The sequence below is a fragment of the Natrix helvetica genome (genome assembly GCF_964273705.1).
Source record: "Natrix helvetica genome assembly, chromosome: 4".
NCBI lineage: Eukaryota > Metazoa > Chordata > Lepidosauria > Squamata > Natricidae > Natrix > Natrix helvetica.
Genome location: NC_138550.1, coordinates 82,424,969 through 82,647,387, shown reverse-complemented (window position 1 = coordinate 82,647,387; position 222,419 = coordinate 82,424,969). Strand labels below are relative to the sequence as shown.

At 39.9% G+C, this 222,419-nt stretch overlaps 2 protein-coding genes and 1 long non-coding RNA gene across 3 annotated transcripts; 2 read left to right on the top strand and 1 right to left on the bottom strand.

The window, feature by feature from the left end:
- Positions 1-12,698: 12,698 nt before the first annotated feature.
- LOC309391973 lies at positions 12,699-35,774 on the top strand. The gene is made up of 4 exons (XR_014175368.1): positions 12,699-12,730; positions 12,825-12,880; positions 35,568-35,617; positions 35,763-35,774. It is a non-coding gene; the product is annotated as an uncharacterized lncRNA (long non-coding RNA).
- A 21,434-nt stretch (positions 35,775-57,208) lies between these two features.
- OTULIN (OTU deubiquitinase with linear linkage specificity) lies at positions 57,209-73,739 on the top strand. The gene is made up of 9 exons (XM_081950771.1): positions 57,209-57,595; positions 58,085-58,306; positions 59,545-59,856; positions 63,323-63,399; positions 64,493-64,596; positions 67,049-67,192; positions 67,429-67,554; positions 69,633-69,902; positions 73,492-73,739. Exons 2-9 carry the CDS (start codon positions 58,107-58,109, stop codon positions 73,684-73,686), a joined length of 1,428 nt encoding a protein of 475 aa, XP_081806897.1. The 5' UTR covers positions 57,209-57,595; positions 58,085-58,106; the 3' UTR covers positions 73,687-73,739.
- A 5,753-nt stretch (positions 73,740-79,492) lies between these two features.
- ANKH (ANKH inorganic pyrophosphate transport regulator) lies at positions 79,493-205,024 on the bottom strand. Its single transcript, XM_081950258.1, has 12 exons — positions 204,143-205,024; positions 114,745-114,961; positions 111,592-111,710; positions 110,585-110,668; positions 107,593-107,763; positions 106,466-106,600; positions 99,922-100,014; positions 97,670-97,765; positions 87,120-87,249; positions 85,364-85,487; positions 83,511-83,610; positions 79,493-81,588 (listed from the first exon to the last, which is right to left on the bottom strand). Exons 1-12 carry the CDS (start codon positions 204,236-204,238, stop codon positions 81,472-81,474), a joined length of 1,482 nt encoding a protein of 493 aa, XP_081806384.1. The 5' UTR covers positions 204,239-205,024; the 3' UTR covers positions 79,493-81,471.
- Between the last annotated feature and the right edge of the window lie 17,395 nt (positions 205,025-222,419).

The window sequence follows — 222,419 nt, the reverse complement described above, 5'->3', positions numbered from 1 at the left end:
TACCTGCTAAATCTCTTATTTTTGCTTGAAGTTACCACCGTTGTTCTATCTCCTTAAGCACTAGATAGTTAATGCCTGTCTCTGCCCTGGTGTGTTCGTTTCTAATTTGGACCTGCCAGCTGTGCTGGCTAATTTTTAAAGATCCAAATTCTATCTTGATATCCCAGCACGCGCTGGCATTTTAAAATATCAAGATGTATAGAAACAATGTACAGAGATGTTTGTCCACACATTGTTTGCATTCAGCCAGGGTTCTAGGTTGGCACTCCCAGCAGACGCTGGCATATTTTTAAAGATCCAAACCCCATCTTGATCTCCCAGCAATTTCTGGCATAGTTTTAAAGACCAAGATGTATGGAGACTTTCATTAACACATCGTTTGCATCTGGGTGAGGCCCTTGATTCATCTGATGGTGGCCAGAAAATCAGCAAATTTGTTGACAAAATCAAAATCAAAACTGCCTTCTGGAGGCCAGGTTTTTACTTTAGGACTAATAGAGTAGGTTGGTCAGAAAAATGTGCAGAGGGTTTTTACTCAGGTTGAAGGCAAACCTTTAGTAGGAATTTCCTTCATTTCATACATGCACACACAAGGCAACACTCTCCTCCTCCCCCCAAAAGGAAAAAAAATCTATACTCACCTGAAGAGTACAATCTTCTAGGGCTGAAAGACATGAGAACAAGGTTCCCTCCCCCACAGAAAAGGCATTGTTGGAGGATTAGAGGTAAGGGAGGGGCGGGGGGGGGTAGATAGCTTGCAGGCAGAGTTTGAAAAATAAAACCATCAGTTACTCAGCAGATGAACAGATAAATATTATGGGGATATCACAGATGAGAAATGGGGTCTGGATTCACATGCTCCAGGAAAGAAATGAACAGGTAAAATCATTTAGTCACACAATAAATGCAAGGATGAAACTTTTCTTGCAAACATTTCCTGGGTTGTTACTTTAAGGTATAGGCAAGGAAGGAAGGAAAAAAATATATTTTTACTCTGTTTCTGCTGGCCAGAACAGACACAAAGTAAAGACCCCTCCCAGTTTCAGTTAGTTTTCTAGGCCCAACAAACTGAGCAAAGGCAATTTCTGCCAATTTACTCCTTTCTTTCTTTGAACACTTTAAAATTCTTGTCTTTTGGATTGGAGACATCTTAGTTACAATTACCTTGAGGGTGCACAAAGACTTAGACATACACACACAGAGACAAAGAGGGAAAAACAAAATCATTCCCACCATGAATTTCAGTTAAATTGGGGAAGGCACAAATCTTAAGAAACAAAAACCACGTGGTTGCATAGAAGACAGAGTAAGAGACAGACAAGAGAAAAAAAGAAACATTTCAACATTTCCCTTTTCTTTTAAGTACCTTTATGTAGCCAAATTAGTTTTCCTGTGTCATCTTTAAGCAAAGCCCATTTCTCACACAATTTCCTTGCTCTCAGCCAAAATCTTGGCATCTAAGGAAATCTCCGAGGGCACTTCTGGCCACCCACGAGCTAACGCTTCCCATGACCCTTTACATGCAGGGCTCACTTTGGCCTAGCCGGGTGCCACCCACCGTAAGTTTTCAGAAAAAAAAAGATTCTGGGAAGGACTTCGATTCCCCACGAAGTATTCGGCCCCTTCTCTCAGGGAATCACCTGGGTTTTGAGGATCAAAAAAAGTGATCCTTGAGGACCTCTGCCCCTCTCTCTGCAGTTAGTACCAGGCACCTCTACTCTTTTACACCATGGGCCTTTGCTTTTTTTCTTTTTTTTTGCTTTCACAGGACAAAAGCAACAACAACAAAAAATATTCATTCACTTTTCCCTCCATTTCCACACACACTCTCCTTTCCCTAACAGAAGGTCCGTGCTCTGGCCTGACCCTAATACTTTCCAGGCTCTCTTGGTAAAACACACAGAGGAACCAGGATCCAGCTGTGATTGGGAGAAAGATTTCATCATTCACACACATGCAGGCATACACACATTTCCATGCTTTGCCATGCTTTAAATTAAATTTTAGAGAATTAAAATTTAGAGGTACTCACCTTCTTTCCAGGCAGCCTTTGAGCTCAAACTCAAAACCCCTTTAAAACCTAGATCCAAATGGCTAAGGCCAAGATAAAGTCCACCCACAGACTCAATGGGGTCTGTGCCGGCATGGGAGGCTTACCTGGGCCATATCCATTTGTTAGGCTAGCTTGGAGTCCCATCTGTGGGTCGCCAATTGTTGGAAGAAATGTCCTTCTGGGTTCGGCTCCAAGTGGGGAAAAAGACACTGGAGACATGGAGGCTGCTTGGAAAGATGGTTTAATGGTGGACAGGACCACATGGCTTGAGCCCTGAACAGAAAAGGTGATCACATGCTTCAATGTTGGTGGAGAAGAAGAGAAGGGAAGAGAAGGACTGAAGAAGGGCTTGCAGGGATTTTTATAATCTGTTCGGCCCCACCTATCTGTTTCCTGTTCCTGTGTAAGAAATGTATTCTGATTGGCTGTCAGACTCACATGGGCCCATGCAAGGGCAACCCTCTAGGCTGCTGAGTTTTGAATCCAGGTTTGATTGAGTTCAGATGCCATGTGGTCAGTTGAGTAAAGGCTTATATTATCATGCCTTCATTGTCACTGCCAGAACTCTACACCCATCCCCCTGGAGCGGAACTCTTTATTATCTAAAGTGGACTAGCTTGGCCTTCTTAATGGCCCATTGACAAAGTGGGGATGGGCTGGAAGCCGCAGGAATTTACTTTGTGTTTAAAATGTGTTTCTCCCTTTTTTCACATCCAGGAAAATATAATATTCTGCCTTATCAATATTTCCTAGGATATTTCATTTTTCTGGGAGAGGGCTAGGTGATAACTTCCTACAACATGAGGGTAAGATGCTACAGTTGTTGTAAGTGTGAGCCAAGACCGAAATTTAATCACATGATTGTGGGTCTAGTACAGGGGTCTTCAAACGCATACAGCCTGCCAAAGCCATCAAGCTGGACCACAAGGCTGTCCCGCCCACATCGCTCCACCTACTTGCCGGCCCCCACCTGCCTTCTGAAGGCAGAGAAAGCCAAAAATTGGAATGCGCAGAGCAGGCCTCAGGAGGCCAAAAACGGGCTCATTTTTTGGGTGGCAGAGTGGCTCTGGAGGCCAGGGAGGCCAAAATGTGATGTACGGAGGCCTCAGGAGGCCAAAACGACCTCATTTTTGGACAGCAAGTGGTTCTGGAGGCTGAGGAGGCCAAAATGGGCCCTCCCCAGCTGGGGGGGTGGGGGGGTGGGAGAGAGAGAGAGAGGGGAGGGAGAGAGAGAGAGAGAGATGGAGATATAGATATATATAGAGAGAGAGACGGAGAGAGAGGTCCCTCACACATACCCCAAGGCAGCCACATCCCTTCACTAACCTGCTTTCCACCCCCAGGAGCATAACAAATTAAAGTTAAATTTGCGTGTATTGTTTAACGGACTGCTAAATTGGCCACACCCACACAGTCACATGTCCACCTAGCCATGCCCACCCAGCTGGTCCAGGCCCCCAGCAGTCTGTGGGACCGTGAATTGGCTCCCTGTTTTAAAAGTTTGAGGACCCTTGGTCTAGTACAACATTTGTAACTTCAAGGATGGGCTGTGAGTCACTCTTTCCAAGGCTGTCATAACTTCAAACCATCATTAAATGAATGGATGTAAGTTGAGAACTTCCTGTATTAGAATTTCATCTTTATCATAATTTCCAGGATTTTTTTCTTGTATTCTCCTAGTGAGATGTACTGCAGTTAGGCTCAGCAAGCTGCCTTTAGCACTCCCCACCTTTCGTTCCCTCTTGGCCCATTTATTAAACACATATGGTCAATTAATGCTATCACATTATTTTCCATCAACCAAGTTTCTTGGAGAGAAATCATGCTGTAATCTTGTACAAATTGAAAAAAAGACTCCATCTAGGCATTTATCTGCCCAAACAGCAATGTTGCATATTTCATTGTAAAGTATTCCTTGTTGAGTTTTTTTGCCAACTCTGTTGATTAACCTCATTTTGGATTTGGATGTCATGTCTATTTTGTCTGTTACCCTACAAATATGTTGTTGTGTTGGAGTACATCTTTTGGCCTCTGATACTTTTTTCCTTCAAATTATTTGAGTCATCCTCTGACCATTTCACTTGCTTTATTACATTTAAAATTCCTTGAGAATCTTCACAAACAGAATTATTTTTGTAACCCCAGGGATATTTGTAGTAAACCTGTATGTTGCAGCCTGGGCTGACTTGAAGCATCTGGAATTCAATTCTAATTCTAGCTGCTTTGTTCTGTGCACTTCTACAGTAGTCTTATAACTTCTGCACTATCCATCTTCTTTGTCTTATCTTTCTCAGCTGGCAGTAGATTTGGTGATACTCTATGAATCACCTGCTGTTCTTCCAGATTATGTCCATTTGTATAACTCCTTTCATGGTCATTAAGAGTGTTTACATTGCTTTGTCAGAACTCTTTTGATAACACACTGATTATTGGGAGATTTACTTCTGCACGAGTTAGGCTTTCCCCAGGTTTGTTTTTTCAATCCATCCACTTACTTAGCCAGGGTGTTATGTTCAATATCCCCCTCTTGTAATAATATAAAAGCTATTTATGTTTTTGGTATTTATTGATTCATATTTTTATAAACTTCATGGAGAATGTAGTTTTGGAAATATCTTGTTACCCCAGTGGAAAATTTGTTTAACACACTCTTTTTCTTCACCACCAAACTAAGTGTTGCTATATAGTCGTGATGGTGAACCTATGGCACACATGCCCCAGGTGGCACATGGAGCAATATTTGCTGGCATGGCAGCCTTCAGCTCCGGTGCACTGGCCAGCTGATTTTCAGCCTTCCGGAGGGTCGGGGAAGGTCGTTTTCAACCTCCCAGCCTTCAGAAAAGCCTCCGGAGCCTGGGGAGAGTGAAAAAAAGGCCCAGCGGGCCAACCAGAAGTTCGTTCCTGGAAACAAACTTCTGGTTGGCCCATTGGGCTGTTTGTTCCCGAACTTCCAGTTGGGCCCTTGGGCCATTTTTTGCCCTCCCCAGGCTCCGGAGGCTTTCCTGAAGCCTGGGGAGGGTGAAAATGCCCCCGCCCAGGCTTCAGGGGGGTCACACGTGCATGTGGAGAGGTCGCATATGCATGCGCAGTTGGGGGGGTGATGTGCACATGTGCAGGTGGGGGGCATATGTGCATGCATGATGATACGTGCGCACACAATTTTGGCACAGCTTTAGAGAAAGGTTAGCCATCACTGCTATATAGATTCAAATTTCATGTATGCTTTGGCAGTTACATAGTTATAAAATACATACTCAATTTCACATATCTTTTGAGGAGAAGTGAATTACATTTGAATCAGTGGTGAGATTCAAAAAATGTTACTACTGGTTCTGGAGCTGTGGGCGTGGCTTGGTGGCAGTGGTGGGTTGTAGGCGGTACACCCCGGTACAGGTGTACCGGTGCCTGCCCGGAGCACCGGGTACCGTTCTCGTATGGTGCTCCAGAGGGCCCACCCGCCCGCCCAAGCTCCTTACCTGTATTTGAGCTCTTCAGCGCTTCTGCGCACATGCACAGAACACACAGTGCCTGCGCGACACTCCACCAATCAACTAGAGTGTCGCGGAGGCATCGCAAGAGGTAAGGATGCATGTGTGGGCTGCAGGCTTTCATGTAGTGGACACCTGGCCCCGTTGCAACAGTACCAGTTGCAATGGGATCCGAAACCCACCACTGCTTGGTGAGCATGGCATGGCTTGGTGGGTGCGATACTGTAAAATCTCCATTCCTTTCCCACTCTAGGGGAAGGTTACTGCAAAATCCCCATTTCCTCCTGATCAGTTAGGACTCAGGTGGCAGAGAGTAGATGGGGAACTATTTTAAATGCAAAGTATTTTGTTCAATCCTAATATTTATTGCATAGTTCTTAAAAGAGTAGACTTCAGTGGAATAAACTTGTGTGTTAAATTTGTTAAAGTTGAATGGGGTTTTCTTGATTGCCACTACCACTCTTCGTATTCAATTGTTTTGTGAGCTGCTTCTCATTATTGAAATCAGCTGTATTGAACGGGAGTGCTCAGACTAGCAAGCAACTTTGTCTAAAGGGCAAAGATATATTTTGCATCCCAGCTGCTGTAGGAGTGGGAGAGGTCTTAGAGCTGCTGGGAGTTGGACAGCTTATAATTGTAACAAATATTCTAATAAATAAAATGGTTTTTTGTAATGAAAAATCATAGCATCAGATAATGGCTGTAGGACACAAACAGCATCCAAAATATAGTTGTGCTCTACTCTGCTCCCCTGCTCATGTTCATGGGAAATTGTGACAGAAACTATTTCTGTAGGGACAGCCTCCCTTCCCCCGGGCCATCCTCTCCCTAATCAACACTCTGGCAGGCTGTTTGCCAGGCAGTATCTGTCGGTGATCATTCCATTTATTATGCATTTGCTGCAACCCCCCAATCCACATATTCTTCAGCTGTACAGTACTTGGCGGGCATCTGTTTTTCTTTTCTTTAATACTGCAGATTGGCTTGTACAGGAGCCAGTGGCCTGCGGCCCCTTCAGTGGAAGCATGGATGGACAGACGGTTCTTCCCAATAACTTAATTGCCTCCTGCTTCATCAGCTGTTGGCTGCTTGGTGCAAATTGCAATGCCTCCAGTAGTGAGGCCTACTTTTGTCAGTTCGGTTAGCAATCTTATACAGTACTGAAAACCCATTTCTGCGCCAGGTCATGCATTTTTTTTCTTTCTTAACAATGCTTAACACTGAACTAAAACACTCATTTTGTCTAATGCAGATATGGTGAAGTATTCTTACAGACAAACAGGAAAGTGTGGTGTATATGAAGCAATTAGCGCAGCGGTTGGCCACTGTGGAACATTGCAAACAGCAAATATGGTTTTCCATCCATTCCAAAATATACATTGAATGTAGTAAAGGGCAGCCCCAGTGCGCTTGAAAGGGCTATTTTTCAACAGTGGTAAAATGGCTTGATTCAATTCTTGGGCTTAAAAGTAATCTCATAGTCATGACTCCTAAAACTACTTAAGCTGGTGAATTTATAAATTGGTTTTTAGATTCTTGTCCTTCATATTGCTCTCTATAACTACCGTGTTTTTCAGAGTATAGGATGCACCTTTTTCCCTCAAAAAAGAGGGTAAAAATTTGGGTGCCCCCTTTGCAAAAATGGACGTGCAGAGGGTTTGGGAGGCTTGCAAAGCCTGGGGGCTGGGGAGGGCAAAAATGAGCAAAAAATGGGCCTTTTTTGCCACCCCCCCCCCTCCAGCCCCCAGGAGCACTCTACAAGCCTCCCAAAGCCACTGCATGCCCTTTTTTTTTGCAAAAAGGTCCATTTTGTGCTTGTTTTTGCCCCCCCCAGCCCCCAGGAGCACTCTACAAGCCTCCCAAAGCTCTGCATGCCCCCCCCCCTTTTATGCCAAAAACGAGGCATGCAGAGGGCTTGGGAGGCATGCAGAGTGCAAATTACCTCTTCAAAATCATGGTGCATCTTATAAAAAGACAATAAATCAAGTACAGCTGTGTTTCTTTCCAAGTGCGTACTTTGTATTTCAACACATGCTCTATGCATATACTAGTAGCCATAGGGATACTGCAATAGTCATGCAATGGTAAAAAATATCCATCTGGTTCAGTTCCAAGTTGGGGGAAAGAACTGGAAACATGGAGGCTGATTGGAAAGAGGGTTTAATGATGAACAGAACCACCAAGCACACGGTTCTGGTTCAGCTGACAAAATGGAGTTGAGAGTGGCTGGATTTTATACCTTTCTTTGGGCTTTGTATTTGAGCTTCCTGTTCCTGTGCAAAAACATGTATTCTATTGGCTGTTGTAGGGGTTATGTAGGATCATAGCCGGTCCTACAGGTTGTCTGAGCTCCCAGCTCCCCTCTGCAAACTCCATTTGCAGTTTGCTGGGGGGGGGGGTGCAACTAAAAGGGTGTGGGGCAATTCCTATTGTGGCTGAGGGCTAATCCTACCTTTGTCCCTTGCTGCAGGGAATTTCAAAATATCCTATGTTGAATGGATTTCTGCCTGCAGTATTTGTTATGCCTATGAATAGACCTACCTAAATACTTGGCTTCTTTCAATAAGCTCTTTATCTCTTAAGGGCTGACATCATCTGAGGGCTATTAAGAAATATGGGGGCTGCTTTCTGTCTTCAAGAGCATGTTTCTCCATTTCCCCATCTAGGGAAATATGATAGTCTGCCATTTTAAATATTTCCTAAAATATTTCATTCTTCTAGGAGTGGGGTGGGTGCTAACTTTCTACAGTCATAAATGTGAAAAACGGTTGTAAGTTACTTTTTTCAGTGCCATTGTGACTTCTAACGGTCACTAAGTCAAGGACTGCTTATGTATTACAGCACAAATAGTGATTGTAGGAAAAGTAAGACATAAGTCATGTGGCTTTTTTAAATGCAGAAGGAAGGTTAGCAACAAGTTAAAGATATTTTTTCTTAAAAGAATGTGCACGAAAAGTCCTCAATGACAATATTTTCAGTTATAGGATTGCAGTTATTTGTTTGCTTGCTTGTTTGAAAATTATTCTCCACCCAGCTTTAATGGACTACATAACGCAGGTGGAGTAAATTTAAGGGTACCAAAAATGTGTAAAACCCAATGTCCTTGCTTTATTTAAAAAACCTTTTTAAAAGATTAATAATCTTTTAAAATATGTTCATATTAGATTATCTGGAAGTTTTCTACAATTAAAACTTACTGTTTTGTGATTCACATGAAAACAGGCATTCTATCTCTGGCTCCTTAAAATATTTCCTTTAACCTTTCTGGAGAAAATGCACTGTTGCCTAATTTTTAGCAATAATCATTACAGAACTGAAAGTGCAAACTAAAGAATTATATTTTGATATCAATATCAAATGCTCAGAGTTAATATGAAATTTAAATGGTATTCACTTACCTTCCCTACCGGTTCGCAAATGTGAACGCGCACATCTGTGCATGCACTCAGCCTTCTGTGCATGTGCTTTGGCTTTAAAAAGTGCCTAAATGGGATGATGTAATGCCGGGGCATGTGTGTGATTATTTACACACACACACACACACACACACACACACACACACATCAGTGATGGATTGCACTGTTCCAGTATGGTGCTCCGGAGGAAGAGCTCCTTACCTGTATTTGAGCTCTTCGGCGCTTCCGCACATGTGCCTGGAGTGCACGGCACCTGTGCAACGCTCCGCCGAGCGGCTGGAGCCTTGCAGAGCCTCGCAGCGGCATCACGAATAAGGACACGCGCTCTGTGCACGTTCATGTGGTGGACGCCGGGTCCCGTTGCACTGTACCAGTTGCACTGGGATCCGGAACCCACTACTGATATATAGATATGGATATGGATATGGATATGGATATGGATATGGATATGGATATGGATATGGATATAGATATAATAGATAATATTCAACTATTTGTACAAGTAGTTCACAACTGAGCCCAAAATTTCAGTTGCTAACTGAGACAGTTATTAAGTAAGTATGCCCTATTTTTCAATCCTTCTTGCCACCATTGTTAAGTTAATATTATTTATTTATTTATTTAATTTATATTGCCACCTATTTGCACATGGTGACTCAAGGCAGCTAACAGAATATAAAACCTCAATTAAAACAATAAAACTAATTTTAAAAAGAATCAAATAAATTAATATAATAAAATAAAATCACCCCGCCATTTCATGTCCCGGTGACAGCACATCACATGAGCTATTTAATGGACTCCATCCCGGTCTGGGTTTCCCAAGCCCACTTTCAGAACTAGGTCATCAGTGTCTTCCAGCAGAATGCTAGAATGGGGGCCATTCTAATCTCTGGGGAAATGATGATGATATTCCAGAGAGTGGGAGCCACCATGGAGGAGGCCCTTCTTCTGGGTCCCACTATCTCCCGTTTAAAAACATGGTGCCAACAGCCAACATTCCTCTTTTGAAAAGAGTCTTTCTCTTTTGGAGACTTCACTTTTCAAAAGAGTCTTTCATTCCCGAGCAGATCTCGCATCACGCTTGCTGACCGGGTCCTCCATTTCAAAACTCCCTTCTCCTTCCAGGAGCTTGCTGCTTCCCTCAGCTAAGCAACTAAGCATGAGGGGGGGCTGTGGGACTCGGGAGGCTAGCTTATGCCAGCTTACAAAAGCCACGGGCTGGCATACGCCATGCGGCTGAAGGTGGGTGGGCAGCAGCGACAGCGGCCTAGCTTTTGCGAGGGAAGGCCTTCAGACCTTTCCTAGCGAAAGCCATGGGCTGGCGTATGCCATGCGGTCAAAGGTGGGTGGGCGGCAACAGCGGCAGCGGCAGCCTAGCTTTCTCGAGGGAAGACCTTCAGGCCTTCCCTAGCGAAAGCAGCGGGCTGGCGTACACCACGCAGCCAAAGGCGACCTAGCCTTAACGAGGGAAGGCCTTCAGGCCTTCCCTGGCGAAAGCTGCACATACCCATAAGCCACGCGGCCGAAAGCCCCCCGCCCCCCCTCCAGCCTGCCAGGGGACCTGCTTAGTGACAACCCTGGCCTTGTCCCTCCAGTCCAGTGTCTTACCTGTCCTGCTGCCTCTCTGCCTGCCTGCTTCCTATTCCATCCATCCATTGCATCGGAGTTGGATCCATCGCATCGGAGAGCTGCTGATTCTGCCTGCTGGTAAGTGACCCGGGTTTTTTTTCTTTTATTTTTTAAATGTATTTTAAAATAATATTTTATTTATTGTGCATAGAATTTTTTAAAATAATTTTACTTAAAAGTATTGAGTATAGAATATTTTAAAATGGTTTACTTCCATTTATTGTGTGTGGATTCTTTTTTTAAATTGTCTTAGACTATTTAAAAAAAGATTCTATCCAAAATAAATTAAAATAAACCATTTTTAAAAATTCTATACTCAATACTTTAAAATGTATTGTGCATAGAATTTTTTAAAATAGTTTTACTTAAAAGTATTGAGTATAGAATATTTTAAAATGGTTTACTTCAATTGATTGTGTGTGGATTCTTTTATAAAATTGTCTTAGACTATTTAAAAAAAGATTCTATCCAAAATAAATTAAAATAAACTATTTTAAAAAATTCTATACTCAATATTTTAAAATGTATTGTGCATGGAATTGTTTTAAATCATTTTATTGTAATTTATTGTGCATGGAATATTTTTAATGGTTTCATTTTAAATTATTGTGTGTGGAATAGTTTGAAATGGTTACAGCATTATTGCTGGTGGAATAATGGCTACAGTATACTATGGCTGGTACAATACCTTAAAATAGTTCTAGTATAAATTATTGCTGGTGGAATAATAGTTACAGTATACTATGGCTGGTATAATACCTTAAAATAGTTACAGTATAAATTATTGCTGGTGGAATATCTTTTTTTAAAATTATTTTTGGGGAATTGTTATTTTTTAATTGTTTATAAAATATATTTACTACAAAAAATGTTATTCCTTTTTGCAAATGTTTTCTTTGTGATGCAATATGTTGCTTTTAAGTGTTCAGACCAGGTTTATGTGTCTCAAAGTGGCTACTTTTCTATGGGCAGGCCAGGTTGGTGCCAGGCAGCTTTGCCAGATTTAGTGTGTTTCACTCTGGTTGTTTAGGTAATTCTGAGGTGGTTGGTGGTTCTGTGAGCTTCCTGGCACTCTCCTTTATAATTTCCCACAATGCCTTGATGGTTTTTATTCCAGTGGCTTTGTCTTTCCTGTCCTTAGGGTTAAGAAAAAAAAACTGGTTTCATTTGCAGCCTTTTTGGGGGGGGATTCTTATTTTTTGGTGTTTTCCTGGCACTGTCATAGTTTGTGTGGGTGTGGGTGTGTAATGTCCCACAATTATCTACACATTAATAATGATCTAGTAATATTTCCGTATACATTTTAGGAACCTTTCCTTACATAATTGGTGTTTTCTTTCATACTTTTGGATTTCTAAGTTCTCTTTCCGTTAGTTAGCAATTGCTAAAACAAATCCCATGTGAAAAAGTATTCAAAGCCTTCTTGATTTTAATTGTCAATTTATTTATTCCTGCAGATTGTAATATTTATTCATTTTCATATCTCTTTTTTTCCACTGTTGTGCAAACACAATTCCAGCAGCTGCTAACATGGGTAAAATTAAATATATTTTGTACTCCCTTTCAAATAGCCAAAAAAATATTTCTGGTTTTAATTCCATATCTTACTTTACCATTGCTTCTAATCGCTAACTTCTGAATAGCTACTTGGACCAACCTAACAACCAGGAAAGCAATAACACAAGTAAGTACTTGAGTGTACCTCTTTCATTGTGTTATTCTTATGTAAGGTGTAAGTGCAAGCAATTAAAGTCTTGTGCAGGTTGTTGAAGCAAAGTGATAAAGTGGTGTGCAGAAGATCAGCAAGCCAGTGGTCCTTCCTCTGTAAGAAGCTGTCTTTATTGCTGGGTGTGCTTTGTGCTGGGTTCATCCTTGAGATAGTGAAGTACAAGAGATTAAAGTCTTGCTTTCTGTGTCTCTCCTTTGTGCAGGTTATTGGAGCAAAGTGGTGAGGTGGTGATACAGAAGATGCAAAAAAAGGACAGCAATTTTCCTTTTCTATTATTTTGTGTGCTTGTTTCATCCTAATGCAGTGCATGCAGTTAAAGTCTTGCTTTCTGTGCCTCTCCTTTGTGCAGGTTATTGGAGCAAGGTGGTGAGGTGGTGGTGCAGAAGACCAGCAAGGCAGTAATCTTCCCTCTGTAAGTAGCTGTCTTTATTGTTTTGTGTGCTGGTTTCATCCCAATGCAGTGCATGCAATGAAAGAGTTCATTTCTGTGTCTCTTCTTTGTGCAGCCCATTCATTGGAGTCAGTGATACTGAAGACTGGCAAAAACAGTCATCTTCCTTCTGTAAGTAGCTCTTTTATTGTTTTTGTACTTATTTTAATCTTATTGTGGGGCAAAGAATTCAATGACATCGTCTTGGCCACTCCCACCCAGTCACATGGCCGGCAAACCACTCCCACCTGGTCACATGGCTGGCAAGCCACTCCCACAAAGCAGGCCACACCCACAGAGTAGGTTCCAAAAATGTTTGAAACCCATCACTGTTCTGACCTTAGATGATATTACAGTTTTTGGTCTTTGAGATATAACAACCAAAGAATGCCATTTCTAGCAAAATTGTCTTAGGCAAAAAGAGCCAATGGACAAATATACTTTCCTCTGTCACCCATTAACTTTTGTTTCCCCACTCTCTGATGCATGCATTTTATCTCTCCCACACAATTTTTTCCATTTATTCCTCTTCCACACATGTGTGTGCGGAGAGAGGGGGGAGGGAGGGAGGGAGGGAGAGAGGGGGGAGAGAGAGAGGAGAGAGGGAGAGAGGGAGAGAGGGAGAGAGACTGGGATTTTGGGCTGCTTTACTAGGACCACAGTATCAAATGTCAGCTGGAAAGAAACTAGAGGAAATTTCTATACCTCTTTGTTGCCATCTTGTGGTTGATATTAATGAGATTTTGCAAGATTTTTCTTGCTGTGGTCCTTAGTGGCCATACAGTTCAGTAGGCAAGAAGAGGATAACACAGATCTTCCCATTCTTGAGCAGTGGCTACTATCAGGGCTGAATGGTTTTCTTTGTTGAGGCTCATTGATATGTGCCTCTAACTATCATTCCTTAAAGACAATTATATGTTAGACTTATATACTGCCTTTCATTCAAGAGCTTCATGTGGTCATCTGTTTTGTCCTCATTACACATATTCATGATGTAGCATTCATTTGATCCCAAGCTCACAATTGAGGCCACTTAGCTTCACATTTATCTGATCCAATTTTAAAGAACTGTTCCCCATCTTTCCCCAACACTGCTCTGCTATATACACATTTTTTCTTACCTGGGTGGTAATGACATAGCAGGAGCTTGGATCTGCCTAGCACCTATTGGCTATTGACAGATGCTGTGGGCCCACCCCTTACCCTGATGGCAACTCGTCTCTATTGGCTTGGACAGCAAAAAGGATCAGGCATGGAGCATTGATGCACAACACTGGCCAGGCATTATATGGCTTTTTAGCTATAGTACAACAGAGCAGCACTAATTGAGACAGGTTACCAGCACCCCAGCAATTGATTTATACAGTGAGTGGACAAGCAAAAGATCAAAAGAGCAATTATCCCAAGTGAGAGAGATACTGAAAAAGGTGACAGGGGGGTAAGGGAGGCCAGCAAGCAAGGCAAATAAGCAAGACAGTCTAAGACCAACACAAATGAGACTGATGGAGCAAGAGTGATAGAGAGGGTGATGAAGGGGCAAACAAAGGAATGATACAATGAGAGTGGCTGGTCAAAGCACAGAGATGGAATAAGAGATGCGAAAGCGAGCAGTGGAGGGAGTAAAAGAAAGTGGCAGAGCAGCAGAGGGGATGAACAATAGACAAACGAGCAAGAGCTGCTGAGCAAGTAAGAGAAACAAACAAGTGAAAGGGACAAGCATGCAAGACAAAGATGAGAGAGCAAAAAGGCTGCGTGAACACAACAGGCAAGAAAGAGAGATGAGTGGGGGCCTCCCAGAGAAGCAGAAAGCCTCCACCTCCCTATCTCCATGGATCAAGCACTAACAGATCCTAAACCTATTGGTCAAATCCCACTTCTTCCCCCACTTTCATCCTCACATTCCCATCCCTCCTAACATTATGGAGGGCAATATGCCAGACCGCCCGCCCCCACTCCTGTCAGGAAATCCACCAATCAATTTCCTTGTTCATATTAAACTGTCAAGATAGCACTGTTTGTCCTTTTTTACTGAGGCCAAACAAAAACCAGGTTGTTTTAGGAGGAAGCAAATCATGCCAGCATACTAAGAACTGCCTTGTAGACTGGAAGAAAGTGCATGAAAGCGCATGAACAATTTCGGCAGAGCACGGCACAGGAGACTAGTAAAATAGCAACAGCAAGAAATTGTGATGGCAGCAGGCAGAGCATGAGAAAGATTGAGGCACCAATATGGGAAGTGGCAGAGAGTCACATTTTTCTGAAATCTAGTGCTGCAGCATATGATGTGACTCTAAGAAACTACCTCTGAATAAGGAGAACTGAAAGAAGATGCTATAGATAAGTGGCCCCCAACCTTTTGGGTACTATGGACCGTTTTTTTTCACAGACTGGAGGGGGTGTGGCCATCACACAAACACTGTGAATTACATGTTGTGTCAGATGTCAGAATATACATAATCAAGTTTAGATGACAATCACCACATTTTATCATTTGGGCATCACTTTGGACTACTGCCAATGCCCCTGGTCTTTAATTTTCAGAAATTAAAAATGAGATTCAGATTTTAACAAAATGGAGTGCCCAATCACACTTGGCCAATAAAGAATTCTATTCTATTCTATTTTATTAAGATAAGATAATGCTTGGTCTCCTTGTGGAGGCAATCATTTAATTGTATATACTGAATTTCAGAAGATTAACAAATAAAGCAAATGGTAACCCAATCAAAACATCAAGCTCATTTGTTACATTTTATTCTGAGGAGTGATTCATCACTGAAGCCTAAAGGATTAACCAGCATTAGCTGACAAAGTAATGATCTCTGTGACCTCTCTGCGACTACAGGAAATAAGGCCATCAATTCAGATTTAGCCTCACTTAGAAAGTGGCAGGATTACTGCCTTCATTGAATCTTGTAAAGAAATTAAGTTTTAACTGAGATGAACTAGAGTCTAGAGTGATTGAGCAATGACCTCTTGACCCTTTAATCCACAATTTTCTCCAGTGCTGAATCAATGCTGGTACTTATTATACAGAAACAAAAAATGCCAAGTTCATATGTGTGTGTCCATTTCCATGTCCAGGTCCAGATCAAACAGGAATTGTGATGATGCTTTTCTGAACTTTAAGCAGCATTACTTTACAACACATTCCCTGATATTATTACATCGTACAATTAGTACATTAATAGCTTGTGAATTTCACCAACAACTGAATCTAAGTTAATTCAACTTACAGCTCCACAATTACTGTCTGTTATGTATGTTGAATACAGCCTCTGAAAGGATTTTAAAGACTTAAAATAAAAATCACATAGCTATGAAAAACAACATAAAATATGGTATTTCCTATTTGTTTCTCTTTTCAGAGGAGCTTTATATTTCCTAAAAAGATGGCACCCAAAGTGTATATTTAGGAAAAAAACATTTACTAAACACAAAAATAATTGAAAATGTAAACACACACAACATGAATAAGTAGAATAAAATAATAACATGTTCCCAGGTTCATCATTTCAAATTCACTTGCTGATATATTGTATTTCTCCAAGAACTTAAATCATATATCTAACTAAAATAAATACATTAAAAAACTTTTCCCTCTGTTTAAAAAAAGCATATGGCATCCAGCTTGGGCTTCAAGTTCCAGACAGCTGAAATCAATAAACCACCCAGAATAATATTAAGATGGCCAAAATACCCAGCTATTATTAAATGTCAATGTTGTTAGAGTCTTTTTATGCAAAATACTTGAATACTTTTGCATTCTGTTCACTGAGAAACAGTTAACATTGTAAATTCTCCTTGAGGTTTGCCTTGCTCAGCTACACATAATATAATTGTCTCACTTGCTAATTTGCAATACAAGATCTTAAAATAAAATATGGAGAATTATACCAAATGTCACTTAATATATAGCATATCTTTCCTAAACTGAATCAAGTTCATTGGCAACCAAACCAATGTATTACTTGAAATAAAGGAGGAAGGGAACAGAATATCTAGTTTGAGATTGAAAGTCTGAGATTAATATTAAATGGAATGGAATGGAAATATATAAACAAAACAAATTATGTAGTGGAATTGATGGAGCCTGTAAAAAGGAGTCAATAAAGAGATGTGATTTCACTTTTCCAGAACTTCAGAAGGATCTGACATTGTTATGCAACCATGAAGAAACAAAAGATGGTAAATAGGAAGTATATCAGCTACCTTCAATATGATTTGTCAAATGAAGGAACTAATAGAGTGCCCAATCCACTCCCACAAGAAAAGTGGAGTCATTGAACTGTGCAATGAACTGCACCTCTAAAGAGGCATTTGTAAACAAAAAATATTTATCTCAAGAAAAGACCTGTTGATAATTTTTAATAACTTAAACCAGCAATAAATCTCAAAGGAAAGAAATAATGAGTTTGCTTTAGCAAACTGTAACCTTATACTATACTCCATGTATCTTTTTAAATTTATTTGCAGATTGTAGAGTATAAAAAACTGGATACAATAAGATAAAGACAACAATATCAGATGCTCAGAGTACTTCGAGATTAAGTAATAAATACAGTAACTAAAATTCTCTATTTAACGATGTGACAAATTAGAGCATGTTTTGTGAGGGTGAAGCTCAGTTTATTATCCTGTTGACAAATTTTAAGATTTGTGCTTTCAACTGATGAATCAACATACATTTCAAACAATGTAATTCTGCCAGGATTTTTCACAAGGGAGAGGGTGGCAGGAGAGTGGTTGTGATCACACAATCAAAGCCATGCTTTTTTTCACACTTACCCTGCATGATACAAATAAAAAGTGTGGGAATTAATATCAAAGTCATGGGCACTTGATTTTTTAAAAATTCAGCTCCAAATACCCATGAGCAGAAAGTGCTCCAAAATGTATCATGATTCACAGATTGTCTGCACTTATGCTTATAGTCTATGGACATTGCCTAGTTACAGTATTGTTGATAACTTATTGATAAGTTACAGTAGATACCATGTGATCTATTATGAAATCCTTGCATATGAATAGATGACTCCTGAACTGTTTGATGTGGAATCTAATTGAAAAAAATAACTGTTAATCTTTCTAAAGCCAAATCTTCTAAACTTTCTAAACTGCCAAATCTTTGAAGGATATGACTGTCGTATCATAAAGTACTATTCAGGAATAAAAAATTGAATACTTTAATTTTAAAAATTGAATACTTTAATTTTAAAAATTAAATACTTTAATAACCACTGAATAATGTGCACTAATATTGAAATTAGCATGTGTAAACTAAATACATTTTGGCTTCTGGATGAAATTAATTTGTAACTCATCTACCAAATAAAATAGAAACTTTCAAAACTAAATTAGTCTTTTGGAAGAAAAGCTTTGATGGAGGAATACTTCCTAAGTGATATTGTTTGCAAATCTACCAGGGAATATAAAGTGTGGTAGTTTGTTATTTCAAATTATCTTTACACATTTCTGATTTAATGAATATTTTCCATCTGCAGCCAATATCAAATTAATGTTTGTAGGTTATTAATCCATTATTTCAAAATGATAAAGCAAATAAACTCTTTGTTACCTTCTTGGGACATTTTATTTGATGACCAAGTGATTGAATATTAGAATTATTTAAAATTTAAAATTTATATATTTTGTGATGTGAAGCTAAATATGAAGTACTTACTGGAAAAGCTATTAAAAACTTCTACTCTTTTTGTCAAATTACTTGTATGAGAATGTTTTCACTAACATGACAACCCCAAAAATAAACATAGCATTTTCAAACAAGCCACACTATGTGTTGCTACTTCAAACAACAATTCCAGAATGAACATGTTAGCCAGTGAAATGCAACCACAGCTTTCATATCAATCAATTAAAATTAGTATCACAGCCTTTCTCATAATGGCACATTTTTTCTTGATGTTATGTTCTGGGATATAGAATGATATTTTCTCCTCAGTGGTTTCATTATAATTTTCAACACTAATGGATTTTTATTTTTTTAAATTCAGTACAATTAACTTTACTGAATTTTTATTTTCTTAAAGCTTACTTTAAATAATTAATATAGTAACAGAATTCATTTAAATGTACAAAGAAAATTGGGCTTTTAGTTTGTGTCACAATGGAATCCAAGTTCTTTGATTTAGGGATTGGGGGATAGAAGATAGAATCACTAGGGTAACAGACATTCTCAGGGGTGTGTCCCTAGGAAGTTCTCTTCTTCTTCATCTCTGACCTCATTAATAATCAAAGAGTCTGCTTTTTGAAAATGGTAACGAAGAATGGAAAATCCAATGATCTATATTCCATGATTTAAAATTCATCTGAGCTTGTTCCACAAAGTAGAAAAAAATAGGGTGTTTTTTAAGTATTTTCAAAATGGCTTTAGCACTTTTACATTTTATATTTACCCTTAGATCAACGCTAGTGTACAAAGTTAGCACCCACCCTTCTCCTAGATTCTAGGACCTAGAAGAATGAAATATTCTAGGAAATATTAAAAAGCCAGAAAATTATATTTCCCTGGATGATAAATGTAGAAACATGTTTTTTAGGCAGGAAGCAGGCTCAATCTTAATAGCCCTCACCCTCCTCAATAGCCCACAGCAGACTTCAGCATTTAAGAGATAAAGAGGTGGCTGGGTCTATTCATAAGCAAATACGCTCACCCAAGATCCAACAAAGGTAGGATTAGCCCTCAGCCATAACAGGAATTGTCCAAACCCCTCTTCATTACATCATCACCCAGCAAGATTCAAACAAGCCTGGTGTTAAGTAAGTAAGCTCCCCGTTAGGAGAGCGAGTGTGCAGAGAAGCGTAATAAGAGTGGTATGCAAGAACACACACAAACCAGCATACAGGGACACTGAATAGTATAAAATATAGTAGTTTACTATGTTGAAATAAAGAGTTATTCAGAGTTCAGTTTACAGTCCAAGTCATACACGGTACAGTCAGTCAGTTATCAAATAATCAGTTTAGCACACAAAGCAGCTAACAACACCGTACCTCACAACACCGATCGGCATCTAACAAACAGAGAGCTAACAGTCATTCTGGCTCCCTCTTATGGCTGCTTGAGGTAACAGCAACCAATTACATCTCTCTAGCATTTAAAGTAACAGATACATTTGTTACAATCATGGCTTATATACATTGCCAAGCCAAGACTAGGGTTACATCCCTAACACCTGGGACTCAAGACAACCTACAAAGTTACCTCTGCATGGCCCCATGGGAGTCTGACAACCAATCAGGATATCTGCCCTTACACAGGAACAGGAAGCTGTAAGGTGGGGCCCAAGAGAGAGGGTGTGTGTGTTCTCCATTTACTCAATTGCCCAGGACCTCGAACCATGTGGTCCTGTCCACCATTAAACCATATGTCCAAACAGCTTCCATGTTTCCAGTGTCTTTCTTCCCACTTGGAACTGAACCCAGATGGACATTTCTTCTAACATCAGGAAAACCATAAATCTGTTTAATTTCCTTTTAATACCTGAGGCTCTTCATTGGTACAAAAGCAGTATTGGGTTAATGGGTGGATTATTATTGTAAATCTACATATCATATAAATTCATCTGAACAAACAAAACAGAAAGACATGTAGTTCCAGGCTGGCTATTTAATGTTATATGGAATTACGTTTTTAAATTTATGCAAGTCTCCACTATCAGAGATACATCATTCCAAATGTAGGCATTATGTAAATAATAACAAGTCTTTTGTGACCCTGCATATTGAAATAAAAAGTGTTTTTAATGTATTCCAGTACAATGTGTTGTACTGGAAATGTCTCATTTCTTTACCAAAATTAATTTTCTTAGCAAAAATTAGAAAAATCTAAGTTCCCTTTATTCATGGAATTCCTTCCCTTTAGTTCATTGTGCAATGTTGCATAGGAACATGTTTCTCCCAAGTTAAGAAGACAAATCCTGATTCTCACTGAAATGGTAAATTAAATTAATGATTCAATTTTAAAATCCCGTAATGGCCTTCTGAATATAGAAGCAGATGCTATATTTACAGCACTTTATAGGTGCAATAAACATTGATCTATTAAAAAAGAGAGGAGTTAGGGGATTTGAGTTAGGGGATTTGTTTTTAAAAGGAAAAAAAACTTTACATGAGGTATGATTTAATGACTCCCTCCCAGATTTCTGAGGAAAGTCACGAAAAATACTTGTCCACTTTTATTGCTGCTTTCTAATAGTGCCTTTATATATGGGTTTGATATGTGATTTCAGTGTTTGTAATCATTCATTGAAGCATAGCATATATTTATTGCTAATCTAGCAATTTCTACTTTTTTTGCAAAATATTCTTATTAAACTTAATAAAATATAACACGCAACTGAAAATAAAGATATTGGGAAAGGGGAAAACCAAAGAGTAGAGTAAAGTGAAAAAAAAGAAGGGGGAAGCATTAATTTCCAAATCTTTTCAATGCAGTAGAATAAACTTAATAACATTACAGTCTCGGTTCTTTTCTTTTAATAAGGTGACCAACCGTCCTCCTTTAGGGAGGACAGTCCTTCTTTTGTAAGTTCTGTCCTCCCTTGAAAAGTGTCCTCCTACATGTCCTCCTTTTCGATATTTGAAGGCTAATCTGTTGCGCGTTATGTGACATATTTTATTAAACAGTTTTTAATAGTGTTTTTTTTACTTCATCGCAAGTATATTGAACAGATATTGAATCTTGTGTTGAATTTTTATCTAAAGAAATGCTAGACGACAATTGTCTCTTTGAAGAAATTAGAAGACTGAATGTATATTTAAATTCTGAAAAATTAATACAATGGGAAAATCAACATGTTGAAATTGATAAAAGATGGGTGGATATTTTCAGCCATTTCAAAAATGAACATATTCCATGTGAACATTTATTTATACTTGTTCAATTTACGTTGTGCTGCCCTGGAACTAATGCAGCAGTTGAAAGAGTTTTTTTCAATTGCCAATGATTTTTCGACAAGTGAGAAATCGAGATTGAATGTTGATACTCTAGCTGCAGCACTTGCCGTAAAATTCAATATGAAGGATATTTCTTGTTCAGATATTTCCAATATATTGTTAGAAGATGATACATTGACAAAAAATATTAATTCAATGGAAAAGTACTCATTTAAATAATAATTAACAGGCATGTAAGCATAATTACAATATAAAACGTTGCAAATGTTTTCATTATGCATATATCATATTTTAGTGTATTATTGTTGCAATGAATAAAATATTTCTTTTATTTACGATATATTTTTCCCAATTTATCTGTCCTCCTTTTCATTGTAAAAAAGTTGGTCACCTTAGCATTTTGGACAATAGAACGTGTTTTGTCCTCCTTTTCATTGTAAAAAAGTTGGTCACCTTACTTTTAAATGCCACACAATATGATTTCAAAGTCAAACCCATAATATTTTTATTTCATTTTTTACACTGTCAAATCCATAACTTTTTAAAAAATCTTATCTGAATTTTCCACTCAATTCTAAGTATGTAAAGAAGTGTCAGACATGTCCTTTTGACTCCAATTCTACTTTGGACTTGAGATTAGGTCATCTTGATTTTAAAATATTATTTGGTATAAGTCCACCAGTGTGCCCCTCACCATTGTTTCTTTTCTTTAAAAAGAAGCCCCTTAAAGTGATATCCTAAGAGGTATCTTTGTAGAGAACCTTATTTTATATTAATTCCAAGCCTTTAAGATGGAAGACCTTAACAAGAAAGATTCTTAAATCAGTGTTTATTTTAACCTTGTAATACCATAAGTAGGTGTGGCATTCAAATCTTAGTTCATAGTCCTCTAGTTCAAGTAATCTCTTGTTTTGGAAAGGAATGCAATCTTTTATCCATTGCAAACAGAAAAACACTTTCAGATCTAGTAAACTCAAACTTCCTCTTTCTTTAGCTAATTCTTCCTTTTATATGCCCCTACAAGTTACAACTCACCACAATCTAGTTGACCCCAGTGGTTGAATTCACACAACACTCTAGGTCAAAGCTAAATAAAGTCCTAGCTTATCTCAATGTGTGAACCTAATCACTATCTTCCCTTTCACTTAGAATCTGAGTCTTAGATCATGGGTGTAAAATTCAATCATGTCATGGACTGGATCATGAAGTATCGTGACATTTTTTTGCCTTTGCGGAGCTGGGATCAGTGTGGCCTGCAAGTGATGTATCCGGCCTACGGGCCACCAGTTTGACAGGCCTGACTTAGATAGTCAAAGAATCTTTTGAGACCCCACCTTCAGGTTGAGAGGAAGAAGATAATGTTAAGAAATGACAGTTACAATGAAAAAAAAGATATGGAAACAGCACATTTTTTATTCTTCCTTCAATTCTCCCATTCATAGTAAATTCAACATTTTAATAATGGGAGAACAAATTCTGGTATTAATTTTTAAAGATTTCTTTATCACCTTTCATTAGAATTGGATGGAGTCCTTCAATCTCTGTTAGAATCTCTCTCTTTCTCAGATAGCATAACTATAAAAAAATTAAGTATAATTACATCTTTTTAAAAGATGCCCACAGTGTTTCTTTTTCTGGCTTTTTTCTTTTTTCTTGTCTAACATAAGGCCTGACTCTGGAAGCTTTACTAAATCCTAAATTTCCAGAACTTGTTTGCAACTGTCTAGAATTACAAAAATGTAATAGGACACACCTTGTCTGAAAATAGAGATGAAGGCCAGTTCCTCTCTTCATAATCTTTTTTCTAAATCATAGGATGTTGATAAACCGGAACAGCCTTTCAGAATTTATGATCCAGCAAGTCCTACTTTTAAAAACAGCCTGAAATTTCTTTGCAGTATATTTTTCTGTCACCATAGAAACCAGAATCCTAATATTGTGACTTAAAAAACAGATTCTCCAATAGGACACATGTTGCTAGGCAGAAAAATATAGCCTTTTCTGAAGGGTAAGACATCTTAGCAAAAGATAGATATGATTTTTATAGAGGCTCAAGAAGTTTCCTTGGGATTCCTCAATAGTAAAAGTTAGGAAATATATGTGAGTCTAAATAACATTCAAAAATTTTCAAATATGGTATAATAACACCCAAGAGTTTTATTCATTTGTTCTGACCTTCATATTTTAATGTAATCTCTAAGTATATTAAAATCCTACTATTTTCTCCAGTAAAAAATATTTCTCAAATGAAATTGCATGATTAGTACACATTTTTATAAATTTCTGATAATTTTGTCAGCATTTTAAGCACAGATTAAATAAGCAAACCTTTTAAGCAAAGGAATTTGTATGTTTTATTTGCATATTGTACCTAATATTCAAGTCTACTTAATTTCTTATAATTGTGTTGTCCAATGAGCTGAATCAGTGCATTTATTAAACCAAAGCTGGAGCTGCTTCTGAGGATTAATTACATCTCAAATATAGAAACTGGTAAATGTTTAAGGCAAAAACGTATGACTACAAACAATTACAATTAGTTTATTCATATTTACATAAAATCAAAATTTATATAGATTTAGCCGACATCTTTTTCAGTCTAGTTATTCAAGGTTAATTGAATATTGTTATCCTACTTAGCTGCCTATGATTTTGTCACAGCAGATAACTGTATCTGACTAACCTTAGCTGATACCAAAAAAGTTAAGCATCATTGGTACCTGGGGGTACTTGGATGGGAGACTGTTAAGTCGGCACAAAAGGCGATCAGAGTCGTGAGGAGAATAAAACAGGTCTTTATTGAATACAACAGTCTTTACTATATACAGGAGAGAATCAATGCCAGGTTCGTCTGACAGCTATTTATACGAAGCTGTCAGACGAACCAGCCAATCCCCAAGCCAGAGTTTCCCCGCTCTCAGCCAGGTCGCGTCTTAGCCAATCAGACGCGACCTGGCTGTTGCTAGTGCAGATGCCGGCTGTCAGGGGAAATTCCCTGACGTCATCTGCCCGGACACAACACTCCTTTCCCCCCAGTGACTGCGCATGTGCATGCGACGCACAAACGTAGTCACGCAAATAGTCTGGGCGGCGCCGGACCCGCCCAGAACGCCTCAGTTCGACAGGAGGCGCCGGAGAGGAAGGTGGTGTCCGTCGAAGCTCCTGCCGCAAGGGAGTGGAGCTCCGGCCGCCATCTTGGAGGCCCACCCCTGACGGAGAACGACCAGGCCCAGGTAGGCAGGGCCGAGGGGGCGCGGCCGAAGGCGGGCTTGAGCAGGGCACTTCTTGGTAGGCCTGGCCTGACTCGGGGAAGGCCATTTGGAAACTGGGGGGCTGACGCCTAACGGGCGGCACACCCTCAACAATGGACGGCCGGGAGGCGGCGTCCGAGGACGGGAAGGCCCTGGGCAGCTGGACCGGGCGATCAATGTCTGGTGGAAGGGCACCAGGAAACGAAACGTTGGAGGGCTCAGGCGCAGCGACGTCGATGGTCGACCTGGCGGGGGTGTTGTCGCTGTTGCAGGGCAGGCGGCGCCTCAATTGATCCAGGTGCCGCCGCCATTCGGTCCCATCAGGTAGCTGGACCCTGTAAGAACAGGGGCCGGTTATGGCGGAGATGGTGGCAGGCACCCACCTAACCGCCCCTGAGAATGCCTGAGCCCAAACAGAATCGCCCAGAAGGAAAGAACGGGAAGGGGGCCCCAGGTTGCCAGGCTGTTCACTTGAATAGAGTGGGTGCAACCTATCCAAGGTGGTCCGCAGGCGCCGGCCCATCAGCAGCTCAGCTGGAGACTTCCCGGTCAGGGGGCAAGGAGTGGCATGCTGTACCAATAGGTAAGCAGCCACCCTTGATGGCCAGTCTGCCCCATCCATCCTGCCTAACGCCTCCTTGGCCGAGCGGACCGCCCGTTCCGCCCGGCCATTACTAGCCGGATGGTATGGGGCAACTGGGGCATGGCGGATGCCCTGAGAGGCCAGGAACAGCTGGAACGCGGTGGATGCAAATTGAGGCCCGTTATCAGAGACAATGACGTCCGGCACGCCATGGGTGGCGAAAAGCCTAGTCAGTTCCCTGATCGTGGCCTCGGCTGTGGTGGACCTCATGAGGATGAGCTCCACCCAGCGTGAATATGCATCCACCACCACCAAGAAGACCTGGTTTCTGAAGGGACCCGCGAAATCTATGTGGAGGCGGGACCAAGGCCCACGGGGCAATTCCCATTCCCTAGGAGCGGCTGCCGGTGGCGCTGGTCGGGAATGCTGGCAGGGGGAGCAGCCGGCTACCCAGGCGGCTATCTCGTCATCAATGCGAGGCCACCAGACATAGCTGCGCGCCAGGCATTTCATGCGCACTATGCCCGGGTGGCCCTCATGAAGGCGAGACAGCACCTGATGGCGCAGGCTGGGTGGAATAACCACCCTGTCACCCCACAGGAGGCACCCACTGTGAAGTGCCAGCTCCAGCTGCCTGGCCTTGAAGGGACAAAGGTGCTCTGGCACCGGACCCTCAGGCCAGCCCCTTTGGACCCAAAGCATGACCTGGGACAGGTCAGGGTCAGCCCTAGATTTTGAGGCCACCTCTCCGGAAGAGAGTGGCAGAGCCAAATCTGCTATGGCCAAGACCGACAGGCAAGGCACTGTCGGGGGGTCAGCAACGGGCAGGGGGCAGCGGCTGAGGGCATCAGCGTGCCCTATGTGCTTGCCCGGGCGGTAGAGCAGAGTGTAGCTGTATGCAGCTAGGAACTCTGTCCACCTGGTCATGCGCGGTGAAAGGATGGGAGGGGTCGGCTTGTTACCTGCCAAAAGCCCAAGGAGTGTCCGGGAATAAAAGGCTATGGGGGCCTCCGAGCCATTGGGCAGCACATGGCTCAGGACCGCCCCCAAACCCACGGGGGAGGCGTCACAAGCAAGAGTCAAAGGCAGCTTGTCCGAATACTGAACGAGGACTGCCTCTGACGTCAGCAAGTCTTTGACAGCCGCGAACGCATGCGCTTCGCGGCTGCCCCAGCGCCAGGCCGCCGATCGGTCGAGCAACCGATGCAGCGGCTCGGCTAGTGACGCCTTATGCGGCAGAAAAGGCGCGTAGAAGTTAAGCAAGCCAAGGAACGCCTGCAGCTCCGTCTTGGAGGCAGGCGTGGGGGCGTTCCTGATGGCTGCTACTTTTGAAGGAGTGGGGTGAATTCCTTGGGCGTCAATTGTGAAGCCCAGGAAATCAACCCGTGGCACAGCAAATGAACATTTGCTGCGCTTTAATTTTAAACCCGAGCCCCTGAAACGCTCGAGGACCTTCTCTAGTACTTCGATGAGGCCCGATCGGCTGCTGGCGGCGATCAGGACGTCATCGAAATACGGAACCACGCCAGGGAGCCCATGGAGCAGCCGCTCCATAAGGCTCTGAAAGATCCCCGGGGCTACGGAAACGCCGAATTGCAAGCGGCGGCAACGGAAAGCTCCACGGTGGGTGACGATGGTCTGCGCAGCCGCCGCCTCGTCATCCACCGGGAGCTGCTGGTAGGCCTGCGCCATATCCAGCTTCGCAAAGATGCAGCCCTGCCCCAAAGAGTGGAGCAAGTGCTGCACCACCGGAACTGGATAGGGGTTCGCCTGGAGGGCAAGGTTGATGGTGGATTTAAAGTCGGCGCAGAGGCGAATGGACCCATCCGCCTTAACTGGGATGACCAAAGGGGTCTCCCACTTGGAGTAATCCACCGGCTCCAAGACTCCCTGCGCGACGAGCTTGTCCAGCTCCGCATCAACCTTTGCCCTCAAGGCGAAAGGCACCCTACGGGCCTTCAGCCTAATGGGGGCAACCTGGGGGTCTAGGTTCAAGGAGATGGGCGTTCCCTTATACGCCCCCAGCCGCCCATCGAACACATCGGAGAACCTGGCAAGTATGTCGGCCACGTCAGGAGGCGTGGCCACTACTTGCCTCACCCCGTGCACTGATAGGCCAAGTGCCGGGAACCAGTCAAGGCCCAGGAGGGCCGGCAAAGGCTTTTCCACTACAAGGAGGGGAAGGCACCCCGAAAAGTCCCCGTACTCCACCCGCACCAGGTGACAACCCAGGGTAGGAATTTGAGTCCCCTGGTAGTCCCGTAGGGTTGCGTCTGGAGAGGAGAGTTGGGTCTTTGAGATGCCTGGACAGAGGCGGGAGAACTCTGCCCATGACAAAAGGGATCGGGATGACCCCGAGTCCACCTCCATGGTGCAGGGGGAGCCCTCAATGAGGAGCGACGCCTTGATGCGCTCCGCACCTGCACCCGTGTGGAAGGCCAGCTCTGCAGGGTTGGCGTGGAAGTCAGCGTCCACGGCGTAGCAGCCTCCGCGCGAAGGCTGCTGCTGCTGCTGCTGCTGCTGCTGTCGTCCAGCACGGTTTCCTGGTCGCTGTTTGGCGGCGGCTGTGGTCGGGACGTCATCTGGTCACTGTGGCAAAGGGAACTGCGCTCGGCAGACCTGGGCCAAATGTCCTTTCTTAAGGCAGCGGCGGCAAACCGCGGCCTTAAAGGGGCAACCCGAACGGTCGTGGTTGCCTCCACAGCCAAGGCAAACCGTCACAGCTTCCCGGGCTCGCTGCGGGCCGCGTCTTCTGGAGGCCTGGCCAATGCGTGCCACCGCTCCCTCCTCAGGGTAGTCAATAGGCAGGGGAACTAGTTCGTCTACCAGGCAAGTGCGGCCCGGCGGAGGTGGCAGGTTGAACATCTCCGCCATTGACTCGTCGGAGAGTTCAGCCGCCCTTGCCTGCTCAATGGCCCCAGTCAGTGTAATGTCCGCTTGTGACAGGAGCCGCCGGCGAAGGCGCAGATCTTTCACGCCGCTGACGAACTGCTCCGTGAGGTTGCGGTCGAGGTCGGCAAACTCGCACCTCATCGCCGCTGTGCGAAGCGACTGGAGGAACTGGCTCACCGACTCCTCCGGCTTCTGGACACAGCGCCTGAAAGCGTAGTGCCTCGCCACCCAGGATGGTGTAGGGGCGTAGTGGCGCTGAAGCCGCTCCGTTAGTGTAGCCCAGTCCAGAGAGTGGACTGGCTGAGGGGCGGCTAGTGAGCGAGCGGCACTAAACATTGGCGTGCCGCAACAGCTCAAGAAGAAGCTGCACTTCTCATCATCGGGAACATCGCGATGGCCGTTGGCTATCAGATAGCACTCGAAGCGCTCCAGGAACGCTTCCCATGTCTCGCCGTCACAGCCAAAAGGAACGAAGGTTGGCATCGCCGACGTGGTCTCCTCAGGGTTCGAGCTAGGCTGGGAAGAACGAGTCGCCGATTGTGCCAAGATGGAACGTTCGGTGGGTTAGCGGCTGGATCCCACCTTTGTCGCCAGTGTTAAGTCGGCACAAAAGGCGATCAGAGTCGTGAGGAGAATAAAACAGGTCTTTATTGAATACAACAGTCTTTACTATATACAGGAGAGAATCAATGCCAGGTTCGTCTGACAGCTATTTATACGAAGCTGTCAGACGAACCAGCCAATCCCCAAGCCAGAGTTTCCCCGCTCTCAGCCAGGTCGCGTCTTAGCCAATCAGACGCGACCTGGCTGTTGCTAGTGCAGATGCCAGCTGTCAGGGGAAATTCCCTGACGTCATCTGCCCGGACACAACAGAGACCACATGGAAACTCCATGTCAGCCTCTGCTTCACTAACTTGCTATCGGCTGCCATAGAAATGGGGAGGGTGGGGGCTTGGTATTTGGGATGGGAATAAATGGTACAGGAATGATATAGAAAAGGGAGGTTTCATCTCACCATCTTCTGTGCATGCTGGTGGCCAGTGTTTGGTCCTGGTCAAGGCCAACCATCCTGCATTCTAACATGATGATGCCTTTTGGAGATGCATCCCACATCTAAGGGAGCGGCGGCAAACCTAAGGGAGTTGCACATTAGACACTGGGGTGGGATCATTGGAGGGAGGGGGCTGGGTTATCATTTGATATGTACTTATTCGCACCTTTCTGGCTAAGATCTTGCTTTACTTTTGCTGCTATCTTTTCATAACCAGTAAAAGTATCTTGATTCCATGAATAATGGAGTTGGGGGTTTTCTTTCTTGGTTATTGATGGAGGCACGCCTGACACTCCAAGACTATAGGCCAGACTGAAACACTGAGAACATAACCCAGAAGGCAGCAATGGGTTTACAGAACAGTGAATAAATCACTTGTACACTGTGGGAAAAATGCATGTAATCACTAAGGAAAAAAAGAAAATGGGAGTGAGAATGATATGTAGCCTAGGATTTTAATTCTATCATATAAGGCAGTGTTTCTCGACCTTGGCTGCTTTAGGCTGGGTGGACTTCAATACCCAGAATTTCCTGGCCAGCATGCAGGTGAGAGAATTCACCCATCTTAGAGCAGTCAAGGCTGAGAAATATTGATTTAAGCATTATGATTATTCAAAGCTCTTTGATTGGGGCTTTCCAATGTGCATGTTAGATTGTGTTAACTCATTATAATTACAATTATAGTGTTTTTATAATTAGAAAAAAAACATCTGCTGATTAGTTCAGATTGACCTGGAGAGAATAAATCAAAATTATAGTAGAGAATACTATCATACAGAGTGGAATGACAGTATTCTCTACCTGAACTTGCTTAATAACCTTATTGGCTTTTTGTTTTGTCAGTTGTTGAAATCATCAGCAAATCCATCCATTAAATCAGTTTGATCCATTTTGCCAAAATAATTCCTTTCTCTGGGCTTTTCAAATGCAAGAACAAGAGAAAGAGAGAGAAAACATCCTTTAAGGACAATAGCTAAACTGAAGTGGCTATGAGACTGAAACACCAGTGGGATCCTACTGGTTTAACAACCGGTTCAGTGATTGCATGCTTTGCTGCGCATGTGTGCACAGTTTTGAGAGAAAGTACCTTCCGCATTACTGCTGGGAAGGAAAACAGCTGTGGCACATCAATCTGCTCTGCCATGTGATTCAGCTGAGAAGATATATGTAAGTTAAGCGCAGGGGTGGGCGGGCGGGCCCACTTCATCGTTGGAGTGAACCGGTTCACTCCCAGCTGATGGTCAGAGCTACCAGTTTGCCTGAACTGGTCCAAACCGGTAGAATCCCACCCCTGGACTGAACTAAAAGGATTTCCATAACTGGGGAAATCACATTTACTAACACAGCAGTGAGAAGAAGAACAAGAGGAAAACATTCAAACGCAGCCAAAAAGAACTAAGTGCCAAGTAGACAAAAGCATGTCAACCAAATTTATTTTACAGCAAGATGGCGGGTGACCAAAGAGCGGGGATGCGTTTGGCTATTAAAGTCATAATAGAGTTCTCTTGAGGATATGTGCAAAATTGATGACATAAAATGATGTGTGAACAAGATAGAGACTAAAAAGGAAACCTTCTTAAGAAACGGAGGGTCAGAGCCAGAATTTCTTGGCAATGAAAATATGGGGGTGCAAGGAATGAGCGGACAGTATAAACTGGGCAAATCTAAAAATGGCATTCAGAAGAGCAGAAACAGGATAGGGAAAGTTTGCTGAAAAGATTATTTGACAAATCAGAAGGCTTGTAAGCCAGGGGTTGGCAACTTTCCTCTGGGTAGGGGCTGAAGACTATGCTGAGAGTTTTGTTGCTCTACCCACACCAAGGCAGCGGGAAAAACCATTGCAAAAATAGCCAATTGAGAACGCTTCGAGCACGCTCTGCCTTTCTCTCATAGGCCAGGTAAACAAATTTCTTTTTGGAACCACAGACCAGATGATTTTGGGTGGCAGGTCACATCTGGACCATGGGCTATAGGTTGTTAACCCTACACTAACTGAATATTTGTGTAAAGAAAACTGAAGAACAAAGTCTTCCCAAATTCTAATGCATCTCAAATCATTTGCATTTAAATATATGAACAGAAAGGAAACTGCTGACTCAGTCCAGAAACCCAGTCTAATCCCACTGTGACACATACACACATACACCTTCACAATATATTTAAGAAACTCAGAATTAGTCAAGAGAGAAATAGCTTTCTTCCTGTGTTCTATAGTAGTTGTTATTTAAGATAAATCATTTCTAATTCCCAAGATAGAAAACTACCAAGATGCAGCATGAGTAACCCAACCGTCCATGAAATTGTCCAATCCTCTTTTAAAGCCATCTCCTTACCAGAATTCCACCAATTTCTTCTTATCAAGTTAGATCTCCTCCACATATGTCTTTACTGAATTACTCTTGGGTCCTAAAATTGGTAGAAGGAGAAAAAAAAACCTTTTTTATCCTTATTTTTTTAACCAGGTGTGATTTTATTTACTTTGATTTTTATTTATTTATCAAATTTTAAGTACTGCTCATTTCACTCACTGAATGATTCTGGGTGCTGTATAAATGGTGCTCATTATGTCATCCATTAACTGCTTCGCAGAAAGCTAAAAAGTTCTAAATACAATGCTGTTACCTAACCTAATAAGGGAGTTTCTGTAGTAGTCCAATGATTCTTTCACAGGTTAACCAAAGGTGAAGCTGGGAAACATAAATGGATAGAACATCAAAAATCTCGGCAATGAATCAAGCTTTTCTCTTCCTATGAAAGAAGTTCTACTTGCTTCAGTGACTTTCTGCCATGTACTGGTCTCAAAGACTTCCCAGTCTTGAGACCAGTACTGACTGTCGAGAACATTATGAAGAAATAAGAATAAAACTCTTGTACCATGCAGAAATCCACTGATCTTGGTGTATGAGAGAAAGAGATAAACCACCTGGAAATTTCAAAAAAAAGGCCTTACTCCTGGACTGATTTATCTTGCAAGGATTTTCTACTACTTCTACTACTTACTCAAGGTAAATCGCTTTAAGGCTATTCATTAACCATCATGGATTCATCTCAGTGTTTCTGGCCAAACTGCTTCTCGCAAAGCGAAGAATGCAGAAACTTACCACTGATTTCCAACAATACTAAAAAAAATAGATTGTGCAGCAAGTGCTGAGGATGAGAAAATCTTGACTGTTTCTCTGGAGAAAAATATTGATAAACACCTTAGATCCGTGAAGGTGAACCTATGGCATGTGTGGCACACAGAACCCTCTCTGTAGGCATGTGCACAGTCACCCCAGCCCAGCTCCAGTCGTCCTTCTCCATTGCATTTCTCCATCGCTTTTCATTCAATCAATTCCAATTTCTCACAAAAGAAAAAGATCTCATAAAGTTGGAATTGATTGAGAAAAAGATCTCATGAAGTTGGAATTGATTGAGTGAGCTTTTTGACTCACACACTTCACAATGGGAAGATGGGGTCCCCTCCTCCTGAAGTCCATTACGACGCAGAGCGACAATATGACCCATGTGGCTCTTTCACCCCTCTGCTGGAGCGCCCTGTGGCACTGTTGTGCCACAGGGATGAAAGAGCTGTCACCCAATCATGGCAGTGGTGGTGAGCAGGGCCTTAATGTGGGAGCGAAGTGCCCCTGTACTTGCCTTTGCGCGGCAACATGATTCTGCCTTTGTCATGGAATTTGCTGTTGCCACCAGCAAAGAGAGCTGGAAGAGAATGACGAGGGCCGATCTTGCAGGATGGGGGCCATCCCCCAAGCCTGGCCTTCCTGCTCCCTTGGCAGGGCCAAGAGAAAGAAGTGGGTGGTGTGGGGAAGCGCTCCCCTCCCCCGGCTGAGCGCCGAGCACAAAAGCCCAGGGAACCCTGCAGAAGTGCCCCAATTGGCTAGTCGTACAGTGGAGAGGCCTGGCCTGGCCCTCACAGTGGGACACTCTTCGGCACCTCCAGACACAAGCTGTCACCTTTGAAATGCACCGTCCCTTTGAGGAAGCCAGGCAGCGATGACTGTAGCCACGGGGGGGGGGGAGAAGCGGAGGTGTCAAGGATGCTCCCATCTCCTCCTCAGCAAGCTGGGCCTGGAAGACTGTGGAGGGTTGCAGGCCAAGTGCCGGAGGGTCAGAAGGTGCGCTCCGACGTCACTCCAACATGCATTTCCAGCGCACACTCCACTCCCGAAGTGGGATTGAGTTGGGGGTAGAGGGAAGGGGAGGGGAGCTTCTAGAAGAAGAAGCCTGGCTGGCTTTCCTTTTGGCATGGGGCGGAGAGACACTCCTCAAAATGTATGCTTAAACCTCGTGCCGGTGCAAAATCCTGATTATTAAAGACAGAGATAGGGAAAAGATGCTGTTCCTTTCCCAAGGACCCAGGGAAAGTGGAATAAAAATAGGGGTGGGGGTGGGGGGTAAATAACAGCCTAGGATAGTCACAAACAACAGCTGCTGTTATTTTTGCTGAGAGCTTCTAAGCTACACAACATTATTTAATAAATACTAACAATAACGAATCATAATATATAGGATTAAAGGAAGGAAGGGTGAAATCAGAGGAGAAGGGAAAGGAAGGAAGGAAGGAAAGAAGGAAAAATAAAGAAGGAAAAATAAAGAAGGAAGGAAGGAATAAGGATGTGATAGCCCTCCAGAGGCTACTGCACAACACTCCCATCATTATTCAGGTTAAATTGCCGTGTTGGCACTTTGCAATAATGTGAGTTTGGGCACTCGGTCCCTAAAAGGTTCACCATCACTGCCTTAGATTGTATTTTAGATTGTATCTATGACAATCGGTTCCATTCTGGTTACTTAAAACTGAAACACAGTTGGAATGGATTTCTTCTTGAACTAATGCCCCTTGATGATTCTAACTTTGCTAAGGATGACTTGACTGATTTGTGAGTGAAGGAAATATTAAAGCTGAGTTATAAAAACGGGTAATTTCTGGTGCTCCCTAGCTGATGCTTATAGTTCTCTTGGGAAGCAAATCTTGGAACATCCCATTTGCCACTATTTGTGACATCTGGATTTTTGGTGCTAGTTTGATCAAAAATAAATATTAGATCCAACTTAGTATTTGGGATTGTAGCATATGTACTTAGTATATGTACATTGTTGTGGAGAAAAACAGGAAAGTAAGGCACTTTGAGCTTGTGAAAGAAAAATAGTTTATAAATCCAACAATATTGATTTTGCAAAAGTTGCCCTGACTTTAACCATTCTGACTGAAGAAAAACAATATCAATATTTCCACTAAACCCTTGAGGGTGGTAAAGAGACGAGTATTGTAATATATCCATTCTTTGCTTTGTTTGTTTTTAAAAAGAAAACTGGGACCTTGTCGCTGTTTTACTTTCATAATTAACAAAAGCAAAAAATCTTTCAGGCTATGGAGATTTAGGTATTTCATGAAATTTTATTAACATTAAAGTGCAAACAGCTTTTGATTTTAGTATCTGGTGATAAAGGAAGAATGAAAGAAAATTGGTTTAAGTGCTGGTGAAAATCAAAGCTGCCAAATCTACACCTTTTAGGGCAGAGGTACAAGGAATTGGCTGGCTTCCCTAAAGATGGAAGAACCATGGAAGTTTGGGAACCTGTGAATTAGAATAGAATAGAATAGAATAACAGAGTTGGAAGGGACCTTAGAGGTCTTCTAGTCCAACCCCCTGCTTAGGCAGGAAACCCTACACCACTTCAGACAAATGGTTATTCAACATCTTCCTAAAGTGTATTAAGGCAACTTACTTTCTGAAACATTTTAATAGAATAAAAATTTTAATAGAATGAAACAGTGTTTCTCAATCTTGGCAAGTTTAAGATGTAGGGACTTCAACTCCTAGAATTCTTCAGCCAGCCATGGGTTGGGAAAAATTGGTAACAAATGCTAATGCTGAAATCAAAGACAATACTATCAGTACATAACAAATTCATATTTTAAATATATATTGGCTCAGCATACACTTCATGAACAAATCCCCCATTAAGTTAGCCTTCACTCTTAGTAAACAAAATGACAGATTTGTGATGAAACATGTTGTATATTATATTGGACCAATGAATTTCATTAAACACTTTTGTCTCCCTGATATTTATGACATGATATGCTTTTCTCTTTTTCACACTTTACTTTTCTAGGTATAACTACAATATGTGAAGCCCTCAAAACTAAACAGGCTGTCCATTAGGTATGAATAGCAACTACCATTCCATTAAGCAAAAGTTTTGGAGAATGTTCCATTTCTCCTCTAGTTGTGCTAATCTGGGTTTTCTGGGGATGGTCCACAGATTTTCTGGAAGTTTTTTTTTTATGGAAACTTTTTTTTGTTCCAGACATGTTGAATCCCCTAAGCATCTCTATTTTGTTCAGAATGTCACATTTAGAACATCATAGAACTTCCCAAAAAATAACAAGACCACCCAAGAAATTGTGCAGCCAGGAGAAGAAAACCAGACATTCTGAGACTTTTACAGAAAGTTGCTACCCATATTTTCAAGCAACATTTTAAATATACAGTAAGTATAAATTGATGTTAACAAGGTTTTCTGAAACTCCCAAAAAGTTTCAAGTTGAGAGTTCTCCTTTCCCAAAACTGAATTTGGGTAAATGAGGATTTAAGCAGTAGCAAGACCACCCTTGCATAACAGTGTAAAGGAGTGTGACAATGTTTGCCTCAATTTTCTCTCTTGCCTTCTCAACAGAACCTATGGGTATGAGTCCAGACTATTTTATCCTATGTGCTTTAGACTAAGCTTCAATAGCTTACACAATTACCAAGAAAAGACTTTAGTTTGGACTTCACCCAAAAGAAACAGCACAGCCTCCTAAAATATTATTGCCAGTACTCCCTCCTGGAATTCACTTGGCCTGTGCAAATGTTTGGCAAAATGAATTGTAGTAAAGTTTGTACTTTAAGTATTACAGCTTTTAAAAATATAATGGGTACAGTTAATAAGTTTTTAATGCAGTTAGTTGAAGCCCATGCAGCTAGGAGAAACCTTACAAAATCTAGCATGAAGAAAAATGTTCATTGGAGACAGAAGATGCTCTATGTTATTTTGGAGAAGCAGATCATTTTGGAATAGCATGGTATGTCCAATAAGCAATTGCCATGCCAATCCAGGAAATAAGAGCAATCTAGTTTAAGTATCATCCAAGAGAAGGAATACCTAAGTATGTTCATTAGTCAGAAGTTATGTGTGATGAACTGTGCAGCTGAAGAAGGAGGGGGAGGGGACGTTGAAGTTGCACTAGAGTTTCCCAGGGAGAAGGCTAATTTTTTATTAGTGCAGTACAGTTATCTATGACTATTCTGCTTCTTTGTTCATAACATCTGGATTTTCAGCAGCTGGCTTTAGTTCTGGATAACAGACAGAAATATTCGGTTATTTATGTTGGTGTGATTTGTGAACAGAAATCATTTTTCCAAATGAAGTTCTACTTGATTTTGGACAGATGAGACGCAAGCAGGACATCTGTGCACCATTCTATTATTTCTATAAACTGCTTTTATAGGAGGTAAAGATTCTCAGAACAGTTTGCTACCAAGCAATTCAAATAATTAAAAGCTGGACAGAATAATCTTATATTCATATATGGTTATGAGCTAAACTCAGTTCTCCTAGAGCAGTGGTCAGCAAGCCGCGGCTCGCGAGCCACATGCGGCTCTTTACACATTTTAATGCGGCTCTTCTAGAACGCCCCCCTAGCCACGGCCGTCACATGGTCATCCAGCGACAGCCGGGTATCTAGGAGGATGCCCAAATTGCGCTCCCTATCCACGGGGGGGGGGGGGGCATCCTTTAAATTTTTAAATTCTGGGGTATTTTAATTGGTTTTAATCATTAGTTAGTTTATGACTATTGTACAGACTTTGTGCTTAATTTGTTTGTCTGGGGTTTTGTATTTTTGTTGTTTATTGTATATTTTATTTCTGTCTGTACACCGCCCCGAGTCCCCTCGGGGAGAGGGGGCGGTTTATAAATTTAATAAACTGAAACTGAAACTGAAACTTCTGTGTGCCGGGCGCCCGCTCCCCTCCCTCCTCTCGGGCACTTCAAAACAAGCGCCCCTTTCCCTTTTTTCTTTTCGACCCACAATGATTAGGGAGGATCCTGAAGTCGGGCGGGGACGAGAAGCGAGGAGGCAGAAAAAGAAACGGAGGCTAAGGAGCTTCCCCCCCCGCCCCCTCCCAGCAAAAATCTAATCAGTTAATTTGCTACTGCCCACGCGGCGTGATCGGCTAATTTGCTACTGCCCGCCCGGCTCCCCAGTTAGATTTTTGCTGGGAGGGGGCGGGGGGGAAGCTCCTTGGCCTCCGTCTCTTTTTCTCCCTCCTCGCTTCTTGGGGCTCCACCAATGGGGGAGCAAGGCCCGCCCAGCGCCAGGCTTTGGGCTAACACAGAGGTCTGCAAAGTTGGCTGTTTTAAGACTGGTGGACTTCAATTCTCAGAATTCTGGGAGTTGAAGTCCACCAGTCTTAAGAGCCAATCTTGCAGATCCCTGGGCTAATATGATTGATGCCCTTGGTGGACTTCAATTCTCAGAATTCTGGGAGTTGAAGTCCACAAGTCTTCAAGCTGTCAGGTTTGAAGACCCTGGGGTTTTTTTCTAAAGGGTTGGGGGTGCAAGGGTCTTGCAACTTGACAGCTTTAAGACTTGCATGCTTCAATGCCAGAGTTCCTGAGCCAACATGACTGGAGGAGGAATTCTGGGAGTTGAAGTCCACAAGTCTTAAAGTTGTCAGGTTTGAAGACCCCTGGAGTTTTTTTTTCTAAAGGGTTAGGGGTGCAAGGGTCTTGCAACTTGACAGTTTTAAGACTTGCATGCTTCAATGCCAGAGTTTCTGAGCCAACATGACTGGAGGAGGAATTCTGGGAGTTGAAGACCACAAGTCTTAAAGCTGTCAGGTTTGAAGACCCCTTGGGGTTTTTTTCCTAAAGGGTTAGGGATGCAAGGATCTTGTAACTTGACAGCTTTAAGACTTGCGTGCTTCAAATGCCAGAGTTTATTGAAACTAAAAACAGTGTACCATCCTATGTATTTTCGGTTTTAAAAATGTGGCTCTCAAAATAAATTTCAATCGTGGTTTTGGCGAGATTTGGCTCAGTTGAAAAAAAAGGTTGCCCACCACTGTCCTAGAGTAATCCAGAAATTTCCCGCTCACTTTTCCATCCAATTTAAAAAGTTTATAAGATCTCAGTATTTAATATATTTCCCAAATATTTCCAGGTATAAAGGTTGCATAGCTTTTGATTTGGACAGTGTTTGTATTTCCTGAATTTTACTCGTATATTAATATCTGTTTATTCCTTTCTGCCAAATTCCTTCAGTGAAATTTTACCTTTAGATGGAATAAACAAATCTGTTGTGTAATCTCTAACTGCTTTGAGATCCACAACAACATCCAGAATATGATGTCTGGCATTTGGACATGAAGATGATTTTTCAGTCTTACTCTTAAATGACAATTTCTAACCTTTCTCTCAATGAATCTATCCTCTTTTTCCTCCTTATTGCTGGTTTATTCATATTCTTAATTCATTCTTAATGATCCTATAAATCCTTTTGTGTTCAGCTTAAGCTTTCCTATTTCTCATAATGCCGTAAGAGATAGAAAGATAGCTATTACAGTAATTGTGACCTACTATTTGGTAGAAATACATGTTTCTCTTCTTATAAATTGAGCACGATTTTGATTTTAATATAATGGGGAGAATGCTGTTCTTTGGCAGTGTGGTGGTCAAATTGAACTAATTAATTGCATTTTAGCATTGAAAATCTTCATGACTTACAAAACAGCTACAATCTAAAAGCTAAGAAATCAAAAAAGCTGTTTGGAGCTTCCAACTATTCCAACTATTAGACTATTCTGGAACTGCTCTGAGATTCTTTTTAAATTGGAGGCAATATAACGTGATGGTAAAATGTACCTCCCATTCACATATGAGCTGCATTTGCTACTAAACCTATGAGATGCTCACATACCTCCACACAATATATGTGAATTGTTTAAAGTGTCCTTGTAAGAAAATATTCACAGCAAGTGGGATTTAATTATTTAGCGATTGGGGGGGGGGGAGAGATTCAGTTAGGAACCTGTTGCTCAGTAAATCTTATCTCAAAGAGCCCCAATAGTTTTGTGCTGTGAATCAGAACAGAAGGATGTGGTTATTGATATCATGTCATCTAGCTAAGACCGGGAGATTGCCAGTGATACAAAGCTTCACTTCAATGCTTTCTTCACATTCAACATTTATTTTATATTTTGATTCAGTGGGATTATGTTTTAGAAGCTCAAGTCCACTATCATACTCAGACACAAAGTGCCTGAAGGCAAAAGAAAATTGGTGAGCATCAATAATTTACTATCTCAACTGGTCCATTCAGGTCTCATTTAAGAGAGTTGCAGTTTATGCAGCTGCACTGAATCCCAGAACAGGTGTGTGTGTGTGTGTGTGTGTGTGTGTGTGTGTGTGTGTGTCCTTCCATCCATCCCAGAATAGGGACATGCTAAAGAGAATATGTATAGTGACAACCTTCAAACCTCATATTGTACTGGGTCTGCAAATTCTTTAAAATATTCTTGATTTTTATTTCTCAACATTCATACATACAAGTGCCCACTAATCCTTGAAAAAGAAATATTTAAACATAAAGTCCCCCTCAAGTCTTGCTGTAATACCTCACTGTGTCAGTTGGGAGTTCCTGGAAGGGATGAGCAATGAATCCTGGGATCATATTCAAAGAACAGAGTATATATTTCCAGCAAATTCACCCAAGGTGTGAATGTTATCCCAGCTGCCTAGTTAAAGCAAGCATGTACATACATTGGGCAACAATGATACAAGAAGATGTAGAGGTGGATGATCACAAAGACATTGTGCTGCATTTGAGAAGATAATTGTAAACCATTTCTCCCCCCCCCCCCAGGAAAACCAAATGGATAGACAAGATAAAGTGGCTGATAATAAATCACCAAGCAGGTTGCCTGGCACTCAGCATCCTACTGAGGAACTGAGGATCTTTCAGATGTGGCTGGATCTCTAACTGTTGATGTCAACATGCAAGAAAATAAAAACCCAAGTTAAAAAGACAGAAAAATGAGTGCATCAACTAAGTATTAAAAACTGAAATTATCAAAATTCCATCTATGTGCATGAATGTCAAATTTAAAATAATCAAATTTATTACATTATTGGTATAAGGAAGAGCTCAGCTATAAAATTGAAGAAGGATCAGAGTTGACTGTGAAACAGATCGTGAACTCCTGTGCAAGTTCAAAGTTAAGCTGGATAACAAGAAGAAGAAAACTATCCAATATGATCTTGAACAAACTGGATATAAAACTAATGGGGGTGGGTCAAAGTCAAGAAAGACACAGTCACCATGAAGGAACCTAACAAAGAATTCCCAAGAAGCGTTAGATGAGACAAGAAGCAGTACTGTATGGTAAGAACATCTACAAAAATACTGAAAGTGGACATAAATAGGAAAGCCTTCCAAACAGATAGACAGTAACTGAATCAAAGCAAGACAAACAAAAATGGAAGTAATGTACTAAAATTCAATTCAATAGAGATGTTAATCATCAAAATGTCTTATAGAAAGGAACAAAATGAGAAATTATAAATGTCATAACCAAACAATAGTTAATCCAGAAAATTACCCAGAGGCTGGAAAGCCACTCTATATATCTGTAGTAAAGAAATAAAACTGAACAGAATGTGCTAACTATGCAATATTATGCAATAATCTTCCTTTCACATGCTAGCAAAATAATGCTTCGGATCATGCAACACAGATTAGAGCAGTATAAGGAAAGAGAAATGTCAAATGTTTAAGCTGATAAGGGCCAAGGCACAGAACACATTATTGTCGATGTATGCTGGATAATTGAAAGAACTAAAGAATACTCAAAATAAGACAATATGTGCTTCATTAATTATATAAAATTTTTGGATTATGTTGATTTTGTCAAGCTGTGGGATGTGTTTAGGAAAATGAGAATCCAGAACATATCATTGTCATCATGCAAAACCTATACATAGGTCAGAAAACCACAGTTGGGGTGGAACATAGCAAAATAGATTAACACCAGGTTAACAAAGCAATGAGACAAACCTATATTCTCTCTTCTTATTTATTCAACATAGTGCATTCAGAAAGTATTCAGACTCCACTTGTGTCAATTTTGTTATGTTGCAGCCTGATTCTACAGTTGTTGAAATTCATTTCTTTCTCATTAATCTACATTCTGTACTCCATAATAACAAAGTGAAAACAGAATTTTAGAAATGTCTATAAATTTATTAAAAAGAAAAACTGAAATATCACTGGCATTCAGACTCTTTGCAACAACATATGAAATGTAGCTCTGGTGCCTCCCATTTCTCTTGATCATTGCTGATATGTTTCTACACCTTGGAGTTGACCTTTGGTAAATTAAATTGATTGCACATGATTTGGAAAGGCACACACCTCTTTACAGAAGTCATCACAGCTGACAATGCATACTGTAGCAAATCAAAAGCCATGAGGTTAAAGGAACCGCCTACAGAGCTCAGAGACAGGATTGTTGCAAGGCACAGATCTGGGAAGGCTACAATAAAATTTCTGCAGCACTGAACGTTCCGAAGAGCACAGTGGCCGCCATAATTCTCAAATGGAAGAAGTTTGGTGCAACTAGGACTCTTCCAGGAGCTAGTCACCCAGTCAAACTAAGCAATTGGAAGAGAAGGGCCTTAGTAAGAGAAGTGACCAAGAACGCGTGGAGATGGAGCGGAGTTCCAGAAGGGCAATCATAACTGCAGCCCTCCACCCATTTGGGCTTTATGGCAGAGTGGCTAGATGGAAGCCTCTCCTCAATGCAAAACACATGAAATTTTCACCTGCTTGGAGTTTGCAAAACAAAAAACAAAAAAACACCCCACCTAAAGGACTCTCAAACTGCAAGGAACAAACTCTAAGTGGGGTTTTTATAAGGAAAATATTTGAAGATGTAGGTAATTTCTACTTTTTAGGATTTAACCCCTCAACTTTAACGGAACTACCAATCAAAAAATACACCTCAAACTTTCACTTGGTAGATTAGAAATGAAGGCCTTAGAAAAGATACTATATTGCCATGACATACAGTATCTATCCTTATAACATTAAACAGGGGGTTGTTTTCCCTGTAATATTCTTTGGAAGTGAAAGTTGGACTTAAAGAAGCAGGACAGCAGCATTGATGCCTTTGAATTCTGATGTTGGGTAAGATTTCTGATAATACCATGAATAGCCAAGTAAACAAACTAATGAATATAGAACAAATCAGCCCAAAATTCTCACTCAAGGCAGAAATGGCAGGATTAGATTATTGCATTTTTGGACATATTATATGATCTAGCTTTCTTGAGATGCCTGTAACTAGTAAAATAGATGGAAAAGAAAGAGGATGGCAGCAAATTGTGAGGATATAATTACAGCAGTTTTGGGTGTAATATGCAATACATGAAGAGGTAGGTTAGGGACAGATCATTCTGGAGAAGCTCTATTTATGTGGTAGCTAATAGTCTATTTCAACTTAGTGGCACATAATCAAATATCATGAAATAAGTATAAATATTTTCACCCAAGGTTTATTCTGTATATTGTTTTGGAATTAAACAATACAACTATGTCAAGATTTACATCATTTATTAGATTAAAAGTAATCTTGGCTAACTTATTTTCAAGATTTGCTCAAGGTTTCAAAAGGCATAATAAAACAGATTTGATAATGTACATACTTAAATAAATTTGCTTTATCTTTTTTGCTAACTAAACAGTATGCTTACCTTGTTTCATCTGTGTTCATCCACAGAAGAGTTATTGACATCTTGTGGCAGACTTTAGGAATACAACACTTTTTTTCTCATTTGGCTCTTTGGAAAGAAGCATTGGATTCATACTGAATAATGCAAGCATGCATATCTATTTGTTGAGAAACTGAATTCTTCAAAATTTACAAAAAATATAATCTTCCAGAAGACTAGTGATAAGGATTCCTATGCTGTGTATTTATATAGCAAATCCTGGAAATACCTCTAAAAACATAATATACTAATTCATTAAATAAAATGGTACAAAGAAAATGCTGTCGAAGTGTGTAAACATATTATGAAAGAAAATAAATTCCATTGAACTCAGAATTAGACTCAAAAGATCTCTTCATTAGTTTCCTACAATGTCATAGAATGTCAGCCCTTCCACGGTAAGATACATAGATCAAGAAAAGACAATACATGCATCCCAGGAATGCTCCTTTTATGTTGTAGGATATATTAACTGAACCTTGAAATTCTTTCCAAGTTCCTTTGGTTCCATTATAATCAAAATCAGGGTGGGATTGTTTTGAGTTTCTTTCTTATGCTTCTTTCTATCTTTGGACTCTGAATCTCTTGTTTGAATTCTTAATAGCATGTCACGTTATCCCCTAGGCCAGCTCAGAATTCCTTTACACTGGAATAACATAGCCACCAAACTTTACCTGTTTCCAATTTATGATTTACACATCCTTGCTCTGCTGCATTTTGTGCTGCAAAATACCAGTGAATTACAAAATACAATGGGTAGCAAAGTGACACAGGTAATTCTTCCTTATGGTAGCAACTCATTCTATTGTCACAATAAAATGTAGGTGTACTAAAGGTTGTTGTTGTGGAAAGCCAGTCAAACTGTACATTCATGGCAGCCCTGCCTAGTTTTTAATAACTAGGAGTAGAGATGAAGCAAAACAAAATTAGTATTATTATTTTGCTTCTTAAGGCAAAAGACAAAGTGTTGGCTCCTCCCCAAACACAGAGAGATATATGTACACAGATGTGAAAGTGTCTCAGAAGGACCTGCCCTAGTTTTCTGGAAAGATAAAGGGAGAACCACTTGAAAGAAGTTTTAGGGGACTAGAGGCTAACACATATGAGGAATGGTTGCAGGAACTGGGTATGTCTAGTTTAATGAAAAGAAGGATTTTGGATACATGATAGCAGTGTTCCAATACCTCGGGTGCTGCCACAAAGAAGAGGGAATCAAACTATTCTCCAAAGCACCTGAGGATAGAACAAGAAGCTATGGATGGAAACTAATCAAGGAGAGAAGCAACTTAGAATTGAGGAGAAATTTCCTGACAGTTAAAACAATTAATCAATGGAACAACTTGCCTCCAGAAGTTGTGAATGCTCCAACACTGGAAGTTTTTAAGATGTTAGATAACGATTTGTCTGAAGTGGTGTAGGGTTTCCTGTCTAGGCATGGGGTTGGACTAGAAGACCTCCAAGGTACCTTCCAACTTTGTTTTCTATTCACTGTCAATGTGTCTTTTCCTACCACTGAGGACAAGAGATTTAACTCTGCCCTACAACAACTTATAGCAGTTTTCAGTCCCCTTATCTACTGTGTCATGTCAGCCCTGTCAGATAGGTAAAGTAAAAAAACCAAAAGCAACAGGGGTTCCAGAAATACCCCCCTTTCTCCCTCCCCCCATTCTCTCACACACATTATTTTTCACCTAAAGCAAACTAAGACAGAGTTATTTTGAGATGACTCTGAACCAATAATAATATAACACTTATCTAAATTCAGTAATCAGGATTACTAAATAACACATGATTGTTATTTAGGGGGAAAAATAAAAAGAACCAACCAACTGACATTCCAGCAAGGACACCTAAAAATATTATTTTAAGAACATTCCATGCTACTCAAAAAATTTCAGTAGTTCTGACCTTTATACAGAAGTGGGCTGCCTTTAACAATTGATAGTGATCATTCTCAAAATGAAGACAGTATGGAAATGCTCACAAAGGATTTTATTTTTTAGGATTTCTACCATTTGAGATTTTAGAACAGAAGCTACCGGTATTCTATGTGACAATTTGCTTCCTAGCTTCAAGAACATGGCCAATCAGCCCTGGACATTATTCCACATTAATTACTTGGCCATGTTTGTTGGTTGATGCCTTTATACTGCTGTTTAGAAGTAATGAAGTTTTCTTTTGATTTGATTCCACAGTGTTATTAATCTATGGAAAACCATGGAATGATAATAGAGCAATATGAAAAGTAAAGACAATGATGTGCAAAGAATAATAGTGGAAATTTATTCTAGAGCTCCCCCCCCCCCCAACCCCAACCCCACCACCCATTCTTTGCAATGTGTGTTTCCTCAATCTGCTTGTCAATGAAACAGTTAGATGCTGCTTTGGAGCAAGCAGTATGTTTTACCCAATGCAGTATGTTTATAGGATTTTCTCAAGCTCAGTACGCTATTGGGACGTTGTGACTCACCATATGAATTCTCCAACTTGGCTTAATAGACAAGATAAGAAAGTTTCATTGATACTTTGCAGCCTACAAGTTTGGAAACATTAACTTCCAATAATACTATCTTTATTGGATCATCTAGTAATACAGTATGCTCAGCGACAGCAAACTCTTGAGCAGATAGTATTTCCAAGTCCAGATTTATGACTTCACTCATTATCTTTTCTACGATTACCCTAAAAAGGAAAAAAATTTGGAACATTTGTTCTACTATTCAAAAGATGCAGCCAACTTTTTAAAATCCTAGAGGAAATTAGAGTGATGAGATTCAAAAGAACAATGACAGATTACTTTAGGCTTTCCAAAGAACTGCGTTTTCTGACAAAATCTGAACCATAGTCCAACTTCATCCAAAATGAACAGTTTTCACATGAAGGCAACACACCCATTCAGAACCCAAGCAAAGATTCAAAATGAATTTAATGTTGCCGTTTCCTCAGCTGATAAAAGATGTCAATGGATGTAGTTGCTAGACTCATATTTGGCTTTTTCTAAAATATTCATAATTTATTAAAGAAAAAAGCAAACAAGATTTTTGGATAAAACTGGATATGGGATTAACTCTTGGGAATTCATAAACATTTGAGGCTAGAGTGAGTTATAGGCTTTTTCAAAATGACTTGGGAAACGTTTCCTTCCTTGAGAAGCAATAGTGTTTGTAAAAATAAACTCACAGCCAGTCAATGGATTCTTTTAATTCTGCTTGGTTCTGTAGCATGTGTAGAACATACCTGCTTAAAGTTAAAACTGATAAAAACAAATCAGTGCAACAATCATGCACACAAGGCTTTTTGGGCTCACCATAATAACAGTAGAGCATGAAATAACTGGAAAATTAGTTCTAAAGGAACTAACAACTAAACAAAACTTAAAGCAAGGAAAGTTATGTTTGAAAGTACAAATTATTTTTTTTATTCAGGTTATCTGGTAAATTCTAAGAGTCTTTACCCATCCAATTCGATCCAGCAGATTGGACATGATGCAAATCCTGTCAGTCAAGAGTATTTATTCTTGGGAAACTAGAAGGCGGGCTTCTTTGCTATAAACCCTGCTTTCTCCCCCTCGAAGATCAGATTATGATTTTACAAACATAACTGCACCTGAGGCTCAGAATGTGTTAAGGGCCCTGTTCCTTGGCTTTACTGTTAGTTGGTTAACTACCCTGGCTGCTGTATTATTATTATTTTTTGCATGCTTTTATGGTTCTACTGTTTTTATTGTTTGACTGTTTTATGATTTTAGAATTGTAAAGTACCCAGAATCAATTGTTTGAGATAGATAGCTATAGGAGTTGAATAAATAAATACAAATTAATGTTGTTTGAATAAGGTTCTTTGATCTTCCCATTGTCAAGGCTTTTCCGAGTTGACACCCATACTGAATATGTGGGTAACTAATAAAAAGTCCTTTATCTTAAGAAGATTATGATGAGCCGTATTCCACTGACAAATTACAATTTGCCAGATGGAGGATGTGTGTAATTGCTTCATTTCATTTCTGTGATAAGTGAGAAAAAGAGAAGATGGTTAGAATATTAGGAATAGGAGGAACATGCAGTAAACAAATTTCTAAATAGTAGAGATAATTTAAAGATTTAAAACTGGAAGAAATGTATCCACTAGTTAACTGTAGACTGGGATTATGTTGCAAAAACTACTAAGCCTTAACTACACTTTATTGAAGCAAGCTATTTCCAAAAGTGGTTTAACAATTAGAGTTATTTCAATAAAAGAGAAAACAACAAAAAAGAAAACAAAAGAGAAGAATGGCTAGAATTCAGATTATGGATATAATAATAAAAATGAATCAACACAAAAGCAAACCAAAAACCAATCTTCTTTGATGTTATTAAAGGAAGGAAAGGAGGGAGGAATCCAGAAGCATGGAAAACTGAAGCTTATGTAACATATATAATCCCAACTATAGCTTAATTCTAGATCCAAACCAGATCAATGTACAACATGGCCCACAGTTACAAGGCAAACTATAGAAAATCTTCTTTACTCTGTAATGTGTCTGTCTGTCCGTCCATCTGTCCACCCATCCATCCATCTATTCCCCCCTCCTTCTCCATCCATCCATCCATCCATGTCTGTCTATCACCGGAGAAGCACTTGCTATATTTATTCTTGTATAAGCATACAAATACAGAATTCTAGCTGTGCTGGAATGGTTCCTCTAGCCTTAAAAACCTCAGATGCAAACTGAGACTAGGATCATGTGAAGATTCTATGTATTTCAAACAGTTTGGATTACAAATTACAGTTCCAAACTCTCTCAAGGGAAAAGCTAATTTTTAAAACACATACAATAGCAATGTTTGCTCATTCTGCTTTCCCCATGACATTATAGGAAAGCAATTTAGAAAGAATAACATTGGTCGTCTAGACATACACTGGTGGATTCCCCAAAGCTGGAATTTAATTAAGTCCACGGAATTTCTTGGAAGAGGAAATCACTATTTTACTCTGGTTTGTTATTAAAGATACAGCTTTGTGTGAGGATCTCTGTTTTTGAAATCTGATATCTGGTCAAAAAGGAGGAGAGATTGTCTTGGGATTAGAACACATGTGTTGCAATTTCTAAGAATTATACTTTTATTGGAAACAGATGGTGGAACTGAATTATGTTTTGTGCTTGTTAATAGAAAGCAATGGAACCTTTGGGGTGGGGAAAGAACATTTCTGCTTTTCTTGTTCTTTTTGTAAATCTCTACAGTTTTCCACTTCTGTTGCATACTCAGCTGCACTTTACACTTAAAACACTAGTAGGCTAATTTGAAATCAACTTTTAAATAATAAAAGGGAAAGATACTTTCAGATTAAGGTCAGTTCTTATGACGAGCTGGAAAGCAATGAAAGCAGTAATAAGTGGGAAGTATATTAAGCAAAGGAACATAATGAAATAGAAAACTTAATGCTTCTCTGGTAAACTACATTTAGAAATTAAAGAATTGGTAGCAAAATATGATAAACACTCAAAACTGAAAAATAATTAGATATCCTGGAGATCAGTACAATTGTATTGCAGCTTCTATATTCCAAACACATATGCTGTGAGTATGATAACAAGAATTGTACATTATTAATTAATACACAAAAAGGTAAAGTAAAATTATTCATGAAAACAACCTAAAGGTCAAAGAATTATTAGCACTGATAATAATAATATTGAAATTGTAAGTTTATTTTAAAAATTATATATATCCAAAAATCCAGCACCAATGGAACATTAGAACTAATTAAATAAATTGGAATATTGGCTTTATCAACAAGACATTCATTGTTTAGACTAACCATTCACAGAATCTGACTTAACAACAGCTTTGTTACAGTAGGAAGTCACCTAGACCAGATTAATTTAGTAATACCTTCTATAAAGAAATATCTAGAGTTAGGATAGTCTAATTCTAGAATGTTTAGAAATATGCAATCTACTATAGCAAGGAAGAATCCCTCTCCTTCATAAAGAAAAGTTAAAATTACACTTAAAGCCAAGAAAATCTATAGGTTATTTATATAGATCTAGTTCATTATTATATTGTAAATTATAATCAAAATTAATAGTTATGCCAGTCTAATTGTAGCTATAATTATGCATTCAGATCAACTTAGCTTTATTCTTAAATGAATTATATCTAGTCCTATCATAAAGTTATTAAATATAAACCACTTCTTTAAATAAATTTCAAAAACAATTTTGATAAGAACATTTTCTGATAAGACATCAAAACAGGGAAGTCCCTTTTCTTTTACTGTTTATTTTAATAATTGAATTGTTGGCTATTGTACTTCATGCAAATTATCAAATTCAGGGAATTAACACAGACAGTGAACCTTACTTACTGATTATTATTTTTTTGCCAATGACATGTTCATAACCACCTCCAAATCAATAATAATTACTTTGAGGAAAAACAAGAAGAAAAGGTATGAAAAGATGGAACCCAATTATTCTAAGCATTTTAAATAGTATAGTAGCAGAAAAGGTGACAGCACTTCCAAAACTAATGTATTTTTTTCAACTTCTCCTGATAGATATTTCCAACAATTATTTTTCTAACTGTCAGAAACAAATTTTACTGAGAACCCAAAGATGCTTTTGCAAAAGGCAACTGGACTTTCTTGAGTGTTTTCTGTTTGAAAACATTTCACTTTTCATCCAATTGTTTCTTCTTTCTAACTGATGGTGGGGAATGGAAGAATTTATATTCTTACGGCCATCTAGTCATTTGCATTTGTTTTTTTACACATATCTGATGGTCAGTATAAGAAATAAAACTGCTAAATAAAAAACACATTAAGTCTTGGCTTATAGCAAAAGTAGTCATTGCCAAAAATGAAAACATATTTAAAAAGAAAAAAAAAGAGTTTCACTGATATTCTGTTACAAAATAGGTTATGTCACAATTTCTTGAACGAACACTAGAATCCAGTATTTAGCAATTTACAGAGTTTGTAAAGGGAAATGCAGATATGGGCCACTTCTCTTACACTTCATCTACACCTTAGTGCAGGGGTGTCCAAACTTGGGAACTTTAAGACTTGTGGACTTCAACTCCCAGAATTCCCCAGCCAGGCTGGCTGGGGAATTCTGGGAGTTGAAGTCCACAAGTCTTAAAGTTCCCAAGTTTGGACACCCCTGCCTTAGTAGGACAAGATGCCATCTCATTAAATTCCAGTTAATAGCATAAGGACCCAATTCTAAGAAGAGCTCAGATATATGGCCACTTCTACTACACATAGTTTACAATATATAACAATATAGACTTAATGACATCTGTATATCAACTGATGTTTTGGCATGCTCAGAATCAGCATGTTCTCTGCTTTGATGTAGATGACATGTAGTGACATGGTCCAAAATTATGGAAATTATGCAACTTGTGGGGTAGGGTTTTCTCTGCCCTCTAAAACAGAAAAGGCTCAAGATGAAAGCAGAAAAGATGTTTTTGTTGTAGAAAGCCCAACTTTTTACAAGTCAAATGCCCAGAGACTGATTGGGAAACAGCAGACCCAGTTGGAACTGCAGGCTTTTAGAAATGTTATCTTGTTCATTTATTTTGTTTGGATATTAAGAAAGAATAACTTGAGGAAATACATTGTCATTCTTATAAACATACACACACACACACACTAATGCCAGTTACAAAAGTTTTGCATACCGAAAGAATCAAGCTAGTCTCACCACAAAAAAGTGATAGGTTTGCTTAGTTCTGAACATTGAACTTTCTAAGGATAAGCATGGAAATAAGTTTGCACTCTATAGGGTCATTCTTAACCAATATCCAGATCAACCCTTAGCTACCAGCTATAACCAATCAATTTATCCATCAATGTATTCCCTCTAGTATTCCATTAATCTTTACTTGTCTTGTGGCTGAATCCTTCCTGTTCATATATCACCTGCTCATCCCTCTCAGTTGTTCAGTGAGAAGCAAAAGGAGAATGAGCTGACACAACTCTTACACTTTTGCTATTGTAAGGAACTGGAAAGATGTGGCTCAGAATATGGGTACTGGAAAGATGTCTCAGCCCCTTGAGGTAATGCAAACAAGACAAGACACCAATACCACGACAGTAACGCAATCCTGCAAATTTGAAATCACATTTCTCTTCCCTTGCTTTAATATCCAGATTAAATGTGTTGTCATCAAATGTGCTATATGGTAGACTTCAAAAAATCACCATCTTTCTAAGCTTTTGTCCCTGTATTGTTATTGATTCTGAAACAGTGGACCATATTTACGAATTTTATAAGAATCTTCAGGAAGAAGTTATCTGTCCTATTTTAAAATCCAAACCAGGAAGAGATCCTTCAGACTAATTAAAAAGGTTACTTATAAATGAAGCATCTAATATTATAGTGGCAACAGCCTGATTTTAACTATGGCTATAAAGCAAGATATTTAGTTTTTTAAAAAATCAGTCGGTTGGTGTTTTAGATGAATTATGTAATATTTGTTAAATATTTAATTTGTTTACACTGTTTTACCTAATGGCAAGATTAGATCATATTTGTAACTTGCTTTGGGGACTTTAAAATAGATTGATTGACATTTTATAACTGGCAGAAAAACAGTCCATCACTCTCTACCCTCCCCAGAAGCATTACGTGTATTCTTTGTAAATCTTAAATCAGGATTTGACTTGATCCCCGGCGAAGGTTGTAACAGAAGCTAGAGCTATTTTTCATCAATAGAACTATTGCTATTAATAAAAATGGTCACAATAAAATCAGCATGCAGGTTCGATGCAATTGTCTAAGGAGCATTTCTGCTTGAATTCCTATTCAGAAAAAGGTTGAGTGAGGCTGTAACTTCACTTTTTGCTGGTTTCCATATCAATTTAATGGTTTGATTCTATTCAGTTACAAAAATGAGCACCATTCTCCCAAGCTGTCGCTTAGAGCCATAACGATGCCCTTTAATACAACTACTTCTATATACAGACTCAGTTGGCCTGAATAATTATTTTGTGCTTTTCATCCCCCTGCATACAAGAAGGTCACATACTTTACAAAGAAATTTACAAAGGCTTAGATTCCAAATTAATGAGACATCATAAAATAAGTCTCATTCTTTCAACACATCTTTCCTCTGCTTCCAGTAAAGTGCAACAAAGGCATATTTTAGAGTGTGCCCAAAAAAGTGCATTGGTTATTCTTTTTTCTTTTCTGCCAGGCTGGAAATTGAATTCTCCAAGTCCTTTAAAGTGAAGCTCATAAAATCAACTATTATAGGAGGTCTAGGGCTGCATACAAAGACTTTGAACAACTGAAGATCATTTAATTCAAAATATTTAGAAGCATTATTAGAATTCTATGCTATATATCCAATGCCTTTCTATGGTTGGAAATCAAGTTGTCTTAATTAAGTATAACCCTAGTAATTTAATTATTAATTTAATGTTAGCCTCTGGGTCTTGACACTGTGAACCCTAATGACATGGTTTTGGGGCCTTCTACAATTGAAGATAAAGTACAGATTGCAGCTTTACTTCTAAATCCCTAGCTGAATAAACAAGATTAAATTCTGCAATGAGGAAAAGAGATCTAATATTGAGCTCCAAAAGTTTTGATAGCTGTGGATCTGTATGCTGGGGATGCTGGGAAGGGCCACTCCCTCTTGTTTAGCATTACTAAACAAAAGACCCTTACTGGAGCTTATTTCAATACCTTACCCTTGGCAGTTTTTAAGGGAAACCACTGTCTCTATATGAAAGAGGTGAAATTGAATTAGTGGGCTATATATTATGCTTCCAGCAATATAAGCAATATTATATTTATATACGGCCCTCATTAATATATGTAATTTGTTAAATAAATAAAATATGTTGACTAGGTAAGATGGTATTCTCCTTATTAATTGGAGGAAGATGTGATTTCTGACTGTTATATCAGGTTTTGCTAATTTACTAATTTTTGCTAATTGTTATTAATGAATTTATTTCTGTGTCTGAATTTCTTAATATTTTTCAACTATCCTGTATTGATGCTTAAAATGCTAATTTTGGTTAAGAATGGTAACAATGACATTCAATGACATTATTTAAAACTATAGGGGGAACTAAACAGCCCCTGCACCTCTGAGCCGTCATTTCAGAAATATTTCCTTATCTAAACAGAGAAAAAGAATGACCATAGGTGGACTTTTTGAATTTTTTACATTTTAAATTCCTTGATAACTAGGCATCACCTATAAACATGGCCATTTCCCTAAAGATGGATCCCTGAGCAGCATTATTCTCAATTTGCCTTCTAAATATGTATTTCCTACACTTCATAACCATACACAGCATCATATATCTGCATGAACAATACAGCTTTTGCTAAATATTAAACAGACCTCCATATTGAGACTTCAGAAAGATAAGACAACTATTTTTGTCACCCAGATACAGCAGCCCTAATAGTGATATATTTGTAGCATCAGCATCACACTCCTGATGACGATGATGTGACTTGAAGTCAGTGTCAACTCTTAGGAGCCACACAGATTTTCTCCAGGAAGATCTGGCCCCATCCTGGTCCAATAGGCCTTCCAGCTATGCATCCATCACCACTTTAGGTGATTCCATCCACCTTACTGCTGGTCACTCTCTTTTCTTCCAACTTTTCAAACACTGCAGATTTCTGAAGAAAACTAGGCTTTCCCATGATATATCCAAGGTATGATCATGGATGCTGGTCATTGGTGTCTTTAGTAAGAACTAAGGGTTGATTTGTTGAATGATCCATTTGTTTATTTCTTGGTTGTCCTTCATATTCTCAAAACTCTTCTCCAAGTCCAAAAGTGCCAATAATCTTCCTATCTATTTTTTCAATGTGAAATTTTCATTTCCGTAGATTGCCATAGGAAAACCATTGTCTGCATGACTGTGATTTTTGTCAGTATTGATATATTATTGGTATTATTATACTAGATAATGAAAATGCCTTTTTAGCTCTCAGAGTAGTGTCATCAACATAATATAGATAATTGATGTTTACTCCTCCAATTTTAAAACCATGCTCATCTTCTTCCAATCCAGCTTCCCTTGAAATATATTTGGCATATTGGGTGAATAAATAAGTATACAATCACTACTTTCCAAATCTGGAACCAGCCTCTTTCACCGTGTTCTATCCAAACTCTGGCTGCCTGGTGTATAGGCTTTGTATTCAGAATTTCAATGCAATTTCTGGTGTTCTCCTTTAAAATATAGTATATGCTCACGATGATATTGTAGAAACCGATCGACATTCTTCTTCTTTAGCTTAAATTGGAACTTGTACGTAAGCAATTTGTTCCACAGTTAACTCCTGTACATGTCTTTCATGCTTTAACTTATCTCCCCAACCTCCTTTTAGCAGTAATATAATCAGTCTGATTTCTTTGTACACCATCTAATGACCTCCATGTATCAAGGTGTTGTTTTGTTTGAACACAAGAGTTAATTGTGAAGAATCAATAAATTGTTCTCCTGCTTCACTTCAATTTCCTAGGTCAGTTAGCTCAACAATTTTCCTCATTATTATTTCCAATTTTGGTATTCCAATCTCCAACCACAAACAGTATTTTACTGGAATGTTCTGCCGATTTCTAATTAAACTTGCCCATAAAACACATTACCTTCCTTTTTTTTCCTGCATCAATGATAGGGCATAACCTTGAATTAAATTGCATTGTAACCCAATACTACTCTTGCTATACGCAGTGGCGCAGTGATTAGAATGCAGTACTGCAGGCTACTTCTGCTGACTGCTGTCTAAATGCAATTTGGCAGATCGAATCTCACCAGGCTCAAGATTGACTCAGCCTTCCATCCTTCCAAGGTGGGTAAAATGAGGACTCAGGTTGTTTGGGGAAATATGCTGACTCTGTAAAACACGTAGAAAGGGCTGTAAAAGCACTGTGAAATGATATATAAGTCTAAGTGCTATTGCTATACCATTCTTAATTATGAAAGCAATGACATTCCTTGCTTTTTATAACCTAAACAGTAAACAGTGCACTGTTTGCTGGAAGTATTCAGTCAACCTGCTGTTCCCTAAAACATCGATATGCAGTTGATTCATATATTTCACTATTTTGAGATTTCCCGTTCACGCTTCCTACATTCTATTTTCCCACTGTTGGTTTTTTTGCAGTTTTCTTCAGAACATCATCAGTTAACCAGATATCTTGATTGCTTTAATCCAGCCTTGACATAAACAATATTATGATCCTCACAAGAGCCTCAGCTCTTCCAGTGGCATGCAGAGCACCATCCAACCTGAGGGGGTTCAGCAGGAGGCAGAGTCCCATCCAAAAAGAAAATGTTATATTTTCTACCCATGCAGTTCTTTTGGTAAAATACAAGAGTAGTTTGCATGCTTTCTGCCACGCAGAATGAATCAATGCCTTTGCCTTTTCGCTAAAACGATTCTATTTGTATTTATTTGTATTTGTATTTATTAGTTTGTCAAACATGTACAAGATAGCAGGTATACATATAAACATGGATAAAATAAAAGAAATGAATTCAAATAGATGGGGACAGTAGGACAGAGACATTAGACACACTGGTGCGCTTATGCACACACCCTTTAGGGATCACTTAGAAATGGGGTAAAATTCACAGTAGACAGTTTAAGGTTGAAGCTGTGAGGGTTAGAGGATATAACAACTGAGTCAAGTACAGCATTCCAGGTGTTGACCACTGTTGCTGAAGTCATATTTTCTGCAATCGAGTTTGGAGCTGTTTACCTTGAGTTTGTATCGATTGTTTGCCTGTGTATTATTGAGGTTAAAGCTGAAGTTGACAGTTAAGACGTTGTAGCAGTCAATTTTGTGTACTGTGCTTAGATCATACCGCAGATTGTCCAAGCCCAAAATTTCAAGTCTGGTGCATAGGGAATTCTATTGTGAGTACTCTTCTCGTGAAATACCTTTGGCACTTCACTTCCAACATTTCCCCCCCTAAAACACTATTGCCATTTCCCTTTAGTTAAGTTCCCTTTTAGCTAAGCAAGATGGCCCTGGCATCTTGGGTAACTTTGCTGGGAGTTTTATACTCTTGTTTACATTCCTGGCCTTCTTTGCCCATCCCTTCCTAGTCCCCCATGAGACAGTACAGTATAGGAAGGGAGCCTCCTTCCTAGCTTTCCTTAAAAAAAAAGAACAACAACATTTCTACCTATTGCAATAGTGATACTGGCGTGGTAACTGCACTTAAGAGAGAGCATTGCATTTCCTAAATCTGGCGTGGGTTCCGCCCACGAGGTCAAGAGATGGCTTCCAGGAGGCGGGTAAAGAATTCTGCCAGGAAGAGGGCAACGCTTCCTAGCGCTCCACTCCGCCTCCAGGAGCCGCCTTTCCGAACTAACTTCCTATCCGACTCAGTCTCTACGAAGCTGCTGCGATCCAAGGCCAAAGAGAAGAGCGCCAGCTGGCCCCAAAATCCAAAGAAAATCAAATAAAATCCTTTATACCGGGGAAAATCCGACCCTAACAGGGCTCAGGAACAGCTGGCACAGCTACAACTCAGACGTCAGAGTAGGGGGTTACAAGAGGTAGCTGTGAATGCGGAAATCATAGAGATACGGAAAGAGGAAAGTTGCAAAAAGGTTGCTTTTGGGGTTGCTTTAGAACAGGGCTCTCCAAACTTGGGAACTTTAAGACTTGTGGACTTCAACTCCCAGAGTTCTCCAGCTGCTGGGGAATTCTGGGAGTTGAACCACAAGTCTTAAAGTTCCCAAGTTTGGAGACCCCCTGCTTTAGAAAGAACACTCATCCTGTTCTATAAAATCAAATAAAAAATAAATAAAAACTGACTTTTATTTCTCTTAGGGGGGAATAGAAGTTGCGCCAATTAAAAGGAAACCCTAAAATCCAGTAATTTAAAAACACTAAACCTGGAGTAAACGCTATTTACGATTACTATTTAATAGTGGGTTTCAATGCAATTCTCTTCTTGTCCCAGGAAAACATGAGGTTCGTGCATTGGACCGTTGTAATTTGCAGGAAAACTTTTTTTTTTTAAAAAACACGTTGTTGCAAAGATCAAGGATTCCAGTCTGATTTATATCTGGCGGTGTCGTGATGGAGACTGCAGACACACTTTCTGTTTCCTACTCTGGCTATTCTCGTGGCTGGTTTTGGGAGGGGGGGGGTTGTTTTTTTTAACTGCATAGTAAATTCTCTCTTGATAATTCAAAGCGAACTCGGAAGTGAACTCTGCTACGTATAGGTCTATACTCGGCAGTCTATAGAGAATACGGAAGCAAAAGCGATTCCGCAAAACGCCCGTGCGTTCCTTTCTGGTGTCGTTCGATAATACCAGACTTATTGCAATAAAAGGTAATATTACAGATACTCCGCATAAGCTGTGGTTTCCATTCCGGTAGCGCTTTAAAGGAATGTGAGTAATTCGGGTTCTCAGAACCCCCCCCCCTCGTTGATTTTTTACAAGTTTCCTGCCCCTTGCGTCTAATGGGACGTTTGCAAACGATAGCGAACAATTCAGATCTTGAGTTTTGAAGTCCTACTTCGTTCCTTTTACACGTAGTCCTTACAACGAGGTCCTCGGTTTCAATAAAACGCAGTTTACTTAATAGTAACTTTACTTGGTCCTCTTGGGGCTTACTTACAGTTTCCCATTGTAGTAACTTTACTCGGTCTTCTTGGGGCTCCCTTACGTTTCCCAAAGGCTTATATAGGATTGTTATTTTACGGAGCCCTGTTAATTCCCTGTATTCACCACTGTGTCTATTATATATGTGACTGGCTGGTTTTTTTCTTCTTGTAAGCTACTTAAAATCCTGTGTTTTGCCGATCTTCTCCTATTAGTCATTGGGCCAACCCTCTAGAGATGAGCACAGGTAAAGATGAATTGTTATGCAAGATAGTTGATGATGAAAAAGTTGCTGTGATAGAAGATGAGAATAAACTAACGAAGGAGAAATCTCATCCAGAGAGTCGAGTTTATGCTGGTCCCCACAGTACCATGGTGACAGATGATACTAAGAGATTTAAGTCAAGTAGCATCCAGGTACCATCCATCCAAGAAAGGTAAGCTCCATCATCAGCTAAATGAAGTAGTCCCTGTAAAGAACAAGCTCTGCTTGTATTCCCCCCCCCCCCAAAAAAAAATCAGCATATTTTGGTTTGGGAGGAAATGTACATTAAGTGATAGTGACCACTTTAAAAAAAAAACCCACCACCACCAAGATTTTTGGGAAGGGATACTTTTTGCTGTTTTTTCTATCAGATTCTCTTCTCATTTCAGGTCTGAATGGTTTAGCTACTGAATTCTTTGGATATTTGTAGAATTGCAGCTGAGTCTGTTGGGTGACTTTGGACTAGTTACTGCCTCTCAGCTCAACTCAGCCTTACTGGGTTGTTGTTATGGGTAAAATAGTAGATTGAAGGATTAGGTACGTTCATCACCTTGAATTGATGTTAGATAGGCAGGATAAAGCTTTAATAGTAATATTAAATATTGTTCAGTAATTGCCCTCCCATAAAGACATTTGCATTTTTTTGGCATCATGGATTTAGTAAAATGCCGTAGGATTCCCAATTCATCATAAAGTGTCTTTTATTATTCTGCATAAGTGAAGGAAAGGAAAGAGGGAAATACATGTGGAAAACAAACTTTTGTAATATTTTTTTCATGGCAGAGTTAGCTTATTGTTATTTTCTTATTCTTGTTCTTATTATTATTGCTTCCTTCAATCTAGTCCTGTCCAGATGTATTAGACTACAGTTTGCAGAATTTCTAACCAACATATCATGATTGAACCGGCTGAGCATTTGGGAGTAGTAGTTTAATATAACCTTTTAAAGTTAAAACTCATAAAAACAAGATTAATTTTCCAAATCTTGAATGGCATCTTAGATATCCATCAATAGACTGAATTTTTTCCTAGTTTGTTCCTTGTTCCTAAGCCAATAAAATTATATTCAATTGCAATTAACTTTTAGTTTCCCCATCTTTGTTACAATAATCATGTGAAGAGTAAACATCATGTACTTTCGAAATGATAAACTTTCCTGTGATGGAATATTTTCTAGCCATATCTCTGTCTCTACCTTTAGTCATTTTTGGCAATACAATGGATGTTGATTAAGCCTACGGCACGGAACTAGCCACACGTGACAAACTGAGAAGCATTTGGCCATCTTCATCCTGGGGGATTTGGTTGGTCAGTTCTGGCCAAGCACCTCCTCTCAGAGGCCTAACATTTGCCTTAAATTTAATTGTATAAGTAATGCAGCACATACATATATGCCTGTTTTTCTCATAGCCCTGGGATGACACAGCCAAAGGCAAGGAAGGCATCAGGGCCTCCAGTTATCACCGAAGAGAAACGGAGAAAAGGGTTTTTTAGTCTATCGTTTTCTAAAAGCAAAAAAGAAAAAGGCCCTCCTTGTGATAAAATGTCAAGCACAAGCATCAGCCACAAATTAATTGCCAATGAAGATAGTGCATATCATTTGCAGAGGGCTCAAGCCGATGTCTTGAAATCATCTGTTGTAGTCCATCAAGATAATTCTCTCAAAAGGAAAGAACTGCCTGCATCAATCGTCCCTTGCCCAATGGAGTTCTCTGTAGACTTGTGAGTCCCTGCCATCAAGTTTTGTTGTGAATGTATATTTCAAAGTTTGTGACTTAGTTAATGGTGGTTTTCTAGGTGTTTAATATATGCATGAAGTATTTTGGTGGTTTATATGATGGTAGGATCAAAATGTTGGCTGTCTGCAGGCTATTGTACAAAAAAAAAAAAGAAACATCAGCTGCTGTCTACACTTTCTTGCATAAATTCTTTCCACATCCCCATTATTATATTTAAGATTTCAGACCATTATTAAGTGTATTTATTTCTTAACTTGCAGTTCTAACTCCTTTGAAGCCTTGTTTTTAAATCTAAAATTGATTTAGATTTGTCTATTTTTGTTTCCTTTCATTGAATTTCTCTATGTTGGGATTAGACTTGGGGGGGAAAACCCTCTTTTCAGTAAGTCTGCCTATTTGTCATTCTAATTCTTTTTGATCTTTCAGTAATTACTAGTATTTTAATGGCTTGTAAAGCTATATAGGATGAGATGGTCACCTCATGGTAAAATTTGTGTGATAACACCCTGGGTTTTTTTTTCCCCTTAATCCAAAATGTTGAGCCATAATACAATTTTTTTCAAAGCCATTACTACAAATATAAAGAAATGTAAGACAATGTGAAGCCTCCACAAACAGTTGTGGCCAAAATTTCTCCAATAGTGATATGTCTAACTTATTATACAGTCTGTTTTCTCTAATGTTCAATTTACTAAAGATCATCAAGAATTAACTGTCGCCAAAAGAAAACTATATTTTGCTGTTCTTTACACTGTTCTTATACTTACTGTTGATCTAGCATTAGATTCGGGAGTTCCCTTCATCAAACTACCATATGTGTGTATGTGTGTGTGAACATATATGCAAGGATTGATCATAAAGTTACATTTTCAATGCAGCATAACTTCAAATGGTTGCTAAATGAGATGGTTGGTCATGCTCATTTGTATTTAGAGATATACACAGACATGTATCTCTAAATACACATGATCAGCCATCACATTTAGCAACCATTTAATGTTATACTGCATTGAAAATGAAACTTTATGATCAATCCTTGCTTTTATGACCTGGCACAGGGTCCCTGCAGGCATGTATTTGCTGTTTAGGCATTTGGCAACTAGAACCCATTTATGACCATCATAGCATCCTGTCATTTGTGTACTTCACAACTGGCTAATCAAAATTGTCAAAAGCTGTCCAGATACATTGGAATGCAACTTTTGAAATTTCCAGTGAAGATCAAAGTAAATGGGAGGATGCTAGACTGGTGAACATTGAAGTCAACAGCTGATAAAAGGAGCCCAGGTGCTTCTTAGGGACTTAGGCTTTTAGACAAAGAAATGGAGTATCAGCCTGTGAAACCTAAAAGCTACTTTTGTTTTTCAAGTTTTTAAAAATCACAGATTGCTGTCTTCTCCTGCCCAATGAGATGACTTAGCATGCATTTTGATGGGGATGGTGCATCTACTCTTGAGCATCCTTGCAGTTTGCTCATTAGACTCCTGTAAGTAATTCTATGTTTATTTTACTGTCTGATGCACATGGTAACACTTTGACACCAAGTTGGCTGTTGATATTGGTTTTTTTCCCTTTGAAAATAGCTACATTAATTTTTTTTTTGAGGAGGAGGAAGTGGATTGGATTCAGAGATACATTTCTCAGAATCTAGAGAGTATTATTAGCATTATTTGAGAACTATGGAAGATTATTTTTGTGATACAGGCATGTTGGACCTCCATATAACTTGGGATGCTGTGCAAGAGTTTGTGCAATAGCTTGATGCAACAAAATTAAAATTGATTTTCCTGCACAAGAGTTAGAGAGGCTAGAGGAAGGTTATAAAAATACCAGTGTCACTCCACTATTGTGGGTCATTACAACAATATTTGAATTATTACTCTCAGTATTCATTTATATTCTACCTGCCTAAATCCAAGTTATTTTTTAAGCTTCACATTAAGTTGATATACTAACTAAAAATTGTTGGAGTTATTCTATCTTCTAGCAGGCTGGGAAAGTTTCATTTGAAACAATGTTTATTCAACTGGGGTTTAGGATGCAATTTGTTATTGTTTATGAATCAAGGATCTAGTTTGGGACTGCTGAGATGCTTGTGTAAAACACAGTCTCCCTCCTTCCCTCCCTCCCTCCCTCTCTCTCTGCTAATTGCATAATTTGAGACTGAGAAAAGGAGTAATAGGGTGGTACAGTTTAAGAACTTTGATTTAAAATGACACAATGTTGCAAGAGTAACATCCCAAATACCATAAATTTACTTGTGGGAAAATTAATTTTCCTGTAACTTCCTTTGAACTAAATAATAATGTTTTTCTTCATCTGATGTATTTAAAAGGACTATCACCAAAAGTAAAAATGGGAAAATATTTTATGCAATATTACGTTAAAGCTTTTCAGATGCACCAATAGGATTCTGTGTTCAGAATATCATGTATTCTTATTTAAATTATTTAAATTGATTAAGAGTAAAGAACTCATTTGAAGTCCGTTGCTCTCGATTAACTGAACATCCACTATAGAGCACAATCAAATACCCTAAGAGTGGAACATCAGGGCTTCCTTTCCTTTTTCTTTCCAGGATGGTACTTTTTCTGTACTTTTCCAAATATACTATAGAGGTGCCAATGCTCTGGTATTGATTTTGAGGTTATATTAAAGTTAAGTGTGAAATCATTTTCCTCCCCATTCCTTGGATAGAAGGCGTTTTATTGTGCCAAGAGGTTACTAGGGCAACATTATTATATTTATATATGTATTTGGTGGAATATTAGCTGCTTTCTTAATAAAATCTAATTTTAATTCCCCTTTAAGGTTTTGCAATCACCAGCAAAATGCATTCTAATCTGGGAGGCAACAATCTGTTAGAGATTTTATAGTCCAAAGGAGTAAAGGTATGTCTTCAAATTATTTCCTTTTGAGGATATATAATTTGGAGTACTTGTAATGTGTTTAAGGAGTTCCCCCTCACTTTTTCAATATATATATAATGGTTATGCACCCTTTGCAAATAATTCAGAAGCAGTTGAAAAATGAGATTGCGACTTTAATTGAGAATAGAGTGGAGTAGAGTAGAGTAGAAATATGTGCTTTCCTAATACCCGTTACACATGGATTTAAATGAGGGGATTGGGAAAAATTCTTCAATACGCTGGAAGAACTCTAAATTATACATATGCCTGGGGAAAAAAAGATGGGTCTGCTTTAATTGTCACCCAAGTCGTCTCTTTTTCGGGGCAGAAGCTTGAAAAATGATTCAGTTGCTTTAATGAGCCAAAGAGGGGGTGTTGCATGAGTTCTGAAGCCTTTCTTCCAAATCAGTTTTGCAGCACCGACCACCTTAATTGACAACTATTGCCTGGGAAAAGCTGCCTAGCTCCTCTTGCTGAGAAAGATATCTCTATGAATTCAGTCTTTCCTGTTACGTGAAGTGTATATCAATGTTGTTGCAGTGAGGAGGACCTGTACCGTGATGCGGATGAAATAGAGAGAGAGAAAGTGTTACTTGAGATTGGGACAGATGCTTCAGGTACATTTCAAAACTATTTCTTCATGGCGTAAGGCCTACGCTGGATAATCCATAAATCAACACCTAGCACTTGTTGACTTGGCAGATTTTACTGCCCTTCAAAATCAATGGGGCAGCTTACAAAATAAAAATTTGGAATAAAGACTAGAATTGCATAATGAAGGCCAAACAAATTGAATTCCACAATGTAATAAATAATAAAGTAATAATTACATTCCTATGCAAATATACAAGGCATACTGAATTGGTCAGTAGTTTATCTAAATGATATCATCAAATTAGAATTTGTCAGTGTCAGAGAATAAGTAAGTTACAGAATAGAGCTGGAAGGGACCTTGGAGTCCAACCCCCTGTTCCACCAGGAGACCCTATTTCAGACAAGTGGCTGTCCAGTTTCTTAACAGCAGACTTAATAGCACTCAAAGTTACTGTACTTAATAATGTTCAAAAGTCATGTGTCAAACTTGTAAAAAAAAAGTTTAGAAGAAAACAATTGATTCCAATATTTTATTTAATTAATATTGTCTATGACTTTAATACACCATGTATATTTAATACTGTTTACAAATGACCACTTTGCAAGGCTGTTTCAAAGAGATATTTCATGCAAATCTTCAATACCGGGAAAGCACTTTTTCAAAGATCTGCACAACTGACATTCAAAGCACCCAGTTCTAATTAGTACTCTTGCTGCAAAATTATGTATGCATACACGTACATAAAACATTGCAATATTTAAATGAGTAATATTGAAATCGAAATTTTTAAAACCAGAATTTGGATTTTTATCATGGAATGCTTTTTGGTGCATGCACTATCATATTTGTTTTCATATTTGTTGCATCTGTATGCAAGAAACACCCTTATACTAGCAAATGAATGGGAACACTTAGAATGGGAACACATTTGACAGATGAAAAGTGTATGTATTTTATTTTAAGGAGGATCAAACATTCATGATACAGGGAATCTGCAAATGATGGAAACGCCTGGCTATCTCCATCTGCAGGTGGAAATTACATTTAAATAAATGTGGAGTAGAGTTTTCTGATGTTTAACTTAAACTTAATTTTCTTATCTTAATTAAATTCAGATTTTCTAGAAAATAAGCTAAGTATTGAACCTGAAGTAGATATCATGGATTATTGCCAAGAAGAGTGGCGAGGAAACACATCCCATGCTGAATGTATTCGGAAGGTCTGTTCTCCTGTTTCTCTCTGTAGGGAATTTCTCTTTTCAGGATCTAAACCCAGATTGTTCTTTTCTTGAAAACATAGACATATACTAATGAAACCTCAATGATTAGTATTTTTATAAAAAGACAGAGTATAAATTGTTTATCATGGGTAAGTTGTTCTTTGCATTTGGGGCAATTGCAAGATTGAAACATAAGTTTATTTTTGGAAGTTGTAAAAGATATGGCCTTTAATTTAGATTTAATCTAATTTATATGGTCATTTTGTACAAAGATGCCGTGTAGGAATTATTGTTACATCCAAATAGTTCAAGATGCACCCAGCTCTTCTCATTGTGATGTTTCAGTGTGGCTTGTGTTTGCAAAAGATACGGTCGTGATTGGATTCCTTTTGTTAAGACTTGAAGGAGAAATTTCTCTGAACAGATGAGTTATAAGACATTAATTATTTATTTTATCTAGCCACCTAATTTTAAAATTGCATCTCTGGCCACCTGGAGGATTTAAACACACAGAAAAAGATACAGCATGAACATGAAAACCATGAAAGCAGTACATAAAACGGCATAAATTGAGGCCAAAGCATTTTTCAAGAGAGGGAGTTTGATATAGTGGTTAAGATACCAGGTTATAAACTCAGAATCTATGAGTTCTAGTAATGCCTGAGGAACAAAGCCATCTGGGTGATCTTGGGCCAATCATTCTGTCTCAGCCCTAGGAAACAGATAACGGCAAACCACTTGTGAAATCTTACCCCCCCCCCAAAAAAAAATGCAGGGACTTATGTAGGCAGTTGCCAGAAGTCAAAAACTGACTTAAAGTTACAAAAAACAAAAACTTTTTTTCAGACGGGTTTATCCAAAATCCCGTCCCAATGCTTGGGGGAAGGAGGATTTAAAGCCTTGCAGAAGCCAACAGGCACACGTCCATCCAAATCTTAGGGCAGGGATGCTTTTCCAGGTGCAGTGACACAGATGCCATGGTTTTAAAGAGGTAATTTGAAGCACAGGTACTCTTCCAGATCTTGTGGGATAGGCAGACACAAAGTGGCCCTACAAATAATCCAGGCATGATCTTGGCCTGGGCATCTAAGAATTTTGCAGATTTGAAAAATAGAGGAAATGGCTAATGCATCATAAAAGAATTGTATCAGTTTTGATTCACATAGTAACTGAGAATCAAATCTTGCTTTTAATATGTAAAAATATAACTCTGGGATTTCCAGTTTTGGAAGTGGGTGGGGATTTTTTTTTAGCAATTGTAATTCTACTTGAAGTGAATAGGCAAAATATAGAGCAATGTTTATCAAATTTGGCAACATTAGGATATGCAGATGTCAGCTCCCAGAATTCAGAAAAACACTGATATAGACCAATTATGCAAATTAGCTATACAGCAATTGTTCAAGTAAAATAAGTACGAGAACCAATTTGGTCTAGTGGTGAAGGCACCAGGCTAGAAACCAAGAGATTGTGAATTCTAATCCCATTTAGGCAAGAGAACCCGCTGGGGTGACTTTGAGTCTCTCTCTTAGCCTAACTCACTTCAGAGGGGTTGTTGCAGACAAAAAGGAGGAGGAAAGAATATTGGGTATGTTTACTGCCTTGAATGTATATATAAAAAATAATAAAAATGGGATTTTAAAAAAGGTATATGAATAGAAAAAGAGTCTTTCTGAATCAGGCAAATATCTCTGATCAGAAGTGCTTATTTACAGCCTCATCTTCTTCCATAGCATAGTTCTCTCACCATCCCTTCCCAAAGGTGATTGGTGATTCCCAAATCTTGTTTTGTCATAACAAGATTTCTCCTCCAGATTCTTTAAGCTGTTACCAACTTGAACAGATATCAAATTGCTGCTTTATCTTGGCTTGTTTAAATATTAGATCTGAGCTTAGAGTGAAGCTCGGGTTCTTTAAATTAATGTGGTTAAATGAAAAGTGTCATTATCTTATCTTCACATACAAAAAGAAAAGTTGAAGTAGGAGGGGAAGTTGTGATTCTAAGGCCTCTCCGGCTTCATTTCCAAATTGGGTCTAAATTGGGAATTAGATTATGATTGTATAAATGGAGCTGTAACATTAGTAGCAGTCTTTTCAGGGTGTTGTGGCAGGATTTGAATTTGTATGATGATAATGATGCAAATGTCTACAATTCAGTCAGATTTTATAGATTGCCAAGTCTCACAAGATTTCAACCAGTTCTAAATAATTATTTTAATTATATTATTTCAGGAGGGTATCCAAACATGACATTTGGGGATACTATGGATGATAATAGTCATAGTGCATATATTAAGCAACAGGTTAGCATTTATAGTCTAATGGGTGATTATTAACTTCTGGCAAAATGTTGACGATTGGCTTAGAACTCTAGGTAACTTCTACAATTCCAATATTGTGTTGAGTTAGGATCATCTAATCTATCCGATTATGATTTTTATTTTTAATACAGGGCTATGAAGCTGTTTCACATAAATTTATTTCAATAAGAAGAGTGCGAGGAGATAATTATTGTGCTCTCCGGGCGACACTATTTCAAGCACTCAGCCAAGCTTGTCACCTTCCTCAGTGGCTCCAGAAAGAAGACCTGATATTGGTAAGCCTCGGATTCAACCACTTTATTTCATAGGCAGACTTAATATCATTTCTGCTTTGGAGTTTTGTTCATCAGCTCTAGATGTGTACTGGAATGTTTATGCATTACAAAAACCTTTAGATGGCATATTAAATATCTTTAGGCTTCTGGGAATAAGAAACTTAATTAAAATGTGATACTTAATCATTTTTTCAACTTTCTACCACATGTTAATATTTAATATCTGAATCTTTTAGTTACCAGAGAAGCTGATGGTCAGATATGAATGGATCACTCAGTGGCGACTGAGGCACACATGGCCAAGTAAAGTGGAAAGCCTGATGGATGAAATTAAAGATTGTTTGATGTTACTAAAAAGAAAGGTATGAGAAATGATGTATGAAAATAAAATAGTTGCACATTAACAGTCTTGTCTATGCAACTTGATTTCAAAAGAAATAAAAAGTAAGGCATGTTGGAATTAACTAGTTCCAGAGTTAATTAACCGGATTATAATTAATTATATTATGTATTGAACATAATTGGGTGGCCCTTTATTTGTTACATGGTTGTTTAGATCCTCTTCCAAATGTAAATTTAGTTAGTAATAAAATCAGAATTTTGTAGTATCTTAAAGAGAAACCAGTTTATTATTGCATTTCATCCTAGTAAACTTGGTCTTTTTCTGGATTAATAAATCTACAGTAAGTACATTATTAAGGGCATGATTGTCAGAGAGAAATGAAATGCAGAAAGTACTGGTGATTATTCCTTATTTATCATGGTTACTGTCCAAGTAGTTTTGGATGATCCTACAGCTACTCTTGTATTGCTGAGCAGAAATATGTGTGTCTCGAAAAAACACTTGAGCTCGTACCACAGATTGGACATATTGATGAATCCTAGGGTTTTTCATAATGAAATCTACTTTAAATTCCTTGTGTTCAAAAAAGGTTACCAAAAGTCACTGACAGTGTAATGAAAGGTTAAAATGATCTTCCATTTAATAAATATCACACTTTTGATTACAAATCCACATCCATGTATTGTTTTGTACAGAACCTAACAATGTTATCCTGGGTTAAATGCAGTTGGGCATTGCTGACAAATGATGGAATATATTGAAAGAGAAGAATATCCTTCAAAGTGAAATATAATTCAGAATGCTAATCTAAAACTCCTTATTTTGATATTTAAAACGAGAGAATTTATATGCAATACATGCATATAAAAAACCATGTTTCCACAAAAATAAGACAGGGTTTTATTTTCTTTTGACCCCCAAAATAAGCACTTGGCCTTATTTTTGGGGAGGTATTATTTTTGAGGTGTAGGAAATGGTGAGCTGGCTGTCACCTCAAGGCTGCTGTCACCTCATGGCTGCTGCTGTGTTGCAATATTTTCAGGAGGACTTATTTTCAGGGGAGAGCCTATTTTAGCGTATGCGCTCAAAAGCCCAATTGTGCTTAAGAGTCTTATTTTCGGGGAAACAGGGTACATGCAAATGTTTGTCAAAGCTAATCTTAAATTTAAATGTTAAATAATTTTTGCAGCACATATTTCTGCATTTCATCATGATAGGTCAAGCTGTCATTAACGATATGGAGTTTCTTATTAATATATTAGGCACATGTCTTTTTAATAATATATTTCATAAAGTAGTTTTATAGCTGATGTTGTGGCCCAGCAGTGGCCAGCTGAGCTGTTGGTGGACTCTGACAGCGATGACTATTATGGGACTGCTCTGGAGGATGAGGAAGACTCTGGAAGGTGTTTGGAGTCAGAGCAGGAACTAGAGAGGCCTGTTGGCCACCAGGTGGCATCTGAGTCAGGGAGCAGTGAGGAGGAACAGAGGGAGGTCATCCCTGATGTCCGTGTGCATAGAGCTGAGAGGAGAAGGAAGCAGCTGTGGAGAAAACGTCATAGGAGGAAATAGGGACAGCTGGCTACGGTTGTGGCCCCTCCCAAAGAGTTCATAGGTGGAGTGATAGGAGGGGAATCTTTGCAGGAAACAACAGTCCATTTTTACTAGCCATTGAGAAAGCATTCTGTAAGTCTAATCTTGGTTTCTTGAAGATAGCGTTCTAGGCTCTTAGCCAAGGGGTGGCTTTATCTCTGTAATTAGTCGTGGCAGACAGCCAAGCCTGTGTCTGCATATTCATTGGAATCACGGGACAGAACAGCTGATCATGACAATTCACAATAATTGGAGAATGATAAATTGCAATTGGAAGGTTTTTTCCCCTCCTTTTCTCCTTTGTTGGGACATTTTAAATAGCTTAATTAATGGGTCAGAAATGAATTCATTAGCATATTCAAATAATATTCAAGGGCATCAATTGATTAAAGACGTTAAGTAGTTGATGGGCTTCAAAACAAGGTCTGAATACCAGTTGTGCTGAAGGGTCTCAGTTGGTTTTATTAGGAGCATCTTTTCATCCCAGTTTATTTCCTGTTGTAGTGGAAAAATATGAGTGACATAAAGACCTTTGTAGAGAGACAAGCAGCCTGTGATGAGCTTTTCAGAAGTGAAGAAGAAGAATACAAGCTCTATGAAGCAGTGAAGTTTCTTATGCTGAGCACTGCCATTCAACTGTATGAAGACAGTGAGAAGGGCAAAGAGGTCCCTGTGTTCTCCTGGCTTTTGTTTGCTCGAGACACATCTAGCAGTCCTTCCCAATTAATGGAAAACCACTTGAATCAACTTGGTCACACGGGAGGTCTTGAACAGGTAAGCACAATTCTTGCATTTATGGAACAACTATTTAATTCCTACTATAATGTTAAAGATTAATCCAGTACAGTCAATAGCTGTAACAGAATCTGGGAAAGACCTTGGGAGAATGGGTAAAAAGCCATCCCAAGAGAACAGTCAGATAAAAGACAGCATAGTCTGCAGATGGATAGTAGGTAGGGCAAGGTTCAGAAGACACAACACACACACACACACACACACACAAACACACAATTGTGTTGTAAAAATGGCTGTAAGGGAGAATTGTCCTTTCAGGTTTACCAGATTATGTCGATGTAGCTTTATGATAAAGCAGAATTAGCACATCTGGTTATGATTCCTGTCTGGTTTATCTAATGTGGCCGATAATAACAGAAAGTAGGGGGGGCCTAATCCTCACCAGAAATCAAATTAATGAGCTGCCAGAAATTTGTACTCTTGGCATAGACACCTGCCTTTTTTCCATTCCGTCCAATAAGGGGGAAAATGTTATTTAAATACCAAATAATGCCACCTATCTGTAAAATATTCCCAGACTGTATTCAGTAGAGATAACTTCTAATCCAATTAAATAATTAGTTCAATTCAGAAAAAGCATACATCTAAGAGTGTGTCCAGGTCACTGAATAATTTCATATACATTTGATTTGATGATTCAGTTCAACTTGCCAGTTTAGCCAGATGGATCTGGAGTCTCTATTGGATGAGCCCATGATCTGATTTTTGGATCAGTGTTTAAAAGCACCATTAATATAACATAAATATAAGCTGAAAGAACATGATAGTGGCCATGAGTAATGTAATAAGATGCTGAATAGCAGTGTCTTCTGCATACATCTGAGATAGAACAAGGTTGGCTTATGGTGCAGTTCTGCTGGGATGCTGTTCCAGAGAATAAGCACCACAGGATAGCTTCCAGGTGTGAAAAGTATATCAAGTGGTCCTACTAGAAGCAGGACTAAATGGAAGCAGAAGTCTCCAATATTCTGTTTCCAAGTTAAAACCTTGTAATTACATTTTCAAAAGTTTACACGTTTTGGCAAATTGATCGCAGTGCAGTTCTATCCAATGCAGTATTCAAGGTGACCATGTGCACAGAACAACAGTCTTCAAGTTGAATGTAGTTTTTATTCCTGTTTTCACACCATACATGCAGGCAGCCCCTCACGGAGAACAAAATAGCAATCAAGATGTGACATTGTGATGTCGGAGTCATTGCAGCTAAGCGATTTCTTTCTGGAATGACAATAGGTAGCGTATACATTCAGTGTTGTAAAAGATGTTAGTGTCATCATAACCACCTGGATCCCTTGAAGCAAGGAGTTCTAAGAGTAGTCTGCAAATTTGATATCTTGTATTCCAGATCAAATTCAACATTAAGATTCAGGAACTGCACATTCTCCAAGTCTTTGTTTCAGTAGGCTCAGTTTCTAGTCCCCATTCAGTCCATTGTATCAGACATTTTGGAACCTGCACAGTGTGGTTCTAATTTAGATGGTACTAGTTGATAAGCCGGCGTTGCCCAGGTATTTATTTATAGGGGGAAAATGTCCAGACCAAACATAATTTCTAATGTTAGATTTTCCCCCTTACCAGAGGGAGCCTCCTTGTGGAGAACTGTGAAGTCATTACCATGGCAACTGCACTGCGCTGTACAGTAGAAGCCATTTTATGGCAGTACAGTAGAAGACATTTTAAGGCACATCAGGCTGTATCTTAACAGAACAGAACACGCACCCCGAGGGGTGTTAGGGGTGTCTTACCCCCGCAGTATTTTTTTTCCAGAGAGTAAGTCATCTGTGTACTAAGTTTGGTTGAAATTACTCGAGGCGTTCCAGAGTTATGCTGGAACACACACATACACACACTTACATAGTACAGAATCAGCATGCTGATAATGCTGCTCTAAATCTCTCGGTTACTTCAAAGGGGGGGGGGGAACGGTACATGTAACAAGATGATACCTTGTTGAAATCCCTCTCAGGATTAGAGATTAAAAAAATTGTCCAAAGGCTTATATAATGTTGAGTACCAGAGCAAAAAAAACTGCCTGGCACAGATTTCTGCACTTAAATGTGCCAATGAAGATCTTTCTGCATATATTGCAAACCCATTGACGTGGGTGGTATGCTGGTTACAAGTCAATAATGCAAATCATCACAAATCTTTACAGAGATTAAACTGTAGAAGAGAGTATATTAGCTTGGAAATATCTTAGTTATAGCCTTGTTGAAGAATTGTTCCTTAATGTGGGGAAGGAGCAAACATTTGAAGAGTGATAATCCTAAAGCATTCTCTCTTGCCACCAGTGGGGGGGGGACACTTTGCATGTTGTTGTGTGAGCTGTAACTGTCAAGATTTATACAGGAGCAAGGTTTCTGCTTCAGTAGTATACAGTTTATTATATTAAAAGTGAATGTAATTTTTTTTAAGAAAACAAAGGATTAGAATATGAATATGAAATTTGTTTTGCCAATAGATTGGCACGATTGATTGGAAGTAAAAACGAACACAAAAAGAACAAGCATGCCTAGTACATTTAACTTTTCTTTCCCTTTGGGTAGTCAATCTGCCTGACTTCGTATGAAAGTACCTCAGAGTCATTATTCAGTGTTTGAACAGCAGCTTGTGTGTTCATGCCTATTTGAATAAGAGATATCAGAGCATTGTTTATCAGTTCCTTTTTTTAAAGTGTAGGAATTGGTTGTCTTAAAGTGTTGTATGGTTTACTAACAATAGTTTTATGTACTATAAAGTTATTGGGTTCTGCATATCACAAAATGTTGCAACATTTACTTCTAAATGATGTATTGTATGAGAGCCAGCCGATGAGAATGGGAGCCAAATTGTTGCATTCTAGACAATTTACAGCTAGGTGGAATTTTAAAGGTCACCCCATGAGAACATTTTCTAATTATATTCCTTGGCAGTTACAAATAGACCAGTGAGCTTGCAGTCTCCCACTTGTTAAAAAATGATTGAGGGCTTTGGCCAGAGAAAATGAAAAGTTAAACAACACACAGAATTGAAAGCCTGACAAAGAAAAGCTTGAGGTTAACAAAAAGCGTCAGTGGAGTGCAAGATCAGGAGCTATAAAGAAGAAGCAGAGCTGCAGCTATAGAAGAACAAATATCTGGGTGAAAAGACCCTGTAGGAAGGTCTCCAATCAGATTGTTAACTGAAGGGGAGTTGGCTTTCAGAAGTTCATAGAGTCGTAATAGAATTTAAGGTAGGTAGCTTGATGGCCACCAGATGTGTTGGGGTAAAATTATCAGTCTTTTCTCCTTTAGCGTACTGCTTAGACTGATGGGAGTTGAAGTCAAAATAGCCGGAAGATACCAAGTTATTTATCCTTGCCTAAACCATACAGAGATGGTTTCTTCTTGCGACCAGTCAGAAACTTAACTATATCCACATATAGTCAAGGTGCAGCCTTGCATGCTTGACACTGTGTATAGCTTCCTACCTAGATCAGCAGTCCGAAAGCATGGGGAGAAAACCTATTACCTTCATTCAATTAAATCAAAACTACCTCAATGTTTGTCTTTTTATAACATCAGATTTTGTTCTCCCTCCCGTCTCTCAGGTTGAAATGTTTCTCCTCGCCTATGCTTTGCAGCACACCATCCAGGTTTACCGATTGTATAAGTACAAAACAGAAGAATTCATCACTCTTTATCCCACTGATCCGGAAGAAACCTGGCCCATGGTAACCCTTATAACAGAAGATGACCGACATTACAATATTCCTGCCCGAATGTGTGAAGAGACCAGTTTATAAGCAATATGATTCCCTTCCAGTTATATAAACTGAATAAATGATGTAAAAACAAACTTCTTAGTTGGTAATATTATTTGGATTGTGACAGTTAATTTAACAACAATTTAGAACATTGAATTCAGTTAGATTTACTCCCAGATTGGTCAATGCTTTAGAGGTAGAGGGCATCAATTGGTAATAGGGTATCTCATTGTTGATCACATTGCAATTGGAGTACAATCCGGGGTCAATTTTTACATGGCTTTTCTTGGAGGAATTGTACCCAAAAAAACGGGGGGGGGGGGTTGTCCTTTCCTCCAATATAGAACCACTGAACATTGTTATTTGGGTGACTTGCCAGTAGGTGTCATTACAGGAAAGAGAGAGACTTATATGAAAAGTTCCTCGTGGCCTTCATAAGAGTTTTATAAAATTTCCATTGGGGAGTTCATGTTTAAAATAAAGCTTATTTTCTTTTATGATTGTCTATTTCAGTCTATAAAGTATGACTAATGCATTGCACAGAATGGATTATCAACATAACAACAATGGCTGCTTGTTCAAATGTTTGCCAAACTGCCCCATCCAAACGTGCATAATCCTATTTTGTAAGGATGAAATCGTTGGCACCGAAATCTGTTGTGTAAATCCCGAGCATATGAGGAAAATTGGCAATAATGGAACTGGTTCATTAGAAGGGGCGAACTATTATTTTTAACTATTTCATGGAGATGGATCCAGAGTGCAAGAGACTGACTTTTGGATCTTTACAAATTCTCATTTAGATAAAACACAATTTTCTTCTATAAGTGAATTATTTTTATAAGCATTCAAACCATTCAATATCTGAATCAAGACTTACAATTGTATTTTTTCCCCTCTGTATAATTTAAGATGATCTTGCTTGTTTCCTTTACAAAAAAAAAAAAAGCTGGCTCTTTTTAAAAGCCATAAAGGGTCCTCATCCACTCCAATTTCACTGCATATTCATATAGTTGTCTGAACAATGTGCAATGATTTGTCACTGACCATTGGCTTCCATAAATTACATGTTACTTTTTTTAAAGGGAATGGGTGATTTCAGAATTTAGGATCGCAGAATTGGAAGAGTTCTTGGAGAGCCATCTTTTTTTTGCAGACCAATATAAGGATAATGATCCTACTTTCTTGCCAGGTAGCCCTCCAGCCTCTGCTTGTAGATCTCTAGCATGACTGGAGGTAGGTAGCCTGCTTTGTTACTATAGACCTCATTATTGCATTTTCCCCTTAGATTTTAGCTGAAACACATTTTCCTGCAATCTTATCCCCAAATGGTTCTAGTTATGCCTCACTGGTCAACAAAAGAAATCTGTCCCATCATCTCTCATCACATACAGTATACCTTAATTTTCTCCTTTTGTACACTTCACATCCCAGTTTTTAAAATCCGCTCTTCTAGGTTAATGCTTTCTCTCTCTCTCACCCCAATGGTTAGCTGTTCTGGATACATTCAGTTTCTCAATATATGTATATTAGGCCACCCAACTTAATTGCTAGTCTGGGTGGCATATAATACGTATTTACATATACATTACATATTACATATTTATGTTGTAAGCTGCCCTGGTTGTTGGACATGAGATCGGCAGCAAATAAATTTCTAAATAAATAAATAAATACAAGCCTCAATCTCTAAAAAGAGGCATATAAAATATAAGTGGCTTCGTATCTATTCTAGCCCAAGTCCTTGGGAAAGAGCCAGGTTTTAAGAGCTCTTTCGAGCAAGGTCAGGTGGTCATATCAATTCATGGCATCCTGCAACTTGAATGGGGAAAAATAGTGCAGCATTATTACTTCCTTTGAACCATACCTCATGCATATGGCTAGTCGATCTTCAATCATGGGTCAGTTGCAAAGCTTTGAAATCAAGCAGAACAGTTCCTCTGAAAAACTACAGGCTTCCTCATCTCTGAATTTAGATTTAGATTTCAGATTACATGGCACCTACTCTGACATCTCCCCAGGTTTTTTTAAAAAAATAAGCATTTAACATTCAGGAGCGGTAGTACTAGATCTATATTTGCCCCGTATACTAAGCCTCTGGATCAGTGATGAAATTCAATTTTTTTTACTACCAGTTCTGTGGGCGTGGCTTGGTGGGTGTGGTTTGGTTTGGTGGGCGAAGCAGGGGAAGAATACTGCAAAATCTCCATTCCTACCCCACTCTGGGGCCAGCCAGAAGTGGCATTTGTCGGTTCTCTGAACTACTCAAACTTTACATTACCGGTTCTCTGAACTACTCAAAATTTCCTCTACCGGTTCTCCAGAACCTGTCAGAACCCACTGGATTTCACCCCTGCTCCGGATTCTTCTGTTTTCTTTTAACCATCTTTGAAATCACACTTTGCGATCCTGAAATAGAAGCTTTGCAAGCCAAACTGGATGTTGCACCCAAGGCTTGTCCTAGCCTACACTCTGGTTTGTGCAAACCCCAGAGAATTGTTGTATTGGCCCCAAACAGTGCAGTAAACCTCAAAACTGTGGTTACAGCAGTGATTGATGGCAGCTGAGTTGGGAGCATGTGGACCACGTTTGGCAGATATAACCCAGGGGAACAGAAATTAAATTAAAATAAATGTCTGTATTTTAGCCTAAGCATAAGCACCATTTTATTAACCATGCTGAAACAGCTCTTCTGTCTAGAGATTTTGAAAGTGAAAAAGGATACCTCAACACACACACACACACCACTTTTAGTGCAGTGCTTAAAATATTTATTATAACAGTTCAACCAATAAATTAAAATGTCAGGTTGACGAGCACCTGGAGGTACGTTTGCCACACGTAGAGGCTGGTTTATTATTTAGAAGCTTTTCAACATGTCTAGCTTTAATAACTGAAGTTTGAAGACATTTATTCTACTTGGAGGTTAAAAAAAATATTGTAGAAGCTTCACATCCACTATTACAAAGAGGCTTTGTGATCTTTAGAATTCATACTCTTTTTGTAATACTTCTCCAAGAGATGTGCTGGATGTCAGCATCTCCATCCCCTAGCCGCTGAAACACGGTGGGAAACCGATATGAGACTGAGGGCAACCTCAACCAAATAAAGTAAATGCCTGCTCTTGAAGCATGTGGAGAAACTAAGGCCCATATTCATAATTGGCTTTAACATAGTCCATAGCAAAAGCATCTAGACTTATATAGGTCTTCGCTGTGCTTTACAGCCCTCTCTAAGCGGTTTACAGAGTCAGCATATTGCCCCCAATAATCTGGGTCCTCATTTTACTGACATCTTGAACAGGTGAGGATCAAACTCCCAGCAGTGAGCTGAATTAGCCTGCAACATTGCATTCTAACCACTGCGCCACCACAACTCCATAATGTTCTTCAGCCAGACCTAGAAGTTGTCATATTATTCAAAATGTAGCCAAATGTGTGTGTCTGCTTAACATCACAAATAATTTCTTAGAGATTCTCAGATTGTACAGATTGGTAGGCTGGACTATAGTTGGTGAATTTGTGGATCAAGGCTTTGTACAAATTCAGACTATTCAACCAGTATGGATAGTTGATAATTCTGTATACATTGCAAATATAGGAAGTTGGGTTAATTCAATAAGCCATGAAATAACCATGGCTCAGAATGTTCTGCAATCATGGCCATTCTACATTTATTAATCCTGCCTTTATTTTTATAAGTGACTCAAGGTGGGCAATATACCTTATATCAGGGGTGTCCAAACTTGGGAACTTTAAGACTTGTGGACTTCAACTCCCAGAATTCCCCAGCCAGCTGGCTGGGGAATTCTGGGAGTTGAAGTCCACAAGTCTTAAAGTTCCCAAGTTTGGACACCCCTGCCTTATATACTCCTTCTTCCTATTTCCCACATGAACAACCGTGAGATATGTTGGGCTGAGATAAATGACTGGTCCACGGTCACCCAGCTGGCCTTCATGCCTAAGGTCGGACTTAGAACTCACAATGTCCTGGTTTCTAGGCCCACGCTTTAACAGCTGCTCCAAACTACAGATAATCTTACAACAGTTCATTTAGTGACCATTTGAAGTTGCAACGGCCCTGAAAAAAGGGAGTTACGACCGTTTTTCACACATATGATCATTGCGGCATCCCCATGCTCAAGTGATCAAAATTCAGATGCTTGGCAACTGACTCATACTTATGACATATGTACTGTCCTGGGGTCATATGACCATCTTTTGCGACCTTGTGACAAGCAAAATCAACAGAGAAGCTTGATTCGCTTGCCGTGTTTCTAACTTAACCACAGTGATTCATTTAACTGTGGCAAGGTCATAAAATGGCACAAAACGTACTTAACAGAAATTCTGGGCTCAGTTGTGGTCGTAAGTTGAGAACTAACCGCATTTTAAGACTAATTTCTAACAAATATGTTGTGCTCTGGTGTAGCAGTGGAACATCTTCTAAAGATTACTGTGTTTCCTGCATCATTTACACTGCGCTGCGTGTAGAGGTAGCCTTGGCCCCTTTGGGAAGGCAGTGAAGAGTATTCATTCCCTTTCTTTTCTATGATCTGTTATGGAGGGGTAATATTTTTATTTGTTTTTTTAGCTATGTAGTACAAGTAGTCGCCAACTTACAACAGTTCATTTAGTGATGGTTACAACAGCACTGAAAAAAAGTCACTTATGACAATTTTTCGGGTTTACAGTCTTTGCAGCATCCCCATGATCATGGGATCAAAATTCTGATGCTTGACAACTGATTCATACTTATGACCATTGCGGTTTCCCAAGGTCATATCCTTGTGCAACGTTTTGACAAACAAAACCAATGGGGAAGCTAGATTCATTTAGCAACAGTGTTACTAACTTATCTACTGCAATGATTCACTTAACAACTGTGACAAGTAAAGTCATAAAATGGGGCTAAAACCCAATTAACAGAAATGATGGGCTTAAATGTGGTTGTAAAGCAAAGACTGCCTGTATTTTTATTAGCTCTATTAATAATTGCTTTTATTAGTGCAGTTTGGAGATTATTGTTAACCACTGTTGATTTGGTCCGATACAATTTATATATTAAATAAATAAAATCTCTAGTTAAATAGTAAATCATTTCTGCAGGGAACCCATCTTACAAATGTTTCCCTCATTTAAGTTCAATAGTCATAATGCAGAAAAATGGGAACATTTTGGGTGTGCATAAACAAATAAAAATAATACCGCACATATATTCACATTAACAAAATAAATTTTAAACAAAGAACCTATTGGGTGGAACAGATTTAGCTCTGAAGTTTCAGAAGCTGATCCTAAACTGAATGTATTCACCACTTATTCTTATTTCTGTATGCAGAACACAGTATTGATTTGCAAGATAGGGTGGTGGAAACTAGTACAAGAGTGGTCCGAAAGTTTTGTGGATGGTTCTGGCAGGGCAGAGAGTGGGCCGAATGCAGCTGGTCTGGTACAAGCAGTGGGGCGGCGCACAGGCAGCCCACACTGCTGCAAGTTTTGCAACTTGAGCTGCATGTGCATATGCGCCGGCCTGCTACTCATGCAAGTAAAACTGTGTGTGCGCACCAACCTGCCACTTATGCAAGTCAAGTTGTGTGTGTGCACATCAGCTTGCTACTCAGGCAGCCTGCTTCCCCTCTCCTCCTCAGCCAAACTTGCACGTTGAGCTGGGTGCGCCGGCCATTGTTTGCACAAGTTGTGTATGTGTGCGCACAGGACCGCCATTCACATGGCCCGGGAATTGGGGACCCCTGTAGTACAGACTTGCAGGAGGGAGGGAGTCTTTCCCAAAGACTAGAGGCAGCTCAGTGTGGAATCTTTGATCTATAGGAAGCGAGTCAGAGTTTTGCAGATTGACGCTTTAATCTAGCAAATTTCTGTGTATAGATGAGCTGTAATAATTTTAAAAAGCATCTGGAGTAACTCCCATCATTCTTGGTTCCTTGGGCTTGACAATTAGACAATTTACAAAAAATAATATATATCTTTAGTGTTAAATTTCACCACACAAACAAGCTCTGTTTTGCATTTTTTTTCTTTTTACTGAGCTTTGGGAAAAAAAGACATTGCAACCTAAAATAAATTACATATAATGTACAATATATATATATATATATATGTATATATATTTATACACATTCAGTATGTATATACACACATATATTGATATAGGATTGACGTATTATCTTTAAAGATGTCTTCTGATCAAAACTATCCACTTCCAAAATCTAGAAAACAGCTTTGTGCAAAATTAAATAAAATCATTTCACTGTTTGTAAAGCTTATAGAAAAATATAATTTCTCTAAAGAAACCTTGAAATGTTTCAGTATGTTTTGTTATGTGTTAAGAATGTCATGTGAAGTTACCAGATTAATCATGGGTACCGAGGGTCCCACTTAGCTCCCTTAATAGTGCACAGCTGCATGACAAAAACAGGAAGTTCCCGAGCAATTACGGGTATCACTTTCACTTTCCACATCAATAGCTGGAAGCTGGTGTTGTCCCATGTTAAAGCTGCGCTTGGACTGCACTAACCCATGTTAGCTATATAACTGGCAATCCATGAAAGCCGATGGCCTGGCCAAGGGGAAGCTCTGTAGCGCATCCAAGTCACCAAAGCATAAGGAGTCCGATCAGGTTAATGAGTGACAAATGAAAACACTGTTTCCACTGACGGAGACCCTCTTCCACAGCACTGCAAGATTTCTGTTTGGACCATTTTCCCAATGTAGATTTTGATTTACTTAACACCATTCCATTTTGGCAAGTTCCTCCTAAAGTAATATGGTCCTATCCAAAGTTTTCTAAAGGAAGAAGATATATTATTGTATTCGTTGTACAAGTTATCACATATAGCAGTTTGTACAAATAGCCTTATTTCCCCCCTGTCCCACAAGAGATTACTACTTTGGTTTAAATATTGATGTGCGTCTGTGTGTGTGGCCACATTTCTTTTCAGAGAGACCCCTATTAACAAATGCTTGTCCCTCATCTCAACTACAGTATCCTGCATAGCATCAAATATGAGAACAACACTATCAAATATAAAGTTTTAGATAGGACACCAATATTGTAATAAGGCTTCTGATTTAAAGGTCCACAATTGTTTTTAGAAAACAGTTACAAGGTTAGTGTAATACAGATGGTTCACAGTTGACTACCAAAGGGAAAACTCTCTTTTGTATCATAGTAGATAACAATTAACCTTAAACAGAAGCATTACCCTGTATTTAGTTTTATTCTGTATTTATCAAAGTCTCTTTAAGATATTTCATCTCTCACTCTTTTTTGTCTTAGGATCTTGTTTGGTAGTCTTAGCAGTATACAATATATTACACCGAATAATAATAAGAAAGCCAATCTCAGGGCTCCACCATGATACAGATCAAAGGAGTAAGGTCATGTTTCAGCAAGCAAAATAAAGCTAATGTTCCCCCTCCCCACAAGCCCCAGTTGTATTTTTATATTTCATTAACAATAATAAAAAGAAATGGGGCAGGTATAAGATGATGATGCAGGATGGCAACACAATCCATGAATCCACAGACTTTGGTTGACCAAAGAAAGATAACATCCCAAGAACATAAGTTTCCTCTACTGAATAGCCGCCATGTCTTTTGCTATTGCATGAAATGAGAAAACAGAATCAGTTGGAAGGGGAAGAAGAAAAATAGAGACTGTTCCTTTAAGTTCCTCATCCATGCCAGCATACTTGGTATGCTATGAATTCATTATCTGAAACCTTCAGAAGCAAGGCCTCATTATTAAAAGTAAAGTGTGAGAGAAGTAAACTTCCAGTTTTCCCTGCAGAGTTTTCATTTATTATTCATTGTCCTCTCTCATTTCTACGATGTCCGTCATTTCTTCTGTTGGAGGCATGTCAGTCATTGCTGAGTCTTCACCTTCTGTCGCAGTCTCATTATCATTCCTCTTCTTTTTCTAGGTGGGAAAAAAAACAAGACGTTTATAGAAGATGACCTGCAGGCAAGTTGCTTGCTTGCCTTCCTGCCTGCCTGTGTTCCAGCCATTCATAGATCTCTAGATGGCTTAGATAAACACGCACCTAACAAATAAAATTATAAAGTGCTAAAAATAAATGCCAAATCATTAAAGTTTGGGATTTTATTCTCTTTTTTAAATATTACTATTTAAGAGGATGTCAGCCTCATCTGCAAGGGCAATTTATTACACAGTGATTGCCCTGCCTTAGAAGAAGCAGAATTAGTTGCTAAAGTTGGACATATTCATGGTGAGTTCTACACAAACCATGCTTTTGAGGAGGGCAGGGCAGACTTTATAGGGGATCCTCCAGGTAACTTGGCCATGTACATCTTTATACTAAAGTGAGCAACCTCAATTGGGTTTGGAAAACAAATAGCAATCTGTGTAGATTTTCCAACACAGGGGTGAAATGGTATCACCTAGGACAGAGGTCCCCAATCCCCAAACTGCTACCAGTTCGTGGCCTGTTGGGAACTTGGCCGCACAAGCGATAGGCAAGCATGCAAAGCTTCATTTGTGTATGTGTGGTAACTAGGTTGCGTGTGTGGAACCATCCTCTCTGCCACCATAATAATAATGATGAAATCAATAAGAGGGGTAGTAGAGAGGATAAGAACACTAATAATATTACAGTTCATACAATATGGGTAAATATACTAAGACATAAGACAGTACTGTGGGAATTAGGTGTTTACAGAGTGATGGCATGAGTGGAAAAAACTGCACCCTGTGTCTGGTTGTTTTGGCCTGCAATGGCATCCCAAGGAAAGGAGTTGAAACAGTTTATGTCCAGGATGTGAGGGCAGAATGTGGCAGCTTGAGTAACAATGAGTATATCTTAAAACACCCATATTATATCTTTACTTTGTGAGTTTCACTGGCATCCAATATGCTTATGGGTACAATTCAAGGTGAAGGTTAGTCACATGCGGTCAGGAAATGTGAGGAATTGCCTTCCTCCAACTGTTTCTACCACCCATGTCATCAGGATTGTCAGGAGGAACATGTTCTGGGTTCTGGCGACTTCCTCTCAGCCCTGAGAAACTGGCCCAGCCCAGCCGTTTCTCTCCACCGCTGCTGTTGGCACCTCCATGGCCTGCTCACTGCTCTTGCAGCACAGTTAAATTTAGCATGCTTCACAATGGGGGAAACGGCATCTCCTCTGCCTCCTGGAGTGCATTATGATGTGGACATGGCTGCAGCCGGGTCAGGAGAGTGTCTCAGGACACAGAGCAGGCTGTGTGTCTCCCTGAGCAACCGAGATGCATCCAGCACCAACAAAGGCCAAAGAATCACCTGCGAGACCCGGAGAGTGCCAGAAAATCAGAATCAGAGAGAGAGAGAGAGAGAAAAAGAAAGATGAGAGATAGAGAGAGAGATGAGAGAAAGAGAGGAGAGAAAGAGAGAGAGAGAGATGAGATAGACAGGCAGACAAAGAGATGGGGGAAAGAGACAGACAGACAAAGAGAGGGGGAGAGAGAGAAAGAGATGAGAGAGAGAGAAAGAGATGAGCGAGAGAAAGAGAGAGGTGGGAGAGAAAGAGAGAGAAACAGGTGGCCAAGCTAAGTGCCTGAAGGATCCCATCCTGTCACTGGGAATCCAGGCACTTCAGCGAGCAGCGCCCTGGATTCGTATTAGTGGCCCGTGGGATTTAAAATTATGAATTTAGTGGTCCCTGAGGTCTGAAAGGTTGGTGACCCCTGCTCTACTGTACACAGCAAAAAATTCAGTAACATGCCTATAACAAACAGTCTTCAGTTCAAAAGACCATTTCTGGTCTTCAGAAGTCATCGCCATTACTGTAGGCTGAAGGTACAAGCAGATAAACAAGAAGTCTGTTTCTTGAGAGAATGTCTTACCTGTTTTTGATAGACATAACAAGCTGCTATTGCAACCATAGTTGATTCTCCTACAAAGCCAGCAAGAAGTGATCCTACACCTAGAGTAGCTCCATGGACCCTAAGAATATGAGAAAGAGATACATGCTATTCTCTCATTTCAACAATAAAGATTATTAGAATGATCAAAGTTTGGTTACATTCATTATCTAATGTTCTTTATGTATAATGTTAAAAACTAAAACAATTGCCTTGATATCAGTCCCCAAAATTTCCCCAGGTCCAGTCATTGATGGTAATGTTAAAGTTTGATTACTACCAGCACAATAACATGCAGACAGATTGTTCTGGTTATGAGGCGGGGGTGGGGGGGAATGCAAGGCTGGGGAAACCATGTCCTCATGATGGAAGAGAGGCTCCAAGTGGGAAGGACCTCCTAAAGAGAAGGGGGCCAAAATTATGACTGGTAATATAGACAATGTAAGGGCTGTGGGTGTTATAGGAAAGAATAGGTTATTAGGGAAAAATAAAGCAAAAAATTCAAATATTGAAACAAAAACTGTATGGCCAAAGAATGTGTATATACAACGGAGGACTAGGTAGCAAAAAAGGTCATGTGTTAGTGTCATAAGCAATAATATAGAACTACAGAAGTGCTCTACATAGGTTACGTTCCATTTTGTTCGCAGGTCCAAACAAGTATATGTATATGGTGTGCTGTAAACTGATCTTCCAACTTCTGGGACCTCCTAGGTTAAAGTTGCAGACAGATCTGTTCATATTGATGAAAGTTTGTAACTCAAAAATTCATAAATAGACTAATGTCTGATTACTTATTCCTCCCAGCTGCCATGTAGATGAGAAGTGAAAACGAGTATCGGGTGCTACCCTGTATATATGCCTGATTCTTAGCCTGCCACACAACCTAATCACAAAATCTATGCTTTAGAGTCATCTTCCAACATCTTGCAATAATAGTTTTCCTGACAGAAAGAAAGAGAACTATGCACACTCTTACAATTCTGAAATGTGTATCCTCCATGCAGGAAGATCTCTGCCCCTCCATCATATTACTACTGTATCTGGGTTGGGATTTCCATTTGAAAATTGAACATATATATTCTAAAAATTAGAGTCCTAAAGTCATAATCTAATCAGTCATTTTAGTGTGCCCAAAATGCAGCAAAGTCACACATTTGGGAAATAATGCACAGAAATGAGTTTCTTTATCAAAGCTTGTTGCAGATAAATATATATCAGCCAAAATTAATGCGGGGGAAAATAACTGAGGCAAGCAACCGTTTCAATCAACTTTTAGGGACACTTCATCAACTCTAAACCTCAACTGCAAGTAATTCTATATCCAAACTAAGTCTGTTTGGCCTGCATCTAGACTTAACTACTTCCAATTCTTTGCAAATTCTTTGGAATGTTCCTTATGGCTTTACAAAGCTCCATCCCCATTAAAAATATTAGCTCTGTCCTAGAAGAAATGCAGAGTAGTCTTTCCATTTGCGAAAGCAATTGAGAAAAACAGAAAGGTGGCCCATGCTCACAAAAAGTTTGTCTGCTCCAACAAACAGCTGAAGCAAACCCTGATTTAAATTATCACCACATACACAAAAGCATTTAATGTGGAAAGATATCACTATGGGTATAATTGTTGGCAGAGTTTCCCAATAAATCTTTTCTGAGATGACAGCATTCCTCCCTCCCTTTGTCCTTCCTTTCAACCAATAAGCAATTCTATGCACAGTTGAACTGTGACTCAGCCAAGTAGCAATTGGATGTGGATGGAGAATATTGTGGTTTAATGCAATGGATAGTATGACATCATTGACAAAAATACAAAAGGCTAACAGAGTATAACTTACCCTAAATAAGGCAGCACAATCAAACTGGTGATGAGAACAATGATGCGCAGTACTGAGCTAGGAGCTAGGACAAACGTCTTTTTCAAGGTCATCAACCATCCTGTCAAATGTGCTCTTACTGTGACTAAAGAAGAAGACACAGAAAGAACGATTACTGGTAGCAAAACCTCGGATACATGCTCAACCTCTAAGAGACAATTCTAGTTTCCTCTAGGAAAAAAATGATTGCCTTTCTTTATCAGGTATCACATGAAGGTCTGAACTACATAAGAAAATGAGCATTATTCATGATTAAAGAAGCTGTAAACAAATAAGTAAATAGCTGGAATTACGATACACTATCAGTAGCAAAATCTGATTTCTCCGTTGCTTAAAAAAAAGATTTGCCAATAAAAAAAATCCTTTGGCTAATATACTAAACTAAGATCCTTGTAATATAGTTTGGTGCCCTCTCAAAATAACACATTTCTAGTAAAGGTTTGATCCACCTTCTTCAACTTAAAAGATGGGGTATTAACACAACTGATTCCAGATTTGGTCCTGCTCAGATTAGGGAACATTAAAGGAGTCTGCCCGAAAATTGCATTACTTTTGGCAATTGGGTGCCCCTTGAGCAATGGAATTGTCACTGGCAAATTCTTTCAATCCAGACACACCCTTTGGTTAGCTGTGTAGGTGCTCCTGATATGAATACAGACTTGCTTAGACTGGGGACCTTTATTTTATCTGGAATTAATCTGTACTGCCTCATAGTTTACATTTTAATTTAAAGTAGTTGGAATTATCCTGTATACATGGCATTCAACTATGGATACAGAAGAAAGTATACATGGCTGAATGCGAGAGCAATAATTTGGCTGGGGCAGTTCCATTATCTAATGCCTTATTCTGCCATGATTCTCATTATGTGTTCACACCCACATTAAAATGCTAGTTTTAATATTCAAAATCTCAACCAGAAGTCAATAGTTGAAGATCCTTCCAGAGGTTCTGTACTGTAAATCTTCTCCCAAGTAGAACCAAACAGCTGGGAAACAAGGAAAATACTTTCTTGGTGAGCTAATGGTGAAACATTGTCTTCAGAGGTATGCCTTGTTATGGTGTGTTTTTCATATTCCAGGTGAAGCCTTTTCTTCACTTTACTTTACTTTAAACTGTGATATTAAAATGTCGGCTCTCAATATATTTGAAGATCTTAGTGTGCTTATTTTTGCTTTGTTTTTGTTCCCTTCTGGGTAAACATATTTTTATTTTATTTGCCTTTAATTTTAAGTATGGTCAAATCAGTAATGCCTTGGACTAAAAGGAGATGAGTTTTATTCTTGCCTTATGCATGGAAGCCATCTGGGTGACTGGGTCAATCACTGTCTCAAGTCTAGGAAGGTGATATTAACGAGGCACTTCTGCAAATGTTGCTAAGAAAACTGCAAGAATTTGTGCCCGTTGTATTTTCACAATAATAACTTCCTCTAAAATCCCTGTGCACAGCAAATTAAATAATGTCCTAAGAGTTATGGATGAGTCTTGTTTGGATGTGTGGCTTTGTATGTGTGAAGAGCTTTTCTTTACCCAGAATCGACTGACACATTCTCTAACTGGAAGCTCTGAACAAGTCATAAAGGTTGATTGCACCAACTCGGAGATTTATTTCTACAAGTGTTGCCTTTTGGTGGATTGTTATGCAAAGCAAAAAAAAAAAAAGCTTTGGGTTAATGTAAACAGTCTGTACAATTCATTTCTTCTGTTTTCTACATACCTGGAACGGGAAAGAAGGAGAAGATGCGAAGAGGAATGACACAGAGCTCTGCAAAAGCAAAATCAACTCCAATGATGTCGATCAAGATCTTCTCAGATACATTAGGCGTCCAAAACATTACAAAGCAGAGCTGGAAGAGTTGGAAGATAATAGTTCATGATTAGATATTGTCTCTTAATTAGCTAAATGTGCCATTGGTTTTTAAAATATAGAACTTCAGCTTTCAAAGCACCTCCAACTTACAGTATGTTTAGTGGCTGCTATGATCACTGGAGGTAAGTCATTAGACTTACAAGCTTATTATTTTATTTAAAACAAAATTAATATTTTATTTAAAATAATATTCTTGCTCCATATTGCCAATATTTCCCCTGCTTGAAAAATTCCAGGTTTAACTTCCCTTTGAGAGTCCCGTAACTCCATTTTGCCTGCTGACCTAAACTTCCCTGTTAAAATCTAGTAAATATATACTTTTAAAGCCAGATTAACATTTCCTTGTTATATTTCTGACTTAATAAATATGCTGCTAATGTTCTTCTATTTTAATATCTTTGGTCATTCATTTTCAAGCACAATTGAGAGGTTTGCAGATTTAATCAAAAAAAAAACCCACTTTAAAATGAAATCTTCCAAGACTATCACATTGCACAACCCTACTAAATATGCTTTTAAACTTATACTGTATAAGTACAACCATACATACATTTATAATAATATATGAGTCTTTCTAAAATATTGTACACTTTATACATATATTGTAGCAGTTTATTTACTTTAAATTTTTAGGCTGCCCATCACTGCCTAAATCTGTAACTGTCAGAATCTAATAACCATTTAAAACATCAAATTATAAATTCTCATACTAAAATAGAATTAACTTTATTTTAGAAAGGTTGATTTTCCTCACGTTTTTGGCATATGTTCCTTCACTTTTTAAGCTTAACTTAAAACTTTAAAACTGTAATTTGGTAACTAAAACAGTTTTATAAATTTAGTTAAATTAACTAAAATAAAATTAAGAAAATTGCCTTTGTCTTTTGGAAGTTAAATATATTTCCTTTTCTAACTTAACGTGCGAATGAATCTAGTTTCTAATGACTGAAAATGAAGAAACTGTTGTTCATCTAATTCAACTTAGATAGCACACTGTGGGTTGAAGGGTTACTTCTTTGTTAAAAAATAACAAAAAAATTGCAATAGGAATATTTCAGACAAAATTATTCATTATTTGTTGATCAAGATCTCAGGGTGAATTATTAAAAATTAATTAGACTGAAGTTAGCCGTAATCCACAGAGTTCTTTGATTTAAAGGTTTTATTTATAGTTCACAGATTCAGAGATTTGTTTTAAGGATCTGACTAATTCTGGATCTGAGCCACTCTATTGAGAAAATATTTGGAGGGACTTTTAGCCAAACCAATCCGAAAATATTTTAAGATAGAATATATATAGTATATCATTTCATTTAATTAGGCTACAGCTCTTCTCATGTGAAGAAATGTATGTGGCGGTGTTCACACATCTATGTCAATATGGCATGTATTAATTCTTTCAGCAGAAAAAAATAAACTAGTGCTAAGAAATGAACAAGTAACTTTTTTAAAAAATGCACCTTCATCTTACACAAAGAATACAACATATGCAACCAGGACTGCTTCAACTTGATGAGAGAGGCCTAAGCACAGAACAAACTGTTCGGCATATAAATCTGTTATGTCAACTTGTACACATCCATCTCATAAATCATTCCAATGTCCAGCAGATACTCTCTCATTACCTAATGCAGTTTCTTCCATCTGTTTCTCTCTACAGAGAAAAAACAGAGGCTTCTGTCTGATCATATCAAGTCAGCCTATTCTCTTGTCTACCTCAGTAGCTTCTGATCAATCGCTCTTTAAAGCTTCAGACTTTTCCAACTATCTGCACATAGGAGACTTTTCCTACTATGTGCAAACACTTAGGACCCCATAGTACATGCACTATGGTGATAGTCAATTTCAACATACATATCCCTCCCCCCCCGCACAAAAAATTTGTATGTTTCAAAAGGGAAGTGACTACTGCTGCAGCTTGCACAGCTGACAGGAAAAGCTTATGCTCCTCTGAAGCTGATGAGGTTGACTGAAGGACACCTCTGTCTTCTGGCTACTTATGACCCTCCATGACATATGTCACTGCCTAATTAGTTTTCTTTCCAGATGAAAATTTGACCTTTATTCCAATAAGGGAAAGAAGCTCACTAGTGAAACTGCATCACTTCCCATGACTTTAGACTGGATAACCTGGCCTTTCAGCCCACCAATGATTATGTGATCAGAAATCAGAAGCTTGGCAACTGGTTCATACTTATGACGGTTGCTGTGTCCCAAGGTCATGTGATCAACTTTTGCAACCTTCTGACAAGCAAAGTCAATGAGGAAGCGAGATTCACTTCATAACCAGGTTATTAACTTATCAATGCAGTGATTCACTTAATAACTGTTGTGGTCCAGCAGTGACCGGCTGAGTTGTTGGTGGACTCTGACAGCTCAGACCATTATGGAACTGCTTTGGAGGATGAGGAAGACTCTGGAGGGTGTTTGGAGTCAAAGCAGGAAATAGAGAAGCCTGTTGGCCACCAGGTGGCATCTGAATCAGGGAACAATGAGGAGGAACAGAGGGAGGTTGTCCCTGATGTGCACAGACATCGAATTGATAGGAGACAGGAACAGCTGTGGAGAAGACATCATAGAAGGAAGTAGGGACAGCTGGTTAAGGGTGTGGCCCCTCCCAAAGTTTATAAGTGGAGTGAAGGGAGGGGAATCTTTGCAGGAGACAACAGTCTATATTCAAGCTGTTGCGAAAGCCTTCTGTAAGTGTTATCTTGTGTTTGTGAAGAGAACTTTCTAGGCTCCCAGCCAAGGGGTGGCTTTATCTATGTAATTAATCATGGCAGACAGCCAAGCCTGGGTCTGCATATTCATTGGAATCACGGGACAGAACAATAACTGTGGAAAGGAAGGTCATAAAATGGGGCAAAACTCACTTAACAACATAAATTTTGGGCTCAATTGTGGTTGTGAGTCGAGGACTACCTGTACATTTAGAATTTATTTGGAAATTTTACTTTTTAAGATACAACTGCTACCAAAGTAGTTTACAAATGTCATTTACATTTCTCTGTACATGAAAACTACAGAGAAAAATCTGATCTACCCCCCTGCTGTCCCCCTGCACATGTGCAGGTCCCCCCTTCCTCCTGAAGCCTGGGTGGGGCAAAAACGGCCTCCCACGGCACCCCAGAAACCGAAAACAGACTGTTTCTGGCCTTCCAGTAGGTCTGGTAGGCCCGTTTTTTGCCCTCCCCAGGCTTCTGACACTTTTCCGAGGCCTGGGGATGCCGAAAACAGCCTCCTCCCGGGAAGTGGCCCATTTCCGAACTTCTGGTAGGCCTGTTTTTTGCCCTTCCCCAAAGCTTTGGAGGCTTTCCTGAAGCCTGGGGAGGGCAAAAACAGCCTCCCTTGGCAGCCCTCCGGAAGCCAGAAATGGATCGTTTCTGAACTTCTGGTAAGCTGTTTTTCACCCTCTCCAGGCTCCAGAGGCTTTCCTGAAGCCTGGGGAGGGTGAAAACAGCCTCCCCCAGCCCTCTGAAGGCTCTTTGAAGGCCAAAAATGCAGCTGACCTAGGGCAATGGCTCACATGCCCTCAAAGACACGCATGCAATACGTTCACCATCACGGCCATAGATCGAGCAGGAAAGCCTAGACGAGGACACCTTGGAAATTTTGGGGCAGGGGGGAGGGAAGAGTCACATTCTGTATAGGGAGGACTCTGTTGTAACTTTCAATGGTTGCTAAGTGACCAGTCATAAGTTGAGAACTACTTTTAGAGAGAGAAGAATATGTCCCAAAAATAGAAAGACCATTATAATGGGGGAGTAATATGCTAAACAATCTCTTTTTTTCTTAAAAGTACACCTGAAAGATGCTGAGAACTATCCAAGCTGTTTGATTACTAGTCCAAAAAATGGATTAAGAACCTGTTTGACTAGAATGTAGGCACTGTATGTTTATTATAAGGGTAAAACCCAGACTTCTCCTAGTCTAATAATATAAAGTACTTTGCTGTTAAAATATTGACAGTAGCATTTTATTTAGTTCACCAAACTTCCCAAGAAAGCTCAGGCATTTCACAAATATTGATAAAGAAGATTATTGATAACTCTGGGTTGAAATGAGGGGTCCTTGATGCTCTGTAGGAGAACAAAATGACTAAACTCCCCAAAACACCTCCCCATTAGCAATCAACACCCAGGTGAGCATAGATTAATCAAGGAACTGCCAAACAAGCTAATAATAAACAGCTGAACCAAAGATCCTCCAAGGCCACTCCCACCAACACTGACAGGACAAACTACTAGAATATAAATTGAGAGCAAATCCTACTCTCTTACCAGCACTCATGTTACCTAGTTTGGGTAATGGAATGTCTGCAAGGAAACAACCAAGCCCAGAAACTACTAAAGACCTATCATTCCACATATTGTTCAGGATTTATTTATCAAATTTATACAGCTGCCCATCTCATAAATGTGACTCCAGGTGGTGTGCAGTAAAACCAACAATGAAAAAGTCTTAAATAAATATTAAAACAGGAATCATTAATCAGTAATAATATTTAGTAGAAGTCAACACATTTGTATGTGTCTTATTCAAGGTTTTCATACACAAGCATTTTAATTTATGAACATAAAGACTTAAGGCGGATAATGAACAGCTGGGAGACTCAAGGATAAATAAAGGACCTGTCTAATTAAGAAGATTAATGAGATTTTTGATTAAGAATAAGCACTAACGCACAATGAATATCTATTTTTAGAAGCCAATCCCCAATATATAGGCAACCACACTTGCTGAAAAGGAAAGAAAAGGTAATGAGAAGTGTTAGATCGGGTAATGGAAAGGCACACTCAGGCTTAGGCAATAACAGCTCTTTATTGTAACAGAACAAGTATGTACAATCCGGTGAAGGTTCAGTCTGACAGCAGCCCTTTTATAGGGAGCTGTCAGACCCTTCGAACAATGAGATTGAATCTCTGTTCCCGCCGGAACAGAGGACCTTGGTGGAAACTATTATAACAATTGCTAATATCTAATACCCCTCCCTTCTCAGATGGAATCAACCAACTGGTGACATAGTCACGCAGGTAGGTGGGCTTTTTGGTAGCTCTGCCAGACCTGTGCAGTTCAGTTGGAGGATATTGTTTGGACAGGTCGGATGGACCTATTGGCCCTGTAGCTTTGCCTGGTGGAGGCTCCTGGAATCTTTCATAGGCCGTGGCTGGAGCTTCTAGAGCCGGTTCGCTCAGACCTTGCTTTGGGCCTGCAACATAAGTAGATAAGTATCTGGTGTCTTCGGGTTTGAAGGAGTGACTTCGTGCTACTTTTGGGTAGGGCTTTGGCTAACTCGTGCAGGACTTAGCTCTGGCTGACAAAGAGTGGAGTTGGAGAGGCGGCCACGGAGTTGGTCAACGTACCTTCTCAAATTCTGACCATCCTCGAGCTCTACGAGATAAGAGCGAGACCCGGTGATGCCTATCACTGTGGCAGGAATCCACAGAGTTCCACCGGCATAATTGTGGGCGTAAACTGAATCCCCTGCGCTACAATCCCAAATTTTGCTTGTTGAGTCTGGGGGTGATGCGGCAGAATAGTTTGGGTGTAGCCGGTCTAAGTGGCACCTTAACTGGCGACCCATGAGAAGCTTGGAGGGGCTTCTCCCCATAGTAGCACTTGGCGTGATGTGTTGAATTAGAAGATAATGATCATCCAGTGTTTGCCAATCTCCCGGGCCCATCCTGGATAGGGCCTCTTTTGCGGATCTCACCATTCTCTCCGCCTGACCATTGGAGGCCGGAGTAGGTCTTGAATTGCATGGCCGTGAATTGGGGCCCATTGTCAGAGACCAGGACATCGGGCAGGCCGTGTGTGGAGAAAAGTCTCTGTAGTACCTTGATACCGCTTCTGCCGTAGTGGAGGTCATGAGGACTACCTCTAGCAATTTCGAGTAGGCATCCACAACTACTAAGAATGTCTGGCCATGAACTGGGCCAGCAAAATCTATGTGCACCCTAGACCATGGTGCTTGAGGTCACTCCCATTCCTTAGCGGGCGCCTCTGGGGGAGCTGGTCTAGACTCCTGGCATAATGTGCAGATAGCCACCCATTCTTCAATCTCCCTGTCCTTGTTAGGCCACCACACGTAACTCCTAGCCAAAGACTTCATCCTGACAATTCCAGGATGCCCTACGTGTAAAGCCTCTAACACTGCAATGCACAGTTTGGGTGGAACAATGACCTGGTCCCCCCACAGCAAACAGCCATTAATAACAGACAATTCATCTCTTTTACAATAATACATTTTGAAATCAGACCCAACAGGCCCCTTGGGCCACCCCCCCCCCCCACATCCAGTTCAAAACTTGTTTGATTGTGGAGTCTCTTGCAGAGTGGCGGGCAACGTCACTAGACGAGACGAGACCAGTGTCTAAACAGTCAATAAGAAGGACTGGTGTCTCGGGGGTAGGGCCCGCAAGTAGTTCTGGCAGCGGGCAGTGACTCAAAGTGTCGGCATGCCCCAAGGTTGAGCCTGGTCGATGGACGAGGCGATAGGTGTAGGCCGCGAGGAAAATAGTCCATCTGGTCATTCGCGACGACAATGACACAGGTCCCGAGCCAGCAATCCCAGTAGTGGTTTGTGGTCTCTGATGAGTTTGAAATCACAGCCGTAGAGGTACTCATGGAACCTTTTTACACTAGCCACTGCAGCCAAAGCCTCACGGTCCAGCTGGCTGTAGTTCCACTCGGCAGCGGACAAGGTCCTTGAGTAATAAGCAATGGGTGCCTTGGTTCCATTGGGCATGCGGTGGCTGAGGACGGCTCCGACGCCAAACGAGGAAGCGTCGCAAGTTAAAACAAGTGGCAGGGTCTGGCTGTACTGAACCAGGAACGTGTCTGCTGACAGTAGTCTTTTTACCACGGCAAATGCGGCAACTTCGGCTCTGCCCCAGGACCACTTTGCGTTCTTTGCCAGGAGACGATGTAAGGGCTCAGCAACGGTAGCCTTCTGTCTAAGGAAGACGCTGTAGAAATTAAGGAACCCAAGGAATGCCTGCATTGCGAGGTGTAGGAGTGTCCTAGATTGCTTTAATTTTTTTAGTGGTCGGGTGAATCCCAGAGCTGTCAATGAGGTACCCTAGGAATTCAACCCTTGGCATGTTAATTTGGCATTTTTCTTTTTTGAGATGGAGGCCTTTGTCTCTAATTCTGGTCAAAACAGTTCTTAAACATTTGAAAAGTTGCACATTTGCAGCCGATACCAAGATGTCATCAAAATAGGGGATGACTCCTGGAATCCCCTGCAAAAGCCATTCCATGACGCTTTGGAATAGTCCAGGGGTGATACTAATTCCAAATTACAGGCGGTGACATTTGAATGCACCCCTGTCACAATGGTTTGGGCCTCCGTCATAGCACCATCTACAGGCAATTGTTGGTATGCCTGCGCCATGTCTAATTTAGCGAATACTTTGCTGGGGCCTAAGGAATGTAATAAATGCTGTACAATGGATACAGGATACGCACTTTGTTGTAACGCTTTATTGATTGTGCACTTGTAGTCCACGTAGATGCTGACAGACCCATCAGATTTGACAGGTGCCACTATAGGGGTCTCCCAGCATGCGTGATCAACTAGCTCTAGGATTCCCTGGCCTATGAGCTTGTCAATTTCCAGATCAATTTTAGGGTGGAGAGCGAAAGGTATTCTCCTGGGTTTTAGCCTAATGGGGGCTATGTTGGGGTCCAAATTAAAAGAGATTGGAGTCCCCACATACTTACCTAGACTGGTGCTGAAGACATCCTCGAACTCCTTAAAGAATTCTTCAGCGAATCCATCTTTCAGGGCGTTGTTACTGGTCACTTCTAGGCCCAGAGCTTCGAACCAGTCAAGCCCCAGGAGGCTCTGCAGGTCACCGCTGACCACCATCACTGGGAGCTAGCTGTTGAAGTTTTTGAATTGCACCCGGAAGGCGCCCTGGGCCACGATGGGGACTCGGTTGCCCTGGTAATCGTGAAGGCGGATGTCAGGGGCACGTAGATGCTGCTTCTTCAGGCTAGGGATAGCCTGCTTGAGTGTAGACCACAGCATGATGGTCAGTGATGACCCCGTGTCGATCTCCATCTCGCATGGAGAGCCCTTGATGAGGACTGTGACCTTCAGTGCTCACTTCTGCAAACCTTGGCGATGTGCCCCTGTCGCTCGCAACGCTGGCATATGGCATCACGGAAATGGCAAAACGATCTGGCATGGTCTCCTCTGCAGCTTGCGCAAAGTGGGTTTGAATTTGCATGGCAGCTTGGTGCGGCTACTGCACATGCGGCAGCTGTCATCTTTGTTTTCTGAGCTCTTGGCCTCTGCAGCCTCGCGATATACGAGTGCGCTCTTTCACGCGTCTTGTGGAGTGCTTTGGCGCTGCAGGGTTTCTGTAGACTTAATGGCCAATTCGGATGCCCTGGCTTCATCCAAGGCAATTTGTAGAGTGAGATTAGATTTGGCAAGTAATCTCCTCTCTAAATTAATGTACTGCACACCGCATATGATGCGGTCTAGTATGAGTTCGTCCAGTTCGCTGAACTCGCAGTACCCTGCGGTTTTTCTTAGCGCCGCAACATACTTGTTGATCAATTCGCCTTCCTTCTGATTGCGAATATTAAATTCGTGCCAGCGGACGTGCTTAGACAGCTTGGGAGCATAGTGTGTCCTCAGCGTCTGTTGGAGCACTGACCAAGCGACCAATTGGAGCGGCGTTGGCTCTGATAGGTCTTTGGCTGTTTCAAACACTTCCCGTCCACAGCAAGCCAGGAACATGTTTTTCTTGCAGCCTTCAAAAAGGCCCATGAGGTCGTTGGCTTCGAGGAAGCATTCGAACCTCAGCAAATACAATTCCCAGTGCTTGCTGACTGGATCGTATGGAGTCGGTGGGGCGTGCATGGCCATTTTGTGTTCTGAGGGTGTTTTGAGTTTGCCACTCAAAAATGGCTGCTCCAAGCCGCGCTATGCTCTTTTTGTTTCACCTAGTTGCCTTCCAATCCCACCTTCGTCACCAGTGTTAGATTGGATAATAGAAAGGCACACTCAGGCTTAGGCAACAACAGCTCTTTATTGTAACAGAACAAGCATGTACAATCCAGCGAAGGTACAGTCTGACAGCAGCCCTTTTATAGGGAGCTGTCAGACCCTTCGACCAATTAGATTGAATCTCTGTTCCCATCGGAACAGAGGATCTTGGTGGAAACTATTATAACAGTTGCTAATATCTAACAAGAAGATTAGTGATGGAGTTCAACTGATAACTTTTTCATAAAAGGTTTGAATGTTATTGTTGTGCCGTCTTATGCTATAATATAACAATGATAGTCTAAAATAGCAAGTATTTATTAGCAAGAATACTACATAACTATGAAGTTCCTTTTCACTTTTTTATTTACTCAAGAGGGCTACATTGCAATTCCTGTTTGTAAGATTTCAGAGACCAATATTAAGTCCATTTAAATTCTTTAAAGTTAAATTACTGAGATATAGCAATGTGCACATTATATTCCAAGATGGTTACAGGTCTCTTTTATTCAGATTCCGTTTGCTTTTGTCTGATATTTATTTATTTTTTCTCAGTAAAATTGCCTTGTGACTGATTTGAAGGAGAAAAGACAAATTCAGAAGGATTTTAACACCAAATTCCCAATGTTTACACCTGTAATTTAAAAATACTATTCCAAGGAACAACATCCTAAGAAAGCACCTGCTTTGCAAACAAGGACAATTCCTAGCATCTCCAAGTCAGGATGGAAAAAATCCTCGTGTTTTGCTAATCAACACACACAATAATAAACTCAGATTCCCTCTCCTCTCGCTGCTCTTTTGTTTTCTTTTGTATTTTGCATTTTATATTACTTTATAACCTAATAAAAAATTTTTGTGGTGAAAAATAATAAACTCAGATAGCTTGACTTTGAATAAACCTCTGGCTATATGTCTTTCAAATTTACAGAAAAGGATGAATAATTCATTTTGTAATCAGTTCTTGGAAATCTGAATGCTGAATGTGGCAATCGAAAGAGTGTCTAAAATGCAGAACCACAGCAGTAGTGGCCAAAATGTAGGGAGTGCAATCAAACAAATATTTGTTGCTGACCTATTCAGTAACCGCAAGAGGACAGATCCTACATGTACTTATGCTCCAAAATGTAGTGTTTACTGCCAATGGAGATACTGACAATGGTTCTGGGAAAATGGTTATAGAATTTCCAGCCAGGAAGATCATCAGCCAGTCTCCAGATAATTCTTCTAGTATTCTTCTAGTAGTTCTGGAAGATTAGGATAAAATGTTGCATACCTAACAGAGGCGGAGTAGTGGATAGATAACTATGTATATCCTGGTAAAGAATGTGGAAGGAGAGTGGTTTAAATGGGGTTAATTTTAAAAGCAGTAATAAGACAGTTGATTTCTTACCGTTAAAGAGAGGGCCATGCAGACAAAAGTGAACTTTTTGATGTGGGTTCCTGTGACAGTACTGCTGGAATTCACCATTTTATTGCTGGGATTGTTCTAAGGTGAAAGGGAGAAAAATCAGAGCCTTAGTAGAGCAAATGTACCGTATTCTTCGGACTATAAGATGCACCTCCCCCCCCAAAAAAGAGGGTGAAAATCTGGGTGCATCTTATACACTGAATAAAGCATTTTTGGCCTGGCGAAATCCTGCCCCCTTTGCAAAAATGGCCATGGAGAGGGTTTGGGAGGCTTGCAAAGTGCTCCTGGGGGCTGGGGAGGGCAAAAACGAGTAAAACATTTTTGGCCACCCAGCCCCTAGGAGCATTCTACAAACCTCCCAAAGCTCTGCATGCCCCCCTTTTTTACAAAAAAGAGAGGCGTTCAGAGGGTTTGGGAGGTCTGCAGAGTAAAAAAAAAAAACCTCTTCAAAATCATGGCGCGTCTTATACTCCGGTGCGACTTATAGTCCGAAAAATATGGTATTTTATGTTCAGGGGCAAATCAACAGATTTTGTCAACCTAATCTCTACTTATGCATTCCTTAAATGAATTTAAAACTTTAGAAAGTAAATTCTTTACTGGCAAGAATACAATGAGAGTGTGTCCAAGAAAATAGGCTTTGCTTCTAGAAGTAACGCCATAGTTTTACTACCCATACTGCTGCTCTTGCATGATGAAGAAGCCAAAAAAAAAAAAAGTTGGCTGTAATTTTGCTTACTGCAGATTGCAGCCACAAACTCGTAAAGCTGCTTTCTATAGATCCACATCATTTCTTTCTAATCAGAATCAAAACGAACAGCATCCCACAGGTTTACAGAAGTGCATTTGCAGTATTTCATAATTAGGATCCTATATATAGACAGGCCTCTGAATCTGAGCTGGATCTCTTCCATTCAATAAATTAAAGCTTTTCACATATCCACAGAGCAGTACCTTCGAACATATTGCAGCATAAGTGATAACACTGACTTAGTGGGACTTTTCTTTGTTGATTGGTTACTGCCATTGAATGTAACTTCTAAATCGAATACATATAAGAAATGGGAGGTTGTTTTTCAATGCCAGTCACTGTTGTATAAATTGGTTAGGGATCATTAAACCTTCTCTGTTTTTCCATCTTATCTCCAATTTCCTACACTTTAATGGAAATTTATCCAAACCCAGCCCTGCAGTTTGATGCAGCAAGATGCTATTGCAGATGCTGAACACACAATATAGTAAGCTCTTATTTATTTATTATGGTAGGGGTGTCTGCCTTATTATAATGTGCCTACTGAATTTTCAGGCAAAAGTTTCCAGATTCCTAGAGATCTATTAAGTCCAATCTGATCTATATAACAGTAGTTGTTTTCATAGAGAAATATCCTCTCATCTCTCCCCGAAGATCTAAATCACTGAACTCTGATTTATCCTACCTCTAATTAGCAATAAAAGAAACCCAAAGACAATGAAGGTCTGAACATCTGGTTTGTATTCACTCTAATGATTTGTACACATACTAAGTGACTTGATGTTCTGTTCTGCACAAAGAAATTCCAGATATCACTATGCAAATGTTAAAAAAAGCAACCATCTCTCTCTCCCTGAACCCACCCTCTATCTAGCTAGACAGATGGAGCTTCTCAAACAGAAGCAGCTCCATCCTAGAACAGAAGAAGTGTTCATCCCAAAACAGTTGAAGCAGTGATGTCATTCTTAAAGGGAGCTATCAATAAAAGGAAGCTGAGGGACATTTGTATACCCATCTTTGTGCATCATTTTCTTAGTTTATTAGTTGTAAGTCAGAGACTCAAGGGAAAAAACTACCCTCAATTGCTCTTTTATAGTACAGTGTAAGAGAAAGTTTGTTGCCCAGCACAGAGGCTCATTTTATGTTCCATTTTATCCTTGTGCTCCATCCTTTGTTGACACATAGAGACACAACAGAGAAACAATTACCTTAAGCAAACAATTTCTTAAGCAAACAAAGGATTAACCTTTGGGCATGGAGGTCATTGTTCCAATCACTTTGTAAGGAATAAAAGAGGTGGAGCTTTTGAGCAGGATGGAGCAAGATCCATGTATATGTGACAGTATCAGGAAAAGCAATCAGACTGACAGAAACTAGTTTGCTCCCTATTTTTTTTTTCAAATTCACTCCTCACAAAGCCTATTTCAAACTGCATTTGAAAGGAAAACTAAGGATTTGCTCTCAACACAGAAAACAAGCTCACCTTGTCAAAAGCAGGGTAAACAGCTCGGATCTCTGTCAACCAGCCATATGGCATATGTCCCACTGGATACGTAGCTGTCAAAATTGCAACTGCCTAAAGTGTGAAGGAAAGACAGAAGATTACAGATCAAATCTTCAGAGGCAACCTGCTTTTTACCTAATATTCAAATACTTCTATTACTGTGAGACCATAAGTATTTTAAGACTGCCAAGCATGCACCTGCTTCATGACCACAATAGATGCAAACAACTGGCACTAAGTAAATGAATACCTGGATTAACATATTATATTAAGTCATAATATTACTTTCATGTTGGCTTAATATGTGTCAATCCCATAATTAGAGGATTTATGGTTTAGTACAATATCACTTGTTTAATAAAAAGCAGTTAAAGCAGACCACAGCATCGTGTAATACATTGATGGTGAATCTTTTTTGGCTTGCATGTCATAAGCGGGGCGAGCGCAGAGGGGTCGTGCGTGGGCATGCCGCACCCATAATGCAATATGTGACACCCCCCAGCGGGTAGGCGTGCATGACAGGCACTCTCCCCATTTTTTGCATGCTTTTTTACCCTCCCCAGAAGCTCTATAGGCCCTCCGGAGGCTTCAGGAGTGTCCTCCGGAGCTTCTGGGGGGCTAAAAACAACCCGACGACCAACCCGGAAGTGACTTCCGGTTTGCTTGTAGGGTCATTTTTTGCCCTCCGGAGGCTTCAGGGAAGCTCCTAAAGCCCATGGAGGGCCTCTGGGGTGGGCTGTTTTTGCCCTCCCCAGACTCCTATAAAGCCTTTGGAGCCTGGGGAGGGCGAAAAATGGCTTTAAAAAAGGCTGAACTCAGCTGACAGGGCAACGCCTTGCGTTCCCTGACAAATGGCTCCGCGTGCCACCTGTGGCACGAGTGCCATAAGTTCGCCATCCCGGGTATAGTATATGAACTCAGTTTATTGATTTGGAGCTGCAGAAAAATTCTAAGTTGCAACAATTCTAACTCAACTGCTTCAAAATATATATACTTTGTCAGCTTCATTCTGCATTTTCCCACATCAAGTAGATCTTTTTGATTTGATGACCATTCTCTAGTGAAATGTGGCAGAATTGTTAATGGAGAGTTACTGTTCAAAATTGTGGTAAAAATAAACCAAACTCTGATTTATGGAGTGTTTTGTTTCTACGAGAGTTTAGTCTATTTGTGATACACTAGCATATGATTAACTAAAAATGGCAACGGGAACCTCTGAACTTCTCACAGCTATCCTGGAACATGAGAGAACACAAAATTGAAACTCATTACTAAACTTAATTTTAATTAAATCTAATTATTTTCCCTTAAGCCCCTCTTGATAGTTTCTTGGAACATGGCTACTAAACATGAGTAAAAGATGGGGGTACATTCAGCTCATTCCATGCATTTGGTCCATATACCTGCCTGCTTTTGACATCTTTTTGTGGTGCTATTCCAATGCAATGCAAGTCTCCCTCCCCCCACCCAATTTTGTAATCTTGTATTTTCATGGAATTTCTCAAAACATATACCACAAAAACATGTTAATCTGCACCTGTACAACGAAAGATCCAACTGAGATCTGGAAAGCAGGGGCTGAACTGAATAAAACACTGAGAATGTTGTAATCAGTAATGAAAAGATATTCAGTGATTGGACAATATTTATATATCTTACCTAACGATACTGTCTATGGAATTATGTTTTGGAAATCATGACTAGAAACACAAGCAAATATGGCTGCATTGTAATTATATCTAAACTACATCAATCTAGAAATTTTAGTAGTAAAGGAGCATGAACACAATTACTAGGATCGACTCAAGATTCTTTAAACAAAGTGGACAGGCCTTTTGGTTTAAGCATCAAGAACCCATATCTTGTGCAGTCAGAAACTTGAATAGTTTTTTTCTTAATCACATTTAAACTGTTTTGAAAAAAACATCCTCTATTGTCCATTCCAGGGTGGAAGTTCAAAACCTTATTCTTCCATTTTAAATTCACTGGGCAAATTTTATCTCAAGTGTATTCATCTCTTCAGTTTTGTTCTAAGGGAAATTACTTAAGAAAACAATAACAATATAATCTTATGCCTTAGAAATAAATTCTAAGGCAAGCTTGCCAATTAAAATATTCTATGCAAAGTAGCACCACACGTCTCTAGGAAGCACATTCAGGAGTGTAAATAAATATTGTGATACACAGCATGGTTATTTAGGCAATTACAATGTTGCGTTTGAAAAAGGGAAATGGATTTCACAGAATTGCAAAGAACAGTTTAGGCCATCAAGTTGAACTCTCTGCTCAGTACAGGAATATAAACTAAAAAAATATCTCATAGCTGTCAACTCTGCTTGAATACAGCCAGTGAAGAGGTCCATTGCCTTCCTGGCTAAACAAGTGCACACTCAAATTGCTTTTTGCGATTATGAATAGGAGCTTTTTCTGATATTCAATCATAATTCATGGGACCTAAATGTACTCTGAATTAATAGATCATTTTATTTTTTCAAATATTTGAAAGGTGTTTTGCATGTAAGAGAGAAGTAATATATGAGCCAGCAACATATGCCTCATAGTCTAGCTGTGGTTAGAAATTCAGAAGTATTAAAACTGAACTGGGCCCAAAACACCCATCAAGTAAATCCAGCAGCATTTATAAGCTGAGAATTGCAGTACACTCTGCTTGTGTGCCAGGATTTTCCAAACTGTTAGCACTACCAGTGCTTTCTCTTTTAGCAACGATGTTTTCAGAAACAGAAAGCATCAGAACACATGAACAATAGACACCAATGAAGTCAGTTATCAGCTGACAAGATGAGACACATTTCAACAAGAGAATGTTGAAAGGCATTCTTTGCCTTCACAACGGAAAATATGTCCAAATGGGTGGTTTAAAATACTACACAACTTGTACTCAGTATAAATTAATTGTTCAATTAAGTACATGCTGAATATCTTAATTCTAGATTTTACTTCTTTACATTACTTTGATAAACAAGTATATTAGATAAAACCTCAAAGGTCTTCATTTCCATGAAACAGAATTATATTAAATACCATGCTAGAATAAAGGTTGTACATTTATACTGATCCTATAAATGTGTGTGACTTCATAGTGGGGCAGAATTCTAAGTATCTGATCAGGTACCATATTTGCAATAGTGGAAAATATCTGTAGCTCGGGTATAGGTTGAGAATGAAGGTTTGTTCTCCAAGAGGGTGGGGTTGGTTTCGGAATGCTTCATTAGAAGACTAGATAACATCTTCAGTGGAGTTTAGGGGATGTCAGTGTTCTTCTGTTTATAACAGCTTCAGGTATGGGTGTGTCAAATGACAGTCTTGTGATGGGTCAGGTGTGAGTCATCCGTGAGGGTTTCGTGATGGGGAGGTTACATCAGGTGAGGGTCATTTGGAGGTAAACTGCTGGTGGGGGAAGGGGGGCAGTTCCACTCATAGGAAACAGTCTCAGAATTTGGCAGCTAAGGAAACAAGGTTGATTTATAACTCACAGACTGGAAATATAAGTATTGTACTTTCCCCCCAGTGTGTGATATATACAGATTTGTCCTGTTAAAGCTAGTTACCATTAGAGGAAAAGTTCATTTTACTTAACGGAGCATATTTTACATACCAAGACCAGAAGCCATCTGGTTAAATATGTTCAAGCTGTCATTTCCATATTTTTTGGAGTATAAGACACAGCTCTTTCCCTCAAAAAAGAGGGTGAAAATCTGGGTGCGTCTTATACACTGAATACATTTTTGGGTCTCCTGAAACCCCGCCCCCTTTGCAAAAATGACCGTTCATGGCCTTTAGGAGGCTTCCAGAGTGCTGCTGTGGGCTGGGGATGGGGATGGCAAAAATGAGCAAAAAAGGGCTGGTTTTTTGCTTTTTTTGCCCCCCCCCCAGCCCCAAGAGCACTCTACAAGCCTCCTAAAGGCTATTAATGCCCTTTGGGGGGGGATGGCCCATTTTTGTAAAAAAAATGAGCCATTTTTGGGAGGTCTGCAGAGTGCAAAACCTTTAAAAAATTTTTTTGCCTCTTTAAAATCTTGGTGCATCTTATACTTCAGTGTGTCTTATACTCTGAAAAATACGGCAATTTGTACAGTAGACATGATTACAACTATTCGTCTTCTCTTAGATGTTGTTCCTTAATCTGCAGGATACGTGTTGCAACTAAGATAAGGTTCTTTAAAAGCAGTTATTCTCTACAGGTAGTCGTCTAATTACAACAGCAATAGAGAGTGGGATTTCTGACAGTAAGTGATATGGCCATAAAGCATGATGTCACAAGACTGCACTTTTAGGAATGACAACCTCGCTCCCCACTGCTGTTTTTAAATGAGCACCTCCTCACAATTTCATGCCCTTTTCCAACAATCAAAAGTCAGAGGCAAATAGCAAATTGTAAGTCCCAGGTGTCTCAAAAGCAGGCAAGTAGGCAGGTAAGTGGCTGCTGTTGGTGGGAAAGGGAGGGGGTGCAGGTAGTTGGTGTGGTGCAGGGTGAGTGTAGCAGGGCTTGAGGTGGCTGCTGCAGGGTGGAGGATATGTACAGAAGTAGTTGTGGAGGGTATGTGAGTGGCTAGGATGGTGTCGCACAAGTTCAGCAATGCTCAGAGGATGTGTGGGTGGTGTGGGGAGACACAACATGAGTGTGGTCTGGCTTGGGATGGCTGCTGCCAGGTGGGAAAGGATGTTTGAATGGCCAGGGAAGGTGTTTATGGTCAATGACATGTGACATGAGTGCAGAGGGACTGGGGGAAGATGCATGAGTGGGATAGACTTATGTGACCAAGCTGCAACCTTCCCTTCCAGCTTCTTCACTGATTTTGCTTGTGGAAAGCCGGCAGGCAAGGTCACAAATTGTAATCACGGGTCCACTGGATGCTACAACTGTCGTAAGTGCAAGCCTGTTGTCAAGCACCCAGATTGCAATTGCAATCATGTAACCATAGGGTTGACTTGAACTTCGAGGACTGGTCGTAACCACCATTTACTCAGCACCACTGTAACACTGAAGAGTTGCTGAATGGTCATTAACCAAGAACTACCTGTACCACAATTTAGATTAAAACTTCAAAGGTTGGAATTGGGAATATTACAGGATACCTTCCCTGAAAAGCCTGGGACATGACCCCCACAGATCCCTGAAACCTGGTAACCAATCGCAATTTTTAATGACAAAAGGAGAACATTATTTTTGTATTTTCTAAAAAAAATTCAACAAAATATGTGTTTAGCAATTCCAAAGGTTGCCTTTTGTTGAAAGGCAATTGGGCTTCCTTTGTTTTTCCTTGAACTGAAGAAGCTTCTTGGATGAGAAGTGAAATGTCTCTAAGGGAAACAGAAAGTCCAGTTGCCTTTTGAAAAATCACCTTTGGGACAATCATGATCTGGATGGCTGAGAATCTCCATAAACATGCATTTCATAAATTTAAATAATTTTACATTTCAATATATTTATATATAAATTTATTTAATTTACATTGAATACATGTCAATTATCGTATTTACTTCTAAGGAAGAAGGTTAATTTAATATTTCTTCTGAAAAAGGAAGAATATACAGAAAAAGTGCAGCTCCCATACTGCCTCAAGTCAAGGTACTGAAGTTATTTGGGGAACATATATAAAGTTTCTTTCAGGTACAAATAAAAAAATCCAGTGTAGGGTTTTTTTTTTAATCTCCATCTATTTCTTTGGTCACAAACTTTTGGGAACATAGCCCACCTGCAAAGACCAAGTGTAATCTTCAATTTGAAAAAAAAAATGATGTGCATCCCTCTTCATTAAGTGAAAAGGAAGTAGTACTCAATTGCATTTTTCCTGAATCAAAATCACACAGAAAAACTAGAGAGAGCAAACTTAAATAAAAAAGAAGACTTGATAACAATTTTGATTGTAAAGTCTTTCAGGGATCCTAATAATATCAGAAACGAGAAAAGCAAGTCAAGTCATGTTGGCTAGGAACTGCAGGAAATAAATCCAATAGAGCCAGTAGCATGGGTAAGCTACCAATGGAAAGTTAATATATTTTCAACAGCTTGATGTGATGTGTTTTTAAAGGACTGGGAGGAAAAATAGTTCTTCTGCGAAGAACAGATCTCTGCATAAATATCATATTTTCCGGTGTATAAGACAACTTTTTAACCCCAAAAAATTATTTCAAAAATCGGGGGTCTTATAGGCCAGGTATACCAAAAAACCAAAATCAAAGAAAAAGCAACGCAGTGAAGCAAAACGCCATACTACCACCAGCGCAGGAGCCAGCCTTTCAATTGATAACCTTGGCGCTCCTCACCTGGGCACGTGGATGGATGAGCACTGGGATGGCTTAGTAAAATCTGGCTGGAGGTCTGGAGGAGGAAGGCGCTGAGCTCAAACTATGAAAGCCCGGCAGCACGGAGGCCTTCAGCCGGCTCATGGGTGCCTGAAAGTAGGGGGTCGTCTTATATGCCCAGTCGCCTTATATGGCGGAATATATGGTATAGATCTGCTATTAGGAACAAATATTAGAAAATGAAATGGACTCATACCTCTGTGGCTGCCGAACTGCCACCAAGATCACGGGATACAAAGAGGTTCACAATGGGCCTACTGATTCTCTGCGTGGCCAAAATTAATGCCAAAGGCCACCAGAAAGTTAGCATCTTTTTTATTGTAGCATCTCCCTGCAGATAAAATGAGAAAAGTCAGTGTTGTTAAATCACAAAACCAGAGCACAGTCATCAGAGGAGCTAAAGAAATTATTTTACAAATGCTCAGACAGTTTCAAGAAAGAGATGAGAAATAGTATTAAAAAGCTCCTAAGCATATAAATAAAAAGGAACTAAGATTCTTAAAAAAATATTTCCTATGGAAATACAGAAATATTACTGTATTACTGTTCAAACCATGTTTAAGAATTTACTAAAGAAAAGTATTGTACTTTAGCTACAATTATGCAATGTGATATTTTATAAGACAGTTCTTCTCATACATTTTTCTGCAAAGAAACATCTTCAAAGATTAATGACTTTCTTCACCTCACTATTGGTTCTGCATTTCTTTTAGTTCTATGCTCATTTCCTTGGCTTGATGCTGATTTGTTTCTTAGTGTCAATACAAATAAGAATGAGACAAAAACTATTGGAAACAGAACCACAATATATATACTTTGGTTTTAGAGATATTTAGGAGAAGAATGATCAAGTGGCCTTATATATACATGACCTAACATATGCTGCTGAAACTAGAAAAGAATAAGTTACATTGAAGCCATTGCCTAGCTATGAGTATGTAACTGTGGTAGTCTTGTACTCAACAAAAACCCACAGGCATCTTTATAGGAACTTTCCTAAATACAATTGATTACTTACTATTACTATATATTTTTTATACTGGATTGTTTTTCTCATTACATTTTTCAAACCTATCAAATAGCAAAATACCAATTAAATTTAAGGAACATTTTTTAAAAAGCATCCTTTAGTAGCTAACAGGAAATACTAGAAAGTTTTCGATTTTTTTAAAGAAATCAACATTACAGTACTCAATCTCTGTAAAAAAAAATTTTTTTTAAAATCTAAAGCAGCATTACCAGAGTTTGAACTATAATGCTATAATACAAATGGATGTATTAGATGCAATTGTACAGGTAACATATTAATTTATCCAAACTTACTCCCATCTCTGGCCCGCTATGGTCAGGAATAATATCATGAATATTTCTGTAATAACCCAGGCATAACGTGGTACATCGGACGAGTGCTCCCATGTACAAAGACAGGATTGGGATGAGGAGTGGCTCTCGGCATTCCAAGTGACTGTGTAGTAAAATAGCCACAAAAACCACCTATCCAGAAAAAGAGAGAGGAGGAAGACAGCTAAGTTGGGAACAGGTAGGACAGTCAGAAAGCTAAGTCTTTTGGGGCATCTTTTTCCAAACATGAGATATGGCTTCGTTATAATCTCTGAAGTTGCTCAATGCAGATCGTATATATTGGTTTTTCACCTTTACAAGAAATAACAACATAACTTAATGAATGATTTCTATTACACGTCTATCACATTAATTTAAGAAATTGTTCCTTTTTATTATATAGATGTATTTGAAAATCAGAGATGTCCCCATCTTCTCAATTGTACTCAAAGGAACCAACATTTTAATTAAAGAAGATCTGGCCAATATTTTCATCAAGAAGCTGTAAGTATAGACACACCTGGAGAAATGAATTTGAAATGACAGGTAATGGCCCTGAAAAAAACGACAAAAAGAATAATCTTTACGTTTAAGACTGTTGTAGCATCTCTACAGTCGTGTGATCAAAATCAAACTACTTGGCAACTGGCATGTATTTACAACAGTTGCAGCATCCCAGGATTATGGGGTCACCATTTGCAACCTTCCTATGGCTTCTGACAAGCAAAGTCAATTGGCGAATCTGGGTTTGCTTAATGACTGTGTGATTCATTTAGCAACTGCAGTGATTTGTTTAACAACTATGGCAAAAAAGATTGATAAATTGGGAAAACAACTAACTTAACAACTGTAGATGTAAGTGGAGGATTACCTACATTTTAAATAATTAATGTTTTTTTTTAAAAAAAAAACCTGAACATATATGGTGGAAAAAATATGGTGCTGGTGAAATAAGAACAACCAATAATTGGAGATAGGCAAGAGGGTTAAAAAGGAAACAGTTGCATTAATACAGATCTCATTCTACTTCCATGCATGATTTAAAATGTTATACTCATTAAAGATACCTGAAAACACATAGGGTGAGATAAATGGCAAGAACAGCGAAGTTTTAAATAACAGGGCAACCTGATTGAAAGTTTAGCTCAACAATCTTTGCAACATTTCTGTAAGACAGGTTATCTCAATATTCCTGATGAATGGCTGAACTGAGAGTTCTGCTTAATTAAATGAATTAATGATTTCATTAGGACTCCAAAATACTGATATTTAAAAGGCATATTGGGTTCTAAATGATCTGTAGAGAAACCAGAATACATGCAGTACATTATGCAACAGAGCACATATTTTTACACAGTTTAAACCTGAATTTTTTATTCATTTTGTAGTAGTCTGCTTATCTGTGTGAGTCAAGATAATTCTGATTATTTTCTCTCTATTTCACAGGATTTTCAGGGATGTAAAAATACAACGTATTATACGAATAATCATAACACAGATAAAAACTAGAGTTAATTGTTTTCGCAATGGTCTGGGGAACAGAGTTTAGCAATTGCGTTTAAAAGCTAAAGAATGGAACAAGAATAGTCAATGTCCCTCTCCTTTCCATCTGATGGCATACTCTTTATATTTAGTATAATTATTTTAATTGCAAAGAGCAACTCTTCAAATAAATATAACCAATAAAGTAGGTTTGGATGATTCTCTTGAGAAAACTTTACAATTCACAGCTAATGCATGCGAATCTTGACACATTCCGCATATCTCCAAAGAAAGAAAGAAATAACATCCATGTGGGCTAGTTAATGAATTACTGAATTAATGTCTTTAATGAGAGTGATTACGATTTAATGGAATATTTAAGCAAATGTACTGCAGTCTGTTACATTCCTATCCACTTAGTTTTATATATTGTTTGATATGCATTGAAAGCATTAACTGAGCTGAAAGATCATGTTAAGATTTTTTTTTAACCTGTTAAGAAAACCTGTTAAATTGGAGTATTAGGGAAAGAAACAAAAATGAAGTGCACTAAAGACCAATTGCTAAAACAGAAATTTTGAGGTAATCATATTCAGGATGTGGTAATTTGTAGGTTTCTGCCGTAAAACTGTGGTGCGATTGAAAACTAACAGAGAAAATCTCTCTGGGTTGCCTTTCCGATCCCAAAATTATTGTGTGAGTAGTCTGAGAGAATAGTAGGGAAAAAATAAAGGTTGAATTATAGTATTAGTTTAAATACAGTCAAAAGTATACTTAACGGCATCCATTTTATCACCATCTAACAGTTAGATGAGTCATTAATGGCTATTATGACACAAACAAAAAAGAGCTAAGCAACAACACTGTAATTATAACATTATAGTATAATAGAACATGCTGATGATAAACATAGAGATCAGTAACATTATGTATATTTGTGGGTGTAGGTGTTTGTGTGTGTGTGTGTGTGTGTGTGTGTGTGTGTGTGTCTAGTCTTCAATAGATGTAGCAACGCCCAGTGACAGCAGTATCAGGAAGAAGGATTATGAGAAACTGGAGAAGTCCCAAGTCCCAAAGGAGGAACTAAAGAAGTAAAGGCCAAAATGGTCCCATTCGTGATAGGAGCACTCAGGTCTGTGACTCCTAAGCTGGGACAATGGCTCCAATAAATCTCAGAAATCTCCCTGTCCAGAAGATTGCAGTCCAAGGAACAGCTAAGATCCTATGCAGGACCTCAAACCTCCAGGCGTCTGGTAGAGGACCTTAGACTGAGGAAGACACAGACCTTAAGAGTGAGAAGTGATTTTGTTTCAATATTAGCTCCTTGTTGCCAATGTCCAGGAACAGCAGCCCAGAATGTTCAGCATCAATTCATGCATGTTGAAACATATAAATTAACAAATACTTTTTCAAACATGGAAATGGTATTCATTTAACTGCACCCTTCCCAACTAGTTGGGAAGCACTAGTTGTAAGTTGAACAAATTCTTACCTGAGCAATGACATCTGAAATGGAGGCACATCCAACCAGAAAGCTGTATTTGTGTTTCAGAAGAATGCCTGCATGTGTCCAAGCCTGACAAAAAGGAAGGAAAACAGATCATCAATCGGGATGAGTTTCAATTCTGGAATACCAGTAAAATGAACACAGATTGCACAACCACAATATTTGGTGCAATGGAACAAACACTAAAAGCCATCATTTCTTTCTCTGTTCACAAAGGTATGAATCTCATTCTATTGTACATTAAGATGGGAAAATGCTTTCTAGCAGGTTAACATTGTTTAGCCTTGAATGCCAGATCTTTGATTACAATTTCTATCCTGCCTAGCATGGTTACTAGTCAGGAATTACAAAGGTTACCCCTTATAATGATCTGGGAAAGATTCCATAAACATACAAAATGAACTATAGATACAGGCATATACAGCATTACTATCAAGTTATGTATAATTATTTGATTATTGTTTGGGACATAAGCAAACTCTTTAAACTGACTGGGAGAGTGGACATTTGTTGAATTACAGTCAAGGAATGAGACCAGAGTAACTGGAGAGAATTAACTTCTGAAAATTATAATAAAAATAAACCCTCAACATACTGAACTGTGAATGTAAACATTTTGCACCTGTTAATGCAAAATGTCCATTAAATTCAAACAGAATTTTATATAAGCAGACATCTACAGTGAACAGACAGATCTTGACCACTGTATCTGAAGCCCACTCAAATAAGGTCCATTAAAACAAGGGCTTATGTAATAATTACTTGTGAAATAAATGATAGATAGTGAGGCAGTTATCTTTGTTAAAAAAAACAAGGCCTTTATAGACATCTTTGAAGAGGCTGAGCTTGTACTAAAAAAAGACAAGAAGATAGAACAAAGTTAATTTTGTGGAACAAACTATAGAACCTAAATAAACCAAAGCTGTAAAAAAAAAACCCACTATTTTAAAAGATCTCCAAGAACAAGACAGCAATCTCTTTAGCAGACTCACCATGGCATCCATGAAAGGAAAAGCTGCAAGATAAAGGAAGGCCTTGCGTGTTTTACTTCCCACAGAATCGTCAACATGATGCAACTTGTTAATGATGTAGTATCCAAGATCACTGTATGCTGCAGAATAATAATAATAGTAGTAATGGGAATACTTCTGAGTAACAATAATAAGTAGCAATAGCAGTGATATTCAATAGTTCAGTATTTTAAGACAAAGACAAAAACAGAAGTACTTTTCCATTGGAGATGCTGAGTTTCTATGGACAAAATCTCATTGCTTAGTAGGTTGCAAAAGCCTATTACAATAAAATCCCCCCCCCCCCAAAATAACGGAGCACCAGTTTTTCTTCCATGAATTACAAATGATTGAAGGAAAATGGGAGTTGTTGAATGAAGTAGTTTTGTGCTCCTTTCTTTGGTACAATTATGTATTATACTATAAAGGCTCTTGATTAAAAGCAAATAAATTATCACAGGTAATTATTTAGAAACACCGTACTAGTGATACACAAGCATCTTATTTAAACCAATTCCTTTAAAATACACTATCTGCTACCAGTTACATCAAAATAAACCTATTTTGGTTCCAAGAAGATCTATTTACTCATGATAAGATACTGGATACTTTGATTGCTCAGAATCTTCTTTTGTAGCACCGATGTTTTGTTTGATGACAATTGTTTTATCATCAATTCTGTCTCAGAATGAGTCACCATTGTAACTGTCCATAACTGTTCATTCTTCACTCCTAATTCAGGATGCTAATCAGCTGATATGTCTTCTTCACTTATTTTTACTCAGCTCATTGAGCCTTCTCCCTGTCTCCTCTCATCCATCTTGTCTACCAGCGTTGCTGAAAGATGGTATTGTCGTATCTTAGCTGCCTAATTAGGAGCTGGGGAATATAATTTATGATATAAAAACAGGATTGAAATATATGCATAAGATTTAGTGAATGGGTCCCTGACCTGTTTGAAACTGGGCCACACAAGGGGTGGGCAAGTGTGTGAAGCTTCATTTGCACCTGCTCGGGATCTATACTGTACATGTGAAACATCCCTCCCCACTGCTGCTGATCCATGGAGCCAGAAAGGTTGGGGACTGCTGATTTAGTGGATAAGCTGTATAACCATAGTTTTTCAAAAAGCTGTTATCCTCTAAGCAAGTGGTACCCAAACTTTTTGGCACCAGGGGCTAGCTTTGTGGAAGACAATTTTTCCACAAACTGGGCGGTGGGTGGGAGGGAGGCATAGTTTCAGTTTTGCTCACTTGCCCACCACTCGCCTCCAGCTATACAGTCCTGTTCCTAACAGGCCTCAGACCAGTATTGGGTTTGGCGACTCCTGCTCTAAGCTATTACTGTTCTTAAAAGCATTTTGTTATTCTTTTAAGAAACATACTTGTAAAACCAAAAGAGATTCAGGGTTAGGTCAGAAAATTACATTGAAGCCAATAGACCAGTGATGGCAAACCTATGGCACGCGTGCCACAGGTGGCACGCGGAGCCCTTTGTCAGGGCAAGCAAGGCACAGCCCTGTCAGCTGGCCAGCGCGCATGTGCGCGCTGGCCAGCTGAGTTCACCCTTTTTTAAAGCCATTTTTCGCCCTCCACGAGCTCCAGAGGCTTTATAGGAGCCTGGGGAGGGCGAAAAGAGCCTCCCCCGCCTCCCCCGGAAGCCCTCCGGAGGCTTCATGAGCTTCCCTGATGGTCAAAACGACCCTCCGAGCAAACCGGAAGTCACTTCCTGTTTGCTTGGAGGATCGTTTTGAGCGCTCCGAAGGCTTCAGGGACCGTCCGGAGGCTTCCCTGAAGCCTTCAGAATGCTTAAAATGACCCTCCAAGCAAACAGGAAGTGACTTCCGGTTTGCTCGGAGAGTCATTTTGAGCACTCCGAAGGCTTCAGGGACTGTCCAGAGGCTTTCCTGACACCTCCAGAGGGTGTCGGGGGGGGGGCGGGGGAGGCTGTTTTCGTCCTCCCCAGGCTCCTATAAAGCCTCTGGAGCCTGGGGAGGGCGGAAAAAGCATGTAAAATGGGAGGAGCGCCTGTAGTGCACGCATGCGCACTGGGGGGTCGCGCATTGCATTATGGGTGCGGCACGCCCGCACACGACCCCCCTGTGCTCCCACTTATGGCACGCGAGCCAAAAAAGGTTAACCATCGCTGCAATAGACCAATTTTCTCCACTTTCAATATTCAAAATATTAGTTGCTTCCAAGATCTTATCAAGGAACTGAGTACTGAATGTATTTATACTGACAAAATATCCCCACATGATTCGGATTACATTCTCTAACCAATTGTTGGCATTTACAGCTTTGAAAAACAATGATCTCATACTATCATGATGAAAGCTACCACATCAAAAGTGGCACACCACCTCAATGCTTCATCAGTTAATCTTATCACACTAGTATAATTTGAGAAAATACATGGCATGGTTAAAAGTGTTATCACTCATATAGAACAGATGCTCAATTTTATATTTTATCTTTAATTGTTGATGCTTTAGTTAGTTTTGTTTTTAATTTCTTAAACCTGTAAGTGACACTGAGGTTTTTTCTTACTTTAATAGAGATCTAAAATGCTTTCACATTAATAAATGCTATTACACAATGTGTGCAAAAAAAGAGAACAGCACTTCATTCTTTCCTCTGTGACACTTAGCAGTATCCAATGTTGGATACTGGAGCCCCTTCATTTCAATTGTTTAATGCCAGTTTTTATGCATTCCCTCTACCCATATATAAACTATTATTACAAAATGAAGATTACAAGGGTGTGGAGATAGAAAAACCCATTGCTGCAAGTATTTTAGTTAGCGCTTACTCTATGCCAAAATATCACTACATTTTTCAATACTTCTACTTCAATCTTGTTTAAATAACCGGTCAGAAATAAGGGATAGGACTCCAAGGAATAACCTGGAACCCAAATAAGATATATTTTGTTATTGGTGACAACATGAAGATGCGTTCTGCTTAGAGACCTGGCTTCAATCAAAATCTGGAGAGTAAGGGAGGGAAGTTCTAGTTCTGGCAAAATTATAATGGACAAATGCCTAAGGAAACTGGATGAACAAAAAGAAGTTATGTGTCAGCCAATCATTTGAGCAGAAGTGCTATTTCAATAAAAACTATGAAGCAAACTTACCTATCAAGGTATGAAACACTGCAGCCACTGCACCAGCTACAACCATACACAAAACTGCTTTGGTTCTGTCTCTCTTACTGTTGACAAAAACCAGACCCACATTTTTGAAATCACTCATCGGTCCTGTGAAAAACTTCATGAGGGAGTATGCCAAGCCATAGCTGGCCAGCATTTCCACAGCATCTTCCTTAACAGCTGCAATACCTCTATTCAAAGCCTAAACAGAGACAAGAAAATAGAAAGGAAGAGACATTAACACAAGCAAAATATTACTAAATATGATTACTAATTTTTAATCAAATAAAGTAAAAAAGACCCATAAATTATTTTATGTAGCTCAGAAAAGGGACTGTTTCCACGTAATATTTTTGTGCATTTCTATTTCTTTATTCCTAAAATTTAAAAATGAGCCAGAATATCACTATCTTCCATTTGTAATCCTCTGTTTTCTTACCACAGAAGTCAGCAATATGGAGCCCATAGGTAGCATAGCACCTGTTGCTCCAAAAAAATACAACCATAAAATTTAGTCAGATGAATATGGCAAAATCACACATGGAACCTCATGACATTTCAGTTCTCACATGAGATCTTAGAAGCTTTACTTTGGCAGGTAGGCGGATACATTACATGATAGCACCCAAGGCCTGACAAAACTGTTAACCAAAAGTATAAACTATTTATTAAAGAGGAAATAACATAATAATTGATACATATAAACATATGCTTTATGAACCATGAACCTAGAAGTATCCTTGTATATTGTACCATATACCTGGTGCTATGCTTGGTTTGCACTGTTTTAATTCCTTAAACAGTTATATATGTAGACAATTAGAGATATGACCTTGACACAAATACAGATAGTCCTCGACTTACAACAGCACAATACTGAAAAAGCGACTTTGATTGTTTTTCATATTATATATGACCATTGCAGCATCCTCTTGGTCACGTGATCAAAATTCGGATGTTTGGAACTGGTTCATATTTATGACGATTGCAGTGTCCTGGGGTCATATGATCACCTTTTGCAACCTTTGGACAAGGAAAGTCCATGGGGTATCCAGATTCACCTGACAACCATGTTACTGATTTTACAAGTGCAATAATTCACTTAACAACTGTGGCAAGAAAGATTGTAAAATGGGGCAAAACTCACTTAACAAATGTCTCACTTAGCAACAGAAATTTTGGGCTCAATTGTGATCGTAAGACGAGGGCTACCTGTATGCAAGAAACTTACATAGGCAAAGGAGGCTGATGCATTCTTTGACCTTGTAACAAGGTAATGCATTTGGAAATACACTTGAGTTAAACTAAATACCTTCCTGAATCAGTGGAGTATAAGTAGAGGAGACACAGCACAATCAGACTTGCAGAAAATATTAATATAGCCTATCTCAAGAAAGTGTTCAGCTAATTTGATTTCCCTTTCTCCCCAAAAGAAAATATATCTCAACATACAAAGTGAGGAAAATTAAACTATTCATAGAATAGAAGGGAGATAAATGCTCCTGGGTGAATCCAGTGATTTTGTTTTAAAGCAAGCAAGACAGGGAAAAATGGTTGTATGTGGGTGGAAACAAACATTGCACTTGTGAATGGTTTATATTTTTTTATTAACATCATGTAGTGCATATAATGGAATAAAGCAATATTAATGTATTTTTCACTATTGAAACTCTGGGGAACTGGCACGCAAAAGAAGTTTGCTTAATATGTATGCTTAATATATAAAGTTTAGTTGGTGTGCTTTCATTTTTCATGAACATTTTAGAGTGGGAAAATTTAACTTATTTTTCTATTTGTGTGCTGAATTTCTGGTTGTCTGACTTTTAAGATAAAAAGATTTAAAGACCATTTCCCTGTTCCATGCTCTAAAGTTCTCTTAATGTTCCTTTACATATCTGAATATACTGTACCTACATTTGAGTAGTACAGTCTTTTCCATACTTCCATAAATATGATTCAGTGTCAAAGCGCATAGAAAGAAAGTGAATTTATTACTAGCAAGCTGGCAGCCTGACACTATTCATCTGACATAATACTCTTGCTCTCTGATTGCCCAGATAAAAAAAGTGATTTAAGAACAGGATTTAGAGCATCAAAGCCCAGAGAGAAAATGACTGACTCTTCACATAGTATTTTGCCAACAGCTGCAGGAGAAGAGTCACACCGTAGTATGGTAGAGTGGTGGGGAACCCATGATGCAATGGAAGAAAATAACAAGTGTTAATTTGGCTATGACTCTACAATGACCGCAGAAGCCTTCGTGTAGAAAGTGTTCCTTTCACCTCTGACTGCCCTGAGTTTCAAAACATTAGTTTGAAAGAGCAAACCTTTACCAAGTATGTATTTCCAAGCGAAGGGAAGATTATTACTTGATGATTTTCCAGGGAATTTAGGGATGAAAAATGCTTAAGAGGGAAGGGGGAAATAAATTATGGGGTATATAATTCTCCTCCCCAACTTGAGGTACATTAGAGAACAAAAATTTGTATAATTCAATTTGCTTCAAAAGGTTTGAGTCATGTAGAATAAGCACTTTTTCAATTCAGCACATTAAAACTTCTGAAACTCATTGCTACAAAATTTGGAGACAGGTTATAAGCTTAAACAGCTATATAAATTCATGGCAACTATAGGTTTCAGAAGGTAATTTACCCACAGCAGCTAAATGGAACCTCTTACGTTTACAGAGAGCAATTATTAAATACTAGAATACAAAGCAAGCCAATAGAGGAAATTTGTACATATAAACATCAGAAACTGAGTAGGATACAGTAGAACCTCTGGTCATGAATGCTTCTGACCATGACTCAATTGGATTCCAACTAAAAAAATCACATTTCTTTTTGTTTTGCGGCTGGTTTTCCCTCCTCAGCCTTTTTTTTTTTTTTTTTTTTGGTAAGTGCCAAATTTCCAAAATTAGGTTCAGGTCATAACGAAATCGGGTCGTGACCAAAGTTATGGAACTAATAATGGTTGTGACCAGAACTCCTACTGTATAATTTTAGTACTTGGTCATGAAGCATAAATAAAAAAAAACCAGAAATATTTGTGTTTGATTTATAACAATTCTAAAATGATTGGCCAGGAATCACATTGTAGAACTATATGACACCCTGACCTTGTGTGGCTGTTTACTCCTTGTAGGTTTTTTGCTAATCATTCATCATGAGATAATGTCTCAGCTCAGTTTTTCCAGAAGGAATAGTTCACTGGAGAAATTATGGAAGGTCTGACACTGTAATGATGCAATGCAAAGGTTGGTTTTACAGTGGGTGGCTACTAAATAAACCTAACCCGGACGTTGGTTGCTGAGTTTAATTAACTACCTCCAGACAAACCAAATGTTTTGACTGACCAATTCAGCATTTCCTTTTTTAAAGCCAAAGAGAAAGAGCTAATAAATCAAAAACGTCAAATGTTCACTGGTATAGTCTCGAGAAAATCAGTTTTTCCCCACACACTGGAAAGCTGGGTTAGTTCCTTGACCTCATCCAGATTAAACTTGGAGGATTCATGTCACTCCATATAATGCAGCTGTTCAGATCCTTGTCTAAATGTTTATTTATGTGCCCAACACCGATCTCTCTTTGGGAAAAATTATTCCTCTTTGAACAAATTTTGGAATCTTACAAAGAACAGAGACTTCATGAAAATAAGAAAATAGTTCTTATGATTAATAGGCATTTTACTCAAATAAAGATGTTGCAAGATAATTTAGATTCCACCAATAATATTACTTCAATCACAGGGTATACAACAAAAATAACAAAGATTTATGAAAACCAAAACAACAACTAAGGAAATATTAGTAATCCTTATTCTTTGCTACGCATGGATAAAGTATTCTTGCAATGAGGAAACTGACTTTTACTAATTTACAGTAATATATACTGGTAGCTTAATATGATAAATGATATATATACTGGTAGCTTAATTGTATTTTTGGGGGAAAAGTGAGATATCAATGTATGTGCTTTGTTTTCTATTTCCTTCCAAACGAATTAGATAGATAACTGTCATCCTTATCAGTCCTAAGACCAATTTAAAATTGTAATGGATTGGCATCTACAATAAGGTTTTATGACTTCCAGTACATAATATATACCCATCAGCAATATAGAATCTCATCTTGCTCCTTGGCTGTTAAAAGCAATCAGATAAAATCATTATCTAACCACTATCTGTAAACAAGTCAAAGTAGATTGCTGTAATCATTCCCTAGTATGTGGGAGTGAGTGAGCCTTAATTTAAAAATGGCATCTCAAGGTAATAAGCATCTACCTTTAACAATATAGGATCAGGAAATCAATACTAATGGCCCTCAAAGGAAAGCCACCGAAGAAATTAATAGGTGTTAGGCTACAAAAGGCAATGCATGGTTTTCTACTGCCAATCAGACATGATGGAAAGATGGGTAGTTTGTGCAACTTCAGAGAGACAGGAAAATTTCTTATAAGCCAAAATGCTTTATTTTCTGAGCCAAGAGCAGTTCTTAATATGAAATGTTCATATCTGTTGATAACAAGAATATTAAGGTAAGTAGTTGAGAATACTAGGTAGAATACTGGGAAAGACTACAACAGCGGTCTAGAAAGATGGAACAATTGCTGGCAAAATAACAGAAAAACATTATTATACAGATAATGATGTCATTTTCCATGGAAAAATAATTTGTATATGTCTCAGTGTGAAATGTTTTATAAAGTTAAAAAATAAGTGAAATTAAGAAAGGAAGAAAGATAAAGAAAAAATGTTCAAATAATGGAGTGGGAAGAAAAGAAAAGCAACCTCCCATCTTCTTTACAGAACTTGTAGACATGCTTGATGCTGTTTTTTACCTTGAAAATCACATTATGTAGTTCCCTTCTTCCCAGGTACAGCTCATTTTAATTGATAAATCCAAAAATCACAATTTTTATCCATTTTCAGCACAAAAAAAAAATACATAGAGAGCTTCTAGTCTGTCACAAAACTTGTTGCTTCCCTAACAAAAAGTCACTTTTAAAAATATATTTCATAACTTTTACAGGTAATCCTCAACTTACAACCCCAACTGAGCCCAAAGTTTCTGTTGCTAAGTGAAACATTTGTTAAATGAATTTTGCCCCAATTTACAACCTTTCTTGTCACAGTTGTTAATCACTGCAATGATTAAGTAACACGGTTGTTAAGTAAATCTGGCTCCCCACTTGACTTGATCAGTAAAAGGTGATCCCATGATCCCGTGACCCTGCAACCATCATTAATGAGTCAGTTGCCAAGTGTCTGAATTTTGATCCTGTGACCATGGGGATGCTGCAATGGTTGTAAGTATGGAAAATGGTCGTAAGTCACTTTTTTTTCAGTACCATTGTATCTTTGAACTATCACTAAATGAATTGTTGTAAATCAAGTAAATACCTTTATACAATAGGTATTTCAAATTATATTTAGCATAAATTATATTAAATGTATATAAATTTTATTGTATACATTTATTATATAAACATGTAATTTAAAAATAAAAATAATTTTAATATAAATGGCAGATCCCAGATTAGGCATTGCAGAATAATTTGACGACATTGGTCATTGTCTGGGAAGTGTACCAGACAGGCAACCAGCCAGTCAGGGAGAGTTTGCTGCCAGGAAGAATCAAGGTGGGAAACATCTTTGTCCTCATTGCCAAAAATAACATATGATCCCAATGCAATGAGTAAATATTTTTAATTCAAGTAGTTTAATGAAGCAGCACTGACTGTTTGTTTGAGAATGGCTGCTGCTGAGATACATATCCTATGTATCTGCTGAGAAATCTCAAATGGAAGAATCTTAATCCCTCACGATGGAAAATTTTACAAAATATCAAAAGTCCCATTAGGGGTTGAGGAACTGTAGTACAATTTTTTTCCGACTGCTGTGCATTGTAGTTAAAATTTGCCAAACTCCCTGCTTTGGAACATGTACAAATCTATGTAAGTATATAAGAATATTCGTCCATTTAGTATAAAATATTGGTCTATTTGTGCAGCAGTGTAGCCTGGAAAGTTGTGGCTTTCCCAGGTTGACGGAAGAGCTCCTTTCCAGTTTGATGTGCAACCCTAATATTTAATTGCAGATGTAGGAACTGAACCAAGTGAAATAATTCAAGATTATGTTTTGTGTTGCCCTACGACAGACTCACTACAGTAGTATTTGATGTCCCCAGTATTATTCTTTGATTCGTGACGGAATGTAACCTAAGACATTTCTTTTTCCTGGAAAAGCCAAGATATTCAACAACCTTCAAGAAAGCACATCACAGTGAACATGGAATGGTTATCAGTGAACCAGTTGGATTTAAAACCAAAATAAAAAGTATAGAATAATGCTGAATCTCAGAGGATAGGGGTGATGCCTTCCTGAATTTTTGTCTTCAAGGTATTATTCCAGTATACACACCAAATTATTCAACGTTCTGTAAATCAGCAATCTCAGCGTTGCTATACCTTAGCTAAGATTTCACTAGCTGTTACTCACCATGGTTAAAAGGAAACTCAATATTTAAAACGTCTTTTATTTATTTGTGTGTTTATTTAACTAATTTCCATGGCTGTCTATCTTAGCCAATGACGCTAGGGCGCGCTTACAATTCAAAAAAACATGTTACAGTTGAAAATATTAAAAAACATTTTAAAACAGTACAAGTAGTAAAACCAATAAGAACTCTATAAAATATCCAAATTAAATATACAAGATACTACTTGGCCAGATTACAATACAGCCAGGAAATAAGGCCCTTGACACCTTCAGCCTCCTATGCTCGTGAACATAGCCAGGTTTTTAAGGGCCTTGCAAAAGGCTAACAGGGTTGGGGTCATTGTGATCCCTAAAGGGTTCCATAGAGCAGAAGCTACTGTGGAAAATACTCAACTTCTGGTCTCCACCAGCTGTCATTTTTTTGGTTGACAAGATCTACAACATGATCATCATGCTGGACTTGTTTGAACAGGTAGAGACTCTTTTAAAAAGGCGACCTCTTTATAGGTATAGGTATTATTTGCTGTGTTTGTTTGTATACTGTTGCTGTTGTACACTCTGTGGAGTAAAGCCTTTTTAGAATTTTTTTAGAATACATTCTGCAAATAAATAAATAATTTCTAGAAGCAACATCAAGAGACAATTGAGTTTCTCAGAAGCAGGTGAAACAGTAATTTTCAGGAAGGAGAATCCCAGATGATGTCTTCAAGGTGAAAAACTATCATATGCACCCGTATAGAAGTGTAGCCAATTTTAGCTCCAAACAATGTTTAATTCACAAACCACTTTGAAGTTTTCACACTTGCCCTTTGCTCCACACTTTCAAAATGTGGTGTCTTTGGCCACATTGACTAGGAATTCTGGAAGATGCGGTCGCAACAACAATCAGAGAGCATCAGTTGGTGAAGTCTATGCTATTATGAAAAAACAAGAGGTAATGGTTTCATTTCACCAGGAGTCAATGCTTCATTTCACAAGGTGAATATTACCACCTCACACACTGTTACTGCTATCTTTGGAACTGTAGAGAAAACTCTCACTTGAATTATGGTTATTTTAACTGCCCTTGTGCTCCAGGATCACGAACATCCATGTCACAGTTAAAATAAAAAATAAAATAAAGTAAAACCATTATAACACAATGACCTTTCTTATGAAAGCACAATGTACACCAGAACTTTTATATCGTGTGTTGTTGTTTTTAAAAAAAACACCTAGACTATATTTGAAAACTGGCAGCTTTTGCTGGCCAGTATGACATCACATCCTGTATTTCTAAAGCCATTTTTATCCGACATGATCGTTCTTCTGTATATTTTTTCTAGTAGATGTCTCAAGGTCATTAAAGTTCCAGACCATTACTGAACTCATAAGAACTTTTCCTATTGAGGACATTACGCCCACAGACTAGGCTGTGGTTGTTATGAAAGATCAACATATTAAATAAAGTCTCAAGTAGATTCAACATGTACCGTACAACTCTGTTACTTGATGCATGTCATCAGATTATCAACCAGAATTCCAAGAAGCAGAATGGCAAATTATACTACACTTCTTCCTTAATGGTGAATCTGCCAATTCTCATTTAAATATTTATTATATCATTTATTAATATAATACAAAATATAAAGAAAACAAATATATAAAGTAACAGAAAATCAAAAGAAAATAGAAGAGAAAAAGAAAGAAATGAAAACAGTATATTCATACATATTCTACACAAGCACATTGAAGACTGAGGTCATATTTCTTTATAATCATCCATTTCTAATGTACATCAATAAAGTACCTTATTTTTGGAGTATAAGACACACCTTTTTCCCTCAAAAGAGAGGCTGAAAATCTGGTGCATCTTATACACTGAATACAGCATTTTTTGCCTCTCGAAACGCCGCCCCTTCACCAAAATGGTCGTGCATAGCTTTTAAAAGGCTTTCAGAGAGCTCCTGGGGGCTGGGGAGGGCAGAAATGAGCATAAAACTGGCCATTTTATGCCCCCCAGCCCCCAGCAGCACTCTATAAGCTTCCTAAAGGCTATCCATGCCCCTTTTTTTTTTACAAAAACAGGGCGGTTTTTTGCTCATTTTTGCCTCCACCCCCACCCCCCAGGAGCACTCTACAAGCCTCCTAAGGGTTATTCATACCCTTCTTTTTAAAAATGGGCCATTTTTGGGAGGTTTGAATAGTGCAAAAACTTTTTTTTTTTAATTTCCTCTTCAAAACCTTGTTGCATCTTATACTCCGAAAAAAAAAGCAATTCAATTGTTGGTAACATCACTTCTGCAGATCACTGAGTAGTGTGTGTGTGTGTGTGTGTGTGTGTGTGTGTGTGTGTATCATTCCAATGCTGGAATTTTTTTTTGGCTATAAGTATATACCATATTTTTTGGAGTATAAGACGCTCCAAAGTATAAGATGCACCTAGCTTTTGGGGAGGAAAACAAGGGGGGGAAATCTGCCTCTGCCTCCCAGCAATTTGCCTCCTTGCAGCAAACAGCAAACAGCAAACAGTACAGATGATATACACTGCTTGTGGTGTTACATTTCAGACTATACTTATATAGATGCTGTTAAAATTGATATGGCTTTCTAGAAGCATACATCTCTGCTTTTTAAAAGAAGATACAATAACACTGGGCCTCTCCAGATCAAGCATTTATTTTAAAAAGCTTCTTCATTTTGTTGTCTAGAAAATAATAAAGCAGCCTTTAAAAAATAAGTCTAAAAAATTAAACATTCTATAGGCATCTATAGTTATTGACATACCTCCTTGCAACAAACAACAGCCTGTTTCAGTTTAGTCTGATTAGCATAAGAAAAAAAATCTATCCCTGCCTTCCAGCAATTTGTCTCCCTGCAGCAAACAGCAAGTTTCACTTTCAATTTCAGTTTCAGCAGGGGCCTCCTGATCAGCTGTTTCAGGCTGCAGGGATTGCCATAGCCTATCGCTACCTCTGCAAGCCCCATTTTCCCCGCTTGCTGCAAGGAGGTAAATTGCTGGGAGGCAGAGGCCAAAGGGTGGGGGCTGGTGGGTGGGCAGGGCTACATTCGGTGTATAAGTCGCACCCAAATTTTCACCCTCTTTCGGGGGGGAAGTGCATCTTATACTCCAAAAAATACGGTACTACATAGCAATCACTTTGGTGAGAAGCACTTTCCTTGCAGTAAGAAGAGAATTCAAAAGGATATGATTATCTTGTTAATACATGTAATAATCTCCTTCTAAAATTTAATCACAGGACATGTCTGTTAGAGCGGGTAAAGGAAAAGCACACTCAGGCTTAGGCAGCAACAGCTCTTTATTAACAGAAGTCAACTATGTACAATCCAGCAAAGGTTCAGTCTGACAGCAGCCCTTTTATAGGGAGCTGTCAGACCCTTTGAATCTCTGTTCCCGCCGGAACAGAGGACCTTGCTGTAAACCATTGTAACTGATTCTGGTATCTAACATCCCTCCCCTCTTAGATGGGATCAACCGACTTGTGATGTAGTCACGCAGGTAGGCGGGCTTTCTGGTGGCTCGCCCAGACCTGTGCAGTTCAATTGGTGGGTGTTCTTCAGTCAGGTCGGACTGACCTATTGACTCTATGGCTTCACCTGGTGGAAGCTCCTGGAACTTTTCCCAGGCCGTGGTTGGAGCTTCTAGAGCTGGTTCGCTCGGAGCTCGCTGCAGGCCTGCAACACTAACAGATGAGTGCCCTGGTACCTTTGGGCTTGAGTTGTCTGTGGAAGGAGTGACTTCATGCTCCTTTTGGGTAGGGCTTTGGCTAACTTGTGCAGGAGTTACCTCTGGTGGCCTAAGATTGGAGCTGGAGAGGCGGCCACAGAGTTGGTCAATGTGCCGTCTCCAATTCCGACCATCCTCAAGCTCTACTAGGTAAGAGTGAGGTCCGGTGATGCCTATTACCGTGGCAGGAATCCACAGAGTTCCACCGGCATAGTTATGGGCGTAAACTGAATCCCCTACACTAAAGTTCCTTATTTTGCTTGTCGAATCTGGGGGTGATGCGGCAGAGTAGTTTGGGTGTAACCAGTCTAAGTGGGACCTTAGCCAGCAACCCATTAGAAGCTCAGAAGGGCTTCTCTCAGTGGTAGCACATGGCGTGATATGCTGTATGAGGAGGAATTGATCAACCCATGTTTGCCAATCTCCCAGGTCCATCCTGGATAGGGCCTCTTTTGCAGATCTCACCATTCTCTCCGCATGACCATTGGAGACCGGATGGAATGAAGCGACCAGGGCATGTCTGATTCCCTGCGCTGCTAAGTAGGTCTCAAACTGCATGGCCATAAATTGGGGCCCGTTGTCAGAGACCAAGACATCAGGCAGGCCGTGAGTAGAGAAAAGTCTCTGTAGTGCCTTGATGACCACTTCTGCTGTGGTAGAGGTCATGAGGACTACTTCTAGCCATTTCGAGTAGGTGTCCACAACTACCATGAAAGTCTGGCCATGAACTGGGCCAGCGAAATCTATGTGTAACCTAGACCATGGTGCTTGAGGTCGCTCCCACTCCTTAGCAGGTGCCTCTGGGGGAGCTGGTCCGGACTCCTGGCATGGTGTGCAGGTAGCCACCCATTCTTCTATCTCCCTGTCCATGTTAGGCCACTACACGTAACTCCTGGCCAAAGACTTCATCCTGACAATTCCAGGATGCCCTACGTGCAAAGCCTCTAATCCCATCCTCACCGCCAGTGTTAGATTGGGTAAAGGAAAGGCACACTCAGGCTTAGGCAGCAACAGCTCTTTATTAACAGAAGTCAACTATGTACAATCCAGCGAAGGTTCAGTCTGACAGCAGCCCTTTGATAGGGAGTTGTCAGACCCTTCAACCAATCAGGTTGAATCTCTGTTCCTGCCGGAACAGAGGACCTTGGTGTAATTGATTCTGGTATCTAAAAATGTCTATTTCATTCCATCCCCAATAACACCATGATCTACTCAAGCTTTTCTGTACAAATACAGCAGAATTTAGTAACTCACAGCTAAGTTTCAGATTCGCCCATTGTTTTGAATGATTCAGTAAAGAAAACGAGCTAGGAGCTAAATGAAAGTTAATAAATGACATGGAATTTGTGAAGACCTGATGAATTAATATGATTCATCCAATAGTCTGTATATATCTATGCAGGAATGTGTTTATGTTTCTATTTGTGTTTGTACATGCATGCACACATGCATACACGCTTACATGTAAAAGACACTTTGCATTGACTAAAAAGGCCACTCTTCCTCGGGCTGAGAAAAAGTGACTAGCATAAAATCATCCAGCTGGCTTTGTGCCTCTCCTTCTCTCTCTCCCTCTCTCCGTCCTATATATCCACAGGAGTGGGGGGAGATTATTGCACTGTAACAAGAAAACAGCCAAATATCCTTTCAAAACCCTTCACAGAGCAGAACGGTCCTCCAGACATCATATTCTGATGTATCAGTTATCTTGAAAGAAGAAACCAATGTTTGCAACATACCAGCTTAATCTCTTCTAGCAATCTAATTTCATGTACCAAACAGGAAATTAAACCTCTCTTTAAATATTCTGTATTGCTGAAGGATGTAACAAGACTGGAATGGCAACTGCCACTACTATCATCTTTGCATTTAATGTTAACTATGACTGCAATGGAAATTAATCCATTCAGTTTTGTACTAGTGTGACCTGCATGTAGTCCAAGCTCTTGGCTTTGTGAGGACTGCACTACTCTTTCCCCACAGCATTCACTGAGGAAGGGTCTTTTTAATCTTTATCCTTTGTAGAAGGGAGGAAGAACATGAGCAAAGAATCACAAAAAAGCATGTTCAATCTGATTATAGAAGGAAGGGATAGTTCTCCAAAGGATTTTTAAGAGGATACTCTATTTGAACATTCATCAAAGCTTCATACTTTCCTATTTAAATTGGCCTAGTAAGGGCTCTATAGTGAACTTAATTGTTCCTGCAATACATGAATAGAAGGCCATCTTTCTTAATTACAGTATTTCTATTTTAGTCTGCTATCTGATAAGCATCATTAACCTTTCCATCGAAAAGCACGTTATAACACACAGTTATTTTAACAACTATAAACATAGCAGGCTACCTTTTATGCCTACTTGGCTGCCTACATTTTTGCCAGTTTGCACTGCAGACAGTAAAGGGGACTGTAGGAATATTCATCTCTTTAAAGACAATTGCAATAAGCTTTCATTTTAGGCAGCTAATAAAATCTCTTACAATACAATACAATAGTAGAGTTGGAAGGGACCTTGGAGGTCTTCTAGTCCAACCCTCTGCCTAGGCAGGAAACCCTATACCGTTTCAAACAAATAGCTATCCAACATCTTCTTAAAGACTTCCAGTGTTGGGGCATTCACAACTTCTGGAGGCAAGCTGTTCCACTGATTAATTGTTCTAACTGTCAGGAAATTTCTCCTCAGTTATAAGTTGCTTCTCTCCTTGATTAGTTTCCACCCATTGCTTCTTGTTCTACCCTCAGGTGCCTTGGAGAATAGTTTGACTCCCTCTTCTTTGTGGCAACCCCCTAGATATTGGAACAATGCTATCATGTCTCCCCTAGTCCTTCTTTCTCTTAAGCTAGACATACCCAGTTCCTGCAACCGTTCTTCATATGTTTTAGTCTCCATTCCCCTAATCATCTTTGTTGCTCTTCTCTGCACTCTTTCTAGAGTCTCCACATCTTTTTTACATCGTGGCGACCAGAACTGAATGCAGTATTCCAAGTGTGGCCTTACCAAGGCATTATAAAGTGGTATTAACACTTCACGTGATCTTGATTCTATCCCTCTGTTGATGCAGCCTAGAACTGTGTTGGCTTTTTTGGCAGCTCCTGCACACTGCTGGCTCATATTTAAATGGTTGTCCACTAGGACTCCAAGATCCCTTTCACAGTTACTACTACTGAGCAAGGTACCACCTATACTGTACCTGTGCATTCCATTTTTGTTGCCTAAATGTAGAACCTTACTCATTTCACCATTGAATTTCATTTTATTAGATAGTGCCCAATGTTCAAGTTTGTCTTCACAATGTCTTCACACAACTATATATCACTGTTCGTCAACTAACTGGTCATGGATGATTTCAAGAAAACTAGGCAAGACCAGTCTTACTACTTAGTACTTTGATATAAGACTTCTTGGAAATCCCAGGTCTGTCAGGTAGACTGTCTAAAAATGTTCTAGAAGAAGGCAATAATAAAATATTTTCATATTGCTACCAATGAAGTATATTGTTGTTTATTAAAGTTATTAGGAGTTGAGCTTGAGGTAAAGTATATTATCATTCATCTTATAAGTTTATCTTCCTTCTCTCAACTTAACCTACCATCATCAAGCTTCATTGGCTTGAAAGCAGAACATAGCTTTAAGATCAGTATAACAAGCAGCAAATATCAACTTTGTAGTTTTCAAAAAGCAATTGACAGTCTCTTTCATAATTTAATAATGTGGCCAACCATTCTCGCCAACGGAAAGAATACAAATGTACCTTTTATATCAATGTGAAGCGTTTATAGTTTAACCTAAACACCTTGAGTGACCTGTGCATCAAAGTCTCTAATGCCAAGCACCAATTCATTTATTGTGTCTTTTTTACTCACAATTGAATACATCAAGACGAGCAAAATTCAATAATTGCTTGCTAGAAAAAAATATCAGTGTAATAAAAGAATGGTATATTATTTTTAGGGCCTTTTAATCTGGGTGTGGCTAGTCTAGTGAAGAGAAGGATCAGGGGAGACATGATAGCAGTATTCCAATATTTGAAGGGCTGTCACAGAGAGGAGAAAGTCAATCTGTTTTCCAAAGCACCTGAAGGCCAAGACAAGGAATAATGGATGGAAACTGGTCAAGGAGACATTCCATCTAGAAAGGAGGAGGAATTTTCTGACAGTGAGAACAATCAACCAATGGAACATCCTGCATTCAGAAGTTGTGGGAGCTTCATCACTGTTTTGGTGGTGGGGTTGGACAAGATGACCTACAAGATCTCTTCCAACTCTGTTAATCTGTTAATCAACAACTGTGCATGAGCATTACTGATGAAAAGTCTCATTTAAACATGGCACAAAAGCATTTTATAATTAAAATTAAACTGGAAACTATATTCTTCCTCCCTCCTCCACATAGGGACTTTAAAAGTTAAATTGTGGTCTTGGCCAATAAATCAGTCATTAGTTTCACGACGTGGTTTTTGTGTGCTTTTGGCTTATTATGTTGTGTGATCCCAGCTACTGCTGTTTATAGACATGATTTATGATTACATGTAATGTGAAACTATCATAGTTTATTCAATAAACTATAATTAAAAGCAACAGTTCAATATAATGTGTAACCTCAGATATTTTTTATAATGCAATTTTGATTATAACTCAAATATTACTCTTTTGAAATTTAAGAACATACCATTAATTTATATAGCTGTGTATAAAATAATGTTATATATATAAAATTACAGAATTAGCCATGTATAATATTTATAATTAAGATTTTTCTCTGAACAGATATAAACAGATATCCTGTTTTTCTAGCAATGCTTCAGAATAGGGCTACAGTACAGTTTTCTCCTCTCACTCTGACTCCAGTAATAAAGAATATGAATACTTTTTCTATGCCACCCTCAAATGCCCTCTCTCCCTAACAGGATGGGATGTTTTAGAAATTGAAGGCATTTAAGCTAAGCTTCACATTGTGGACACAAAGTTTTCATTTAGATAGCAATATGGATCATAAGTATTTATATAATCTTTTTTAAAAATATACTTTAACCATTATAATTCACTCTACAAAACATTTATTATAGTCAATGCTGCTTAATTTGTAGGGTTTTTTTAATGATATTGCTTTGAACTTCCTCTCTAATTGGTGGGTTTGGATCTTCTATAGTTGCCTTTCAAAAGGAAAACAGCATCTGACATGTTATTGAGTGGCAGCTGAGTCTACTTCAGACTAGCCCCACTTGTAATCTCCAAAAGGCAGGCAGGCTCCCAGCCATGCATATTAAAGTCAATAAACCATCTATCTCCTTATGTAGGGCAGCAAAAACAAGAAGGCCATTTAGCCTCTGATCCTCCTGCTAGCCTGGTCTATGTTGAAAGGAAAAGAACATGAACAGCAAGGAGAATGGATTCAATTAATGCAGTAATAAAAACTGAACAGCTAGGGTAGACAAATCATATTGGACTGTCCTACAGGTTGCTAAGAGTTGACAATGATCTGACAACGCATTATCTATCAATGTTCTTTTAAAATAGAACAAAATTACAAGCAGGTACGTTCATTTTATCTGGAATGGTAAAAAGGTTTCATTTTACTTCAAAAGGTAGTTCGATTTACGAACACAATTGAGCTGAAAATGTCTGCTGCTAGGTGAGATATTTGTTAAATGAATTTTGCTTCATTTTATGACATTTCTTGCCACATTTGTTAAACGAATCACTGCAGTTGTTAAGTTAGTATCAAGGCTGTTAAGTGAATCTGGCTTCCCCACTGACTTTGCTTTGTTAGGAGGTCATAAAAGGGGATCACAGGACCCTGGGATTTTGCAACCGTCATAAATAAGAATCAGTTGCCAAGCATCTGAATTTTGATCACATGACCATGGGGATGCTGCAGTGATCATAAGTGTGAAATACAGTCATAATTCACTTTTTCCAGTGCCGTTGTAAGTCAAGGACTACCCATACAACTTTCCCATCTCTCCTTCAACCCATCTGCTGCCCAAATTATATAGTGCAGTCTTCTTTCTGAATGCATATTGCTCTCAAAAGGCTCACAAAGATTGATTGAAACTTGATGCATTATGAAAATGCCAGTATGGCATAAAACTAATCCTTCTCCCATTCATTTGTTAAATGAATGTGGCATTTCACTTTTGATATTTATTACTAGAAGATGTGGTGGGATTTATTTCATAGGTGATTCAGATATCCCTACTTATGACCAAGAATCTCTAATGGTTGGAATGAGAATAGCGGATAAAGGGGGGAAAACATATTCAATTTGCCTGCTTGTATCCTAGCCCTTTATTTTTAGATTGGCTGTCGGCTATTTTTTCTGCCTTTGGTTCTGTGATATGCCAGTAATTTTAATTGGTATGAAAGGAAAACTGATTAAACAAAACTAGGGAAAGAGAGACGTGGGATGAGACTCACAGCTACCTCTAATTCAATCACAAACTTATATGAGAGGAGTTGCTTTAAATATTTAAATCCCACTACATTTGTGTGATGATTAAAATTGAGATGTTATGTGGAATATACCGGGTGAGTCATTGCCCAATTAGCCATTACAATCTTCCCTCATATTAGACACTAGTTCAAGGTTCCATTCCTCTCCTCTCCTTCTTTATGCACTTTCTCACAAGACAAATATGGCAGAGGACACGTAAGAGGAAATAGATACAGAAAATAACCAACACAGAGCATTCTGAATAGGGTTCAGAATGCTGGGAAGTCACTAGGTAGCTGTGGAAGTCATTCAGGTCATTCTGGATCAATGTCCTGTTGTGAGAATTAAGCCTCTGGCGGATGGATAATTTGCTTGCTTCAACTACCGTAACAACTGCAACTACAGTTTAAGAGTAACAATGTCTAATTTCACCATAGCAACATAGTGTCAGTTTGGTCTAGTGGTTAACATGCTGGTTTAGAAACCAGGAGACTGTGAATTCTTGGGCCAGTCGCTCTCTCTAAGCCCAAGTTACATCACAGGGTTGTTGTGGGGAAATTAGGAGGAGAAAGGAACATTGGACATGTTTACTGCTTTGAGTTATTTATTAAAAAATAATAAAGGCAAGATATAAATATCTATATAGATTTAGATATGGAATGGATATCCTTCCTGCAATAGAAATGGCCAGTGAATTCAGTCTTAAACACTTTTTAAATGCAACATGGCCAAGCCCCATTTTCTATTTTTTTTTCCAGGAAAGAATCACTCCATGTAAAGTACTACCATCTGCTGTCCTCAAATCCATCTGCTTCCACAATAAGCCAACCCACACATGAAAACTAGCAAACCACTGCAGAGTAAGCAAGTATATCTGTCTGACTTCATTTTTAAAAGTCATTGAGTACAGCTCAGGATTTGTAAAAATGCTTTTGTATGACAAGGCCCTAAAATGTGGTAAGTTGCTTATGTGCAACTGTCTGACACACAGAGCTAATTCCCACAGTTCCGTGCTAAAGTACATGGTTTATATCCAGAAAAAAAAGTCAGTTCAGTCCATGGCAATTATGTTAAGAGGACCTGGGTTACAAAAGGGATCTCTACCTAAGCCTTCAACAGCTACTGCAGGTCAATAACATACAGTGAGAAATAAGCTGGCTTACTGTTTTAATTTCATATGTGGCCATTTTATAAACACCACAATGTGCAAGCCCCTTTTTTATTGGTTAAAATTTGCCCTACCAGTGGCTACGTACTATTAGTAATGACTTCACCATGACTATTCCATATGTTTATAGACCACTACCAAGCAAACACTATTTCAATCCTCCTTAATTGTCTGTTGATTTACCAAAGTAAAAAATCCAAAAATAATGGCTTGTGGAAGCAAGGCAGATGGCACCTGTTAATTACTATGTTGTTAAAGCAGCATCTTAAAAGCATGCCTTGCAATAAGTTCCTTTTCTCCCTTCAAATCATTTTTGAACAAGCATAAGTACAAACATTAATAAATTTCAATTTAGTTTACCTGTAGGGTAACAAATATTGTGGGAGTCAACAGGGACACATTCTGAACAATAAATAAAATGTAAAGTAAAATATAATCCTACGTAAAATGGGATTGAGTATAATATAGCATGAACATATTCATGCTTTTCTAATGCCTTTAAGTCAGTTTTGATGCCTGGTGAGTGCTTAATATTATTTCTGCTCCAACAGCCAGGATTATATTTTACTCTATGTTCTGACCTAGGCTTCCCGAGAGCATGAAGCAAACTCCTTGTCCCAACAAAAAACCCTTTTATTAATTTACTGTGAATTCTGCTCATTCACATCCAGCAAAGTCTTTCAAGGGAGGATTTACAGTCACAGACCTTATCTGGCTTGGAGAGCTCACAGGCCAATAGCTGCAAAACTTGGCATGAAGTCTTGGAGAGTCACGAGCCAATTAATCAAACTAATTATCTCCTGCAAACTCCCTCCCCTTTCACTTCTCTTTTATTTCCTCTCGGACGGGCCATTCATTGTCCACTTGTGGCCTTACTCCCAAGTCAACCCCTGTTCTTTAGCTGTTCCCTTCATCTAGCAACTCTGCAGATGTACACACTGGGAACAGGCTCTAGCTGTTCGTCTGCCTCGCTGATGTCTGACTCTGAAGGCATCTGATAATTGCCATACAGCTCTGCCCACCTCTTTGGCTCTGACACAGAGCCCTCATCAGAGCCTTCCCCAGACTCCCGGACTGGCCCATGTTCTTCCCCAACCTCCTCACTGTCCGAATCTGCTGCCAGCTCCACTGGCTGCTGGCAGGCCACAACACAAAGCATGCAATAACATGGATTAAAAAGTTGATATGAAAGTTGATGTGAAGAACAGTGCAATTTTCTTCAGGTTGTCTTTAAAAATCTCCCGCAATGATTAAAGTGGTCACGGGGTTTATATTTGGTGTATTTTATTTGTTGTGGTTTCTTAGAAAACACATTTCTACTTGTCACAATGTGCTGTTGATGGTCATCAGTCATGTAAATGGATGTACAATGCCACCACTACAAACATGATAGGGGGTGTGATTGGATGGAGAGAAGAGATAAAAGATGACTAAGTTGGACTTACTTAGGCAGATTCAGACGGATATAAGATATGCAAGTTCCTAGGTAATAGAAGAATTGAAAAGAATTCAACTTAGGAGGAAGATCAACCAATTTCCATGATATGATCTCGAGCATATAGTCACTATTTTCAAGAACACCAGGAATTGCTTTGAAAAGCTGAACCTCATTGATAGAGAAATAAAGGAACTTTGATGTGAACTTAAGAAAATGTTGAGTATGATTGTGAAAAAGATTGACAAAGATGATGAAACAAAAAAGTAAATGTCAACATTTGAAAAACAATGGCAATTGCCAAGAAGAAAAAGAAACCAAAGCCAAGAAAGATAAAAATCTCAGAAAGGAACTTAAGAATGAGTTTCACATGGCAGTTAAGATAGACAAGAAACAAGATTGCAATGACATCTGTAAAGAGACTAAAGACATGGAAAAATGGGAAAAGTCTTTCAAAAGACTTTCTGAATTCAAAGGGTGGTTTCAACATCAACTTGGTATCTTAAAGGATGCTATATACAAATATTAACTGATTACAATAAGATCAAGTGAACAAAGACAGAAAGAGCATACTGAAATATCATACAATAGAGAACTGTATTAGAAGACTTCTAGGTGAGGAAAGGCAAACTGAACACGCCTCCACAAAAGCGGAGCCAACTACTGCAACAAAGAACAAAGAGTCTCTTTGGAACATCTCTAGACAAAGGGAGGATGGGAGAGCACCCACATGTGTTCCAGATGGATGGTCCTTGCAAGGAGCATGCAAGACAGTGGTTTCCTGCAGGTTTGAGCATTGGGAGGTGACAGGAATCGCCACCTAGCTCACAACTTCAGTCTGTGTGCTTGAAAGGATAATAAGTTCACTAATCTCACTTTCTGGTCTCTTTTGGAAATTGTTCACTAACTACTTCTAAGCTCTTACAGACCTTCAGAACAGAAGTATGAAAACACCTAAATAACAAATCATAATCTTAGGAATTTAAAGTATCTGAAATAAATAGCAAAACATTAAGTAAGATTTGCACCCTAGAATGTTATTTACAGAGTAAGGGTCCAGATAAATTTAGAATATAGAATCTGAAGATTTTGGAAATCAAGACTTTGGAATTATTTATAAAGAATAATTTACTGTGGGAAATAGATCCTGTTTCAATTTTGGCAAGACATAAAAATGATAATTTCATTAAAATTAAAAACTGGACATTAGAGTAGATTAAAGACCTTAGTTAAAGAGGATTCTGGAGGTGGGAAACTAACCTTTCAGGTTTCTAGAAAAACAAGAAACCACCAATACACTCTACAGAAAGGCAGCCTTCTTTCTTTCACTGCAATTTGAAGAAAGAATGATGTTTGTTATGATACTTGCCTTTCTGCTCCAAGAGCACTTATCGCTGCTAAAGCAGATTTGTTTTCACCCCGCCCACACTGACTGCTCCCCCACCAAAAAACCCTCTTTTCACCACTAACTGTTCCCATAAAATAGCAAGGGAAAGGAGGAGAATGTGGCAGCTTTCTGAGCTTAATCATTCTTTTTGTTAAAGCAACCGTTTCCGACTCTTCTTTTTATAGATGTTTATCTGCCTAGTTTTCCCCACAATATGGTTATGCCTTCCTCCTCTCTCTTTTGGCTTGGGAGCTCTTAACGCCTACATAGCAAGAAGCTGGCAATGTGGTAGCTGTTTGGATGAAGCCCATTATGAAAGGAAAAGTTTAATTATACATCTTCTCCTGTTTCCTTTAATATAGGTGAAATTATGTTTACTATCCAATTACTACTAAACAATCCTCTCATTTTCTCTCCTCCCCTCTCTAGGTAAGTTATGATTACTTGTCTGTTGAAACTTTCAGTCGTACAATTAAATTTCTGAATGCTGTTTAAGCCAAGTATAGTTTAAGTATAATAAATGAAACTCTTAATATTCTAAATAAACACAAATAAACCTTATTTCCTATTTTGACATGTATATTACTGATACCAGCAGTAAGCATGCATGTGGATAGGTACTATGTTATCATCATTTCATTTCAAAGCTTCTTATATGCCTGTTTTACTGCTTTAGAAGTTTCTGTCCAAAAACTGATTTACATAGATTTCAACTTATAGGATAGGATGCTTGTCTCAATTAATAATTAATAATTCTACACATATAATAAAGTATATGCTCAGTCTGTTATTAGCCACTTGTCTGGAGGCAAATCTACTTTTTATCATTAATCTGAGCTAATAAATTAGGAATCAGAAAAGATATTTCTACCCATCCTAAAATAAGAAGCCATTCACCCTTGCTGAAAGATGTTGGTCGACACCTGCTTCTAATCTCCTCCTTTTTTTGTGTGCAAGATGATAGGAAACAACAGGCTATTTGGACAAATTTCAATTGTAGTTCAGTATCAATCTGTTTGTTACGGAGTCAGACTGAATTCATTTGATTGGTGGGCAGGGGAAGGAAGTCCCTATTAGTTGAATCTACCATGAAATCATCCTAAATTATCTGGAGAGAGCGCATTTGGAAAGCACTTACAGTGGCATAGCATTTATTTATTTGAATTTTTTATCATGCCTTTATTACTTTATAACTAAATCAAGGTAGTAAATGTACACAATATTCCTACCTCCTATTTTCCTTACAACAACAATCCTGTGAGCTGGGTTGGGCTGAGAGTGTGTGACTGGCCTAAAGTCACCCAGCTGGCTTTCATGTCTAAGTGGGACTAGAATTCATACTATCTTAGTTTCTAGACCAGCACTTTAACTACTACACCAAACTGGCTCTCTTTTCTCTCACATCTTTTTTGGAGGTGCATATGTGTCCTTCAAATCAATGTTGGTTTCTGGAGACCAACAAAACTCTTTTGTGTGATGCTAAAGTGATGCTTGTGCATTCTTGTTTGACACTACAAATACTGTTCTGAGATGCTTCTCAGGGACACATTTTTCCAGCTGACCCTGGCCCTGGGACGAAGAAGGAGACCTGTGATGCCTATTGGAACGGTCTCTTTGGTCTAATCCTGAGGCAATGCCTCTAGAGATTGCAGAGGAAATGAGCCTCCTGATGCTTTCAGGCAGGAGATCCAAATCCTCCAGATCATCCTCTAAGGGTTGCAAGGGAGCTGGACCCTGGGGGGCTAGATGAGAGGGGGGTAGATAATCCCCAGATCCCCTTTCCGAAAGTTCGCCACCCCCATCTCTAAATGATCTAGGAGAGATGTGGGGGAAGGTGAGGTCACCTGTCTGCAAAGTCTACACAGGGAAATGCAGGGAGAGAAAGGACTGAAGCCCCTAGGAGGAGAAGGAGAGGGCTGAATGGGCCTCATAGGAGACCTGAATCTGTCTGGAGATGTGGGCCTAACAGGGTGAGATTGTTTCTCAGCTCTGACCACTCGCTTCTCCAAGGCCTTTTGTCTTCTAAGTTCATCCCTGTGTAGTTCTGGAGGGGCGTTGATCTGCAGATGGCCTAGAAGCTGCTGCCCTGGTGCGCAGACTGCCCTGGCCTTCCTCTCTCCCATCGTCAACGCTCCCTTCAGGGGCCTGCACTGGCCCAGTACTTGTAGAGGCCATGCCTCACTCACGTGTCTGGTTCTCGTGGGGAGTCAAGTCAGCTTCCCGGCCTTGATATCCAGCCGCGATGTGGGCTGAATAGAGTCCTGCTGGCCTCGATGTGTGGCCATGGTGCAGATCTCTGTTATATATATATATATATCTGCCACCGTCACGAGATCGCTCGAAAATGGTCATCGCGCCTCGTGGTGAATCGAAATGGTGGCCGCCCGGCTAAATGGCTCTGAGGCAATGGCTTCCCGGCAAGCCAAGGCCGTTCGCTCTGCTCCCCTCTTTGATTGCCTTCGCTGCAGAGACTTCCGAGCCGCAGGAAATGCTGCAAGTCTTTAAGGCCGCGGTTGCTTTAAAATGCGACGAGGTTAGGGTGACGCGACAAAACTTTCTCAGCCGTGGCGAGGTTAAGACCACGGCAGGCTATAAGTAGCGGTGAGGCAATCCCACCGGCACGGATCGCAATTGCAGGTGTGGCCCCTGCAATCCTACCTGACGCCAATAGTTCACCCTAGAGCCTCTAGGAATCTTGGCTGCGCTGGGAGCCCATCACCCCTGCACACTCAAGAGTTGGGCAAAGCCCCCTCAGGCCCAGAGGCAAGGACTGGGAAGTCCTGCCTCCTTATGAGACTGACTAGCAGACTCGATGGCCGGCAGTCCGATAATTTAAGAATTTAGAATACCCAATTAATCGAATTAATATAATAACTATCAGTACCTCAAGGAACCAAAACTAGTGCTTGGACTAGAGACTGTGAGGAAATTGAGAGCCAGTAGGGAAGGATGGTGTCTTTAAGAAAATTCCCTCAGTCTCTGGACCAATCAGGCTGTGACTAAACCCAGCTGTAGCCCCTCCCGCCAAGCTGCAGGAAAAGCAGAATGTCATTTGCATACAAATAACTAGCACTCATAAGTAAGACATGCATCTGCTTGTCCCCATTTTGTAAACCTATTTATTTTCTGAAGCATCTCTAACTTCCTCAATTTTTAGAGATAAATTGGGGACTTGGGCTTTTTTTCCCCTTAGTTTTTGCTGGTCTCATTTAGGTGATTTAGTAACTGGTTCTCAGCCTTCTTAACTTCAGTATGCTAACGACACTGCCCTGAATGCTGAACAAGACTACTATGGGCAATACTTACACATGGGTAATGAATTCCAAGTTAGAAGTCATACATAAAATAATGCAATTTTAATTTTCTCCTCTCTGTGGACATAAAAGGGGCCAAATCAGATAAAAAAAGGAATACAGTGAATACAGAAAGGGGAACGGCTATATTTCCAGCAGCCCAATCTCTCTTTCACATAATATGCTGTCACTGAGTGGCTGCTTCTTACATCATTGCATCATCAGAGCAAAAGGAAATGATCAGAGCCTGAAGAACCATATATCCCTAAGCTTCTAAAAATAATATACTGGTAAGCAAGTTTTATTATTTCTGCTCACAAATCATTTATAGTCATATTAAGCATAATTGAAGTTCCACTTAGAGGGAACAACTGCTAGCAGAATAGTTGTCAATGTGACTGGCTGAATGAGTTTGTTGTTCTGTGCTTTGATATACCTAACAGAATAGCTTCAGGCCTCTCAAAGGTTCTCTAAAGAGATTTTAGAGAGTATCTTCAAATGTAGGAAATTAAATCTTGACTGCTAAGCAATTTCAGACTAGCAGCCTGCAAAACAAGCATTCTTCTTATCTGAAATTCACTATGCAAATGCAACCTTCTACAACAGGGGTGGCGAACACGCGGCCTCAGAGCTGGTGGAGCGCAGGCAAGCGTCGTCGCGTCGACCGTACTTCCGGGTTTATCTCAACAGCGCCCTCTGCTGCGCCCCAAAAAAATAATGCTTCAAAGTCTAGCACAGTTGCTGCAGGATTCCGGTGAGGTTCTAATGATTGCTCAAATTAATAATAATGGTTGCATATTGAAGCTCTGGGTTCAGGAGCAGCAGAGTTTTAAATAGGAGAAAACATTTAATTGAATTTCCATGGTTAGTATATTTCCCAAAATTCTACGAGTGTTTTTCTCACAGCCTGTAATTGTAATAGATATCAAAGATAATCCAAACTCATATATATATATTATAATACATATATTAGGTTAAAGGAAGAGAATATTAGGACCAGGCTTTACCCATGTATAGGTTGTACTCGATTTACAATCACAATCTCGTCACTGAGCAAAGCAGTCATTAAGCGAGATATGTGACTGCTTTGTTTAATGACTGCAAGTGTGGCATTCCTGGTTGTGGTCATCAAGTAATCTTGTAGGTTGTTAGGTGGACAGAGATTCCACTTATTTATGGATTTAAAAGTTATACAGCAGCTCTAATGGGTTTATAAAAATTTATAACAAAAAACACCTGACTGAGCATGTTATATTATGTGTTTAATATATTATTGTTAAAATTATATGCTTTTGTGTGAGTGTTTGTCTGTTTTGGCAGGTCACTGCGTGGTGTGGCTCTCTGACTCTCACAGTTTAAAATTTTGGCTCTTTTTGTTGAACTTGTTCGCCACCCCTGTTCTACAAGGAACAAACATTTCCAGAAGCTGCCAAATAAATAAAATTAAATAAATAGCTATATACAATAAATCATTTTTATGGCTACTAAACAAGAATACATAACATCTATCAGTATTCCTTATACTCCTAAGTGCCATGTAGAAATTCCATGCTGCTGGATTTCTCAAATCACCCTATAAGGCAGGTCAGCATGACTATTCCAAGATGGCAGACAAAGTTCTGAAAGAAGATGATTGCTTTCACAAAGTCATTTCATATATTTATAGCAATATCTGATCCAGAGTTTTCCTGAGTTCTTCTCAAAACTATATTATACTTGCTCTCATATTCTACTGTAATATTTTAATGAGAGGCAAGGTCCGCCATTGAGAAGGGAGGGAATGTGTGAGATTGTCTTGAATTTTCAAGACAGTGACAAATGGGTTAAAAATTATAACAAATCTATTCTGTAAACAATTTGGTGTAGCAGCGAAATGACCCAGCAAACGTCTATGTAGCAGCAATGGCACATTTTTCCATTACAAATCTGAGAGGGAAGTGGTTTGGTAGTCCTCCACTACAAAGAGGTAGAGGAACATATGAGGGCTTAGCACCAGGACTCCCCAATTAAAATATGCAAATCTGTCAGTTACTATATACTTGAGTCCTGTGGTTATTAGAATATGTATTTTCAGTAAAAAGTAGCCATAACTGGACACATGTTGAATATTTATAAAACATTTTGAAATGCACTAAATTACAGCTTGTGCATGTTTAATATGGTATTATTATAGACTGTGTTACTATTGAAATATTACAAGATTTACTTTTTCATCAATGCCCTCTATATGCAGATATACTGATTCCTTTTTCCTTTTATTTAAACTTGGGTGGTCTAAAAACACTAAAATGCCACTTAAGGCTGTTTACTGATGGCTTAAGACAAAGCAGGTCTAGGAAAATATCTTACTGTTTATTGTTAAATGTAGTTTGAAAACAGGTGTTCAGAAACTGCCCTTTGTTAGTTTTGGATACAGTTACACCAGTCTCATTAAAGCCTACAGAATACTATATCCCTTGGCCATGAGCTCTTTTTTAGATTCTTTCCTTGTCACAAAGTCAGTTCACCTGAAACTATGGATGCTAAACTGAGTAGACCACAGTTTCTTGACCACATTATACTTTTTAAAAATTATTTCTTCTTTCAAACTACAGGAATTGCTAAAAAGATAGTTGCCTAGTAAGCTTGCATATTTCTCTAGAGCCCTATTCAGTTGACATGTCCACATGTAAATCCTCTAAAATAAAAAATGAACTAAACCTTGCATTCCAAATAAAATTGCCCTGTGACTTGTAATTCCTATGTAAAGCAGGACTGTCTGTAACAGGAAGTGTTTACATGTACGCTCAAGAATTCAGATTTGGAAACTTTCATACCCAAATCTAAAAAAGGCTTTTAGCTATAAGCAATGAAACAGGGATGTTGTTGGTATTCAATCCAGAAATGTAAAAAACCCCATCAAAATCTGTTCTTTTTTTTGTTAAAAATAATACAGCAGAAACTACTTATTATTAATCCTTTGTCAATAATATACTGAGCACCAATTGTACAACTTTTTCAAATTCTCTACCCACTTACTGATATTACAACATTACATTATTTCCTTTTTTCTTTTTATTGCTTATATATGTGTTTGTGTGTGTAATTAAAAACACCGTATTAATGGAGACTATAATTGGTTGGTTGATTACTTCAAAGGGCTCCACATGAGGCTTTCCTTATAGAGTATTCGGAATCTATTGCTGATGCAGAATGGGGTGGTACAAACAATTGTAAAGGCCCTTTAGGTTGGGCACATATATAACACTGCTGTTGTGCAAGCAGCAATGGTTACCAGTTTGCTTCCGACTCCAATTCAAGCTGCTCATTACTAGCTTTAAATCCCTTTATGGCATGGGTCCATGGTACCTGCAGAGCTGTTTCACTCCAATGGAACTAGCCTGCCTGTAGTGGAAAGGAGCCTACTCTGGACACTGTCGGCTAAAGAATTCTGGCTAGTGGGGTCAAGGAGAAGAGCCTTTGTGTGTGTGTGGTCCCTGCCTTGTGGAACATTCTACCACCAGAGGTGTGAACTGCTCCTACCCTTTTGGTATTCTCAAAGGGTATCACATGTGGTTTGCCAGTTTGGCTTGGAGCCCCAAGCTCACTGCTGAAGTGGTTGACAAGATAAGGACAGGATAATTCTGTAATATTATTTTTGATATTTCTATTAATAATCAATTGGAACCAATATAATACATTACCTGTAGAATTAACATCTCATATGATGCATTTCTTCCATGCTGAAACTTTGTCTTTTTCATATGTTTTTCAAACATTAAACAATTTGTACTGTATATTATCCTAATTTACCTTAATTTTAGTGCATGTGTTTATATATATTTTAAGCTGTTCTTATGAAATTAAGTCATCATGAAGAGAAATGAATATTGGATAATGTATAGTTTAGGAAAATACACAAATAGCATATAGCTTAATATTATAAAACTTTGCTATAAATTCAGAGTTGTCTCTGTCAAATTAAAAAATATATAATTCAAAAGTCACTTATGAAAAAGAAACAAAACAACTTTAGTTGCTGTTGCAAGATCTGATTAGTTCCATAGTTAAATTGGAGTAAATGTTCAAATGTCATGTCCAAATGTTCAAATCAGGTTTTCAATTCAATTGTATAGAATGTGAAGGATGTGTGTTTGAGTTTTATTTTTATAGTTATAATGTACACTGAAGATGGCTTTTAATTTCGCTGTATGAGGTGCAATGACAATAAAGTAAACTAAATAACTACCGGTAACTATCTAAATACAAAACTTACTTTTCTCTAAAATATGAATACAAACAAATGGCCCAGAAATAAAAATTAATTTTAAAAACTCAGTATTTTCTTCCTTCATTATCATGGGAGATGCTTGAACATCTGTTTAAATAGGATTCTAAACAAACATTTTCAGAGATTCTAATAAATTTTGGCAACTTATATTCTTGAATGCAAATAGATGAGAAAGGGCATCTTTTTGTAATGATATGACAGTTTGCAAAATAATTTTGGAGATGGCAACTATGGTTGTACTTTTTCAGTTAATCTTTAAAATGCCATTTGCTAAAATGAAAGGGATTATATGTTTCTTCTTAACGTGTGCTTGAAGAAACATGAGAAAAATTAATCCAATTTGTTTATGGTTGGCAGTATAGAAAACCTGTTTTCCAATACTTGTATTTAGCTGCCTGACTCTAACAAGCCACAGTAAAATAAGCCACTCTTTTAAAGACTGAAGGAGTGGAACATCACACCAAAAAAACAAGATCCCTCATTTTGTCTGGATTTGTGAGTAATCATCACCGAAGGCAGCTTTTCCACAAAGGACACTCTCTTGGTTTGTGTGGCCAGGATGTTTTGCCACCAGTATGAAGGTGGAGTTAAGAATTTGTTCTGAGGCTTTTGTGGTTCATTAATATGTTTTCTAATTTTATATTTTTTACAGGGCAGAACACTTCAGTTCCTCTAGATGCAGGCAGGCACTTGTATTTTTCTGCTGTTTATGCCAGCTCAATCCAGACGGAAAGAGTGCCTCCTTGCAAGAGTCTTCAACTGATTTTAATTAGCATGAAATTATAAAGTAAAAGTAGCTTTGGCTCTGCTTCTTGTACAGATATGTGTGTCACACAGAGGTATTACCACTATAGTGAAAGTGCTGCAGTTGTAGGAAGTTTCTCTTTTTTCATTTGATGGTTTCTTTTTTTTAATTATATACACAATTGGATTGACCCAGACTCAAAAGAACCACAAAACCACTGGATCCTGGACTGGTAGTCTTTATATATTACCAAAGATGGAGGAGATGTTACATTTTGAGAGAGAAAGCAATAAATAAGTGAATTATGAAACTTACAATCCATATGTGACTGCTTTGTATTTTCTCTGTCTCTCTCCTTCCTTCCTTCCTTCCTTCCTTCCTTCCTTCCTTCCTTCCTTCCTTCCTTCCTTCCTTCCTTCCTTCCTTCCTTCCTATAGTTCAATTATCTTACTTTGGAATTCATTACTGTGGAATATACCATTCTCAATTCTATGTGTCTTCAGGATCCATGAAGTGAAAGAGAAGAAATTTCACTTGCTAGTTGGGGTCTAGAATATAAATGTCTGATATAATGATGGATTTATCCTTGAATAATCATAGCAGGATTTGAACCATTTCTCATTGGAAGGACTTATTTGACACTAAACCTGTTTTTACAATAGAGCCTCACTGTTGCTATAAAACATTAGGTAGAGGCTACAATTTATCTATTCTGATCTTTCTGTTCATACAATAGAAATTGGCTGGTTTCTCAAGGGAACAGGAATGCATGACTATGAAGGGAGACTTTGTCCATGGCAGCAACATCAGCAGAAATACGTTGTGCAAGTTGTGCATTTGTCTCACTCTTACGCTGTTGAGGTCTTGTTGAAGGTAGGTATTTCTTGTTTGGAGGAATTCTCACAGTAATTAATGTTTGTCACAAATTCTTGAGTTGACCTTCCCTTTCCTCCTCCAATTTTTCTTATCTCCTTATTCTGTACCTTTCCTTGTGAAGACATTAAGCCCTTTAATCCTCTGTTTCTTCATCTCTTCTCTCCTTGCTGCATCCCAACATCATCTGATGTCATCTCGTGAGCATGACGTCCTCGTTTTCTTTCCATGTGGCATAAGTGTGCCCACAATATTTTATTTATTACCACAATGTTGTAATTGCCATTCTAATCTCAGAACAGTTCAGAATCACCAGCTTCTCCATTGAGATGTAGGAAGCTGCAACTTCCTACAGAGGCCGTTTAAAAATAGAATCGTGTGATCTTCTGAGGGCTAGGGCAGGACCAGTCTACCTGATCTCTTGCAGCCAAAGGAGAACCTGGTCTACAAGAAGTTTAAGAAGCAGTTGATGAATGAAACAGGGTAGGCAAGGACTAAGGTATAGTGGCTAATGTATTTGATACCAGAGAGATCCAGTTTCTATCTGGTCACAGCAGCTCACTTGTTGACTTTCAGTTCACCCTATCAAACAGGGTTGTTGTGAAGAAATATAGGAGAATGGAGACCTATGTACAAATCTTGACTTCCTGAATGGAATGTGGATTCATATGCGTGTTTGTGTGCCAGAGAAGGAGAATATAAAGCAACAAAAATATCCAAGCCTTGCTTCATGACCTTAAAGCGGTTGCTTCTTTAAGAGCCAAATGATGTGTCAGTCATTTGCTGTTGGGTAGGGGAGGGAGCAAAGTCTTGAGAGAGTGGCAGGAAAACTGTCACAGAATGTTCGAAGTAACTGTTATGTGACCAGAGCAGCAGCCCAATTGCAGCAGCAGCTTGAAGCAGCCACAATTTTTCCAAACTTCATTATTCCAGGAGTCGTTGGTCCTGGATTATGGACACATTTTGTAGCTTAGCCCATTTGACGTACCTTGGTTCAAAAATTGTTGCCTTATGATGTACCATTTCATCCAATAAATGGTAAAGACATATAGCACTGGCAGTTTTATGGCAAAACCAACTAGTGAGAAATTACCTAAAAATTATGAGCAACACACTCCTACTGGTGCATGCCAACCTTCCTCATTTATCAGATGGAAGACTCAAATCCACCCCACCAGCCCACACCAGCACTTGCACAACATCTGCACAACAACTTTAACATTGATTCCCAATGGAAAGCCAAATGGGTCACTGAATGCCAAGATAGGAAGACATATAAATGACCCCATAAAAAAAGATTCCGGTCTTTGAACTACCATGTCAGCAAAGGACAATCCTGAATAAGATTTGCATCTCACATGGCGTCTGCCAGGACACTCTGTATAAAGGGGGCATAGTATCCTCCCCTCAGTGTGATTAGAGCACACATCTGCAACCTTAAACACGCAAAGAGCCATTTGGACCCATTTCCCACAGAAACCACTGGGAGCCACAAAACCTGGGTGGACGTAGCCAACTCAACGTCACTCCCACCCAGTCACATGACCCCCCCAACCACACGTACCTAGGTTTTGTGGCTCCCGGCGTTTTCTGTGGGAAATGGGTCTCTCTCTCTCTCTCTCTCTCATTTCTTTCCTCTCTCTCATTCTCTCCCTCCATTATTTTCTCATTTCTTTCTCTCCCCCCTTTCCTTTCTCTCATCTCCCGTGTGTCTCTCTCTCCTGTGTGCACGCGCACAAGCGGGATACCTTCCTGGGCTGGGATTATGGTGGCGGCAGCAACTCCTCCTCCCGTTGTCACCACTGTGCGCTCAGGTGTGCAGCCAGCCACTCTGTGCAGGAGAGCCGGAACGCTTCCCTCCCAGCATCCAGTGGCTGTTCTTCCCTGTTCCCCTCCTTCCTGAGCCAACACAAAGGAGACTGTGGCTGATGCTAAGCTGCCCGCGAAGGACGCAGAATCGTAAAAAGCAGCCGGACGCTTCGGCTGCGCAGCTCTGTGGAGAGGCTCGCACCAGGTCAGCAGGGAGCAGGAGAGGGGTCACAAAGCCACATGCAGCTCTGGAGCCGCGGGTTGCTGACACCTGGACTAGAGGGTGCAACATCAAACTGTAGATCACATCGTAATTGGCTGTAAGTTGAGGGCATATACTGGTCCAGTTATCTTTTTAAATATATATATAAACAATGCTATGCTTTAATGTTAGATGGTCTAGTCACTGGTATTTGCACATAGATCTTTTTAATGTTTATATTTTATTGTGTTTTACTAATCTAGGTGAAATTTTAATATTTATTGCTAGTCCATGTATGATATCCCATATGCTAAATACATTGTAATGACAACAAGAGTTTTAATACCACATATAGATAGATATAACATTTTATACCCAGCAAGGAAAGGTTTGAATAACACCTTATTAGAATAACACAAAATAAGACAACTATTTTAAATATACTTATAAAGATATTACTCACTACAGTTGCCTATAAAAAATAAATAATGTATCACTTAGATAATCAAAAAGCCTAAATCAGGCATATCATTTCTATACACAGATCTAAAGATCAGTAAAAGAAGGCTGTAAGAAGGAGACACAGAAACAATAACCTGCTTCCAAAATAACCCAAATCTTTTTATTTAATGAGAAAACAAATGAATGTTTCTACTCAAATTCTGAAGTTGTTTAAACGTGTATATATTTCTAACATTGGAAGGATATTCACATATGATGACAAGAAATGGCATCTGTGGGTGAATAATCACCAAAGATCAAGCTTTGAACTCAGATGACGTTTCTTCGAACTCCTCTGCAGAGGTATTTTATTCACACACATGCCAGACTGATTCATAATCTCCAACTGCATTCCTAGATCATCAGTTGGGTCAGATGGTTTGCATTATGTAACAATAATTGTGAGAATATTAACAGCACATTTCACTCAGTATACACAACAGAATTGTACAATCCTGATTTTAAAATAGTTAATTGAGCTGAGTCTACCCTATTCTTGTACATATTATATTTACGGGACCGCAAATATATACAGTATTTATGTGATGCATCTACATCTGCTTATCGCATATTTTATGAAGAAAACAATATTGTTTTCTTTTAAGTCCGTCCTTGTCTGGCCTGGCTTCAAATTTTGCTATCACCCAAATACTAGAATATTAGAAATCAATCTTCTTTAAGGGATAAAGAAATTCATGTCAGAAAATCCAGATCCTATTCCTTGAACTACTAGAAATCTCTTGAGACACTAGGCTAGAAAACAGGGGATCCTGAGTTCTAATCCTGCCTTAGTCATGAAAGCCAGCTGGGTGGCCTTGGGCTAATTGTTCTCCCTTTCAGCCCAACCAACCTCACAAGATTATTGTGGGGAAAATAGGAGGGAGGTGTGTTGGATATGTTTGCCATCTTGAGTTATTTGTAAAAAATAATAAAGGATACAAATAAATACATACATACATACATACATACATACATACATACATACATACATACATACATACAGAAAAAAGAAAAGGTGTGGGATGCCCACATATTTTTAAGATTTAAGAGGAAAAAGAGAAAAAACTATCCTTAATACTCTACAATTAATTTGGGAACACCACTGGAAGTAATATGTATATTAAATGAGAAATTAGATAATGTGATAGAAACAAATTCTATGTTAGGTATCAGGCTAACATACACTCTAATGAGAATTTCATTAAGTTTATTAGTTCATCAAATGTTTGTTTTCAATAGTTAAACTGTGTATAAAAACATAGATGTTAATGATCACATAGAAACTAATAATGAAGATAAAAAATAAATTATCATTATTATAAGTCACTGAACTGGTGACTGCAATTATGGGAATTAGCATACAACAGTATAAGAAATTTATTAGGAAAGTTCTCTTGATCTAGTCTTTTGATATTTACTTACAAATCTCTGCAATACTGTAATCCATCCTGCTCTTCTCTAACAACACTTTTTCTTAAATGTAAAAAGAGAAAAAAAATCATCTATCAATCTTTGGACAAAAGAAACACTAAATAAATTTTATGATCCACAGAATTCTACATGCTGTATTGCGAGCCTATGAATTGGAAATATTTTAAGGCATTTTAAATGGCTTTTCAGATTAGGAAATATGTATTTCCCTTAGCATGAATCCTTTCGTATGTAACATCTGCATTATGCTTCAAGTCTATAGCAATGCTGCATTACATGACAGGGTAAATTTGCCATCTGCTGCTTCTTCCTGTTCAGTATCAGTATCGCTATAGCAACAAGAGGTCTGAGGGAGATGAATATATTAAGACTGTACAGTGATATGGATTTGAGGAGAGAAAAGAAGTTTTATATGTGGGGGGGGGGAGCAATTTATGTCACACTTGTTGGCACCTATGTAAGCAGCTAAGTCTTTTCATGGGATCACATAGCAAAGACATACGATTTAGGAAGTGTCAACAAATATGATATTGGTGTGCTTCAAATCATTGTACCCCTTCTGAATTACTGCATATCCCTAGAAAATGTTAGGCACTGATAAGATAAAAAATCAGGAACACCTGGGGGGATTTTTTTTGAAGAAGTTATTTTTCAATATTTTTAAAAAAATGTTCTTAGGGGGAATAGACTAAAAATTATTAAATATAAGAAGCCTAATCTACATTGGTTAGTTTTCAGTACACTTGGAGAGTTTAGATCTTCAAACCATTTGCTCTTTCACTAATAAAATCAGCTTTGGTGCTAGCTTTTTTGAGAATTATTAATTTACAAGAGAACCACATCTATATTTCTAATTGAGGAAATATTTCTAAACATACAGGGGTTAGCTTTTCCGGTTAACTCCTTCCCCCTTTCTATAGTATGTATGGTTCATAAATAGCCAAGTTAGCGTAACAAAGACATGGAAAATTCCATTTTGCAAGATAAGTGAATGAAGAAATGGAAGAGTCGGGCTTTAATCATATACACGCCCACTTCAACCAAAATTTTTCACTGAACCTTAAAGCACAATATGAGCTTGCATTTTTATTACTGTGAGCAAAACCAACTCTCTGTTTGAAAGCACAATAGGAGAGAGTTTAGCATGATCTTTCCAGGTGAAAATGGCCCTGAGCAGCTACACTAAGTTTTATATGGAATTGCATGTTGCAAATATCTTTTCTTTAAAACTGAGTTAGGAACACAAGAAACATTCAGAAGTAATTAAGATATCTTGAAGATTCAAGGATCTATTTAGAAAGCTAGCTGGGGCAATTAATCCTAAACTGAAAGATAGGTCTTTTAAGGTTCTTACTTCTAAAGTCAGATCTTTAAAAAGAATTCCTTTTTCTTTCTTTCTTTCTTTTGAAAACTCCAAGATTTGAAGCTTCCAAGCTTCTGAGGGAGAAAAATCAAACCAGGAAATCATTGATCAAAATTTGCATGTAGGCATGCTAATACTGTTTTATGTAGGGAATGTGAAAACTGATGCTTGTGAAAAACAATCATCTCCTAAATTTGCACAACACACTTGTGGCTGATAATAAATTAGCAGTGTGCCAGTGTGTGTGCTCTTATCTCACCCAAGAGCTCATTCTGGAAGCATGACAATATATTGAAGCATAGGCTTTATGTACAATGTGTTTAGGAAGCTATTGCACAGCTTCAGGATTTGGTTGAGGAAGACATCACACAATGATGAAATTCTTAGAGTAGTTCTAACATTGTTTAATCCTCTTTCCTCAACAGAACTCCGGCAACAAAGAGAGAGAAAAATCTAGCTCCACCCATGTAAGAATTTATTAAATATATTAACCAGGAATCAAAAGGTTGTTTACCCTGCTTAGCAGGTTGTTTGAACCTAAGACTCCGGCCAGGGAAAGAATCCAAGAACATATTTTGGTTCAGAGTATCACATGCAAGGATTCTGAGTAGCAAAAATATGAGAAGGGAAAAGTATTGCATGGTGGGAAGAGATGTAACATTCTATCTTATTTCACCTACTAATAATTACAGCATGAAGTGGACAAATTTTACAATATTCCTCCAAATAAAAGATAAGCCAGTGCCCTCTCCATACTGTACACTGAAAAGAAGAACTGTGCAGTATAATGAAGCTGCAGAGCAGAATTAAAACAAAGCAAGAAGGTGGAGCTAAGCCTACACAAGAGCAAAAATAACTTTCTCTATCACTGATCATAATCACTTCTTCCACACAATAGACTTGCTAAAACGCATAAAGACAGAGACTTAGTTCTGATTTTCATTAAAAAAAATATTCTCTTATATCCGTTCACTTGAGTTTCCTATACACTAAACCACTCATATTTGAAGTGACCTAGAAGACAGCTTCATTCCTTTAACAATTAATGAAGTCAAAAGCAATCCTGTAAAACCCTCGCAAACCCAAGAACTTGACTAGCTTTCTCCCTCAACATGCTAATTTTATGAATCTTTTCGCAATAGCAGACTCTGTCTGAATATAAAGAAGTACAGCCTAGATTACAACTTAATCAAATGTATAATGTAATCAGATATAGGAGAATCACTAAATGACATCAACAATGGAGATAATTTTATTATATTTATTTATTTATTCATTCACTTATATAATGTCTTTTATTATTTTTATAAATAACTCAAGATGCCAAACGTACCCAATACTCCTTCCTCCTCCTATTTTCCCCACAACAACCCTGTAAGGCAGTCACCCATCTGTCCTTCATGCCTAAAGCAGGACTAGAACTGACAGCCTCCAGGTTTCTAGTATGGTCCTTAACCACTAGACCAAACTTGCTTTCCATTGTTTGTTTGTTTGTTTAAATTACTATCTTCTGTGGAGAAGATTATCCAGATGACATCAGGGCCCGGTAAAAGAGAAGATTTCCTCCACCTCTCAGTCTTTACTACTGAAAAAGTGCTTTTGATATTGTTTTCCTCTATGGAAAACTGCAAATAAATAAATTCATATGTGCACCATATTACACTTGGGATCAATCATGGTAGATTGTTGTTTTGATTTTTAGGAGAGAGAAATGTATATTCAGTACACATCTGAGACCTACAAATCAGTGTATACCCATGACTTCATGTTGCAAACTTCATGAGATACATATACTTACTGTCAATATAAATGTCAACTCTAGAATTAAACCATGAATCAAGATAGGACTATGTATTTACAGTATGTTAGTTTATTGTATTCCTCTAAGAGGCAGCAAAATGATTGCCGGGAAAAACGGGAAGTTAGTTTACATGTGTAGATAAAGCAGATGCAAGTTATCATAAGTAAGGAACAGTTCAAAATTAGCTCAAAGATTAATATAAATAAAAACTGAACAGTATGGGAGTGGGAGAGTTATACAGTAGAAAGTTTAACTTTATAAAGTTAAAACAAAATATTATCAGAAATACAAACAAAATGGCTATCAAACTATCAGCTCATCAGTTAGTTTATTTAGCATATGGCATATCATACATAGACTACCAATATATATTAAGATTTCACCTACATTAGTAAAACACAATAAAAATGTTTAAAAGATCTATGTTCAAATATGAATATCAAACATTATGATCTACAGTTTGACATGGGACCCCGCAGTCACACTGAGGGGAGGATACTAAGCCCCATTTTACACAATGCATCCTGACAGACGCAGTGCAAGGTGCAAATCTTATTCAGGATTGTCCATTGCTGACGTGGTAGTTCAAAGCCTGGCACCCTTTTTGTGGGGTCATTTATATGTCTTCCTATGTTCGGGCATTCGGTGATCCATTTGGCTGTACATTGGGAATCGATGTTAAAGTTGTTGGGCAGATGTTGTGCTAGTGCCAATGGGGGCTTCCTGCATTTGAGTCTTCTGGTTGATAAATGAGGAAGCCCTACACCACCAGTAGGAGTGAATTATTCATATTTTTTGTGTATTCTCTCACATTTTGCCTTTGTAAAGCTGGCAGTGCTGTATGGTTCAGAACAGGAGTCAGCAAGTCAGAACGATTTTAATTCATCTTCTTATAATCCTCAAGGTGTTGTTGACTCTGGCATCTAACTTACTAATAAGGCAGCTGTTAAGCCATACAAGGTCACAGCATTCTGCTTAGTCTGCTGTGGTATAGACCAGCCCTAGGGCTGATGGCCTGAAGGTGGCAGCTGAAGCTCCCCATTTAGTTTTGCATAATTTCTGGAGTATGTTGTTCCTAATCATCAGTTAGTATTCGATCACTATAAAAAGGATCAAAATGACGGAAGCTGGCACAATAGCCAGGGTTTCTAGATTTAAAAACCTTATGGATTACAGGTGGTCCTTGACTTACAACTTTAAGACAGCCCACAGTTTTATGTTGTAACAGTCTTAAAGCAGGTCATCACTTGGCCAACCCCATTGTACAAAATATTTTTGCAGTGGTCATTAAGTGAATGCAGCAGTCATTCAGGAAATGCCAGAGTTATAAAGCAAATGCTGTGGTCTTTAAGCAAAGCCATTGTTCACGATGGGGTATTTCCCCCCCAAACTGGAAGTAAAAAATGGTGTTCGGGGGGGGGGGGACATAAATCGCAGTCATGCAACACTGTGATGCTGCAAATGCCATAAATGCAGTTGCCAAGAAAATGTGGTCATGTGATAATTGGGAGGGGGGAGTGCTTGGCTGTCAGAATTTCAGAACTGGGCCATTGGTATCTTTTGGGGATACACTGCAACTGTGAATGATTACTAAGTGACTAATCTTAAATCAAGGACTACTTGTAAGATGTATGAAAGGTTTGACTATGGAAACCAAAATTGATACCTGTAATTTGGTTCCATTCATTTCCAGGTGACTGTTCCTTATACAATGCTACCCTGTTTTATTTCATTGCATACTATCCTCTTATTAATTGCTCTTTAATTTCTTGAGTGCTCATGTGAAATGAAGTGTTCTGATGTTTACAATCATAAATCACAAAGGGGGAAATTTGTTCAAAGCTCAGCATGTCCCTATTCCTGGACAAACTCAACAATCCGCAGCTCAACAACAGCAACTTAAAGATTGGCAGAAAGACAGATGCACAAAGAAAGTACACATAACTTTTGAGACTGCAGAGCTGCTCTGAACACAATGGGAAAGACTAGTAACCTTAAGGATACTTTGTGCAGGACGCGAATCAATTATAGACGGAATTCCTAGAATTCTTTTGGAAGGCAAAAGAACATAGCAAAGTCCATCACCAACCAAGCAAAGCCCTGAAAAGGTAAGCTGCATTCACTGTATTAAAAGCTGTTTCCTTTCATAGATTCCTCCTTTAAGAGGGTTATGCCTGAAGGGATCTTTAATCAGGCACAGTGAACTTCAGTAACAGAAATTACAGAAAGCTATGAAAATGGTTAATAATACCATGTATGTAGAAAATTAAAATTAGAACATTGCACTAATAATGCAACACAGCATTACCACGTTTCCCCGAAAATAAGACCCAACCAGAAAACAAGTGCTAGCATAATTTTTCCAGATGCTTGTAATGTAAGCCCTACCCCAAAAATAAGCCCCAGTTAAGATTGTCAGCCAGGCGGACACATTTTAGTACGATATTTCCCCCAAAATAAGCCATAAACAATTTTTGGAGCAAAAATTAATATAAGACCCAGTCTTATTTTTCAAGGAAACACAGTATTACATTTTAACAGCCTACTGATATTATGAAATATTGAGGCTGTCAACCTCTATATCATTTATCATAAAAGGTCATTACCTACAGAAACATATAAAAAGATTGAATGTGACATTGTGACAATGGCTTCAGAGGAAAGTAACAAATATTCACATTATTACCCAGTCATAAAGTTTCAAGTTAATATCTAAGCAACTTTACAGGACGGGGGGGGGGGGGAGCACTACATATATATGAAATTGAACCTTATAAAAAGAAAAGTGTGTTAAATGAAACAAAATTAGGAACAAGCAGTTGCACCTATTTGTTGGGACATATCGTCCCAATACACCAAATTGTTTCCTTGGTAGCACAGAATAGAGGGATATCAGACATCCCATTTTCCAAGTTTCTCTGCAGCCATTATATAATGGGGAAAAAAATGAAGCTGGAATAGTCAAAGGGCAGAGCTCTGGTCCATGCTAGTTATCCACACTATTGCTTCCAGTGTTCTGGAAAGTTCTGTGTCCCTTTGATCAATATAGCTAAATACATAGATAATGCAAATGATTGTCTCCTGTTTATTTCATTTATCTGAATTAGAGATCATTCAACTCTAAATGACTTGGGGTAGTCTACATTTAAAAATGCAAGATAATAAAATGAAGAGGTGAAATGTACCCACTCAGAAGGGGGAAAAAACAAAACAAACAGAAAATCTTGTAGAGACATTCTAATCTCTACTTCAAGGCCTGCTTCTCTCCCTTGTTGTTGTTGCCTCGCTTTTATCTATTTTGTCAATTAATTATTTATTGAACATTAAAACAATACTTAAGGCAAACCTCAAAACAAACAATTTTTTTGCTAGCTAAACTGAATGTCATGGATGTTTGGTCTGATCTGAATATGGAGACTGACTGGGAGTGGGCTAGCTTCAAGCTAAACTAGAAATTACCCACAGTATATTTTCCAGCAAAAGGGTTATGGACTCAGCAGAACCAGAACTAAATACAAAACCCTCACAGTAGGTCAGTGCACCACAATCACAAAATATCCCAATTTATTTCCAGATGCTTGATCTAGCAATACAACTGAACCAGCACTGTCAGCTGCTTACTGAATAGCCTGGCTATTCATTAGGACTTAAGACATCCTAATCAAAGAATACTTTTTTTTAATGCTTCCAAAGCTAGAATAACATTTTTGATACTGACAGTTACACTGAGTTCCAAAATCTCTCGCTTGAAAATGGGACAAAATAATAGTATTTGAAGCATGAAGATGGAGGCACTATTTGAAAAGCTGGATCTCTCACAAATTTTGGAAGCACTATGTCCAAACAGGTGAGACCAACATGAAAGAAAAAAGACAGAATATTGTGTCTGATGATCAACTCAACAAATCGAAAGTTGGTTCAAAACTGTGTTCCAAAAAGGAACAAGCTAAGGAAGATATATGCACCTTCAGGAATGAGCAATAATGCTTCAGAAAACTTGTAAATCTGAAATTATCAGAGAATGAAAGTTCAATAGAACATGTGTTAGTATATCTCTATTCAGAAGACATTAAAATAGAACAGTCTGAACTTTTTTGATTATTCCATCAACAAATTGTTACGTTTGGAGGAAAAAACTATAAATATATAATGGAGTTAATCAAACTTCATGATGAAATTTCTCCTGTGAATAGGCATACCAGCATAATTTGAAAGATGCAACTGAAAAGAATTCTGAAAACTAAACAAAAGGGAGAAAGGCAGATTGTCTTTAATAGAAAGAGACATACATATTTATAGAGAATGATTTTACAAAGGAAGGAAGTGGGGGGATGTTCACAGTCATTCAAAGCATATAGATAGTCCTTATTTAATGACCCTAATTTAGATTGGCAACAAAAACATACTAACATGAAAAAAATGTTATAGGCCTAGGCCCGTGATGGCGAACCTATGGCACGCGTGCCACATGTGGCATGCTGAGCCATTTGTTAGGGCATGCAAGGCATCGCCATGTCAGCTCCAGCGTGCGGCAGCTGACTTCGGCCTTTTTTTTGAGTGACTTCTGGTTTGTCCGTAGAGCCATTTTTCGCCCTCCGGAGCTTTCAGGCAAACCTCCTGAAGGCTCCGAAGGGCAAAAAACGGCCCTATGAAGTTCCCGAAGTTCTGGTTTGACCCTAAGGTCAGTTTCTCATGCTCTGGAGGATTCAGGGAAACTCCTGAAGCCTCTGGAGGGCCTCCGGGGGAGCCGTGGAGGCTGTTTTCGCCCTCCCCAGGCTCCTAGAAAGCCTCTGGAGCCTGGGAAGGGCAAAAAAAGTGCACCAAAAGTGGACGGGAATGTGCACATGCACACTGGGGTCACACACATAGCATTATACGTGTGGCATGCCTGTGCACAACCCCCCTGCGTTCCCCCACTTTTGGCACGTGAGCCAAAAAAGGTTAGCCATCACTGTCCTAGGCAAATAGGATTGCAGAAAACAAGAATCAAAACCTAATAACATGATAAGATGTATTCTGGATGGTTCATGGTTGCTTGACTATTTCCAGGGAGAAGCACTTAATGTTTAACTAGTTGTCTGCAAAACCATTTACCAACAAAAGGTGAAAATAATATTCTGTATGCAATAGCAGTAAACCCATCTATTTACACCTAAACATATCTAGATGCAGAGCCTAAGAAAAGGGAATAAATTAAATTGCAAACCCAATTATAAATAATGATAGGCTATCAAATAGGAATAAAACTTACAAATTTTTAATGAAACATGACCCAGATGAGCTTTAGTTACATAGTAGTGCAAACTAACCTAGTTTTACTATTGACACCCACTTCCATTTAGGAGGAATACAAAGGGATGATGATACACAGTGAGAAGGGGCAACTGAAGATGAATCTGAGGAATTGAAATAGGATGGGATTCAGAAGATGCTCAAACACCATCAGACCCAGAATTAGAATTAAGATCTCCTAAACTTAATAAATGAGTCCCTCCTGAGAGAATGAGCTACAAAGGATGAGCAAAGGATAAGTTTAATACCAATTCACAGAAACAGGTCCAATGACTGCCAGCAGCTAAGGCACGGAAGTGGAAGGAAGCTGCATGGGGAAAAAATAGCATCTTTGTACAAAAAATAAAATATAGATTCAAACAGAGGGTCAGCCATAGGCTGTAATGCAATTTTCAAAACAAAGTGTGATTTTCATTGAAATGTGCAATGCATAAAACTTATTTATGCATTGCAAAGGGCCCCACATAAAAATATGGCAAGAATTCCATAGCTTTTGCGCCTGTACTTTTTACATGTGAACATCAGAATTCTACTACATGTAAGAGTATTCAGAAAATTGCATGTAAAGCATGTAGATATTAAGACAACCTTTCTGGGCGAGGTGGAGCTGACACCGTGATGATACGACATGCAATCTTGGGGCTCCAGTATCGCCGTTGATATCTTTGTCGCTGGATTCGATGTCTATAAACCATCCCGCAGAGACGGTGATAGAGAAGGGCATATACTGCTGATCCCGGGGACATCGCAAAGACCCTGGTAGATCCAGGAGCAGCTCTTTTTTCCAGAGACAAAGAAGCAGCCATTGAAGCTGCTGAAAGTTGGGACAGCTCCAGGAACGGAAGACAAGCGGGAGAGAAAGTGTGCAAATTGGTGAGATAATTTTTTATTATTAGATGAGGGAACACACCAAAGATTAAAAGTTAAGTTAAAATTGAAGACAGAATAGGTCAAGTGGCGAGATTAAGCCTAAGTCAAACCTACTGTCTTATTTTTCTTTAAACCTTTTACTGCTGTAATTTCTCCAAACGCTTATTTTTTAAACTGGACTGATTTTATTTTTCTCTTTCTTTTAAGATGTTCATTCTTTTTCTCTTTTCAACGCCCTATAATATTTTCTTGTTAAAAAATTTTTTCTTCTTTACTGGAATATAAAGAATATAAGAAAATGGATGGAAACAAGTAACATTGCCACTTAGAGGCTTGGAAATATTGTTTTTCTTCTCTACATTTGAGCGTTTGATAATTTTGTGCAAAGTAAAAGATGGTGTTACACTTCAAGGACTTTGAGTTTGTTTATTGAAAATGATAGTGGGAAGAGCACGGATGTTTATACAGGTGCTTCTCTGGGTACTATCAGAGTGAAAAGCTTGGAGTGGGGAAAAAAGATTGCACTGAACTAGGAAAGAGAACTTTGTTTGGAAAAGAGCCTTGGATTTTACAATGGCAGTGTGCACTATTGGAAGGATGAGATCAATACAGACGATGTTGCAACAGGGAAAAGAAAAGGAAGTGACATTGCAGATGATAATGCAATATATTCAAAAAATACAAGTAAGAACAGAGAGCATTGAAAAGAAAATGGAGATTATTGAACTAAGAACAGAAAAAATATATGAAAAAAATGAGAATACTCACCAAACGATGATGAAACATGAGGACAGATCTCAAAAAACTGAAGAAAAAGATGAACAAAGAGATAAGAAAATTGAATATATTGACAACAGAATGAGTGCTGTTGAAAAAGATAAAGAGTGGAATATTGGAATGGGGGACCGATAGACTAGAATTTTACCTCAGATTTCAGAAGAAAGAAAAAGAAAAAAGAGAAAATTTGGCAGAAGTAATGATAGAAATTCTGGCAGAAGCATTGATGATAACTAAAGGGAAGAGGATGGAAGGAACGAATGAGGGGTTTTGACCCTTCACAAGATATGCAGTGAAATATATGTTGCCAAGAGATGTCCATACAAAATCAACTAAAAAAGCAATTAGAATACAAATACCACAAATGGCAAGAAATAAAAGATTGCACTACTATTAGATGGATACAGGCTGATGTAATGAAATGTTATAATAAAAATTAATTTGAATTTATTTAAAGTTAGAATAATTTGTATAAAATGAAGTAATACTAGTTATAATCAAATAAATGATTAATAAGGATAATACTATATACATATATATTGATAATATGAGATTTTATATAATTTGTAAGTGAGGACTATGGAGAGGATGCATAAAAGTTTGGTAACCAAAGATAAACAATTTTATAAAACATGGGACTTATCAATGGATAGATAAAAGAATTTTATAAAGAGGTATTATTACGGGACGGATTTAGGATGATGGAATGAAATGTCATAATATAAATTTACCTAAAATGTAGAATACATAAAATGAAGTAATGACAATTATAGTGAAATAAATGTATAATAATGATAATAATTGTATAGATATATACCAGATTGATAATACAAGATTCTACATATAGTGTAAGTGAAGACTATGGTGAGAATGTACAAAAAAGTTTGTACATTGAACACTGCATGGAATTGGAAGATGTTTTTATGTTTCATGTTTGTACTTGTTTGTTTAAAAATAAAAAAAAGATGTTTTTTATTAAAAAAGACCACCTTTCTGCATGGTGACAAGAAAAAGGGAAACTTACATGTGCCATATGCTAGGTCTTAAAGAATAAGGGAAAGAAAAAACTGGTTTGTAAATGGCAAGAATCCTTATGTATGCTAATGTGTGCAGTAAAGCATGGTCTGATAAATTAATTCAAATTAGAAAACATGGGCTTAGATATGATCCATTGTTGACTGAAAATGAATGAGACAGAAATATTATATGTAACTAAACCAGTGATACTTCTATTCAAAGTCTAGACAGAATTTCAACATGATACAATCCCAATTCTGCATTTAAATAAGAAAATATATTGTGGACATGTTTTTCTTGTCTATCTATCAATAAGTAAAAGAAGTCATGTAATAATTTATTGTCAAAGCTAGTATATAGTATAAATATATATACCAACTGGTAAATCCAATTAATTACCTCCTTTTTACACCAAAGTTAAGAAGACCAACACAATATTCTGTACTGTGTATTTAAACTTCCAGCTATTTATTCCAAATAAAGAACAGTATTGCAGCACAAGATAGTTGCAGAAACTGCATCATTCTGGCATTAAGACTTTACCTATCTCCTGAACAGTTTTTTAAACACAATTGTAAAATTCAATTTTATACCATAGTTTTCTAATCTATGCCAAAGTTTAAGGGGCAACTTCTCTCTCTCTGGTTCCTTGATCCTTTGCAAGCTTAGTGCTTCGTGTATTGTTAGGATGCTAGTTTAGATTTCTCTCCACGACTCTTTGGTCTCATTATTCTGAAGGCATTGATGAAAATAACAGTAGGGTCAGCTCAGCATATACAGATAGTCCTTGTTAAGTGACCACAGTTGGGATCAGCATTTCAATAGTTAAGCAAAGCAGACACTAAGTGAAACTGCAACTATGCTTATGGTCATCAGCTTTCCTTTGTTTGACAGACCTGTAAAGGTCATAAATGTGAGGATTGGCTACAAAGGTTTTTTTTTTTCATCATCTTGCAACTGCAAGCAGTAGCTGTATAAAGCAGTCATTAAATGAGGACTACCTGTAGTCTGGATTTAATTCTGAATCAATATTTATTAGCTGCTGCTATCCAACATATGGCTTAATGTCTGACTTCATTATTCTATGTTGCATTGCCCATATAGAGTACATACTAGTGCTGATAACCCGGCATTGCCCGGGTATTTATTTATGGGGGAAAATGTCTGGACCAAATGTAATTTCAAATGTTGGACTTCCCCCCTTACCAGAGGCTCCCCCTTGTGGAGTACTGTGAAACCATTACCATGGCAACTCCACTGCAATAGAATAGAAGCCGTTTGCAGGAGTACAGTAGAAGTCATTTTAAGGCACAACAGGCTGTATCATAACAGAACACACACACCGAGAGGTGTTAGGGGTGTCTTACCCCCTACAGTGTTTCTTTCCAGAGAGTAAGTCATCTGTGTACCTAGTTGGTTGAAATTGCTCGAGGCATTTCAGAGTAATGCTGGAACATACATACACACAGCGATAGATAGATAGATAGATAGATAGATAGATAGATAGATAGATAGATAGATAGATAGATAGATAGATAGATAGATGATAGATAGATAAATAGATGATAGATATAAAGTAAGATGATAAAAAATATTTAAAAGAAGAGATTCAGTACTTTTTCAGTATTTATGCATATTTTAAGGTATTCTTTATAAAGTTATACATATATTTTCACTTCTAAGTAGTGCAAAGGCTCAAGAATGCTAATCTACCTAGAGTTAATTTCTTTGAGAGAAATGCATATTGTGTATCTATGGCAGGGGTGGCGAACAAGTTCGACAAAAAGAGCCAAAATTTTAAACTGTGAGAGTCAGAGAGCCACACCACGCAGTGACCTGCCAAAACAGACCCGGAAGCAACGTTCCCTCTAAATTTTTTTCGATGTGAGCAGAAAAGTATAGTGTTTGAGCGGCACATTTTCATGCCTGAGCACCCGAATTTTTTTCACAGATGTCACCTAAGACAACAACGAAATCAGTATTATTTGAAACTCAAAGTTATGTTTCTTCAAGGTACCCGCTTAATTCAAAGTGTTATATAATATCAGTATCACTTAACAACGCTCCTGCTTAGCAACCAAAATGTTGGCTCAGAAACTCTGGCATTTGAAGCACGCAACTCTTAAAGCTGTCAAGTTACAAGACCCTTGCACCCCTAACCCTTTAGGGAAAAAAACCCCCAGGGGTCTTCAAACCTGACAGCTTTAACTCTTGTGGACTTCAACTCCCAGAATTCCTCCTCGTCATGTTGCAGCGATGTCATCTGCGTGGATCTGCTCCATCTTTGCTTTCTTCATTGTGGGCAGGGCTTCTGCTGAAGATGCCGATGAGTACGAGTTGCCACCAGAATAACTGCTGCTACCTCCTCCTCCTCCTCCTCCAACAGAATCACCAGATTTGCTCCTGAGCTCAGCGCTGGGTTACCTCTGCCCCTCCCCCTCCTCTGTGCTTTTGAGGAGCCATGAGGCTTTTTTTCCCCTGCTCCCCCCCCGCCTTCCTACTGGCTCCTCAAAAGCACGGAGGAGGAGGAGGAGGGGGCAGGGGTAACCCAGCGCTGACTGAGCTCAGCTGCTCCGAGCGGAGGGGAGGCGCCGCTGCCACGCGCGGAGATGCCGGCTGGAGCTTTGGCGGCTTCATCTCAGCCGCAGCGCCGGTCGGCAAATCCGGCAGTGCTGCCTGTTAGGTGGCAGCAGTTCTTCCGGTGGCGGTGGAGGCTTTGGGGCTTCACAACTAGCCTCAGTTGCCCCGTGCTCCTCAAAGCAAGTCTGGGGAAGTCCTTTGCAGGCGGCCCGTTCTAGCTGCCTGCAAAGGACCTCCCCAGCTTCCGAAAGGGAGCGCGCGATCCGAGCCACAGTATACTAAATAATGACAAGAGGCAAAGAGCCTCATTTATTTTGGCCGGGAGCCGCATGCGGCTCGTGAGCCGCGTGTTCGCCACCCCTGATCTATGGCTTAAGGGGGTAAAAGTGTATGTTTGTTATATATGCATATTCAGACAAAGTGAGCAGGGAAAAATTCTAAGTACCAACTGTCCAATTCAGTTATTCTATTATATGCAGGTAGTCAGTGCAGTAGCCATGATACCTTTGCTTCCATTCTTCCTTTCTACAGAATTCCAATACTTTTAAGAAATAAAAGATGCAGACTTCATTGGGCCGGAAAAACCCAGATCAGCCCTAATCTCCCATTGTTTAAGAGAATATATTATTATAATGAAAGAATCAGTATGGGAAAATATATGTACCTGAAATACATGCAACATTTTAAAATCTCCCTATTGTTTTCTGTTCAGAATCCTTTAGTAACATACTGTGTAAAATATACTGTGCTCAGCTAACCGAATTGCACATGGCCAGTAACAAAGGGCCATAATTGTTAGGTTTTGAATTATTAGTTCAGTCAGAGAGTTATGGTATCCCCTTCTTCCAACTGAAACTGTATATTTGTCATATTAGTTGATGAATTACATGTTGGAAATGATATGGCACCAAGCCCGGATGACATCTAGTTTTCCTATATTGTTTTGCTGCCACATAATGCCAATTTTTTTGCAATTCAGACCTGGTAAGTCTAAACAATGTGTTTGGTTGACCCCACGATAGTCTTATTTCTTTTTCCATCTTGACATCAGGCCCTCTGCAATAAAATTAACCTGCCTCCTACAGCATTGAAAAAGTACTTCTGAAAAACCATGGCATTTTCTTCCTCCTCTGCTTATTATATGTTTCTTTGTCAGAGTCTTTGTAGAGAAATTCAGTAGGAAAAAGCTCATACTGGTTTCTCTTAATATTGATTGCAACATATTTTTTATACTAAAGCCTGGTTTCTGTGGCTTAAAATGAGTTTATGAAACTGATGAAATTGCCCACATAATTCATGCCCTTTGGGCATTCAGAATGCCTGCAATCCAGGTATGTCAGAAATGAAACCCCAGTAACTTGACCCAGGAGATTACAGATCTTTTTTTTTTAATTTTAGTGTTTTGGCACTGATACTAGAACATAGCCTATCATTATAGGCTGAAGAATTAAGCAGGATGATAATACAGGAATTCCTTTCAACTTCTTAAGTGTTGATTGTAGGGTTGTTTTGAATAGATCTCACAGTGTTGCTTCCCAAAAGCCAACTACTAAATATAACATTCTGTAAATGTAACATTCTACATATGAGTACAAACAAAATTGGTTCAGAGATGGATAGGCATGATTTCTACTTCTGATTAATCAAAGGCGACATAATATGAGTACAGCAGGAAAGTTAATTTGGATTAAAACTGAATCTGAAAATAAGGTTGAGGCTGATTTTTGCAGGTGGTTCTGAGTTGCCCTCAGAAAATAGCACAATAACGGAGTTGGAAGGAACCTTGGAGGTCTTCTAGTCTAACTCCCTCCCTATTCCATTTCAGACAAATGGTTGTCCAATCTCTTCTTAAAGACTTCCAGTGATGGAGAACCCAGAACATCTGAAGGCAAGCCATTCCACCGATTTATTTTTCTGTCAGGAAATTTCTCCTTAGTTCTAGGCTGCTTCTCTCCTTGATTAGTTTCCATTCATTGCTTCTTGTCCTGCCTTCCGGTGCTTTGGATAATAGGTTGACACCATCAACTCTCACTTCACATCCAGAAATGAATGGGAAAAAGAATGATGGGGTTAGAAAATAAAAGAAGAAAACCATTATCACATGAAGTATTTCTGATAACGAAAACAACCAAGGTTGCTCTTGAGGGGAAGAGGCTGTGTTGGTGCCAGAGCCTCCACAAAACATTTGTTCACGGCCCTCAACCATGACAACAACGTATACACCGTGGTACAAAAGTAACAAATATACCTCCTGGGCATATATTTGTTTGCTTTGATGTACCTTACATAAGAACATAGGAGGATTACAAATGGAAGGCACCCTTCAAACCCACCCATAACATGCCCTTAATAAGCATGTTATGGGTGGGTCTGAAGGTAACTGATAATTAGGTTTTACATAAAAGTGCATATGAAGGGAACTCTACCACTAAAAGCTAAAAGAACTCAACTCCCTTCCCTCCAGCCTCATTTATTGTTATGTAAGATGAATATTTGCCTAATACACTGTTCATTTAATTTTTGCAGAACATACACAGAACTGGAAAGGAACTGGAAGGGACCACTTACCTAGGCTATAATATTGAAAATAATAAATGTAATATGAATGCAGTCAGTTAAAATCTTAAACCATACCCATGAAGATAATGGATGCATTTATCATCCATATAAATAGCCAAAAGTATATGGCTAAGACACTCTAACTCCAGCAAGATATGACTTGTGTATTGCTTTTGCATCACATTAGAAAACATGCAGATAACAAAAAATATTGGGTACTATATTGTTTAAGATGCAAATGTGAGGTTTCTCTTTTATTTTATCTTGTAATAATCCTAAAATTTTATGCCTATTGTTGGTTTAGAAATACTTGTACAGATGCTATAGAAAAAAAATCCCCCCTTATAAACTCTATATTAAAACTATTACCACTGTGATCACTTCAATCTTCTATGCCTTGCACAAAGATCAGTGAAATTTAGACATATTATCTCAATAGACATAAACATCTTTTTCCCATTCATCGACTTGTTTTATTTCTTCTTCCTACAGCTTGTCACAAGCATTTTATGATACTGAATCTCTTGCTATTACGCTTACCTGTAGTGCAACATATCTGTTTTAGACTAAGCCAAAACTGTAACATTAAAGAATAAAGACTGTCAACTCCAGACTGAAATACAATGGATGGTCTCTGTGAGTGGTATCAGTGTTTGAAAGGATTTACTAGCATGTCCTTAGAACAAATGCCAATTTTTTCCAAATAGGAATCATACAGTAGATTCAGTATGATTGCATCCTGTGGAGTTTGGGGAAACCTGGACTCTGGCATTATTCCCTTTCCTGCTAGCACAAGGGTGTCAAACTCAATTTCATTGAGGGACGGATCAGGGTTGTGTTTGACCTCAGGGGACCAGGGTGGGCATGGCCAGCTTGACATCACTCATGTTGGGGGTGCCTGTGGTGGCTCGAGTGCTCTGCCAGCGAAAACCGGCTCCCGAGCTCCATTTCTGGCTGCAGTGGCCTCCTAAAACCCTCTGGCAGCAAAAATGGAGCTCAGGAGGGCCACACGCAACCCACCCAAGCTCTGTTTTCACTAGCAGAGGCACCGCAGGCTGCTCCTTTGCTGTTTCTAGGGCAGCCCCACAGGCAAGATCTAAGCACCCCACAGGTCAGCTTCAGATCCCGGGACTTGAGTTTGACACCCTCTTCTAGTACAACCATGAACAGAAAAACAGATGTCCCTTCTTCGATTTTAGATGTGCTGCATTTTAGCATATCAGTTAAATTATATTTCATTCAAACCATGTGGGTAATCAGCTTCCTTCAGTAGACCTTAGTTAAGATGCATCATTTTGGAAAACAGTTTTGAACTCCTTGAATCTGTTCCAGAAATGAGAGTATGTGCATTTAACAAGGTGCATCTAGAACAAAGTTCGCTCATCCCCCAGAAACTACATGCTATCTAAGGCTATCTCTTGTGTTTCCATATTTCCTTTGTATTCTTTTAGATTTTTAAAATCTATTCTTGGTATTACATTTTAGTGCGTTAGCTAAATTATATTTAATTCAAACCATGTGGAGAAACTAGTTTCCTTCAGTAAACCTTACTTAAGATTCACCACTTTGGAAAACAGTTTTGAACTCCTTGAATCTGCTCTGGAAATGAGAGTATGTGCATCTAACAAAGTCTGTTTAGAGTAAAGTTCACTCATCCTTAGGAAACTCCATGATACCTAAGGCTATCACTTGTAGTTTCATATTTGTATTCTTTTAGTTTTTTTCAAACTGCTATTCCTGGCAGTCCTTTCCTTTACTAACAATATTCACTCTACCAACTCTATAATCAGTCACGGAAAAGTCTCCTACTTTCAAGATAACAGTCATTTTCTCTTATGGCTCCATACGCAAAGAATCCCTCAGAAGAATATGCTGATACAGTAGCTACAATGACTCTTCTTCCAAATCTCTTCTCAATATATACTAATGAAGATCCTGTTGAAATATTACTGCCAGCTCCTTCTAGTAGCACTTTAATGTCTCTTTTGCACAATTAGTAAAATTGACAGCCACTGCCCTATTTTAGGTGAGGGATAATTTGGTGACCAAGGACTTGGAATGGGAATTTGAAGAGGTAGGAGCCATTGGGGCATAAGGATGGTATAAAGTAGGTGGAGTTATTGGCATTTGCACAATAAAGATTTCTAATTGTTTCTAGAGGAAGACTACCTTTTAGTAGTTCAACAAGGTTATTTTAGACCTATATTATTAGTTTTCATGAATTTATTTGTTCAGCTGATAACACGTGTGCTGTGATGAGTGACTCTGGGCAGCACACAGACTTAAAAATAACCAAAAGACACAACATATCAAAAAACAACAATAACATAAAACCATTTAAAAGACAAGTGAAGTGAATTCAACATAAAACATATAATGTGGGAGTGCGCTAATCAGCAATTTTCAAACAATACAGCCATCCTGCAGGATTCATATCTCAATGGAATCCTCAGGTCTGATAGCAAAGTCATATTTTCAGGGTCAGGGCAAATGTGTTCTGGAGATGGAGGCCATGGCAAAAAAAAAGCCCCTCTTCCTAATGAAACCAACCGCCATATGAAACTTAGTAACATTTCCATTAGAAAATAAGAAAGATATAATTACTTAATCATCTTTTATTAATAAAGCCCACCCTTAGACTTCTGAGTTTAAACTGAGATATTATTTGAGTGATTAAAGGAAGCTGTCTTCTTTTTCAATTTCTTTTATGACAGTTCTTCATTTCCCCTAGGTTAACTGCATTCACAAAGCTTCCCATGTTCTTCCATATTTAACAGCCCCAAATGAACAATAAGCTGCTAAGGTTATATGAGCAATTTCACTTTATCGGTAATACAATCAGTATCAGATTTGCTCATCCACCTTTGATGGTCTGCTTGCCCGGTTTGAACAGCAACTCAGTCAACACTGAAATTGTTAGAGAGACCCATTTGATCTTTTTAGCACTTCAGATTCAAAGGCAAAAGGTGCTGTGTGCTCTGAAGCATGGGAACACTGCAGTGACACTGTCTCCAACTCCTTCAAGCAGTTGCCTATTTCCCAGAATTACACAGCTATCTTCTGCCATGAGCCCTCAGGAAAAAAAGGCACATTGCTCTAAGGAGCTGCGGCAGAGGTGGGTTCCTACCGGTATGGTATGGCGGCCTTAAAGGAGACCTAGATCTGGAAGGAGAAGAAGGCTTGTTGCCTTGGGCCTGGTGTTCTGCCCTAACAATCACTTTTCCAGGGCCTTTTGGCGCCTGGTCTCATCCCTCTGGGTTGCTCTGGAGGGCCGCTGTAGGCTTGACCGCTGCTGCCCTGGTTCTGGGCCCTTCCCTCTCCTCGGGCACGTTCTGGGCACCTCCCGAGGCCATTGAAGTGGTCTGCCTGCTCTCCGCCATTGGAGCCACTCACGTGTCCTGAGGGTGCTGCTGCCCAAAGTCACCAGTCGGTGCAAGGGCCTTGCGGGAGGAAGGATTGGGCTGCTGAAGCTAAACTTGCTGGCCCGACACTAGCCGCGATACAAGTGGTAATTTTCGGGGCTTACAAATGGCCACTTCCACGTGTGTGCCTCCCAAATGGCCGCCCCCATGTGCGCGCAGCCAAAATGGCTGTCAGAAGGCTCCGAGCACTGCAAACGGCTTTTTTTCTTCAGCCGGTTTGAAAAGGCTTGCCGAGGCTCGTTGCGACCAGGCGCAACTTGCAGAACTGAATTAATAGCCCGCAGCCTGATCGTAGCCTCTGGCCAGCAGCCCTTCCTGTGGAGCTGCGAAAAGGAGATCCTGAAACCCCCGCAGTTCGAAGGATCGGTCAGAGCTCCTGAAGAACACAGGAGGAAAGCGGAGCCAATTTGCTCTCTACCCGGCTTGCTGCAGACGGAGGACCCTGTCTCTGCAAGTAGCAGCTCAGACAATTTGGAATTTAGAATAGCCAATAAATATATCTAATCAATTTAAATTTTTACTCACTCTGCGAACTCAAACAGTGCTTGGACCAAAAGACTGAGAGGAACTGGAACCACAGGGAAAGGAGGAGGTTAAAAGAGATTTCCCTCAGCCTTCTGGACCAATCAGGCTGTGAGAATATCCCAGGAGTCGCCCCTCCCTCGATTCTACCAGAAAATATCAGTGTTCTACGATAACCACTGACAACTGAAAAGTTATTAACGAATCAAGGGTCTTTTCACTTTCTTTTCACTGTTCCTCTTTTTTCTTCTTTTACTGCTTATATAAGGGGCTAGTCATACTTATATCTTGGTCTGGACAGAATTTCTTACTGATATTTTTACTAAAACATGAAATCTGATTTTTGGAGTTCAATCATCTGGGTGATATATTTATTGGTATATTTCTCTATGCTCATATAGAGAATCAGATAATGGAGTTGTTAGATTGGGTAATGGATAGGCACACACAGGCTTAACGTTAACAACAGCTCTTTATTAAGTACAACAATTGAGAATAATCCAGCAAAGGTTGAGTCTGACAGCAGCCCTTTTATAGGGAGCTGTCAGACCCTTCGACCAATAGGATTAAACCTCTGTTCCCGCCAGAACAAAGGACCTTGTTCTGTAGTTAGAACACTGTAGTTAGGGCAAGTATCTAACAGGAGTGGCCTGGATAATCATTAACCTTGAATGCTGAGAAAATTATAAAGATATAAAAGCACCCCTACAAGAATTCCAACATTTGTCAGATAGTATAAAACTGATTGGGCAGTACATGCCTGCAAAAGTATTCCTCTATTCCCAGAGAGATTCTGGGTGTGTGATTTTGGTTTGTTTTTTCAAGAAGAGATAAACAACAGTTAAAGACTGGGTTAATGTGGCTCTTTTTTTTCTACAGGAAGAATGGGATCTGACTCACTTAATATTTCTGGCACCGTAGAAAGATTAACTATCATATCAGAAGCTGCATTATGTGACTGAGATTCTGCTTTATTGTTGGAGATCCAGTGCAACCTGAATTCCCTAAAACATCTATTAGAACCTACCTTGAACATCTGTAACCTATTATCTACAATCCATCTTCAGCCTCAGGTGAATCTCTTGCACCACCCTGCAATATCTTGCCGATGGAGATATCTAGAGGGCATAAAGGCCTGAACCATTTTTGTGACCTTTAAGTTAACCCAATACAAAATACTGTCTTTGGGCAGAAGTATCCCTTTGAGGAAATAAGCCTCTTAATGCTCTCAGGGAGTAATTCCAGATCCTCCAACTCATCCTCAGTGTCCCGGATCAGGGCCCTGTGGAGCAAGGGTGCAGGGAGGAAGGAATCCCCTAGATGAACCATCCAATGGATCCTCAACCACCTCCCTTGAGCCATGAGGAGAGACAGGAGGGGAGGGAGAAATTTCCAGTCCTGATTGCCTGCGTGCCCCAATGGGAGAAATAGAAGGGCAAGAAGGACTGAATCCCCTGGGGGGAGAAGCTGAATGAGCAGATATTGGCCTTAAAGGAGACCTAGATCTGGAAGAAGAAGGCATGCTGACTTGGGCCTGGTGTTCTGACCTAGCAATCACTTTTTCCAGGGCCTTTTGGCACCTGGTCTCATCCCTCTGGGTTGCTCTGGAGGGCCGCTGTAGGCTTGACAGTTGCTGCCCTGGTTCTGGGCCCTTCCCTCTCCTTGGGCACCTCCCGGGGTGCAGTCACAGAAGCTGCATTATGTGACTGAGATTCTGCTTTATTGTTGGAGATCCAGTGCAACCTGAATTCCCTAAAATATCTGTTAGAACCTACCTTGAACATCTGTAACCTATTATCTACAATCCATCTTCAGCCTCAGGTGAATCTCTTGCACCACCCTGCAATATCTTGCCGATGGAGATATCTAGAGGGCATAAAGGCCTGAACCAGTTTTGTGATCTTTAAGTTAACCCAATACAAAATACTGTCTTTGGGCAGAAGTATCCCTTTGCTCATAGAGACTTAGATCCAATTATTAGCACTTTTTTTTCTAGATTTTTGTTTTTACTATTTGGCTGTTGGCCACCCCAACAGGTTATTTGCATATAAGACCAAGACCACATAAAGCAAACAAACAAATAATCTTTTTTATCTGATAAGGCTGGCATATAAAAAGCAAACGCAGCGGATAGACATGGCTAAAATGATGAGTGGCGATGATGAAGCTGAGAATTTTAGGTGCCAAAATGCACCCAAAACACCAAGTTCAGCTTATCTGTGGATGGGTTTATTTGCAAGTATATATGGTCATACTTTTTAAAAATATCCATATTTCCTATGTCTATCCATGGATAAGTTTGTCCTTGGATTTTTAGCCAAATACCAGTGGTTCTCAAATAGTGGGGCGCGCCCCCCAGGGGGGGCGCGAGGCTCCATAAAGGGGGGCGCGAAGGCTCCCTTTCCATCTGGATGCAACGGCGGCGGCGAAGGCGGCGGCAACGGCGGCAACGGCGGCGGCGGCGAAGGCGGCAACGGCGGCGGCGGCGGCCTGGAGTTTCCCGCCAAGGTTGCCTGTCCGACCAGCCCCCGCTGGCTCCTGGCTGAGGGAGGAGCTGCCGCTCCGCCTTCTCCGAGCGGGATCCACGCCCTGCAACTGGCCGCGAGGGGAAGCGGAAGCAAAAGCTTTTGCTATCAAGTCTTTTGAAAATCTCCAGGAAGCACAAAAAATAGGTGAAAATGGCAGGTTTTGGCCAAAAAACGGGCCCCTTTTCACCCCACCTTCAGAAGATGATAGAGAAAGAGAGAGCTAGTGAGAGGGAGAGAGGGAGAAGTGAGACAGAAAGAGATAGACAGAGAGAGAGACACACACACAGAGAGACAGAGAGAGACAGAAGGAGAAAGAGGGACAGAAAGAGAGAGAGAGGAGAGAGAGACTGAGAAAGACAGAGAGAGACAGAGAAAGACAGAGAGAGGAGAGACAGAAAGAGACAGAGAGAGAGGAGACAAAGAGAGAGAGACAGAAAGAGACAGAGACAGTGAGAGACAGAAAGACAGAGAGAGAGAGGGAGACAGAAAGACAGACAGAAATAGAAGGAGAGACAGAAAGAGAAAGGCAGAGAGAGAGAGGGAGAGAGACGAGGGAGAGAGAGAGACAGGGAGAGACCACTTGGACTGTCTTCACATCTGGGATGCGTGGGTCTTTCCCACTGAGACGAGCAGGTGTTGTTTCTAGAAATCACTGATTGCAGGAAATATATGTGTGTGTTTGTGTGTGTATACATGCACATACAAGTGTCATTTCTTCAGTGTTATCACAGAAGTGAGTACACCCCTTAACATTTTGTAAATATTTAAGTATACTTAAATATTTACAAAATGTTAAGGGGTGTACTCACTTCTGTGATACTCTATATATAAATATATGTATGTATATGTTCTAGCTGTGCTCCTTTAAATCTTTTCTGCTACAGTTAATAAAGCTATTCTTTGTTGTAAATTGATCCACATTTTTCTTTTTTTATTCTCTTATACGTTAATAAGGATACAGTGTTATGCAGAGGTGTACTTATAACAATTTTATAGACAAATGATACTATTTACAGTCGCGCGGGGGGCGGGAAATGTTTTCTTCTTCCTAGGGGGGGCATGACAGAAAATAATTGAGAAGCACTGGCCAAATACTAAGAAAAAATGTGGATTGGCTTATCAGTAAGTAGTATTTCATGGTATTTAGGCTAAATTTCAAGAGTTGGCTTATCTACAGATGGGCTTATGCATGAGTATATACAGTACATCTTGCCACCTGCCAAAATTAATAACCAACAGATGACTTCTCTGTTGACTCATTTGAATATGGGCAATAATACGAATTTATTTATGTAAGAGATTTAAGTGTTTGCATATCTTACACAATAGAACCCTAGGCAGCTAACAGTTAAAAACACGAGAAAAGAACCTGTCACAAGACAACCCAGCAGTCTACACAAAACCATGACAAGGGCTCCTACATACTTGAGCTCTTCTGTTAACTATCCTTTTATTATTAAGCCTCATAATGCTCCTCATATGTAGAAAATATTTAATTACATGTTCATCCATGCAGCTGCCATAGGTCTGAAAGTAGATTTATGTCGCATGTCTGTCTGTTTGTCTGTCTGCCAAGCAACTGATTGACCTAAAAGAAACTGTTCCTGTCCTTGTGATTCTGCATGATGAGGCATATCTTATGAACTTTCACTGCATTCTGCATTCCATATAAGAAAGCTTTTGTTCTGAAAATGTGATGACTAGTGTACTGTTTTTTAAGCAGTGTTTGAGCTGCTTGATTTAAGGAATTCTTTCAAGCTGAACAGTATTTTTTTTCTCCTTCCTTCCTTTTAGAATAAGATTTGTCCATTCAGTCATGGACATAGAACCTTTCCCTCTTATCTCCCCAAGGCAAAGGTAGGCTATTGAGAAGAATAATTGGACTACCTTATATGATACTATGTTCTTGCTCTTCTTAAATACATGGAACGATTTAGAAAAGACAACTGTTCAGAGGAAGATTTCAATGGAAATATCTGGGCAATACGAAGAGGTTTTAGGCATTGTGTAGAATCAGATTCACTTCATTTAGTCTTGGAATAACTCTTTAAAAAAGTGTTGATCCACCAACATTTGGTACAATGAATGGAAAATTTTAAGATCAATCAACTATTACACATGTTGGTTGATGCCATACTAATCTCTGTTAATTTAATAAATCCATCATAATATTTTCACTCACTTTTGGGACTTCTGATGAAGATTCATGTTAAGTCAGTCATCACCAAAGGAGCAAATAAGGCATTGTGTCGAGATTCCAGACAGCGGTTTCTGGGTGGCCAAGTCTCATTTCTTAATCACTTTTGGAAATTGCTTTTATTTATTTATTTATTTATTTATTTTATCAGACTTATTAGTCGCCCCCTCTCCCCACAGGGACTCGGGGCGACGTACACAAGCAACGGTCTACGGACTACAAAGGAGGAGGTAAAAATAAATAAATACAATAATCAGAGAAGTTAAAACCCCAATAAGAATAAAAGTTTAAAAGCTAACATTGACAATTAAAATTAACCAAGGGGTGGAACAGTTGTCGAGATTATGCCAGGCCGGCTAGCCGAAACAGGTGGGTCTTCAGTTTACTGCGGAAGGAGCGGAGATCGGTTGTTGTCCTGATGTCTGGGGGGAGGTCGTTCCAAAGGGTGGGACCCGCCACAGAGAAGGACCTACTCCTGGGCACCGCCCTCTGACAGTCTCTACAGGACGGCACCCGGAGAAGGCCCTCTCTGTGTGAGCGAATGGGCCGCAGGGATGTATGGGGCAGGACACGATCCCGCAGATAACTAGGCCCTATGCCATGGAGCGCTTTAAAGATGGTGACTAACACCTTGAAGCGCACCCGGTAGGCCACAGGAAGCCAGTGCAGCTCGCGCAGGAGAGGTGATATATGGGAGAACCTCGATCTCCCCATGATTACCCGCGCGGCTGCATTCTGGACCAACTGCAGTCTCCGGGTGCACCTCAAGGGGAGCCCCATGTAGAGAGCATTACAGTAGTCCAGACGAGATGTCACCAGCGCGTGAGTGACTGTGCGCAGGGCCCCCCGGTCCAAAAGGGGACGCAATTGGCGCACCAGGCGAACCTGGTGGAGCGTCCCCCTCGCCACGGCTGCCACATGATCTTCTATAGTCAGCCGGGCATCAAGGAGGACACCCAAATTGCGTGCCCGTTCCACCAGGGCTAATTGTTCATCCCCGATGGCCAGCGATGGAATGTGCTGGTTGTATCGGGGAGCCGGGAGCCACAGCCACTCTGTCTTGGAGGGGTTGAGCCTGAGCCTGTTGTCACCCATCCAGACCCGCACGGCTTCCAGACAACGGGACATCCCTTCGACGGCCTCGTTGGGGTGGTTTGGGGTGGAAATGTACAGCTGGGTATCATCAGCGTACAGGTGGTATCCCACCCCAAAACCACGGATGATCTCGCCCAGCGGTTTCATATATGTGTTGAACAGGAGAGGTGAGAGGATCGACCCCTGAGGGACCCCACAAGTAAGGGGCCTCGGGGTCGACCTCTGCTCCCCTGCCAACACACATTGCGTCTGGCCAGAGAGGTAGGAGCAGAACCACCGCAATACGGTGCCTCCGATCCCCAACCCCTCCAGACGGCGCAATAGGATACCATGGTCGATGGTATCGAAAGCCGCCGAGAGATCTAATAGGACAAGGATGGAGGAACAACCCCCATCCTTTGCCCTCCAGAAATCATCCACCAACGCGACCAAGGCCGTCTCAGTACTGTGACCGGGCCGGAAGCCGGACTGGCGTGGGTCTAGATAATCATCTTCCTCCAGGTGACGCGGGAACTGTTGAGCCACCACACTCTCAACAACCTTCGCTAGAAAAGGAAGGTTGGAGACAGGACGATAATTTGCTAGCTCCTCTGGGTCCAGGGAAGGCTTCTTGAGCAGGGGTCTCACCACCGCCTCTTTCAAGGCGGTTGGTAAAAGGCCCTCACCCAACGAGGCGTTCACCAGCCCCAATAGCCAGCCTCGTGTACCTTCCCAGGAAGCCAGTACCAACCAGGAGGGATACGGGTCCAATAAACATGTGGTGGCTCGCAGTCGCCCGCGCAACCTGTCCAAATCTTCAGTGACAACAGGGTCAAACTCCTCCCAGCGTGGAATCTCAAGCCTAGCCTCGGACGCCCCCTCTGGAACACTGGGGTGGGTCCACTCCCTCCGGATCCGATCAATTTTATCCTGCAGGTATGCCCCAAACTCCTCTGCCCTGCCCTGCAACGGGGGATCCCGCTGTCCCTGCGACAGCATGGAGCGGGTCACCCGAAACAGGGCGGCAGGGCGGTTCTCTGCGGACGCTATAAGGGTGGCACAATACTGACGCTTGGCCACCCTTATTGCCACAAGGTAGGTCCTTAAGTAGGCTCTTACCTGTGTTCGATCGGATTCGGAGCGGGAGGATCTCCACTTGCTCTCTAGGCGTCTCCTATGGCGTTTCATCGCCCTTAGCTCCCCATTAAACCAGGGGGCCCGGGTCGATCGTTGCCATCGGAGAGGCCGCAAAGGCGCAACCCGGTCCAAGGCTCCGGCGGCCGCACTATTCCACGCGGCCACCAGGTCCTCTGCCCGGGAGCGGGACAGGTCTGCAGGAGGTGGCCCAAGCTCCGCCTGGAACCTATCTGGTTCCATCAGACGCCTGGGGCGGAACCATCTGGGACAATCTGGTTCCGCCTCCCCGCGGTGGGGAGTAGCGCCAGGGAAGTCCAGTTGGAGAAGTGAGTGATCTGACCATGACAGGGGCGTGATGACTAAATTCCCTATACCCAGATCACTCGTCCACTGGTCGGAGACAAACACAAGATCCAGTATGTGGCCTCTTTCGTGTGTGGGGTCCCGAACTACTTGAGTCAGATCCATGGCTGTCATGGAAGCCATGAATTCCCGGGCTACCTCGGATGCCTCTCCCATCGATGGCAGGTTGAAGTCCCCCATCACTAGTAGCTTGGGGGTCTCAACCGCCATCTCCGCGATCAGCTCAAGAAGTCCGGGCAGGGCCGTTGATGTATGGCGGGGAGCCAGGTATACTATCAACAGACCCAACTGTCTCCCTGGGCCCCATTTCACGCCCAGAGACTCACAACCGGATGTCTGCGACACAGTGAATTCTCTCGGAGTCAAATCTTCCCGGATGATTATCGCTACCCCACCGCCCCTACCCTGGGCCCGTGGCTGATGGAACACCCGGTAACCTGGAGGGCACATTTCACCGAGGGGCAACCCCCCCTCCGGGCCCAACCAGGTTTCCGTTATTCCTGCGAGGTCCGGCTCCCCCTCTGAGATCAAGTCCCTGATGAGGGGGGCCTTATTAACCACGGATCTCGCATTACATAACATCAGCCTAAGGCCCAGGCTCTGCCGATCCTGTCCACCTAGACTGCAGGGGTTGGTACAAGCGACCAGGCGTGTCCAACAGCCCCGGTCTCCCAACCGACTATGTGTTCTTCTGGTGTCCTCGCGCCCGCCCCTCCCTACGACCGTCGTTATCGGATTCCCCCCATAGGAATGCTGTAACCTTTCACCTCCCCCACTCCGCTCCCCTCCATCCTGATCCCACCTGTTGACCTGGCTATATCCATACCCCCAGGTTGAGTAACCCTCCCCCCCTCCCTGGAACCCCTTAAAAATTTTAAAAAACATTTTACTAAAAAACCCCTGATCCCCCGCTTCCTCCACCTCTCTGGGTCAATAAACCCTTCATCGAGGTGTGCCCTCTCCAGGGCAGGGGGGCATACCTGTGACAGGGGGGACCCTCGCAGTTGTAAAATATCAGCCCTTGAGTAGATTATGATGATGATAACTATGGCTATGGGAGGTCCAGGATGTAAATACATGTGAAAAGGCCAAGATGTAAATGGATAAATAAAAGGAGAGAGGAAGCCTACAACGCCGAACCATGATAGTCAATAGACCTCCATCGAGGCCCAGAGGCAGTTCTTAGAGTTCTTAAAGTGCTTAAATCGGAAATAGTCCTCCATCGAGGCCCAGAGGCAGTTCTTAGAGTTCTTAAAGTGCTTAAATCGGAAATAGTCCTCCATCGAGGCCCAGAGGCAGTTCTTAAAGTTCTTAAAGTTCTTAAAGTGCTTAAAGAGGCAGTTCTTAAAGTTCTTAAAATTCTTAAAGTGCTTAAATCGGAAATCCGCGGGGGGGGCGGGGGGGGGATAGGTGAAGTGCCAAGGCCAGTTTCATGGCTTGTTGATCTTCTGGGGTCGCCCAAAGCCTCCGGCGGCCCCCCCTGGCTTGCTTCTTAAATCCCCACAGCTCCTCTCCGGCCCCTCGGCCTCCTGAATAGGCAGCTCACTGCGGTTAGAGAGATGGAAGGAAATATGGCACCCAATGTTTCAATGCCATCTCCGCCGGTGCCGCCATCGCCGGCTGGGCCCACACACCGCCCCCGAACAGTTTGTTCTCCTCCTCACCGACTCGCTCCCTCATGGAAACGCTCCTCCGCTCTTCCGTTCCTCTGTTTCTCAGCTGTCTCGCCATCCTGGCAGCCATGCAAGTCACATTTCCGGTTTTTCCGCTGCCGTGGCTCAGCCTCAGCATTCTCGCAATCCTCCATCTCCTGTCCATCTGGCTGTCTGATTTTCCCGGGTCTCAGCTATTCCCCCCGGGTCACAGTTGGTTCTCAAAGACAGCCAGGGTTACCACTGACCCCCTCACGGCCCCCAAAATGACCGGTGGGGGCCAAAAGCGCCCGCTATCCCTGCCAGGGAGCCCCATCATTACGGAGCTCTAGGAAGGTCCCTCCATTGCCCCGGAAGCTCCTCCTCCTTCAATGAAATATCTTTCTGAAAAGAACGTATCAACTATTAGGAACCTTTGGACTGACAGGTTTTACAATATGCATCGAATTAGATTCCTTGAATTCTTAGTGAAAGGAGTTTTAAAGATAGGTTTAAGACATAAAATAAATATACAGAAAAGGGGAAGTTAGAAAATTGATTTTCTAAATGAATAATGTTTGAAATAAGATTTTGAAATTAATTATAAGAATCCTACCTATTGGAAAATGCTGTTGTTTTGAATACTTAAAAGAAAACATTATAAGATGATAATTTGAAAGATGGACTTTGGTGCGTCTTATACTCCGAAAAATGCGGTATTAAGTAGAATGAAGGAAAATCTTTTAATCTTAAAAGTCTCTGCCATTATAAATAGACTATATTCAAATGTTAAAGAAAATAATAAGTTTTACTGGGTAAGAATGAGAGATCTAAAGTAGTTTTAAAAATGACAGTCTATGAACAATATGGAAAAATCTAAATTAGATGTACAGATATGGGACAAAAGGATCATTTACTGTACTTTAAGAGAAAGTGACAAGTTGTTAAAATTATTTGCACTTGTGAAAAGGAGGTAGTCATTTCTTTATACATTTTCTTTACTATATTCTTCTTTTTTTCTTTTTAATCTGCACTAAACAAAATATAGTAAAACTTTATTTTCAGCCATTGAAGATTCTGTAATTAACAGAAAATGAGCCTCATCTTTTGGTATTAAAAAGCAATTCACCAGGGCCTAGATAAATATGTAAGCCTTCATTTTCCTTAGCTATGGCCTTCAAACCCCTGCAACATAGCATAAATCTGGGTTTGAGTCCTATATTTATAAATCAAAAACCAGCATCTGCAGTGAACAAGCCATAATTTATACTAGTGAGGATGTGGAAGCTCTAATTACATTTGGGAAGCTTGGACTAAATTAATATTTGCCATAGTTCTACTTTGGCTTCTTAAACTGGAGCCAACATATACTATAATTATATTGTGAGTATTTTTTTTTAAGTACTGTGTCCTCACCAAAGCTAACAAGCAATTAAATTCATTTGATTAACCTCTATTTAAAGCATCAGTTCATAATGTAGAAACTTGTATAAGTTACATAGGAACTTGTGAAATATTTAATGTCTGCATAAGAGTTTTAGGTGAAAGAAGCTGTGACTAAAGCTAATTCTTCTCTAAACAGAGTAGAATCACATCAATAACAAGGCATGATAATTAGCCCCAATGGGTATGAACTGCATTATCTGAGATCATCCCTTCAAATGATGTTTATGGGGAAACAGCTAATGTAAGCAAGCAGAAAATTATTACTGTTGTTTAAAATGTTTGTTATCTTGTCTTCGATTGAAAATTGAAATGAAAAATCTGATCCTTTGGAAAGATATTCATTATACAAATGTAGCTAAGTGAGTAAGAGAGGCAGAAATGATTTCCTGCTAACAACGAATGTGGTTGGTTTTGTGCAGTACTAATGTTAGGCAACCATGCTATGTTCTAGGATTTACATTTTTTTAAAAAAAGAAGCTTGGTGGAGCTGTCCCGCTTGATCCATATGCCTGAAATATGAGAATGCAACACATGGAGGACTGGGAGGGAACAGCTTTCTAGCAAAAACAGCCTTCTTGCATATGATGTGCTCCAATAGGACCAGCACAAGAATACAGTAAGATACCTCTTTCCCAGCAAAATAGAAATGTTGGCACAAGGTGAAAGCGCTAAGTGTCAGCACTAAGAAATAACATTGATAGCCAGACCTCCAAATACAAAAACTAATTTTCTAAAAAAGAAATTGCTGTTTATATTCTACAATCTTTACCACAAACTACCGATTTTCAACAATCTCTAAAAGCAAACCCATGTAATAGTGCACTTCACCAGTCAATCTTAGATGTTACTAGACAGAAATATAAAATATTACCCCAGGATTTCTCAAATCCATAATCCAAAAACCAGTCTACCCAGTTCAGACACGTGTATGACTGAGAGGATCTGCTTTGTAAAACATTGGAATGAATTTCCAAAGTCAGGTTTTATTTCCCCTCCATACATCATTTAACAAATTTCTCTAATAGCAGAACATGGTTACAATATAAAACATAATGCATATCTACATTATGTCTTAAAACATTGGTGGGTAGATATATTGGCACTGCTGCTATTTAGGTCCACTCACCTGTGCTCAGCATTTCCATAAATTAAAAAAGAGCCATGTGGCACAGTGCAGTATTGCAGGCTGACTCTGCTGCTGCCAGCAGTTCAATTCTGATCAGCTCAAGATTGACTCAGCCTTCCATCCTTCCAAGGTTGGTAAAATAAGGACCCAGATTATTGGGGAAAATATGCTGAATCTATAAACTGCTTAGAGTAAAGCACTATGAAGCTGTATATAAGTGCCATTGCTATTGGTACAGTATATAAGTGATATTGCTATACTGGTAATTGCTTCAGGTTTTAATCATTTAGATTAGCTGGCCTTACCAAAATTAAACTGTAGGACGACATACGGTATATTATTTCTATTACTGTGTTTGCTGAGACTACCCGGCACAAAAAAACTGGAAATTAGAATAGCTACCTCTGCTTTAATTTAAAGGCAAAGGTTTATCCCACTTCATTTCTCAAACTTTACCAGGATTTCCAACTATTCCTTCAATTGCAATATATCAACCAAAACTACGCTTAAACCAGTGGCTTGGCTCTTTGAGCTGTCAAAGATCTTCACTAAAGCATTTCAGCAACTGTATTTTTTAATTGTCTTGAGACCAAGAAAGAGGAAAAGAGAAGGTATGGGTTACCTCGAAATACCTTGCCCGAGGCCTCTTCAAGGCCTGTGTCTATTTCATCTTTTGTTTTCAACTAATACAAGTAAGGCTCCTTTTTGAGATTCATGATTATCACTATGTGTGGCTTTGGTTGCTCAGAATGCTTTTATCAACTCACATTGATACAGCAGTGAACAGTGAACATGAGCAATGAACTCATATGAACAAAGATGCCTTGTGACAGCCAGATGGAGGAGGAGTTTCCGGGGAATGGCAGCTGACTTCTGAGCTCCAAAAATGCTCCGGAGCTCTTTGACAAAGGAGGGGTTGCTGCCGGCCCTTTTTCCACCTTTTGGGCCGGGATTGAGCCTCAATGACTACCCTGGTTTTCTTTGAGACCTAATTTGGTCCGTCAGGATGGCGAATAGCCAGAGGGAGATTAAGAAAGCACTGGCTGACATGGGGATTGCAGTTGGAATTGGAGACCGATTATGGCAGTGGCCACCGGAGGGCAGCGCGAGGACGGAGAGAGGCCAGTGACGCAGGATGCCGACGGAAGGCCTCCGAGAGGGCCGTAAGTCGGCTGGAACGGCGCCCGGACCAGGAGGGGAGGCAGGTTGAAGCCAGGACTAGCTGCTGGAAGCTGTGCTGTGTGCTGGAACCAGGCAGAAAGGGGAGGGGGGGCAGAACAGGGCTTCTGCATTAGGGGCAGAACAGGGCTTGTCCTGGAGACAGGCAGGAGCCCCCCCCCACCTGGCAGACTAAGATCTATTGCCCCCCCCACCTGGCAGACTAAGATCTATTGTCCTTTTGCAAACTACCTGCCATGGCTTGTGCCCAGGTGCCCCTGATGACTATAATCTGCCCGTTTAACATCTGGTATCCTGCTGACTTCCTGCTATTTATGACTTATGGCATTTCACCTGCCGGGCTACTCCTACTACCTCTCCCCCTCTCACCCTCGCCATCTGCTATTTTATAACAACTAGCTACTACAAACTATCTGCCCTCTTCCGCCCATAATGGACCGCACCCAGGCCTCCATCTATTTATTTACCATCCATCTTCCAACCGATCACCTGGCCAACATAAGATCTTCCCACCTAGTTGTGATCGTGGACATTTCTTTCCTCCCATTAGATCCTGGCTTATTGATTTTAACATCAACAGCACCCTGACTTTGTCATAGCTTTTTACCATTACGTATTCGAGGTCGGACTTGCTCCAACTGCGGGAATCCCCCCTCTCGCAGGCATGGCCCTTTGCCCCCTCCGGGGCCCACCTTGATGACGGGTTTGTGAACCCAGAGAGGTAGAGGAAGCGCAAACTTAGGAGGTTTTTAATGAAATGTTTTTTATCCTTTTTAGGGGGCTCCAGGGTGGGGGGGCGGGGGCGGGGGGGTCAGATCAGGAGCGATGTGAGAGCCGGGCCTCCAGGTGTGGTCGCGAGCAGAAGGAGCGGAAGGGAGGAGGAGGGGGAGGATATCATTCCTATACAGGGCTCTTTAATTCCAACGGTCGCAGGGAGGGGCAGATACGAGGACAGATTAAGAACTTATAGTCGGTTGGGAGACCGTGGTTGCTGGTTACACCCGGTCGCTTGTACCAATCCCCGCGGTCTAGGTGGTCAAGAGTTACAGACCCAGGGCCTGAGGCTGTTGTTATGCAATGCGAGGTCCGTTGTTAACAAGGCCCCCCTCATTCACGATCTAATTTTAGAGGGGGAGCCGGACCTCACGGGAATAACGGAGACCTGGTTGGGCCACGAGGGAGGTCTTCCCCTCTTGGAAATGTGCCCACCAGGCTACCGAGCATTTCACCAGCCCCGGGCCCAGGGAAGGGGCGGTGGGGTGGCAGTAATTATTCGGGAGGACTTAGAGCCGAGGGAGTCTACTGTGCCACAGACGTCCGGATGTGAATCCCTTGTTGTGAAATGGGGCCCTGGGAGACAGTTGGGCCTGCTGATAGTATACCTGGCTCCTCGCTATACATCAGCGGCCCTGCCTGAACTCCTCGAGCTGATGGCATCGGTGGCGGTCGAGACCCCCAAACTTTTAGTGATGGGGGATTTTAACCTGCCATCGATGGGAGAAGCATCAGAGGGGGTTCTGGAGTTCATGGCTTCCATGACAGCCATGGACCTGACTCAAATGATTCAGGGCCCGACACACGAGGGAGGACACACTCTGGACCTCGTTTTTGTCTCTGGCCAGTGGTTGAGTGATCTGGGAGGAGGGGACTTAACCATCACTCCCCTGTCATGGTCAGATCACTCACTCCTTCGTCTTGACTTCCCTGGTGCTACCTCCCGCTGCGGGGAGGTGGAACCGGAAAGCACTAGATGGTTCCGCCCCAGGCGCCTGATGGAACCAGATAGGTTTCAGACGGAGCTTGGGCCACCTCCTGTAACCTTGACCCGCCCCCGGGTAGAGGACCTGGTGGTCGCGTGGAATAATGCGACTACCGGGGCCTTGAACCGGGTGGTGCCTTTGCGGCCTCTCCGGCGGCAACGATCCACCCTGGCCCCTTGGTTTACCGAGGAGCTGAGGGTGATGAAATGCCGCAAGAGACGTCTAGAGAGTCGTTGGAGATCCTCTCGTTCCGAACTTGATCGAACACAGGCACGAGCCCATTTAAGGACGTACCTTGTGGCATTGAGAGTGGCCAAACGCCAATATTGTGCCACTCTCATTGCATCCGCAGAGAACCGCCCTGCCGCCCTGTTTCGGGTGTCCCGCTCCCTCTTGTTTCAGAGGCCGCGGGAGGCCCCTCTACAGGGCAGAGCAGAGGAATTTGGGAAATATCTGCAGGATAAAATCGCTCAAATCTGGAAGGATTGGGTCCCTGTTAGTGGTCCAATGGAGACGTCCGTGGCGAGTCTTGAGGAATCGACCTGGGAGGAGTTTGACTTGGTTGCCATCGAGGATTTGGACAGAATGCGTGGACGACTGCGACCCACCACATGTTTATTGGACCCGTGCCCCTCCTGGCTTGTACTGGCATCCTGGGAGGTTACACGAGACTGGCTCCTGGACCTAGTGAACGCTTCGCTGAGCGAGGGGTCTCTCCCGGCCACCTTGAAAGAGGCGGTGGTGAGACCCTTGCTCAAGAAGCCTTCCCTGGATCCTTTGGAGCTGGCCAATTATCGTCCTGTCTCCAACCTTCCCTTTTTGGCGAAGGTTGTAGAGAGTGTGGTGGCCTACCAGTTTCCACGGCATCTGGAGGAAAATGATTATCTAGACCCGCGCCAGTCCGGCTTCCGCCCCGGTCACAGCACGGAGACGGCCTTGGTCGCGTTGGTGGATGATCTCTGGAGGGCCAGAGATAGAGGTTGTTCCTCTATCCTGGTCCTATTAGACCTCTCGGCGGCTTTTGATACCATCGACCATGGTATCCTGCTGCGCCGGCTGGAGGGGTTGGGGGTCCGGGGCACCGTTTTGCGGTGGTTCGGCTCCTACCTTTCTGGCCGGACGCAGCGTGTGTTGGCAGGGGAGGAGAGGTCGACCCTACGCCCCCTTACTTGTGGGGTGCCACAGGGGTCGGTCCTCTCGCCACTCTTGTTCAACACATATATGAAGCCGCTGGGTGAGATCATCCGTGGTTTCGGGGTGGGATACCATCTGTACGCTGATGATACTCAGCTGTACTTTTCCACCCCGAACCACCCCAACGAGGCCATCGAAGTGATGTCCCGGTGTGTGGAAGCCGTACGGATCTGGATGGATGACAACCGACTCAAACTCAACCCCTCCAAGACGGAGTGGCTGTGGGTACCGGCTTCCCGGTTCAGCCAATTAATTCCATCATTGGCCATCGGGGGCATTCAACTTGCCCCCGTGGAGCGGGCGCGCAATTTGGGCGTCCTCCTGGATGCCCGGCAGTCCATGGATGACCATGTGACAGCCGTGGCAAGGGGGGCGTTCCACCAGGTTCGCCTGGTGCGCCAATTGCGCCCCCTACTGGACCGGGACGCCTTACGCACAGTCACTCATGCGCTGGTGACGTCTCGCTTGGACTACTGTAACGCTCTCTACATGGGGCTTCCCTTGAAATGCACCCGGAGGCTACAGTTGGTCCAGAACGCAGCCGCGCGGGTAATTATGGGGAGTACTAGGTACTCCCATGTGACACCGTTCCTGCGCGAGCTGCACTGGCTTCCTGTGGTCTATCGGGTGCGTTTCAAGGTTTTGATAACAATCTTTAAAGCGCTCCATGGCTCAGGACCTAGTTACTTGCGGGATCGTATTCTGCCCCATACATCCCTGCGACCAATCCGCTCGCACAGAGAGGGCCTCCTCCAGGTGCCGTCCACCAGACAGTGTCGAGGGGCGGCGCCTAGGAGTAGAGCCTTCTCTGTGGCGGGCCCAGCCCTGTGGAATGACCTCCCTCCGGATATTAGGAATACCTCTGACCTCCGCTCCTTTCGTGTAAAGCTCAAGACCCACCTTTTTCAAGTTGCTGGCCTGGCTCAACTTTGATCCAACTATATCGCTCCTGACGGGTTTTTTATTTGGGGTATTTTAATTGCATTCAATTTATTTAGGGGTTTTTAAACATTGTGTTTTTACTTGTTTTTATCTATCAGTTCACCTCCTCCTTGTATATGTTGTGTATATGTCTTGGTATATGTTTTGTTATATGTATGTCGATATATTTATTTCCTATGTTTTGTTGTACGCCGCCCCGAGTCCTTCGGGAGAGGGTGCAGCTAAGAAATAAATATTTATTATTATTATTATTATTATTATTATTATTATTATTATTATTATTATTATTATTATTATTATTATTATTATTATTATTATTATTATTATTATTATTATTATTCACACTCTACTAAACTCTCATTTGGCTCAGAGCACTGTATTATACAGAATGTTTCTGAAAACAATTCAAAAATATCATTAATTCAAAATAAGACAGCTGGGCTGTCAACTGGGCTAGGCCAAGTACAATCCTATAATGCTAAACCTTAGTAACTGTGCTCATTATCTAGTCTTGATGACATTCGAAATCTTCCCCTAAGTTCTGGAAGTAGGTTACCAGATAGAGCATGTGCTCCTATGTTTAGCTTCCTAGAAGTTGTGGTTCTAAATGACTTGGACTTGGGCTTTTCTTCAGGTGCCTCTGGCAAACGATATGGGACAAAGCACCTTTTAGCCTGCTTCCTCTATGGAAGCTGTGGAAATTTATTTTTATCTATGAGCTGCCTAGAAATTGTTTTGACTTTTCTATTTAATTTATTAAAAGCATTTTGCACTGTGCTGCTGGTTTGGCTTTTTGTTTAATCACATGTACTGATGAATTTATTGCATCATTATTGCTACAGATGAAACTCGAAAAATTAGAATATCGTGCAAAAGTTCATTTATTTCAGTAATGCAACTTAAAAGGTGAAACTAATATATGAGATAGACTCATTACATGCAAAGCAAGATAGTTCAAGCCGTGATGTGTCATAATTGTGATAATTATGGCGTACAGCTCATGAAAACCCCAAATTCACCATCTCAGAAAATTAGAATATTACATGCAATCAATAAAACAAGGATTGTACATGGAACAATATTGGACCTCTGAAAAGTATAAGCATGCATATGTACTCAGTACTTGGTTTGGGCCCCTTTTGCAGCAATTACTGCCTCAATGCAGTGTGGCATGGAAGCTATCAGCCTGTGGCACTGCTGAGGTTTTATGGAAGACCAGGATGCTTCAATAGCGGCCTTCAGCTCTTCTGCATTGTTCGGTCTCATGTCTCTCATCTTTCTCTTGGCAATGCCCCATAGATTCTCTATGGGGTTCAGGTCAGGAGAGTTTGCTGGCCAATCAAGCACAGTAATCCCATGGTCATTGAACCAGGTTTTGGTGCTTTTGGCAGTGTGGGAAGGTGCCAAATCCTGCTGGAAAATGAAGTCAGCATCCCCATAAAGTTCATCTGCAGAAGGAAGCATGAAGTGCTCCAAAATCTCCTAGTAGACAGCTGCGTTGACTCTGGACTTAATGAAGCACAGTGGACCAACACCAGCAGATGACATGGCTCCCCAAATCAACACATACTGTGGAAACGTCACACTGGACTTCAAGCATCCTGCAGTGTGTGCCTCTCCAATCTTCCTCCATACTCTGGGTCCTTGGTTTCCAAATGAGATGCAAAAGTTGCTCTCATCAGAAAAGAGGACTTTGGACCACTGAGCAACAGACCAGGTCTGTTTTTCTTTAGCCCAGGTAAGACGCTTCTGACATTGTTTGTTGTTCAGGAGTGGCTTGACAAGAGGAATCTGACATTTGAAGCCCATGTCCAGGATCCGTCTGTGTGTGGTAGCTCTTGATGCACTGACTCCAGCCTCAGTCCACTCCTTGTGAAAGTCCCCAACACTTTTGAATGGCCTTTTCCTGACAATCCTCTCCAGGCTGCGGTCATCCCTGCTACTTGTGCACCTTTTTCTTTCACACTTTTCTCTTCCACATAACTTTCTATTAATGTGCTTTGATACAGCACTTTGGGAACATCCAACTTCTTTTGCAATTGCCTTTTGAGGCTTTCCCTCCTTATGGAGGGTGTCAATGATGGTTTTCTGCACAACTGTCAGGTCAGCAGTCTTTCCCATGATTGTGATTCCTACTGAACCAGACTGAGAGACCATTTAAAGACTCAGGAACCCTTTGCAGGTATTATGGCATAATTAGCTGATTAGAGTGGGACACTTTGAGCCTAGAATATTGCACATTTTCACAGTATTCTAATTTTCTGAGATTGTGGATTTGGGGTTTTCATAAGCTGTAAGCCATAATCATCACAATTATGACAAATCACGGCTTGAACTATCTTGCTTTGCATGTAATGAGTCTATCTCATATATTAGTTTCACCTTTTAAGTTGCATTACTGAAATAAATGAACTTTTGCAAGATATTCTTATTTTTCGAGTTTCACCTGTATTTGCACTTTACTTTTTAAAGATGTATATGTATAAAGGGACACAGTGGTTCAGTGGCTAAGATGCTGAGCTTGTCGATCAGAAAGGTTGGCAGTTCGGTGGTTCGATTCCCTAGTGCTGCATAACAGAGTCCCATTACTTGTCCCAGATTCTGCCAACCTAGCAGTTTGAAAGCATGTAAAAATGTAGTACAAAACAGGGACCACCTTTGGTGGGAAAGTAACAGCACTCCGTGCACCTTCAGCATTTAATCATGTCGGTCACATGACCATGGAGACGTCTTTGGACAGCACTGGTTCTTCGGCTTTGAAACAGAGATGAATACCACCCCATAGAGTTGGGAACAACTAGCACATATGTGTGAGGGGAACCTTTACCATTACCTATGTTTATTGGCAAAGAAAATTTGGGTTTGGGCAATTTAAAAAGTAATCAACAAAATAATGAATCTTAATTATTGCCCCCTTTTTAAAATTTCCACCCTTAACTCCTGAGAAAAACACTGCAATACACTACATTATGGGAATCTTGTATATACTGATCCCTTTCAATGAGTTATAATTTCCCAATACATAAAACATAACTCGTAAGAGACATGTAGTGATCTCATTTCAGAAAAATCTTCAAAATTAGATCCCTTTTGCTATTTTGGGAGAAACGTGATAATCTTTTCAGCCTGTACAACCTTTCATAGGATTATCATTTTTAAGACTAGGTTACAATGCTGGAATTGAGCCTAATCACTGGACCATTCACAGTATCTCTCAAACTCTTTAAAGAAAACAGGACAGCAGATGTAGAAAAGTCGTTATGCTTTAGTGGACAGAAAGAAAAGACCAAAAATGTGAGGAAAGCTTTCAAACTCAAAGGTTATAAAGAATATCAATGTAGTTATAATTTTCTCATTTAAAGACACATTTACCAAAACTGGAGTAAAGAGGCCTTATGTGTAACAACACAGAAAATTGTGCAGGAAAAATTTCCATTGATTGCATATTTCAAGCAGCTTAAAAGCAAATGGCGCGTGCAACTCTTTGGAGGTGATATATAACTGTTATTTTGTTTTATATTCATGTAATAATAAGTATCTAGAATCACTAAAATAACCTTCATTCTGGAATAATTTAAAAGCATAATAAATTATTATTAACATCATTATTAAATTACTTTCATTGAACACCAAAAAGAGAAAGAAAAATAAATGCACAAAAGTATCAAAGAGGACTTAAAATATAAGACATATATTTACGGAAACAGCACTTAAGTTCTACAGGAGCATTTCAATGGATGGTAGTCATATTTCATAATGAATCTATGAATGTAAGTTCGTAAGTGGTAATAATGTCAACTCTGTAAACTGGAGCCATATAATTTACCTTTCTACTACTGAAGAATAAGTCTTTTAGCTATAAGTAGGAGAGAGAATTATTTGCCTAGGTGCAAATTCCTTACAATACCTATATATTTAAAAGAATATGATCATCTGAAAATCTGAATGAATAGGTGAATGAATGAATGAATGGATGAATGAACAAACAAACAAACAAGATGACATTGTTTAATAGAAGGACCCAGAGCATGACCTCTCTATTAGGTCTGGTTGCACAAGTAGCTTGGCTCTATGCCATGAAGCCCTTTATAGGTAATGACCAGACCTTGATTTGCACCCAGAAGCCTACTGACAGTCAGTGTAGCTTGCGGAGCAGTGTTGTTTTATGCATGTAATGAGGAATGCCAAATGTAAAATGGCCCCATCCCTGTTAGCCTTTCGTAAGGCTCTAAAAACTTGGCTGTGATCCTGATCCTGAGGCTCTGAATGTATGAAGGGTCCTGTTTCATAGCTTTATTGTTACTGGCTAAGTATCTTGACTGCTATGTGTATTTATTTTAGATTTTTAAATTTTAAAAATTTTCATTTTAAAAAGATGTTGCTTCAATTGGTATATATATTATTTTTAATTGTATGCATCACAGAGTGATTGATTGAGATGGGCAGCTATAGAAGAATAAATCTTATCTCAAAGTTGAGATAATATATGAAATAACTTATTTACAAATGCAACAAATATTTGACTCTGTACAGAGTCATTCTAATATCTAAAACAGGGTTGTCAAACATCACATTGTGGGCTGTATCATGACATATCACAATGTTTTTTGCCTTTACGGAGCTGGGTGGGTTTGGCCTGGGCAGGTTGTATTAGACCCACAGGGCATCAATTTGACAGGCCAGCTCTAAGGGGAGGATATCTAGTCCCTATCAGCTGACACTTTTTAATTGATGGGTTCTGCAGCATGCCGAGAAACCCCTGGAGTCATGCCTTCTTCAGTGATAATGCCTGCCTAACCTATGGAACAGCATCCTATCAGAGACTTGAATGGCACCAATCCTGCTAGCAAATCATTAAAGACCTTACTGATCCTCCAAGACATTTGGACCAGATGGTAGGTGAGCTCCACTGTTGACAAAGGCTAACTTGGTAATATTACTGAGCTTGGTAATGAAACATCTGGAAGAAAACAACCAAACTCAGAGAATGCCAAGGACTCCACAGTACAATCCCGAACTACAAATATTCTCTTCTATTATATGGAATTCCATGTAAAATATATTCTAGAAAACATTTTAAAAGTACTAGCGTTCCCCCAAACCAAAAGGTAAAATCTAAAGGTTGATCATTGTTTATCAAGATCTAAAGAGATCTTCTTCTATGTATATTTAAAGTGATTATCTACAAAATATCACAAACCATAAGAACCCCATTAGTTAATTAATCATTATAAATACGAAACTGAATGGAAAAGAGTTAATCAACATGGTACTTTATAGATTTGTTAGATTCAGACTTCCTGGGAAGAGGATTATTTGAGAATTGCACTCCAGTATATTTGGAATGCACCAAGTTGAAAAAGCAGCTTTAAAAATATTTACAAGGGGTAAATATTAATAAAGTTTAAACATGGATTTTATAGTTGTATACTTCAGTTTCTAATGCTAGAATGCAATCTTGAGACTATGTAAAATAGAGAAGGAAGACAGCCAGAATCATTACACCTAACAATTCCCTTAGAATAAAAGCAAGGCAGTACATCTTGTACCTTCTGAACTTCAAATACTATCCACCACTCTGTATCTGTGAAATATCTGACAATGTTCTATTCCTGGAAATCCTTATAAGCAATAAAACCACAGTGCTTATCTAGTCTCTGCTGCATATATAATGGCTGGGTTTAAGATGGGTAAGTCCCTAACTGTGCAGGACTGATATAATAGGTCATTCATGAGAATTACACATAATAAATTGAGTTGTTCAGACAGTGTGATAATGCTACAAAGCCCCAAAGTTATATTAAAATTTAACATATTCCTTGTTCTCCCACTCTCTCATATCTTCTCCATTCAATTCTGGTGTATCTACCATTTGTCTTCTTTTCATCATTAAAGCTGCACCAGCCCTACCTTTCAGGTGAGGTTTCTCTACCTCTGTGATGGCAAACCTATGGCACGTGCCACAGGTGGCATGCGAAGCCATATTTGCTGGCACACCAGCCTTTAGCTCCGGGTGCATGTGCTTGCCAACCAGCTGATTTTCAGCCTTCCGGAGGGCCGGGAGAGACCGTTTTCACCCTCCCCAGGCTTTAGGAAAGCCTCCAGAGCCTTCAGAGGGTGAAAAACAGGCCCAACGGGCCAACCGGAAGTTGTGGGTGTGTGCACAATTTTGGCATACCTTTACAAAAAGGTTAGCCATCACTGCTCTACCTAATTTAATCCACTAGCGTGTATAATCCAGCAGTTGCTCACATTCTACTTTTACCCTTGCTCAACTTTTTTTTTCCAGCTGGCATACTCTCAGGGAGTTAGAAGCAGCATATAGAGTTGGCTTCTAAGCCAATAGTGGGATTCAAAAATTTTTACTAGCATTTCTGTGGGAGTGGCTTGGTGGCCATGGCTTGGTGGGCATGGCAGGGAAAGGATACTGTAAAATCTCCATTCCCTCCCCACTCAAGGGGAAGGTTACTGCAAAATCCCCATTTTCCTCCCAATCAGATGGGACTCAGGAGGCAGAGAATAGATGGCGGCGGGCCCAGTCAGAGGTTTTTTTTTACTAGTTCTCCAAACTATTCAAAATTTCTGCTACTGGTTCTCCAGAACTGGTCAGAACCTGCTGAATACCACCTCTGCTCCCTTGTAACTGAAAGAAAGGTCAAAGGGCAACAGATCCAAAACTGTAGTAGAAAACTGCTTAGGTTAAAGATGACAAGAAAAATAAAGGCCATCTTAATAGGCCTTTGGAGAACTTCAGATGCAGGGAAAGGGTACAGCCAGCCATAACTACTAAAGCAAAAGCTGTGCAGTCTGTCCAGTGCCTTTCCCAATCAATACACTACTGACAATTATGGAGAATGCAATCAATCTTGTGAGACAAAGGAGGAAACCTACATATCAGAAAGAGGCACACCAGTGTTGTATGCTCTTTAAGGGTGGCCCAGATTTTGTGCTGATGGAGGCAAAGCAACAATGCTAACCTTCTCACAGTCAAGGAAGATAATGCCCCCAAAGCCAAGACATCAATCTTAAAAAAAACTCTCCCCAGGCCTAGTAATAAAAATCCAATACGAACGAATTAAATAACAAATGATTTGTTGCCTTTCCATGCTACTTAGAATCTGCTGCCTAAAGCAGCCTGCATGATTGTGTCATGTTAGACCCTCATGCCTGAAACAACACGCTTTTGATATATTTTCAGCTGATCTTGTCTGCTCTCTTCGGCTAAAAACTAGCAAAGGATGATCAGCTGTGAAGAAATGATGGGTAAAATGACCCTAGCTCCCAGATTACTACTAGTGGAAAAAGAGCTGTGGGAAGCAGCATCAAAGTAATGGTGGATGAACATTAAACACATCGCTTGTCTAATCCACAATCTTTCTTTTCAGAGCAGTAACAGGAAGGACCAGGACAGTGGCTTAAAAGGAATAGGGCATTGGTACTTACCTGATACACCTCTTCTCATAGTGGGGGAGGAGTATCCAGGATGGGCTGACCTTGTCATCTCTTGATTGGACTGAGTCAAATAAGCTCTTTTAGCCATGCCTTGGTTCTTAACCACCTGCCTATCGTGGCCACTTCCTCTCTAATGGGTGAGAAGGGTCCGGGCAGAAAATGGGCAATATCAGCACACCTTGGACGTGAGGAGGGCTCTGAGGATTCACCTCAGAAGAACCAGGCTGAACAGGAAGTTGGAAGCCCTATTTGTTTACTTCCAGCCAGGATCCCTGGGGAACAAGGTGATTTCCACCATGATAGGCAGGTGGTTAAGAACTTGTATTGCTTCTGCCTATCAGGCACAGGGTCTGCAAACACAGCGCTCTATCACAGCCCATTCTACACAAAGAACGGCCACTTTGGCGGCCTGGGCCATGCAGGCCTCACTGAGATCTGTAGGGCAGCCACGGGGTCTCCCCCCTCACCATTCGTGAGGAATTACAAGTTGGACTCCTTTGCTTCTGAGGAAGCCTCATTCGGACATAGGGTTTTGCAGGCTGTTCACAGGGCGGGGGACACGCCTCACCAGGCATAAGTTTGGGCATATACTCAAATGTGTAACCCTCCCTAGGGACGTGTAGGCTTTGGTACGTCCCATCCTGGATACTCCTCCCCTCACTATGGAGAAAGGGCGTTGGTACTTACCCGATACGCCTCTTCTCATAGTGGGGGAGGAGTATCCAGCCCCTCCCTGATATGGGTATGTTGTGAAATTGTTATGTTGTTTGTTGAACTGTTCTGTTGAAGTAATAAATAAAGGTTTGAAACTAAAATAAAGTCTAGCGTGGATGACACAGTGAGTTGGATAGAGTTCTTCGGTGATAGCTGGGTGGAGCCTGGTGACCAAGGCGTGGCTAAAAGAGCTTATCTGACTCAGTTCAATCAAGAGAGGACAAGGTCAACCCATCCTGGATACTCCTCCCCTCACTATGGAGAATATGTATTACAAACATTTGGAATATGCAAACAAAAAATGTCTTTAAAATGCTCCATGATCTTAACTAAAACAGCCAACAGGTTTGTTTGCAGAGTGCTATACTGCTGGCAGTTTTCACTGCAACAGACTAAAGTAGCGATCCCCTCTGGAAATAATGCTGACAAGTAAAAACCACGAGAAAGAAATATAGAGTTCTAACCTATGACACACACAAGCCTTTTGAAAATCAGACAGCAAAAATACAAATGAAATATGGCTAAGGCAAAAATAAACCATTATTTATAAAGACACGTTATTTTATGCAACTCTTTGCCATGAGCTATATACAGTGGTGGGCTGCAGCCGGTTCATGCCGATTTGGGAGAACCTGATGTTAAGATTCTGCTTAGTTCGGCGAACCAGCAAATCCCAACACTGGCTGGCCCCACCATGCCCCCCTGGGGTTGCCATTCAGGGTGGGGAAGCTGAAGGGGCCTGACTGGGAGCCACACTGATCACCTGGGAAGCTGTGAAAGTGTGAATGAACCAGTAGTGCTGATCAGCTGGGAGGATGCCACTCCCCCCTGCAGCCCAAAAGACCATGTGACCACCAGTTTAAAAACAGTTCAATCAGACCTTCCAACTTCATAAGATCTTTCCCCCCCCGCCCCCGACAAGTTGGAAGGTCTGACTGAACTTTAAAAAAAAAAACTGGAAATCACATGGTCTTCATTTGTTGCCCTGCATGCAGAAGAAGAGAACTGGAAGGCAGGTTATTCAGGGAATGAGATGGGGTGGGAGTGAGAAGCAGGGGTAAAATGCTACCGGTTCAGGCCAGTTTGCCCCCTGGTAAAAAAAAAAAAAAAAGCTTAACAAAGGAAAAAAAATGTTCGGACGATCAGCTGTGCTGCACGATGGTAGGAACTTTTAATATATTTTTTTAGCATTTGGGGGATGGGATGTCCATTTTTGTTCCCAGGAGGCTTCCCTGAGGCCTGTTAGGGCAAAAACAGGGGGGGGGGGGGTGGAGGTGCTGGAAAGAAAGACAGAAAGACAGAAAGGAGCATATACCCTTCTCTGTGATGGGCCCAGCCCTCTGGAATGACCTCCCCCCCGACATTAGGATTACTACCGATCTCCGCTCCTTCCGTTCAAAACTCAAGACCCACCTTTTTCAACTAGCCGGCCTGGCTCAATTATAGTTCCATCTTTATCCTCCTGGCAATCTTTTAAATTTGTAATTTTATATTGGGGTATTTTAATTTTTAATTCTATTATGACTATTCCTATGTATTGTACTATGCGATTTTGATACCTCCTCCGTTAAATGTTTTAATTGTATAATATGTGTTTTTATTTATTGTACGCCGCCCCGAGTCCCTTCGTGGAGAGGGAGCGGCTAACAAATCTAATAAATTCAAATTCAAATTCAAAGAAAGAGAGGAAGGACCACAAACCTGACACTAGATGCACCTTTAGAGGATACCTTGAAAAAGCACAGCAATCCAGGGCTGGAAGGTACCTGGAGATCATCTAGTCCAACCCCCTGCTCCAGTAGTACATTGTTAAAGTGAGTTTTTGTCTTTTGACACACACACACACCGTCACATGACTACATAACCACGCCCATCTAGTCACATTCTCTTCTGAGCCTTTTCTTTTTTCAAATCTGTTTTTTATTCATTTATCCCGTAGCTTTGTATTTTTTGATGTATGAAGGATCAAATACTCAGCCATTATAATTCTACATTCCTTCATTTATAGAAACCAAATCAAGGTTTAGAATGAAATCCACTGGGAGCCATCTCGTATAAGGCGTTCTTGAAGATGTTTCATTACCAAAGCAGGTAACATCATCAGTACTAGAAGGGAGTGGAGTTTGCTCTTATCTTCATATACTAGTGGATTACCCTGTCAGTGTTGATCAGTTGCTTCACAAACAATGTTTTGATTGGTGCCAGGTCTCTACAGCCTCAGGCAGAGAAGGCCTATTCTCTGCACCCCTCCCTCAAATGTTCTTTAAAATAGTGTTTCCTACCACTCCTGTAGGAACCTCCAACATGTAAACTCTGGTTACCTAGAGCTTCAAAATTTGCTGTTTGCTGGGAAGATGTGTAGCTAAAAGTCAGTCTACATTTAGTGTACATCTGACTTTGGGGATATGTCTTTATAACCAAACAAAAGTGTATTTTCTGTGCAGTTCACACCTCTTGCTCGCTGGATCTGAATGTCACAAAGCAAAACCCGCATTTTATAATTAACCCCCACACCCTGTTTTGACTGGCAGAGTGCCGCAGGAGACTGAATGCTGTCACACACCCTGGCCATGCCCAGCCAGCCAGTCATTAGGGCAGAGAACCGGTTGTTAAAAAAAATTGCAGCCCACCACTGGCTATATACATGGCTGCATCATTTAGATTATATTCAAGAGAGACTTCAGGCATTGATTTAGAGGAGGTCTATTAATGGGTTAATGATGATCATACTGGACTTCACCTTTTGCCATCCATGTTTTGAATTGAGAGAGGCTTTAACTGTGGTAGAAAAGCTGCAGATTCCAAAGAGGTAAATGTGCTGTGTAAGGAGAAGAAATGGTTGAGACAAAGAAATCTTTGTGGATGTTCACCAGTCAGCAGTAACAACTCCCAGATATATAGGCCTGGGACATTATCATTTTGCAAACTGCAGCCCCCATTTAATAGAAAATCCTTTTCTCCAGTAGCAAGAGAAGAAAGAGAAAGCAGCAATGGCATCAGGAGAGGTCAATTTGCCCTTATTAGCTGTACCCTAGCATGGTAAAAACCTCTACCAGTGATATGCCCAAAGAAGTGACAATGGTTTAGTATGGACTATGTTCACTAGAGAGGGAGGGACTTCTGATAAGGCCTTTCCCTTGCAACTGCCTGGAGTATGACTATATCAGCAAAAATCATCAGTATTCTGGTACAATTTCTGATGCAGTTCAACTACAAAATAATTAGTAGTCTTGTAAGCTACTCTGTGAACCCACATGGCTCTATAGAGATCAAGGTGTTAATATCCTGCTGAAATATTATTGTAGAAATCTAATTATTTCATTAAAAAGTAAGCCATTAAGTAGTATAATTCAACCATTGTGAATAAGCCAAATCAACATTGTTCTCTTGTATCTACAGTAAGATAACATACAAGCAACTGTTGCGAGAACACTTTATTTTATTTATAGTATCTTTATAGAGCATTTTCATGTAGACATCTTAGACATAACATAATATTTTTTTTAAAATCCCAAATGAATATGCTAATGAGGTTATGGCAACTCCAAGAAGAAATAATGGAAAAATGTGCTAACAACTCACTAAATCTTTTACTGTAATTGCTCTCAACTTTAACCAAGCTGCAAAATCACAGGTGGGCCCTTCTGAAGGGAATATAAATTTGCAAAGAAAATGTGCAGGTATTACTTAAATCTCCCCTGCAAATTCTTCCCCTCTGTTCCCATGGCATTGAGCAAGAACACAGTTGAATTAAAATGTTGGGTAACACAACGTTTAAGTAATCTCAGCTCTTTAGTATGCCTGCAACACAGTTATCTGACGGTGTTCTTACATAATTGGAAAGTCTTTCCATTTGTGGAAGTCTCAGGTGAATGGAGTCTGCTGCTGTTGTCATTGTTTTAGTCATTTCTTCCTCTGCTTCCAGCCCCCAACTAATTCCTCAAACACCAGAACAAATTTCAATAGATGAGTAGAAAAGTCTCTAACCTGATCAAATTTTGTGAATGAAAAAAATAACATTAGGTATTATTATTTTTTGGAATGCTGGAAAGTTTCATAAATGCTAATTGAATTGAATGGATTAGATTGATAAACTAGCAATCAAAATGAAATTAAAACTTTTAGCATTGCATCTGTTAAACTTTTTGCTAAAAATGAGTCCTCCTAATCTTCAGTTCTTCCCTGAAAACCCTGATATAAAAGGGCCTTGACTTTGACATACAGTATAGTTTATATTACTAAAGAAATCAGTTATGCATCCAATGTTCTCTTTCAAATTAGACATCTACTACTATTGGTGTAAATACTCATCTATCACAAGGCCAAATAACTTGAAACTTCCAAAGAAATACCAATCCCAAGTGATACTAACATGGGCAAATTAATAATAATAGCACTTCCTGTATGTCAAAAAGCCCAGATATAAAAACTCTTCCTAATTCAGGTAGAGGATACATCCTTGAAATAGTTCTGGATTACATATAAAAAGAGCAACAACTCTGTTCTGGCATTTGTCCAATCTATGGCATTTAGAAGAAATCTACTGTCACAAGTATAGAGGTTCTATTTATCTTCGATGGTTTAAAGAATTTGTATAATCCTTAAGTACAAAGGCAGTCTGCAATAATATACATAAACACCCAATGTTCCAGGATTCCCTTGCATAAAGTTAAGCTTTTATTTACTTATGTCACAAATGGACCCAGGTTAGGTAGAAGAAGCAGGTATCCAAAAGGAAGTTATGACAGGGTTAGAAGAAAGAGCTTTCATAAAAAGGGTTGTGCCAGAGGTTTATGATGGAACAAAATGTCTACAAGGAGAACACAATGTTTCTCCTAAAAAAAGAATGAATGTAGCCAAGCTAGAAAAATGGCTCATTTCCTAATGTCCACAAGCAGGAGATTTTATACCATTTGTCTGAAATGTCTGAAAATTGCCTGAAAATATTGCAGCCCATCTCACCATTGTTGGACACATAAACACAAGCACATGCACACACACACACGCGCACATACTACACCCTCTTTCTTCAGCCTCCCTGAGCTCATGCTGTTGGCACCCTCCGCCAACTTGCACAAAGCCAGGCCTCCTCCCTGTGGCTACCCCATGTTCCTTACCTGATATCCCTTCGGCTTTCCGCTTAACGACTCACACATCTGGAGTTACAATGATAACTGAGACTGCCATGATTGTCCTCACTAAGCAACACAGTCACATCACATCACATTTTTCGCCCTCATTGCTTAGTGATGGAAACCCCAGTCCCAATTGTGCCATAATTTGAGGACTACCTGTAGTACAAAAGACATCAACTAATTCAGTATTAGTCAGTGACTTAATTCCCACTTTGAGCTAAGTCCTGGATTACTGAATAAATCATACTTGTATGAATTCACAAGGCCATAGTTTGTTGATTAAACGGATTCACATTGTTGCTATATTATAAAATTATTCTAACTTTGCAAATTAGTTCAATGCTGTGACATATGCAAGCTACAATGGCAGAATTTAAACAATATAAGTAAAAACCTCTGGGGGTTGTATATACATGTTCATATAGCTTAATATACTCAGCAATATATTATGCATGGCTATATCTAGCAAGCTCTGGCAGTTAATTGAGTCTATTGTGAATATCTCATCCTATTCATGGTGGCTCCCACATGGATGTCCAGGGGCAGGGGAGAGGCAAGTGATTAAATGTTCTGATGCAAACACTGCCCTACTTGCATCACAATACTGTACACAAGTATGAAAGGGTTGGACTTTACATTATGACATACAACCCAGATTTCATCCTTTTGATGAATTAGTGTGGATGCCTCTGGAGTTCCATTTCCAAATGACTACGCCATAATTTCCAAATGTCTTCTGGTTTTGACCGTTTTTCACCAAACCAGTCTAGTCTCTCTCCCAGTATGATCTCTGCAACAAACCGTGCAATAAACCCAAAAGCCCAAACCCAAAGCTCCAAAATTCAAGAGGTAAGAAGTAACTAGTTCAGATATTTTTTATCTGTAACAGAGTTCTGCCTTCCCTCTTCTTCCCCCATTTGGCTTAACATTATTTTTCTATCTAAGAGATTTGATTTTATTATTGTAAATAAAGGAATTTGTCATCAAAACTTCCTCCACATAAAAGACTGCATAGTTGCACAGCTTTAGGGTAGGCACAAACTTTGTTTACTTCTGTAATAATAGACCGTCGGCAGGAAAAGCCAAACTGCAATGCTTTCTAATTTTTTCCTCCAAAGCCCGGATAGCAGGCAGAAGCCTTTGATAAGAAGGTTAAGAAGTCATCATTTGGACAAAGTACAGCATGTCAGTGAGTTCAATTGCTTGGGAGCAGCCTATTGTAAAAATCCTTAAATAGGAATCTGGCAGGCTTTGTACCTAGCTTGGCAATGTCTAAAGGGCTCCTGACTCTGAAATTATTATTCAGGACTTTGTTATTGGTGGAAGACTCACAACATGACTCAGCAAGTTTAGTTACTTTATTGCAGTATTGGGGGGAAATGCTATATACCAGTGATGGCGAATCTTTTTTGGCTCGCGTGCCATAAGTGGGGGGAGCGCAGGGGGGTCGTGTGCAGGCGTGCCGCACCCATAATGCAATGTGCGACCCCCAGTGCTCATGCGCGCACTACAGGCGCTCCCCCTCCCATTTTTACATGCTTTTTTCGCCCTCCCCAAGCTCCAGAGGCTTTATAGGAGCCAGGGGAGGGCGAAAACTGCCTCCACCACCACCCCGGACGCCCTCCGGAGGCATCAGGGAAGCCTCCGGACGGTCCCTGACGCCTTCGGAGCACTCAAAACGACCCTCCGAGCAAACTTCTGGTTTGCTCGGAGGGTCGTTTTAAGCGTTCCAAAGGCTTCAGGGACTGTTCGGAGGCTTCCCTGACGCCTCCGGAGGGCATCCTTGGGGACGGGGGAGGCTGTTTTCACCCTCCCCAGGCTCCTATAAAGCCTCTGGAGCCCGGGGAGGGCGAAAAATGGCTTTAAAAAAGGGTGAACTCACTGGCTAGCGCACGCATGCACGCTGTCCAGCTGACAGGGCAGCGCCTCGTATGCCATAGGTTCGCCATCACTGCTATATACTGTACAACAGATTATGTCTACTGCAGTGGCCAGCAATCAGCGTTATATATAGGTCTACAATCCAGGGTTTCAGTTTTAGGCTTCTTCTTCCCATCTTTCTAAGTCAACAGATATTTTGCATCTCTCTTCATGTTCCTGGAAAGCACCTAAATGTGTTGACGTAAGAGTTGACTTGAGCTTAGGAACTGTCCCACAAAATTCTTCTTTATCAGGACCCATGGAAAAAGAGATCCACTAGGAAAAAAATAGATTATTTCCCCCTCCCCACCCCTTTATTTTCTGGTTTCAATGAACAAAAAAGATGTAATCATACAAGGTTCAGTGAAATTTACTCCAGGCGTAGCTTACCTATTCTTAATTGCTGTGTACTAATGAAATTATCAAGCAGAAAAATAATAATTATAAATGTAATACATACTTTATTTAATGAACAGGATAAAACAAAGTGGAATTTAATTAATTCAGTATCTGGTGGGAAGAAGATATGAAAAGAAGAAGGTAAGATACTCATATTTGCACTTTTTTGTAATTTGGTCATTATGCGCAACATCAGATGATTTGCCATTGGCAATCTCTTGCTGGTTTCACCATATTGACTTTGCTTGTCAAAAGCCAGCTGCAAATAGTGATCACATGAACATGGGACACAGCAATTGTCATAATTATGAGTTGATTGCCAAGTGCCCAAAGCACAATCACATAATCATGGGGATGCTGCAATGGCAGCAATTTTGAGAACCGGACTTAAGTCTCCTTGTTCAGCAACATAACTTCAAATGTCACTGAATGAATTGTTATTGATCAGACTGTTTTTTAAAACATTCCCCAGCACATGATTTCACATGGACATTTGAAAAACTAGACCTTTAATCAGGTTAGACAGAAAAACACTGAAAGTCAGTTTAAATTGACATTAAAATTTTATTAGCTGGGAACTTCAAAATAGATTTGGGAATCATATACTTCCCATACATTAAAATCAGCCAAATGGAAGTAATTTTGAAGTTCCAGGAAAAAAGAAAGTCAATTTTTAAAAAAAGTTTGCTTATTTGTATGCATGTGATTGAAACTCCTAAGTAGAAGAAACCACATACAAATATGTTTATTGAGATCATTCCAACCCCTTTCCATTTCAGTTTAAAACTAAGATTTTTTTATTTATTTTGGATGTTACACAGTTTACAATTCCAAAGATATTATCAATTATTACAAATCAGACTGAACTCTTAAACAACTATGTCATAACTAGAATTAGACCAGCAAGTGGATGGATCTTCCTCAAGAGTTTCTCAGTGAATTTGTTTCTAATCCAAATTGAACATGAAAGCTATACTCCCATCCACAAGTACCAGTGAACTAACAGGCAAGCTTCTGAGTAGTTATGTATAGGGTTACACTATGAACAAATATATAAGTGGAGTAGCTACTACTCTGAAAGATTTAACTGATACATTTTTGTATATACTGTAGTGTATTTTATTCTATATGGGATAGAGGATATAGGGGAAAGCATAACAGAAAGCATTAGTAGCCATTCATCTTCCAAATTAGTACAAGATCCATTTGGGAGCTACACATAAGAAGAGCTGCCAAAACAGGTCTATCCCATTTAGTGTATGCCAATAAATATTCAAAATTTCCTGAAGTCTCTAAAGAATGCACACACTAGTTATGTTTCCCTTTCCAATTTAGCTACAATACACATAAGTTAAAACAATGCAATTATTCAGCAGACTATCAAACTTTAAATATTTTTAATATCAAGAACTTGACATTTATCTTAAACCAAGATATGCAAAAAGAGCAGTTTCGTGAATGAAGGAGCAAGTAAACTCAGGTAATTACAGAGTATAACTAAGAGCACTGTACCAACGAACGTTTGGCTCCTTAAATATTGCTGAACTACTACTAAGAGAACTTCAACCAGCATAGCAAGGGATGAGCAACACTACGACCTGTTGTTGAGATGCAGGTTCTCTGTCCTTGCTGTAAGTAATCCAACATTCTGATTAATTGAGCTGACAAAGTGAAATCCATTTGTTACATTTATATTTTATCAGTGGCTAGGAAGTAAAATATACATTTTAAATCACAGATTTGTTAAGCACAGTTCTTCGAAAGGAGATGCCCTACTTGGATGCAAATACTGAAAGAACACAGTTTGCTCTTTTATTACACTACAAAGGTTGGCACCCAATGAGTTCAGAAACAGACAAGCACATCCAAAGCCACAAACCTTGACTACAGCATGCCAGTACACACTAGTCCTCAAACAAACTGATCGATTAAATCTAGAGTCTTAGTTTGCCAATAGAAACTAACAGGTGTGGCCAATCTTAAAGCAACAGCACACTTCCCACAAGCTCTAGCAAGACAGACCTTGCTCCTAAGATGTACAGTTTTTATCTCCATCTCCAAACACATCCCTTTCAAATGCCATTTAATGGCATCTTCAGTCACTCAAGGACAAATTAATTGAAGCAGCAGGAATTGGAGCCGGTTTACTTTCCTACCACATGTTTATCAGCAATGGCAAGGTTGTAGCACTACACAGCTTTTCTACTCTATGAGTGGCAGGGAGACAAATATGATCCATGTGTAAACATGAAAGAAATTTCAGGATGTTTAATGGTAACTAATTCTTTCAAAGAACTGAGGAAGGGGTATGTGTGAAGAAATCAATAACCTAGGCTGTCAATCTCTCTATATTTATTGGAGGGGGGAGTTCTCTTCAGCTATTACAGCAGGGTTTACTTCCAAGGAAACAAAAGGTAAGCTCTGAATGAGTTGGGGGGGGGGGTTAACAAAACCTTGAGCAACTCCCTTAAATTAATGGAGGATTTGGGCCTAATATTCCCTGCTCCACCACCACCCCGCCAGCCCCCCAAGCCAGAGAGGTCAATCACACTCAGGCGTTCCAATAAATGAACACAGCTGCAATCATTTAATCGAATTGCAGGCAACTTCATTTCTCTGCATGCTGCAAGCAGCTTTTTGGGTTCGTCTGGCATTACATAATATTGCTTCGAAATACACAATAGTAGCTGAACCCTGGGAGCCTCCCCTAAAGATAATAATATAACAAACTGTATGCAATCGGGGTTTTTACCTAACCGTGTTAATCCCACCACCACCACCACCCACTGCGCGGTTTGCTATTTCTTATTTTCTCTTCCGCAGCTTTTTTTTGGGGGGGGGGAGCGTTTTGCAATAATCAATCTTAGGGGTCCAATTCCACCGGTTCGTCCTCCGCTCCTAGGAAGGGCAAGCCGGCTTGGCCTCCTGACACGCAAAACTCTCTAGCCGGCGTTTTTGGTTTTTTTTTGCCACCCGGCCGCGAATCTGGTTCTCCAGGAAAAAGGAGCTTCGTTGTTGCGTTTTGTCATCACTCGGCGTTAGGCAGCCTAAAAATAGACTGGCACGAAGCACCGCTTCTTTGGCAACCTTGCAACTCTCGGTAGTTTCCCCTCCTAAAGATGTTAATCTCAGAAACAATAAAGTTCCCCAATTAAAACAACAACAACAAGCAGGAGAAATTGCTGGGCTGAGCTCCGCTTTTTTTTTTACCTGTTCCCCGAAGTCGATGGCGATATTGGTGATGCCCAAAGGGACCAAGAAGCGAATGAGGGGCCAATAGTTGGTGAGCGCCGGAAATTTCACCATAGTCCCAGCTGCGCAGCGACCCCAAACACATCTGCCGGAGCGGGGAAGCTACCAGGTGGGAAAGCAGGAGAGCGACGAAGGGCGGAAGAAGCGGATGCTTCTTTAAAAACGAGGGTGCCGGCTTCCCCCAGTAAGGCGGCGAGGCATCAGCGATCAGCAGCGGCTCCACTCGCGTCTGCCTCCTTTTCTGGTCTGGTGCGCGGAGCGGTTGCGTTGCTCCCTTTAGCAAGAAATCCCAAACACCAAGTCCATCCCTGTCGCCACCGCCGCTCCTGCCCTCCTCCCACACAATAATCTGCCGCTGGTGGAAAAAAAAGGAGGAGGAGGGACGCCGGCGGCACCATTACCTCCGCCGCCAGAAATATCTCCGGGCGTTTTTTCCATTATCAGAACCCCAAGGAGGGGAAAGGAGAGAAAAAAAACCACACCATCTCCACCCCACCCACTTGAGCGAGCTCGGGGCCCCGCCTCAGCCCGAGGTGGGCGAGCCGGCCGCCGGAAAGTGATGGGAGCCGGAGGGGGGTGGCAGCGGGAAACAACCACACATCCCCGGCGTGGAGATCACACAGGATCTGCGCTGCTCTTCCCTCCGCCGCCTCTTGTTTCCGGGCCTGTGAGGGCCGAAAGAGGTGGGAGAGCTTGGCCGCTAGCGGAGGGAGAAAGCCGGCTAGGAAAAGGCCGCGCCGCGCCTCTCTTCTTTCTTTAAAGAAAAAAAATTCGCCTCCTTTTGCCAGCCGCTTTCCCTTGGCGCGTTAAGCACGTGGCCTGCTCTACCCAGGCTTGTCTCTGTGAGTTCTTCTCCCTCCCCTTCCTTCGCGTCTTCCCTCGAGAAAGCAGGAGCCGGTGGAAAGGGAAAGAGAAATGCTCTGTTGCTGCTGCTGCTCCTCCTAACGCCGCGGCCTGGGCACAACACCAGTCGAGCTGCATGCTGCCCGCCCGCCGCAGCAGCAGCGAGGTGCTTAGGCCGAAAGCTCTCAAGGGCGTGAAAGAGACGCGGCTGCGCTGGATCTAGCGTTTGCGGGAGGCCTCGCTTTGGGGGGATTCTTTCTGGGTTTTGGGACCCCAGTTGACCTTAACAGTGTAGGAAGCCGCCCCCCCCCCCGATTAAAATATTTTTATTAATATTAAAAGAGGCAGGATAGAATATTTCCCCGAAGGAGAAATAGAGAAAACCTGTTCTTAAAGGCAGAAAGCAGCCCCAGTTGTTCTTAATAGCCTCCAGCAGAAGCCTCAAGTCTAATTTAGAGATGGATATTTTGTGCCCATTAAGAAAGACTGGGCCAATCTATTCATAACCAAAGCACCTTCAGCCCTAGCTGATGGGATTAAGAAGGACAGGACATAATTTTAGGACATAATAGGATTAACCCACCACCATTGGAATAGAAAAAGAGACAAGGCTCCCAACAGTGCACAAGTCCTAGGAGCATCTCAGAACCCTCTAAAAATCCATGTACTCATCAAACCAATTGGTCAGCTGTACCAGAACTGCTTGCTGTTGTTCTGCTCATCAATAAACTTACTTTCTTAAGCAGCCTCCATTTTATTCCTGGCTTGGAATTGGATCTGATTTTTCTTCCTACAGCAGGTCTACCTTCCTCAGAGCCAATACTCTATATCTGTGCCTTTCCCAATTTGGCAGCTTGTCACAGGCCTGAGGAAATGATGGGAGGGAGCAGAAAGCTGGTTTAAAAAGCGAAAAGCAGTATAAACTGTCACCAAACCTCACAGCAGAAAGATTGCTCTGTAATAAGTTCTTCAAATGATGCCGTTAGGACGCATGTAATAAATGTTTTGCGTTATGAAACCCCAAAAAAGCTGTAAAAGGACTGGAATAGTTCTGCAGTAAGAAAATGTGCAACTTCAGGGAATTTGAAATGCTTTTGCAATTGACAAATTATGGTGCTTTTTCTTAAAATTTGAAGAACAACATGAAGTGGGAATGAAAGTTTTACAGTAAACTGATTCATATTGCCAGATACTGGAAGACATGGGCAGATGAGAAGGTGAGGTGAACATTTTTCTTTTTATGAACCAGACTTTACAAATAAAAAGCATATTTTGGTATCACTTTACCTGCAGCATTGTTCTCCCCGACCTGGATTTCATCATAAGACTTGAGAAAGTGGCAGGACTGCATATGAACATAGATGCAAAATCCATCATTCCAAGCAAGAATATAGTGAGGAAGGTCTAAGAACCAAATCTAGAAGATAGTAGTTTATAATGCCAATACCTTGTGTAACCACAGCTAACAGTGCAATACTTACATACCTACTCAGAACTAAGTTGCATTGAATTCAATGGGACCTTTTGCCAGATAAGTGTATACTTATACTTGGATTTAGTCAAAGTAAAAAAGCTCCAGGATAAAGAGTAAACGTATAGGCTTATTTGATAAACCAAGCAGTTGACAGATTGTAAAAACTTGTATCCAGTGTAATCAAATTCATGTAGAAGTTTAAATACCAAATTAGGACTTGGTTTATATGAGAGAATATCAGAAAATACAAGAACTAAATGCTAGAACGGGACGCAAAGAAAGACAGAATGGGACAACTTGCCTCAGCCAACTCAATCACAGTCAACACCATGGCCAACTTGCCACATAACAACTTGCTGCAGGACAATTCAACAATTTAATTAAATTATTTAAAATAATGTAAATATTATTTAAAATATTTTAACCTTAGTCATTCACATTTTATTTTGTCCCTCTTTTGGTATCCTTTCTTTAATGATTCTATTCGGTTACTTGTTCAATATTAGTGTAAATCTTGTCCCTTGGTGAGTTAGCCATGGTGAGTTGTCCCATGGCCAGTTGGCTGGGCCGAGTTGTTGTAGACACAAAGATGGAGCAGCCTTTCTACATGTGTAATCCAGGGGAAAGACGTGGCTACTTTAAGGGGTTGTTGCTGGATTTGAAGTTGTCTCATACTTTCCAAAGCTCCTATTCCGAAGGATTGCACACCCCCTAATGATCAACCATTTCTGGATCATTGCCAAAGAAACATGGCAGTAGCTTCCTGTACTTCAATACAGAGACTGCTAAGTATAAATGAAGTGGTACAGAATTGCTAGAATTGCATTTTAAACATTTATTTATTAACTTTATTCTCATGTTAGAAACATCCAGATGTTTGTCACTATCTAAACCTGCAACAAGACAGTTATTTTGGCTTCCTAACATGTTTGCAAAAATATAATCAATACATTCATTCTTTGTAGTTTTTAGGCAAAATTTTACAAGAATAATGTATTGTCCTAAGCCTAGGATTCTTTTGAAAACCCTTAGCTGTGAGAAAATAGGGCCCCTATTTCTTTGGTTGGGCTGTCCCAAGCAATTTTGCTACAAAAGTGGCAGGGCAATCTATAATAGTTTATTATATATGCCAATACAGCCAAAATCTAGAATATTCCAGTCAGATTATTTTGGCTCTTCAATCTGAAAATCCCAGAGGCTTGTTTTGGACTGTAGAAATGATGATGATGATGATGATGATGATGATGATGATGATGATGATGATGATGATGGATTAACTACAATTAGTTTGGGCCTTCTCACATCCAAAGTAAGGTACCTAAGGTAGTTGCCTCATCTTTGATGACCTCTTCCCAGCTTTTTTCAATTTGTTTTTCTTCCCCGGGAAGGTTTTCAAATTGGATTAAGACCAGCTCTATGTAGGAGTGTGAGTGTGTATAAGCACAAACATCTAACTGGAATGGGAACATTTGTAAGAAAAAATGGGCACAACTTGGTTTATGAATAACACAATCCTGCCAGTTCTCTGTAAGTGCTCACATATAAATTCTTACTAATTCAGCAAACATGATTTAGAGAACTCTTAAACAAATATGCACTGGAGAGCCCAGGTAAGCAAAGAAAAAGGCCTTTTTCGTGATGTTTTTTTTCCGATTGGTTCCTTTACTAAGATAATTGTGGCTTCCCAGGAGTTTAACATACAAGCGAATGTGATCTTTTATTTTCACAGTGAAAAGGTGATGACGTGATGAATTTATCTGCGGAGCTCAAAGACAAGGACAGTTGCAAAACCAAAATATAACTGATATTTGCATTGGAGCGCTGTCATTAGCCAATGTTCCAGACTTTGTTTGTTATAATATTGATAAGGTTGTTTTATTATAATCCTCTTATATTCAAAGTTAAAAGTCTTATCTAAGGAATGAATATACTGGATTACTTTTTAAAAATCACTTTAAACCCAAAAGAATGTTCATTTTCTAACAAAAAGAGATTTTTTCCCCTCTAGGTTTGACTTCTAATTTTGAAATAATACAGACATAATATCCATTGAGCCATAGAAAATAAATTCCAATTAAATCAGCGGACCAAATTAGATAGAAGTAAATTAAAACTGCAGTTTTATGTTTGCTTGCAGGAAAGTAAAACTCATTGAACACAGACTTTACAAAGATGCAAAGGATTTCACTATAAAGGTTATTAGTTTTATGGGCTAGTTAATTAATAACTAATTTTCTTATGACTGGTGACAATGCATTTAATTCATTTGGAATATGTGAGAACACTGTTTTGCACCCAACTGGAGTGTCTTAATGTTTACATATCTCAGATGTCGCAGTTTATTAAGACATACATAAACCTCTATTCATTCAAGAATTTTCAGGACTAAAATCTACATTGGCAGCCCAATGAATATCACTGGAAAAAAATCCTAGTGGGACACAATGAAAGAATTAAAAAGAATTGGAAAAAAGTTACATATTCTGATTTGTAAACCATATTTGTTGTCAACTGGGAAACTAGTCAATGGCAGCTTATTCAGTAAATTACCCTTAAGCAAATCAGTGGCTCAATCTGATTCCTTCTTCATCTTGTTATTCATGAACTCTGTTTGGGAATTAAGGGCAGAGGTAGAAAAGGTAAATGAAAGGTTAAAATGAAGGCTATCTGGTATTGGACGCTCTTTTGCATGATTAACCTGTAAGATATCTTTGCCAGGCAGGGTGGAAACAACTAATTATAATTGTTAATAAGAATAATCTCTTAGACTTTCTGTTTATGGAATTTTCGTTCTCCTAAAAAGATTACTCAACATTTTATGAGAATATTTCTTGCTTTTTCCTTTGACTTAAGTATACAGTGATTTTAGAACAGTTGTGTGTTAATAAGGTAAAGGCAAAGGTTCCCCCGCACATGTGTGCTTGTCATTTCCAGCTCTAGGGGCAGTGCTCATCTCCATTTCTAAGCCGAAGCACTGTCCGAAGACGCCTCTGTGGTCATGTGCCAAGCATGACTAAATGCCGAAGGCACACGGAGCACTGTTACCTTCCCACCAAAGTGGTCCCTATTTTTCTACTTGCGTTTTTTATGTACTTTCGAACTGCTAGGTTGGAAGAAGCTGGGACAAATAATGGGAGCTCACTCCGTTACGTGGCTCTAGGGATTCGAACCCCTGAACCGCCAACCTTCTGATCAACAAGCTCAGTGTTTTAGTCACTGAGCCACCGGGTTCCTCTGTGTGTTAATAGGAAGGTCTAAATAGATATTAAAATAGCTTGTTCGTTTTGTTTGTTTTATTGGATTTATATGCCGCCCTTCTCCCAAAGGACTCAGGGTGGCGTACAGCATTAAAAATCACATATTACAAAATTTAAAAGAAAATTAGAAACAATCCAAGAAACAAACTGAATTAATATAACATTAACATTTTAAAAATTAGATAAAATTAACAGGCCAGGCCGTCTTGCTAGAAAAGCCAACTTTTTAGGCCACGTCGGAAGGACCGGAGGTCGGGGATTATGCGAAGCTCTGGGGGCAGCTCATTCCAGATGAAAGGCGCTCCCACAGAGAAGGCTCTCCCCCCGGGGGTCGCTAGCTGACACTGCCTGGCTGACGGCACCCTGAGGAGGCCAACTCTGTGGGATCACACTGGACGGTGGGAGGCTATTGGTGGCAGTAGGTGGTCTTGCAGGTACCCTGGGCCTAAGCCATGGAACTCTTTAAAGGTCATAATTAGTACCTTGAATTGCACTTGGAAAACAACTGGCAACCAGTGCAGGCCGCCTAAAAGGGGTGTAACATGGGAGCACCTAGGTACCCCCATGATAACCCACGTGGCTGCATTCTGCACCAGCTGAAGCCTCCGGGTGCTCTTCAAGGGCAGTCCCATGTAGACAGCATTGCAGTAGTCCAGGCGAGAAAGGACGAGGACATGAGTGATTGTGCATAGAGCATCCCGATCCAGGAAGGGGCGCAACTGACGTACCAGGCGAACCTGGTAAAAGGCCCCCCTGGTCACGGCCGCCAGGTGTTCTTCTAAACTAAGCCGCATGTCCAGGAGGACTCCCAGATTGCGGGCCCTCTCTGAGGGGGCTAAAATTTCTCCCCCTATCATGAAAGATAGAACAAGATGCACAAATTGGGATGATGGAAACCACAGCCACTCAGTCTTGGAGGGATTGAGCTTGAGCCTGTTCCTCCCCATCAGGATCCGCACAGCCTCCAGGCATCGGGACATCACGTCGAGGGCATCGTTTGGGTGGTTTGGGGTAGAGATGAAAAGTTGGGTATCATCAGCATATTGATGATACCGTACTCCAAAACCATGGATGATCTCGCCCAGTGGTTTCATATATATGTTGAACAGGAGGGGTGAGAGAACTGACCCCTGGGGCACCCCACAGGTGATGCACCTCGGGGTCAATCCCTGCCCTCCGGTCAACACGAACTGCGACCGATCTGACAGGTAGGAGGAGAACCACCGTAAAACGGTCCCCCCCACTCCCAACCCCCCCCAAGTCGTCGCAGTAGGATACCATGGTCGATGGTATCGAAAGCCGCCGAGAGGTCTAATAGGACCAGGACAGAGGAGCAGCCCCTGTCCCGGGCCCACCAGAGATCATCGACCAATGCTACCAATGCTGTCTCCATGCTGTACCTGGGCCTGAAACCTGACTGAAATGGATCCAGGTACTGGGGAGGCTGACGTGCTACCACACTCTCGACAACCTTTGCTATAAAGCAAAGGTTGGAGACCGGATGATAGTTGGCTAAAGAAACTGGGTTCTTAAGAAGGGGCCTCACCACCACTTCCTTCAAGGCGGTGGGAAGGAACCCCTCTCTCAATGAAGCATTGGTAATCGCCTGGAGCCAGCCTCGTGTCACCTCCCGGGAAGCCGAAACTAACCAAGAGGGACATGGGTCCAGCACACAAGTGGCAGCACTGAGTCTCCCCATAATCCTGTCCGTGCCCTCAGGGGTCACAGGGTCAAACTCATCCCAGATTGTCTCCACAAGATTCATCCCCATCAACTCGCCTGAATCTACCCAGTCAGAGTCCAAGCCTGTCCGGATCTGAGTGATTTTATCCTGCAGATACTGAACAAATTCTTCAGCCCTACCCTGCAAGGGGTCTTTCCCAGTTCCTTGATTAAGTAAGGAACAGGTCATCCTAAACAGAGCGGCTGGGCAGTTATCTGCAGACGAGATAAGAGTGGGAAAATGTTGCCGTTTTGCCGCTTTTATCGCCACTAAGTAGGATTTAATATGAATTCTTACTAGTGTTCGATCAGATTCGGACTGGCTGGCCCTCCAACCACTCTCTAGGCTTCTTTTCTGGCGTTTCATCTCCCGGAGCTCCTCGGTAAACCAGGAAGCCACCTGGGATCGACACCAGGTCAGAGGCCGCAAAGGCACAACGCAATCCAAGGCCCCAGTGGCCGCCCTATTCCAGGCTTCCACTAGGGCTTTGGTCGAGTTGTGAGCAAGGGATTCAGGAAAAGTCCCACGTTCCATCAGGAACCTTTCAGGGTCCATCAGGCGCCTGGGGCGGAACCATCTAGTTAGTTCCGCCTCCCTGCAGCAAGGGATAGTAGTATGGAAGTCAAGCCTGATGAGGAAATGATCAGACCATGACAAGGGTTGAATAGAAATATCCCCTAAATCTAGATCATTCATCCACTGCCCAGAGACAAAAATCAGGTCGAGCATGTGTCCCCCATTATGGGTGGGGTCTTGAATTAACTGAGTTAGATCCATAGCTGTCATGGAAGCCATGAACTTCCGAGCTGACTCGGATGTCTCACCAATGGAAGGCAGATTGAAATCCCCCAGGATCATAAGCCTAGGGAAATCAACCGTCAATACAGCTAACACATCCAGCAGCTCTGGCAGGGCCGATGAAATGTAGCAGGGAGACAGGTATGTAACAGAAAGGCCCACCTGAACTCCAAGGCCCCATTTTACAAAAAGAGACTCACACCCGCCTATCTGAGGCACAGTGACCTCTTGAGGTCTGAGACTTTCCCTAATAACCACCATCACCACCACCCCGCCCCTGCCCTGGGCTCTCAGCTGGTGAAACGCCTGGAAGCCTGATGGGCATAGTTCACTAAGGGGAACACCCTCCTCGTGGCCCAACCAGGTTTCCGTAATGCATGCCAGGTCCACTCTACCCTCTTGTATGAGGTCGTAAATGAGGGGAGCCTTATGCACCACGGACCTGGCGTTAAGTGACACCAGCCAGAGACCAGGGTCCTGTAATCCCAAGCACCTGGGGGTATGAGAAGGATGATGAGGGTCAGAACGCGCAATCACTCTTAAATAGCGAACCCGCGTCCCCCGAACATAATTTGGCCCTCGCCCCCCCATCATATCTGCCATATATAGCCACCCATATTCATTATTTCTGAATAATTCCTAGCTGGTTGGAGTTTAGTTTCTATGGAAGCAGTTTCTTTTCAATTGGCTCAGGTTGTACCTCTGGAAGGAACAAGTCCATGGCCTGGGTTTTTTCTGGACTCACAGGCCCTTCTCGAGGAGCAGCTGGAGTGTTTGCTCATCTTCAGCAGGTCTCTCAGTTGCTGCCCACTCTGGACAGAGAAAGCTCCGTCCTTAATCACAGATTGTAACATGCTTTACACGGGGCATCCTCTGAAATCAACCAGAAACTACAGTTGGTCGAACAGTAGTAGCTTAGCTGCTGATAGATGAGAATTGTTTCACCAACATAGCACCAGTGTAATGGTTACTATATTGGCTATTAACAGGTTTCCAAATCCAGTTCAAAGCTCCAATTCATTTACGGGTCACCTTCTGGATAGCTTCTTTTGTTTCTTCCAAAGTGATTCCACACGATGCAAACATCGAGAAAAGGAATGTTTGGGATCCCAAACCTATGAGAAGTAAAAGAGTTGGAAACATGAAGCCAAACTTTTGCTGTGTTAAAGTCTTACCTTGAGGAGAGATGCGGTCTACTACAATATATTGGCCTCCTGTAAGGCCAGAAAGATCATTTTATTCAAGCAGGCATTTGGAAATTAAAAATAAGGCTGGATCTTTACATGGCTTGATTTTGGAGCTGAATCTGTGAAAGGACAGTAATTTATGACAGTAATTTATTATAGAATATAATTCTTTATTGGCCAAGTGTGATTGGATACACAAGGAATTTGTCTTTGGTGCATATGCTCTCAGTGTACATAAAGAAAAAATAAAATATATTCATCAAGAATCATAAGATACAACAGTGTTAGTCATAGGTTACTAATAAGCAATCAAATCATACTAGGAAAAAAACAATATAAATTGTACAGATATGTTTTGTGATTATAATTTTATGATTGTTGCTTTCATGATATCATTAATCACATTGAGTCTCTGGAATAGCTAGTATGGTATATAAATAGTTACAATAAATAAAAACATCTAATACAGGTAGTCTTTGACTTTCAACAGTTTGTTTAGTGACCATTCAAAGTGACAACAGCATGAAAAAAATGACTTATGACTGTTTTTCACACTTACAATCATTTCAGCATCCTCATAGGAACACAATCAAAATTTGGATGATTTTTATGCTCAAAAAATTTATTGTTTTTCCAGTTCTGTGTTGGGGAAGAGGCGCACATCAGCATGAAAATGCCACTGGCTTTCTGTAATAGAAGACTTATCTGCAGGTTTGAAGAACTAACAACCCCTTAATTCCTTAGCCAACATTATCAGTGAAGTAACTGGCTGAAGCCTTTAGCTTTAAAACAATGGAAGAATGGAACAACGTACAGGTAATCCTTGACTTATGACCACAGCTGGGGCCAGAATGTCCATTGTTAAGCAAGGTGGCTGTTAAGCACCAATTTTATGACCTGTTTGCCACAGTTATCACTGCAGTTGTTAAGTGAATCGAGTAAGCATTAAGTGAATCCAGCTTCTCTCATTGACTTTGCTGGGAAGATCACAAAAGTGTTCACACAATCTTGGGATTCTACAAGTGGTGGTGTAAATATACACCAGTTGCCAAATGCATGATTTTTGGTCCTGTGAATGTGGGGAAGCTGCAGTAATTGTAAGGGTGAGGGCTGGCCATAAGTCACTTTCCCCCCCCCCCCCCAATTGTATGGTAACTTTAAACAGTTGCTAAACAAATGGTTATAAGCCAGGACTACCTGTATTTACCCATCTCTAGCTAAATATATACTCTGAAATCCAAAATGGTCAGCTAATTATAGTGTAGTGATGATGAAGCTATGATACATGTGTCAAAGCTGACATGCCATGACATTTTGGGTGGTATACCAGTATTCATCATTCATCAAGTTTCGCCATCATTGCTGTACTGTTAAAAGAGGAATGTTGCTTTTGTGTTATTTAGCTAATGACACTGCCAGATTTGAGAACATAATGCTTTTGGTGAAACCCTGCTGCTACCACCATCCCTCCCTCTATTGCCCGGTCCTAACTTAAAAACAATTCTGCATATATTACTTCCTTTGTGATGCACTGAATCATAAGAGAATGAATTGGGGGGAGGTGTCCTTTTTTCTAAGAATCCCATGCCTCCATCCATCCTTCTTATTTGATAGGCAGGCAGATAGCAGCAGTAGGGCAACTCTCAAAATGTTGTAAACCATATTACATCTTGCTTTCCTCATTAAACTTCTCACAGGAGTCCAGCATCTAGGACATGAATATGGCTGGCATTTTTCTGTACATTAGTACTATTGTGTTTTGTTGTTTTGTTGCTGTAGTAATTTTGGATTGGTTTGATGCTGTGTTTTTTTTGGGGGGGGTGAGATATTGTGAATCTGTGTGTAGTTTGAAGTGCTGGACCCACTGATCTAGCAGTCAGTGCACCTCATATTTGTTTGGTGACTCTGGGAAATAAGACACAGGATTAACTAGGTCATTAGTGTAATCCAGCGGGGCTAGTTTTACATTACTCCCGTCAAATGTGACTGGAAACACACATTGCACTGGATTCACACTTCATTCATTCATTCATTCATTCATTCATTCATTCATTCATTCATTCATTCATTGAATTTATATGCTGCCCATCTCACTCAACAAAGTGTCTGCTAAAGGATCACATTCTGGATTTACAGAATGTGCTAAACCCAAACAAAGCAAATTGTATGACATGGCTTGGGGAAAGAGAGAACATAGGGGTTTACACAACTTAATATCAATTCTATTTCTAAATTCCAAATTTAGAATGCTACCACGTTTTCAGAGTGTTCCTGCTATTTTGGAAGCATCTGTTTCAGTTACAAGTGTTTCCTCTTTGCATTTTGCATTTAACTTTTAATATTTTTCTTGAGGAAATTTCAAGGGAAGTATGGAGAAATACGTTATGAATAATAAAAATGTTTATTAAACAATGTTTTTAAATTATTGTTGCTAGCCCAAAATTAACTTCATCCCATGTTTGGACAGAACATTTCAAGGGTTTAAAAGGAAGCTTCCTGAAGAATTGCAAAATTTATTGTGTGTTTTGTACACCCATAGATACCCCAAAAGAATTGTTGGACCAGGAAAGTGCAGAATATATATGTATATAAAGCAATACAGTGTACATGAAGGAAGCAAAATAACTGTGTCAATTCTTTCTGGGTTGCAGAAACCATTGCTTCTTTATTTGCTAAAACAACTGGTTCTTTCTCTGATGCCAGAATTAGTGTGTATGGTATTGTCTTTGTAAGCCAAGGCTGTGTTTCAAGGTAATTGTGTAGATTATTGAAGACCACAGAAACTTGTAAACAAAGTGATTTATATTGTTAAGAGTCAATATGAATTAACTGGGACACACTAAGGCTCAAATTAATATGGGCGGAATCCAGTGTTTAATTACCTACGTCAAACTGTCTTCCAAAACTTGCTAGGCTTGCGAAATTTACGAAAGAATTTGGGACATTCCTCATGCACAACGAATTGTTTTACTTCTGCAAGCTATCATGCTAATGTATAATAATACATTTCCAATGTGAGGGGGAAAGTTCTATTGTATGGCAAGAAACTGCTGCCTGGAGGGATCAAATCAGTGATTTTGAATCACTGTATCTAATTAATATAAGAGTACCTAATGAACTCTTGAGATTTATGCTAGATCTACCAATCTGATGGAGAAAGTAGTATCTTAAAAGAAGTGATAGGTATCTAGAGGCATTAAAGTACTCCAGTGATTATGTGAAAATTCTGCAAAAAAACTAGGGATTTCCCCCATACCAGCTGAGGTAAAGATTGGACTTTAACTTATCAGCAGGGCAATTTTATAGAATGTACTTTAACATATACAGTATTTCCATAGGAAAAATGACAAATGTAATCTGGTATGGAAAGTACTTAAAAATTACCTCATTTTGCACTCTTTGTTCTTTGAGTCATCAGCATATAGCAAAGTTTATTTGCCCTTTACCTCCATCATGTGCCTGTATAGATGTTACAATAGTTACAGGTGTAGTAGCCTAAAGGCACTGCTCTGTGCTATTTTCTTTCATCATCTTTATATTATTATTATTATTATTATTATTATTATTATTATTATTATTATTATTATTATTATTATTATTATTATTATTATACGATTGTATCACAGCGGCCAGTTGTTTCGCTGGCTTTGGCATTGATTACTAGTCGGGCCCCACCCAGGGGCCTAGGACATCGTAACGTATTTTCGTAATATACGTGCAGATCCAAGCAGCGCAGCTTTTTGCATTTGACTGATGGTGATTTTGTCAAGTTTTAACTGTTTTAAATGTAATTCCAGTGCTTTTGGAATAGCACCCAGTGTGCCGATTACCACTGGAATTACCACTGCTGGTTTGTCCCATAATCGTTGGATTTCAATTTTTAAGTCCTGGTATTTCGCGACTTTTTCATGTTCCTTCTCCTCAACCCTGCTATCACCTGGTATTGCGATGTCTATGATTGTAACCTTCTTTTTCTCAACCAGTGTGATGCGCTAGTATTTTGTCTGTTTGTATACGAAAATCCCACAAGATCTTGACCATCTGATTTTCAGTGACTTTTTCAGGCTTATGTTCCCACCAGTTTGTTGTTGTTTTAATATTATAATTTTTGCACAAATTCCAGTGGAACATTTGTGCTACTGAATTGTGCCGCAATTTATAATCAATCTGCGCGATTTTTTTACAGCAGCTGAGTATGTGGTCAACAGTTTCATCAACTTCTTTGCAGAGTCTGCATTTGGCATCATCAGAGGATTTTTCGATTTTGGCCTTAATGGCATTTGTTCGGATAGCTTGTTCTTGCGCAGCCAGGATTAGTGACTCTGTTTCTTTCTTTAATGTACCTGTTGTTAACCATAACCAAGTTTTTTCACTGTCCACTTTATCTTTTATTTTTTCCAGAAATTGACCATGTAAGGCTTTGTTCTGCCAACTCTCCATTCTTGATTTTATCACATCTTTTCTGTATTCTTGTTTCGTCTGTTGGGCCTTCAGTAGATTTTTGTTCTTTACTTCGATTAATAGCACCCAGTGTGCCGATTACCACTGGAATTACCACTGCTAGTTTGTGCCATAATTGTTGAATTTCAATTTTTAGGTCCTGGTATTTCGCAATTTTTTCATGTTCCTTCTCTTCGACCCTGCTATCACCTGGTACTGCAATGTCTATGATTGTAACCTTATTTTTGTCAACCACTGTGATGTCTGGTGTGTTATGCGCCAGTATTTTGTCCGTTTGTATACGAAAATCCCATGATATTATTGTTGTTGTTGTTGTTGTTGTTGTTGTTGTTGTTGTTGTTATATTGTATCACAGCGGCCAGTTGTTTCGCCGGATTTGGCATTGATTACTAGTCGGGCCCCACCCAGGGGCCTAGGACGTCGTAACGTATTTTCGTAATATACGTGCAGATCCAAGCAGTGCAGCTTTTTGCATTTGACTGATGGTGAATTTGTCAAGTTTTAGCTGCTTTAAATGTAATTCCAGTGCTTTTGGAATAGCACCCAGTGTGCCAATTACCACTGGAATTACCATTGCTGGTTTGTGCCATAATCGTTGAATTTCAATTTTTAAGTCCTGGTATTTCGCGATTTTTTCATGTACCTTCTCGTCGACCCTGCTATCACCTGGTCGACCCTGCTATCACCTGGTTGTTTTATTATTATTATTATTATTATTATTATTATTATTATTATTATTATTATTATTATTATTATTATTATTATTATTATTATTGCATCACATAAAATGTGTCCAAAATATGGTAACGGTCATTCATACCTCAAGCAGAAATTTTGGATTAATTTATTTTAAGATACATTAGAATGTTTCCCTGTCCAGTCATTCTCAACTCTGGGAGATGGTACTCATCTCTGTTTCTTAGCCAAGGGAGCCAGTGTTGGGTGAGGACAATTTTCTGTGGTCATGTGGCTGATGTGCACAGAATGCTGTTACCTTCCCACCGAAATGCTATCTATTTATCTACTCGCATTTACATGCTTTCAAACTTCTAGGTGGGCAGAAGCTGGGGCAAGCTCATCCCCTTGTGTGTGCTTGGGTCCCAAACCCAGGCTGTCAGCTTTCCAACTGACAAGCTGAGCATCCTTAATCGCTGAGCCATTGTGCTCCAACACATTTTTTTTCTTGGCTATCATGGTATTTTCAAGAATCTTCTCCAATACCAGAGTTCAAAAGCATCAATACTCTTTCTGTCCTCTTTCTTCAGACTCCAACTTTCGCTTCCCTAGAGTGTTGCTTCTTCAGAGTCCAACTTTGACTTCCATAATTCACAGGAACTATTTGTGTGTTCGTTATTCTGCTATTGACATGTCATGATACCTGAACATCTTTTCCAAAGCCTTATGTCTAGATAGACTGCTGCTTCCTTTGCTGCTCATAGCTAATCTTAAAAGGAAGAAACTAACCACCGCTTTATTACCTTTATTGTCAATTCTATAGCTGTCTGCTGTACTTTTGGTTATTGGTTCTTTTTTATATTTAATCTTAGCCCCCATCTTTTCACTGTCATACTTGATTTTCCTTACTACAGCTTCCAGATCATTTGCATTTTGGCTTTCGGAGTAGTGTCATCATCTTAGTACAGGATATTGATGTTTCTGCGTCCAATTTTAAAACCATCCTCAACTTTTTACAATCCAGCTTCCTCAATATGTAATCACCAGGTAGGTTAAATAAATAGAGATTATGCCCTCCTTTGCCAACTAGGATCCAGTCTGTTTGCCATGTTCTCTCCATACAGTGACTTCCTAAACTTTGTGTGTTTCACATGAGGACAATGAGGTATTGTGGGCTCCCCATTTTCCTAAGAGCATTTCACAGCTTGATATGAAGATCTTTTGATAATCAATGAAGAATATTCTTTTTAGTGTTCTTTATATTTCTCAATTAACCAAGGTGCATCAGCAATGATGTCTCTTGCTCCTCAGCCTTTTCTAAAGCCAGCTTGAACATCTGGCATTTCCCTTTCTATATAGTTTTAATGTGCATCAAATGATCCTAAGCATTATTTTCCTAGTCTACTTTCTTTCATATTAGTATGTATGTAAACAGATTTTTCCCAATCTGTTGGCTACTATGTCATTCTCCAGATTTTCTACGTAGTTTGATTAGGAGCTTTACTAATTATTCTGTTATTTGCAATATTTCTGTAGATGTTAAGAATTTTACCAACATGTTCTAAATAGAGCTGCCTTTGGAAACAATGCTGAAGTAGTAGCTGTATGAAATGCAGTGGTAAGCTCACTGGCAAAGTAACCCACTATAGAAAGTCATACTCAAGACCTGCTGAAAGTTCCCTCCCCTCATGAATTTTGCAAGGCCTGGCTAAGATGACAAGCCTTCTCTGTACAGTAATAATTCCCACCTTGTGGCGCGCTGTCCCTCCAGAAGTGTATATATTCTCCATTCTCTGCAATTCCATCAGCAAGCTTAAAATTTTTTATTTCACTGTACCTTTGGACCCACTGCAAACTGTGAGAGCCTATCTGTGAGGGATGTTTTATTTGTGATTTATTCTTTTTTATAATTATTCTTTATTTATGATATTCATTTGGGTCACTATTATTATTATGTTCTGTTTGTCACATACCACAAGAGTACTTTGGACTGGGACAGATTATAAATCCAATAAAATGATAAATCCCTCCCTCCATCCTGTTTGTAGAATAATTCAAAACATTATTTGGAACAAAGTGCTCCAAGAAGACCAAAGCATGCCAGTAACACATCAGCCATGTGGAAGTAGAGAGTCTCTGCTTGACACTCCTTTTTATATTCCTTCTGCCCTAGTTTCTGCCCCAGTTCTGGATATTCCTCTTTGTCCCACTCAGATTTTCCAATTTTGAAAAGCTATGGCTATTGAAGTTGGTTGGGAGTATTGGCAGGAAATCAGTCATCAGTTCCAATTTGGACCAGCTCCGATAATTCACCCAAAGGTAATACGAAGATAATCCTGATCCCAATCATGATGTAACATATGGGAAGCAAATACGACATTACATAATGTAATATTGCAATCAGTAATTTGGGGAAAGGGGTCAACCTACAATAATTAGCTGAAAAATGCTAGGTCTAATGAAAAGATGTAAATACTTCAATTACAACAATGAAATATTGTTTAAATGGATTTCTACTAATGAACCTTGGGTATAATGGACCTAATTTCCATGTGAACAAATGCCAAAAGTAACAGACAACTCCATTGCATCCAAAGTAGCTTGAGCAAGACAGTTTTGTTTCAATTAACTTATTTCAATTTTAATTGTATCCATGGTGATTTACTTCATTCATGCAATGATGTCATTATACAACTGATATTCAAAGATGCAAATGATGTGAATCACCACTATGAGGTACTTTCATATTTAATGGACATTAGGGAGAAATGGACACATTATTTTCTCCATGGTATTTTAACATCAGTTTTTATAGTACTTTTCTTTTTTTATAGCCATTTCACCCTAACTTCCTTTAATTTCCCATGCAGCTAAAAGCCGCATGTCCTTTTTGGAGAAATGCTGAAGTAATCCTATTGAAATCTTCTCCTTCATTCCCTGTGGTCCCTGTTTAGCAGAGCATGCATGTGCGAATAGTACCTCAAATATCAAGGAATAAAGGTGAAAGATCCTAAAAACAAGTTTACTCCGGAAATTACACTCTCCAAGAGAACGCCTGAATCTCTGAGCTTGCTCTCCTCCTGGTGGGGGAAAGTGAAAAAGAAGAAAATGTTTTATTCTTCCTATAGGAATCCATCTGAAGAGGTAAACCTAAACTACTTCTAATCAAGAAAAAGCAGAAAAGGAGAGACAAAAAACAAATAAAGAACTCCCTCTTTGTTCTTTTGTCTCTGCTTTGATGCCCTTACTGGTCAACTGAATAAAAAATACAAAAAAATGGCATTTTTTGGGGGTGGCATGCTACCTGGGGAATTCTGGGAGTTGAAGTTCATACATCTTAATAAAACTTATTAAGTTTTTAAAAAAATACTGGCGTAGCCCGTGAAAAAGGATTAGACTTTGAATTAGTGAAACCAGGATGCTTAATATAAATCCCAATTCACATATGGCAGAGGGAATGAGGAAAATAATGTAGTTTTAATTTTTAAAATAAGAACAGGATTCTGAAGAATCCAAACTTAAAATTACATGTGAATTAAAGAAAAAAATGGAAGGGTAGTGAGATAAAAGGTAAGAAAAGTATGGCCTTAGTCTCCCTCCTTTTTTATTTAGGCAAGAGTGGGCAATAACATTAACTGTCCAGATGTTACCGAATTACAGTTTTTAGTAAATGCAATCAGCATACTGCAAGTTAAAGTTCAGCCTTTGAAAGGTAACAAGTTCCCTACCTCTAGAAGACCACGCCCCCAAAATATGTGAACAAGTCAAATACATATTTAAGACACACGAGGTTGCCCGGTATGTATAATTTAGCACT

Coding starts and splice junctions, on each gene's coding strand:
- OTULIN (XM_081950771.1), top strand. CDS start 58,107: ATGAGCACAGGTAAAGATGAATTGTTATGCAAGATAGTTGATGATGAA. Junction 63,400..64,492: donor GATTGGGACAGATGCTTCAG/GTACATTTCAAA, acceptor AATTAAATTCAG/ATTTTCTAGAAAATAAGCTA. Junction 64,597..67,048: donor ATGCTGAATGTATTCGGAAG/GTCTGTTCTCCT, acceptor TTTTTAATACAG/GGCTATGAAGCTGTTTCACA.
- ANKH (XM_081950258.1), bottom strand. CDS start 204,238: ATGGTGAAATTTCCGGCGCTCACCAACTATTGGCCCCTCATTCGCTTC. Junction 107,764..110,584: donor TTTCAGATGTCATTGCTCAG/GTAAGAATTTGT, acceptor TTTTCTGGATAG/GTGGTTTTTGTGGCTATTTT. Junction 81,589..83,510: donor GTTATGTCTATCAAAAACAG/GTAAGACATTCT, acceptor TTTCCCACCTAG/AAAAAGAAGAGGAATGATAA.